Here is a 240,680-nt window from a genome sequence, read left to right as displayed (position 1 = left end):
GGAGGGAGCTCAGGGAACTGTGATCCAGCCTTGCATCCTCGTGTATTTTTAAGGTGCTCTGCACTGATCTGTTTAGAAAGGTTTTAAGAGGGTTCCAGTGTAGATGCTGATAATTAAATGCTAATTAAAATATTCCCAGTGGTATTCACTGATAGTGCTGCCAGAACAGGTGAGATTTCAATTCTCCTGCTGTTCCTGTTAGAACTAGAGGAGTGTCCTGCAATGAGTTGAGATGAACTACCTGAGCCATGACTATTTCATGGCATTTAAGTGCTGACTTTTCTCCTGATTTATTTAGTTTCACTTTTTCATATTCTCAAGACTGTTCTGAAAGGCCTTGGGGAAACAGCCACAGTGCAAGGATGTGTCAGTGAGGAGCCCCAGTCAGTGCCATCTTCAAAGTCAGACCTTCATGGACACCAAAGTAAAGATTTCAAATACTCAATTCTTGCAGCCTAAAGCAGCAGAAAACAGGTGAGTGTTCTCAGGAGAGCCCCTGCTCTGCAGACTTGATTGGCAGGAATTTAAAATATTTTTAAATATATAAATTAAAATAAATAATAAATAAAATAAATAATATTAAAATAATATTTTAAATGCTCTGAGTGCTATAACCTGAAAGTAGGAAATGGCACAGGAAATTGGGACTGTAACAAGAAGAAAGCTGAAGATGGGAAAATCAAAGGAGTGGAATTTGGATTAGAGGGATGCACAGGCAGAAGAAAGGGGGCTGCCACATGTCTGAGTAAAAGATGTGCTCTAGGGGGGTGGGCAGCTGTTCTGGCTTTCACACATGGATGCCAGGACAAAGTCTTGATGGCCTCTGTCCCTGGGATCTCTGGGACTGCAGGACATGGAGGTTTCACCCATTTTTCTTGACTAGATCCTGTGTCATGAGGGATGTGGACAGGAACTCTCTCCTGAATGCCAAGGAAATATAAACTTTAGAAAAATCAATTTTCTGTAGCCAAGAGGAATGCTGCTTTCAGCCTTCCCTTGCAAGGCTTTATTGCCAGCTGAAGCATTTCCAGAATCAGCAGCTTTTACTGGAGCAGAAATGTCCAGAAGTGGTGGAAGGTGCTCAGGAACCATCTGACAGAGGAGGAAGGAGTGCAGAAGTGGAAGAAGGTAAACATAGGCTAAACCAGAATGTCTGAAGCTAATGAGATGTAAAACAGTTCAGGTTAATGAACCTTTTAATGTAATACATTTATGCTAAACTCTAGCTGGAATCCTGCACTGCCTCTACCTTAGATCAAAGCATTTTGTATTCCTCTGATGCTCACAGGTAACCATGAGGAATAGAAATGCTGCCCAAGCACTGCTTTCCTTCACACCTTGTGGTAACCATGGGCTGGGTTTGGTTGTAAGAAGTGATGTCTGGGACACTGCTTTTGAAGTGAGGTAGGAGGTTTGGAGACAATTTAGGTCTGTTTATAAAATCAGGATGTTGTTCCATGTATGTTACTGGTTGCATTATAATTTTATGGGTACAGGAAACATTGCAGTCTGATGTTTAACATGTGCACACACAAAATACAGTCCTGAGGAGATACTGGGACTCCAGCTTGGCTCGAGCCACTGAACAGCTGTAAAACACATCTGTGCCTGCTGTACCCACAGGGCACCTTCCTGTGGCCCTGCAGTGCTGTGCTCACTGCATGTGAACATTCCCAAGGGGTTTTGGTGGGCAAGAAAAAAAAAATGAATCAAACTTACTTTACTGACATGAATGAAAGTTACTTTAAAGATCCTCAGGGAAGTGTTTTAATCTAAAATTAGGCAGTAGCTTTAAATCTTGTACAGTTTCTTCCATTTTATCCTGAAGTAACTCCAGCTGGGCCCTGATTGAGGCAAGAGATTGCTTTTTCTCTGATCTGATGAAACTACTCCTTTATCTCCCTTGATTGAAGATGCTGCAAAATTTCAGTGAAAACAGGATTTTTGTTAATATCTGCAAGAACTGCTGATACACAGCAATGATGTACAGTTTGAGACTCACTTTGTCATGGTCTGGTTGAACAAGGTGCAAGATCTCACTTTAAATGACTCTGACACATGAAGAATATGGATTTAACCACTGGAAAATTCATTGAACAATCCCCAGGAGCTACCTAAAGACATCCCGAGTGTTCCAGAATATTTTGTCCCTTCAGAGGAAGGGAAGGCCAGCATCCCTACAGGATGGAGGTACTGTGCAGAGGAGTTGGGAAAATCTGATCCCATTAACTGGGGGGAGATAGATGGAATTGACTCTTGACTGTTGCTTCCAAACAGTTGGAGCTGGAGCAAAGCAAACTCTGAATTCTTGCTGCTGCTCAGATGGGCCATCTGTCCCTCTGTGACAGCAGCAGGGACACAGGGAACACAGAGAGGGGTCTACTGGCTCAGCACAGCTCCTGCTCCTAAAAAGTGTCAAATGGTGAAAATCAGATTTAGGAGCATTTTGTAGAGCAGCTTCAGTGGCAACAAGGTCATTTTCTGAATTACAGGATAAAATACACAATAAAGGACATGTGCTGACTAATTTTAGAAATGATCTGAAGGAGAAATGAACTACCTAAGTGGAAATAGGAATGAAGAGCCTTTTCCACAGGTGCTGGAGTGTGTCTGAGTCTGTCAAGAGTAAACAGCTTTGGTGTCTGTGGGGGGACACAGTATGGGTAAATGAAGGTGGTAGAGGATGTAATCTTATCCCCCAATGAGCTGCAGCTGGACCAATTACTAAAGATTAGGAGCAGGCCTGATCTTAACAGGCCACACCTGTAGCCAATAAGAGCAGTGGTATAAAAGAGTGGATTGGTGGGATCTGGACTCAGATGGCTGCTGCAAGGACCAGGAACAGTCAGTGCTCTGAGGAGCTGCCTGTGAGAAACATTGAGGAGGCACAAAACTCTGGTGGTAAGGAATCCTTGCACTATAATGACAATAGAACTCTTGATATGTCAGACAACAGAGTCTGCTGGGAGACTAGCAAAGCCCAGTGCCACTCAGCACCCTGCTTTAAAAAAATAGACAGTCTTGCTCTGTTTTGTGGTTAAAAGGCTTGAAATGGCACAAGGCAAATATATCCACCTGCTTTTAAAGACACTGACCTGACTCTAAGGGAGGGAAGGAGCTGCACGCTCCCAGCCAGCCAAGGGGAGAGGTATTTTAACATCTCTGTGTCAGACTGTCTGGGGCTCTCCAGGGTCAGAATTCCTCACCTGGGTGACTGAGGCCTGGTTTAACTCCTGGCTTCCCCTGCTGGGGTGGCAGCTCTGGATTCTCTGTGACACAGAGAAGCTCCAACTGGGGGACTCACTGTGTGTATTACAGAGCATTTAGTACAGGACTTGCTCCTTAAAATGATTTCTCAGTGCTGCCACACAGCAAAGTCCTCCCACTGGCACGTGTGGAAATTGGAATATGAGTTCCTAAGGGACAGAACTAAGTGCTGCCTCTGAGGACACAAGGCTTAATATCCCATGAGAAATGATGATGTCAGTGCTGAACTGGGAGACCTAAAAATGTAGAACCCAAGTAAGTGTTGGGGTAGCAGAGCAGGGTTTTGTGGGTGTGTGTATTGGATTTGTGGTTTGCAGTGCATCTTTGTGAGACTGACTCAAAAATGTGTATTGGACCAATTTATTCTTTGCTGTTACCAGGCTGTTTCCTATAATCTTTTTTCCTTAAATGGTATGTCAGCTTATAGCTTTAAATTATCTTAGTTAAGTGTATCAGGAGCATTAGTAAACAGCCTTGTGGATTTCCCCCTAAATTTATTCATTGTCTGATACTCATCCCTCCTAATGTTGTCATACAAATCCCACGTGTTAGCCTAAATATTTCCACATATACCTTTCAAGCCCTTCTCCTCCTTCCTAACCAATCCCTCCAGTCCTTTTAATTACATTTACAGTTTGCATATTTAGTTTGTCTGTGCTCTACAGAACTGTTGGAGCATTCAGTAGCAATCTTCCTTGGACTGCAGCTATCCTAACAGCCTGTCAGCTTCCCATCTGCTCTGGAGCCTTCCTGTCACACGGAAATCACTGTCAATAGACTGGGTTTGGGAATGAAGACATTGCCTGAAATCCCTGTTTGGCTGGCAGGCCCATTTTCTGTAACATGTTTCAGTTGTGCTCTAAGTGAGAGCACTGCACATGCTGCAGCCTTTGTTTAGCTCCATTTTCTCCCCAAACCAGCTGTTGAATGATTGCAGGGCTGGCTGGGGTTCTTTGGGAATCTCTTCTCCTGCAGATATTTTTTTTTCTGTGTGGTTTACCACAGACTTGCTCTGAGCATGATTTTCTGTAATGAAGCACACACACATCAAAATGCTTTCATTTCTGAACGACAGCAAGGTCCTGGAAGTGTGGGCAGGGCATGAAATGGGTAATATAAAAAGAAAATAGGACTTTTCCCAGTCCTATAAACCCTGGCTCCCCTGTGCACCTGGAGAAGGAGATGGGATGTGCTTTCCCATTGTGGAGTACCATGAAGGGGCTCTGCTGACTGCACTGAGAGTCAGCCCTGTCAGTTCTGTTACCTCTGACTGGGAGGCTCTTCTTTCTCTAATAAGGAATAATAACAGATAACTGGAGATTACACAGTGTTTTACTTCAGTCTGAAGCTACCCTTGAAACAGCTTTTCCCAGTAATTCCCCATGCACTGGCTGATGGAGGCTGCTCTGTGTGTGCTGTCACTGAACAGCAGGAGGGGAGATGCTGCTGCCTGGGGAAGTGTGCTAGAATCCAGCAGTCCTGGACTTTTTCTAAAAAAAGCTGCCAAGTTTATTGTATTTTTCTTGCTTGGTGGAGACAATGTTCCCTGCTCAAATCACTGCCCTTGTCTAGAGTTTGTAAGAGGTCTGCTGCTGCTTTGGTAGAAAGGGTTCAGCTGTGGAGTCTCCTATGGCTTGTGGCAGGCAGATCCTCTCCAGATAGAATTACCAGGAATGAGTTTTCAGTTTTGGTGTTGTATGGACAGCCTGTGTGAATATTCCATCATTGCTCAGGCTGTTGAAGGGAAAGATGGTTCTGAGTCCAACAGGAGCCCAGAGCACTGTGGGGCTCTCACTCTGCAGCTTTAATTGGCCGGCTGGGTACAATACCCCAAACTTCTCCTGAAATTTATGTCAGGTAATTGCTGAAAGTGAATGTTAAGGGCTGTGTAGATTAGAACAGAAGACTGAAAGCTGCTGCTGTTATCGGGCTGGGCTGATGTAAAGCTGCCCTCACAGATTACAGACTGTCACTGCACCCGTGCTCACCTCATTTGCGTTCCTAGCGATAATCCCTGCAGTGAATGCCAGCAGGGTGAACCAAAAGCTTCCCTCTGGCATTCATGGAGCTTTTGCAATGTCAAAGTCTCCAATGGTGCTGCTGAGGAGGGTCGCTCACACTCAATCTGCAGGGAGACGCTGCCGTGTTTCTGCGGCAGATCCAGGTGCCCGAGGCAAATGCGAGTAGGACCATTCCCCAGCCATGTTTTTAATTACTTTGCCCTGGATCCAGCTTAATTTTGAGTCTTATCATAATGCTCCAAATTAAATGTTGAAGGTTTGACAAGTCCCTGCTGGTCACATTCGCACTGGTTTCAAAAACGGGGCACGGCAGGAGCTGATGGCTCCTGAAAGGAGCTGGGGTTTGTTCCCCCCATGGCAGAGCTGGCACCTCCATCCGGGCCAGGGTGAAGGGCTGGTGCCCACCTGGCTGGGTTCCTGGCACGCTGATGGAGCTGCCCCTCAGTGCCCTGAGCTCCAGGGAACAGCACCAGCCATCACCAGGTGTGCCAGGAGCTGGGCCAGGACAGTGCCCTGTGGGTGTGCTCTGTGCCCAGCTTTGGACCTGCTAAAAACCCCCTGCTGACACAAACTGTGCCCCAGGAAGGGAGCTGGAAGGTCCCCAGTGATCCCAGCACACAGAAGGAAACCCATGGCTCTGTGTGGGTGAAGTTCTTGGGCAGCAGAGCAATTGCACCATCCAGTTTATGGGGGAAGGGAAGGGCACTGACCCAGGCTGGTGCTCAGGAAACCACTAGTGAATTGCAACCTGAAGGAATCACTTTTGCAGGCTTCCCCTAAGGTTAGACCAAAGACAAAATAAAAATTGAATGTGCATTCCAGACTTTAGTTAAAAAGTAAAGAGACTGTTCCATATCACACGCGGGCCTTTGTTGGCAAACAGTGAAATGAGAATTGGATTAATGTCAATTTAATTTTGATGCAGTTGTATAATCTCCCTGAGAGATTGCAGGGCAGTTTTTCTTTAATGGACTCATCCTCTCTGCAGCAGCTTTTCCTCACACAGTGAGTGATGCTGCTACATGAGTGAGGCAAGTGCACTGAGTGGTTAATTAAAGGGTTTGCTCTTCAGGGGGATGAGATCACAGGAAAGAACTGATTTCTGAGCTCTCATGTAATACCTGTTGCTGCTGATTGCCAAAACCCTGGACTCTGCTGCATGAGGCTGTTTCAGAAGCATTCCAAACAAGTCCAGTGTCTGACATCAGCTTTAAATGTTATTTCCTGGACAACATCTTGATAATTAAAAGAAATTATTTAGATTTCAGGAATCTTCACTGTTATTGAAAAGCTCTGCTTGGGAAGGGAGGAGCTCATTATGCAGCACATCTCAGCACATCATTCTTGTGAATTTGTCTGTTGGATTTAATCAAAACTTTTCTACAGTTTTTTGGTTTAGCTTTCTGAGATTAGCTTATGGGTGAAAGCTGCTCTCAGCCCCTGCACAAAGGGAATCTGGGTTCACATCCATGACCCATCAACATTTGAGACCTTAAGGAGAATTAACAATCTGCAGTTGCTGGTAATTGTTCATGCTAACACTTATGACTGACCTCAGTGTCATAGAAGACTCAGTTGAAGTAACACTTCTAATGCATGGCAAGTATTTTTTTTTGATCTTTGACTTCCAGAGCACTGGGACATCTGGAGAGTCCTGAGCTTTTCTCCCATTGCTGTTACACTTCAGAGCCTGTGGCTGTGATCCTGGGGGTTTGTCAGCTTTGACAGTGATGGTCAGGAGAGTTCTGCAGCCAAGCCCCACTCCTGGGGTGCTCCTTGCTGGGCTGAGGGGCTGGGGCTGTACCCAGTGCTCCTGCTCGTTGCTCCCTCACTTCCCAGTGAACAGGATCAGGTATGAATGGAGCAGAGTGCCCAGCAGGGAGGAGGCTGAAAACTGGAGAGGCACCAGGTGCTCTGGAGAGCTGCTGACTCCCTGAGGAACAGCCACTTGTGGCACAGGAGCAGCCCTGTCCTCCTCCAGAGCACCAAGTGTTTATGTATCCACACACATTTAAAGAACAAAGTTGGGTGGAAATCCTCTTGTTTCCTTCTGAAACATGCTTATCTGAGCCTGTCTCTGCTCTCCTCTCTGTGGGAGAGGCTGTGCTCCAGGGTTGCACCACAGTGATGGGAACTCCATTGAATCATGCTGATGTGGTGTGTGCTGGACACCTCTATCACACACCTGGCTGTGCAAACAGGGGAAAGCTGGGGCCTGGTACAAGTTCAGTGCACCCTCATCTCCCATGTCATACACTATCTGCCTCAAATGTTTAACTACTGAGAGCAAACTGAGTGCTTCATTCATCATGAAGCATGCTGGAGGGGTTAGGGAGTGTTTTGGCAATGGAATGGTTTCCTGTCACATCCAGGATACAGTGCTAGACCCAGCCTGGATTGCTGGGTTAGGGCACTTTGGTAGATAATGCTGCTGCTGTTATGGAAGACAGAAGCAGCTAACCTGAGAGCAAAAATCCTTCTGGTACCTGGCAGTGGCTGGCCTGCTCAGTAGCAGCTGCCATAGAGTCCAGAGGGTGAGAAGGTCATGGAAAATGCAGAGGAGTCACTGTTCCTGGCCAGGCTGCACCCCACACTGTCCTGCTGCTGCCTGCCCTGCTGCTCAGTGTGGAAGCAGTATGGATCAGAGACATCTGATGCCCTTTGCTGGTATCAAATGTGTTGTGTCCAAGGCCATGCTGAATGTGAGGCTGTTTGTCTCCATGATCCTTGGCTCCATCAGACCCAGCAACTCTCTGGCAGCTTCTCACAGCAGCCATCCTGTAGCCCTGCTACCCAAACCTTGCTATACAAACCCAATACATTGAGTTGGACAAAAAGAAACTTTTCCTTGTTTCTATAAAGGAAATACATGTTGGTGTTGAATCCTTAATGGTAAGTGGATTGAAAAATATTATTTAAAATTATTTCATTTCACCACTCTCCTGGTGATTTATAATTTTTCAGCCCCAACCATCTGGTGAGGTTCTGCCTTCCCTGTCACAGCAAAGGGTCACAGACAAAATGTGTCAGACAGGATTTTCATGCTAATGGCAGCCATCCTCTCGCTTCCCAGCAAAGTGCTCTCTGTGCACAGTTTTAATTTAAATCCATGAAAAAGCCTTTCTCTCCTGAGGAATGTCAAAGCCCTCTCTGTCTCTGATTCTCTATTTTGTCCTCATCCTTGACTCTCTGGTAGCACAGGTGCATCTCTCTCTCTTTTGCTGTAGAGTTTCGATGACTTTGACCTATGAATGGCAAGGGTAATGGAAACTTGATCTTCCATTGAAAAACACATCCCATAGCTCATCATTTTTCCACTTCAGACAGTAAAGTGTATTTCCTATACCTGTGACCTCATCTGCCTGTGTGGTAGAACAGCTTTGTGCTTTATAAGATTTCTTCAGTTTCTATTTTTTCCAATTTCATCATTTAGATTGATTCGTTTGGTTAAGATTTGAAGCCTTGGCAAGTCCTGCTTGAAAAGTAGGTTTTGGTGGCAATGGAGAAAGCAGTTTAGAAATCTAAGCTCTGGATTCATTTTGTCACTGATTTCTCTGTGTGAGTGACAGTCAAACTGACTGAATGCTTTGCTTCCCAGAGGGGATCTGGATGGGGGATGCACTGGGAGGCACATCTGCAGCCCTGGGAACAGCACAGAACTGCAAGTGTCCAAGCTGTGGAGGCTGCTGCTTGTTGCCTCTGCCTGTTGCACTGTGTGGTTCCCAATTCTCCTCAGAGTGAGACACAGAAGGCTCCTGCAGGGATTCTTCTGAAAGGAAAGATTTTTTTTCTTCTATCAGCATTTCCAAATGCTTCTTGATAGTCAGAGAGTGAAGGGTATAGCTGGTATTTCTGAAGGTTGGTGTGATTGTGATGCTGATGAGCTGCTCCTGGGGCACAAGGGTGGTGGCAGTGCAGGGCTGGCTGCTAGTGGGCAGCAGAGGTGGAGGTGTCCAGCAAGGACTGGAGGAGCTGCCTGAGCAGTTGCTCACAGCCATTGCATTCTGTGCACTTCAGAGTCTCCCAGTGACTTCTCACAAGTCTCTCTCCTGCTCTGAAAGGTGCATTTCCCCTACAGCTTATGGGGAAACTGCTCCTGGAGCAGCTGGAGTGGTGCTGAGGGGAAAGCTGTGGCTGTGCTCAGCCCTGCACAGAGGACTGAGCTCAGGGAGGAGCAGGGACTCACTGACCCAGTCCCATCAGCACACAACAAAGGGCTGGCTCTGCTGCCTTGTCACTGTCCATTTCTTGGACAGAAGCACCAAACCCTCGGTGTTTTCTCTCCTTGTGAACAGAAGTTGGGCTCTCACTCATTACTAAAGTGTTTGCATCAGCACCTGAGGGAAGAAAACCCAGTGGCCTGTGGTACAAGAGCTTTAGTTTAATCTGTGCTGCAGTGATCACACAGAGCTCTTTGGGTTCTTCTTTGCCAGCTCAATTATTTCCAGATAAAGACTGTGCTGGGAAGACAGTTGTGGAAAATCCTGGGCAGTAAAGGCACAGGGAGCTTTAGCCTTTCTTTGTCATTCCTCTTAAATTCAGGATTCTTAGTCCTGTTGTGCTGACAAGAAGTTTTAAAACAGACCAAACCAGAAATTGCAAGGGTGTCCTTATATATTAAGTGTTCAAAGTCCTTGATAAGTTAAAAAATGTTATCAGACATGAATACAGAGGATGTGTCCATGCTGCATTGTGCCTTAATCCCAGAGGACTGGGACTGCAACAAGAAACCCCAGGCTGTGCTCAGCACTCATGCCTGACCAGCTATGCTGGCCTTTAAAGCAGTTTGCAAATATTTTAAGTCAAAAGGATAAAGGACAAGCACTTTTAATATACCAAAGCATTTTGCCCTAAGACTGCCAGTTGAAAAACTGACTTTTACTTAAGAAATATAAAGTTTGAAATGGGGGAAAAAATTTAAAATTATCTAAGTCTTGCATAATACAAAGGCAAAATAAAATACTTCATTTGGGCTGGGAGCTCTTCAGTCAAAAGCTACAGGCTCTTTCCATGCACCTGAAAAACCTCATTTATCCCCAAGCAAATCTGTCTCTACACCTCCACACTCAGAATGTGTCTCTCCCACCCCCCAATTTCTCATATGTGTGTGCAATTTCACTATTGGACTAAAAGAGAAATCTTTTATTTGCTCATCTCTGGGTCCACAGAACCTGAAGAAGTTGTTCAGTTTTCACATCATGCTGATGGAATTGATCCCATTGCCAGGGCAGTGCTGTGCAAAGTTTTGTGGATGATTTGCCAAGTCCCATGCTCATTTTGAGAAGAACTGTCAAGTCAGTGCTGCTTAAAAACTGTGGCAGCCAAACAGCCCCACTTTGCTCTTGTCCTTTGTTTTGTTCTGGCCCTGTGTAGGGAGGCAGAGCTGGAAGGCTCCCTTTCATTTGCTGTTGCCCAGAGTGAGGATTCTATCACCCTTCTGAACACTGCTGCCTCATGGAAGCTTCAGTGGTGGAATTTCAGGGCTTGTTATTTGCAAAGATCTCGGCAGTCCTGTGCTTTTTCACCCTAAGGTGATTTTATTAATCATCCTTGTCCTGGACTGTTGCTGTGGTTTGGGTGGACTTGCTTTTCTCCTGTAATTTCTGCACTTATTTGGAGGAGGAAGTGTTGCCAAAGGAGTCAGGCTAACCCTGATTTGAACCCTGAAACATTTATTTCACAGGTTGCTGTGTTTGGGAAGTGCTGTCCTGCTGAATTACAACAAAGCCATTGCAGTTCAAGGAAATGTGAGCTGAGTGCTCAGGTCCCAGAGTCCCTGTGGCCTTGTCTAGACTGGCTGAAGGGACAGTGGCTGTGCTGCCACCCAAGTGCAGGAGCAGAGGCAGAGCAGACTTGTCAGAAATGCACTTTCCTTTTCTCTGCTAACATCAGCAGCCCAACATCCCTGTCTAGACAAGGTAATGGCCACAGCTTTGTGTGCCAGAGGCACTGGGGGAACCTGGAAAGGCTGGTGTGTCCAACTGCTCCCTCTGCTCTGAAAGGAGAATTTGAGTGTTCTGAGTGAAGGCAAAAACCCTTGGTAAACTTGACAGAGACTGGGAAACTGCATCAGTGAGAGCAGCAGTGGGGGCTTAGGCTGGTCTTTAATCAGCCTCTGATCAGCTTGTGATCTGTCAGAAATACAGAAGATCCCTCCTAGCTCTGAGGACAATGTAAGGAGTTGTCTAGACTACCCTAAAAGATGAATTTAAAGCCCATTAGCTAAAATGCCTTAATTACCATATTAAAGAGGTGAAGCAGGCAGGAGGATGTTCCTGAGAAGGCTGCAGTGAATCCTGGCTCTGGGCAATCTCCAGGCTCTGCTTTTGTGTCTAAGGGCCAACAGTTCTGAGGCTGAAGGAGCCAAGCTGCACCCAAATTCTGGAGAAATGAAATTATACAGAACCAGCTACAGTGTGCAGCCCTCACTTCAGAGCATCAGTTAATCAGTAGCCAAGCATCTGGGCTGCACCCAAATCCTGGAGAAATGAAACGATTCAGGATCACCTGCAGTGTGCAGCCCTCACTTCAGAGCATCAGTTAATAACATAAATAGCTTTTTCACTCTCTACTGTTGCAGGCTGTTAGGTCAACTGGCATTTTATGGCCCTAATGGCTTGTGAGTTGGCTTATTATGTCAGAATTGGTGGAACAGACTGTGTTTAAAATTCAAATAATACATTTTCCTATGAAATCTGTGTGAGATTTGAGCAGTGGCCAAATTAATGCATGGCACATTTGAATACTGACTAATTAGACTTTACAAATGAGTAAGAATTGAGCACTGGTGAGAACTAAACCTATTACAGAAACAGAATATCAGTTTATTTTAAAAAAACAAGAGAAAAAAGCCCTGACACTTGATGTGGTGTTTCCCATTCATAGAGATTTAAAAATGTTGATTAAAACAATAACCTCTGGGATAAACCTTGGCTGTGATATGCAGAGCAGCAAGGTAAAGTGTGAGTGAGAAAACAGCAGGATTAAAGTCCTGACTGATACAGCACAAAGCTCAGGTCCATCATTGCTGAAGGATTTATTTTCCAGACAGTAGCAAGAGGAATGAAGTAATTGCTTAAAGGACAGAGACTGCACTATTGATGTTTTAGAGTGGCCCCATCTATCACAGGGCATGGTGAATATTGGATTCCAAGCTAGACTAGGCTGTTTTAAACATCTGAAACATGTGGTCCAAGGAGTTCCTCCTGGGGTTTTCTCAGTGATTTCTGCAGTGCTGAAATGGTCATCTGATAGGAAACACCTTGGGATCCAGGATAAAGTCCTACAAAGAGAGACCAGTAGAAAAATACCTCAATAAAGCCTCGTTTTCTGTCACTAATAATGCAGGTTTTAGAGCTCCTGTCAGAATATGGTCAGGATGTGTCTGAGGCTGATTCACTCAAGGTTTCTTGAGAGCAGTTCTGAGGGAGGGGTTCCTTCTTTGGAACTGGGCTGCTCCAAACTGAACAGGAAATTCTTTATCTAGATATCCTCATTTTGTACCACTGCCCTGACTTGCAAAGCCCACAAGCAGCAAAGTTCTTCCCTTTCAGCTGCTTCTTATCTGCCATGTGGGGATACTTGGCCATGATGAGCAATCCCAAGCATTAGAGAATACCTGCATTGTGTGTGGAGCTACAATCTGAGGTGATATTTTCATGCTGCAGAAATTAACTCCTATTGTGCTTATTTTTAAGTACGTCCTTACTGTCTCCTAAGAGTTTCAGAGCATTAAGTGTATCATTAACCTGACAGGCTAAATGTTGAGACACAGAAGCACTTCAGACTTTTCTGACAGCATTCCTGTACTGCCAACATGTGAGGAGTTGTTTATCAGAGGCCTTTGTCTTCCTTGTGATGAGGAAGTTCTGTCACTTCCAAAAAGCATCAGGATGGGGTGAGAGTAAAACACCTGTGCTGTCACAGGGGCATGTCTTTGAATCAGGGTTTCTGCTTTTTTTGGCACCCCTGGAGGATCCAATTGGCAGAGGCAAGGCAGGAGACCATTGAGTGGATCACATTTAAAGCAAAACAACCTCAGTTGAGACACAGGGGACTCCTGCCAGGGGCTCTCTGGGATGGCCCTAGGTGTAAATATAGATGTTCATGTTCCTCACTGCTCCTGGGAGGTGCAGCCCTGTCTGTGTAACAGTGTTTGCATCTCCTCAGCTTGTTCCAGGCTGGAAGGGAAAGGCTCCACCTGAGTTTCAGTACTCATAAACATTGAGCATCACATCCTCATGGCTGCAGGACTATGACCCACACATGATACTTCTGTGTGTGTATTCCAGACTAATAGTATTTCACAGTAGCAAAAACTTACAAACAACTGCACATAAATGTTTTGGTAAAGAATATTTCACTTAGAAGGTTGTAATTTTCTGTATGTGCACAATATTAGTTGCATTTATATTTCTATCAATTTATATAGTGTGTTAAAGCCTATTCCTTGTACGCCTACAGGACTAGGGTAAAAATTTGGATAAAATATACAATTGTTAATATTAAATAGGAAAATGAGTGAAAGACATGCACACCTTCCAGGAACTATTCCTATTTAGTTTTCACTCTGGTTTTTTTTTTGCTTCCTGTTACAAAGAACTTTATCAGGCTACACCTGGGTCTACTTAATTTCCCACTCTGTTCAGTTGCACTGTAAATCTGAGCTATTTCCTTGGAGTTGTTGTTCCATGGTAATGTACCTCCTGCTGCACAATGGCTAATAGACCCTGCAGAAAATCCTCTCAGGGCTTGCAGAAATTAGCCTCAGAGCTCAGAAGAGGACTCAGCTGGGCAGCTAGTGCTGAACTTGTGTTGAAATCTCCCCTAAAACCCAACTTGGGCCAGTACTGATGAACACAAGGCACCTTTTTCATTCATACAATGCAGGTTGTGGCTCTGGGTTCACGGGTTTAGGAACAAAGGTGCAAAGAAATAAAATACCCTTTGAACTGGTCTAAATGGGGTGGGAGGGTGAAACAACTCAAAACACTTGGCATCAGCATCCATGGAAGTCCCAAGTACCATGGATTCCTGTGGTAGCAGGATTTCCTAAACTGAAGGGAAATTGTTCTGCTCTCCATGTCCAGGTATTGAATCAGGACAGCCCCTTTGGCAGGGAGAAATGATGAGGAGGACTCCATGGATAGCAGAAGGTTAATTAATTACTTTATTATTATATTCTTTTATATTACTTTATTACTATATGATTCTATACTATATTACACTATATTACATTACATCTAAACTGACTCTGCCAAGCACTCACCTGCACACACTGCCCAGAATCTTGTGACTGTCAGTGACAGTCCCAACACACACACACACACCTGGCCCTGACAGGCCAAGGAAACAAAACCCCATCACTGTGGGTACACAATCTCCACATTGCATTCTGCTTTGGCACAAACACAGGCACTGCAAATAAGATAAGAAATATCCTTCCCTTCTCTGGGGTTCAGAGAATGTGAATCTCAGAAATATTCTTGGGAAGATGTGCCTTGCTTTTCTCTGTGAGGAGACATGTGGTGACACCCAGGTGCTGCTCAGCAATGGCCAAGTGACCCCAGCCTGGGGCACAAGGCCTCCAGTGGGTCCTGCAGGCTGAATGCCCCATTTCTGTCTACTCCAATCCTAAAGCTGTAGTGGGGGTCAGTACCACACCTCTGCTGTTGAGCACAGGGCTGATTCAGAGCCTGGAAATGCAGGTTTGTGTGCTGGGGAACCCTGCAGTGTTGTGGTGTGCTGTAATGTCCCATTTTGGCCTTCCAGGTCATTCCCCCAGGTGTGCCTATGCCTCTCTCCCTTCCCCCTTGCCCCCATGCTGAGTGAGTCCTGTCAATCAGGCTGAACATTCCAGCAAGGCGTCGTGTGGTTGGTCAAGTTCAAAGGATGCCCCTCAGGCCTGGGGGTCATTGGCCTGTCTGGGTGTCATCTTCCCCTGAGACCCTGCCCCTCTCACCTGGTTGGTGCTCACCTGTACCTCCCCTCCCCCTGTCCCTGAGCTTAAAAAGGTGATCAGACCATGCAGCCAATTGTTCTGTTGGAGCAGTTGCTCACGTTCAGACCTCTGTAACCATGGAATAAACCTCTGGACATTAAACCCTCCAGCAGAATCCTCTCCTTTTTCTCTTCACCATCACCTGAAGCCATTCCTCCTGAGGTAAACGGGGTTCCTAACAAGCCTGGACTTGTTCAGTGCCCAGCTGCAACCACCAGCAAGCCAAGGTATCTCTGGGGTGACACACCACAGCTGCTGCCTTTGGCCCGGCAGCGAGGGTCAGACTGGCCCAGGCACAATCTAACTGGTAATACTGGGAGCCTTTTTTCCAATACTGCAGTGCCTCACACCCCCAGCATCAGGAGTTGGGCTGTTGGGTCAGCACAGCCCTGGAAGCTGAGCCAAGCTGTCAGGCTGGCTGGGTGCTTCTACCCTAACCTTGATGTAGCCAGAAGCAAACACAGCTGAGAGGAATTGATTTGGAAGTAAAGTCAGCACAGATTCATCTTTGTGCTTTAAAGCATGGTGACCAATTTGCAGGGCTCTAGAATTTAGTTACAATAATGGAAAGAGTTCAGATTATACCTGCAGAGAAATCAAAGCAGGAGATTCTTCCCTTCTCATTTATTTAGCAGGAGAGATGAACAAAGGGAGGAGGCATCACAGTCTGGAAGAGATATTCAGGTACTGCTGGGGCAGCAGGTGCCAGCTGTGCTGTGAAGGGAATGACCTGACTCTTTCTGTGTTCTCAGGGACACGTGGATTATTGTCAAATTTTGGGCCAGCCCTGGAGGGTGTGTGATGTGAGTACTGTGCATCTAGCAGGGAATGCATCTGGCTGGGCCAAATGTCAGTGATTGGCCCTTGGAGTGGTGACATTCTTACCCATCCCTCACTAGAATCACAGATATCTGAAAAGAAATATAACTGATGTTACCTTTAACCCAAACAAATCATTTTAGTTGCTTCAAAGCAGCATCTTGAGAAAAAAAAGTAGCATGGAACTGGACACGCGTCAAAATCTCATTTGGTCTCAGAGAGAATCTTTCCTTTCCAAAAAGCACAAATGGCCAAACCAGCCCTGCAACAGCAAACTGGAGCAGGATAAGTTTTAGGAACAGCAAGTGAATCTCAGAATTTCTGCATGGATACAGGGCAGTTCTGAGGGGGAATGGGGCCTGATGGGGAATTGCCAATTTCTGTAGGTGTGACTCCAAGAGCTGGGCAAAGTTCTGGGCTGGTCACAGCAGAGAGAGATCTGAACCATGGCAGCTGGAAATGCCTCAGCAGCTCTGGCTTGGCTTCCACTGAGCAAACCTGGCCTGAGGATCAATTGGTGAGGAAGAAACTTTAGCTCTGAGGAGAATATAGTGGCTCTCAGCCATCTCAATGGGCTGGGCAGGAGAAACTTGAAAATAACAATCTCTTCTAGGAAAGTTAATGGATGAAGGCAAACCAATAAAATGCATTGCTGTAAAACCAACAGTTTTAACCAACCAACATTTCTATTTTTGTAATTTCTGTAGGAAAGCTGGAATACTCCAAGCTCCTCCATGCACCCTCTGCCCTCACCTTGGATGATTTATTTTTACAGATGTGATGTTCAGTGGTACCTGCCCAGTCCTGTGTGACACTGGATGTTCTGCAGGTGTGTGACTAAGGTGCAGCTCAAAGCAAACTGGAGGTCTGTTGCATCAGCTTCCACCCATGTATCTCTTATTCTGACACAGAAAATGTATTTTGTAGTGGAAGGTAATTCCTACTTACCTCAAGGAACCTGTGTGATGCCAGGAACAGGGAGAGTTTAAAAAACTGATTGCAAAGGAATTCAGGGGAAATTTTTTGTTCTTTTTCCGTTCACAAGCGGATCTCAATCCTGCAAATGGTTTTATTCTTAGCATTACTGACAAGTGCATGCAGGGCCTCCTGCTGATATCTGAATGTTTTAGACATCACCTGGAATGGCTCTGAAGCCAGTCTGGGACCTGCTTTTTTGGCTGAAATTCCAGACTTGAAGCTGGGAAGGAGAGCAGGTCCTTGGAGTTAAAAATTCAGGGAACACCTCCTTTGTCTTTTACTGAGCAATAATAAATCTTTTCCAGATTCCTTTTCCCACTTTTCTCTTGCTATTTACCACATCCTCTGTGCAAGCAGATTATGGGAAATCCATTTCTAAGTCAATAGCAACTTATGAGCCATTGACTACCTGGAATTATTCCTGGTTAGAAAATGCAGAATCAATTTCTTCTGTAATCTTTCCCACACATTGGCATGTCCATATTTGTGCCAGAGAGTTTTGATTGCTAAGGTACAATGACCTTGCAGTTGTATTTATAAGCAGATGCATTAATTCAGCAAATAAATTGGATATTGGGCATGTTCTGGTTTGAGTCTTAGAACTTCATGAAGTATCCAGACTTATAAAGTGTCCTACACACCCCTGCAGAAGCCAGCAGGGCTCTGTGTGTCCATGGCACCCTCCACCCACAGCCAAAAATTAAAGCATGCCATGTTTGCACCCATTTACCTGTGCAAGAATATTTCCTAGGCAAAAAATATTTCCTAATCCTGTGGGTTACAGGAACATGAATGTTTTAACTGGCCAGTGCTGAGCTGCTGCATGTCCCTGTCCCAGCTTCTCCTGTCCCTGGGTTTCTGGGTTTGTGAGGCACCTTCTCTACTCTTTCCCTCCCATGTTTAGTCTGCAGGAGGAACAGACAAATCCCTTAGAAACCTGCACATGCTTGAGCTTAGGAAGGGCTAAGCCAAGGTTAATATTTCCTCTGAAAAGTGTCCTGTGCTTTCTACAGGAACGGGCTTACAAATGGTAAAAACAAACCAGGCTTGTCTAGTTCAAACTCTGCAAGTTCCAAATGTCATTTGGAGGTGGTTGGGATTCAGTTCCTTTTTATACACTTATTTTCAGTGGGGAAAGACTGCATTTTGCTGGGCCAGAACTACAGAGTCACTTGTCACTGCAGCTTAGCAAGGCTCCTCTTTGAACAGAGCCACTAGAGGTCAGGGGAGGGATGGACAGGAGATCTTCTGAACAATGAAGGTAGGGATGGAATTTGCCAGGGAACGTATTTTCATCCATGCCTGTATCACCGAGATGAATTTTTATAGCCTTGATTTTTAGATAATCCCCCGAGGAAAACACAGGAGTGTCTGGTATTTGACACCTTTATCCAGTCCTTGGCTGTGCTACAGACTTAGAGTGACACCTTTAGGATGTCAGCTAATTGCTCTGTGTCACAGCCCCCATCTGCCACGGGAGGGTTCTGCTGCACCTTGTGTTTTCTGAATTCACACAGCCACATGTGGCAGAGACAGTTTTTCACTGTGTGTGTGAAGAGTGGGGCCCCACCATCCAGCAGGGCTGACTGGAATGCAGATAACTCAGCACCTCTTATTGCCAAGCACTTCCTTCACCTAGAGGGAATATTTGTAAACTAACCTGGCCTGGTTGAACTGCAGGGTCAGTGCTATCTCGTTTTGATGGAAGATCTACTGCAAGTTGTCTTCTAATTTTTTCCTATTTTTGCCTTTTGCCTGGAGATTGTTGGTGATATGCAGAGCAGTCAGTCTGTGCTTGTCAGATGAGCTCGAATGGGATTGGGAAACTCGGTCCTTATGGAATTCCATCCATAGGTGAGCTGGAGCTGCAGGTAACCCTTCACCAGGAGAGGGGGCTGCCCGCCCTCGGAAGGAGCAGAGGCGCTGTGGTGTAGGGGAAGGCAGGACCTGGCTGCGCCTGTCCCCTCACGGCTCATCCAAAGGATGGAAGGAGGCAAAGAGGGAAGGGAAGCAGAGGATATGAACGGGTCCCTCACTGGCCTTTCTCAAGGCCAGATAGGTATTTGTTCCCACCATTTTCCTTAGAGACTGTGAGGCTCCAGTGGGAGTTAGTGATATTCTCTTTGCCTGCCTGGCTGGGATGGCCACAACAAAATCTGAAATCTGCCGGGTATCAGCTTTGGGAACCCAGTAAACATGGGAAAGGAATGCCAGCATTCACCAGGAAATGCATTTAAACTGCTGTGACTGAGCTGGTGTAATGGGCTTCACTATACAAATACTTTTAAATTTCCTTGTGTATTTTTCCTGTTGTATTTGTTCTGACAGAAGAAACTGGGGCTGATCCAGGAAAACCTTGCTTGTGTTCCATGAGGGCAGTGCATGGCTACACCCAGTGGAACATTCCCCATGAAGGTGTGCTCTGCACCTGCTGCTGCCCTCCAGGCTGAGCCCACCATCCTGGGTCACACAGGGCATCTGCTCTCAGCCTCCTCTTCAGCTGGGGAACAAAAGGTGAGGAAGCATCACAGGGGATTGAGGTTTGGGATTTCTAATGCATCTGCTTGCTCACACTGCTCTGCAGAGCATTTCCTTTGTCCTGTGAGGTGGTTACAATACTCAAAGCCTTCCCCCCCCTTCTCTTGCTTCATGCTAACAGGGCTGTGACCTGTCCCCTGGGGGTGCACGAAAATACTTCACATATTTTTCCTCATCACTGCTCTTGTGTTGTAGCTCAGCCCTGGTCTCTCTGAGCTCGTGGCAGCAAGGAGCCCCTTGCAAGTGGCAGGGAGCATTTGGGAATGTTGTTTTCTGGATTGCTGAGCAAGAGCTCTGGCTCTTGTAGTAGTGATGGTAAGCACACTTTTCTGTACTGAGTAGTGGTTGCTACTCAGAGGAGTATTAGGCATGTGAGAATGATTGCACCCACAGCTCAGCCTCAGTGCTGCTCATTCTCCATCTGCTCTGTGGAAGATCTAGGAAAGATGCCAGGAAAATATAGTGGTAAATAATGTTTCTATTGCACCTGCTATCAGAAACATGCAAAGTGTTTTGCAAGCTATGCCAAAGTCCTGCTGCCACTAGGAAACAGGAGCAAGTTCTTGTGCTTTCTTGTATTGTGCTTCATGGGAGGTGTGAGGAGAAGACTTAACCCTGGGCAGCACAGACCTGGTGGAGTCTAGCTCTGTTTCCAGACTTGCAGTGTGAACTCTGTTATGAGAGAAGCATAAAAGATTAGCTGGATGCCTCATGGCAATTTGAAGAATCTGGAAGTGCTACCAGACTGCTCAGTGTGGTAAAAATGCTGCAATGACAGAAATATTTGTGCTGCTGGGCTTGTTCTGCCTCAAACACCCACGGGGCAGGACCTTGCCCCTTGCTCCACATGCCAGGATGATGGCACAGCTCCACTGGGACCCTGCAGCAGCTCATGGATCATTTCCTGAGGGGATACTGCTTCATCCAAAACATTGTGTGACTCTCCTGCAATTGCTTTTATGAAGCATTCAAATATTTTAACTAAAACTCCTAACTATGGCTATAATCAGTCTCCTAACTCCTAACTTTAACTATGACTTCTCTGCATATTTCTTTGCTCCTGCATATAAATCTGTAGCTATAAATGTTTTGTCCTTGGAAGTGGCCTGCTTTGATTTGTCCCCAGTGTTTTGCCTCCTCACAGTCATTGTAGCTGGTTCATTGTGTGTGTTTGAGGCCTGACACTGGATGAGTGGATACATTCCTGTTGCAGAACACCTCACCTGAAGCTCTTTCCCACTCTCAAGGAGCAGAAGGACAAGTCAGGTTGCTGGTATGCCCTTTCTGAAGGGATCCCTTCTTTCTGCATCTACAAACCTAGATGATGATTCTGGAAGAAGTTATCCTCTTGCTTGGATTTCCTATGTAAGGAATTAAAATGCCACTGGGATGTCTCTATAGCCATTACACAGCATTTATGGGAACTCCTGTTGTATCCCTTTGTGGCAGGAGCTTTCCTGGCCACCTGCCTTCCAGCTGCTCAGACTCACTGGAGCCCAGCAGGGTAACCCACTGCCCACCCAGACTCATACTGGGACTGAGTGGATGGTTGGGCACCTCTGCATCACTTTAAAGGTGATCACAGACATTGAGCTCCCTTTGGAAATGCTCAGAGAAAAGCTGGAGATCGTCAGCATGGGAAAGTTGTACAAGTATAACCTACAGATGTTTGTTTGGACCTGTAGATGTTTGACTGGACCTTGAAAGGGACACTACTGATTTAAGTGCCTGTGAAGAAGAGAGCCTTCCAGTGGGTTTATCTGTGCAAAGCCTTGCTCTCATCTGGCCTCATTTTTTGACTTGTTTCCACCAAAATGCTCAGTCTGATCTGTCTGAGGGCACCTTGGCTGGCTGCCTGTTGAATGGAGGAACAAAGGAAGTGAAGCAGCTTGTCCAGGGACAGGAATGGAATCTGTCAGAACTGCATTTATTTATCTGGTGTAATTTTCCCCAGTGCTGTGCCAAAGCCACACCTCTCAGGTGAGCTGGTTGGATGGAGCAGAGCATTCTTACAGCCTGGAGTCAGCAAGGCTTCTGCCTCCTCTAAAACTAGTTTTTCTCTCCCTCTTGCTGATAGCTGACAAAAGTAAATCAGCTCCTACCTGTGAGACTCAAACAAGCTGTAAATCAGCTCTACCATGTTTGTGTGGCAGGAGGATGGTTCCAAGTGCTTGGGAGGAAAGCTGCAATTTAAGTCAGTCACTTAGCATGTTGTTTTTATGGCACACTTCTCCATGTAGAGGGCAGAGCTATTCCCATGTGGGAAAGTTCATTTCATTCCACCACCTATTCCTCAGGGAGTGCAGTCCTCCAAAAATCAGGGAAAACCCAAATGCTAAAAATATTTGTATGGAAAAGAAAACCCACAACACATTTATGTGGTATCAAGGGCCAGCTTTGTGGTGATAAAAGTGCTGTGGCTTGTGTATTGTGAAGGACTTCACAGTTCAACACATTGTGGCTTCTTCAGAGAGAAAGATGTGGCAGCTTTTTTCAACAGTAATATTTCCAAGGCCTTGGTTTTGCTTTTATAAGCTAAAGCTGGATATTCAGATTCAAGGATATCACTGAGACTATTTTTTCATAATGGTAGAAAATGTTTTGTGAATGAATAATAAAATCAGCTTTCCCAGCCATTCCCTCTGGCTGAGGCAGAGTCTAACACTTGTGCAAACAGACCCTAATGGCAGGTGCCCTGTTATTTGTTTGTTCTAGCATAAAAATTGACTCTGTGGTGAGGTTTCAAACTTCTCAATCTTCCTTGTAACCCAGATTTTGTCTAAATTACTTCTCTGAAATCCATCTGTATTATCCAGAAAATTCAAAACATGACAACTGATCCCCTTTCTATCTTTTTCTCAGGACAAGGCAGCTGGTAATAACCCATGGAGGACTGCATGGATAAAATGTTCTGCCTGTTGGTGCTAGAAGGGTTCTCTCTTTTAGCAGAATGATATCTGGGTTAAATCTGTGTGGTGTTATTAAAGAGCCATATAATCCTGGGGACTGTTGCACGAAGACAAACCCAGATAATAGACTGGAGAGCAAATGCTCATCAATGTGAGGTCAGATATAATATCTCATAGATCTTCCTCATCAAAATATGCCTGAATCAACAAGGGATGATACAACTTCAAATGTGATTCTTCTTAGTGTTAATGATATGATAAAGAGGTTGCTGAAAAACATGCTAGCTGGGGTGATCATAGATTGATTCTATTTAAATTAACTGTAAGGATAAACAAAAGTAGGTTTGTGATTCAGATTTTCTTCTTTCAAAGGGAGAACTGATTAGGGAAACCAACATACTTGAATATGGATAAAGGAATTTCTTTGTCAACTGTTGTACAATTTTTTTATTACCAGGATCCTATCCAAGTAGAGGGCTTTTCACTCCAGCATTCTGAAAGAACTGGAATATAGCAGCACAAAGGGTTTGAGCAGACTTGTCCTCTGAGAATAGAACCATACAGGTGGAGGAGACAAAGCAGGCTGCATGGAAATGAGATGAGGGTAGAGAGTAATGATGTTCCTAACAATACATGTGATATTATTTAATATTTGAATTGGTTTACTTTCATGGAGAATTTTAAAATGTAATGGAATTGAAATGGATACAATTCAGCAACACAAAACATGTGATTATGAGATCAAGAGAGATTTCTGCTGTACATGGCAGGTAAGTGGAATCAGATGGGGGAGAAGGATGGGTGGGCCAGTCAAAGTCTGGATCTGACCTGCTAGGTGGGAAAATGCAATTGCAGTCCTGGTAATTGGGGAAGGATGAGGGGTTATCGATGCATTGTACAAGCAGGAATGAAGTTTTAACTAGCTTTGCAGGTACTTAGCTCTGAAACAAGGGCAGAAAAAGGTTATTAATTTCCCAGTAACCCTGGAAACCCCCAGGATAAGAGGAGAAAAGAGTCTGCCATCTATAAATACACTGCAGGAATGAACAACAGGAAGAGAAACATTTAAATCAAAGGATAGCATTAGTCAAAGAGCAAAAGGGTATGACTGGGCCAGACATAAACTTGGTCTTGAAACAATATAAAAACCTATAACCCTCTGACCAGGGAGACTTTGTAAGAGTCTCCAAACTGATATTGTGAAGAGAAGAAACTTATTCCAGAAAATGGAGGTCTGGAAGGCCTTTCCAGCCCCATGATTTATGGACATGATAATGCAGATACAGCTGAACAAGTTGACATTAAAAGCACCAGGTGCCATCAGGAGATAATAATTTTGTTCTAGGTGGCAGGAAACTGAACTATTTTTTTAGAAGTGACATTCAGGTAGAGTCTGGTTATCTCCACAGTGTTTGCCAAAGGCCATTCACCTCTGGGTTTTGGGACAACAGGGCAAGTTTCACACCAATCCACATTTTGCCACAATGCTTTCAGACCTGCCTGGGAACCAGTGTTGAACATGTGCATTCTTAAAGAACACATGCCTACATCCTCATGCCCTTGGAGTAGAGAATATGTTTCCTGATTCCACAACCTGGCTGCAGTTCAATGAAAGGAACTGCTGATGGCATTTGTGCAGTTTATGAATGGTAGGAAAACGTGAGCTGCAGTTGCATTGAACCAGATCCTCCATTGCAAGACATGGACCTTGCTTGCAAAGGTTTTATTTTTAATGTTCTCTACAACTACACTGATGAATGTGTGGAATTTGTAAAATAAGCCATAGGATACATCTGTGTGAGTATTGCTGCTTGAGTCATTTTAGGAAATGATGCAGGTTGCAAACTTTACAATATTCTTCCTGCCAGAGTAGGTATTTCCCAGCACACAGCCCAGCCCTCTTCACAGTGCAGTTGTCTGCCAGTCAATGCCCAGTAGGAAACTGCAACGTGGCAAGAACTGATCTGTCAGAGGCCACATGGCCTCAACTGCGTTTGGGATCTGTGCTTTGAAGGGAAGGACAGTTCTTGCAGGTGTTCAGGCAGATGTCCCTGAGCAGCAGGAGGGTGACAGTTCCAGTGCTACACGTGCAGATAAAGTTTACCTTGTTCCTTTTACCTGGCTGGCAGGGTTGTGTGACTGGTCTTGCTGCAGGTTACATTCCAGGATGAGGTTTGAGCTGCTCCAGCAGCTCAAATGAGCAGTAGCTACACTGATACACATCTTAGAAGAATTAGCTGCTAAAAAGAGCAAGTTGGAAACAGCAATCCTGAGAGGTTTGTTCTATTCTTGAGAATTAAGCACTTAAGCAATGCCCTCTAGCTTTGTTCTGACTTTGTAATTCTCTGTAATTTAGCAAAGCTTACAAACCTTGCCCTCTTGCCACATATCAATTGTGGTTCATTAGGTTTTGTAGCAATGAGCATAGAAATAGAAAAGTGATAAGAAGAGTTGGCATTTATGCTCTTCAACAGCACCACTTACTACTGCAGTTAAAGCCATTTTTTCCATCTTTGCACTTGCTCAAAAAGAAAAAAGCATTTGAACAGACAGGAGCACTTGCCCTAAGATTCTTATTTAATATGTATATTAAATTCTTAGTTAATATGTATATATGTGTATGTACAAATACATATATACATATGCTTATATATATTTGAATTTGACTCTATTAAAAACAGATTGTCAGAGCATATGAGACTATTTCTGCCTATTTAATCTCTATAAATAGATAACCTCTGTGTTTTAGCTGTAGACTTCTGTAAAGTTTGTTCCTGTTTGAACTACACAGGTTTTCAGAAAAAGATCTAATTTTGACTTGAATAATTTTTGATAAAGTAGAATTGCTACAATTACTAGTGAATTGCTCCAGCTAATTACCCTCATTACTAATAAACGTGTGTCTTGTCTGCTGTTTGTATCCAGCTGGTGAGGGCTTTTTTACAGTTTTGTCACACAGACAACTGTAACAATTGAATTGTCTTCCTACATACAAGAACACAACCCTGTGCAAATCAGCCGTTGGCCTAAAAATCCCAACCCATTTGTGCTTCTTGAATCTGTTGTTATCAAACATCATTCCCAGCCCCTTCATCTTTCTTGCAGCTGTTTCCTGAGTGCTCTTCTGTTTATCAACAGCCTTCCTGAGTGGCAGTCAACAAAGCTGCACTTGCTGTGTCTGGGGTAGATGTGACTCTGCAATTGAGCAGTGACAGCACTCGCTGCCTGTCCCAGTGCTGAGAGCCCATTTCCCCACAGCTCTGTGCTGGCAGCTCCTCAAGTTTTGGCTTCTTGCTGTCAGGCTAGTCACCCCTCCAAAGGGACTGCCTTCCAAAGCAGGATCCTTTGCCTGTAAGACTCAGATCTATGTTTTAGACACTAAAACATTCCAACTTGCCAAGCAAGCCACAATACTCCAGCAGTGAGCTCTGCTCTCCTCATTTACTAAAAGCCACAGCGTTAGGATGGGGTTGTTGATTGTATCCTCCCTCGCTAACAATTTATTAAAGAAAACAGAGCTGAAATACCTGAGGAACTCCTTCAGAATCACACTTAGTAAAATATCCCCACTTCTGTTGTGTGACATGTTGTATAGCCAGGTTTAATTCATTTAATGTGTCCTGGTAAGTCTCAGCTGCCATAGTTCCCTGATCAGCATGTCACACAATTTCAGTGAAGTGTGCAGGAGTCCAGTCTAGTGACCCTGATACCTTTCAACAGGCAAGGAAACTTTTGGTCCATTTAAAATTAAAATCAGATTAATTTAGCAAGTTCTACCTTCTGATAAACACTTTTTTGTTGGTACTAATTATATGATCCCCCCTGTTTTTCTATTAATCAAGTCAGCCCTTTTTTATTTTACTCAGGACTGATGCCTGGCTGGCAAACCAGCATTTCTGTTTAAAATATTGGCACAACATGAGCATCTTTTCAGGCTCCTAGAAGTTCTCTCTGTGAACAGTTATCAGCAAGTCTTGTGTCAGCAGATCAGAGCACCCTCATCCAGCTTTTTTTACAGCCTGTAAAATTCTGTCCAGGCCTCCTCAGCTTCAGCCTGCAGCCTGGCCTACTGCTGACAGCTCTATCCATTAGCTAATGAGGAGGCAGTATGCTGTCAGCAATGCTCTTATGTTAAAACTGACTGGAAAACAAAAATATTGCTTACAGAATATTCTGTGTCCTTTGTTTTGTTATCAATTTGTTTTATTTTTATATTCCAAGTTATCAAAATTTGTCTCTTCTGTAGTAATAGTATGTTTTTTGTAGCCTCTTTCTCAGTAGGTGGCTTTCTGTTCTATCACTGTTGTCTAACCCTTCTCTTGACCAGTTGGACTCCTGATTGTCTCAGCTTTGTGAAACAATCCCTGTTACAACACCAAGCACTCAGCAGCTATATTCTGTTTGCATACAAGAAAGATGACCCCAGTGAAAGCACACCTACACAAACCACAACCAACATTTAGTTATGTGGTCAGTTCCCTCTGGTGTCAAAAATGAAGCCTAATTTAAAGCTTCTCTTATTAGGATACAGAATTATTGGCACTAAGAAATAGAAACTGCTAATAATGTCCAGAGTTGCAGGTAACTTTGTAATTGGCAGCACACATCCTTTTACTTAGTATCTCATTTTTTTTCCTTTCCCTTCTCTCTCCATTCTATAAGAGGTAAGTTCAAGTGTACCCTTACCCTATGCTACTTTACCTAGGCAGTGCATTGAGCTCATTGTTTCTCTTTCCTTTTAAGACATGAATGACCTGAGAATAATTTGGATGTTCTTTCTCAAATTGCTCTTAAATTCCTTGATCCTGGCTCCATTCAAACTGTGATCCCTTCAAAGTACCTCACTAATACCTGCAACCACTGCTACCTTGGGTAGAAACCTAGCTCAGCTTTCTAAATTTGGAGTAGCACTTTGGCTTTGAAGAACAACTGCCTTTCATTTTCTTCCTCTTCTTTTTTTTTTTTTTTTTTTTTTTTTAATTTTAATGCTCATGGCATAGAATTTGCTGTGATTAACAAAGAGCTCTTTGCAGATGTTCTTGATCTCTTTACAAGCTGGGCAGGGCAACACACCAGTGAAGAAACCCCTGCATGTTCTGTTCTCTTTGATCAAGTGAATCAGTCCCCAGTGTGGACTGCAGAGTTTGAAACTGCTGAACTAAGTGTAGAACCACTGGGAACAGCTGCTGGTTCCCTCCACCCTCTCTACCTGGTTGTCAAATGCTGTCCCACAGAATTGTAGGCAGCCATTCAGTGCCAGGGTGTAACTGCTGCTAGTCTAGGAGGCTGCATTCCCAATATCCTATTGTAAACCAAATGGCTTCACTGAAAATGCTGAAAAAGCATGAAAATTACTAAGTGTGATGTAAAATAATCTCCTCTTCAGAAAGCTCAGACTGACCCTGTGGGTGATGAAGTTATAGATGTATTTTGTTTAACTGAAAATGCTCAGTCTGCTTAGAGCCCTCTAAATTCAAGTAACCCTGATGAGGTACTAACATAAAGCACATGATGTTATGGGACTGGGCTTGCAATTTTCATGACAATGTCTGGGGCAATTGATGCTCAGTCCTATTTAGAGCTGCTAGGATTAATCCAGAATTTTCCAAGTTGCTTGAGGAAATTTGGTCTTGAAATTAGTTAAGTCAACTTGATTGAATAAACCAGACAGTTAGAGCTGTACAGTTCCAGCCTGCTCCACACTGTGTGACTGCATCTTTTACCTGTCCTCACATGGGCAAAGCAAAGAATGGAACCATTCCTGTTAATGTTTTTGCATCCCCTTCTCATGGCTTGAACCCTTTTGTAAGATGCCAGGAAGCTGTTTATGAATTGGTAACTGCTGGGTCTGCCCTTATTGTTTTAGGATTCCTCTGCTCCCACATGGATCTGGCAGTCTCTTCCTAAAATGCTGGGGTAGTGCAAGAATGCTATTTCTGTAGCTCTCCATTCCACACTGGGCTCTTAAACACCAGTTAATCAGACCTCAAGTATGTGGCAGTTCTGAGAAGTGAGGCTAAAGGCAAAGATGCATCTTATCATCTGCACAATCCGACTGCTCCAGTGGGCAGAGGCAGAAGTTCAGAGTCTACATCCTTCATTCAAACAGAACAAAACTTGCCAAAAATGTGGCACACTAGTAATTGTAGTCCCTGCTGGGACTTGAGGTGACACCACAAACTCCATTTATTTGGAGCATTAGGATTCCTCTGAGTATAATGAAGGCAACGACTTCTAGAAATGGATCATGGCACTCAACAAATCTGAACATCAAAGGCCATTTACTGAGACATCACAAAGGGCAGTGGCAGTGTTTGCCTTCTGTACAACTGCCTCTGGGAGTGGAGAGAACAGAGCTGTTTGGAGTGCTTGGGTTGGTTTTTTTGGGGGGGTTTGTTTTTTTTGGGTTTTTTTGTTTGTTTTTTTTTTTTTTGTGTGTGGGACTTTTTTGGTTTTTTCCCTTTAATTTGGTTTTGGTTGGCATGAGCTATTCTATGCAAGGCAGCCTGGAACATTATACAAATGTAGTAACTGAAAGAGTCACAAACAAATATTCCAGCATTTATGTAGGATTGTAGTGGAGGGTGAGAGCAGCTGCTCGTATTGTTTCAAAAGCGAAATGTTTTCATGGAAATACAGCTTCTTCTGCATCCAATTTATCTTTTCAGGCACAACAATGTGAGGATCAGAAAAGAACTGGGCCTGGGGATGCCAGCTTATTTTCATTGATTTTTCTTTTGATTCACTGTTTTGCCTCATGTTTCTGTTGAATTCAATGAAATAAAACACTGCTACACTTTCAATATTAAGTCTCATTTGGCTTCTGGGAGATTTTCAAACTTTTGTGCATCTTGGGGCACTGTTTGTATCTTCTTTGTTTAATGAAATTGTTCTGGAGGCGCCATGGTCAGTGTCCAGAGCTCTCCTCAGTGAGATGTGTGATATGTGGAAGGAAATGGATGATGGCCAGAAGGTTTTTCACATCAATGAGCATTGAATGCATTAAATAATCCAGAGGATGGTCTCCAGAGATAGTTTAGAGTACAGAGCCTGTCTAAGAGAGTGATTGCTGGAAAACATGGAGATATGTGCTAATGTATATCTCCCTTCACTGCCTTGGGAGAGCTGTTTGATCCTTGTCTCCCTGGTACAGCATCTCACAAGAAACCTTTGAGCTGGATGAGCTTGTAAATGCTCCTGTGTAATATCAAGTGTCAGTAACACAGGTTAATTCAGCTGAGAAATTTGTGAAGAAAAAAGAAACCATGGTATAACCATGGGCATAATGGGGATGCAGGTGTGCAATTGCAGGGTTGTCATTCTTGTTGTGCAGAGCTGCAATCTGTTTGAAGCCCAAGAATGCACAGTGCAACAGACAGTTGTGTCATTGTCCTGTGTTTTGCCCTCTTAGCCTTGATGACCACCTGATGATATGACTTTTCATAGAATTTCATCAATTTGAGGCTCATATCTGGATAACCCAAAATCCAGGGTTTGTGATCCTGTAGTGTGGTACTCTGTGTAGCTCTATTTTTCTTAAGTGAGAAGCTGTGTGTCTCTGTTTGAGTCCTGATTTTGAATCAGATAAAGCAAAACAGGAAAAGCACAATAATAGCATTGAGTCATAATTATTTACAGTTGAACATGTTAGACTGTTGCATGCCGTTACTGCTCCTGATAATGGTAGGGGCTACACTGGTGTACATTTTGGCAAAGGATTACTTCAGGGAGACTCCGGCCCTTTGACAGTTCTGGTTTAGAGATTGTTGTCAGTTTCTGAAGACAAAAAAGTGAGGTTTTTTTCCTAAGATTTTTACTAACTGAAGAAGAAAACTGGGTTTGAAACAAGCTAGGCTAATTTCCATTATTTCCAAAAGGGCAATGTGATGTTCTCATGATGGTCCAGTTCCTCAGCATCCAGTAACTGCTTAAACTGGGTAAGGTCCAGCCTGGTTATTACATCTGGGATTTTCTTCCACAGGTGGTGCAGCTCCCCACCCTTCCCTGCAAACAGCCATGTTCCCTTGGGAGAGAAGGTGGGAGTCTGCTCATAACCCTCCTGCAGGCCAGGAACAGCCTCTGTGTCAGCTTCTGGACTGTGTCACTGAAGTTAATATTGGCACTGGCAAATGTGGGTTTGTTTCCTCAAAGATAAGTTCTGTTGTCAAACAGAAGCACTTCTGCTCATACTGACCCTCTCTAGAACTCTGGAGATGAGGAAAAATCAATAAGTGCAGACCAGGATAAACTAAAATAAACATTTTCAAGCTTTTATGATACTAACAAAATACTGAAAGGAAGAAAATAATCCCTGAAGGGATACACTCTGTTGACTGCCCTGGGAGAGAGCAAGGCTACTGACAAGGCTACTGAGTCTGTTCTTTCCTCACAGAGATGCAGCCTGCCAGTTCCCTGAGCACAGGACTCGTGCCTGGTTTGCTCTGGTCTCACCCAGACATTGTGTTTGTGGCACTGGCACCAGACAGGGATGGGGTATGGGCTGAGGGGCTCTCAGAGACCAGGAAGGCTGCTAATTCTACCAGTCCTACTAAGTTCACTTGATTCTGCAGGAACTGGCCAGGGCTCATTCTGGAGCAGAGACAATGCCTAATGTGGAAGGAGATGGAAGATGAGCTAGCTGAGTTCAAACTTGCTTTTCAATGTATCCACAAACCTCTTTTTTTGTAGTGATCCCAGTATGAAGGAGACTCCTAGCTTTTAAACAAAACGAAGTATCCCAGTACCAGGAGGATGCTGTCCATCTTTGTCACCTGGGCTATGTGGACACTCCTGTTGTGCAGCCACCATTTCAAGACTGGGTTGTTGTTATGTGCTTTCCTAGGGCTGTGCTCAGATCAATCTAATGACTGAGGTAGGTGCTTGGTAAGCAGAGTGAGAACTGGTATCTTCAGGGCTAGGACTTCAACCCACCTAGCCTGAGCTCCTGTATCATCAAATTACAGCCCATTCTCTCTGCAGGGAGTGCAAGAGCTCATCCTGAATTCAATAATGCACTTTCTAGAAAGGCAATCAAACCTGGATCAGAGGACAGAAAAGGATAGATAATACACTCCTTCTTTAATATTTTGTTCCAGAGGATAATCACTGTAACAAATATGAACCAGATGATTCATTAGAATTTTTCTAACTCCAGCTCTCAGCATTGTTCTGGTTCTTGCTATGCCTTTCCCCCCTTGATTAGAGCTCTTAAAACTGGTGGTTTTCTCCCCATGTTAGAACTTGCACAGTGTAATCAACCTGCCTCTCAATACCCTGTAACAGCCAAGCCCAGCAATGTTTCTGAGCTAGAATCTGTGCTGTTCCTCTTAAAAGCAGTTCAGTTATATGATTCATCCTGCCAGTAAAGACCATTCTATTACACTTTTTCCAGTTCCCTCTGCTTTCTCTTTACATAAACCTCATGACAGGGATGCACTGGCATCATCTGTGTTTGTGAGTTTTCCATCTACGGTGGAAGGTGTCAGGGTTGGCTGCAAGATTCTGTGTGTCCACATAACTCACTGCCCAACCAATGTCTTTGTGCTGTATCTGTGGTTGTCTCTGAGCTGAAACTTCTCCCTGCATCAGGAATAAAAGGATGCTCTTGCATGCTCCTTCAGCTTGGTCCTGCATTGCTCCATGCTCAATGGCCAGCAGAAGTCTGCCTGATATGTTGACCTTTAATTGGAAGTTGGTGTTTGGGATGATTTTTTTCTTTTCTTGGGGATTTGCTGGATTGAGGAGATTTGGTGAAGTCACTCCCTAGTCTTTTTAGGCAGTTATTCTAATGTGCATTAAGGCACCATGGCTCCAGTGTTAGCTGTGTTTGTGTGCTTGATACTGGTAAAGGAAAAGAAAAATGAAATTAAACACCTGTTCCTTAAGAAAATGGTGCTTTCTTAGCTGCTTTCAGGAGAGCCATCTGACTCAAGAGACTCTGGTCTTTAATTTTACCCTGCCTTTTAATCTCATTGACATTTTCTGAACATTGTTTTCTGTGTGCAGAGCCTGGGGTAGACCAAGAAGTGAGAAAATAGACTGTGAGAGTCTAATAGCAGAGAGTAGAATAGACTGTGGAGCAGACCATTTGTATCTGAGGGCTCCTGGACACTTTGGCTGCTCTCTGTGGGACTCCTTGAAGTGGCACTTCAGCTGTGTTTAGTGCCTGATAAGTTAAAAAACCCATGAGTTTTGCCTCCACTGCTGAGCAAGCCAAGTGGTGCTTGTGAAGCCATTTCATTTCTTTTTTCCTTTTTCTTATTTTCTTCCTTTTCCTTTTTTCTTTCTTTTTCTTCTTTTCACTTCTACCATTTTCTATTGGTTTGGTGTTTGTTTGGTTTGTTTTTGTGTTTCCTTTTGGACTATATAACATGTGAGCACTGTGACTTAACCAAATTAGATACACCACTAGCATTCTGAAATTAGTGGGGGCATGAATAAGCACTTTTGTCAAAATAACTGTTCCCATATACATCTGAACTGCAGATGCTGCTATGGAGCAAAAAACTACTCCCTAGACTTCAATAAGTCAACCTGAACATTATCATTAAACCAGATATGTTGTTTCTGTTTTGGAAATGAACTCTGGAACATCTGTGCAGACCCATTCCCAATGTTCATTTGTCACCTCTCACAGTTTGGGAGTGTCACCTATCTCCGGAAATGGTGTTTGCTCCTTTCTCAGCGGTGTTGCACAAACAGCCCTGAATTGCAGGTGACTCACCAAAAGTGCCCTTTTCTCTGGTAGCATCCTGAGGGTCACGTTGGTGGCATCTCCCCAGATTTCTGGCATAGTCTGAATCTGGTGTCATTGGTGGGCAGGGTGTGACACAGCCAGCTATGCTGAGCACACACACACATGGGCTGTGCTGCAAGCAGCTCTGTGTTCTTCAGGGAAAGGCAGGGGGGGTTTGTTTAAATACCTGAGAGACAAAGGCTTTAATCACAACACATTTTCTTAGGTAATATCAACAAACTGAGAGAAATGTGAAATTGTAACATGCTGGTTTTGGACGTGTGTTGGTTCTCCTGCAGCCTTTTTATTTCTCTGGTTTTAGTTACCTTTTGTAGTTTTATGACAGGTATGACAGGCTGGAGCCACTCTGCTTGTGAACACTTTTATCTCTTTGAAGATTCTCCTTTTGAAATGAAATGTTTCTTGGCCGTTCTTAGCTCAAAGGTGGAACTTTATAGGGAGCGGGATGGAACTGTTGGCAGTGGGGGGAACTCCAGAGCAATTTTACTTCCTTTGAAGATGTGTGTTGTTCCTGAAGCTACTTTTGTGCAATAGGAAAATCATCTGGGGCCAAGCAGGAAGTTGTGAGGTCTGTGGCACATCCCAGCGAGCCCTCGCCCTGCATTGCACTGTCCCTTCCCTGCCCAGGAGACAGCTCTGGGCACTCAGGATAGGCAAGGAGAATTTTGGACAGATTTATTCTTAAAATCTACATCTGAGGGTTGGCCTGCACGGCCCACATGGAGTTCATTGTTGGGTACAAGCCAGTAGTGCTGGAGCCATTGGTTTTGTTTGGTGGGTTTGTTTTTCTTCCAACTACCTCCACACTTCCACCTGTATGTTAGAAGCTCGTTGTGCAGTGCTGAAGAATAACAAAGGTAGATAAAGGAAATTCATTACATGACCCAATGCTCTGGTGGCGCTGGGTAGGTAAGACCCGGCCTCTCCAGGCTGAGGTGAACTGAGGGAGAATCCCCTCACAGCCGGGCTGAGGGATCACCTGAGGCGGACAGAGGGAAAACCTCCTCATGCCCGGGATGGGTTGGGCTGAGGGATCACCTGAGGCAGACAGAGGGAAAACCTTCTCATGCCCGGGATGGGTTGGGCTGAGGGGGGATCCCCTCAGGGCCGAGCTGAGCTTTCTGAGGAACCGCCCGGTCTGAGGCGGGCTGAGGGAAGACCCGCTCCTGGCTAGGCTGAGGGATTCCCTCAGGGCACATGGGGGGTGCTGAAGGGGACACCTTCGGGGCCACACTGAAAACAGAGGAGGCGCCGACCTAAAGCGCCTGCCGGACCCTTCGGGTCCGATCTGAGGAGGAACCCCGAGGCGGGCTGAGGGGACACCCCTACGGGCTGGTCCCTGGACGGCTGAAGGGCCGGTGCAGGGCACAGCTGAGGCGGCACCTGCTAGGGCCGGTTCGAGGGCTGCGCCGCCCCGGGCCGGCCGCACGGACCCCTCGGGGCCGCTGGGGCGGGGCGCGCACGGCAGCCGAGCCGGGGCGGGGCGGGGCGCGGGGCAGGGGCGGAGCTTCCCGCCGCGCCGGGCTCAGCCCTCTCGGGCTGTCACTGCCGGCCTGTCCCGGGGAGGCTCAGGACGACCGCGGGATGCGGCGCTGAGCGCGCTCCGGTCGCTCTCTCCGTCCGTCCGTCTGTCTGTCTGTCGGTCTCCCCGCCCGGGCTCCCGCACGCCGAGATTCCCTTCCGCAGCCCATGATGTGCCTGGAAAGCGACGGCTCCTCCGGCAGCAGCCCGGTCTGCGGCGGGCGGCTCCGATCTGGAGACGAGGAGGAGGAGGAGGACGGCGAGCGGGGCTGCTGCGGCCGGGGTGCCGAGGGCGAGGTGCAGACCCTGTCGGGCAGGATGAACCCCCCGGCGGCCGGCAAGCACCTCGACCGCCCCACCGCCCTCCGCAAGGCGCCGACCCTCGGCCGGGCCCGGGTAGCGGCCGCCGGCATCCTCAGCGTGGGCAACGTGCTCAACTACCTGGACCGGTACACCGTGGCAGGTGAGCGCACCCCGCGGCTGTGAGGGCATCCCCCGCTGCCCAAAGACAGCCCTTCCCGGACACGGTGCAGCCGCCGCCGTCCCCAGGGTTGTCGCGGGCTCGGGTCAGCGGGGCTCGCCCGCCGTGCCGGAGCTGGAGAGGAGGGATGGCGTGAGGGATGCGGCGCGGCCGGTGCCCATTGTGCAGCCCCTCCGGTATTGTTCTCTAGTTTGTTTGAATTTTATCGAAAATAAGCGGAGCGCCCTTTGTTTGTGTGGGCTCGATGAAATGGAATCGGCGCTCGCTGGGATTCGGGAGGGAGCGGTGTCCGCAGCACGGTGCGAGCGCAGGGCGCTCGGCGAGGCTCGGGGTCATGGCAGACGCGTTATCGATCCCGGCTCAGGGCGAGCGCTGCGGGCGACAGGTGCAGCTGCGGCCGGGGAGACACACACAGCCTGCTGCCGCACGGGGGGGACGGGCGAGCGGGGTGTCCTTGGGTGAAAATCGCAGCGAAGCAAATCCCCTCTGCTTTGTCTCTGCGGAGCGCGTCCAGCCTGGAGCGGGCGGCTGCCCTTCAGCCCTGTGCCAAGGAGGGTCCCTTCCCTGCAGAACTCCCGAGCGAGTGGCAGCTGAGCTAGGAGGAGCAGCTAGGCAGCTGCAATGCACTTTGCAAAGCTCGGTTTTCTTAAGGTAAACACTCAAAATGATGCGCTGGTGGGTGTGTGACCAGCCGTAGTGTGCGAGCCACTATGTTCCTCAGTACTTACTACTACGGTGAAGCTCAGCTCCAAAGCAAATGCCTGTTTGGATGTTTACTCTGCCATCCCTAGAGAGGACTCCTTGTTTATTCTTGTCAGGCAATAACAGCAGGGAAGAAGATCATCACTGAACTTTTTCTAATTAGAAATGAAGTAGGCTTGTTGGTAATCAACTGTCTCATGCCATTAGAATATAATACATATTCTCTGTTTGGCAATACTGATAATTTTATCTTCAGAGCTTACAAAGGGGTTTGTGCATGTATAAATTTTTCTCTATGCATATATATGTTTTAATCACCAGGACTCAATGTGGTGTTAAGCAAATCCAATATTTGTTTATACTACATTAAAATAATATATGTTTGTAGGGCAGTGATAGAGAGCAAGGGACATAAATCTAAGTCACTGTTGTTAGAATAAATTTGCCAGGTTGTATTTATTTTGTCTGGAGTAGGGAGATGGGGAGGATTAGAAGGAGAATTTAGCTGGCACCATTGTGGCTTTTTTGTTTTTCTTTTTAGATATGGCTTGTTCCTTCAGGAAATGTAAAGGCCAGTATTGGAAGATATTAAGTACTCAGCTGGTAGTCAGTCTGTTACAGAAGGAAGCTTGAAGATAGAAGGTTAACCTGTTATTATTGAAGGAAATTTTAGTGTGCTCCCTTGCCCTCAAATAGGGACCTCTCTAAGTGGAGTTTTTCTACCAAGCACCTTTAATGCATGGCAAGTTTCCTTTTTAGGAAGCTATTCCCCCCATCATGCAATCTTAAAAAAAAATTTAAAAATCACATCTAGTTCACCTATTTGCTGTGTAGCACTTCCATTGAGACCTTTGCCATCTGATTTTTCTGCCTGCAAGAACTGAAAGCATCTTCTTTTCTGGAAAGGCTGGAGAGTGCCTGACCAAGCAGAAGACAAAAATGCCTGCTTGCTGTATGTGGCATTGCCAAACCCAGTGCTGTGACTGCTGCTATTCCTAGGACAAGCTCTGGTATTACTGTGCTCAGTAACTGCCCTGTGGAACTTATCTATTAACATGCAGCTTGATATCAAAGGTTTAAGATCTCAGACATCAGACTTGCCTTTGGGGACAGAATCAAACTTTGCATGGGCTTTTTGTCTTCTGTCAATTGGTATTTACTTTTCAAACTGGTGTAATATAAAGTGCTAATCTAAAACATGAAATAATTTAAATCCAGTGTAATGGAAGAGTTGTGGTAATAAAAATTATATGTTTTGAGCTCAAAACTGACTTGATTATAAAGTCTTCTCTAAAAGTAATCTTTACTTTTGTATTTTGAGTCTTAGTGCATACCACATGCTTATGTGATGTGCACTTGCAGATGAATCAAGCCAGCACTTTGAATATGCAGCTCATGTCTCAAGACAGGTAATAATTAGTAAATACAACTCTCCAGACCTTCAAAGTACATTTCAAATATGAATTGTTGCTGCAACCTAATAAGGGATTTTAACACCAGCCACGTTATGGCAGGGGAAGTAGCATCAGAAGTTATGATTTACCTAAGGCCAGTGGACTGTTGTGAGAACTGGAATTAATTTCTGGTTCCAGCTCTATTTGAAACAAGTGTTAGAAGAGCAGCAGTTCCAATGGAAACTGGTTCCTGAGGATTTGTCTCCAGGGTGATCCCTGCTGTGGATTCTCTGATGTCAAATAAGTTGACCTTTGTCATTAGCCTTTCTCTTCTTGTCTTATAAGAATCTTGCATCTACCCAACCATTTTTTTTTTTAATGAAAGTGTTGGAAGCTTTGGGACTTCTTCCTGCTGTCAGATTTAGTCAAAGGCAGGTCAGTGGCCTCAAAAGCAATTAGCAAGCAGCTGACAGGCAGACATAAGCAAACAGAGTATCCAGCAGTATGGGCACAATACTCACAATACTCCAAGTACATCTTCTGTCTTACTTGAGAACTTAGTTGCAATCATTTTGGTTGGCCAAAAAGTATAAGAAAAAGCAAGTATATATTTAGTGTATATATATATATATATATATATAAACATACAAAGTATATGCAAGTATGTATTTATTTACTGGGATAAAATCATATACAGAGTTATTTCCATTTGTAATTTCCTGAGTATCTGCCACTATTTTCTAACATAGCCTCACAGAAACTGGATAATATGTATCCAGTCAATGTAAGAGCATCTTATGTAATAGAAAGAACTAGGCTGACCTGTCCTATAGCACATCTTGCCCTTAAAAGTAAAAGCTTTTGCATTGCTACAAAGCAAACAGCAAATGTGTTGTTTCTTGGTGTTTACACTCTGGAAACATAAACATTGTGTATAATGAGTTGGTTTTGGGTAATCTGTTTTTTTTTTTCAAGTACAACACACAAGGAAGTAGCTGCCTGTTTTCCTGGTTTTGGTTTAATGACTTCCCAGAATGGACTAAATGAGTTTATGATGGGATTTGCCTTTTTGGTATCTGGGACAGAGCTTGAGTGCAGTTTCCAAGATACAGGGCATACACAGCTTCACACCTGACACTAAGTTTGCAGCTTTTTTGGGAGTGCATGATGAAAATGGGCCTCCACTGAGGACTGGCCTGTTTCTTAAGGTTTCAGAATAAATTTCTTCCAGTACTTAAAAATAAAGAGTCTGCACAGCGTTAGTGTGTATTTCAATAAGGTTTACAAAGAGTTGGAAATTTCCAGTGTGTGTGGAGTATATTGGAACATACTGATGTTTGGGAGAAGCTGTCCCAAACAAAAAGTGCCAGTGCCTCTACTGTGGCTCTTGTAAAGAAAAGATTGAAAACTCAATCAGTGCTGAGCATTACCAACTTGAAGGGAAATGATCCTCTGCAATTTTCTTAATAGGTTTTTGACCATACTGATAACAGCTGCCTGTGGAGAAAGCACTCTTTCAAAAGCTGTGATATTTCACTGCTATTACGATAGCAAACAAGGGGAAAACAAAAATAATGAAACCATTGCAGATTTCCTGTGAAACTGCAGGATTTCAGCCATCCCACGATGCTAGGACATATCTTCTTCCTTAATGAAGTTTTGGGAAAAGTCATCTTGCCTTCAGAAGCTTGGAATGTGGTTTCACAATTATACCATGGGTGACCTTTTACTGTGCCTGCTGTTGACGATGGAAGTAGTCTTGCTTCATTAGGGTGTCACCTCCACCTTCTAATTCAGATGCTGCTTCCTGGCATTTCTGTAGTGCTTTAATTTAAAGGTAACGATTTAATTAAGCTGGAGAACTACCCAGCAAAGTAAATGAGTCTCACTATCCCACTACAGAAGGGGAAACCAAGTTGCAGAATGTTGGTGATTTGCCTGTGGTAATGGAGTTAGGGGCAGAGCCTTCCCTGGTATCAGCTCATCCTTGAGGTTCTCTATCCCTGTCACACAGTATGTCACAGACTTTGGTCTGCTGGATTTGTCCTTTAAATGTCTGCAACTTGCTAATAACTGTATTTGTGTTAATTAGCCTCTCATTACAACACGTAGTTGCAAATCAAATGCCATTCTTTGAAGATACACACATGCAAATGATCGCTGAAAGTTGAAAGTCGAGTTTACAACTATGCAGTACAGACTGCAGCTGAAGGGTTAGGAAAGGTTCAGCACTAACTCTCAAGTGCAAAGACATTCAAGAGGTTGTGAGCCAAAACTGCTTCTTTTTATTGTGAGCTCACATTTCTGATAGCAACATAGTGCCCCATTGAGTGTTTCTTAGTGAATGTAGTCAGAGAACTCACATGGAATGGGATAAAAGAGCCCCTTCTCCCCTTGTAACAGGACTGTGCTCAGTGCTCATAGCTTCAGGGAGGGAAGTATTGAGAGGCAGTGCAAGCACCCAGGACACAGCTCTGGAAGGGCTGAAATGCTGGAAAATGTTAGAAAATGATACTGACAGAATGCACTTGAGGCAGCAGTGCTGCCAGCTCACACATGTGAGGGTGTGAGAAAAGTGTTGCACTTGGGCAGCAGGGACCTGCTACTGACTCAAATCCAACTACTCCTGCTTTGGGAGCAGAAATTAGACTTGAACCTCATGCACTTCCAAACAGGAGACAGAAAGTGCTCTGCAGCACAGTGATGGGGACTGTGCCACAGCATCTTGTTCTCCAGTGTTGTTTCCCTGTGTGCTGGGCTGTATTGCAAAGGCTGCTGCTTCCTGTTTGCTGATTCTTATGCGAGCTGGCAGGATTTGTTCCAGAGTATTTTACATTTCAAGTGAAGTCTTATTATGTTTAATCATAGTATTTTTTTCTTCCTTGTGCTGTAGGTTTGCCAGATACTAACTATCTTTGTTATTATGTGCAGATTTTCCTGTTTGACTCTGAGATCCTCTTTCATGCATGTTGATTAATTTTATCCCCAAAGCATCCAAGGCATCACAGCCAGAGAATGTGGCCTTTATTACATGGAGTTAATACACTCATAAATATTGAGTGTGTTCTTAAGAATAATGTAATGATCTTACTAGTCCCTTGATCTCTGTGACTGTCAACACCAGCAGCTTTGTGATAAAGCTTCTCTGGTCAAAAGTGTGGGAAATCTGTAATCATTCCTTCAGACTTTTCAAATACCACACCAAGCTGCAAGAGGGCTAAATTCTAATAAATGGGACTGAGAACATTTACTCTTCATTTTTTCTGGTACACTGGGCATGAGAAGCAAATGAGCTGCTGATGACATAGCACAATGGGTGATAAATATGAACAGATATTGTTAAAAACTGGTGACTTTTCCTGGAATACAAAATCCCATAGCTCTTGCTTGGTATTTCAATTGCTGAGGAACTGGTGGTTGAAAGGTGTTATAATGTATCACATCAAATAAGGTTTGTAAAGGTAAAGTTTCTAAAGGTAAAGTTTGTAAACTTGAGGTTCCTTACAACTATCAGAAGCTCTGGTACCTCTTCAGGAGATGCAATGGGAAACCATGACTTTATTTGACAGATAAAAATTAGGAACCCCAGATATCAGAACTCTTCTAAGTTGCCTGTTTGCATCATCATTGCTTGATGTGTGTTATAGACCAGGACGTTGTTGTGCTGCTTCTATGGAATCAGGTGGTGCCTCCAAAGTGCTTACAGTCCACATCTGTCTCCATATCTCCAAGATACATCAGAGAGCTGCAGGCCAAGGGTGGAGAGCCAGAGGGACACAAGAGACAGCACTGGTCAGTGGGAGGGTCCCAGAGGATGAGCAGATGTGGCTTTTTGGTAGGCAGTATAGCCAAGGGGTGAGGAGGGAAGAAAAGGGCAGCTTTCAGCAAGAGTTTACAAAAAGCATCTTCCAAAAATGATGAACATCACAGGAGAAAGGATGAAGATGTCTGCTGGAAATGGTTAAAGGAGGATAGTGCCCTTCTGGCTGAGGGAGTTTTGTGGAAATTGGCAATATGGATGTAGGGTGATGAATGTTCTAGAAAAAATGTGTTTGTGCAAAATGAGTCCTGCAAAGAACCTGCGAGGTGCCTAAGGGGCCAGGGAAGTTAATGGGAGCTGAGCAAAATGGGCTTGGGCTCAGAGCCCAGAGAGGTGTAAGTGAGGTGAACAACACCTCATGGTTTCCAGAAAACTTTTGAGTACACATCTTGGCATGGACCTCTCCTGTAAATTGAATTTTTGGTGAACTGGTCTGAAAATCAAGAGGCAAATCTGAGACAGGTAGGGGCAAAATAAGAGAAAGAAACCCCCAAACAACCTGAACCAAACAACAATCCCCCAGTCATTACTACTGAGTTCTTAACTATTAGATGCCCCCTTTGACTTTGGTGCTGTAAAACCTCTCACCCTGCAATTCATTGACTGAATGAGTACCCCACCTAGAACTGCTGAACTGCTGAGCACAGCAGGCACCTCATGCACGGCTTTTCTTTTCTTGACACATCTGTTTTCATTGTTATTTTGAGTGTGTTTTTGGCTGATGTAACCCAGCTATTTCTGTAGGGTTGCAGGGAAAGGAAGTGAAAGGGAGGGAGCACCAATATCCTTGCTCCTGGTTTTACAACAGCGTGTAAAAAATGAGGAGGATGAGGATGTAAGGGGTCCTGGCTGACTGAGGGGAAGGGGAATCATTCCCACTTGTGGTCATGACTTTGGGCCTGTCACAGTCAGGAGGGGCTGAAGGTTTCTTTTGGAAGCTGCTCAGGATGCTCTGGTGGCTCTGTCCACTCTCCATGGTGCTCTGTGGGTTTCAGGGCAGCCTCTGCACAAGGCATGGCTGCAACCACCACGTTATCTCTCACGATAGAAAATTGCAGAAGTCTTCTGTCAGGCTGAACCTTCTAGAGAGCAATGGAGCATGTTGTGAGAACAACATCCCACATCTTCTGTGCTTCTGGTTTTGAGGAGATAGGTATCAACCAATCCTCCTTCTCCAGAACTGATCTCCTGCCACAACTGAAATCACAGAGCAATTTTAGCTTTAGAGAAGGGAGAGAAATAACAGAAGAAAAACCAGGCTTTGTGCCTTGCCTTTCCTAAGTTCAGACTTGAGCAATATGAACATACCAGGGTTATGTTGTTGGTGAGCAATATTATCTCCTATGGAGATTTCTTGTTTGTTTCTTTTGTTGTTGCTGTGTTTTAAATATATTTCTTATATATTTCTTATGCTTCTCCTGGTGGCCAGCAACTGCAGTAGCTGAACAGAAGAGCAGGGGGAAAAGACCAGTGTTTATCTGGAGAATAGCTGCAGTAACAGCTTGGAGTTTGGCTGGCAGAGTGAGAGAACCCCATGCTGGAATGAAAATCCTTTCAGCCTTGGCATGTGATGATTTTTTTGTTTAATTTTTTTTATTTTAAGGCTGCACTGAACCAAAACTGCAGTAATCCATCTTACTCCTTGTTCAGGCTTCTGCCAATAATTATGTAAATAACAGATCACAGTTAATTATTTGTTTCATAGCTTCCTATTTTCCCTATTTGTATTTGTAACATATCATTATTGTCCTAGAATACAGCTCTGTGTTCTTGGCAGCATGGAAAACAACAAAAATGGGTGAAGTGACAGTGGCAGCAGGACTGGTGTCTGTGTGAAGTGTGCAAGGCCTGAGTGAAACCTGCTGAAGGTTACCTCTGATTCCCATGGCTGTCCTGGGATTTGCTGATCTGTGCTCTCTGCATATTCTCATTTCAGACAAGTGATCCCTCAGGAGGGTTTGCCAACAAAGCAGTATGGATCTGAAAGGTGGAGGGGGGGTCTTGCCCTGCTGTGGATTTGTGATTTTCACTTCTCTCTGCCTGTCACGTTTGTATTTCATGATTTGTGCTGTGTGGTGGTCATGACCTTGGAAGTTTTGCTTTTCATCCTGGCTTAGGCAGCTGCTTTAGTTCAGCTTTCCTACCAGGTGGGCAGTTTGGGAAGTTCACAAATCACTGTGTGCTCTTGCTGTGTTCCTGTTCAGTGAGACTTTTCATTTGAAAATGGGAGACTATGACTGGATTTCTTTTCTGAGAATTTTGGATGAGATTCTGTATTCTCATTTTCACATTGCCTTTAGTGTTGGGTGGTTTTTTCCATCAGACTGGTGCTTGTAAACTTTGCCTCGGCCAGACCCACTGGGGCTTGGCTGTCCCAAGCTGTAGGATGTAAATAAATTGATGTGACATCAGCTGACCAAGTGCCACTGCTGCCCAGGCCTCAGTCCCTGGGCAGGTTGGTGGATGAAATGTTGTTTATGGGATGCTGAATCAGAGCTGCTGCAGCACTTTGGGCCAGGCACTAATTTTGTGCAGTTTCAGGCGTGTTCTCAGTGCTAAATAATAATTAATACAGAATTGCAACACTATTAATAAATACCAACAGTACAAACTATGCAATAAGGAGAAATTATTTCTATTGCACTAGTGTGGCTCATAAAGTGGGGTCATTGCATTGGTGTGCTGAGCTATTAGAACTCAAATTCTGCTGCACTTATACCAGTGTTAAACCATTCCTCATAGTCTTGTTATTTCCGTCCAGCAGGCAGAAATGCTGACTAACTTTCAGGATAACAATCTTTTATATATTCAGGAAACAAAATACCCAAGGGCCACTGGTGACTGACAGCTACAGTGCTCTGATTAAAACTGACAGTTCCTGATCAGCTCTGGCTTGGATGTGTTAGTTCTTTTTCTCATGGGAAGAGAAGACAGAGGACAAAAAATTATTTAATGTAACAGTATTAGGATATGAGACTTTTTTTTTCTCCTTTGCAATTTTCCAGGAATTTATAACTCAGAAGTACCAAAGTACCTGAGTAATAGTGCTTGGAAGGGCCAACATTAATCTCTCCATGATGACTTTCCTAAAACAAGGTACAGAAAATGCCAAGTGTTGGCTTCTAGTCATTGATTTTTGACTGTAAGAACAATATGCTGATTAGTTAAAATCTGGTGTTTGCCTGTTTTATTCCCAGCTGGTATTAAGACAAGGAAGATTTTTTTTTCCCCTTGAAATGGGAGGAATTGTGATGCTGGTGCTCATACAGACTACACAAGCAATTACTCAATCCCTAATGAAAAACCTTGAGTCACTGGTCAGAACATGAGGTTGTTGGGAGCCATAGTGAGTACATCTCCTGCCCTCCTCCCTTGCCTTTCTCTCCAACAGCATTTCTTAGTATATTGAGGAAATAACTTTATTTCCTTCACCTCTGTGTTTATTTCATCTCCTTTTTGCAGGTACAGAGATGCTGGGTGCTCAGGAGCAGTTAACAACACCTCCCCAGCATCTGTTGCTTTTCAGCTCTGGGTGTACCTTGAACTGTACAGAAAAGCTGCAAAGGCAATAAAATTAACGAGTTCTCTTCATTACTTCATTATAGAAGGGTCTTGGCAGATCTGCTAAAGTTTAGGGTCACTTGCTATTTCCTTCATGAAACATATTTTTAAGTAGTTGAAATTTTCACCTCTTACATGTCAGCAATTCCAGCTGTTTAAGGTGCAGTGGCAGCACTTTATGTTACTACAAAGCTATCAAAATTTTCAGGTTTTTGGGCTGTGAATCAAGACAGTTTCAACAGTTGCTGAAGAAAAGAGAAATAAATCACTTTTGGCCTGCATTTCACTGTGCTTTTTAAACTTCTATCTGGAAGTGGCCAAAGTTAGTAATGCTTCTGTAGCCATATTATGTTCAAAAATATGTAATGGTTTAAATGTCAAACTGCACCTCATTGCAAGCTTACATTTGCCTCTCAAGTGTGCATTTAAATCATTGCATTGCTGAAAGCCACTTAACAAGAATAAATCAGAAGTGGAGCTGATGTTTGAATAAAACCAGGAGTTATGTGAGTGGCTGGAGAGAGGTCTCTGTCTGTAAGCAGATGCAATCAAATCTGAATCAGGATTTAACAATTTTGATTTAAATATTTAGTCAAGCTCTATTATACCATCCCTTCTCATTTTCTACATGAATGGGAAATACGTTCATCACCATTTAGAAATTCCTGGGCTTTGTAACCTGATGATGTTTGGTTTTATTCACTCAGACTTGTGCAATTGAAGCACAAACCACTTCAGGCCCGAATGGGAGAGATTTCCTGGGCCCCTGCTGCCTGCAGAAGAGCTCTGTGTGCACAGCCTGAGCCCAGCAGTGGGAGAGCTCCCACTGTCCAGGCAGTCATGGATGCCCCACCTGTGGTTTCTGGCCAGAAAACAGCAGGCAGGCTCAGCCATGGAGTGGACACAACAGTCAGTAGGTTTGTATCACTGATCTGATAATTAAGGTGTTTGTAAATTCCATTAATCACCCTTTTGGCTGGCAAGATCTCTATTTTTCAATGCTCCAGTTCTCTTGTAGATTAAAACAAATGCATGAAAGTTTTTGCTTTAATGAAGAAAGCTGCTAAAAAGAAAATTTATTATTATTAATTGTTTATTTTTTATTTTATTTTATTTTATTTCTCCACTGTTTTCAGGTGTTACTTTTATTCTGCAGGAGCAAGGTTTTGGTGGTTTTTTTGATCAATGCCTTTGACACAATATAGAAAGATCCCTATTTGCAGCTTCCATTCAAACATGTGGTCTCCAGTTGCCTCTGCTAGTATTGAGTCATCAAGACAGAAGAACTAAAATACAGATCTTAAAGTCATGCAGGAAGTTTCTATTTAAAAAAAATAGTTTTTTAAGTATGGGATTTCTAAAATATATCGGCTCCTTTGTAATTACACACTTTAGATATTAATACATATAATTATGAAAGTATAATTAGACTCTGGTAGGTAGTGTCATAAAAATTTTAAGGTAGATTTAAAAATATCTTGTTTCTAAATATCCCAACAAGAGAAATTTTTCTTTAGTGATATTCTTGGGCTTAGTCTGGAGGACCTGATTCTAGACTCTGGGTTTTTTGCTTTGGGTTTTTTTCCTTTTAACCCAGAATTCAGTAGAGACTGAATTATTCTGTCTTTTAAAGGACAGGCTCCTTCTCCTAGGCTTCTTCTGTAAGATTTCAGGGCTGGAGGGAAGCAAGAGCACGCTTTGGATAATTTTAGGTTAGAGATTGTTGTTACAGAGGAGTCTCTTGGCAGTTCTTAGAAAGGCAGGCAGTGGAAGACTTGGTTGGTGGGAAGCTGGAAGAATGCAGCACCCACAAGTGTTAGGGACCAAGGGTCTCAGTGTGTGTGAGGGCTGTTCACACGGGGACTGCAGACCCTCCTGCTCCAGGATCTGTTTCTTTAGGCAGATTCCTTTCCCTTTAAATCCCGAATAGCATCTTTCCACTCCAAATTGCTGTGTGGCCTGTGGTTTGCTGAGGGGAAAGCAAGTCATGCTGCGTCTCGCAGAGGCTCGTGCCGTGCAGCTGCCCGGTGCCCCTGCAATTCCCGGGGCTCCTGCTCAGAGCCCGCGGCTGTGGGTGCCCAGTGCCTTCTCATGGGTGCCCGAGGGTCCTGCTCCTGTCCCTGCTTCCCTCCCCCAGCTCTCACTTGTGTGTAATCAAATTCAGCAGCAGCCGCAGCCAGAGCAGAGAAGAGCAGCTCTGTTTGAAGCTGTCCCTGCAGAATGTGCACACAGATTTCATGGCTTGCACCTGCCGTGTCTGGCTGCTGCTGTGACCTCGTGTGCCAGCAGCCTGCTCTGATAAGTGTTCCCTGTTCCTTCCATCCCAATTAATAGTTCTAAGGACACTTAATTCCTTGCCAGCCTTCTAAAGCTTGTCTTTGTCCATAAACACTCTGCATTATTTTGTAAGGGTCCGGTAGAGGAGTGCTTTCAGAGCACAGAATGAAAGCTAGAGCAGGCAGTGTTAGGGGGTTTCTGTTGAACACATAAAGGCAGCACTTGCTGGGCAGTGATAATTGTGTGAGGATGCTGTGTCATTGGAGCTGGAGCAGTCACTCTTGCAACACTGCAGACTTCTCTTTGAAACCCTTTGTAGGTGGGTAAAGCCTTTCTTGCTGTTTCTATTGAGATCCTTGGGCCTTCCTTGAGTACAAGACTGCTGCCCTTTCCCTGGGCAGGACCCTGTGCCAGCCACAGCAGCTGCTGTCTGGGCAGGCTGGAGATGCAGCAGCACATGAGAGTGGAACAGGCACCAGGCTGTGAGACTTGCCAGGGCTGTGCAAGCCCTTCCTGTGTGCTCTTCACTCTTGATGAACTCCTTGGAGTCAAACCAGTCCAAAAGCACCCTCTCCATCACTACCTACAGGGTATTTCCTTATGTCACAAAGTCATCTCATTGAAATATTTCACATTTCAAAATATGGACTTGTTTCAATCCAGAATTCTGTGGTTCCATACAGCTGTGTATCCACTCCCTTTCCACTACTGAAGACACCAGTGAGACAGGATGAGCACAGGGGATCTATTTAAGAGCCCTGCTGAGATCAAGCACTAAATTGGTGGTGTTTGGCTTCCTTGGGAGTGCATTGCTGCAGCCCCCTCACTGTGGATAACTTCTCCTGTGATGGGTAATTTTCATTTGTGCAGCAGATGATGCACATCCCATGAGTGAGTGTTGCAGGTAACAGTACCCATGGCAAGGTGTCTCTCTGCTGGAACTGGAGAACATTAGTGGAACTGAACAGGGTGCAGCCTCCCTCATTGATTCTGCTGCTGCATTGTTAAAAACCTGATAATCTTTTTAGCTGCTCAGTCTCTCCCATTGGTAATTGCTAAATGTAGTTGCTTATGTACAAGCAAGCTCAAACAATGGAAAATATATGAAATATGAACCCTTTCTTTGTGGGGTGGGAACATTTATCTTGCTGTGGTGAGGAATGTTCACCTCACATTTCCGAACATTGTGTTCAGCAGATGAGCTGTTTCCTCCTTCTCTTTCAGGTTTTGGTCTCTCCATTGGGGACAGGGCTGAGGCCATGCTTAGATGGGCTGTTAGAGTAATTATCCAAATGAACAGGCAGGGCTTTAAAGATGCTGTTGTGTGATTTTATTGTTATTGAGTGGAGAGGATGGAAATTGGCTCGGTTCTTGTTTTGTTTTTCCATAGTTCAGTCTGTTGACTTGTAGATGAGTGAGAATCTCATTGGGAAAGAGCTGCCTTTTGATTCTAGTATTGCCTCCAGTTGGGAGAAGACTGAAGAATGCAAGGGAACCTAAAAAAGAAATCCCAGAGCTGACAGCCTCCAGTCAAGCAGCATGTTTGAAATTTTCATGTGGCTACTGAATTTTATCTCTGCTGGGTGACTCTGTCACTGTTCAAGGGCTGAGAGAAACCTCCTTGGGCATAATTTTACACATGAGAGAAACAGGCATGGGCATAATTTTACACATCCTAAGGTAAAGAGAATAAATGATGGAGGAACATTGTTCTTAAACAGTCTCAGCCCAATGTCATGGAAACTTCAACAACAAAATAAATACAAACCCTCTTTAAAAAAAAAAAAAAAAGCTCTTAAAATAGAGATGGGGTTAAAAGGAGACTGTGTCTAATTTTGTTAGCGTTGTGGTCCTAATTTGTCGCTTCTGGTCACTTGAATTCCTCACAAATTGCTGGTTTGCCTGCAGATCTGTAATTCCCACATGCTGTAATTTTGCCTTTAGAAATGTTGGCCATGGGCAGCTCTCTCTTTCTGGGCTGGACTTTTGAGCACTTTAAACTCTCCAGCATGGTTTTTCTCTGTTTGGTGGAGGTGGAGGCTCCTGCCTGGCAGGGAGGATGAGCAGCTCTGGGTTTGCAGGCTCAGAAAGCCATCCAGCAGAAGGGTGTGCTGGAGAAACAGGCTGTCCTCTTCTGCAGTCCTTCAATATGTGAGATAAAATACTGTGAGAACAATTCTGAGGCATTTATTATGGAAAATCCAAGAATTTTCCAAATAATGATCCCTGCTGTGCAATTCCTATCAGCTGCTGGAAGGATCAGCTATTGCTATGAGCCTTTGGCTGGTTTGAAATCATTAGCTACATGCTTTGAGGTTCAGCTAGCACCCAGTCTCTTCATTTTATGCCATATGTTTGACTGTTATGTTATAAACTGAAAGAATATATCATTTTTTATCTTATCTCAGAACTTGAAATGCTGAGATGAAAGGAGAGATGGATGTGAGTTGCACTTTGATCTGGTTTTCATCATTTCAGTTGGGTTTCATCTTGGTTTTGTTGGGTTTGGGGTTTTTTTAGGAGTCCAAAGAAGTTTAACCTTACTCTTTGTTTGCTTTTTACATCGGTTTTATCCTCTTGGCATCTGCTGTTGTTATGGCTGTAGTGCTCTCATAGCCTCAGTATGGATCTCTCAATAGGAGGACATGAGAAATAAATGCAATTAACCAACTATTCAGATCTTCAGAGTTTTATGAGGTAACTGAAGCTGTGGATGGAGGTCAGTCTCAAGTACAAAGGTACTTTCAGCTCTTGGTATTTTTACTTTTCTGCTCAGCTCTAAAATTTACTGAAGTCTTGATGCTTACTAAAGCAGTCATGGATTCATCTTGAATCTGAAATGCCAGGGGAAGGTTCTTTGGTTGCACAGTAATTATGGACTGGTTCCATTTACACTTAGGAACTGCAGTTAAGGGCTCTGTCAGGATCTGGAGCACTGCTTAGCACACAGATCACCTGTGCCCAGCCAGAGGCATGGATCCCTTCCCTGCCTTTCCTTACCTCCATTTCTCTGCCCTTGGCACCCTCAGTGATAAGGCTGACCATCTTTATCTGCTCCTCAACACACTAATGGGTTTTATGTTGATTAATATGAAGGAGAATATGGGCCTGCAGTGTTCTCTTGTGCAGGCCCAGCAATGGAGAGAAGGCAAAACCACATGCTGGAATTTCATGAAAGAGGAGTGTGTAATTTAAGCAAAATGCTTTACTTGATAGGCTGCAAGCATCTATTTTTTCAAATGTGCTGTGAAATGTTAGTAGTGGGTTTCTAGAAAGACATTAAATTGTGAAAGAGGAATGTTTATTTTGGGGAGAAAAGTTTCAGAGAGGAAAGGATATGCATGTCTTGATCAAAGTTGAGTAATGTATAGTTTGGAAGGAAAATAGCTGGGCTCGAGTGTCTTCATGTTAGTGTGAATACAGGGCAGTTGCAGAGTGTTTATATTGCACAACTGAGATCTGGATTTCACTACTTATTTCCCTGTGTTAGGATAAATGACACAACAGAGAGCTCAGTCTTGGTTTTGGGCACTGCCATGGAGTGTTGCTGTGTGTATTAGCCCAGAGCCCACAGATCCAGAGGGGCAGACCCTGCTGCAGAAATCTCTGTGCTCTTCAGCTGCTGCACCCTGGCAAGGACAGCAAGGGTTAAAAGGACAGAGGGGGGCTCAGTCATGTCAGGGTCCTTCAGCAGGCACACAAGGAATGCACAGGCTCCATTCCATTCTTCCACCCCAGGTCCATTCTTCAGACCTGCTGCATGCCCTGGGATAACTCAGCACAGCCCCTCTGTGCTTTCCCACCGAGCACAGCAAGGCTCTCTGGCACATAAAAACTCCTCCCAAGCAATCAGTACTCACAGTGGCCCTGTAAGTTTATTATTTGTCATTAATACTGTAGTGTTGGTGCTGATGCTGATGTCTGCCTTGTGCTTGGGACCTGGGAGCAGCAACCAGGAGGAGCTGATGCTGAAATGGCTTCTCAGAGAAATGGAGGTGTCTGTGTTCTACCTGCTCCAGTTGTTTCCAGGCTGCTGGAAAAGCACTGCTGCTCACCTCCTGTTATTTGGCAGGGCCTTCCAGTGCTCCTGCAAATGAATAGGCACTGAATTTGTGAATGAGCTGACTTGCATGCCTAATTTCCTTTCACACCTCTTGTTTGCTGCTGATGGAAGTGTGCATTAAAACAGGAAGCTTTCCCTGCTTATTCTGAGAGTGTATGTGTGTGTGTGAAAGGGAGAAAGAGGGCAAGGGCTGTGAGTAAAAATAGCTTGATGGAGGGCTTTTAAATACCTGTACTGTGACAGAAATGGATGGGTTTCAGAACATATCAGTTGGTATAAAAGAAGAGGAAATTGAGCAACTCAGAGCACTTTAGGAGGCTCTGGAACCAGCCTGTATCTACTTGGAGCAGTGGTGGTGAGGATTAGGACAAGCTTCAGCTGGAATAATGTGTTTGGTCATTTCTAAAGGCTTTCTGGAATATTTTTAGGCAGGAACATTGTTAATTTTGTCTTATAAGGCAAATCAGCCATTGTTTTCTGCAGGGAGGGGAAAGTAACTCAATAACATACCTCCCCCTTTCCCTTCCCTTCCCCTTCCAGGTGATTTTGCTCCCTCTCTGCTCTGGGCATGGCCACACAAGTAGCTGCTTTGGCAGGTGACTTGGGGAGCAGCAGTGAGAGGATCAGGGCAGGGCAGGTTTCTGGGAATAAGCAGCTGATAAGCAAAGTACTGGGACACTGTGCTGATTGGATAAGAAAGATTAGGCAATTAAATTTTTGTGGGGGCAAAACCCCAGACAACATCCTTGAGGCATGGTAGTGTTTTGTTAACAGAGCAAAAGGCAGAGGATTTTATTTACCTGTAGCTCTATGGCTGCAGAGTTTTATTTTTTTCTGTTTGCAAAAAAATAAAAGATGTGATACTGAAGTCTGGTGGAAATTTACACCCTACAGATAATAATTGCCACAACTGTGGCCACTATAATGACTTGACCTTTCAATTTTGCTATGGAACTTAGAGATAAATAGCTTTTGGATTCTGGATTTGGAGCCTGTTTTTTTCCTGTTTGTGGGATTTTTTGTCCAACCATGTGGGTTTGTAGAGCTCAGTCTTATAGTATTCAGTAACAGCTGTTTTAAGGAGAATGCCAAATCTCACAGGAGATGGCATTTCTTAAATCCTACTTCTCTAAAAATTTGGTTTGATTCTGTAAGTGCTTCCTTGGAAAGCCATGGCATGAGGCAGAGCGTGTGCTGCTGTCAGATGGAAACTAAAACACAACAAATGTTTGCTGGTGACTCAGGGAAGATTTGCCTTGTGTGGAACTTCTGTGAAGCTTCTGCTTTCCTTGCTGCAGTGGGGAGGTTTTTCAGGGAATCTGAGAATTGTTTAGATTGGAAAAGCCCTTTAGGACCTTTAAGTCTGACACTATTCCCAGCACTGCCAAGGTCACCATGTCCCCAAGTGCCACATCTACACATTACTCCATCTACCTTTATTAACCTACTTCCTCCAGTTCTGCCTCCAAACTCATCTTACCCTGAGTTGGCCCATTTTCTTAAAATTTCCTGTAAAAATAAGTACTTAAAAATTATATAAGCATGAAGTTTACTAGGAAATATGTAGCAGGGAATCAAGAAATCCTTTGCATATGTTTAAACAGTGCTTGCAGTGTGACTGCCATTAGGCTTAGACTGTTTTGTTGATGCTGTTGCTCCACCACAGCAGAAATCTCATTCCAGCTGCATATGTGAAGGGTGTAAATATCAGAACTAGCAATTTTCCTCAAGCATTTTATTTGCATTTGAATGGAGCATAGAAAAAAAAGTATCCAATCTGACAAGCAAACCTGATGATAGCTCCAGGAAAGCAGTTTTTTGTTTTTGTTTTCAAAGCAATTTCTGTAGTTTTTCTCCACTTCTCTATTGCACCATTTAGCTGAATGGTGATATACTCTGCCTCCAGCACACAGCAGGAACTTTATGTCTAGAGATGTTTTATGCAGTCTTTTCTTTTTCATGCATCCTAGGGTGATGTGCTTGAGGTGAATATTTTTTCCTCCTCTATTCCAAAAAATGGCATTAATAACAATATAAAAAGGAGGAAATTATACAAAAAAGAAGGTATGAGTAGGACAGAGTGTGTCTGCATTTGATAAATGTCTCTATCATTTCTAACGCTTGAATTTCTAACATCTAATGTCTATTGTCCCTCAATATCTGCAGTCCTCCTCTGAGCCCTTGGTGTATCAGAAGAGAGGGAAGAGCAGTTTGTGACCCCACATGTGAGGAGGTGAATTAATGGTGTTCTCTGAAATTACAGGTCATTTAAAATGCATTAATTACAAGAGATTTCTCAGTCTCTGCCATTGAAGATATCAAAGCTGTATTTCCTTACCTGCAGCAGACACTGACAGGGACACAGCTAAGTCAAGGAAGAAACTGAAAGTCAGTCCCAGGTTGGAAAACGCTGTGTTTGTGTTTTTAAATAGTGGCCACGTAAAAGTCAAAGATCATGTTTGTGAACACAGAAGGAAAATCTGCTCTATTTGGTTTCAGTTTCAGTGTGCAAGGAACAGCTCTGATTCCTCAGTGTCACTTCCATCACAAAGTGGGAGCAAAATGAGCAGGAGAAAAATCAAAAATGAAATCTATTGCATGGGAATTGGAATTGACATGAAAGGCAAGTTTCTTCATTTTGGGAGGAGCACTCCAGATTCCTAGGAGCAGGGAAAGGAAAAAGTTAAACTGATTTAGGGTATAATTTTTCTGAATCTATAATATATATCATGCAGTCCCAGTAAATATAGGATTTTAGGATTTGATTATACTTAGATGTAGAAATTCTCATGGTTAAAACAGAGTCTCAAGGAAAGATGGATGGTAACTCTTTCCCAGCCCAACTTCTGTGCTGAATGAATGGGTGACTGTGATCCTTCTGGCTACTAGCAGTTATATATATTAGGAGGCTGATAATTTTCCATGTGTTTGCTACATCTGGGATTTCATGCAACAAGTGCAGCGCTGTGATAAGGATTTAAAAGCAGTAGATACATGTTGGGCACTTCTCCAGCCATTTTTGTTATCTGTCCAACTTTTCCAGATCAACCAGCTGTATGACAGGTCCTCAAAATTGCATCCATTTCCTTGAGGATCAGCAGGTGCCCTCCAAGCATGCCATGGGTATTTCAAGAGAGGTGTTAATAAGACTAATTTCCTAGGCAGATTGCTGTTCCAGTTTTATAAATGCATTAGCACAAATTATTTTCCCCTTGGTAACTTCTAGTTTTCTATACATATTTTTTGATCCTTATTAAATTTAAGTCTGTGGTTGGGGAATGCAAGAGTCTGAGGAAGTATGAACAAGACTTTCAAGGTGATCTAGTTGTGAGTTTGTGTTCCTTATTACCATTGCTGTAATGAATGAGCAGGTGCCTCATAGAATGAGAAGTTGCACAAAGAGCAGTTTTTCATTTTTCTAAGACTGCACTGAAGATAAAGAAAGCCTATTGGTTTGTTTCCTTTCCCAAACCACTTGCATTTGGTCCTTCCTCACTTCCACTTTCTCTTCCCTGCCCAGCCAGGTGGAGCAGAGGGCATGTGCAGTTTCTCAGTCATGCACAAAGCACTTCCAGGCTTGCCAGAGAGAGGAAGAAATTGGATGACATAGATGGAATTCTCTTTTGTTTGATTTCCTTCCTCTCATTGCTGCTGTCATGAACATGTGAAAATTACCTCTAGCAAAACACTTAAACTGAGATATAATCTGCCAAGGGAATTTGAGCATACAGTACCTGCTTAAAATAACAATAAATTAGACAGTTGGATGCCTTATTCTCAGTGCAGCTTTGAAAGTCTCTGGCTTTAAGTATAATTACAAATAAGATTTAAACAATGTCATTATTTATACAAGCTGGCTATGAGTCATGAATTGCATCTTTCTAAATTAATAAAAAGATTAATTTTCTCTTGTTTTCATTTCCATCATCTCCAATACCTTGCGGGGAAGAGCTTAAGGAACAAACTGCTTCTGGGGCCCTGGCTGAGAACCCGGCAGTGCGGAGGCTGCTGAGGAATGCTGCAGTGCCTTGGTGGAGTGCATCCCTCCTGGGGGCACCTGCCTGCCTGCTCAGACCTGCACAGGGATCTGCTGGCTTTGGGTGCCACTCACAGCAGGGCTTGGCCTGAGTTGAAAGCACCCTCGCTAGCTTGGCTTTGGCCTGTTTGAAAACAGCTCTTTGTGCTGGGGCAGCTCACCTGTGCCTCTTGTCAGGTCCTGGTGCTTTTACCTGCTGCCCTTATGTGCTCAAACATGTTCAGGGACACCTCTGTCTGCACCTTGGGGTGTTCTGCACTTCCCTCCAGAGCTGCCTCCTCGTTCTCCATGGAGGGCCTGATGTGGGTAGTGGTCAGCAGGTGCTCTAGAGCCCAGCAAACCCCTCATGGTGGGGAGGGAGTGATGTGAGCAGGGGTCAGCAGGGGCTCTACAGCTCAGCAAACCCCTCATGGTGGGGAGGGCCTGATGTGGGTAGTGGTCAGCAGGTGCTCTACACCCCAGCAAACCCCTCCTGCACCAGGAGGGATTGATGTGAGCAGGGGTCAGCAGGGGCTCTACAGCCCAGCAAACCCCTCGTGCAGGACTGGGACTGATGTGAGCAGGGGTCAGCAGGTGCTCTACAGCTCAGCAAACCCCTCATGCTTGGAGCCAGGCATGGTTCCAGCCAGTGGCAGGAGCAGGATAAAGGCTGTGGGACACAGCACCCTTAGTTGAGGTCTTAAGCCTGCTCTCCACCTCCAGCATGCATGTCCCACAGCAGAATGCTTGACAGAGAGTTTCTTATATCAAACAATCACTTTATCTGATGGTATCAATCTCAGTGCTCAGAGTTTGCAGGACTTCCTGAATCCTCATTTACTCTAAATTTACCACCACAGAAGCATTTTGCTATACTGAGCATTGGCTTCAACACCCAAACAGCACTGAGGCTGGTTTTCCTTTTTGCTTCAGACTGGCACTGTTTTTATCTCCTCCTCTAGACATAATGCAGCATTCTAATGGGCATACAGCTCAGGTGTTTCATTTTCTGCTTAATGTCTAACTCAAGAATAAATGAACAAAAGGATTGGCATTTTTCCTGAAAGAAATGTCTTTGATACCAGTGTCTGAAGTGCAGGACCAGTGTCTGGATTACTGACTGTCCAGATTTTGGACTGAGTTGCCTTTTACTTTTGAAATGGATCTTTTCCTTCTCTCAGTGAGAAAGGAAGTTCACAGGACACCAACAGGGCTTCTTCATCAAAGCTCTGCCTTTTGTGTTCCATTTGGTGGCTAAGCAGATTCTTCCTAACCCCATCTCTTCAGCTGTTCAGGTATTTCTGTGCAAAAGAAGGGTCTGTTTGCTTTATTTCAGTGTTAGTCCCTTGTGTGCAGCACCTGTGACTGATTTTGATTATCTCTGAATTTTTAACAGCTTTCTACTTCTTACATAACATCCTGAGATAAGGAATGGGAGTTAGGGACTGCCCCAAAAACCAACCACCACCAAAGTTACGTGGTGTTTATCTTACTAAATGACTGACAGTGTTGATTAACAGAAGAGAGAGTTGTAAGAGACAAGGGGTAATGCACACATTTCCAAGTTTATAGATGCAGTGGAATAATACTGCTTCTGTATGGAGAGGAGGAGCTGCTGTGGCTGACTCTGGACCTGTGAAGCAGATGGCTCTTCTGAAACAGGAAAGTCACTATGGGAAAGAATGGAGAATAGAAAATAAAAGAACTTCAGCAATTCCAGTAAATGGAGACGTGAATTGCAATGGAAGCAGTTTCTTTTAAACAGAGAGTATTTTGTAAGTTGGTTTCTCTCCGGATTATTCATTATTTCCCTCCTCCCTAACTGTTTTAATCCATTGGCAATTTTGGCCACACTAGAAGGAAGATTTCTTCATGATACAATACTGATGGGGGTTTCACAGACATTTGGAGCCAGGGAAAGGAGGGAGTCCCTGGAAGATGATCTTAATGTTTATGAGATGTGAAAGAAACCACAAAGGCAAAAGATTTTAAATATCCACCACCTCTGAAAAAGCTTGGAGATTGCTGTCTCAAGCATAAAGCCATAGAAAACCAGGGATCATTAGTTCTGCTTTTAGGAAATAACCTTTTGCTATAAACTTGCTGTGAACTGGCTTGTGGGACCTTGCCAAGGCTTTCTTTGAAAAAGATGTGGGCTTCTCTGAGCCCTGTACTGTGGTTAACTCCTGATCTAGTGATTAGCTGTCCTGACTCCAAGGTGCACCTGTCATTAAGGAATTAATGCACATTTCATGAGCAAAGCTGAACAAATTAGAGCCTTTTGCTGTTTATAGTTAAGGGGTGAAACTCCTTCTTTAGCTCTATTGCAGTGTCTCCTGAAACAAGAGGAGGCTATGTACTTCATTTCTTCTGCTGCATTGTTAATTATCACAAATTAAGGTGTAGGTGACTTGCTGACAACAATTTTCAAAAATCTTGAGAAATGAAAGGTTCAATACCACCCTATTTTTTTTTTAAACCTGAAAACTTTCTATGCAAGGTGAAAGCAAGGAGTTTGTGTGTCCTGGAAACTATGTGCAGTTATTAATTTTTTCCCAGGTTCCTGTACTCATCTATTTTTTAAGCAATTCATTACTGAATACCCCAAGGGATATTTAATGAAATTTGGTATCACAGTGAAGTTGGAGTTGGAACTGTATTTGTCACTGGATGATGCTGAATTTAAGTTTGGCATTCATTGAGGGCCTGCAGTGTGTCCAGAGAAGGGCAGTGGAGCTGGGGAAGGGTCTGGAGAGTCAGTCATGTGAGGAATGGCTGAGGGAGCTGGGAGAGGGCTCAGCCTGGAGCAAAGGAGGCTCAGGGGGGACCCTGTGGCTCTGCACAGCTCCTGACAGGAGGGGACAGCCAGGGGAAGGTGGGGCTCTGCTCCCAGGGAACAGGGACAGGAGCAGAGGGAGCAGCCTCAAGGTGCACCAGGGGATGTTCAGGTTGGACATGAGGAGGAATTTCCCCATGGAAAAGGTGCTCAGGCATTGGAAGGAGCTGCCCAGGGAGGTGATGGATTCCTCATCCCTGGAGGTGTCCAAGGAATGTCTGGAGGTGGCACTCAGTGCTCTGGGCTGGCTGACAAGGTGGGGATCAGGTTGGATTCCATGATCTGGGACATCTTTTCCATCCTCAGTGACTCCGGGGTGGCTGGGTGCTCTCAGCAGGCTGGGATGCAGTTTGTGTGGGATGCAGTTTGTGTGGGATGCAGTTTGTCCGGGATGCAGTTTGTGTGGGATGCAGTTTGTGTGGGATGCAGTTTGTCTGGATGCAGTTTGTGTGGGATGCAGTTTGTGTGGGATGCAGTTTGTCCAGGATGCAGTTTGTCCAGGATGCAGTTTGTCCGGGGTGCAGTTTGTGTGGGATGCAGTTTGTGTGGGATGCAGTTTGTGTGGGATGCAGTTTGTCCGGGATGCAGTTTGTGTGGGATGCAGTTTGTCCAGGATGCAGTTTGTCCAGGATGCAGTTTGTCCGGGATGCAGTTTGTGTGGGATGCAGTTTGTCCAGGATGCAGTTTGTCTGGGATGCAGTTTGTGTGGGATGCAGTTTGTGTGGGATGCAGTTTGTCTGGGATGCAGTTTGTGTGGGATGCAGTTTGTGTGGGATGCAGTTTGTCCGGGGTGCAGTTTGTCCGGGGTGCAGTTTGTCCAGGATGCAGTTTGTCCAGGATGCAGTTTGTCTGGATGCAGTTTGTCTGGGTGCTCTCAGCAGGCTGCAGGAGGAACAAGGGTGATCTCTGGCAGAGGAGGAGGCAGCTCCAGGGAGAGCAGCCCAGGCTGAGGCTTGGGGAAACTCTTGGGTCTCTCTGGGCTGTGCTGCTCAGTTGGATGAGCTCAGATGTGTCACTGTGCCTTTCCCTGTGTCCCCTTTTCCCATGTTGAAACAGGAAATGATACTAACCTAAATGAGAAATACTTGGTACTTCCTGAGACAAAATCACTGTACAAAAGATGTTTCCATTTGCACAAGTTTTTGTTAAATACCCAATTTTGATATAATTTCCCACTATGACTATGCTCACTGTGGTGTGTTTAGCCACAGGAAATGTTTCCTTTTCTTCAATCCCAGTCTTTCCTTCTGAGTACTTTTGGTTCCTTGTTTTGCCTCACAACAGTAAAAACACAGGCCTGTCATATCACAGACAGTGGTTACTGTGAAATCAGACCTTCAATCAAAGGCTTTTATGTCTGCAGTATCAGAAGCTCAGCAGCATTTATCAGCTGCCTACCATCTACAAATAAAATTTGAAAATGGAAAGGGATTAAAATGGGTCTGCTTTACCAACAGAAAAATAAAAGCTGGCCTAAATAAGACAGACTCTCCACTAATAACAGCAACAACAATGTTCCTGTCTGGTTTTTATTTGGGATGCACATCTTATAATTAATCTTCCTTCTCCTAATTTCCCTTTCATCTGGGGCTCTTCCAAGCACTTCATGAGAACATAATAACCAAGCCCAACTGTATCTGTGACACACATGATTATTGTTATTATCTTCATTAGGCTAATGCAGACTCTGAAATCCTGCATGATCAAGTAACATGCCCAAGGTTAAATAGTGATGTAGTGTCAGGACTGAGAGCAGAGCAGCCCTGTCTCCTAATTCAGGGTTGAATTCAGGTTTTGCTCTGTCACCTAGGAGGGTGCATCACTGTCCTGTTACCATGGCCCTTCTCATGGAGGTCCTGTGGCAGTGCAGCTTGGCAGAATCAAAAACCTTCCTGTGAAGGGTGTTTTAGCTCCAAAAACCACTGCAACTTGCACTTTGTGCTGTGAGGACTTCCTGGTCTCACTGCAGCCACATGCCCACACCACTGAGTCCTGGCAGGACTGGAGAAGCCCTGACTTCTAAAAAATAACCCATGCTTATTTTAGTGTCCCTGTTCTCATCTGAGTACACACTCTCATGCAGGTATAAGGTTTTATCCACAGATTTTTGCTGTATCAGCCATGGACCTATTGTGGAACACAGTAAATTCTTTAGTAGATCATTTTAAGAAGTTAGACCAAGGCATTTAAATATCTCCTGTGATAACTCCAGAGCTGGTTTCTTTTCTCTAACAGTGCTGTGGGTAAGCTGTGGGTTCCTTTACAAGCTTTTGTGCCCTACACAGATCTTTGAATACCTGTGTGCTCTTACTAATTACCTGTACAAAGGCATTTGCTTTGTCAATGAGATTAATTTAAAGACACTTTGCTTAGAATAACTAATGGACAGGTGGGCACCATACTCAGCTGTGACCTGACACAGCTTGACCAGGACCCAGAATGAAATGAAAACACTCAGTGTGTGTCTGTGGGAGATAAATGCTTGTGAGGAGTGTCACATTGCTTTGTGCTCAGGGAAGGCTGTTTTAATCTGAGGGAGATGTTGGAATGGGCAGTGAGAGGAGGCCATTTCCACTCATACATAAATTAAAATATGCCCATGGTTGGAGTCTGCAGTGGCTGCTTTAAACACTTGTGACAGAAAGCTCAGGGTGGTTCCAGGACCCAAACATGGGCAGTGTGCAGGAAAGTAGCCCCATTCGGCCTCGTCTGTGGGAAAAACATCTCCCCCAGAGCATGTGAGGATGAAACAGGACCTTTGGATTTATTTACATCATGCAGATAGTGGGATTCCCACAGAGCAGTGCACTTGTGGTGGGAGACTTCCCAGCTCAATACCAGGATGGAGAGAAGGAAAAGGAGGAAGGGAATGGGTGTTGGGTATGGGAAGCTGCTGTAGGGATGTGCCCTCCAGATCAGGGTGGGTGAGGGGACCCTAAAAGTCCAAATTATGTTGCTCTAGAGAGAAAAGAGGTGGATGAAAGGAAGCACTGTGTTATGGTGGCCCTGGAGCAGCTTTATCCTCCTCTTATGAACACGGGCTGAGAGAGTTTGGCTTGTTCAGCGTGGAGAAGAGCAGGCTCAGGAGGGACCTTAGAGCCCCGTCCAGTGCCTGAAGGGGCTCCAGGAGAGCTGGAGAGGGACTTTGGACAAGGGCCTGGAGTTCCAGGACAAGGGAGAATTGCTTCAAACTGCCATAGGGCAGGGATGGATGGGATATTGTGAAGGAATTCTCCCCTGTGAGGGTGGACAGGCCCTGGCACAGGTGCCCAGAGCAGCTGTGGCTGCCCCTGGATCCCTGGCAGTGCCCAAGGCCAGCTTGGATGGGGCTTGGAGCACCCTGGGACAGTGGGAGGTGTCCCTGCCATGGCAGGGGTTTGGAACAAGATGAGCTTTAACATCCATTCCAACCTAAACCATTCCATGATTCTTTATGCAGGATGACAGATTCATAAACCTACCTGCCATGGTCAGCAGCAGTCTCAGGGGTGTTTAAAGCATGTGTCTAGGAGTAAAAGGCTATTCTGGATTACTAAAGTTAGGGTAAGTATTTTTAGCTGAGTCCAAAAGCTTCTTCATCTGGAATTTTAAACAAGGTTTAAGTTGCTACTTGAAATGGTGGGGCCTTGGGTTCTTTTACAGATTTCCTTCCTGTTGTCTAAAAAAAGGGTGGCAGCACCAAGTTTGTGTCACAGTTTTATCCAGGTTTTAATCTGTGGACGAGATGCTATGGACAATTCCAGCTTTTCCTGCTTGTGCACTTAAAGCCTCATGAGATCTAGATCATAGAGGGAGATTTGTGTAGTGGACATTACCATTGCACAGCCACTTGTGAAAATCAGTGTGCAGGAGCACTGAAGGTGCTCTTACACCTCTGGACTGGCCTGGAGTTGATGACAAGAGCTCTTTGTTAGCCCAGGACCATGGCAGTGGATGTTTCACTCTTTGACTGAGCAATGTGACAGTCCTGCACTGCAGGAACCTGCCTGGAACGTGCCTGACATTCCCTGATGGGCTGCTTTGCTCCTGGCTGCTGCTTTTCTGCAGATCCCTCTGTACAAGGTGCATCTGGCATCTCCCTTGCATTCTGTAAAACATTCTTTGTGGTAAAAAAGAATAGCGAGCTCCTTACAATGACATACAATATAGCAATGTGCCCTGGACAGCTTGTGATGTTCTGAAATAGCTGCGAGGCACTGCCAAACAGAAGCAAAATGCAAATGAGAGATGAGATGCAGTCACTTGGAAGTATGTCCAATCTGGGTGCACATTTCTACAGATTTGATAGAAATCTTCTTAACTGGAGAAATTAGCTGTCATCTGCTGTAAATCATCAGTCACTAATTAGCTCAGTTCATTCAGTCTCCTGTGTCACAGAAATGTGCAGAGCTGTAGGAGAAAAGGAAGTGGGTAAAAAGTGCTGGAGTGTGGAATTAGAGAACATTGAGGATTTCTTCCTTTCACCTTCACAACCTTGAAATTTACATTTTTTGTCTGATTTTTTTTTTTAGTTTAACAGTTTGGATTTAATTTTATTATTGTGAAATTAAATCAATGAGCTCCAGAGACACAGTGGCTTGTACACAGAAGTGCGCATAATAGCCCAGGCTCTTTGGTGGGATTTGTGTTCCCAACCTGCCTGGAAACCTCAAATCCAACAGGTGCTGTGTCAGAAGGTGTAACAGAGCAAGTTCTCATGGTCTGTGTGAGTGAGGTGGCAGCAAAGTGGTTGTGCTGGCATGGACTTGGGTTTAGAACTGTTAACCCCATGCCATGCACACTCTTAGTTCTAATTTAGTGCTGTTAAAATATTTGCATGTGCTTTGAGTGGTTCCAAGTGATTAATACCCACCTATTTACTTGATAAGGGAGTATCAAGCATTCAGTAGAATATGGTGATATGCTTCAAATGTGTTTGGTTAAAATATTTACTTTAATAAGAGTAAAGGCCTCAAACTGATTCTGAGAATAAGAGCCCAATCATTAAGTATTGTCTCTGGATCTCATAAATGCTTCTTTCCTTTCTTGATTTTATCTAACCAGAAAACCATGAGGTTCCAACTGTGAAGTCTATAACCACATCCATACAAAGACAGCAAAAATCTCCAAAATCTCTCCAAAAAAGAGATTCTGTAGATACTTATTTTAATTTCCTTCCAATTTGTGGCTGATGCCAGTTTCCTGACTCATCGTCACCCCGGTATGGTGATAAGCCAAGTTTTCCAATAAGGAAAACAAGGGAGCAGTGAGTCACTGACTGAATTCATATGCACTTGATTTGCTCTATCATTATCCATACTGGTTTTCTTTATTTTAATTAGTTCATATACAAAGTCTCTGAGATATGTTTCACTGCATGAATTAGCTCAACTTGTTAGTCTTGTCTAAAGATTAGAAAGGCAGAAGACAAGTAGAGCTTCTGGTGGCAAGCCCAATTTTTTCTGCCACAGAGTCCATGAGGAGAATGTGAATTGGGGTAGTATCTGAATTTTCTGAGATTTGAATAATTGAAATAATAACATTATTTTTTGAGGCTCTCCTCTTTGATGTGAAAATCTGGTGAGGCTGCTGCTTAGATCTAAAATGTCCCAAGAGGAGGTTTTTTTCCTCTGGTAAAGATTGTGTTCCATTCTGTGTTTGCATGAGATAAAAACCTCCAGAAATTGGGTCTAAACTGAGTCCTGAGCTAGAGATGCTGGGTGTGGGAGAAAGCATTTCATTAACCATGAAAGTTAATGTTCCTATCCTTTCAGATGACTAATATAAAACCTCAGCTACTACTTCAGTTTCTGTTGGTTTTTCAGATTTGCAAGAGCTTCTGATTTTTCCCATTCCACAGAAAGGAACTGTTCCAAGTCTCAATGAATAAGTTTGGTTTTAAGTTCAGGTCTAGGTGCCAATTCATTTTAGTCTGTCCTTTGAGCCAAATCCTGTCACTTATCTTTAATTGAAGTCTTCCCTTGGCTTGTGGGAGCTGCCAGGCTGATTATTTAGGCTAGGCAGGAGTCTGCAAGTGAGATGAGGGATCTTGCAGGGAGCTGTGTCCCAGCTGGAGAGGACAGGGAAGTGACGCTGTGAGCTTCTCCTCACATCTGGCCCATGTCATTTGCAAGTCTTACTGCTGAGAGCTTTTGTTGAAATGGGTCATAAATGGAAAATGTTCCATGTTTTGGAAATTATTTAAGCTCTTTGTTTCATGCTGGCCAAGTATCCCATGTTCCCTATTTGACAAGGACATCCTTCCCAGCCATAGTCCTGGGAACAGACATACACTGTAATTAAGGAGATGAAGGATTTGATTAGGGTGTGGGTTTACCAATGAGGCACCCAGCATTTGGCAGCCATGGTTACATTCAAACTTCTATTTGTTTTGTTTTGGTTTTTTTTTAGTCCCAACAAGACTGGCTGTCCTGTGCTGCCTTCCCCAGACGCCCTGACCCTGTGGTAATTATGCCTTGTGCTAATCGATTCTACACCTGATGAACTTTTTTTATCTCCTCCCAGTCTCCCAGGCAATTTTGTGCTCAGACTTTGCATACCACATTACAGTGGAGCTTGAGCTGTGTTAGAGAAACCATCATTTATTACTGCCAGAGCAAGAAGTTGCTTTTTTAATATACTTCTTCTCCATGTTCTTCATTAATCACATTCCTTATTTTTTTTTTCCCTGATGCTTAATTACTTGTTACATGCTATGCAGGTAAGCCAGTAGTAGCCTTTGGGAATGAATGAATAAATGAATAGCTCAGATACTTCCCTGCTGATACTATAATAATGGCAAAAACAATGAATGGAAAAGGTGGGTGTGACAGGTGGTGTGAGTCTCTGAGGATAACACGGGTTTTGATTCAGAATAGCAATGTCACCTCAGACAGGCATTTCTGTTTCATTTCCCAGGTAGTAGTGTGTGCTTTGCAGAGCTCACAGCACCTGCAAATGCTGCTTGGAGTGAGCAGCAATTCCTCTGCTGTGTCCTGACAGTCCAAAACCATCATCTGAGACAAGGCTCCACTCATCACCTTCTGCAGCTGTGGGAGGCTCTCAGTGCCTGTGAGGGCTGTGAGCTCTCACACTTCGCTGGGGTTTTGTTAGGAAATGGCTGGAGCTTTCTCAGGGGAGGTTTATGCTGCAAATCAGGAAAACCTTCTTCCCCCAGAGGGTGCTGGCACTGCCCAGGCTCCCCAGGGAATGGGCACAGCCCCGAGGCTGCCAGAGCTCCAGCAGAGTTAGGACAGAGCTCCCAGGGATGCCCAGGGTGGGATTGTTGGGTGTCTGTGCAGGGCCAGGGGCTGGATTGGATAATCCCTGTGGGTTCCTTCCAGCTCAGAGTATTCTCTGATTCTCTTCTGTGATTTTTAAGCAGCTGTTTCATGTCCTGTGAATGACATCAGGATCCTGGCTCGCTCTGATCTTCAGCTCAAGCTGCTGTGATTGTCTCTTCCCAGCTCTGTTCTATTACTCAGGGAAACCCCTTCCAAAGGACGCTGCTGTGGGTGTTGGCAGTTGCTTTTCTGTGCTTTCTAGGTCACAAGTTTCATGCATTCCAGTGTGAGCAGATCTTAGGAAACCCTTGTTTTGATTTGTCTAATTGCTGGGTTTGTTTTGTTTGTTTCTTTTTAATCCTGCAGCATTATTTCGAAACCAAAGACTGTTTCACCAGTGTGTATTGTCGTGTCATGCAACAGTGGAAACTAGTTTTGCAGAATGAAACTTGGTGTTTATATCCTAAGGAAGCTCCTGTCAATGTTTTCAAGCCAGATGTCACCAGGCATTTATCAGTACTTGAAGAGCAGGCAGGGAATGCTTTCATGGCAATCCAAAGAAGGTAATACTGCATTTATATTCTAGACATGCTAGTTCTGGCAGCAGTGGGAATTTATCTTGAGGTACAAATATCAGTAGGGCTACCATGGTGGTTTTCTGCAGCTGAATATTTAAATGGGACTCAAATTGTGACGCTGGTGTTTAATAGCTGGTGGGTGGCTGAGCTGAGGCAGCTCGTTTGAAGCTCAGGGATCAGTGTGTGAACTGCTGCTGCACCTTGGGCTTGCAGAGAAGATACAATCACAGAGACTTCAGAATAAACTTCTCTCCACCTAATCTCTTCACATGTCTCTAAAGAGACAGGTGTGTTGCACCACTCCTCTGCCTCCTTAATGCTTTATTTGAAGGAGGTTGAATATGGCTGCAGGCATGAGGAAGAGCCTGATGGGAGGAAGGCGGTTTGTGTCTTTAATAGATAGAAGGCCAGGCCTTGGCTGTCCCTCTGAGGAAGGTCCTGGAAGCACCAGGGACCACAGTCTGGGAAGAAAATGCCTTTGTAAGGAAGAGAGGTGGGCAGCAAGAGGTAATAGAAGAAACACAATTGTCAGTACAGAGTCTGCACTGGCTCTCAGGGAGTTCAGAGTGTGAATCTGGGCTCCCTAAAGAGAGGTCCAGACCTGCAGTGGGGCAGGAGGGAGGGTGCTAGGGGAACACATCCTGTATCCTGTGGAAAACCATGTGCTTGTTCCTTTCAAGCACCATCCTTTTTCCCCCATTCAAAAATACCTTTAAAAATGAAATGCTATCTTAAGTAAGTAGTTATGCTGGCCAGTGGTATTGCAGCACACACAGAGTATTTCAAAATGTGGGCTGCAAACCTGTGCCTTTACTTCTGTAGCTCTGCACTCTGTGCACAGCCCAACTTTACATTTTGCACCTGCCTTGGAAGCAGTTTGAAAGCAAATCATGATGTTTTGTTTTGGTGATTGGAAAATGGGGCTGTCCCAGGGAAGCTCTAATGTGTTTTTTGCTTTGAAATTGTCATTTCACTGTGGTTTAGCTAATGGACTCTGTTTCTGATCATGGCAATGTATACAGGCAGCAGTATTTGGTGAAGAGCCCATGTAGAATCCTGCAGCTTTTGATTTGTTGTAGCTCAGATCAGAGACAAAACCTATTTAGGCAAGCCTCATGCCTCATCTGGACCACCAAACTCCCTGTGTGAGGTGTGAACTGCTCACTTCCAGGAATATTTGGCTTTCGCAAAGTATTTCCCCTAAAACAGAGATAACCTGGGCCATTAAATGTGGATTTGCATTCCAAAAGCACATCAGAATCAGGTCTTTTACAATCACTGATTGTGAAATGATCAGTAAATACATCAGCAGTACCCTAGAAACCTTCTGACCCTGTGAGTGATGAGGTCAGGCATGTCCCTCCCTATCTGTAGCACTCCTTGACCTTTTATCCTCCAAATTGCTCCTCAAAGTCCACTTCATGCCCAGTGCTCACACAAGTCTGATAGCTGCCTTGGTGTCTGTAGGTTCTTAGACATCAGGCCTGGGAAAAGTGCCCTGGAGATGGCTGCAGTGACCAGTCTGTGCTCTTCTGTCTGGGCTCTCAGTAACTCCTGTCCCTGTGCCCATCTTGATCAGCACTGCTTGGCTGGGTGCTGCCTGTGTTTCATCTCATTGAGTTCCAAATCTACATCAGCATTAACAGTGTCTGCTTCAGCTGCTGAGATGCTCTGGGAGATTGGCACCACGTTTCCTGTATGTTTGCTCAGCCCTGAAAACACAGAATGTGCCTAAGAAATAAAAGGTGGGAGAGCACAAGGTGCTGTGTAATCATAGAGCCATCCCAAATGGCCAGCAGCCCTCCAGAGAGGTTCTCAGGAAGGCTGGTGCCTGCTGGCTGCTCTTGGCTATTTTGAGATCCTCCTGGGTCATAGGTATGAGCTTTAATCCCAGAAGGACCTTGCCAGCCATGTGTGGTGTTTTCACCTCTTGGGTTGCATCAGGTGCTGTGAGACACAGCCCTGCAAGCAATGTGGTCATTGTCTGCAGCCTGGCTCCAGCTCTCTCCCTTCCCCTCATCTAGAGCAGAAGGGAAAGTCAAAAGCTCTATCATTTTCCTGTATTCTCCCCTGGTCTATCATTGCTTAATTGTATCCCTAAATCTTATTAAATTCTGGGGTGAGTCATTGCCACGGTGAGGTGCAAACAGAGCTGAGTGAATTCAGGAGAGGAGGAGTGGCTGAGCAGGAAAACTCCCACAGCAGACAGCTGCTATCACTTCACAGGTCTGTTGCATCATCTGCCCACTGTTGCCTCTAATTTAATGCTCTAAACCCAAATCAAAACACCTGTAGTCCAAAGAGAATATAAAATTACTTGGAGTAGGAAATCCATGTAATTTAGACATGCAGATCTCTCTTAATCCTCTGAGACCTTCTTCCAAGGTCACACAGGACTTATAATTGTGGTTCTGCATTGTCCTGTTGCATTGACTCTCCACAGAACCTGCTTTCCACCACCAGGATAAAATTGTAGGATTAATCCAAGTGTCTGCATGTCTGTGTCCAAAATGTATTTAATTTGTGGCTACAAGAGTTCGAGCTTGTAAAACTCATTAAGGTCTGTAGGATGGCAAAACCACTGTCACTGGACAAATAATTTGTCACAAACTGGAAACTCTCCTCTGCTTTTTTGTGTAGGCACCATTATAATCCCCTCTTCTTTCTGTTCTGGTTTTTCATGCAAATCCACAAAAGTCTGTTTTCCAGTTTTCCATCACATCCCAGGCTCCTGCTTCTCATACTTTTAGAAGTTTAATGTGCCTCTGGCATTCTGTCATGGCTGGAAATATGTTGCTGAAGGTGGGACAGCCACCTTTCAGGGTGCTGGGTGGATCTCCTGACATGTGAGGGTATTCCCTCATGGAATATATTCCATCTAGTCCAGCCCCCTGCTCAGCTGCAAGCAGTGAGTAGGATATTTCATTTCTGTGCAGCACAACTGAGTGATGATAGGAGAGCATGGGAAAATATTGTCCTTGGCATTTCCTCTCTTCTTCCACATTGTTCTTGGGGATGTTGATGAGTTCATTGTCCCTAAAATTGGGATCCTAGTGCCCAGGAGATGTTTTGACTTTTGAGCTTTGCCTGATGTGGCAGTCTGGGACCAAGCAGTGCTGGAGCACAAAGTGCTCAGAGCTGGTTAAGATCAGTGGGGTTTCTAAGTTGGGTGGCATGAGAAACATTTTTTTTGTAGAAGGGTGGAACGCCAAGGGGAGCAGGCAGGTAAGTCAGCTACATCACTGAGGGGTTTGCTAGGCAAATGCAAATTTATTTTTGCTCATCAGTTGCTGCCTGGATAATGGTATCTCAGTTGTTAATGGAACAAACTAGGGGAGCACAGTCAAGAAATGCCAGGGCACTTTGTAAATGGAGTTAAATCTGCCAGCCAAGAAAAAGCAAAGAAATTCCTACTACAAATTGAAATTGTAGTAGACAGCAATGTTCCAAAGGAAAAGAAAGGCCAGGGAAACACTGTGTCAGGATGGATGTAATCAGGCACTTAATCCTTCAGAAAAGTATAGAATCACAGAATAATTAGGTCAGAAGTGACCTCTGGAGATCATCTAATCCAAGCCCCCTGCTGAAAGCAGGGTCAGCTAGAGCAGGTTGCACAGGAGTGTGTCCTGTTGGGTTTTTGTTATCTCCAGGGATGGGGAGCCCACAACCTCTCTGAACATCCAAGCTTGACCTCCCTGGCAGTAAAAATTCATTTCCTTGTTTTTAAATGGACTTTCCCAGGTTTCAGTTGTTGCCCTTTGCCTTTTTAACTGGGCACCAGTGTGAGGAGTCTGGCTCTGCATCTCCCCACATTTATCAGTAATGACATACATTAGGTAGGTTCACACCCTTCCCCACCCTCAGCCCTCTTGTTTGGGGCTAAACACTCTGATGAGAGAATGGGGAAGTGGGAGGTGTTGCAGGAGGTTGAACTAATGTTTCTGGGCAGATATGGAGGCCTAAATCCCACCTGAATGCTGTCCTGAGTAAATAGTGATACACAAATAGTACAGAATAGCTCAAATGAGCTTTCTTCCTTTTTCTCTCCTTCTCTCCATCTTCTTCTTTTCCTTTAGTGTCTTTAATTTATGACTGTTCCCTTGGCATTGTCCCAGATGTCTTCTGGGAATGGTTATCTCTGGGTCTTTTATCTCCTTGTATTTGTCATTTAGTGTGATCTTGGCAGTCCCAAAAGCTGGGACATTTATGGTGAGTGATTCAGGTTGGTGTTCAGCTGATTTCTGTAACCTGCAGAGATGAGAAGAATGACTTTGGATAAAGCCTTGGATGAGAATCTGAGCCGGAGGTGAACTTCTGTGGATGTTCAGTGTGGTTAGAGAATGGTTTTCTTCTTTTTAGAAAAGAAACTTGCATAACTCAGGTTTGGGGAAGACAGCAGTCAAAACAAGGAAGTCCCAGATCTAGAGAGAGCAACAGCCTCAATTCCAGACCCAGGAAGTCAGATGCTGGTTATTTGGACCACTGACAAATATTCAGGCCTATGGATTTGCATCTGAGACCACTGGAGAGCTTGGCAAACCTGTGTGCCCCCAAATGAGCTATTGAAGCTCTGCTCTGGGTTTTCATCTTGGTTTGTTGGTTACAAAAACATGGCTGTCCCATACAGCTGATGTTACATGTGTGAAAGTGTTTGGTACAAAAATGTTAAGTCCAGTTGAATGTGTAAATACTTCAAAACCTGCTAATTTTGCTTGTGCCAATTAATTTATTTGGGTTCAAGGAAGGCAGAAGATTTGGTTTGGTTCTGCTTGTAGGTGCTTTAAATCTGAGCATCTGGTCACTTACCCACCTTTACTAAGGTATTTTAAATGTATTTGTTATATTGGCTTTGAAAGTAGGAACTCCCCAGAACTAGTTAAATATGAAACCTTTTATCATTGCTATCAATCTGTCATATCTCCTCCCAGCAGAGATTTGTTAAAACTTGTCTTGGATTCAATCAGTCTTGTCAAACCATTAGAAGCATCTTAGGTGCAGAATCAGTTTCCCTGTATTTCTGTGAAATAACAGAAGTAAGAGGTCTGGATGATGAAAAAAAAAAAAAAAAAAACACCCAAAAAGAAAAGTCTGATCTTATTTAAGTAGAAAGAAAAGACCAGTTTCCATTCATGAGGATTTAATTCCCAGGCTCATTGTGTGATATTGCATCTGCCCACCCCTGCTTTTATTGTAGCAGCCCAAAATTACTGTGAGTGCATGTGTAGGGGAAAAAAAAAAGTACAACCTTTAGAAGTTATGTGTTTAAACTGGAATTTGAAGCTTTGCTGATGCATCACAAAAGGTCTGAGTTGAATGCTTGTCAAAGGCTGAAGGCACTGAGCATATTCTCTGTTTTTCTTGTAGGTGTGTTACTGGACATCCAGCAGCACTTTGGAGTCAAAGACAGTGGGGCTGGCTTGCTGCAGACAGGTAAGGAAGTGTTTCATCTCTCCCTGCTCTTTCTAACACTCCATTTGTCTGATGCCTACAGATTTCTTCATTCTGATGCATGGGCATATTGATTGTGAAATATGCTCTTAGAAAGGTGAATAAATACACTCCTACTGGGGAGCTAAATGAACATGAGGGGGTTTTTTTGGCCTTGATTTGCTGTTGGGCAGGAGGTGTGGTCTCAGAATGACTTGAGTGTACAATGGACCAATAATTATTTTATTTATAAGAACTAAATTCAAACAGGAGATGGTTCCTTCCCCTAGATCAGAAAACCAACACCAGGATCCTGTTCACTTCTTTAGTTGGTAATAAGTATGATGTATTTTGCCCTTCAAGTGCTTGACAGAGAATCTGCTGAATGGACAGTGCCTGGGAGCATGGTGTGGCATGAAAATGTAAAACTCACTGGGGCAAGAACCCAAGGATGAAAGCTGTAGGCAAGGCTAACAACCACTGCATCCATGAGAACTCATGGATGAACAAGAGCCCTGGAATTCTGCTGCTAGCTTCCAGCATTTCTCTTGTTGTGTAAGGAAGGATTATTGCAGCTCTGATGTCCTTTTAATGGAGCAGGCATTTTCGTGTCTCAGACATCTTTAGGCAGAGCTGAACAAGCCCAGGAGAATCCCAGCTTCTGTGGCCTCTGTCCTGAGGGGTTTAGAGGGGGGTCTGTATCAGTGAGCTGCACAGGGTGACACTGAGTGCCAGTCTCATGCACACACCACAGCATGTTTGATCCTCGAGGAGTGTGGAAAGGAGTAGCAGGATTTGTAAGAACTGCAGGGTTTTAAGAAAACAGTCTGCTTTGAAAAGCTCCTGCAGAAGTATTAATTAGAGTCACGGATTTGTGGTGCTGTAGCTGTCTTGTCACTGTCATCTGTCTGAGGGAGCCACGCTGGAACAATTATATCTCTGAAAAAGTGAGAATTCTGTTAGGCTTTGAAATAGTGTGCCAGCATGACATGTTTTGCTATGCTATCATGGTGGGTACCCAACACCTGTCAGGAGCTTGTCTGTGAAATTGTGACCAACACTGAATTGTAGAAAATCATTCATTCTTTATGATCTCACTAAAGGTGAGACTGTTCTGGAACTCCATCAATTGGTCTTTGATTTCAAATGATGTGAACTGCAATATCCACTCCTTTTTTATTTCCTGCAGCCAGTGGCACAGCAGGGTCCTCATTTGTGGTTGTAGTTCTTGGTAATGTAATGCAAACAATTAATAACAATTTGTATTAAATGTTTTAAAAATGCTGTCCTTGTGGGACAGCAGAGCTCAGCTCATCTGATGTGAGCAGCATGTGTCCAGAACAGAAGGTTTCAGCTTTACAAGTGTCACTGATTACAAAAAGCATCAATCAGTTATGCCCAAAATGGCACTGCCTGTCTGTCACACTCTTTTCTACAGCAATTATTTGTATTTATTTATTGTACTCAGGGGAACAGGTCCTCAGTGTATCATTAGGCAAAAAGTGCTTTCAAGAAAATATTCTGGTGGAAAAGGACACTTGCCAAAGCATGTATTTAATCTTCATTCACTTCAGTGGATGAAATCCTTCTGAAGATTATTCATTGACAGCAAGTAAAAGCTAACTTCAGCAGGATATTCATTTGTTAATTGCAAGATATGTTATTTATTTCTCTGGCAAACACACAGGACATCTGAAAACAGCATCACTGGGATAGTGCAGGGTTTCTCTTGAGTGTGTCAAGTTTTCTGACAGGTAATTGTTGCTTTTAGAAAAGCAGTGTTTTCTCTTGGGTTTTTTTTTGCTGATCTGAAAACTGAGGACTTGACTTTGCTTCTGCAGTATAGATAATGATGTACTAATCACAGTGCTATCAGAGGAAAAGAGTGCTCAGAAAATAAAACCATTTCATGTAAATAAGGATAGGGGCATGTAACTGAAGGCTTATCAAATCTACTCCTCCAGCTTACCAAGTTTCTGTGTTGGCAGGTGGCCCATGGCCCAGGTATCTTAATCCTGCTTAAATAAAAGATACTACCCTAAACCACCACAAACATTGCTTCTCATCTTTTGTCTTTTCTCTAAACCAGACTCCTCAATGTTAAAGTCAGGGGAAATGGTGCAGTGCAGGAGCACCTGCCCAGGGTTGCAGAGGAAGCCTGGAGCAAAGCTGGAGCCAGGCCAGGTGTCTCCCACTCTTCTGCCCCAACCCTGAACAGTTCCTCTGCCAGCAGACACAAATGTTGTTTGCTTCCCATGAGATGGTCCTGCTAACTAATGGAGTGATGTGAGACCAAAGACTGCTCATCCTGATTATGTCCTCTGAATAAAGAGTGGATTAGTCCTCAGGTTGTTAATCCTGCATCTAAATCAGTCCTAAATTAATTTACAATGTTAATGAAGGGGAGCGCGAAATGTCTATATGCAGTTCATATCACTCATCAAAAAGGCAATAAAATAAAAAACTTCTAAAATTTTTAAAAGCCTTTTAACTGAGAAACAAGGTTGCACAAATTTTTAGGAGGAAATGGATCTGAAAATCCAAACAGAAAGCGGGGAAAAGAAATCCCCTAAGGATAATGTTTGACCCTGTGTTCATCCCACACCCCACTGTTGGCAGGCACAGCTGATCTGGTATCTCTCTCCCTCTGATCACTTCCAAACCAGTCCATACTCTCAGCTTCTGATGCTCTCTGGAAAGCAAAGGTGACATGTTACTTAGGAATTGCAAGCACAAATAGAGTTTTTGTCTTCATTTATATTAATCCTGACATACAAGCTGCTCTTTAACCAAGAGAAAATGTAAACTGGTTATAGAGACACTGTAATTCTCTGTACAGAAAAATCACAGGACAATCCAGCCTCATCCATAATGGAAAGAAGCAGACCATGGTCTGCTCTACAGCAAGCATCCTGTGACAGCAGAGGACACGCTGACAGATGGAGCACAACTGCTGCTTGCTCAGTAGCATTCTAGAGTGGCACACATAAAACTGGTGATCTGAGCTTCACTTATCTCCAAATGATGCTGTAACTGTGTGCTGATCTTCCCTTTTACAGCACTACATATGCAGTTGTGTAAATATTGATTTAGTTGACCCTCCCACAGCTCTGCATCCAAGCTTTCCTGTGCATTTCAGTTCTCACTGGCTTCTTTTCCCAGCCAGAGAAAGGATAAACCTGGCTGAACTCAGAAGGTGGTAGAGCATCTCTGTGCCTAACTGAGCTGTACAGCTGTAGCCAGTCAATACATTTATAAACCAAACCATACAAAAAGGCTTTTCTATGTGTGGAGTTAGGTAGGAGCAGCTACAGAACTACAGGCCACTAGGAACACAGAGACTGAGGAGGTGGACAACTGGATTTGTACTGCTCCAGCTGGATTTTAAACTGCTTCAAAATAGTGTTATCCTTCCATACACACTATACCATGGGAGTAATGCCCCAGTGCTGTGCTCTGGTTTTCACTAGATTATTTTCTCTTCCTTCTACAATTTTTGTGCTTTATTGCTCTGTCTGCTCTCTCTGCCCTTGAATTTATTTTGCTTTTGTGTCTCTTGCCAGAGTCTCTGTAGCACACAAGAGCTCTAATAATAGCAGTGGTTGGCTCATGATAGAGTTTGTTGTCCAAAGATCTCAGGATGTTTTATATCAGGAGGGCTTGTAAGGCTGGGCTTTGTAGATGGGGAAACCAAGAAAAGCCAAATGGGAAAAATTACCTGCCCAAAGTAGCACAGCAGAGCCAGGATGAGAACTACAGTCCAGTTCCTGAACATGCAGCATTAGTGTAATTAATTAATTAATATATGAATTAATGAATATATAATAATTAATTAATGAATAATTAATATTTAGACCCAGAGATTTGGTCCTTGTTACTGGGCACCTGAATCCTCCAACCAGCTCCAGCTCAGGAACTTCTGCAGGTGGAAACTGAGATGTATCAAATGGAGGTTATTGCAAGGATTCCATGGGAATGCAGAAGGGGGAAAGTCTCTGTCTTCAGGAACAGCACAGAGATGTCATTAGAGGAAGCCCTGGCAGGCAGGAGTGTGCAGGGTAAGGTCACCAGCCAGGAAATGGAAGGAGGTGAGAGGTCAGCAAGGACTCATGAAAGGTGAATAATCACAGATAACTGGGGCTCTGGAGAAACTTATCTTTCCTCATGTGCACAGGGATGGGCATTCCCCCAGATGCCTTTCAGCCCCTGATTTCCCAGAAAGCCAACCAATGCCAGGTACTTTTTCATAAATCTTACTGTGAGCTCACTTTTCCTGTAAGGGTCAATTCCAGCTCCAATCTCTGTTCATTTGAAAAGTAAAACTTTTATCTACCTGTGTTGCCCTACTTCTTGAGCTGACATAGTGTAACCTTTCAGTAGGTTACAACCTCACAAATACACAATCAGCTCTCTTGTGCTGTGATTGTTCCCACCAAGCTATAAACACATGCACTGAGAATGGGTCTTGACACAGTGGATGCAGCACAATGGTGGGATAAATCAGACTTGATGAAATTCACTTCCCTTTGACTCCCATCTTCTTGTCATTGGCTTATGGTGGCAGCTGTACCTCTCTAACATTTTTATTTATTCCATGCAGAAACAATATTCTCCAGGTGCTACCCCTGAATATGTGCATTTTACATGAGCTGCAGGTGCTGCTTGATTCTTTTCTACCATCTGCTTCTCCCTAAATGGACACTTTCTCCTCAGCTGTGCTCTGCAGAACTGGACTCCATCTTCACATTTTGCTTCCTGCTCACCACTTAACTCCTCTTCTTGCTAGAACAGAGAAAATCATCATCTAAACACTTTCTGTTTTCTATTTCAAGTTCATGGGCTTTCCTTTGGGGTGAATGGCTTCCTGCACCTGAGCACTTCCCAAGGAGGTTCCTCAGGTGTGCAAGCCAGGAGGTGAGATAGAATGCTTATAGAATATTTTGTGCTTGCTCTTCTTATGACTGCAAATGGTTTGGTCCACCATGTCCTACCCTGCTTCCAACAACACTAAGAATTCTTAAATCCAGGTTACTTCTCTGGCAGTCTAGTGCTCAAAGTGGGAGGACAAGGTGGAGCTCTCTTTCTGCCAGGAGATCCTCCAAACCCTTTCAACAATGAGCAAAACCTTTCTCCCCATTTCCCCCTCCATCCCTGACTTTGTGTCCTTTTCTCTGAAATTTTTCCACCTTCTGTAGGATTCTGCTGATGTAGGGATTAAGCAAGGTCAGTTTAAGCAATGAAGAGGAGAAAGCAGGGCACTTTCAATATGCCTTGATTAATGTTGTGACAAGGGCTGGTCTTATTTCACTGGAGTGAGCTGACAAAGTTCAGAACTTGATTTCCTACCTACATCCTTTACAAGTTCAGTCTTTTTCTCCTGTGTGTTAGAACAGTCTGATTTCCTGAGAAGTCATGGCATTTTCAGGGTCTGATTCATGAAAGCACTTAAACCCATTTGAAAATGCCTCTGCAATCAAGGAGGAGAGTATTGTCCTGAATCAGTGAGCAGGTTGGAGGCAAACGTGTTTATGCCCTGGCCCAGTGCCCAAGCACCAAGGACTGAAGTATAAAAATGCCATTTACAGCCTGTGTTCTCACTGGACTGCCCTGGATTGCAAAGTAAATCTTCTTTGGGGGGGATGGAATGGTCAGGGTGGGAAGGGAAGGTGTCCTTGCTTCCTGCTGAGAGGAGGGAAGTGCTCCAGCTGCTGCTGTATTTTATCTTTCTGCTGTTTGTGTCAGCAAGTGAGTGCAGGCCACTAGAGCAGGGAAAATCTCCAGACTGCCTCATCTTCATTAATATCTTCACATTAATATCTTCACTTTATGATAATGCATGGCCAGTAGCACAAGATAACAATTCATTCCCCCATCCTGGCTTTCTGCTTTGCACAAGGAAAGTTTGTCCTCACCATTGGCCTTTCAGGTACTTGGGCTGGGTGTTGTGAGGGAAACTTGCACTTTTGCTGCCTGTGGCACATCTGTTCTATGAGGAGAAATTGGCCTATTTTCCCTCAGGCTGTAGTTCAGACACCTCTTGCCAAGGTTGTCTTCACTTCTGCAATTTATTATAATAATGAGGGGAAAGATTTCCCACAGATTTTAGAGAAGTAGTTATTATTCCACCCAAAGTCCCCACAGTTTTAACACAGACTGTCCATCCCCCCATGTATGTTCCTAGGACCTCAGAATTTGATTCAAGCACTGCAGAGTGGAAGACAGGATTTTTGTTGGTATTGTGTAATACTTTCAAACAGCACTTTCCTCTTAGTACCAGCAGTGCAGTCTCATGTAACTGGTATCTGCACAGTTTTATGCACAAATAGTTCAGAAGGGCTGGTCTGGCTCCCTTGACTTTTTTCATTACCACCATAGCTGTAATTATGAAAGAGGGAGATAAACATTTTCATTATCAGTTATTATGTATTTTATGGCTACCAGTTGCTGGAAGGAAAGCATGGACTTATATTCAAAAGCCTTATAAGTAGGTTACTTTTTTTCCTCCCCTTCTTCAGTGGCACTAAAAGCTTTTGGTAGTAAGTGGAAAAGCTGCTTATCTTTAATTCTTGCTTTCACTCTGCTTATAAATTTAATTTTCAAGTGTGGTGACCAGGGGAGCGTTTGTGTGTGGCCTCAGTGTGGTATCAGTTGCTGTTGATACATCTTGGCCCCAATGTAAAGGTAAATGTTAGCTCAGAAGAGAAAGGTTTTTTTGCTTTGACATTAAGTAAAGTTGGATCAGGGTCTTCTATTAACTGGGGTTGAGAAAATATACCTAATTTTTATAGTACATTTGATATATTTATAGTACATTTGATATATTTAAAATGCTTCATCCCAGGGGAGCCTGAAGTGCTTTCTCTGAAAAGATTTATTTTAAGGTTGTTTTGGTTTTGTCTTGTCTCCCACACCTGGAGAACTCTCACTTTTTAGAGCACAGAGCTGCAGTTCTGCAGGTGAGTTAGTGAGAATGAGAACAGCAGGGAGAGATCAGGTGACAAAGAGGTCAGGCTTGGTCTGTGCCCACTGGGAGATCCCCAGGGTGATGCCATACTGTGGGATTTGAGAGAGAGAGATCACTTGGATAACCCAAACAGTCTTGACAGAGTGTGAATGACTCTGGAGCACTGAAGGTGCTGTTTGGGAATGAAGAGAACTGAGGTTGGTTCCTGTAGCACAGCAGCCATCCAGGGCTGTGTTTGCAGGAGTGGAATGTTGGGGTCCTGAACCAGTCCGTGCAATTGTTTTGCTTCTCTAGTGTCCTCTCTGTGGAGTTCCAGGTCACTTTTCCTCCAAACCAGTGCTGCTCAAACCTCTTGGGCTGTGTACCAGACCACTCTGCATCCTCACAATCAAATCTGTGTAGTGATTTATCACTATAAAAGTAGCATTGCTACTGGAAGTAGCATTGGTCTGGCTGGAAAGAACCTGCTGTTATGTTGTGGGCCACAATTTTGGGATCTGTAGCCATGGCAGAAGCAAGAACAGGTCAGCAGAGCTGCAGTGGTTCCCTTATAAAGACCCAAATGCACCTGAGGAGCAGTGACTCATTCATAGGCACTTGTACCTGGCTTTGCAGAAGTGAACATTCCTTGTGGTACTGGGTAGTGTTAGCAGCCTGCAGAACTAGATTCCAATTAACACAAGTAAGCCTGACTTGCATGAATGGTGTATTGTTGTATTAATCTCCCCATGCTCTCCCCTTTTCCCCAGTGCATGCACATATTTGGGGATGTTTCCTGTATGCTGATTTAAGATTATAGAGCAAAGACCCATTTTCTCCTTAAATTATGTGGGGAACCTAGTTTTGGAGAGAAAATATTACTGATCATAATCCATTACTCACCCTAATTCACTGTACATGTACAGTTACGTAAATGTATATAAACGTTTTTTTGCTAAAACTCTCTTTGGTTGTTTTCAAGGCAGTCAGATGACTGTGGAAGGCTCAGGTTTTTAAATCACAGGTGAAAAACAAACAGTTCTTTGATGGCATGAGTAGTAGAAGGAGGGGTTCACACACATTCTTGTGGTCTTTGCTGCTGCAAGCAGGGAAGTGGTTTGGTTTTCAGTGGAAAGGACATTTCTAGGGAAAGTTCAGTTCTGATATCTTTTATTCCCCCACTCAGTTATACATTAGTTTATTAGCAATTAAACTTTTGAACAGTTTTAACCATTTGCTCCTTCCAAGCTTTTAATCCACTAATGTTTACAGAAGACTTACTTTACATATTCTCCTCCTGCCTCATTCCCCTTGTTCTTTGTAGGTGAGCTGAGCTGGAGATGAGGCACCTCTAATTTATTTCCTTGTGGGACAGTGGTGTTGATGTGAGAACATTAATAGTAACACACCTTTCCTGCAAAGAGTTGCCCTAAAGAACTAAGGAGTTACAAAAACTTGCTCATTTGGAGCTGCACTAACTTCAAATGGATGGTTACAATAAATTACTGTTGGGGTGGACTTGGAGGTGAATTAGGGAGGCAGAGCAGGTAAAACAGTTTGAGCTTTGATTTTTTTTTTTTATTGTAATTTCTATGAATTTACAATTCATAGAATCATAGAGAGTTCTGAGTTGGCAGGGACCAACAAGGATCATGAAGTCCAACTCCTGGCCCTGCACAGAGAGCCCAACAATCCCACCCTGTGTCTGAGATCATTGCAGTGACAGTGGTGGCCAAGTGCTCTCTTCTCTGTGTCATTTCCCTGCTTCCTTCTTAGTCTGGATCATCAGTTTGTGGAGGCAGGATGATCCCCTGCCAGCCTCTGATGAATGCCTGTTAAAACCAACCTCGCTAAGAGTTGCACAGTGACATTTTCAGCAGAGGATTTGTCTGTCTGGGGTTGGGTTGGGTTTGTTTTGTTTTCCTTGAAGGATGTTTGAAGTATGTCCTGAATTCTTTGTTTTTAATTCTGCCTTATTCACAATTACTGGATTTTTCCTTGGCTCTGCCTCACCCAGGGATGTGAGTGGTCCTCAGCAATTGATGGTATCAGTTGTCAGCACTGTGTTTGTGTCATCAGCATCCTGTGGTTTTGTCCAAACTACCTGGAGTACAAATAACAATAAAATTCTTGTAGTGCCCTTGGCCACATCTCTTGAGCACTAGAAATCATTGACAAAGTCTGACAAAGAAAGGAATTGTTTCATGAGAGCCTTTGTGATAGAATGAGTCATGTTAAGAAAGATGGGTGAGTTAAAGAATAACTTTAGCACCAATTAAAAAAAAGGAAAGAAAAGAAAAAGAAAAAAAAGTCTTTACTGAGTTCTATTCATTTTAACCATATGGTCTTTTTTGAAAGGCAGCCTTCCATTTTCCAGGTGTAGTTTGGGATATGTAAATGCTTAACTTACTAACTGTGCCTGCAAATCAAAGTGAAGTGGCACTAATTCCACCTGAAAAATTGCTCCCAGGGCAAATTAAAAGCTCAAAATTAGTGATTGAGCTAAGAATCTTTTAAAAGCCTGATACTAAAAATAGATATTACTTCAGAAGAGCTGATGTAAACAGTCATTACAGTGAGAATCATGCAATATTTCACTAGATAAATCCATCTCCTTTATCTGTCTTCTTGAAAGTAAAACTACAGAACAGGAGCATGAAAATGTCTCATGATTTTTGCTGGTTTAGTTCTCACCATCTCCTGCTTTATTTTTAAATTGGCATCTCCCACCATCACATTGGAGCACCAGTGAGGTACCACTGCTGTTACAGCTCAGGGAGCTGAGACTGCCTCAGCTCTGTGGCTTAGTCATGGGGGGCCTGGAAAGAGGCTCTGTCTCTAAGAGTTATTGGGTTGTAATTCTTAGAAAATTCTTATAGAAATGTAGGTGGATCCATTCCAGCTTTACCCACCCAGAGCCTTCAGTGACTTCCAGCTTTTGGCTGATGTAGCAGCCCTGCTGCCTGCCAACTGCTTTGAAACCCATGGATGTGATAATGGGGAAAATTATTAGCAAGTGTGACAGCAAATATGTCATATTGAGGGGGAAGGTGGCAAAACAAAGAGAAAATATTAAAAGAAAGTATCTCTGGGGGGAAAAAAACCCAAAAAACATGAAGAGAGCAAACATTTTCCTTAAAAGCAAATTGTCCAAAGTTGTCCTTGTTCTCATAGAGAATGTTTTATGGCAGAAGAGGTATTATAAAGGATGATGTACATGGGATATTGAATTTTCAATGAAAGTTCCCCAGTGAGATATTCCTACCAGCTGCTAATGTTACACCTTCCTGAGACTCAGTATGACACACCTAGCAGAGAAAATATTTGCATTGTATATAAAAGATGTGTTAAATTGTCTCATTTGTACTTACTGAACTTATTCTTTCTAGATTCATAATCCAGAAACTGGTTTCTTGTCTAGCCACTAGACAAATAAGCTCTGGGCAGCACCTTGCCAAGTTTTCCCCCAAGGTTCATTTCCAGCTGAACAGGACTGTGATAGCAGAGCTCAGCCGGTGCCTCAGGGCATTTCTGGTCTCTTGGGAGGAGAATGGAACAGGCACTGAACACAAACCAGCACCAGATGGGCCCCTGGCCACTCCTCAGGCCCACCTTCTACATTTTTAGACCTAATTGAAATGGGCTTCTTTAATACCTTGACAATCCCTGCATTTAGCCAATGTTGCCTTTCCTTTTCTCCATTAATGTAATTGATGATGCATGAAGGAATTGCGTTTGCAACCCTTGCGCATTGCAGTGTTTGTTTCAGGGTGGTTTTTCCCAGTGCTGCTTGTTCTCCCAGAAAGATACTGGTCCAAAGAAATTTAAACTGAGGGATTATTTTAAACAGAGTCCAGTCACACTCTTTAAAACAGGCTGTTCACACTGTGATTAACCCTGGAGTCTTCTACAGATATCATGTTCTTTTATCCATAGGAGCAAGTTCAGTTGCAAAGCTCACTCCTGGAACTGCAGCTCAGCTTGGCATTAGAATATTTTTCCAAGTCAGGAATGACACATGGGTGATAATCTCAGCAATAACAACTGTAAAACAGAGATTCTGTGAGACACACAGAGATTCATTCTCCAGTGTAGCTGTGATCCTTTTCCAAACCGTGGCAAGTTAAACACTGGTATATGCCAGTATTTCAACAATTTCCTTAAACTAATTTGTCCCTTTTTGAAGGCCCCCCAGCCACTGTGAAACACTTGCTCTTTGTCTAAATTGTCATTTATAACAGCAAGAGGCAGGAGTTTTTCTAAATACTGCAGACAACATTGACTTGGCAAATAATTCTGTTGCACAGCACCTACAGTGTGTGAGAGGCTTCCCTGCATCCTGGGGTGGCTCTTCACTGTGGGGTGAAGGCTGCTGTCACTGTAGGTGTTTATTTGTGCCCTGCTGGTTGTTCAGCTCTTGTCCTAGTCCTCAATATACAGTTGCAAATGGCAGTCAATGATGATGCTTCTTTGCATTTACTTTGTGATGCAAAAGCTTTTTGAAATGTTACTGGCATCTGGAATAATAGAGGGATCAGCCCATGGATGTGCTGATGGGTGTGGTGTGGCATGGGATAGGAAGCAGAAAATATTTGTGGTCCCTGAGCTGTTCTCAGACCACTGGTGCTTGAATGATGGTGAGACTCTCCCTAAAGCTTGCTGGACATGAAAAAGTGTGGGAGATGAGGGTATTATGAATGTCCTAAGGTCATCTTCAAAATACCTCTGGCATTTTCTGGATCTTGTACTTGGGGTTTGGTGGTTGTCTGGAAAGCCTGTAGTATTTCAAAATAAATATGTCTTCAATTATATATGTATATCTAGATAGATGAATCAGTAGATAGTTTTATATATCTATACCTGTGTTGTAGTTTAGGTGCCAGACTCTCAGAGGAGAATAGGTTGAGTTACCTGGTGTGCTTTAACACAGGAGAAAGCAGCTTGACAACTGCTGAGGGGCTGGAGCTTTGTTTTCTGCCAAAAGTAGATCTTGCTGTCTGGTGGCTCAGACTCCTCTCTGACCCTCACAGTGCTGCTAATCACACTAGGAAATGGTTCAGCACTTTATTACCTGTCTCTTGCAGCTGCTGGTGATTGTTCGTGTCCAGCACACGGTTTCTGTGTTTGGGTGAGTTTAATGATGGGTAATAAATGAGAATCAGATCAGGGCTCAGGGTAAGTGAGAGCAAATGGTTCCTTCCTTGCCTTGTAGAGGACTTGTGATTCATAATGAAACCAGACAGTGAGCACTTTTACACACAAACCACACTTTGGGCCAGCATGTCTGGTCCAGAGCAGCTAGCCCTGGCCCTTGCTGCACTCTGACAGACACCCTCCACTTCCTTCTCACAGGAGAAGTTTCAAAAATCATTATTTCTATTTTGCTTGTCCTCAAAAATAAGAGGGGAGTAATGTAAAATCACATAACATAATGAAAGTCCTGAAAAGGATGTGGGGTGTATGTTTTTCTGAGGGGTCAGTTTGCTGGAAAGCATTCTAAAAACTTCTCAAGGAAGAGTGGAAATGAATGTCACGAGGAATATTGTCAGGACCTGAGCTTAAAAGATCAGATCTGTGTGTGGATAACCCATTATAATTCTTGCTGAAGGCTGGCTCTGAGTGGTTCAGCTGCCTGTGCAGGAATTCTGTGTACTTTCCTCGGAAGGATCTGATTGCTGTCCCTGCCACAGACAGGATGCAAGGCTACATGGTTTTCTGATCTGTTGTCATTGTTCTTGTGCTCTTATGAAGTGCTCTCCTGAGGTTAAATGAAAGATATCTTACTGGGGGACTTATTTATTCCCTGGCAATGCCTCAGGCAGAAAGGTGGACACGGCTGCTAGGGAGAAACTGTGAGATTCCACTGTGAGATGATTTTTTTTCCTTCTCTTTCTGTGTTGGTGCTTTGAATTGAAACCCACTCAGCACTGCAGAAATTTCCCCTGTAAAGTTAGTGTGGTTTTGGGCCTGTCCCTAATGGGTGGTAGCTTATATAGAAAGCTGTCATTGCACAGGACACTTTGCATTTTACAGGCAACCCAGAAAAAAGTAGGTAATTGGGCAGGACAAAATACTGAAATTCCCTCTGTGAGCAGCAAACAGCTCTTCAGAAGTAAGGATTGGCTGGGTAGTGTTATGAAATGTGTGTGTTTCCTCTGCAAATAAAGGTGAAGCTATCAATAGCACTAATGGCCCTGGGAGGAGGGAAATCTTAGAGGAAAATAAGACAATTCTGAGTTGTTGGATAAGCATCAAACCAAGGCAATTACCCACAATGGCTTTTATATCCATATCTTCTGTGAATTTTAGCATATTCTCATTCCACAGTGATTTCTATTCCTTAAAAAAGTGAATTAGCATAAGGCTGCAGATGGCAGGATTTAAAGAGCAGTACCCCTTGCTGCCACCGCCTGCATCTCAGAGCAAGTGAATAAAAATCAGATATTTCAGATGTCCTCTTAAAGTTTTCATGATGAGAAAAAATATATTTTCGTCCCTTAGAATTCAGTTTAATTTGACAAATGTTTGCCTTCCTCCAGATTTCTAGAGGCAGGCAGTGTGAGACCAGGATGAAGTCAGTGTGTTTGGAAATTCAGAAAGATGAACTGACTCTTGTGAGGGAAGTCAGCTCTAATACAGAGATAAATCTGGTTTTTTCCCCCTCAGATTGATAATTTCCTTAGTTATTGAGTTTTGTTGATTTTAAAAGATGGCATTTTACTGATCTGTTATAAGCAGATCTTGAAGATGTATGGCTTGAATTGGAAAGGGAACAGTTTTGTGAAGAATGGTGTGGAAGGAGTTTGCTACCAAGCTCTGACACCCTTTTATCTGCACATGCACAAACACACAGTGTGAATGTGATTTCTTGTCCTTCCCTCCCTGGACAGCAGTGCTCTGCTCCTGTGCCCTTGTGATAACACTGAAACAAGATCTGGGGTGTCCTGCATGTCCCTCATTCACCCCAGAGCATTTCCTGCCCATGTGCCTGTGCTTACGTGCTTTCCTGAGCACATAATCTGCAGAAATGTCTCCAGTTTTAACTCTCTTTGGTGGGTGCCAATGATAGACATGAAAATTGAGAATAAACTCATTTACTCCTTGTTCCCTACCAGATTAGATGCTGTCCCAAGGCTTTCAGTGCTGTGGTAGCTGACAGCCAATTCCATCATTAAAATGCATCTCTGGCCATTTTCCCTTCCAAAGAGGGAGCATGTGTTTTGCCAAGCCCACAATAGATGCTACAACAGCCCCCTAAAGAACTGTAAAAATAATTAAAAAGAAATCAATCAGTGCCACTGCCAGCCTGGGGAGAATGTCAGCAAAGAGCTGTGTCCCCTCCCCATTCCCAAAGCAGATCCATGTGCATTGCAAGGCTTTGTGCAGCTTTTCCTCTCCACTCTCAGCATTTCCTTGGCTCCCAGCAGTGTAGCCATCAGGACTGGTAGCTCCAAAATCCCCCTGGGCTTGAGGCCCTGGTGGAAGGCAGGGGCTGAGGGTCTCTTTCTGGCCAAGACTGCTGGCAAAACCATCATCCTGTCCCAGCCTTGGCCAAATCCCTTTGGGAAGAGAATGTTTGGGTCCTGCAGAGTTTGTAACTCTTGTCATGCAACCAGCAGATATTGAGAGCTCTGTGTATAGAGGTCAGCAAGGCATTCCCACTGTGGAATAGTCATTTATTTAGGGTTTTCATTTAAAAACAAACCCAAACAAACCTTAAGTCTGAAAGATGTGGGATGAGAATATACCAGATGATCTCCCTCCCAAATACATGAGGAGCTCTTGATTCCACTCTAAAGAGAAGGGGAAGCACTTCCTATTGCCTTGTTTTTCTTTTCTTTTTTCTGAGGAAACTGCTGTTGTCAGTAAATAACATGTAGCAAGGAATTTATTAGCAATACCCAGTACAAGTGTCTCCTCTTTATCCTGTTCTCTATTGCTGCAGGAAGTAGGTTTTGAGATTGAGACAGAATAATTCCTATTGCATCCTAGTTAATTATTTGAAATTAAAATGTTTGTTGAGGAAGGACGCAGGATTAGTAGTGCTGCTGTACAGAAGGATGGCAAAGCTCATTTCAGTATGAAAACAGCCTTTCCTCTCTATCTCAAATAGGAACCAGGCACATTATTCCTCTTTATACCACACGCAAATGAAGCATCATTCTATTATGAGAATAACAGATTTAAAGTATTTTATTGCTAGTTAAATCTAATTCATGGTGCTCAATGCAGATTTCAAGGATCAAGGGATTTAGATTATCCTGCATTACCAGCTTTAGGCTGTCATTTCTTGATGTGTTTAAGTGTCTGCTGTGCTTGGAAAGGCTTTGAGGGCGAAGGTGCCCATCCCTGTCCCTGCCCCAGGGGACTCGCTGTACTTCCACCCTCCAGCTCATGCTGCCAGAAATGAGATAAAATTTTTTTTCAGCCCCCAGCAGGCCCCAGATTTTGCTCTCCAGATGGTCACACAAGCTCTGTATTGGCACCAGGGAAAGTCTGAGCAGCTCCTTGAGGAGATCTCACCTTTGCTTCCGCGGATGTGGCGCCGTGCGTGTGCCTGGAGTCATAATTGCAATGGCCAAGAAAGAGCTCTTCAAGTAGAGGAAGGCAGCAGAACAAAATAAAGCTCCTTTGGGGTTTGTGGTTATTTAAATGCTTTTTTAAGACACCTTTCTCTGGCTGTGAGCCCTGGGTGTAGGTGTCTCATCCTCCTGGCAAATAGGAGCAGCCTCGTCCCAGCTGGAGGGTTATTTGTGACTGCAGCTCTCAGAGGGATGGAAAACGGGCAGAACATCTTGGAAAACTGCACAGAAAGGGAAAAGCAAAAGTGCTATTTGTTCAGAGCAGACTTTCATGAGTGCTAGAGTGATTGCTGGCTGTGTCTGTAACAGCAGCCAAGACTGGTTTAGGTATATTTTGGTCATGTTGTAGCTGTGTCACTCATGATGCTGCAGTGCTGCACAGCTATTGACCAGTCTCTGCACCTCTGGGATCTCATGTCTAATTCAGGATTGACCAGAATGGATACAAATCCATCCTAATTGGCTAACTAAGTTAATGAACTTTCCCTGCAACTGATTACACAGTGGCAAACCAACCCTGTCACGCACTGTGTGAGCACCACAGCCAGGCAGGGCTGACACCTCCTGCTGCCCTGTGTGACCAGAAAGTTCCCAAACACCCAGAGCTGCTTAAGTCAAATGGAGGAGAAACTGCAACAGGACAAAGCTCTGACTGGGAGCTTCATAACTGTGTATGTACAGGGTCAGAGTAACTGAAATGTAGAAATGTAACTGTGAGCCACATTCCAGCTTTTAGGAATAAGCTGAGTGCAGCTCAGGGATCTGTTAATAGGTTATTGCATGATCAAGCTGGTAGAAATGATGCAGATGCAGTTTTGTCTTCCTAAATTTTGTTTGTTTGGTTTGGTTTGTTTTTTTTTTTTTTCAGAATACTGTGGGAATAGTTGTAACTTCCAGACCACATCCTTTCAGTGTATTAGCCAGAGTCTTTGGTTGTGATCACACATGTAGGGAAGAAAAAGATGAACAGGACAAGAATAGGGTGGTAGTTCCTGGGTATACCAAATCCTGGCTAGCTGAGGGTGTCCTGAACAAGAGGAGCTACCTTTAGCAGCCTTTCAGTCAGTATTCCTGCAGGGTTTTGTCCAATCCTGTTTTGTATAAACATAAACTCTTAACTCCTGGGGCATCCTGTGCTAAAATTCCAGTCTTTAGTTAAGTTTTGTGAATTAAGGTCTCCTTTGATTTGCATTTTTCAACTGCCAGTGTTATTTGATGCCACCTGGCTGGTCAGTCTTCTAAGAGAGGAGAGGATTCAGTTTCCCCTTTTCCTTGTCACTCATGGTGTTAGATCTCCTCCATATTTCACACTGGTTGTTCCTTTCTCAGTTGTTTAATGTTCTACTGTAAAAGGAATTGTTCTGCATTTTTGGCAATTCTTTTTGATGCCTACTGTGCCTTTCTCAGTAATAACCTTTAATATTACAGGGACGCAGTAAACTTACTGGTGCAGAAGTGTTTTTATTGGCACAGAGGTTCTGATCTCTGCTGCCATTAGAAGCCATAAGCAGCTCTATCTAAATAAAATTCTCAGCTGTAATGCCCACTGAATCAAGGAGTCTTCCATCAGCTTTGGTCAGGAGTCTAAATGAAACCACACTGAAAGCATTTTGCAGGAAAGCAACTCAAAGTGGAAGTAGCTGTAAAACAGAATTGGCCTTGGCTTATTTCATCCATCACTTCTGAACAGTAAGAAATGCAAAAGCAGAGTTTAAACACTGCCAGAAAAGCACGTTTTCTGGGCTCTGCTGACAAGTGCCAGCAATGTAATGCTGTTTTAGGCAATAATCTGCATGGCTCTGTATGGCACTGCCATGGAAACCCAGCTGTGCCACAGCCTCCTCTTCCCTCTGCATGGAGTGAACCAGATTGTGGAACTCACTAATGTGAATATTATTTTTTGAATTGATGAGGAGAGGTGGTGTCTGCTCCTCCTCAAGTTCTCAGAGTCACAGAAAACATTCTGCTACTATTATTTCACTGGACAAGCTGCTCCTCAGGGCTGGATGGCTGCTGCTCTCCCACTGCAGGGTCAGTCAAGTTCAGGCACAAGGAAAGTGATGGACTGGGAGCTGGATGCTGGAGCCATCCCTTGAGTAACAGTTTTATTGATGTTCAGGTTGCCCAAATCCCTTTAAAACAGTGCTAATGTGATCACTGTAATTCCCACAATGAAAAGCAGAAGCAGGGGGTTTCCTCTTTTCTATTTAATTGATGTTGTCTCTGTACAGCTGTTCAAAGTTTAGTCTTGTAGCATGTCAGCTCCTGCTCCAAATTAATTTGCTGGACATCCAGAGAGATAAAACAGTACAGTAGAATTCTGGCTTTTCCACTGTGGTACACTTGTATTTCAAAGTGTACAACAATGGAAATACAGCAAGATGGAATTGAATCTCAGATGCATAAAAGAGTTGTGAATTGATAACTGTGAGTAACTATCTCCTTATGAGATAGTTAGTCTCCTTAGTCTCCTTCAGCAATAAGGAAGATATGAATGGCTGAATCTTTAAGTTCAGCTTCAATTAATATAGAAAATCAATAAAAACAGTTAAAAATTTGAGTGCTGGGTTTCTGGACAGTCTTATCTTACTTTCTGTTTCCAAGGAGTGGATTTCCCAGCAATTCCCACTGAAGCAATTATTCTTGTTAGTTAAGGTGAACAAAGCAAACTTCAGGATATCCTTTGCTGGGAACATAGGGGCTAACCCTTGGAAGAATCTGGTTTCTGCAGTGAGGAAAAAGAGGGGAATTATCAGTACTGAACTCTTCCAAGCACTGCATCTTGTGTATTATTGAGTGAATTGTGAACTTGCCAGACAAGCTGTGTTCAGGCCTTGTCTGGCTTCTGAAGTGGTGTTTTTGTAACCAGGTTCTGACCCTGTCTCAGCAAATGGAACTGAGTGTGTTGTACCACAGCCTCCCTCTGTGTGTGTGTGTGTCAACTGTATGTGCACATACTCATCCTAAACATGTTGTTTACATTTTGTATCAGCTTGTGCAGGGAAAAAACTGGCACCTCATGGTGCAGTGTTCTCCCTATGGAAAAGACAAGATTGAGCTTGAATACTGATGAGTGGCATTTGCAGTGAGGGAAACATGGTCTGGAGTGTCCTGTGAAACACAAACACACACTGGAAAACACAGACTGTGTGAGCAGTTAGGGCCACACCTTCAAAACATATTTTCTCCTCTCTTCCCAACTTCTGACCCATTCCCACCTTGCCACCCAGCCTAGAGCACTGAGTGCCATGTCCAGTTGATCCTTGAACATCTACAGGGATGGGGACTCTTCCACCTCCCTGAGAATCCCCTTCCAATGCCTGACCACCCTTTCAGTGAAGAAATTCCTCCTGAAGTCCAGCCTGAGTGTTCCCTGGCACAGCTTGGGGCTGTTCCTTCATGTCCTGTCCCTGTTCCCTGGGAGCAGAGTCTGAACACCATGGGCTGCCTCCTCCTGTCAGGGAGTTGTGGAGAACTGAGAGGTCCCCAGGAGGGAGATGTGGAGAACCAGGAGGGAGATGTGGAGAACCAGGAGGGAGATGTGAGAACCAGGAGGTCCCCCCTGAACCTCCTTTTCTCCAGGCTGAGCCCTCCCCCAGCTCCCTCACCTGCTTCTTACCATCCCTGTGCTCCAGCCCCTTGCCCAGCTCTGCTGCCCTTCCCTGGGCATGTCCAGCCCCTCAGTGCTGTTCCTGCAGTGAGGGGCCCAGAGCTGGCTGCAGTGCTCATGGTGTCCTCACCCATGGTCACTACAGGGACAGTGTCCCTGCTCTTGCTGGCCACACTCTCCTGACAGCATGCATTGGCCTCTTGGCCACCAGGGCACATCTGGGCTCATGTTCAGCCCCTGTTGGCCAGCACACCCAGGTCCTTTCCCACTCTGTCCCCAGCCTGTGGCACTGCCCTGGGCTGTGCCTGAAGTGCAGGACTCTTCACTTTGCCTTACTCAACAAGCACAAGGACACAGTGAGGCTTTTATAAAATTCTCCATTTTGTCCTGTGGTCTGTTCTGGGAGAACATTTCAGACCACATCCAACCCAAACCTTCATATACCTTACTCCAATTGATTTGATACATTCTCAAGGTTTTTATTTCTTTTTTAATGCTCCTGTGTTCGACATTGTCAGTGTGTGACAGCTTTGCATGGCATATGGAACTGATGGTGTTTCAAAGCTCCTCACACTTGTCAGAAACTTCTTGTCTGCATGAGTCTGGAACCTGGTGGTCTCGTGCTTTGCACCCAGCAAAGTGCAGTAACACAATCCATCTGTTGGCTGCTGAATTAGCAATGAAGTAAAACAAAGCCCATGTGCAGAGGGATGTAACAGAGTACCTATAAAAATGTCTGTGGCAGGAATGGTTTCAGGGTGGTATTTTCTGAAATCAATTCTATTGTATTAATTCATCCTCCTTCAAAAGATGAATGTGTAAAATCACATTGCTGAGGTTCCTGGGGCCTTGGGCTGCCCCACCATTAGGTATCAGTTTTACCTTGGTCATATCATAGAATCCAGGTTGAATCATCCAATTAAGGTTGAAGACCTCTAAGATCATCAGGTCCAACCATTAATCCAGCACTGCCAACTCCAGCACTAACCCATGGCCCTCAATGCCACAACTACACAGTTTTTGAGCACTCCAGGGATGGTGATTTCTCTGCTGCCCTGGGCAGCTTCTTCCAGTGCCTGACCATCACCACACTGTGCCTGAGCTGGGGCACAGGTCAGGTTCAATGGTTAAGTAGCATGAAAGGATCTGTGTTTTCTTAGCTTAAATGGTGCTGTAAGAAAAAAAATCACTTTAAATTGTGGTTGTAGACCTTCAGAAATCCCTCCAACTTAGAGATGATCATATAAAGAGGACACTGCTGAAGCTGGAAGACCTGTGTGGGTTCCAGATTCCAGATGCTGTAGTTCATAATGGGCAGGTTACTCTCTTGTGTCTTAATTTCCTTAGCCCTAAAGTAGAAATTAATGTTTAACTTTCTTTCTAAATTGTCCCATGCCTCTCTGTGATTAAATGTGGTGTGTTGTATTTGCTGAGTTTATGCTATTATTATACATGCATATATACATAATATATATATTATGTATATAATATATATTATTTATATAGTATATAATACATACACTTATATATATATATGTGTGTGTGTGTGTGTGCTGTATTATAGAGAAAATAAAAATTAAAAGAGAGAGGGAAGCACTGCAAAAACATGTCTTTGGAGTAGAGGAGCTGGTTGGGATGTTGGAGAGTTTTATTCACCACTGCAGGTGGATGGTGACTGGTGTCACAAGCAGCTTGAGAAACACGTGCACTCATGACTGAAAGTCCCTGGGGTAGAAGTGGCTCGACCAAACCCCAGGGTTGTACTTGCACACACCCATGAAGCATCCCATCCAGGGCAAGCTGCCTGTTTGGGTGTTCTCATTGTTTGGCAATTTGTTGTTGGGAAGATGTTATCAAGCTCTCAGCACATAGTTCTCAGCAGTGTCTCAGTGGATGCCAGTCCCTTGAGGCAGAGGCTGTCTGGGTTTGCCTTCCACAGAGCCAAACTCACTGTCAGCACTCAATTAGATGTGTACACGCGTTTTCTGCTGACTCAAAGATACCCACTAGGGTTTTTTTGTTGAGCATCCTTGTGTAGAGAAAGCTATTTTCACCTGACCCTGAACCTTTCTAGCATTATTCCTGACAGGAAAAGATAAGCCTTGTGTGCTTAAAGTCAAAACCAAAAGAAGGGACCTTTTTTCAGAGGTGCCTGTGATCTGTTCAACCTTCCAGGAACTGAGGAACAGCAGCCCCTGTGTGTGGCTCTGTCACTGCCTCTCTTCCTTCTCGATTCTGCTCTGTGGGTGACCTGCTGGCAGGAGAAGCCCCTCTCTGGGGTTATCTCTGGGTTCATAAGTCCACTAAACAAAAATCCACTAAAGAAAAGAGCGAGTGAGATGGAGGCAAGAGTCTTTGGAATCACAGGGTGGAGAGCTGGCAGGTCAGAGCCTTTTCAGGGAATAGCTGTAATGTCAAGCTGGTAAAGTTTTTGTTTGGAGAGGAAGAAGAGAAAAATAAAAGTGATGGTGTCTAGTTCCAGGAGACAGGTTTTTTTTTGCGACTGTTAAATATAAAGTTTACAGTTCCTTCCTCTTCTCTCATCTTCTTTGCTTCCACTGTTGGATTTACTTTTCCCCTGGGTACACAGGCAGCTCCTGAGAGGGGAGTGTGTCTGAATAGCAGCTCCCTGGCCATAATCCTGAAATAGGACTGGAGCTGCAGCACCTGCAGCAGCAATAGAGGCTTGGGAGGATGATTTCCCTGTCTCGTGGGTGTTTGGGTGGGACGTGTAAGGCTTTTTCTGCTGCACATTGTTGTAATTCCAGCCACGCACAGAAAAAGCTGGGCAGTGCTGGCTGAGAAAGTGCTTGTGCACCTGTACAGGGTGGGACAGGCATCCAGAGGCAGAAATAGACACCAAGCCATCCTGTTTGGGCAATTACACTCTTCCTGCCTTCTCACCACAGGCAGTGTTCCAGTGGCTAAGCCACAAAGGGAGGAATAAAGACAAATGGGTTCTCCTTTTGAAAATACCTGTACTTAAAAGAACCTCCCTCCTTGATGGCATTCACTGTGTGTCTGTTTATTCATCCCTTGCTCACATGATAATTTGCTCCTGCAGAAATGGATCTCAGCTCCACCCTGTGCTGGGACTGAGCCACTTTTGCTGGCACTGCTGGAGATCATTTACCAGGAGAAATGAGCTGTACACATCCATAATGGGACTGCCAGAGCTGTACCTGCCCCCAGTGCCATCACTGCCTCACAGTAGCTCATCTTAAATCCCAGTGGGTTTCTAACCCTGCCCTGACTTGCACTCTGTGTCTCTTCAAGAGCTGTAATATTCTAGGATGTCTCTAAGTGAAAATGGGAAGAGGAGCTGTTGATTGGGAAGAGGAAAGTGCAATGCCAGCCTCTGTCCCACTGCTGCCCTAATAGAAAAGATTTGTGGCTGTGGTGGAGCTGAAGCAGCAGCTGCTGTGGTGTCACTTCAGTTTTATTAATTTGGGAGTGGGGGAGTGCAAGGAACAGAAGATGCTGTGGAAGAAGGGAGAGAAGCCAGAGAGGAGGAGGCTGGCACAAGTGCCAGGCTCCTTTACTGGAGTGCAATTTGTGCCTAATGCCTTATGCTCAGCCCTCTTGCCTACAGGTTAAACATTTCTGCTGCCCCTCTCTCCCACTGAGGATGTCCTGAACAAGAGGAGCTCCCTTCAGCAGCCTTTCAGTTTGTATTCTTACAGGGTTTTGTTCAATCCTGTTTTGTAAAAACATCCAAGCAGTTTTGTGTCTTGTGGATGAGGTCTTTCCTTTGTGGTGTTTATTGTCACAGAACCTCACAGAACCTCCTGTGCCAGAGTAACTCAGGTTTCCATCCCACCTGGGGACGGGCCCTGCTTTTGTTCACCTCAGCTCTGCCAGCCCAGGCTGGGTTCAGGAGTCTCTGCTGTCAGTGGCAGGAGTAATTGCAAAAATTGATTCATGGGAAATGCCTCTAACAGGAAAATCCTTTTGACAGACCACACAGCCATCATACCCTGCATTTATTTGAGTCAATCAATGCTCTGATGCATATTTGGGTCATAAATACTTTGATATAAATTGCATTTATTCTTGTGACAGCTGTGTTCTATTACCTGTTATTTATTTGGCTCTGTTGTCCTTTCATTTTACACCTTGTGGAGCTGTCAAGTCAGCTGCTTACCACTGACAAAGCTCACAGCTCACAGTCTTCCAAAAATAAATCCTCCAAAGGGATTTGAGCAGCAGAAGGATGTATATTGTTGGAAAGTCACTGGACAATCTTTTTTTTTTTTTTTGGTTGGTTTTATTTGAAAGAGTAGCTTTGTCCATTTTGCCCAGATTCCAGAATTAGACTTTTCATTTATGATCCAGAGGTCATTGAAGCTAATAATCCCACTGATTAATATGAGTTTTGAATGACACCCTGTGTGTCTCAAAGTTGAATTAACCATATTTTTTGATATTTGAAATGCTGGGATGCTGACTTGGATGTTTCTAATTTTCCCTTGGAAGTTTTTCAGTTTCGTGCCTTTTTACATTGTAAAAATGGCAGAAAATGAGGGTCTGAGATGAATGAATTGTAGTGTCCTTTCAAGAGAAAGATCAAATTGCAGTGCTCACCCTGGTCTGGACGAGTCACAGTCATTTTCTGCTTCTCATTCCCAATGAACAGCCACACATCCTTGGTGCCAGGTTGTTGCACCAGCCCTGCAAGGTGCCAAGCCCTTGGTGTTAATTCAGGAAAGCACTTAATCATGGAATTGATGACTCTGAAGTGCCCAATATAAGCATGTGCTTAAGTGCCTTGCTGGAGTGGGGCCAGAGCAGATGTGCCCTTGCTGAGCAGAGATTTGTGAGCTGCTGCTGGTCCAGTTTCTCTGTGAAACAGAGATGAGAACACTGCTTGTAGTTTTATTGGTAGGCTTTGTTTGCACAAGGATTTTGGGATAGATGCAGGGACTGAGTTCTATCAATAGGATTTATGTGTGAGCTAAGGAACAAAACTGTTCATAGCATTACTACTGAAGTATCTGTGCTATGTTGCATGTGCTGCATTTCAGGCCTTAACATTTCTCTGTTATCTTGATTTATTTTACTCTAAATGTAAAAAGAGTAATCCTGAAATTGAGTTCAAATATCACAGTGCAAAATACATACACACTCACATGGGTCACAAAACACAGATGCAAATTAATGTGTATTATTTATAAAGCAGCTTTGACATCTTACTATACTAAAAAAAAGACATTTAGTCATAGTTCAGCATTCTGCACATTTTTGAACTATCATATATCATCACCCATGAAAAATTCATTATTTGGGTCTTAACCATTTTAATTTTATATGCACACTCCACCCAAAAGGAGATGTGTCCTCTGCTCTTGTCCTTTATTTTTTTACCTATACTATCCCCCCCACCTTATTTTATACAATAAAAAGTGGACAGCTGGGGTTGGGCTGTGCCAAAAGTCCACAGTGCCCTCCAAGACCCACCTGATAAGAAACGAGTGTCAGGACTGTGTGACTAAAGAGAGACCCCCAGGTGTTCTGGTGTCCTACCCAAATCCTTCTGGACTTGCTGAATCCCAGACAGCCAGTTATAGACAGAGTTCATACTGCACACCAATAAAGTCCATGTAGTTGCCCTTATCCAATCCTCTAATGTGGACAGACAAAAGCCAGGTAAAAATCAGCTTCAGACATGGAAATTTCTGCCAAAATCCAAATTAATAAGGGACATGTTGGGTATGACCCATTTCAGGTGTTCTCAGGGGGTTCACAGGCCAGGTTGTTCTGAGTTGGGTGAAGGAATGAACTCTGAATTGAGGTGATTTTGCAGAAGTTTCTCTGTCACGAGCCTCATTCTTACATGACAGCAGCTCTTTGTTTAATGCTTTGGGGCTTTTGGAGGAACAAACTTGAAGTCTTTCAGATGAGGACAATCCTGGCCTGTTTGGACTTTGTAGGTTAAAACTCTTTCTTCTAGTGAGGCTGCTTCAGTGATGGTTTAAGTACAAGTTTAGTGATGGTGAAAGGACCTAGTGAGGAGACAGGGCTGGGGACAGTAGGATGATAGTGGTGTTTAATGGTGTTCCTCACTGTTGCGTAATTTCTTTAAAATTGGAAGGATGCAAGGATGAAAGAGCCTCAGCTTCTGTGGCCCATTTCTCTCAGGTCTCTGCTGCAGAGCCAAAGAGGAGCCCTTCCCTTGTTTTCTGTGTGCTTGAAACTCCTTCCATCCTCCACTTCACCTTCTCAGTAACATTTAAGCAGAAGCTCTTAATTTATTCTGTCCTGGTTTTGCCCATCCCCAGTCAGACTGTGAGGGGCTGGTGCTTTCAAGTAATACGAGTTCCCTGGCCTGAAGTTTCTCTGGGAATGAAAAATCTGTTTGATTAAGGAAGCACCGACTTCAGAAAGCCTTATTGGCCTGCACAGCTCTGCAAGGCAGGGCTGCAGAATGTCTAATTATTTGGAACTGTTCTCTAGAGGATTTGGCTTGCAGAAAATTAGTCTTCCTGTTCTTGGTCTGATGTTTATTAAGTGTTTTTTCCTTTTTCTCTCCTTTGCAGTTTTTATCTGTAGTTTCATGGTGGCGGCGCCGATCTTTGGTTACCTTGGTGACCGCTTCAACAGGAAGATCATTCTCAGCTGTGGCATCTTCTTTTGGTCAGCTGTCACTTTTTCAAGCTCCTTCATCACTGAACAGGTAAGATCTTTGCAAAGACACTTTGCAGGTTGTCCTGAAAAGATGGGCAATATTTTCCTAAATAACTCCCCATTGCAGTGTGCTCAAGGGGAACACATCCCTCCTGTGTGTATTTAACATTTAGCATGTTGTATTATCTGACCTTTTGTGGGAGAAGTGTGCTCTGTGTAACTGTGTTTGCTTAACTGTGAAAGCTGTCACCCTTTGATAGTGCATATTCATAAAAAGGAACAGATGAAGCATATCTAAGCAAGAGTTTCTGTTGACATAAGGGCTTTGTTTTGAGGGAGATCCTAAAGAAGCTTTAAAAGGCTTTACAAAAGTCTGGGGAAAATGAATCCATGGCTACACAGTGGTTCTTTTGTCTTCTGATATGTAACTGCAGCCATTGGATTTTGTTAGGAAGTCTGCTCGTGGTATGTGGAATAACAAAATGCATCCAGCAGTGGTTTTACAGATGCACTTTGGTGTCTGGCCACCAAGGCAGAGAAAGTGGATGATAACACAGAGATCAGACAGTTTCAGCTCCTTTAACACTTCTCAAAGGATTTATCTGGGGAAACTGGTGATGGAGTTGTCAGGCTCACCTAATTTTGTCAAGCTCTGCCTCCCTCTCCTGCTCCCAGGACAGCTGCAGTGCCCCATTCTGAGCGCTCCTCACTGCATTCATTTTCTTGTCAGAGGCATTTGGAGGAAACACTGATCTGGCAGTTTCTGGGGGGAAATATCCTCTTGTTTAATCATACTATAGCAGAGATTTAATTGCTGCAGGTGGCAACATTCCTGCAGAGGTAAATCCCAGCTCCTGCCATCATCAGGCTGGTTTCCCCAAGGGAGGCAGGGGCATTCCTCATCCTTTCTGTCCAGCTGCGTTCCAGGGATTGCAGCATTGTGGTCACACCTAAAGAATGACAACCAGGGGCTAAACCTCTCCACCCTTCTCCATCCTGCCCACCCGCATGCTCTTCACTTTTTAAAAAAAGAGAGTTTCCACTTAAAGCAGGCAGTGGTACTCATGTCAGTGTGGCTTTCACCAGGATTGGTTGTTGCTGCATTTCTAAAGCAAGATGCATATGGCCAAAAGTGGAAGCCTTTAACTCAGGAAATTGTTCTGGGTTACCCTTGGCCAGGAAGCACCTTTTCCAGAGAAAGAATGTGTCTCATCTAAAATAAAGAAGGGATTTTTTTTTGTTTTCTCTTTAATTTTTTTCTTTAAATGTTTCTCATAACATTCTGCAAAAGCAGCTTTGATCAGAGCCCAAAGACAGAAGCATTTTAGAGAGAGCCAGTGACCTTCTTATGAACACTTCCTGTGTTGCAGACATATATTTATGCTTAGGTTCTCATTGATCTCCCTGCAACTGGGTCCCACAGCTGGAAGTGGGAGAGCACTGGAACTGGACTGATGTTTTCAGAGTTGAATTTCAGTTGAAGGATTTGGGGCTTATTAGCTGAAGTAGTTCAGGGATTAATATAAATGGTTATTTGTACACAGGGGCTCAGAGTGGCAGTAGCAAATGTTTGGAATCCAAACCCCAATGTTTTGGAAGTCATAAGAGAGACAAGATCAAAATAGCCAGACCTGTATTAAGTCATCCTGGATATGCATCAGTACTAACTCTGGACCCCAAAGACCATCTTGACAAAAACCACCCTAATACTTAGAAAAATCCCCTGTCCTGATTGTCCTGTAGTCCTCAACTCCAGCAGAAGACTTAGCTATCAATCCAGAGTTGTCATGCCCAGCTCCTGTCACTGGCTCGGGAGGCAATGGAAGATGTTGCAGCTGCTGTAAGGATGTTCTCTACCAGTGGCTGCAGCACTGAGCAAGGTCCTAAGAATAATCCAGCTTCCCATGTTATCCCTGCCACTTTGGTGCCCGTGTTGGAGCCCTGAGCCCTAACTGGGAAGACATGCCACTGTAGAAAGCCAAGGGAGACGACCCATCCTCTGATCAGCATCGAACTCCGATTTATTGATCCACCAAGCACATTTTATAACAGTGTTAATTAAGTTCATAGATATTGCAAAACCTATGAGCTCATCATAGGTTACAGATTAAACATTAACCCCTCCTTTTGTTTTCAATACCTGTGGTTTGTTATTGAAACCAAGATTTATTTTCTCACCCTGTTCTGAAAGTTCTCAAGACCTCCATGTTTGTCAACTTTTGCTTTCCCATACCAGCCAAGGACAGAATGTTTACCTGTTATGAAAAAACAGCCTGAGAACTTCTGCTGTTTACAGAAATGTACCTGAGAAACTTTGTTGTTTACAGAAACAGGCTGTGAGAATTTGCTCCTCACAGCTGCCTTTTCCATCAGCTGTATATGATTATGGCATGTCTGAACAAAACTCTATAAGCCATTTCTGAGCAAAATTCTCCAACATGCCACATTGAACAAGGTGAATTCCTGACATGCTAAAAGGGTCAGAGAAGAGCTTTTTCTATTTTTTTTTTTTTTTTAATCTAGGCATTTTTCCTGATCTTTGTTGTCTAGGATTCATTTGAGGAGTAAAATGTTGCTTTTTCTATCAACATTTTTTTTTCCTTTTAAGACAGTATAGGTATTTGTTGGGAAGGAGGACAGAGAGCTGAAATATCAAAAACTCTTTGCTGGCACAAATAAAAGCAGTAGTAAAACATCTGTGAGTAGAGAAGCTGTCACATGCAAGTTGAGATGAGAACACAGGGCTGGAAGGAGCAAGTTGACACAGGAGAACTCCTTTATGTGGCAGCACCAAAAATCCTGAATTAGGTGAGAAAGAGCAGCCTTTCAGGAGGAATAGCAGAATCCCTGTCCTCAGGGATTGCCTTTCTTCACATTTTGATGGGGCCTAGTGCCTCATGCATCCTGTCACTGTGTAATTAAATAGAATGCACAGCACACAGCTCAGATCTGGAGTGCAAATGGGAAGAGACAGCTTAACAAAGGCCAAAAGCAGCTACAGAGCTGGTGAACTCTGAAGGCACCCAGTTTGTGAAGCTCTTTGGTAGTGTGTCAGTTCCTGGCTAAAATTTGAACATCTAAAGGAAGCCATGGAAAATGCTGTTGTTTGAGTCAATGATTATTGTACAAACAAATTTACAGAAAGACACATGTTCATTCTTATTTGTCCTACTGTCCTGCCACAACTCCATCTGCTGAGCATGATGCCCTGTGGTCTGGGATGTCCCTGGGGTCAGCTGTGTCCCCCCAATTCCTGTGTCCCCCCCAGTTCCTGTGTCCCCCCCAATTCCTGTGTCCCCCCAGTTCCTGTGTCCCCCCCAATTCCTGTGTCCCCCCCAATTCCTGTGTCCCCCCAATTCCTGTGTCCCCCCCAATTCCTGTGTCTCCCCCAGTTCCTGTGTCCCCCCAATTCCTGTGTCCCCCCTAGTTCCTGTGTCCCCCCAATTCCTGTGTCCCCCCCAATTCCTGTGTCCCCCCAATTTCTGAGTCCCCCCAATTCCTGTGTCCCCCCAATTCCTGTGTCCCTCCCAGTTCCTGTGTCCCCCCCAATTCCTGTGTCCCCCCAATTCCTGTGTCCCCCCAATTCCTGTGTCCCCCACAATTCCTGTGTCCCCCCAATTCCTGTATCCCCCCCAATTCCTGTATCCCCCCCAATTCCTGTGTCCCCCACAATTCCTGTGTCCCCCCAGTTCCTGTGTCCCCAGCCCTTCTCTGGGGGCTGAGGAGCAGAACAGACCTTGACTCTGTCTAACCCTTGCTCAGCAATGAAAACATCCCTGTGTTATCAGCTCTGTTCTCAGCACAAATCTAAAACATGGTCCCATAGCAGCTACTGGGAAGAAAGTTAACTCTGTCCCAGCCAGAAATTAACCCGAATTAACTCTGTCCCAGCACAAAGGGATTGGAGTGCAGTAAAGCTCATCTAAGATACTGTCTAAATGCTATTTTATTCTGCTTGGGTTAAAAAAAGTAACTGAAAATCAGCAGATAAATCAGGAATTGGATACATGTGCCATGCAGACAGTTGTTAGAGAGCTCTGCCTTTTTAAAATATCATTAGTTATTTATTATCAAGTATCTCTGGGTTCCTATAATGGAATAATGTCTGTCAAAAAAAAGAAGAATTGATGTCTTATCTGCTGGTAGGTACTAAATAATTAGATAATAGGCTCTCACAATGCAAAAGAAAATCAGGCCAAAATCTGAGGGTAGTTCCAGTGCATACAGGGGGTAATAGAAAACAGCAATGCATGAATTCCACGCATAGCAAAATACTAACAGGACAGCTCATGCTTAAAAGTTTGGTTATTGTTCATGAGAGCTTAAATTAATTTTGAAAGAAATCAGAGTAAGAAACCAAATAAATACTGTATCACAGATTGATTCCATAAATACACCTGTTTCCATGGATAAAAATATCTAATGATAAATTTAACCAAAGAAAATAATCAGAAGTAGTAAGACTGAGATAACATTGATAAGCTCATTTTTTAGTGTTGTTTGATGATTTATGTTAGTCCAGAATTTCTCTATAGAAAGATAAGACATGAGGCCTCCTCTGCTTTGGTACTTGCACATTTCTGCTCTATAGCACTGTTTAGCACTTTAAAATAAAAGTTCCATTAAGAAACCATTAACAAACTTGTTCAATAATATAAAATCAGGTAAAGTTGGTACATATTTAGACATATCTCTAAATTAACTCCATTTATGGAAGCTTCAATAAATAATGGGTGTGTCTTAATTTTTGTTTTCTAATTACCAACACCTGCTTAGAGATTTTCTCCCTTTAAACCTGACTTTATTTCAGGTCTGCACCTACCAGCACAACTTTCACCTGCAAAACCCTTTCTTGTGTTGTTTTTGGCTTTTGCCAGGCATTTGGGGAAACACTTGCTGGTTCTTGGTTCATGAACTGTAATAAATCAACAACAAATCAGTAGGGTTTTGTGTGGCATAGAGTCATATCCCAAAGTAATGAACCAAGGGCACAATCTTCATAGAGTTTCTTCACCCAGATGTGTTTCCAACCACACAAAAAGCTAAATATATGTTTGTATTCCTCTGTATCAATATAAACTCTGATTTAATAATAAGTAACCAGTTTATTTCCCTAGGCAGCATTTCCATGAGCACAGTGCCTGATTGCCTGTGGTTGGTGATCACCCTGAGGTGGTTTATATTCCAGGATGTCATTGGGAAGGGTCTGTAATCCCAACTGCACCATTTCTCTCTTTCTGAACAGCTTAATATGACCCAGCCTGGTTGTCAGGAGTGATCATCAGGAGAGTTATCAGGAGAGTTTGTTTCTGGCTGCTTGGATATCCACATCCATTAGTCATGATAAATGTTCTCAGCTGGTTTGTCTGAGCAGCAGATTGTCTTAGGTGAGCCCTAGGGTTGGTGCTGAACTTCCAGCCCCTCTCAGCAGATCCCTCTGGGACATCAGGATCCCTCTCCCCTATGGGGAGACACCTCTATCTTAAAGCAAGAAAGAGCTTGGAGATGAAAATTTGCAGACTGTTCTCTAGTCTTCTGAAATACTGCTGTGTCCATGTAAATATCTTGTATAAAGCATAATTCTGTATAAAAGGCATGCTGGCTTACAAATGAACCAAGGCTTCTGCTCCCCCAGGCTGGGAGTCCAGCAGTGCCTCAAGCACCCAGGGCAGGCTGTGCTAATGGGGTTTGGTGGGAAACACCAGCCAGAAAATTGGGAAATGGAAAAGCAAAGCACTGACAAGGTAAACCAGGAATGTGCTTTTGAATTCTCCAGTTCTTGGTAAATATTTCTGTTAAGACTTTGATATAGCTGACAAGATAAAACCTTTTTGCTCCCATTGCAATTTACCACTGGATAGGTATTTCTCTTAGTGTTGTTTTCTTTTTCTTTTATTTTGTTTTATTTCTGGAAGAGGAAGCAAATTGTCCACGGTGGAGTTGCAGTTAGTTTGCAGTGCTTGCTCAAGTCCTGTCTTTCAGACTTGCCAGATGTATTTTTATTTCCAAACTTGTCTTTCAAGGAGTTTCTAAAAGAGAAGCAACAAATTATGTGCAGTATGGAACAAATGGTTAGCTGGGTTAATTTTAAAAGCATAAATATAATCCAGCCACCCCCTACACACGATGATTCACTATAGGAAAAAAAAAAAGGATTTAGTTTTAAGCGCTCCAGCAGGAGTTGTAATGTAAAACATACAGCTCCTGTGCCTGTGGTTCCACTGTGCTAGATAAATACACAGCCTGAAAAACATAAACAAACAAAACTAAAATCCCCAAGCCAACATTTTATATGTAAGGAGACTGAATGCTGTCTTTGAAGCCCCCATGAATTACTGGGGATGTTTATATCCTACTGTTCCAGCCTGTTATTTTTGAGCAGAACTCTCTTGTAGAGAAAAGGCAGAAGGGATTCTCCCAGCAGCTTTGGGCACTCAGCTGTGTGTGCATCCAGTCCCTTCCATCACAGGCAGTTCCAGCAGCCCTGTGGCTGTCACACAGGTGATGCTGCAGTGACCAAAGAGGGGCATGGCCACAGCTCCTGGCTGGCTCTGCTGTGTTTGCCAGCTCTGATGGGGCACAGGAGCCCTGCAGGTGAGCAAGTGCTGCTGGCATTTGGATTTCTGCACGCTTGGCCTTTGCTAGACTGCTCAGGAGAAATGCTGCCTGCTGGTACCAGCATCAGGTGGGTGCTGGTGCTCTCTGTGTGGGGGGTGTCTGCTCCCAAATCCCTCTGAGCTGCACTTCTGCCCCTTTGTGCTGCCCCAGTGCCCCTGCACCACAAGATACCCCCAGCCCCCTGCATGGCCTCTGCTCTCTGAGATGAGATGTGGCAATCCCTGCATCTCCTCTCCTTCCAGCTGTCAGAGCTCCCTCTCCCCACAGGGCACTGGTGCCAGGTGCAGGAGGTGCTGGGCTGGGCTTGGGTGGCTCAGGAGTCCCAGTGAGAGAGGGAAAGGGTAAGGGCTCTCATCTCTGCTCTACCCTGCAGAGTGGAATTGTGTATGGACTGATTCTGCCCCACTGCCCCTCTCTTGTTTGTCTGAAGGAGGTAATTTAAAGAGAGATAGTTCCCACAGCTCCTTTTAGAATTATAGAATTGTAAAGGATGGAAAAGACCTCTGAGATCATGGAGTGCAGCCATTAACCCAGCATCACCATGTGGAAATTGAAAGGTACCATTTCTTTAACCCCTCACCAGCAAGAAGGCACCTGCTGTTCCTTCCAAGTGCTTTTGTGAGTTTCACTATCTCACACCTTTTAATATGGATTATATGAGGTGTACTGTAGGAAAAAACACACTATTGCTTATTCCTTTAATAATGGAGCACTGACTGAGCTGGTCTTAAGATGTTCTGGGTATCTTAAGATGTTCCAGGTATCTGTGCTATCATCTTCAGCACAGCTGATTCCAATACTGTATTTGGAGTACTTGTATTGGAGGAACTGTTTTTCTCTAAGAACATCTTCTCTTGCACATACAACTGCAGTGATTTGAACTCTTCAATCTTGGGTCCTCATGTTCCCTCAGATTTTGCTAACCAAGGATGGAAGCACTGGGAAAAGATTTATATAAATGAAATAGTTGTAGAGTGCAGAATTACTGTCATGTGTTTGTCTCCTGGTCATTTTATGTTCTTACCTTGTCCCTTTGTACCTGTCACTCTTCCAAGGGAAACTATAAATGAAAACTAGATTAAGGTGTTCTCAGAGCACAAGACCCAAAAAAGCCAATCTGTGAGAGCAGGCAGCTTTTCAAAGGTGTTATCAGAAATTGAAGTGTATTTTCTGCTCAGTGCTGGGGTTTTTCCATCCAGTATCTGTGTCCATGTACCTGTGAAGCATTTGGGAAGAGTTATTGAAAACACAGCTGGTGATGGCTGCCAGGGGAGAGACACAGCACAGATCCAAAGCCTACTCAGGAAGCTTATCCCTGTGATGGGGAAAATGAACTTCAAGTAACTATCATAAGGAATATCTCCACCACACATTGTGTTTCCCATCTGCAGGGTGTCTGGAACAGGAATGGTTTTGCTCTCCCTTCTGGGACCTGAGAGCAATCAAGATGCACCCCCCAGGTGGGGTCAGTCTGGCCCCATGTCCTATTCAAATTTCTCAAATCACCCCAGCTGTGGGCAGCTGTGTGTCCACAAATGTGCTTCCTGCACCTCTTGTTAGGACACTAATTGGTCTGAAATTATACAGTATCTAAATCAAACACTGTGGATATGAAAGATGTTTCCATTGCTTGGTATCAGAACTCACTCAGTGAGTGCTGCAGCAGAGGCTGTGATCCCAGCTCAGTTTCTTGCACTGAGGTGTCAGAGCTGCCCCTCAGAGCTCAGGCATTGTCTGGAGCAGGTGAGCAGAGGTTTGTGCTGGGAGAGCCCCCAGGAACAGGCTCAGAGCTCAGTGCTGGTGTGCACAGGGTCTCAGTGAGGGCCTCTGTGATTGCCTGTCCTGTTTGAGAGCACTCTTTGTTATCTGGGTTACTGGAAGATGTTGAAACCATTATCACAGGCTCTGTGATTGTGGCTCTGATTCAGCTCCTTCTTTAGAGGCCTGTGGGAACCTTTTGTGTGTCTGTGGCAATTGAGTCAGACCCTGCATCCACACGCATTTGGTGCTGTTTCACTGGATCATGGAAATGCTTAGAGACAGCAGCATGGTGCATTAAAGAGTTTTGCAGGCCAAAGACCTTTACAGGTTTGTCCCATTTTTTTACAGAAAGCTGAATTTATAGTATCTGGGTTGAAGAGTAGGAAAGTTCATCTGCTGTGTCAGCTGATGGATGGTGTGGAAGCAATGTAACATTCCACCTGTCCTGCTTTTGTTGTGCCTGAGCAGGAAATCTCACCTGGGCCAGTTATTTGCTGAGGAGGCAGAGGGAAGAAGGCATGATTGTTTTATTTCCAGGCTGTGTGTGTCTTGGAAACATTCCTTCTTCTTGTGCTGTCTGTTAAAATGTATATTCTGCTTGTCATGCTGCAGCAGAGGCCTAACCCCAGGGCATGCTGATGGAACACAAATAATGTCTTATGTCTTAACTCTGTGTAAGTGGAAATCTCTATAATGCTTTAGCATTATGTTTTATAAATAATTATGACAGTATCTTAAGCTCAACCTTATTCAAAACATTGAAGGAATGGAAAAAAGGGAAAATGCTCTTAAATAGATTGGGGTTTAATCAGTTGGTATGGGGAAAAAAAAAAAAAAGTAGTAGTGCTGCATGTGAGTTTCCAAGCAAATATTAAAATATAAGGGAATTGTTAAATTTCCTATCAGCCTGGCAGGATCCTTGCAATAGCGCTGTGGCCTGAGGGACACAACATCGTTCCTGGTGTGGGGTCCATGGCTGCATGCTGGGGGATGCCTGGCTTGGTCAGACCAGTTCAGAAGGCAAAGCAAGTCACTGCTGCAGTGCCTGGGTGGTCCTGTCATTTTGGGAATTAGTTCCCAGCTAGCTGTATTGAGGGTACAGAGAGGGTGCCAAGCTGGTGGTGTAGATAGAATGTGTGCCTTCATGATCCACTGGGATGCTCAGATATGGCTCTGGAGAAATGTTTCCATTTTTGAAGGCTGTAACTGATGTGTGTTCAGCATGGATAAATGTGAGGCAGCTTCTGGATGGTGTTCTTGGAGCTGATGCTTTGGGAGGGAGCACAGTGCTTCAGCAGAGCTTGGTTAATGATGCCTCACAAAGAAAACAATCCATTCATCCCAGGTTAGGCTCATTAGGAGGCCTGCAAACAAACCTAAACTTTCTGTTAGCAGGATGGTTCTTGAAGGTTGTGTGTATTGTCCTGAAAAACAGGATGCAGGAGAGAGAGAATGTGTTATTCAGGCTCTGCCTTCTGTTCAGATGCTAAAGTATGGATTTGAGCCTTTCTTTGGCTGCCTGCTGATCCAAATGCATCAGTCACTCCTTGGGAAGTGTAAGTGCTGCCTCAATGGCCACACAGCCTTGGCCTCCTGGGTTGTGCATAAAGGCTGAGAAAAGGACCATTATGTTCTAAGTCATGTGCAAATAGTGGGAAAAAGGGAAATGTTTTACAGTACCAGGTGCTAAATTAGTCTTTTGAAGTGTTGACATTTCTTTTAAATGTATAAAGTTCCCAGGCTACACAAAACACTGCATTTGCAATTCAGATAAGTCAAATTAGAGTACTAATCTCAGCCCTCCTTAATAGATTTTGAGCTGGAAATCCCTGGCAGTGGTGATGATCATCAAATCTGAAAACATGAGTGATGAAGCCTCAGGAGAAGACAGTCACAAAACATCCAAATGTGTTTAGTGTGGTTTAATAGGCTGTCATTTTGTCAGATAGGCTGGATTTAAAGAATGAAATTAAGCTACAGCACGACAAAACCTTGTCAATTAATAACACTTCAAAAAGGAACATGACAACTGTTCAAGGAAGATCATGAATAAGAAGTAACTCCAAAGTAGAAGGAATTGGTAGGTGCACCACTTCCTCTCTGGAAATGTGATGCTAGAAGAGAGGCATCTCTCAGATATGGGCCAAACACACTGCAAGCTCAGCCTTCTGCAGAGTTCTTGGAGGCCTCTGGATCTTGATTGAGTCAGCAAGCCCAGGGAAGCGTGAAAACAGAAAGCAGGAGCAAAAATCAGAGTTTGGAATGATTTAAATGGTTCTTCAGCAAAGCTGCTGCAAGAGCTGACCTGCTGGTGTACTTGATTTTTAGCATATGCAAAGCAAAATATGCCAAGAATCAGCAGAACCAACAGTATGGGAAAAGTTGCAGGGACTGTAACTTTGTGTGAATTTAATTTAAACCTTGAGGGAGTCCCTTAAAATGTGTCCTTCATGAACTCTCAAAACTTGAAAATGGGTCCAGTGCAGGGAAAGTTTTCACACCTGGGTGTCTCAGTCAGTTGGATGAAGCTTTTTTCAAAGGGTGCTGAGAAATCAGTTTCTGCAGTGGTTTCAGGGATAGGGACATGGGGTTGTTCTCTCCAAGAATCCCCAATCCATCCTGATGGATTTGACTAAATTTTTGCTGAAGAATTGGTCCAAACCAAAGAGTTTGAGCCAAGACAGCCCATCATGTTAAAGAGGCTGGGTCTCACACATTTCTGTAGGCATCACTGGAGGGGCAGATGTTGTTAGTGAAAAGTACCAATGCCTCAAAATGTTTGTTCTGAAAAATCTGGCATCTCTTTATTGCTTGGATTTAGGGTTTGATTCATCTGTGGCCTGGACACAGTAATCCATTAATGCCTGTGAATATTCTTTGGTTCAGTGAATGCCTCCCCATATTCCAGCTGCATTTGGGAACCTGAGTCTGTCAGAAACCTTGCAGTGTTTCCACAGTTGCAAAAATATATTGTATTTTTTCCAGTCCCTATTTTAGTGATTATGGCTGTGTTTGCACATCTCAGGAAGGAAACTGTGATGGTGCCTAATGCCAGAGATATTGGAGGCAAGTGCTGGTGAGTGTGTCCCACCTGACAGATCTGGAACAAAATGCAGCCATTTGCTTCAGACCCAGAACTATCAATGTTCTTAGGGGAACACTTCTGGAAGATACATTCTGGTGTAATGGTTTTGTAACAGGGATAAATGACCACTATTTCAGCCCTGTGAAGGGCCATGGACTCCTCTGGGCCTTACACCACAGCCAGGGATGAAAAGAAATGTTTTAACTGTCTTCTACCAGGCACTGGGAACATGAGGCTCTTTATAAACCCTGTGATTTATTTGAACATCAGCTTTTTTCTTTAAGGTCTATTTTACAGCAACATTGCATCTGCTGGATGGGGTTTGGTGTGTGAGTAACCTGGTACCTCCCTCCTAATTTCATCCCAGGTTCCTGTCATTAATCCAATATTAATGACCAAGAAACTAAACTGAGGAGAATGTAAATCCAATCATTTGCATGTTGTAGCATTTTTACCATGGGGAGATCAATCAAATGAAAAGCCCTTCAGTTAGGGAGCTGAAACTATACTCAGTTTATTATCAGGACCTGGTGGTGCTGCTTCATCACCCAGTGTCTCGTAATTACACTCCCTAATGAGATGGAGAATGGGAATTGGGCTTGCTTCTTCTTCTTTTTTTTTTTTTTTTTTTTTTTTTTTTTTTTTTTTTTTGTGCTGCCCAAAAATAATAATAATGACTGAAAAGCAACAGAGGATTCCCTCAGGACTGCCACAGCTTTGGAGTTTGGAGGGAGGAGAGTGATGGGAACCTGGATTTCAGACACTGCAATTTTAGTGTTGAAAGGGATTTTCAAATTCAGCATTTGCAAATAGCTCAGAAAAACTTGCCACAGGTTTTTGTCCCTATGAAGCACAAAGCAACTCTGTGGAAGAAGAGCTGGGGGAATCTTGCTACTTCCAGGGTCCTTTGGGTTTGTTTTTTATCTCCAGAACATTTTTACCTTAGAGCCTCCCTGTGGGTTTGCAGTTGTTAAACACTTTAGTTGCTGATTGAAGGGTGTGATGAGTTGAAAAAGGAGTATCTTACTGTCTTTATTGGTTATTTTTATATACTAAATAATAATATAAATCTCATAAAATAGGGATGCTTTAATCAGCCAGAATCTTAAATGCATTCCCAAATAAAACTTTCCACATTCTATTAAGTGTGCCTGAACAGGCTACCTGGGAGAACTAAAGCCATTAACAAATACTAGAGGCAATCAAAGCAAAGGTGAGTGGACTTTGCTTCATCTCTCTTGCTCATTTTTATATTTAAATATGTATTTTGATCTCTTTCTGCTTGCTGTAGTCTCTTTTCTCCTCTTAGGGCTCTGAGTAGCAGATGAATTTTCCCAAAAGGGAATTGCTCAAAGGTGAGGTGTTCAGAGCTGAGAATCAGTGAGACACTTAATGCATCCAAATGAGCTGAAGTTTGGAAGTGTTTGACAAAGTGTAAATGGATGCTGCAGAGGAATCAGACCTGCTTAGAGGCTGTTGTATAAGTCCATCCTAAATGCAAAGGGTTTCAGTATTGGCCCTTGAGGAAATGATTAATCAAATGCATTAAGGTTTCGGTAAATCAGAGCTTGCTGTTAAATTTTGGTGTGGTCTCATCTGTAACACAGTTATAACCTCCAGCCAGCCTGTGTGGAATAAATGCATGTGAATAAAACTGATGTGAATGTGGGAATAAAACCTGTGAACACTTGAAGGAAGAAAGCCTGGGGCATTTGCACTTGAATTTTAGTGACCTGTTTGAGAGAGTTGAGGGGAGGCTCTTTGGGTAAGAGAAGCATCCTTTGCCAGACATAAATATTTAAACTAGTATGCTTTCTATGCCAGGCAGGCTTAAGGGAAAAGGAGTGAAGAAAAACCTGGCTGGTGTGAACGTGGCAGAGACACAGCAAATGTGAGATGGTGTCTGCCATATGGATTTAACTGAATTTAAATACTTTACCTTTGTCAAAGTGGCATCCTCACTCTAGAAGTGCTGCTGTCCCCACAGAGGCCATAGTGCTGCTTTGGTGTACATTGAAACCTGATGGGAGCTGTGAAGGTGCAGCCAGACTGCTCTCAAAGGTCCCCAGTGCAAAGATGAGGCAAGGGGCACAGACTGAAATACTGGAAATTTCACTTAAACATAAGAAGAGGCAATTTTTGAGGATGGTCCAACACTGCAACAGGTTGTCCAGCCTGGCTGTGGCCCATCCATCTTTGGAGATACTCAAAATTCAGTTGGACATTCTGTTGTTGGTCCTGCTGTGACCAGGGGACAGGGACCAGACTATCTCCAAAACTCCTCCCAGTCCCAGTTATTCTCTTCTTCTCTGAGTGCTTGCAAAGGAGAAGAGCAGTTTAAAAATGGTGATGGAAGATGGACTCAGCATCAAGAGTTTCATTTGAAGGGAGGAAACTGTAGAACTCAACTAGAATCCAGTGGTGATAGAAGTTCTGGGAAATGTTGTGTGCAGTAATGACTTACAAAGTGGTTGTGATGGTAGAGATGGGGAGTGAGAAGAGGGCATGGGTGAGAGATAACACACACAATGAGGGAAGAAAAGAGGAGTGTAAACCCAATCATTTCCCTGCAGAGGATAAATGGCAGAAGAAGCAGCAGCTGCAGTGCCTCTGCCCTGGGTGCAGGACTCGGGGCTGATAAGGGGAGAACTCTTGGTGGAGGTGAGAAGGGTGGTTCATAATTAGATTTATCTGACAGGTAGCTCTAACATGAACTTCTCAGTGCCCTGGTATCTCTACAGCAAACAGATAAACACTGATAACTGTCAGCATTGACTCAGAGCTGATAACCCATCAGCCTGTCTCCAACCAGTCTCCACCTGAGCATGTGCCCTGCTGGTGCCTTTGTACCACCCAGAGACTGAGCATAACCCCCTCCCTTTGGTTGTTGGAAATCCTGAAACCAGTGCTTAGCCACCCCCTGAACAGGAGAGGAAAGTACTGATCCACAAAACATCTCAGTGCACAGTTCTGCCCTCATGCTGGTTTGTATTTTTGTCTCTTGGCTGGCAACTCCCGTGAGGGATTAGGTAAGATTACTTGTCAATAAAGAAAAAGAAATTCATCTTCCTTTGTTCCTGCTCAAAGATCTCCCAGATGGTAGACATCAGATGGCCAAAATTTGGAATGAATATTCAGTTACTTAAAAATCTGGGCTGAACTTGACAGGAGGACATGTTCTTCAGGATTGGCATGGAACAAATTCACCAGTACTATGTAGTTCCTCTCTGGCTCTTTACAATATTTATTCTGCTTTTATTAGAGAAGAGTTAGAACCACTGATGTTTGAAAAGGTGAGGCATTAACTTTGAGTTTCATATCTAGATTTGACATAGCATTCCCATCAAGTATTTGTGCCCAGAACTTACATCCAGTGATGGAAGCCAGGTGTCTTGGTTATATATATGCAAAATTCTTAAAGCTTTAGGGGTGCACAGTGCTGGAAGATGTATTTAAGCTTATCTGTTCTGCTGTGGCCTTTGTCATCCACCCAGGCACAGAATGGAATTTGAAACACCAACCTCATTGTTTAATGTCAGCTTGTCTCTCGTGCTATGTCAGTGTCCTTGTTTGACTTAGAAACTCTCATATTGTTCAAGGTGAGCCCTCATTCCTGGGAGGGCTGTGAGAATTGGAGCTTTTCATGTTTAAGCAAATATGTAATGTCATTCCAGTGCTCAGCTCTTCGGTGGCTCTCAGCTAATGAGCTGGAATTTGAGCTGTGACTGTGCAGGAGTCAATGCTCTTAGTCACCACCCCGATACTCAGAGCAGGTTCCTGGTTTGGTTTACCTCATAGTTAATGGTGCATCTTTTGGCAAAAGGTGTGGTGTGTCATCATTAACCATTTAAACCCTGCAGAGTGCTGGGGAACCTTACAGGAGCAGAGGAGGAAGTGGTGTTTGCCTGGCCAGAAAATGCAGGGTGTGCTCCAGGAGGGCAAATTCTTGCCGGTGAGTGCAGCTGCCAAAGGGAGCCACTGTTGTGCAGCCCTTGAATCGATACTCGAGCCCTGTGGGCTTTACTTTGATCAAACACTCCTGCAGTGTCTCAGATTTATCCAGCTGATCACTTGTGACTGCTGTGCTGCCCTGACTGCCTAGTGCCAGGCTCAGCCAGCTGGAGAAATACAGGAGTGCAACTCAGGGAAATCAGGGCAGTCCCAATGCTTTCTCCTTGGTTTATTGTCATTTCACCACGTTTTAGGCTCTGTGTGACAACCCCAGCTGCCTGTGGTAGGAATGACTTCATGCACATCTTCTTTCAAAGGATGCAAGCCCTGATTCTATATTCTTGATTTTTGCATAATGTTTATAAAATAAAAGAAGGAAAATATGGCGAAACTCAGCTCAAAGAGGAATTTAATGGTACTGAGTCCTCTTTTACATCAGTTAATGCATTATCCACGGGAGTTATCAGCATTCTCTCATAGTGAAGGGTGCAGGTGCTGTAGCAGTATAAAAGATCCTTCTTTTAGACCAGCAACAGCAGATTTAAACATGGTTTGCATTGGTGCTGTGCACACACAGGAGTTCATGACTCTGGAGTGTCTCTGTCTGTGGGATCTCCTCAGTCCATGTGCCCCTCAGCTGAAAGCAGCATGTGTTCAGCTTCTCTTGAGACCCTTACAAGCTATTCCACATTCAAATGCAAATACTTAATAAACAAAGCTTAAGGATCATATGATTCTTTAGACAGTAAATCTGGTGGCTCAGAGTTGTACACATATTTGGCAGATTATAGGTTTACCACTGGCAGATAATCTTTTAAAGACCCAGTGGCTTTACTCCTTTTGTTAGCTAATTAAAAAAGGAGAAAGAACTTCAAGCTGTAATTAGACCTCTTAAAACACATATTACTCCCTGAATGGTCTATACAACTAGGATAAATGTATAATTAGGAGGTTTCACCAAACATGATTAAAGCCAGTCATGTGTCCTAGGCCATCAAACATTTATGTGTGCAGGAGATTGAGAGCAAAGTCACTATGAAGGTGTGAATAGAAACCACACTGTACATTTTATCTGTGGGATCTGATCTGCATAGAGGTCTTTTCTAACCTAAACAAGTCAATGGTTGTGTATTATAAATATTTAACTCCAACCATGAAAGCTTTTTTTCAGATGTAAATTTTGGAAGGATTGTCACATCCATAGCTTCTAGTGTCTGGTGACAGTAATGAGACCAGGTCCCTTGGACCCCATGATCTGTCACTCTTGCTGTCTGTGGCTTGCTGATAGTTTGAGAAATGTAGAAGTTGGCAGGTAGAATGTTCTATTCCTTATTGGCACATCCCCAAGGGATAAGGATTTGTATCCCTTCTGAAACTCATTTCTATTTTGAGGAATTGGGTTTCTTTTCCTTTATGGCTAGAGGCTGTTTTTCCTTCTATATATTTGAGATATGGGAAGAAGAGAGCACACCCATTGACCCTTTGTACCTCCCATTCACAGGTGTGAGTGCTTTCTCCATGCATTAATTTCTGGTGATGCCATCTCTTCAAGGGAAATTCCCAGCAAGGCTGTGGCAGTTCTGGGTCTCTGCAGCCAACATTCTTTCCATATGTTGATGGTTTATTGTGTGCTGGAATCCTCCCTGGCTTGTGTCTCACCAGCCACACAAGGTGGAGAAAGGGACTGGAAGCCCTGAGCCACACAACCTGCCTGCTGTGAGTTCCAGGAGGAAATTTTGCACCCTGACTTGCTCCTGGAGCTGGTAGCAGGCAGGTTTTGTGGCCCAGGTGTCCCTCCCCAGTGGCACAGCCAGGGAGCTGCACCTTGGGCTGGCACACGGGCAAGGAGGGGGATTGAGGCTATGAACTCTCCCAAAAAACCCTCTGCATCTCTCCAAACCAGATGTTGGCAGCTCTCATGGAGGTGCAGACTGTCTCTGATATGACTGCTTTCCAGAATTTAAGACAAATTAATTGTTTGCCCTAATAGCTCGTTTCAAATAAACTTCAGTTTCAGGCATTTCATTTCATAAAACACTGCTGATAAGTGTTGAGGTTGCTGGGCTTAACCTATGGGGAAGGAATTAGTTCAGGTCCTGAAAGCTGACTCAGATATTTTCAGTTTTCCTGCCAGAAACCTACTTGCACAGATGGACAAATTACAGCAGAGTTACCAAGTCATATAGAAAGAAACTGGCTTCTTCAATATATATCAATTTCTGCTTGGGGAACAGTGAAATTCAGTTAAAGTCTGAGCTGCCTGTTCTGCTTTTGAGCACTGGCAGAATTGAGCTGGTGTCAGCCCTTTTTCTTTCATTAAACTCCTGAGAACCCTGAGGTAGGACATAAATGGAAAAGCAGTGGGGGGAAAATCCAGAGCAGAGGAAATGGCAGAGGTGTCCTGCTCCAGCTGTGGAGGAGAACAGAGTTTCCCTCAGCATGTGGAATATCTGACTTTGCCATGTGTTTGTGCAGGTTGTCATGTCCTCATACATTTGGAGAGGAAAAGGGATGTTCTATGGGTGTATGTGTATAAATGTACACAAAAAATAGCAGTTGTCTGTATTGCATGTGGAGTGGTTTTGGGACCAGTTTCTGAGTGGTTCATGGAACGCCTGTGGTCCAAATGAGCAGCAGCATTAGAATTTTAGAGTTGTTTTGTTGTTTGTATTTTTTTCTTCTTATATGGAAAACAAACAGACAAGGCCTGTCATGGATGGGACCCCTTTTTGCCTTGGGGAGCTCCCCAGCTGTCCCTCTTCAGAGACAGCTAAAACAGAATTTTTGAGTGACTGGTTAGAGATGGAAGATCGGGGTCCCAGCTCATTTTAGCAAAATAATTTTATCATATGAGTTTCAATAGAATCCATGCTAGCCAAAGATCCATAAGAACGGGTAAGAAGAGGAATTAGCTCTTTAATCCTAGATATAGAGCTCCAAAACCAGGCACAGTATAGAACCAACTATAAATGATTCCCTAAATTGTTTTAGATTTTTGTATGTTTAATCTAGTTATCACAACTAGATGGCTGGATGGTCTGTAGTCTTGAATATCTGATCTCAGAAGGGCAATACTATTCAGGTCTTTATGTGGATTATGTTTTTTAAGAATGCTTTTATTCCCAGATGAAGTAAAAATCTTATTACTTAAGTTTGAATACCACTGCTTCAAAAAACATAGTTTAAATATTAAACAGATATTTGGAGTGTGTCAGCATGGGATAAACCAAGGAGAGGGATTTGAGGAGGAACTGAGAGAGAAGAGTGGATATGACTTGTTGCAGATGATTTCATGGTATTGGGCATCTGATTCCATGGTATTGATGAAAATGAGTCACTCTACCACAAAAGGAATACTTGGCACAGCTTTCCTGCTTTGCCCAAGGATTGTAAGAGGAACCTTCTCACAGCATTGTTTGGAGGAAATTCCTACCCAGTGCATTCACTGGGGGCAATACCAGCTGGTGAGCACAAAACTGTGACATTTTTCTGTAGGTATTTCCAATTTGAGGAACATCCAGTGCATTTACAAACTTGTCATTCTTCAATTGTAGGTGACACTGCCCATTTCATCCCAGGCTGGTGACTACTTTGCCTGTCACCCTCTCTGGGATCCAGATCTTCCTCAGAAACCACAGCCAGCCTGCAGCTCCCTGCTTTCTAATTCTGCATGACTAAGCCTTTCAGCACGTTAGAAATACTGTTGCTCATTCAAAATACATTGGTTACCTGTGCACCAATGACTGCCAGCATATTTCTGCAGTGGAGTGGTTGAGCATTGGGAAATTGACAGAAATTAAATCATTTGAGTCATGGTATTGCCCTTTCTGCTCACACCCACGTGTGTGAGTTACGTATGTGCAGCTTGTGGGAGATGCATGAATGTGAGCGGCACTGCACACACCCTGCCAGCAAACAAGGAACTTGTATTCCTGCAGAAAATGCATATTGCTCCACAATTCACACCAAAATATGAGGAAGTGAAGAGTACACGAAAGTATTTTGGTTTTTTGTGGCTGTTGGAATTCTCAAAATGTTCTTTTCAGCCAGGGATTACGGTGAGCAGAACAATGCAAACGTGTCAGTGGTAGATTTTTGTCTGCTGATGGATGTTTTTATGGCTGAGACACGTGGCTTGGAGTCTGCATGGCATTTTCCATGTTTGTGAATGAGACTTGGACTCTAGCTTGGCTTTGCTGTAGGGCACAAAATCAGTCATTTCCTTGTCTTTTTCCTATTTGAAGAAGGAGAATTGGTAATTGCTCATTTTTCCCAAAGCACTTTCATGGTTAAGGACACATCATAAGCATAGAATCACAGAGGAACTTAAAATTCATCCCATCCCACCCCCTGCCATGGCAGGGACACCTTCCCCAGGTTGCTCCAAGCTCCATCTAACCTTGCCTTAGACACTTGCAGGGATGGGGCAGCCACAGCTCCTCTGGACACCCTGTGCCAGGGCCTCACCACCCTCACAGGGAAGAATTTCTTCTTAATATCTAATTTAAGCTTGCCTTCCTTCAGTGTAAATCCCTGCTGTTCTTCTCACAAATGATCTGCAGAATAATGACAGCAAATTGAGGATTTATAGAGGTTAAATTTGTAGAAATAGATTTCCCTGTGCTTACAACTTTCTGCAGTGACTGCTTCATTTCTGTCCCTGCAATTATTTCTGGGTGTAGCTCAAGCTGCTTAGATGGCTGAGAGTTTGCTTGTTCTCATGTATCTGGTATTCAGGCATCAAAGCATTGTGTCTTAGCCTGCACTCAGAAAACTGCAGGGGCACTGAAAGAGCTTAGGTTGAAAATCAGGTCCTCACAGTTCATGAACGTGTTGATTGAAATGGGCCATTAAAAAATTCCTATTGGATAAGCAAATTCTTTTTGACCATTTTAGACTGAGTTGTGCTGAATGTGAAGTGTATCCTTGTGGCATTCACATTCTCTGATCAGAGAGAAGAAAGAGAAAACAATTCTTATCTTTACTTGCTGCTCCTGTTGTTTTTGCACCTGTGGAATATTAGGAAGATTGTTTACCTGAAGTGATTTGTCAATTGGATTTTGCTGAGGATTGTTTTGTTTCCTTGGCCAGTTGGAAAAAACTGTGTCCTGACTGTCTGGAGACAGTCATGAGTTTTCTTTAGTATGTGTCTTAGTATAGTATTGTTAGCGTTCAAAAACACATAATCACGGGGGATTATATGCGGTGCTTTTTATTAAGAGCTCTGGGAATCGGGGTATATTCAACCCAAATCTGACTCCGACCATACATCTGAAACGATCATGTTTTATACTCTATCGTTACATAACTTTCATGTTAATTATTAAACTTATATTGTTCTATTGTATACATAAATTTAGCCCCTCTCTGAATTTCCAACACAGTTTCTCACTATTCTTCTTATGGTTATATAATAATTACATTTAATTACTAAACAATCATCACATCTAACAATTATATAATTTACCATACTGCTTACGCAGGTGCAGTTGATCTGGGAAAGAACAAAGCCTAACATTTTAGATTCTATCTTTAACTTTTTCCAGGGTTCCACTATCAGTATTAATATAATATAATATAATATAATATAATATAATATAATATAATATAATATAATATAATATAATATAATATAATATAATATAATATAATATAATATAATATTCATCATTCTGGATGAATGGAGTCAGATTTGGGTTGAATATACCCCGATTCCCTGTGGGATTGCCCTTCAGCCAGACAGGCAGGTGCTCCCTGGCAGCTGAATGCCTCCTGCATGCCCCTGCCCTGTGAGCCTCTGGGTCATTCCCTGCTTATAGAGGACATGGATGTTCCTGGCTTCCCAGTAAAGCTCAGGTCACCTCTGACAGTTTTGGGGAGGTGTGTGCTGCTCTTCAAGGCAAGTGGAGTGAGATGGGTGCTCAGCACCTTTAAAAGATTCTCTTACTCCATAGCTTTCAATGAAGAAGGACATTCAGTTGGGGAATTTCAGGTTCCACTCTTTCCCAACTTTGCAGAGCCTTTAGGATTTCCCAGTAGAACTGTCCTTGGCACGCTGGGGAGGATGGCTGTGCTCAGCAGGAGTTGCTGTTCCTGGATCCCAGAGCAGGATTTGTTACACTCACCCACCTCCCCAGGCCTTCCCAAAGCAGCAAGAGTGAGCTGGGATCTGGCAACAAACTGGGGGTCTTCTGCCTCCTTTAGGAAATGTTCTTGAATGTCACTGAGTAAATGTTTTATTATTACTTTTCTTTCATGCCTATAAATCTTCACAAAAATTATCGTCCCTTTCTTCTGGGCAAAAGACAAATGAAACAGCTCTGAAGTTCCAAAAATATATAATAAATATAAAGTTCTAAAAATAAATGCATACAGGAGCATCATTTTCCAGTCACATGAATTTGTATTTCACTGACTGCTGTCCATCCTGAATTAAAAAAGCCAAGGGGGGACCTGCTAATGTTTCAATTTCTTTTCTCAGTATTTCTGGCTCTTTGTGCTGTCCCGGGGTTTGGTTGGCATTGGTGAAGCGAGTTACTCAACTATTGCACCAACCATCATTGGAGACCTGTTCACCAAAAACACAAGGACCCTGATGCTCTCTGTTTTCTACTTTGCAATTCCTCTGGGCAGGTAAGTGGCACAAAGATCCTTCAATCTCCTTATGGCTTTTCTCTGAAATAAACTCACATGGATCTGAAATTGCTAATGATGATAGTTCTTGACCTTGACTGGAATGTAGACAGGAAAATATTGTGAGCAGTGACTAATTAGTTGCAGGAATTAGATTCTTTTTTGGCCCTGTTACTGGTTCATGTGTGACTTTTGGGAACTAATGGGAAGTTTGTTGTTGGTTTATTTAGTTTTCTTCCTCCATTTTTACAGCAATGGGGTGGAAATGGAATAAAAATATTTTAGCTGACTTTTTCTCTCAGTGGAATTTCTTTATCAGCACAACACAGTATCTGATTGTTGGGACAGGAGGGAATCTGTCATTATTTTTATTTTTTCAAATAATGGCTGACCCTCTATTGTGAGATTGTCAGCAAGGTGGCTTTGCATAGTTTGCATACCATTTCCCAGAGCTGGACAATATCCTGGGAAAAAGGGCAGTATGGGTTCATTTCCAGCAGGGAATCCATGGGCAACAGGTTCCAAACTCAGAGAAAAACTTCTGGTGGTGCATTTTACAAGCTGGAGCACTTACCTGTGAGATAAAACTCACAAACATCCTTTTGCTCTTGAGGAAATAGAGGGAAACAGATCCTTAACTGGTGAAAAGAGTATTTTGCCAAGAGGATCGTGAATTCCAAGTATTCACATAGAAAATTCAATGAACAAAAAAGAAATTACAAATATTAATCCTGTTGAGCCTGATTCTAGAACTTCATTGTCTCAATATCCAGCAGCAGCGTGGATTACAAAGCCATGGAGGACAGGACAAGGGCTGTAAACTGAAAGAGGTTTTGATTGGATATTGGGAAGAAATTCTTCCCTGTGAAGGTGGTGAAGCCCTGGCACAGATTCCCAGAGCAGCTGTGGCCGCCCCTGGATCCCTGGAAGTGCCCGAGGCCAGGTTGGGCAGGGCTTGGAGCAGCCTGGGACAGTGGGAGGTGTCCCTGCCCATGGCAGGGGTGGCACTGGATGGATTTTAAGTTCCTTCCCAACCCAAACCAGTCTGTGATGATTCATGGCTTGATTTGGGGACCTGAGTGGGTAAAATGTCCAGTTATAGGGAGGTGACAGCTGACAACCTCCAAAGCTTAGCAGATTCTTCAGTAAAGGAAGGGGGGTCTGGGGAGGGGCTCACAGTTGCCCCACTGCAATCCTGGCAACTTTTAGCCAAGGCAATCTCAGCAACAAATGCAGCAGGTTTGAAAAAGAGTATTTACCTTCAGTTCATGTTGAGAGAAGTGTGGCTATGTTCACCTTTTGATGCACCTTTTGTCTTACATGTGGCTGAAGGTCTCCCATCAAACTTGCATGTTCTTGAGTTTGCTTCCAAGCTAACAGAAAATAGACTCTTCCTGCTCAATTAGAGCCAAGTACTATTTAGTGGCAAGAAGAGAAAAATCTAATGGTGGAGTATGGCCTATCCTTGAAGGGCACTTTTTAACTGAAAGCTTGAACATAAAATTGTTCAATATTCATATTAGTACAGAGAAAGGCCTGATGTAGAAGTGAAATTGGGAAATAAATTCTTTTTAAGTCTTTCTTTCCATCCACTGTAGATTGAAAGGTCAGCCATAAACTTCCAAATTTCCATCAGATTTGGACATTTTTAGATCAGCACTGCTGGGCAGAGTCACGTACCATCCACCATCTGCTTCAATCCCCATATTTCTTCCTGTAGGACAAGGGAGCTGAGGACACACAGTTGGTTGTGCCTCTCTGCCTTTGTCTAAGAACGGCTGTGAGTGTGGCACACTTCAAGCTCTGACCAACTCTCTCTTGGCCTTTCTTGCAGTGGCTTGGGGTACATCACTGGCTCCAGTGTGAAGCAGGTTGCTGGAGACTGGCACTGGGCACTGCGGGTAAGTTCCTCTTAATGGCACATCTTAATGAGAGTTAATTGGTTGATTAGTGTTAGCAAGAGTTCCATCACACAATGGCTCAACATGTTATTGTATCTGAAAGGTGAAGGATTGGAGATTACCTCTGTGGATGGTGAGTGTATGGCACTTTCTAAGCAAAGATTTGTGGGCTTGTGGGACTTGGAGTTTTCCCTGCTTGGGAGCAAGAATTTTCCAATCACTTTGTTATCAATCAATCAATCATGACTTTTTGATGGGGGCAGGAAGACGAGGCATTGGCCTTAAATCAACTCCACAGTCTTTCAGTCTCCTGCTGTCAAGAAACTCTGAGAATGGCTTCCGGCTTTGAGGAAAAAACACTTTGTTCCAGTTTCCGCTTGTTTTTCTGCCCTGAGACACTCCATTTCCTTCTATTTTAGCCTCTTGGGACCCTGATAAATGGGCTGAAAAGATAATCCACTCCAGTCACATGCTCACAAACAGCTTCTGCACACAAAGATGTCTTGAAAGAGCTGGGAGGAAGTGGCCCAGCAGCGCTGGTTTCTGACCTTTGGTGCTGAGGGTGGCATGTGAGGTGCATTCTCTGGCTCTGGCACTTCATGGCGACCATAAAGCTCATGAAGCTCAGGCCAGCACTGTTTATAACACTTGGTGATGAAATGCAAGGGTTCCCATCTGAAGCAAATACATCCTCTGTGACACAGGTCATGCCCAGGGTAAGCAAAGCCAGGAGCATCACTGTGAATGTTCATCTGGGAGAGTGGAGGGCAATTTCCAGCTGTGCACCAGAGTGGAAAGTGGAGTAGCCTAAAGCTTCCCACCAGGAGGATGCTGCCTCATTAGCAGAAATAATTAAGAGTAACATGAACTTTGGAGCAGAGGTGAACACAAGAAGTAAAAACCCCAAAGCCTGTCCTCTGGTCAGCAGGGCTTTAACTGGAGCACTCTTGGAAAATCAAATCTGTCTGTTAAACCCAAATGGTTAATCTGTGAAAAGAGATCATTACTAGAACTTTTCAGGTGGTGTCTTCATAGTTATCCTGAGAAATCCAGGCTGTCTGCAAGACTGTACCCCTTACAGCTCATGATTTCCTCTATAAATGACACATTGGTGCAGGATTCCCTGGCTGTACAAAATCTGGGGAATCTGATGAGCTGCACACATCTGTGGGGTTGCTTTAGACACCATTGCTCAGACTTTGTAGTCACGCAGCACATATAAATAGCATCCAGACATCAGTGTAAAGCAGCTTCCATCCCTATGGCAATTATGTGCTCTTACAAGATGGGAATGACTCCCCAAGATGATGCTTCCCTCTGTGATCTCCTGTGGGCTCCAAATACAGAAGAGGTCAGGAATAATCCACACTTCAATGGGCTGAAAAACACAGCAGGGCACATGGACAAGTGGCAGCTTTGTCTCTGGATCCTACAATAAAGCAAGTGTTTCATTGCAGCATTACTGAGTGCCCATGGATATTGTCCTGATGGGTACTTATGCTTTTAGATAAAAATCAAAGACACTTGCAGTCATCTGGCTGTAGAAAAAACAGCATTTCCAGTACTTTTTACCAGTTCTGTGTCTTCTGTTCACCTGTCATAAGGATACTGTGTCAGGCTTCAGTATATTCCTGGATGAGTGGTTCTCCTGACTTAAATGCTGAAATACTTTTGTCTTTCCTTCCCTAGAAGGATTGTGAGTTTGTCATCTTTGGATATGAAACACTGCTCCATGTGTAAAGGCCATTCTTAGGTTAATAATGGAAGTGGGTTTGGGTTTTTTGTTTATTTGTCTTTTTTTTCTTTGTTTTATTTTTCTTTGTTTTGGGTTTTTTTGTTGTTGTTTTTTGTTTTTTTTGGACAGGAATTATTTTTAAATAGCATGTCTCGATGAGATGATACGTCAGTGAAATCCATGTTCCTATTTTCCTGATGGAGCTATTTTCCATTCTGACAATGATGGAATTTCGAAACAATTCTTGTCAAAACAAGAATTGTTCTTATAGCTTGCAAAATGCTGTGTGATCTTTGTATTTTTGCCTAGTGCTTGGGAGAAAGGGTTGGATATTGGGAAACCAAGCCCTTGAATGTGTTGTTTCCCTATCTTCCAGCCTGAATTTTCAGTGTTTCTTGGTCTTTTGTGCTGAGGAAGATGCCTGAAAACAGGAAGCCATTGTGGGTTAGCTGGAAGAGGGATGTGTATCAAGCAGGGGTGTTCAAAGCATGTTTACTACACCCAAAAATCTTTCAGCTGGTCTAATTGCCATTAAATGGCCTCTGCACTCACCCAGAAGCCAGCTGGTCTCTCAGCCCAGCTGGGAGCAGGTTTCCCAAGAGTTAAACATCACTCAAGAATCATGTTTAGATGAATCTTGGTACTTATTAACACAATGGACAGCCTTACTCAGGGTATTTTCAAAGCTGCATGTGTCCAGAGTGAGATAAGAGAGTCCAGGGAACGACCTGGAGGAAGGACAGGAGCAGATGCCTCAATTCTTGCAGGTTCTGACTGGCTGAGAGGAGCAGCCACTGACACCAAAAGGATGAATTCTGCTTCTTCCTGACCAGTCAAAGCAAACCCTCCTGGCTCCTAATTCCCTAATTCTCTGCTCCTTTCTTGCAGGTATCTCCACTCCTGGGAATGATAACAGGGACACTCATCTTGATATTTGTGCCTGCTGCTAAAAGAGGAAATGCTGAACAGCTTGGGGGGCAGCTGAAGGCTCGGACTTCATGGCTGAGAGACATGAAAGCCTTGATTAGAAAGTAAGAGCATGAGTAAAAACCATGGTTTGCCTCTAATGCTTAATTGGAACATCCAATGGTCTGGATTTAGCACAGTGAGACTGGAAAGTGATGACATGCAGGGAGTTGCAGGAAGTTTAGTCTGTGGACTTAAGGAAGAAAATCACAGTTACATGAGGTATTGACTGCTGTGACAATGATGAATTCCAAGTTTTGCTCTAACCTTTCCAAGATTGGCATCTAAGAAAAAGCTTGCTTTGCTTGGCTCATACATCACACAAATCAGGGCTTTTGAAGTGTAGAAATTGCTGTGTTCCTGTATTAATTGTTGTGCCACTGCTGCTCAGACACTTAGATCCATTTTCTTTTTTAAAAGAGTTATTTTGCTGAGTGGGAAAAGAGAGTTTTAGCAATTTAAGATAAAAATACCACACAGAAGCTTGCACTATGGCAAGTTTAAATATATGTGAACAACCACACGTGGCTGAATCCATGAGAACTGAATGTGCTTGGGCACTCTATGTGTGCATAAAGGTTCACATGCTCACAAGTGCTTCAGCAGCTGCACTTCCTTCCAGAAGTCTGGCCTGTGAATGTGCAAATACTTTCACTTCTGAATTCAGGGTTATCTTGTAATTCTGATGGGAAACTTGTGATGGAACTACTGGCTGGAATACCTGCCTGGTATTGTCATCCAGTGCCAAAGGACTGTGAAAAGGGATGTGAGAAAATTTATCATTATTTCTATGTACTGCTTTTGGTAGTTTATGTAAGTAGTAACCATATGGTGGTATGGATAGGGAGGGAGAAGTGAAACTGCTCCTTCAAGTAAACAGGTGACATTAGGGTGAAAGCCCTGTAAGTCACATATCCTGTCTTAGTGACCAAGTACTGATTGTCTTCTCAAGCAGACCCTGTTCAGTTTATTATTATCAGTGGAGCATCACATGTGAACCTTCCATGCTTCTTATTCTCCATTCCTTTGTACCTTGTGTTACCTCTTCCCCTTGGCAAAGGGAGGTGGCAAGTGTGGGAGACACAGGGCTTTGTCACTGAAGCTCTGGCTCCTGCATGGGGGTTCTGCTTTTCCATTTTTGTCACCAAACCTTCTCTTGGTTCTGTCTCCCAGCCGCAGCTATGTGTTCTCATCCCTGGCCACCTCAGCTGTCTCCTTTGCCACGGGGGCACTTGGAATGTGGATCCCTCTGTACCTTCACAGAGCACAGGTGGTGCAGAAGACAGCAGAGACCTGCAGCTCCCAGCCCTGTGGCACCAAAGATAGGTGAGAGCCAGGGTCAGCTGCTTTACACAGGGGGAGAGGGGGTGGGGGTTATTTACCAGAGGAAACAGGCAAGTCCCACAGAGACAGGGTACTAGAATGTCTGTCATTTCCTCCAGGTCCTTGTAACAATGATAGGAAATGCTGGGATTGTAAACTAGGCTTTATTTCTCTTCTTCATTGCATGAAGTCAAACCAAGGGAGAAGCAGTGACCTCAGCTCTGTCTTAGTTCCCAGGCTGTGGTGTAGAGCAGAAAAGAGAAATCCTCTAAGGAGGATGTTTGGAGAGCTGAGAATTTGGTTCCTTAAGACCCATCTGTGATAGCAGCAGAATAAGCTGGCAGGTGAGGAGGCCCCAGTGGTGCCTGTAATTCAGAGGTTGGAATGATTTCCCTAAAGCTGCAGGGACTAATCCTGAAGGCTTTTGTTTCTGTGTGAGGCAGGACTTCTCTGTTTTATTGCTCTGTAAACTGCTGTGTGTGCTGAGTTTTGCTGAAGAATGTCCCAGAGATGTGGGACACTTTGGGCTGGAGTTTTTGATGCTTTACAGTGGTTTTGTTTTCAGTCCTGGTTATGGAATATCACTTGCAACACATAAGCTGTGAAAAGTAATTCTTCATTTTGTGATTTACAATGGGGGTACAAACCAGGAAATGCTATAAAAGCATTCCTTCAGGTAAATAAAGGATACTAAAAGAGCCTTTTGTCAGATCTTTTGCTTTTTAGCTCATGAGAGAAAATAATGTTAGGGAAACCTTCTTGCCATAACATAATCCCATCTCAATAAAAGCAGTTAGTGGTGTGGAGTCCATCAACCAGAGTGTCCAGCAGGCAAGCTCAGGCTGTTCCACAAAAATGCAGTGAGCAAAGCACACAGCTCCAGCCTGACTGCCTGTCTGCTGTTTACAAAGAGAATTTCCCCCTCCTTGATGACACCTCAGTTTTGAACTGTCCTCAAGTTACTCTGATGTGGTTGCCCAAGACCCTGTAATCCAAGTCCTGCGCATGTCATATGGAGAATCCTCACGGCTCTTTAAATTGAAATTAACTCATTTCAAATGTGTTACCTAACAGCAAAAAGCTGCTTTGAAGTGGCCTGAAAGGAGTTATAAAGTCAAAGTATGTTGGAAATCACTGGTGTTTAAGAGTCTTGTTAGATTTCCTTGCCCTGAAGCTTCCTGGTGCCTGTCCATGATTTCCCCTCACAGGATCAATGAAAGGTTATTAATTAGTTTGTGTATACATAATTAGCTGTTCAGGGCTCTTCCTAGGAACCCCAGTTCCACCCAAGGAAGTAGTGGGAGCCCTTTGCACTCCTTTGGCCATAGATCAAAACCTTTGTACAATAATAAATTTCACATGCTGTGTTTTTCTTAATTGCAGGGGGAAAGAGCTAAAACCATGAGCATTTGTATTATTTAAAATTTGCAAAGCCATTATGCAAATTGTGCAAATTAGTCAATTTACCCTAATAATTATATTATTATTAATAAAATAAGAACACATAATAAAATAATAATACCTAATGTCTAATAAAATAATAATACCTAATAAAATAATAATATCTAATAAAATAATAACACATAATATAATAATAATTATAATAATAATACATAATACCTAATAAAATACTGTAAACCTAATAAAATAATAATACCCAAAGACTATGCCCATTTTGGGGAAAAAAATCCTCCCACCTTTCTCGTATTTTCTTTCTTACATTCCTTTTTATTTTTTATTTTTTATTTCTGGGCAGTTTGATCTTTGGAGCAATCACATGCTTCACTGGCTTCCTGGGTGTAATCACAGGGGCAGGAGCCACCAAATGGTGCAGGTCCAAGACCCAGCGAGCTGATCCTCTTGTGTGTGCTGTTGGAATGCTGGGATCAGCCATCTTCATCTGTCTGATCTTCGTGGCAGCCAAGAGCAGCATCGTGGGAGCCTACGTGAGTCAAATCCTTTCCATATGCCAGCCCCTACTGTAAGGGCCTTGGGTAGCACGGTCAGGATGGATGGAGAGCAGAGATTTCTGCAGCCAGGGCAGGAACTTGGGGTTTATTGCAAAGGGCCTGGGGGCAGGGCCCTGCTGGGAGCTGCCAAACACAGCTCAGAGCAGGCTGAGAGAAGAGAGGGGAGAGAGGATGAGAGGGTGAGAGAGCAAAAGGGGTAAGAGAGTAAAAGGGTAAGAGAGTAAAAGGGTAAGAGGGTGAGGGTCCCGTTACAATACCATAAATCTTCTTCTGTGTTGAATATTCCCATTCTCACTAACCAATCTAGTACAAGATACAAATCCTACAGCATTTACATACAGCCTATAAGAATCATTACATTACCATACTGTGTTACATTTTAAACCCTAAAAACTCATCTTTGGGCCCCTTCTGCTGAGCTGTGGGGTCTGCTCTGACCCTTGGGCCTGTCTGCAAGCAGAGGGTGTTGTTCCATCAAAAGGGGATCACCTTCAGCTGGCCACACCATTGTTTTCCAGTTATATCTCAAAGCTTGCTTTCATTTCAATCTCACTTATAGTTTCCATATTCTCAAAATCTTTTGCCAGACAATCATATTTATAAGGCTTTCCTGTTTCATCTTCCCCAACACCCTACCAAACTCCTTGAGGGCTGTGTGCATTGTCCCCTGCAGAAAGCCTGGGATGTTCTCTTTGCCCTTCTGAATGTCCTTCTTTTTGCCTCTTGGCATTCTGGCAGTGTCTAAGTGTGCCTGAAATCTCAGCTGCTTATCCCTGCTGCCATCAGAATTCAGAGCTCCATGGAAACCCACAACCTTTGGGCTCTTCTATCTGCACCTCAATCCACACCTTTATTGCTCTTGCCTCATGTTTTGGTACAGGAAAATTGAGCACTTCCCTTGCAGTGAGGGTAATGTAGCTGCAGTGGTACCAGATGACAATTACAGTGTGATTTGTCTGTGGGCAAGCTTCTGGCTCCCTTTCAGTGCCATTCATTTCCATAACTAGGTGGATTGCACCAGGCCAGTATTAATAAGTCAGTAATTTCAATTTGTTATCTGTATTACATTGCCCAGGAACCTACAATGCTTGATGCTGCACAAAAGCAGATTAAAATGTGGCCCCTCCCTGAGTGCTTATAATTGAATTATATTAAAAGATATCAAATAGATCCAGATAAATAGAATGGTTTGGATTGGAAGGGACTTTTGAAGGTCATCCAACCCCCACTTGCACTAGACTTTGCTGCTAAGAGCCCCCTCCAATCCAGCCCTGAATATTTCCAGGAATGAGGCATCCCCCACCTCCTGGCCACCCTGTGCCAATGCTTTACCACCTTCTAAAAAACTCCTTCCTCACATCTCATCTAAACCAACCCTCTTTTAGTTAGACTAAGGGGAAAAAGAAAAGCTCAACTGAAATAATCCAGCCTCGGGCTAGAATCTTGCTTTCAGCAGGGAGTAAAAATCCAGGCACTGAACAAGTCTCTGCTTCCCTTTCAACGTCAGAATGAGAGAAGCCTGGGACCTGGGAGAAGTTTATGAAGGGAAAGTATGAGATGTTTGGAGTAGTGGGATCCCTTCTGAAAGTCCTTTCATTCCACACTGCAGCACCTGCTCATCCAGCAAGGGGAGTTCTGTACAAGTGACCAGCCAAGTGCTGTTCCTCATTTCTCTGTGTCTCCACACTGGCCTGGCCATGGTTCTTTCCTGAGTCTTTCAGCAGCTGCCACAGTTATGGGCAAGCACAGCCAGAAAGAGTGGAAGTTCAAAATCATTAAGGCACAGCCAGGAATACCTCCTCTGGCTATTTAAGATTCAGGTCTCTGGTTTGTGACCATGAGCTAACATTTGAACTGGCAGAAAATGCTCACCTCAGACAACCTGGGAGAGGGTGTTACTGGTTACCCTCCTTTCACTGATCTATCACACCCCTCACCTGCTCCCTCCACCTCTTTGTGCAGACAGACCTGTGATTTTCTCCTTTCCCAGACCTAGTGACAGACATGTTCATTTGTGGTGTTCAGTCTCTTTATACAGAAACTTCTCCTTTTCTAGGCTGGAAATACTGTTTTCAGAAATTGTGCAGCAGGAGGTGGCTATTAATCTCATTTTTATCTTTTTTTTTCTATTTTTTTAATGGCCATGTGACTATTCTGCATTGTTTAAGTATATAAATATAGATTGTATCATTTAAACAATCCTTGAAGCAATTTATTTTATTATGGATGAGCAGTAAATCTAATAAGGAGTCAATGATTTGCAAAGGAAGTTGGAGCTGCATATGGAGGGGGTGTAGGGAATATGAGCTTGTTTGTGATCTGTTAGGCTGAAGCAAGAAGCTCTGCCTCTCCATAGCCCCAAATTCTCTGCTGCTGGAATCCTGATGCCCAGAAAGAGGGGACAGCTCTGGGTTGGAGCTACCAGTGTCTCATTATTGTAGCAGAGCCACACTGAATTGACTTTCCAAGGCAAGTTTCTAACACAAACTCATATTTTCCCACACCATTCAAAGAGCTGTTGCAATCTTGCAGACTTCCAGAGAGTTTAATTCCTTGCATTTCAAGGAGAATGGGAGTAGGGGACCTGCACTGCCAGGTTGCATGGTGTAGCAGTTTCTCATTGCTCTTTGTTTTAAGTCTCATTGGTCCATAATGAAGAGAAGAGTGTTCTGTGGCTGTTGGACAGAATGATGGGCTAGGTTACCTTCCTTATCTCAAAATCCATGATGAAATCTCCTCCTGGAAACAATACAGTAAAATTTATGGGTTGATTTTCCTGTCTCTGATATCTTCCTTGACAGCTTGTGCTGCCTCACATCCTTGAGTTCTGTGTCTGTGGAAGGCAAGGCAGTGTCTGTCCCCCAGCATGGTGGTATTTGCCAACCTTCTGTACTGTGACTGTCCTTAGGCTTCTGCCATGGATCACACCGTGCAAAAATTGACAGTGAATGTTTTTGCAACCCTCCTTGGCTCAGAGCCTTAAAAATCTCACTTCCAAGCAATTAGGTGGGCTCCCATGAGATGATGTTCTGTCTCACTGGGAGAGAGAGCTGCAGTGGCCACCAGATCACCATCTCCTCCCTGCTTTAGTCAACAGCTGAGAGCTTCATTGCTACTGATACAGGCATCAGCTTCAATGAAGTGTTCAGCACTCCAGCAAGAGCCTGCAGAGCCCTTGCTTTTTCATTTCTTGGTTTTATGGGTTTTATCTTCCACCCTGCCCCTTACAAGCTGTGTACTGTCTGCCCTCTCCCTCCCCTGAGCACATGTATTATTTCTCTCCTGCTCAGTCCTTTCTTGCAATTGATTTTGGTCCCTGGGGGCAGTTGCTGTTCCCATTCTGCAGCAGCCACTCCCACCTGAGGCAGGTAGGCAGGTGACTTTTTCCAGCCAATCTTTTCATACTGATGCAGTAAATTATTGGCAGTGGTAAAGTGGCTGGCAAGGTGGACTAAAACAACAATTCTGTATAATTTAGCTGCCCAGACACCTGTATTTCTCTTTTATTATCTTGCTTGGCTGTATAGTCCAATTACTTACTCACTTTGCCTTGCAGTGTGTGGATTTGTGTGTTGTAATCCAGCTCCTTAAAGCACCAATTTGCATATCTGTAAGTCCCACTTTTCCTGAAATACAAACTCTTTGAAACTTGGTTTTCAAACCTGTCCCTGGAAACCCATTATGTGCGTGGCATCATCATCTCACACTGCTGAGACATTTCAGCTGCAGATTTTACACTTGTTTAAATCTCCAAGTGACTGGAGAGAGATGCTCTGCTTTGCCTTCCTTTGACACTGTTCCAAATTCCTCAATTTCAACATCTATTTCAATTCCTCAAAGACATTTTATGATCTTGCAGAAACAGCAAATCCCAAGGTAAAACCTTGCCAGAGAGCTTTGACAGCATCTTAGTCTCAACCCCAGGGACTTTCTGTTGTCATGTTGTTGGTGACCTGCCTGCTTCTGAGGCATCAATATTGCCCAGAACTGAGCTGGAGGCAGAATTGCTCCAAATTCAGGAGGGTGTGTTATCCACTATTGCAGAGAGAAATACAAATAATGAAGATATTGACAGATACACCCTTTGCAAGCAGTCATGGAAGGCATTTGTCACCTGCTTAGAACTTGCTATGAGAGCTGCTGGTGTGTCCACTCTGAAACCTGCTTTATTTATCATTTTTGGGAGTCAGGATTGGCTAACTGATCACTTAAACAGAAAAGCACAGATGAGCAACCAGACACCAAATGGACGTGGTGAGATGTTACACAGCCCAGCTGGAGCCAGAAACAGATGTATATGTAGAGGTGAAGTCTCAGTGTAAAATGAGGCTTCAAAAAGTGTGTGAGGAGTCCAAACTGAGCATTTCAAGAGCTATAGTCTGCTCTGGGGCTGCCCTATTTGCTGGAAGCTTCCCTAGAGCCTCCCTTCTGCAGAAATGCCACATATCCTCACATGCCCTTTGCAGTGGGTGAACTCATTTTTACAAGCCCCCATCAGCAGCTGAAGGGCAGGCATTTTTTAATGTACCTTCTATCCTACTTTTTGATCTTCCTCTTGTTCCTCTTTTCCTTTTACCAGTAGCCACCCATTAATCACATGTTTCATGAATTGTTGAAACACCCATTCATCAGCTCAGAACTGGTGTGCTCTGAAGTTTGCAGCATTTCAGTGATTTATTTAAAGGACTTGTGCTAAATTCCTGCACAAGGGACACGTTCTTGCTGCCTGTAGCAGTTCAAATGTGTGCAGTTCACACCAGCTGAAGGCAGCATTTGCCTGTTTGCAGTGCTGGGAGCAGGCAGGACAGGTTGATGCTGCATTGAGAAGTGTGATTCCATTGTTGCCAAGCTCACTTTGGTCTCTCCAGCCACAGAACCCAGCCAGAGCAGCTGCAAAGCTGTAGCAGGACAGATTTCAGAGCAGGTCTGAGTATGAATCTGGTACCCATGGGACACATGGCTTCAGCTCCTGAGAGCACCTTGGTTTATTGGATGTGTTCTTACCTTGGCAGTTGTCATTTCTAGGGAAAGCCCATCCCATGGGCAGTGGGAAAATGGAAATAGAGATTTCCTAACTGCAGCTGGGCTGTAATGACTGGCTTGGACACCATCACAGAGGAAGCAGATCCAGTCACAGAAAAAGGGGATAGGGAGGGAAAGTATTTGGGAAACAAAGACAATTTTAGAAACAAATAGAGGAAGCTTCTGTAGGTCAGTGCAAAAGACTTGCTAAATAAAGCACATTATTCCTGGCAGGGATGGGGTGGTCTGAGGGGTTTGGGCAACCTCAGGCTGTGTGGGAAGGACAGTGGCAGTGGTCACATCATGGCACAGCTGCCACTCCTACAGTTCTGTGGCTTTTAATGTCTCTTACTGACCATCTCCACAGAGCCAAGGATTGCATCTCACCACAAGACACAGATGCAGCAAAGCCCAGAGTCAATTCTAGTCTCCACTGGGCAGATATTACCTGTGTGAGGCTGCCAGGGAGGGAAGGGATCCTCCTCAGCTGCTTTGCTGCAGAGCTGAACACAAAACTTGGTTCCCAGGAATGGAAATAGCTGTGCTTTGGGGAGCTGTGGCTTTCTTGTCTTTTCTAACTGGCTTTTTGGAAAAGAATAGTGCAAGTTGGACTTGATGATCCTTAAAGGGCTTTTCCAACCTCAACAATTCTATGATTCTAAGTATGCAAGCCTGGGGCTGTCTCTTCATGCTGGTTTTTCATGTTCTTCTAAAATCAAATGTGTCAGCCTTTAATTTAGCTGCTCTGTAGATCATAAACTTAGTTTACAATAACAACATTTCAGCCCTCTAGAGCTCTGATACAAGTCTATGGTTTCTTGATAGTCAGGATAAACCACAACAGCAACAAGGAGTGTGCTGTGTAGGTATGAGAAAAATAAGCAACAAAAGAAAGTTTGTGGCAGGTTATTTTTCCTCTGAATGTCAAGTGAATAAATCTTTTCCTTTTTGTGTGTTTTGTTACAACAGATTTGCATTTTTATCGGAGAAACTCTTCTGTTCTCAAACTGGGCTATCACAGCAGACATACTAATGGTGAGTGCACTTTGGAACAGCATCTTTCTGTGCTCAGAGCAGTTTGGCAACTTGCAAGAGCAACCTGAAGTTCACAATTTCTTCTAGATCCTCATCCCTACTTTAGCCTTTTCTGGTTTTCATTATTATTTTTGCTTACTGAAAAGTGACATAGGGAGAAAGAAAGAAAAAAGATCTTTTTTGTCCTTTGTTCTGAGCACCAGGGAGAGATGTCCAGAAAGGACAACATTTCTGAATTCAAATAATTTCCCAAAATTTTAAGTTTGTGCAAACCCCACATGCAGAGATTTCAGGCAGCATTTCCTAACAGTCAGCATGGTTGTGGGCTTTGTTAGCAATAACTCAGCTTTGTTCTGCAATAGGAAATCCTTCCCTCCCTCCTGTGACCACAAAGGCAGCCCATCTACCTACCATTCAACACATACACAATAGAAGCCCACCTCTGGGAGAGCAGAGAGGAAAAGAAAGTATAAAGAATTTTTGGACCATGTTCACCTTGTCCGAGAGGAAACTGTCAGGGACTTTTCAACTCATGTCCTTCATTTTCTATTCTTTCTCCACCACAGAGCTTTTTAAGTCTTTCAAATCAGCAAGCTGACCTCAGCAGCCCCATTTTCACATGAAATAGTCTGGACATTTGTTCAAGAGCTCTGCATGTTTTGCAGAGGTTTCCATCAGAGCCCATCAAACATAACTTTGTTGAAGCCCTGTTGTGAAGGAGGTGTTGCTGATTGTATGAAAAGAAAGGCACTGAGGCACAGGACCATTACAGGACTTTCCTGAGGTCTTTTGTCAGCTTGTTGACAGAACTAAAAATATAATCAGTCTGGCATCAATAGAAAACTCCCTTGACTTGTATTTGCTGGTTATGCAAACACCAGCAAGGAAACAATCAGGTTCAGTATTCTGAGATGCAAAGATAATGGTGTTGATGTATTGATTCAGCAAAGAACTCCAAGCCTCTGTGCTTAAGCTGTGTTTATGTTGAAGTTCAAGGCTGTGTTTATATTTTGAAGTAGCTCTGCAGTTGCCATCACTGCATTGCCTGATGAACTTTCCATCTTTCACTCCTTTGTGCAGGGAAGGCTTTGAGAGGTGGGGTGGGTGGTTCAATCCACTCCTCTCAGTGTGAGAGTGGCTCAGAGAAACAAAGGTTGTCAGTGTACTCTGGGTGTACTTTTAATGCCCAAAGCTCCTCCTGCCAGGTCAGCAGTGGTGGGACAGAGCTCTGTGGGGATTTTGCAGCTTGTGCTGAGTTCAAGGCTGCTGTGGCCATTCATAATTGGGATCTCAGCACTTGCCCAGATGTGCAGCCTGGAGACAGCTGTGCTGAGGAAGGAGTGACAGTACAATGTGTGTAGCTGCTCATTCCTGCCTCCTGCCAGAGCTTCCTGCTGCATCCTGCCCCTGGCTGTGGTGTTCCCAGGAGCAATCCCAGCTCTCTCCACTCAGAATTAGGGGAGAGGTTTAAATTGCAGATGGTTTATGCCCTTCTTAGCACTGGCTGGCACAGGTGAGGGCTCTGCTGAGGTGGTCCCAGCCAGGAGGGAGGATCCTGTCAGGCATGTTCAAGGTCTTCCAGAAAATCTGGGCCAGAGACAGACCTGAAATTTAACCTGTGTTGTCTCAAGGTAACCCCAAAAGATATTTTCAACCAACTGCTCTGTTATATCAAGGGTATTAGGGCTGCCATCATTGTCCCATTTAATTACAGAGGTTTTTGTGTTGATTTCAATGTGACTTCAATGTCCTGTAGCTTTTTAACAGCTTTTATAGGATTTGCCATCTGTCTTGCCAGCATCCTATAGTCACTTGCATTTTGTAGGGGATGCATTTGCAGTTATTTATGTTGCTTTAGTGCAAAAGAGTTCCATAAGAAATGATTGGAAATAATAGCTCAATTTTCCAAAATACAGCAAAGAAACTAAAGCCATGTTGAAAAAAATGGATTTTGGTAATTGCTGCCAGCTTTTCAGCTCACTGTTCCCTGGTCTGTTTTGGAAAATGGACTAAGTGTTGTATATAATGCCCAGCTTGATGCATTAACAGCATGAGTGGATGTGTGAAAGTTTTAGAGAAATAAATGTAAACATCACTTAGATGAGGCCAGAGCTGGAAGCAGAGAGGCTGGAGAGCAGACAGAGCACACAGGGGATGAGAGGGGGCTCAGAATGACAACAGGTGAGAGCCAGGGCTGCAGCCACGTTTGACAGACAGCTTGGTGGGAAGTCCTTGCCAGACAAAGATGTGGAAATGCTTTAGCAGATGCACTTTATATGTTTGGCAAATTAATTTTCCTGATTACTATTTATTTGGTGTAATCAGAAGTGTGTCTGTTCTTGCCTGAGGCTGGGAAGGAGTTTAAAAGCATTATTAGCGTAAGCTTAACAACACTTTCATCCTATACATAAATATTACCCTGTTTTCATGCATAAAAGCTCTCAATACTGCCTGAACACTGATTTCATTATGTCAGGAGTGAGGCTTTTTGGAAACTGCCTCCCAGATGATCTCTCACAGCTTTCCCAAGTTTTACAGATCCCATGACTGCTTAAGAATCCTATTGGGCAAGTTGTTAAGGACCTCCAGAGGTTTTGCAAGTTTAATTTCCATGGCAAAACAAGGATGTTTGCTTATTATCTTCCAATTTAATTGCTGGCTCTTCCTGGCTCTGTGCTTGCATTGCCTCCCCTGCTCCTGTATTTTCTGCAGCCCAAGGTGCCAAGTGCTGGCTCTGATAAGCTGTCAGTGCTGCAGAGCTCTGCCCTGCCTGAGATCCTGAAAGGCTGATTTTGTTCTGAATGCAAATCTGTACAAAACTGCCCTGATTCTCCTGAGCACAACTCTCCATATCTCCTCCCAGGCACATGCTCAGATGGTGCTTGGGGAAAGGGGGGATGTTTTGTGTGGAGCTTGCTAATTATGAAACAGATTTCATCAGCCATCTTTGCAAATTGGCCTTAAAATTACCAGAACCCCGAAGCAGCATTAAAACTGCCTCATAACAGCAACAATGAATGAGCTTCAGTGCAGCAGGCAAGTGTGGAACACTCTGGGACATGTGCAGTGTGTGGGGCTTTGTGGGAATCTGGAGCTAATAGTGGGGGTTTCATCCATACCACATCTCAAAAGCAGAGATGATGGACAGGGGCTTGGAATTTTTGTGTAAGAGCCACGAAGCAATTTAAAGTGCCTCTATTTCAAACACAGTCTCTTTAGGACTTGGCTGAGAAAAGTCATCCTCCAGTTTATTCATAGTCCTGACATTCATGCAAAAAAAAAATTGCTCTGCATATTTCTGTTTTCTTTTAAAACACCAGTTCTTTCTAAATGGTCATGACCTGCCATGGAGAAGCTGCTTTGATGCTTTGTTGTGCAGTCAGAGTCTTCCTTTAGGCTTGAAACAGGCACAGAGTGGTGCTCAGCTGTGCCATAGGCATGTAGGAATGTTGCTTTTATTCTGATTACCTTCCCTAAAAATAAAACCCAGTTATTTATTTAGTACAAAATGCTGCCCTATTTTTATAGCCAAAGATAAATTGCATTTCCAGAGGTTCTTGTTGTTTTTCTGTGTGTCTCCACACAATACTCCAAGTGCTGCAGGTTAGATTGGAATGGGGGAACACAGCCAGCCCAAACCATCCAAGGGCTGCAGGTGGAGGTGTTCCGCCCCATGGTGCTGGGAGCTGGAAACCACAGCAGCCTCCTTTCTCTTCATTTAGGAGTAGTTTTTTTAGACATTTTTTTTAGTGTCTAAAAAATTTTAGTAATTTTTTTTGTGTCTGCCTGGCTTTTGTGGAGGGTCTCTCTGGATCCCGGCCTTCCCTTTTCTGAGCAGCAGGGACAACTGGGCTATTTCCAGGTTCTGTCAGTGCCTGAACAGTGTTAGTGCATGTTTTCTTTGTCTTTGGTGCTGAAAGAGGCCAGTTTGAATTGTCCTGACCCAGAAAAGGCAGCAGAGTGCTGGAGAGAGTAGAGTTTCTATTCAAACTTACACATAAACATCAGTGTTGCAGACATCTTTTATGGAAAACCCTTTCTTTAGGATTTTTCCTCCTGAGAAGCTGAGAGGCCTCAGGAACAAAATGTAAACATTGATTATCTGCTGCTGTGGAATGCAACTGGTGCATCTGTGATTGGCCCATGTTGGATGTTTCTAATTAATGGCCAGTCACAGTGAGCAGACTCAGACACAGAGCCTGAGCCACAAACCTTTATTATCACTCTTTGCTATTCTATTCTTAGCCAGCCTTCTGAGGAAATCCTTTCTTCTATTCTTTTAGTATAGTTTTAATGTAATATATATCATAAAATAATAAATCAAGCCTTCTGAAACATGGAGTCAGATCCTCATCTCTTCCCTCATCCTCAGACCCCTGTGAACACCGTCACACATCAGAACTTCCCTCTTTGTCTCGTGGCCTTTTCCTGGGAGAAGGGTGATCTCTCCTTGGCTTTCCCCTTTTTTCAGACCATCTCCTGCTGGTTTCATCACAGGAAGGAGATGTCAGCAGCCATCCCTGGCCTTTCTGAACCTCTATTTAAAGAGCAGAGCTGCTTGCTCAGCCACCCTGCCCATCCCCTGTGCTGAACCTGGAATCAGGGATGAGCCAGGGCAATCCCACAGATTTCCTCCTTGGCTGCTGTGGCTCTCCCACCTCCAGTTTCTGTGGGATGTCCAAACCAGGCTGTGCATGGTTTGAATTTAGGTCTATTTTAGTATTGAAATGCCCATTTAGAGTTATAATTTACTTCTGTCTTCCAAGAACAGAAGATGTTTGCTACCAACTGCTTCCTGTCCATCAGAACAAAATGTTTTTTTAAGTAGGGATAGGGTGGAGTATTTTTCATTGTTTTTGGAGGTGCTGGTTTAAGCTTTCATTTTCTTTCTTTCCAATATGTTTTTCTAAGGAGATCATGTTCTTTGCTTGCTACATGTTGGGTTTTTGCTTTGAGAAGAGTGTTTGTCTCTTGAATTCCACACCAAATATACCAAGTTTTAGCATTTTGTGGTGTTTCAACCATCAATAACTTCTTCAGTTAAGCTGGAAACTGTACTCCTAATTTGCAAAACTGTGTTTGCATAAAATAGCTACACATGCAAAATTATGTCTAATATATTCATATTAGAATATATTAGAGTATATTCATATATACACATATATAAATGTGTATTCATGTGCATAAATATTTATATATGCACGCACACATATGATACAGGTATCATTAAGATTTCTTCCTCTAATTAGCATCAATTCACTGCCACTCCCTGAAAGCGGTAAATGTTTAATAAATGTGCCATTTATTTTCTCCTTTTGCTACAAAAAATGATAGGATACAGAACCAGGCAGATTATTTTCTCCAGATTAACATAAACTTTACAGAAAGATCTTTTTTAGATTTTAAATTTTGTGTTTCACATCTTGAATTGGGTAGAATTTCACTTCATCTATTCAGATGCCCTTTCCCAAAGAACTCTTGCAGAATGTTTCTCCACTGCTCCATTGTGAACTGGGCCAGGTGGGAAGAACAAAAATAACTCAGTCTTAATTTTAATTCTTTCTTTTGTCTGGTCTATCCAGGCTGCATCCATTATCTGTCTCTTGGGGGAGTGGGAATGAGTTGTGGGGTCTCCTACTGTTGACATCCTGACCTGCAGCACATTTCTGTGTCTCTAATGTGGTTTAGAGCTAATTTTGCTCTTGGGATTTCTCCCTTCAAGTCGTGTTCTGAGTTCCTGGATGCAAAAGGAGGGCAGGACCTGACATCCACAGCTGGGTGGGTGCTCTGGATCTGAACTTATCCTGCTCTTCTGTTGCACAAAAGAAGTTGAACAGGGTGCCTGCTTAATTCATGGCATGAAAGTGCATTAGCAGTGTGCATTGGCATGTCATCTGATCACATATGGTAAACCCTAAGGAAAAGCATTTAATCTAATTTTAGCCATAATTCAGAGTTGTCTGTGCTTGGAATGAGATGATAATTTTAAACAGGCATCAGTTCTCTTTTAGTGTGGATTTTCTCAGTGATCTTTATTTTGCTCCTGGTTTTCTGGTGATTCTTTCCACTGCAGACAGGGCAGCTCCCCTGCCCTGTGAGGAGTAGCTCAGGCACTGCAATGTGCTTTAGTCCTGTGCCCTGAGTGAATGCTCACTGCCACTCAGTGCAGGTAAAGGATCTCTGTGTATCTCTGCCCACTCCTGAAATGTCACATTTCATTTATAAATTACAAAGGATTCCAGGAGTTCTAAAGAAAGATGGAGGCAGCCCATGAGAGAGAAAGGGGATAAATAAAAGGGATCATGGTCTCCAAAGGGCTGAACAAGAGTTATTCCTGTCAGAGGCACAGCAAAAGGCACAGTGAGATCAGTGCTTACAGGCAGAAACAATGCTCACTTGGATTCAGAGACCTATTGAATTCTTCATTACTTCCAGCCCTTAAATCAAGACAGGATCAATTCATAAACTGGGATATGTGGACTTGATGCAGATGTCCTTAGCCAGTGTCTTTAACAATTTATGCCAGAGACAATTACTTTCTTCTGCCTCTAAAAAGTGAATTATAAAATTAAGGTCATTCCACAGGACAGGGAGTTGCTGGGTTTTTTTATTTTTTAATTTTTCATTCCCTTCTGTGGTTAAGGCTTTGTTATCTGTGAGCTCTAGTCCCTTCATGGGGAAGTAATTTGTGTTTTCCACTGCTCCTGTGTAATCTGACTGATTCTGCATGACCTGGCTAAGGGTGTCATGTCCTATTAGAGGAGTGCAGACCAAAATACAGGATCTTGGCTGTGGAAAATTTTCCTAAGGTGACTTTGTCACTTGTCACAAATGGAATCACAATTTTTTGAGAAAAATGTGAAGTGGCTAGAGATGGGAGTGAGAAGGGAGGATGTGTGACCATGACCTCTCATACTGATGTGGATTGCTGATAGTTTAAGAAACTTTTGTTATGGAATAAACCAAATTTCCCAGGTTACAGCAGAGTCCTTGATTGCAAGGCTGATGATTGAGTGTAGGAGCATCGAGGGTGGGATGGTGGGGATGGACAGAGAGAAAGAGATCTCTGAAACCAGGGCTTGGAACTTGGGGTTTATTGCAAAGGGCCTGGGGGCAGGGCCCTGCTGGGAGCTGCCAAACACAGCTCAGAGCAGAAAAGAGAGAAAAGGCAAGAGTGTGGTGAAGAGGATAAGAGTGAGGTTCTCGTTACAATACCATAAATCTTCTTCTGTGCTGAATATTCTCATTCTCACTAACCAATCTAGTACAATATACAAATCCTATAGCATTTCCATACAGCCTATAAGAATCATTACATTACCATACTGTGTTACATTTTAAACCCTAAAAACTCCTCTTTGGGCCCCTTCTGCCAAGCTGTAGGGTCTGCTCTGACCCTTGGGCCTGTCTGCAAGCAGAGGGTGTTGTTCCATCAAAAGGGGATCACCTTCAGCTGGCCACACCATTGTTTTCCAGGTGTTCAGTAACTGAGGGATCTCAAAGCTTGCTTTCATTTCAATCTCACTTACAGTTTCTATATTCTCAAAATCTTTTGCCAGACAATCATATTTATAAGGCTTTCCTGCTTCATCTTCCCCAACAGTTGAGCAGCTTTAAACATTATTCTTCCCACCAGCAAAGCAAAATGCAGTCTGAGGAGCAAGAGCAAAGTGTCTTGTGGGCAAAGCTGATAATGCAAGCTGAGAGAGGGCAGAGCTTCCTTCCCTCAGCCCTCAGAGGGGTATCTGGGGCTCCCAGCTGCCTGAGCCAGCCATGGACTGGCCAGTGCTCTGGCTGGGTTTGTTTTGTGCTGCCCTGAGCAGCACAAGGCAGATGGGCAGGTTCATATTTCAGCTTCTTTACCTGTTTTTGTTTCTTTCCCCTTCTCTGCAGTACGTGGTCATTCCAACTCGCCGAGCAACCGCAGTGGCCTTGCAGAGTTTCACTTCACACCTCCTGGGAGATGCTGGCAGTCCTTATCTCATTGGATTTGTAAGTGCTCACAGCAGGCTCTGGCAGGGTTTGCTCTGGTTTCCAAACTGCTCCTCTGAAATGCCAGGTTAGGTCCTGCTGGGAAGGAAGGCCTGTGTTTGTCAGCAGAATGGGAAGTGCTGCAGAGCAGTGCCACTTCCTTTACCTGGTTGGGTTGTTGTGAGCTGCAGTTCAAGCCAGGGGGGACTACTTGGGTGTGGGAAATAAACTACCACATCTTTGTAGCCTGAGGTGTTTCCAGCTCTGGAAAGAGTTGTGTTCTTGCTGTGGTGTGGACATGGGGCCCAGAGAAATTAGGCTGGAAGAGTCTTGTGTATGTTTAGCTGTTAACTGACCTCAGAAACCAAATACCTGTTTATGGGCACAGCTGTACCTGCTTTGTGTGACAGTAAATCACAGAACCACAGAATATTCTGGGCAGGAAGGGGCTGACAAGGGTCATCCAGTTCAGCTCCTGGCCCTGCACAGACACCCAACAATCCCACCCTGGGCATCCCTGAGGGCATTGTCCAAACTCTCCTGAGCTCTGGCAGCCCTGGGGCCATGGCCATGCCCTGGGGAGCCTGGGCAGTGCCCAAACAGGGGTTTTGTTGTGTTCCTTCCTGGGGTGTTCACTTTGGGTTCCTTTCTGTGACTGCTGCAGTGGCTGCCCTTGGTCTGACTGAGGATCTGCCTTCCTATGCCACCCTTGTCCTGCTGCAGAACAGAACAAGAGACCCAGCTCCAAAATCTGGCACTCAGAGAACATTCACAGTTGGAAATAAAAGGCCTGGGAAATGTAATGAGGAAAAGAAATCTGGATATACTGGGAAAATGTCTCTTTCCTTCAGTGTAGTTTGATGCAGGGAGTTGCAGAGATCACAGATCATCATTTATAAAATACAGTAGCTCCCACAGAAATCCATGTGTGACCTTGCTCCTGGTGTGTTGAAAGTGCTGCTTCCAGGGATGTAACTGGGATCTCCACTGCTCCCATCCCCTGAGAGACAGGACTTTGATGTGTTCCTCCAGCTCACACACAGCTGCTGGGTGCTGTGGGGCTTTTTTATTTTTTACAACCATCATTGCTCAATCATTCATCCTGCAGACACCAGTGTGTGCAGCTACACATATTTATTTATATATACTTAATTTTTTTGAGTATATCTGTTTAAATATACATCAATGTTTACTTTTGAGTGGCAGTGCTGTGGCTGCTCTGCAGCTCTCTGAAGCATATAGGAAAAGGCAGATAGAGATAAGAGTGAGAAGACCAAAGAAATGAGAAATTACTCAAGAGAATAAAAATGCTCGATTTAGCTTAACTCTTTATTTACTTCAATGTTCTGGGCACCTGGGGAGAAACAATCTTATTTTAGAAGTTATTTGAAGGTGGCAGAAGAAGAAAGGAATTGCAGGAGAGGCTGCTTCATGCAGGGCATGATGTGGGGAGTGTGGGAGAGGAGAAGGATTCAGGCAGGGCTGGGGCAGCCAGGCTGCCTCAGGTGACTGCTGCATGTTCAGCCTTTCCCTTACAGAAGAGGGATGTCCAAGAGGAATTCCCAGGGCCCTGAATGATTGCAATTATTCTTGAAAGTTGCCTGGGGCTCTTTGATGTCATAGATTAAAAATAAAAGGTCTTTGCTTGTAGAATAATGTGCCTTGCCCTCCTGGTATTCAGAGATCAAGCAAGTTGTGAGTTAAGTATTTCTGGCTGAAATATGTATAGCCCCAATTTAATAGCTGCAAATTAGGCTTTCTTTAGATTGGGAAAATATTTGTTGCTATTTTAAATTATTTCTAAATTATTGGTTATTATTTTTTAATTATTTTCCTTTTCTAACGCTGTAATTGTTGGGCAGTTGTGATTTGGGAGGAGGTGAGGCAGGTCCAAGGCTCTGTGCAGAGGAGGAGGAGTGAAGCCCCCATGCCATGAAGGGAGCCAGCATCCCTTTGTGCAGCTCTTTTCTGGCTGGGCTGATTCATCCTCCCTCTGCTACCAGGGCTGAAAGGTCAGCTCCAGCTCCACATAACACAGAAAACAAACACTATTTAAAGTGAAAGGACAGCCAGCTTCTGCACCAGAGCTAAGGCAGGCACGGCCCCTGGGTGTTACAAACCACAGGAACTGTCCAGCTGCAGTGCAGGATGGAGAAACCCCCTGCAGCATTGAGCCCCAGCTGGCCAGGCTGCAGAAGGGGCTCAGATTCTGACCAGGATTTTCAGGGCAGTCTGTGAGGGCTGAGGAACCTGCTCCTGCTGGATTTACGGGAAATTTGGGATCCTAATTCCCACAGTTCTTCATGGAATCCCCACCCTGAAGGCATCAGCTCCCACTGCTGTAGCCCCAGACCCTTCACAAGGCAGACCAAGAGCGGGGATGGGTTTTGAAGGAGAGCAGCAGAAGACCCTGGAGGTGTCCAAGGAAGGATTGGATGTGGCACTCAGTGCTCTGCTCTGGTTTACAAGGTGATATTCAATCACAGGTTGGACTTCATCATCTCAGGGATCTTTTCCAGCCTTAGTAATCCTGTGATTCTGTGAACTGCAGTAACAGGCAGGCTCAGGATGGGTGAAACTCAACCTCCTGATCCCCTGGGTTCACCTGGGATCTGCTGTGTCTTCCAACTGCTTACAGAATTCCCTGGAGTTCCCTCACTAAATGATCAGTGCTTTGACCAAACATGGCTGGAATCCTTCATGCTTTTGGTGAGTTTATAGTGAGATTCCCTCCAGCAATGCTCTTAATAAAGAACTGGGGACCTTTGTCCTTGTAGGACCGAGCTGTGGCAAGCAGTTATCTCTGCTGGATACCAATAAATGTGGTATTGATCTTAAAATCCCTGTGTACAACACAGAAGGTGCTGATCAGCCTCAGGTGTGCAGTTCCTGCTGTGCTCTGTGGTGTGTCCTGGAGCTCAGGGTCACACTCAGACTTTCTGTCACTTCACCCATTCCAAATCTTGCACTGCAGCTCCTTAAGCCACCCAAAGCAGCAAATACACATTAGTGCTTCAAAGCTAAGTGGCAGGGAGCACATATGTGTGGCTATTTTTCATGTCTCTTTAAATATTGATAACTTTTATTGTGATAAAAAGGCTTCAGATTGACTTACAAAGGAGTTATGCAAATACAGCTTTAGGGTGGCAGCTGCAATTTGCATAAAGCTTCACTACATGGCAAGCTCTGAGATAATTTATTGTAAATCAGCACTGCCTGCTCATTTCCAAATAGGAATAGACATTGCTGCAGAAGTTCAGTAGATGAGACAGCTTTTATTCCTAGAAAGCTGTAACTTTTTTCAGGATCTTTGTGATAACGAACCTGTAGTTTAAATAACTCCTTTTTAACACCTCCAGAGTCACCCCACACTCTATTCTTGAGGCATCAGGTGAGAAATCTCACCTGCTCAGTGCATTGCACCCAAATATGTGTAGTACTTTTCTGTCTCTGACCACTGCCACGATTGCTGGAGCACAGAAGTGTTAAGAGAAATGCCCCAAATCCCACCATTAATGTTGAATATCCTATAAAGGTCTTCAACTGCTGCCCAGACAGCATTTCAGACTCAGAAGAGCAAGTGGAGGGAGGTGGCAGCAGCATGTGAAATAGTTAACTCTTGTCAGGCTGCATCACAACTCAGCTCTTTGTATCACTAATTCTGGTTTGATCTTGGTTGCCCTTTAAAATAAAACAACAGTAAGTCCATGCTCCTGTGTCCATCTGTGCACAGGCATGAACCTGTTTCACTGCTCAGGGTTTACATCATCCTTCTTCTTGTGTCCCCCTCCACTCCCTGACTGCTCTTCTGCTTCTGGAAATCTGAATGCAGGCAGAAGGAGCGTTTTATTTCTAGGCTGTGGCTTGGGACTTTTTCTTTCCTTCCTCCACGTTTGTGATTTGCTGAGCTCTTTGCTCTTCCACCCTTGCCTGTGATGCCAGCAGGAGCTGCTGCAGGCAGTGCTGTCCCTGTGTGCCAGGCAGGTGGGCACACACTGCCCTCACTGCCCTGCTGCTGGTTGCTTCAACTCCTTCTCATCCCCTCTGTGCAGCTGTTCAGAGGGTCTGAGGATGAAAACCAGTCAGTATCTCCTTGTCACCCGGCCACATCAGCCTGTGAGAGGATGTTCTGAAGTGCCAGAGGTGGCTCTCCTCCAGGAGCACCTCTGGATGGACCAGCACTGCTCCCTGGACTCCTCTGATGGTGGCTCCATCTCTCCTGCCCTCTTGGGCTGTTCCACTTTTACTGGAGGGACACCACCTCCAGCCTTGGCACCTTCACTTTTCTCCTTCCCCAGCTTTCCTCTGAGCAGGTTGATAAACCTAATGAGCTATTTAAGCAGCAAGAATACTAATGACCTTGCTTTAGCAAGTAGTTAGCAGAGCAGTGTTAATTATCCCTGGTGCAGAGTATCAGGGCAAGTAGATCAGAATTTCATTAGGGGCAAGGCAAGGAAAACTGTGGTAAATGCAGCAATTAAGATACTTTTTAATGAAAGTTATACCTGGAGGTGCAGATTTCACAGGGTCTTGGCCCAGTTTGAAACAGCCTTTTTGTTGATTTGGTTTGAAGGTGTTTACCTCACCAAGTATATCTGTATGGAAAGTAGCTTATGTGTAAACACTTGCCTGCCTGAGAGAGTAGAATTCATGTGTTATGGTTTAAAATTCATATTTTATGGCTTAAAAGGCTATGGCTGCTTCAGAGTAGGACATGCTTACTCTGGAAGGACACTTTTCCCAGCTTAGTTTGCTAGACTAAAACAGACCTCAGCCCACTGGGAGTCAAATCCACTTCTGTCTGACTTAAAAACAGGGTATAGCAATGAGGTGGGTGGTTGGGATGTGAGCTGCAGTCTGGGTGTTCTGTCCCTGGCTGACCCATGCAGCCATTCCTCACACATGGCCCATTAGGTGCCTGCTGGGGGTTGCACAGCTCAAGGTCAAGAAGGCAGTAGTGTCCTGAAACAAAAATGCAAAATACTCCCCTGCTGTGACATTGACATTCCTTGAAAAAAAATCCCTTCTCCCAAGGTTTTTCTCCTGGTAAGCTGAGAGAAAAAGAAAACAATTTTTATCTCATTTGCTTCTCCTGTGTTGTCCTCACATGTGGAATGTGTTTGGAGATTGTTTACCCACAGGTGATTGTTTGGGTTCTGGTGGGAGTTGTTTTCACTCTTTGGCCAGTCAGGGCCAAGCTGTGTTGGCTCTGGAGAGAGCCACGAGTTTTCATTATTTTATCTTTATAGCATTCAGTAAGTATCCTTTCTGTATTCTTTAGTATATTCAGTATAGTATTCTTTAATATAATTTAGTATCATAAAGTAATAAATTAGCCTTCTGAGAACATGGAGTCAGATTCTTCATTCCTGTGTTTGTTGTGACATTTCCCAGCAAATACAACATCCTGCCATCCCTCTCTGGTCCGTGGACCACCAGGAGATATCCCACTGCTCTTGTGGGGCTGAGGATGGAACAGAGTCTCTGTCTTTTTGCCTTTTGCAGCTTGTTCTGATATAGTGTAGATGAGTCTGTATGAGCATCATCTCCCATCACCTGACAGAGCTGGTAGATGAATTGTGATACACATTTATGGCTTTTATTGTTCTTTCTGTCCCAAGCCTCAGCTGCCTGACAGGTGTGGTGAGACCCTGATGGCACCACTCCTCCTGCAGGGATCTTTCCCCACCTTCATGCTGGTGTTGTTCATACTCACACTGTGGTGGGTAAAATGGGACTTGGCCTTGCTGGGCTGAACATCCACTGTGCTTGCCAGGGAAATGATGTGAGGGTGAGAACCTCCAGCCCCTCCTCCTTATTATCTGTTTCTTCAAGCAGTAACTTTAGGTTGAAGATTTCTCCGGTCCTGAGTAATTAAAAGCCTTTTTCATAGTGCACCGAAAGGCCAAATTTTTGACATAGCTGTCAGCTGCAAAAGAAGAGGAGAATTAAGCACCTGGAGACCAGTCCTCATGGGATTGATCTCCCCACTGCACTGAGCTAACAAGCTTCCCACTTCTGATGAGTCAGGAACAGATAAAATTTAAGTCTGTTAATAAAATGCCAAATGACTTCCCATCTCTAAAATGCTCTGTATCCAGGGTTCACAGCCTGCTTTGGTGTTTTTTTCAGAGTTCTGTGCATCTGTCATGTCCATGACTTTGTTAGATGTTCAGGTTCTCAGTATTTTTGATAAATGTTTAATGTAGGTGAAAGTACCTCAGTAGAGAAAGCCCAGAAATCCAAAGCAGGTCATTGCTGCACTCGAGTATTTCAAGCTCTGTCTCATCTGCTCTGTCACTCCTCTGTGCACTGAAAACCTCCTTAAATAAATGTTTTCTTTGAGCTGCCAAGAATCCTGCATGCTCCCAAGCTGGGCAGATTTCATGGTGCTGAGCACCTTTCAGAATGTGTCCAGATTCTCTTCAACACAAGGATTCACTTTGCTTTTGTGGGATGTGCAGGCAGGGAAGGGGCCCATGCAGCCAGGAGAGGTGGGGATGGGGATTCTGCTAAAGGTTCTGTGCCCCAGACCTGTTTTTCCATGGGAATGGGGCACCCCCATCCATCCCACACCTTCACCTGCCTGGGTCATGGCAGTTCCTTCACATTCCCCATGCAGTGAGGCCTCTCTGTCTGGGATCAGAGAAAGACTGGTCTCAACTTACAAAATCCCTGGGCAGGGCAGACCAGAGAGAAAGGCAGTTTATGACTTGAGGAAAAGAGACTTTCAACCCTCTCCAGGGCAAATGGGGCAGATATTGCTCTGATGTACCAAATCCATGTCCTGGCACAGCAAGCAGCATCCCTATGGAGCATCTTCATTTACTGTAGCCTTTTTCAAGGCAGCACCATATATTCAATGCAGCTTGGTCATCCTGGGAGGGGGAAAATATCATTTAAAAAAAGTGGTTTACTTCCTCTTATTATAAAGTGTTCCTCATGCCATTTAGTGCAGTATAAACTCTTCTCCCCCAGGCCCAGCAAATTGTTTACTTTATAAAATCCCTCCTTTTTGCTTTCTCAGCTTCATTTTCATTCATAGTCCATTTTTTAAGAAAATTAAAGAAACCTTTCATATTCACTCTGACTTGAGAGTGGGTGGATCTCAAACCACTGTGGGGTTACAGGGAATACTGTGTTAAGGAACTGTACTGAAATGATCAGCCAGGGAGCAGGGAGAACCTGGCTTGTATCAAACTGGTAATCATGGAAATCACATATTTGTGCCAGAAAGACTCTTTTATGTAGCAGGATTTGTGCCCAAGCGGCAACATCAGAAACTTAGAGAAGCCAATTGCAGAGGAATTGAGATATTGACTCAGCAACAAGAGAGGAGGAAATGAAACAGTGATTTTGGAGATGTTGTTACCATTACACTGTGTAATTAATAAACCAGTTAATTTACCCACCCAGACTGTTCAGGAGAGACAGAGCATGGAATCCAGATGCCTTCCTTGGGCTCCAGCCCACCTTGGCACCTCCTGTCTCCAAGGCCTGCAGCCTGTTCCAAAGCACACACCACTCCTCCCAAGACAGTAATGAAGTTTCCCTTTGTTCCTCTGCTGTCTCCTGCACTCAGATGGAGACACAGGTGGGGATTTGGGGCTGGGATGGTGCCCACTGCAGCTGCACTGCTGCTTTCTCCAGAAAGCAGGAGCTGTCTGCAGCTGGACTCCATCCAGCTGAGCACACACTGTCCTGTTCTGCTGGGAAAGAGCCTCAAGCTGAGTTTATTCAGCAAAGTCAATCCTCTTGCTCTGAGCTCTGTGCTGCACAGCAAGGGAGGAGATGTGAATTTCACAGCTAGGTTGGTTGTTGGGAAGGATGGAAGTTTGACAAGAAAGTCTCATAGCTATGTGTGCTTAGCAGAAAGATTTTTAAATGTAGAGTCTGAAGAAGGAATAGAAATGGAAGCAAATTTTGATATAGAAGAAAATAATTGCTGAGCCAGTCTTACTGGATAACCAAGGAAGCAAAGGGTGTGTTAGTTAGAAGGGTTTTTATGGCTTAGAGCAAAGGATAAACCCACCCCAAACAAGATGATGTTTTTACCAAGCAGAAAGAGAGCGCAGGCAAACAAGCCTGCCCATGTTGCAAGTGGAAAAAAGGTCTCAGAATTTTCCCCTGCAAGAAAACTGAAACACAACTTCTAGCTTAAACTGTAATGTACTGACTCTTAGTGATTGGAGAACAGTAACATGAATATGATAATTACAGTAGTTATGACAGGCTATAGGTAGAAGTTAAGGTATAGATTGGTTCTACTGTATTAAGATGCTCAGCAAAGAAAAGTCTATAATGCATTGTAACCAAAAGAAAAGTCTATAATGCACTGTAACCTAAACTCAGGGTCTCCAGGCCTGCCTGCAGCTGGAGCTGGCAGCTGTGGGCACAGCTCTGTCACCCACAACCCTGCACTGCTGTAATACCTTGGATACAATAAACTGCATTTTCACTGCATCTCTCATTCAGGCTCTTACAGTTGGTATCAAAGATTTGTGATTAGACTGCAGAGCAGCAACAGGACTTCCCTCTGGATTTTCCACCCCCACGTTCTGCAGAGATGTTTTGAAGCTTTTTGGCACCTCCCAGCTGGAGGAACAAAGGGAGGAATCCCACACACGACTGCGTGCTGCAGAGCTGGCACCGGCCACGCGCAGCCCCCGCAGCTTGTTACTCATCTTAGAGAGAAGACACCAGAAATTATGCTTGGTTGGGTCCTGCCAAATCACAGTTGGCCAGCTCAGGATGCTGTCATGGCAAGGAAAACCCAAAATTGGCAGTACAGAGCAGAGCATTTGGCAAACGGTGTGTCATTCTTGGAGCCTGGGTCTGTAATTATGTCCTGTGTCCTCTTGAGAGGAGATGCCAAAGTTCCAGCCTTAGCAGGTGGTTTGGAACAAACTAACAGGGAGCAGTGACTGCTAACAGCAAAAATATATATTAAAAAATATATTTATATATATATAATAATATATATAAAAATATGGACCTGGTAAAATCCTAGAGTTTAGAGATGAAGACACTGGGGAGTGAATTATGTGGAACCTGGCTGAGGAAGCCCAGCAGGCTTGGTGGAAAGAATTATACCTTGAAAGGGAGGAAAGGCATGTTTTTCTAAACTGTGCATTTGCAGAATGTGTTTGGTTAAAAATGAAAAATACAGCAGATTTAATAATAACGTGATTTGTTGCTAGAAAAGGTCAACACAATTTGTTGCATTAGAAGGGAAGGTGTGAGACAAACTGCATTGGGAGATTTATCTTTTGGAGACTTTACACTTTCAAAGCTGTTTTTAGCCTAGAATGTCATGCCATCCATGGAGAAAGCAATCAGAACCACATGCATGGCTTTTCATCCTCTGCTGCTGACTTACCATGTCAATTTGTCAAGTGATTTATTATCTGGTCCTTTTAGAGAATAATTGTATCCATTCCCCAAAATGAAAAGTGCTTTAGGATGTCTAGATTTCTGCTTTAGAATATCCTCAGTTCTGGATATTGCAGTCTGACAGAGACATTGACTCGATGCCAAATTCTGGTTCATAATGAAGAGTAAGGGAAACGTTTGGAATTAAGGTGTGTGGATACAAAAGGGAATTAATGACCAGCTGATGTCCCTGAATGCAGAGCACATTCTGCTACTTTCCTGTGGTGCATCCTTTTCACACTCAAGTCTTGTTGCTGTTTTTAATAAATCTCTCTGGCTAATGGTCACTTTATTTTCCTTGAATCTCACATGAGAATTGTTTGCAACACTCTTGTTTTTCTTCGTGTGTTTTACACTGTGAATAAAGTTCTTTTTGAGAGGACTAGAACTCTTCTATATCCCAAGCACTGAAATGTTCTCCTCATCCTTTCTAGGGCAGGGAATGAAACAGAGAAATGAGGCTAAAACCCTTCAATTCTTCCTGTAGTTACACTCTTGCAGTGTTGATTCACTCCTCCTGTAGGGCAGGATGTGCTGAGGATGTGTCCACACTGAGACTCCAGTGCTCCAAAATCTCCCAAAATCTTCTTTGGAACCCCATGAGCATCATCCTCCTGAGACCTTCTGTTGGTCAGGCATCTCCTCACTCACATTTACCTTCCAGGTCACTGCAGAGCGTGAGCTGGTGATTTCTCCTGCATGTGACAGTTCTTCTTTCCACTGTCAAGATTTAAGCCTTGAATGTCACAACTTGCTTGTAGGTTGTGTTCGACTCCAACTTTTCCATTACCAGTGATGTGGCAGTTTTGAAGTTGCTGCACAAGCTTTGACTGTTTCTGGAGCTGATTTGTGTGTGTGCACAGCAGCAGGATTTTTTGTTCCAAATTCCCTGCAGTCTTTTGGTATAAATTAGTGTTTCTCCCCCAGCAAAAGGTCATGGATAAAAACAGAGCTGGACATTTAAATACCCAATGCCTTGAGACCCACCCCAACTGCTGCTACCTCTCTGTTGGATTTATGGAGAGTAAAATTGTTTGCTGGGCAGTAGATATTAAAATGTGGAAGTTTTAGCTACAGATATGCATTACATTTTAGTGAGTTCTAGCAAAAGCTTTTCATAACAAAGTAAATAGTGCTGTTGTGTGTCTCTGGTCCTTTGTGTAGGTGTAAATAATTTGTGTTTACTTTCACCTTATGATGCTTTTTGGTTGTCAGAAGGTGCAGATTGCCTTGATCCATTAATTTGGTGGTGTGCAGTGCCAGCACAGCCCCATGTCTGAGCCTGGGACAGAGCCATGTCTTGCACACAATTACACTTCAAGCTTGGGAGGTTGAAAGAAGGAATGAGCCCCATATACCTCAGACATGGGCATAAAGCCCCCAGGTTCCAATTATTTTTCTCCAAATCAGATGGGATCTGGTTTTTTTTTTTTTGTTCTTAGGAAAACATTTCCCCCTTCCCACTCAGTACACAGAAGTGGAATTAAATACCTCCCTTTGCTGAAAGGTAGATCAGGTGTGGGAGTGAGCAGGGCTTGACAGGAATTGCAGAAGATTGATCGCTGCCTCACCCCCTGAGCAGCCCCAGCAGGGCCCTGCTGGCTCCCCTGGGTGTTTGGGCAGAGCAGCAAGGTCAGACACCCACAGATGCTGTCACTGACTGCCTGAGAGCATGGAAAGGGCTGTGGGAATAATGTTAGATCAGGCCAGAAGAGTGACAGCCAGAGGAGAGCCCTGCCAAGCCTCAGTGTCACAGACATCTTTTATGAAAAATCCTTTCTTCAGGATTTTTCCTCCTGAGAAGCTGAGAGGCCTCAGGAACAAAATGTAAACATTGATTATCTGCTGCTGCTGTAGAATGCAACAGGTGGATTAGTCTATGTTAGTTGTTTCTAATTAATGGCCAATCACAGTCACCTGGCTCTGACTTTTTGTCTGAGACACAAGCCTTTTTTATAATTTTTTCTTTTCTATTGAAATCTTCTGAAATCCTTTCTTCTATTCTTTTAGTATAGTTTTAATATAATATATATCATAAAATAATAAATCAGCCTTCTGAAACATGGAGTGAAATCCTCATCTCTTCCCTCATCCTCAGGCCCCTGTGAACATGGTCACACCTCAGAGCAGAAATTGCCCAGGCTCCTGTGTGCAAAGATGAAGGGTGTGAGGGACATTCAGCTTGTGCTGAACACACTGTTCCATTTTAAAGCTCACACATGTTTGGTGGGTGGTTGTTTCAGGAGTTGTGTTCCCTTCACTCTCATGGTGTCTCTTTTTCATCTGTGTGACTCATTTTTTTTTGCTCCCCTCTCACAGATCTCCGACCTGATACGACAAAGCACAAAGGAGTCCCCAGTGTGGGAGTTCCTCAGCCTGGGTTATGCTCTCATGCTCTGCCCCTTCGTGATTGTCCTGGGAGGGATGTTCTTCCTGGCCACAGCCCTCTTCTTCCTCAGTGACCGAGCCAAAGCTGAGCAACAGTGAGTAGCCTGGCCATTGCCAACGGGGAGGCACCACAGCCTGTTTGCTCTCTTGAACCTTATGCTTGTACTCTTCCCCTGGCTTTGGCCCTTCCAGGTAAAGGATGTTGGGTTGTATGTTCAGAACCTGGGCTCAGCAGAGTGCATGAGGCTGCACGAAGCACAGGGGCTTGGGTCATGCTGGCTGGGCATCCTTTACACGCTTCTGCTCTGGTGGATCTCAGTTGTTGGCCACACGGCTCAGAGGGGAGCACAGGCCCCTCACGCCCTTGCCTGAGCATGTCACAGCCCAGGCTGTCCATGGTGAGGGGCTGCTGGGTGCTGGAGCTGGTGGAGTGTGAGGTGAGGAGCAGGAGGTGCTCCCCAGAGCTTGGTCAAGGCTGCACCCACCTGCCTCCATTCCCAGAGCCCCACTCACCACCTCTGCCAGCCAACACGAGGCAAGGAGGCAGCAAGCTGTGTGTGGGGACATGTGCACTCAAGGGTTGCTGTGATAAAGAGTCTTTCCCAGTCCCTTCTTGCAGCTTCATGAAAGAAAAGCAACTGTTTTTCAGTAAAGAAACCGATTCGGATCATCTCACGGTTGGCAACTACAGTAATTCAGAAGACGCTTCCACATGACATACAAACTTCTGGGGTTAGTCTCTTTCTCATCATTGTTGAAAAATAAGAGTTACTAACTATCTGTAATGTCATGCTCAGTATGTGGGTAGGTGACTAGTCTGGTGTTGGCTGTAAGTTGGCCTTTGCTTTTTTCCCCCTGGGGAATGGGAGCCTTGATTTACCTTAAGGAGAAGGGCCCTGGAATATCACTCCAGGTGTAGCAGAGGTGGAAGGAAAATTACATGCTTGGAGTTCACATAAGTGTGGGAACAGTTTGGGTGATACTTTCTGGCTCTCACTGTCTGATCAGATGGATGAAAGAGATTTGGAAGCAGTGCCACAGATGGTGCTGTGGCCCTGCAAGTGCAGTTCCACCCTCCTTTTACTAGCATACATAAACACCAAAGAAAGGAGAAGTTCCTCTATTTTTATTTATTAAACATTGTGGAAAAACAAGACCTCATGTCATAAGCCTGGGAAGTCCTACAGAGTTGAACTTCAGTGTGGCTTTGGGGACATCACATCCTGGTTTTGCCAGGATGTGTGTGCATGGTTTGTTATCTGCATACAAGGGTCTTAAATGGCAGGAAGGGAAGTTGGAGATTAGGTGTTAGGAAGGACTTCCTAAGGGAAAACAGAGGTAAATCCTACAGAAGACTATTTGGGTAAGACATGAAAGCTTTGCCTTGTTTCTGATGGCCTCCCTGGCATGGCATGAGGCAGGAAGGTGGGATCTGCTCTCCAGCCCTGTTTTGTGCCTGTGCTGTGCTTGTGCACATCAGCTGTCCATGCCAGTCCAGGCAGTGACCACCTGGAGACATGGCAAGATGAACAGAAGTTTCTGGATGCTCAGGGTGGTTTTTTTGCTGCAAGGAACCAAAAGTCCTACTTGGTGTCAGTGCAGCAGATGAAACCCCCTCTGTAGCATTTTCCTTTGCTCAGGGTGCTCACCTGATAATAGGAAAGCTTCAGGGCTTGTCTTTCCTGTGTTCAGAGAGGAGAGTGCTCATTCCACTTCTAGCTGTGGTGGTTTGTGTCCCTTTGCATCACATCTGCTGCCAGTGTGGCATGATGACACCTCAGGTGGTGAAGGAGGGGCTCAGGATTCAGACAGTGATGAGTCCCAGGTGACTCCCATTTTTCAGCATGTCAAGCCCACCTGTACCTTTATGCTGGGCAGGGCACTGTGGTTTCCAGCTGTTCTCAGCTCCAGTGCAGATCCCAAGGAATTGGGTTTGGTTCACTCAGGGGGCACCACAGGTCTCAGGCTGGTCACCAGCTGGGTGACTCTGCTGGGCTGCCAGCACTGCTGTGTCCCCCAGCTTTCACAGCAGTGTTAGTGTGGGAGGGAGATCACATCCACACCTCTAATGGCTCCTGCACAAAAGGGGTTATTCCTCTGTTGCTGTCTGCCCTTAGCAGCTTTGGTTGTACTCTGTCCACATCCAGAGCAACCAGCCTCCCAAACAGCCACTGCTCCATTCTTAGAAGAAAAACATTCAGGTTTCAAATCTGGTTTTGTTTCTCTTTCAGCATCATTCCCTTTCCTGACTCACATCTGTTCATGAATTTTTTATTAGTCAGTCACAAGTATTTTGTGTCGCAAACTGGGGAGAACAAGTGTCATAAATAATGGTTAACAAAATCATTTCCCTCAAGTGGCTCTTAGGAAGGCTACTCTTTCTGGGGTGTGCCCACTCCTATGTTAAAAATACACTGTGGCATCCTGCAGTGAGATTCCTGGAGTGCAGCTTCTCTCAAGTTATGAGAAGTGAGAGTGGAGTAAGAGAGAAGTAAGGCTGGAGGCTGTGGAGGGACCCTTGTGCAGCAGGGTCTGTGCTGCCAACCAGGCCCTGTCTGCCCCTCCAGCAGCTTCAGTGGCTCCTCAGAACTCTTGGGGCAGGATTTATTTGTTAGCATCTCCATGCTTGCCTGCGAGAGGAAGGGTAACAGCCTTTTGCTATTAGTGGATAAAAACCCCAGATCCACCATCCAGCTCCCACCTGCCAGTCCATCTGCCCTTGGCATCACACCCCATTGGCAGGGGCTGCTCTCTGCCCAGCCACTCCTCCCCTCCATCCCACCTTTTACTTGCTGGGTACAGAGGAATTGCTATTTCAGGCTGCCTTGTTTTCCCTGAGCAGCCAGCCCTGCTGCTCACACCACAGGAGCTGGGAGCTGGCTCTGCCAACAGAAATCAATTAACCTGCGGGAGCGGCGTCACCCGCCAGGGACTGCAGCCATCCATCACCGCCAGGCCAGGGCACAGGGCACAGGGCACTGGCACCACCCTCCAGTGCCCCCGCAGGGAGCAGAGGGCTGGAACACTGCTCTCACAGCCTCTGGAAGCTGAGCTGTCCCTGCTGTAGCTGCCACACTCCTGTGAAATGGCGTTCAGGGATTGATTGCTGGGATTTCTGAGTTTGTTTGTTTCTTTGTGTAACCGTCTCTGGGCATCTGCTTAGGAATAATTTCTTCTTCCAGGCAGGGCAGATACCAGGATAGCAACTCTTTCCTGTAAAGCTTCCTCCAGTTTCCACCCTGCTTCCTTTCCAAACAAGAATTTCCAGGCTTTCACACTACTTTTATCATTGCCACAATTCCTGGCATATTTTGTATTTTTTTAGCACAGGAATTCCAGTCAACAAGGCTGCTCACAAAGCACAAATGAAAAAAATTCTTTCCATAGAAATTGTTTTTTTAAAACAAAATTATTTTATTACCATTTTCATGCTGCTTCAGAAGTCTGACATCTTAAAGAGGCTTTTAGAAAATGTAGTACTAGCAGAGAACAGGATAGCACATCACTATAATAATCCAATAATTTTGGGGACTAGTTCTATAACACAAATTTAATCCCACCATTCCAAAGTGATAAGAGAGATAAAACAGTTAAGAATGGGTTCTATAAGAGGTCTTAGGCACTAGCAATGATAAATACTTCAATTGTTTTTTAAACAACTCAAGTACAATTCCTTCTGTGATATCACTTGACTATGTTGTTGTTTCTTTCCTGCTCTGCACCTCTGCAGAGGAGATTTAAAGCAGTTGTATTTTATTTCCAAACATCAGCACTCTGAACTGTAATTCTCTTACCTGCTTGAGGGATATTGGTGACACCCAAGCTAGATTTTACTCTCTGGAAGACAATAGAGTCTTGCCATGGCAGAGCCCTCTGGAGTGGATCAGAAATCTGATAATTGCACTTTCGTCCTCAGGCTCCACCCCAGGTACCTGTGCAGCCCTGCCAAGGAGCCATTTCCAAGGCTGGGAGCAGTCCAGGTTCTTCACTCCATGGAATTAAACACCCAGCACTGCTGAGGGCTGTGACTGTGGTTTGTGTCCATCCCTTCCTCACTCACAGTGTGGAGCACTGGGACAAACAAAGCTTCACCCTGCAGGGCTGCAGGGGAAAAGCCCACATTGGGGATTTGATAGAAGCTCCATCAATAATTAGAAAAAATGTGCAATTTTTTTTTTTTAATTAGGAAAAGGAATTCAAAAAAGTCCCTTTCCCAAGCTGTGACAGCTTTTGGGTACCAGGGATATAAATCACCATAATTAATGTGTATCAGGGTCCTTTCCTGGGCAGTGAGTGCAGTGATCCTGCAGCCCTGTCCCCAGCCATGGCCACTCCCAGCTGCTGCTGAGGGAAAACCAAATTCATCTGGATCCTTCCTGAAAAATCACCCTGAAAAAATATCCCAGGTGTGGGATACTCTACTCCTCAAAGGATTTTATTGTTTTAACTTCTTCTTTGTTTGGTTCGTTTTTTTAAACTCAACCCCCGGTTTTACACCTGGAAACATCAGATTTTCTGTTTTTTGCTTAGGATGGGTGTCCAGGTTTTACACCAGCTCAGTCCCTCTGTGCATGACAGAGGCTGGTATTTTTGCCAAGGACACAGCAATGCAGATCAGGCAGCAGGATGCAACTGCAGAGTGGATCCTGGTGCAGCCAGAGCAGGAGCAAACAGCTGCACTGCTGCAGATATTGAGAACAAAGGAATTCAGTCTTTAACCAGTGACCACTCAGCACCTGAGAGCCTGCAACCAGAATCGTTCACCCCTTTGTGTGCATAATAAGAATCAGGTTATTTAAACAACTCAAGGTATTTCTTTTCTTCTAAAATGAAAATTAAACATTTAATAAGAAAAAAAATTACTCATAACACCTTTGATCTGATGTGGAAGCTCTTGCTGAGTAGAAGTGCTGGTGGACATTTCATTTTAAAACCAGTGTGTACAAACACTAGAAAAAAATCCTCTTTACAGAAGAGATAGCAAAATCCACAAAAAAAAACCATCCCTAGTCCAGACATTTCTGGTGTCTTAAACATGGCACATCTTCAAATTGCATTACAGGAAAAATGAGAATAATCCATTTTCAGGCTCTTTCTTCTGCCTCCTATCAGGCTTATTTTTAGCCTTTTGCAGAACTGGATATAAAATTATCTCCCAGTTCTATTGCAGCAATTTGAAAGTGTCTGACCTTATTTTTGCTTTGCAGATTCTATTATGTGGGACAGGGGAAGGACTCACAGAGTTGTCAAACCTCCCTGTCTCTCATTTTTCTGTGGCAGCAGCTGGGGACAGAAGGTGACCTGGTGTTGTTGCCATTAAGCATTTCCCAGGTATTGAGGTGGCAGCTGGCTGGTGCTGAGTGTGCTCCATTCTGGTGCTTTGCATTGCCAAAAAGAACATTCCTTCTCTGAAAAATCCTGGAGCTGTATCACAGAGGGTTTTATGGGATGCTGGACACTTATTTTAGAGAGTTGTGTCGGTGCTGCATTGAGGCAGAGTTTGGATTTGAGGATTTCAGGAGCTGCAGGTGGATTTTACCAACTCCCAAAAAAGGAGTTTTGAGAACAGTTTGCTCACTGCTGATACCCAGCTGCTTATGGGGAGGAATATCATTGCTTCATTTGTTTTGACTTTACAAAAGAACAATAATTAAACATTTCCTACAGTGGGAGAAACTCACAATGCTTTTTTAGCCCGGATAAGACATTGCTGGCCTTTGAAGCCACATGAATTTACAACAAAAAGCCTGGATTAAATGCAGAGGGTCTGTGGTGATGGGAGGAGAGAGGCAAGGAGTGAGTTTGAGTATCTGACAGTGGCAGGATAACAACTCACAGACTGCAGATGAACAAGATTGGACTGTTAGATGGTTTATATGGAATCTGTGGTAGGAATGCAAAGGGAGAGGTGGTGAAAATGTAAGTGGTTCTGTTATTGGTTGGAAAAGCTCCTTGTAGAGCTGTTGGTTTCTCACCTGTTTACTGGCCACGTTTGTAACTCCATAAACAGCTAGCAAAACCAAGAATGTAACAACTGGGAACCTGAATTTTAAATGCTGCTGAGCTGGGAGCTGCTGGTGCTATGCAGATGGAAATTGGTCTAATATAGAGCAATTGCTGATTTGTTGTGCCACTTCAGCCAGCCTGTGGCTTTCCTGCAGGTTGGGTAGGAGGTGGCAAAGGTCAGTGTGGGTTCTCACAGGCAGTTTGAGCTCAGCTGTGGTCCTGACAGGGTGTTTGAAAGGCTCTGTCAGAGTTCAGCATTGGCAGCAGCAGCTTTGCTTTAGCCCAGGCAGAAGGATGGGGCAGCTGGTTCTGCTCTGGGACCCCCTGAGCTGTGGAAGGGGCTGTGGGCAGAGCTCTGGGATCTCCAAACCACCCATTCCCCAGCAGACTGACTTTCCCAGGTTCATCCCCTGTGCCACAGAAAGGAAAACAATATCCCTACACTATTCCCAGCTCCTCAGTGCTCTCCCACAGCAGGAATGGAACCTCTCCATGTGCCTCGTGCTGTAGGAAAGCCAAAGCTCACTCTTCCAGGAGCTCCAGATCAAGAACTGTGTGGGAGTCCTCCTGCTGTCTTGGCTGCTGACTCTCTGCTGTGAGCCCCAGGAATTCAGAGGTTGTCCCTGGAGTGCTCATGAGCTGTAAATCAGGATTGGAGGCACCTTCCCACAGGGGGCAAGGGGCACTGAAATCATCTGCTACCAATGGACCCAGCATGTCAGTTGGCACTGGCATGGCAAGGGAGGATTCTTGGCATACAGGAGGGAGTTTGCCATGCAGGAGGAGATTTTAAGTTCCCACTGAGACAGATCCTTTGCTAAGGCTGCCCTGGCACAGAGACAAAATCTGATCAGATCCCACGCAGGTGACTGGAGCTCTGAGCAGAAGGCAGCAGCCTTCCAAGCAAGAAACAATCTCTGACACAAGGAAATGGAAGGAATCATGAAAAATTCAGCCTTGCTGGTTCCTGATGGCAGAGCATTTTGCAAAGGTATTTGCTTTTATGAGCAGCAGTGACCTCTCTTTATGCAGCAGTCTGCAAGGCAGATCCTGTGCCTGTGGGTGTGTTAGAGCAATTTACTGTGGTTGGGTCCTTGACCTGGGCCAGGCTTTAACCCCTCACAGCCACTCCAGAGTATTGGGAGAATTGGAAGGCTGAGAGGTGGAAAACTTGCGGGTTGAGTCCAGTTTAATAGGGAAAGCAAAAGCTGCACCACAAACAAAGCAAAACAAACCAAGGAATTCACTCCCCAGTTGCCATGGCAGGTGGGAGTTCAGCCATCCCCCAGGAGGGCAGGGCCCCTTTAGACACAAATTACATGAAGAACAAACACCTTCACTCCAAACATGCTCCTTTCCTCCTGCTTCCCCCACTTTATATACTGAGCACAGAGTCACAGGGTGTGGAATATCAGTTTGGGTCTCCTGTCCTGGCTCTGTCTCCTCCCATGGACACCCAATTCCTCACCAGCATGGCAGGACAAGGAGCAGAAAAGGCCTTGGATCCATGCAAGCCCTGTTCAGGAATAACAAAAACATCTCTGTATAATCACCCATGTTCAGCACAAAACCAAAACACAACCCCACTCCAGACCCTGGGAGGAAAATTCAATTAAATCTACTCCAGCCAAAGCCAGCACAGGCCCAGTGACATCTTTTAGAGAAACAGGGACAAACTGTTGGAGTGTTATCTCCAGTGATTCAGTAAGGAGTGTCTTAAGTGCTCTGGCATGGTGATTCCCAAAGTTTCTGCCAAAATGGGGATTGCCAGGACTGTAACAGTGGAGTGGAATGGATGGATGTTTCCTTGAGGCCCCCAGGCCAGCTTGGACAGGGCTTGGAGCAGCCTGGGCTGCTGGAATGTGTCCCTGCCCATGGCAGGGGTTGGAATGAGAGGATCTTCAAGGTCCCTTTCACCCCAACCCCTTCCATGGTTGTGTTATTTCCCACACCTGGTAGCTCAGTGGTGAAAAGAGCTGCAGCATGAGCAGTTATTTTGGAGGATAAGTATGTTTTTAATCAAGTGCCATCAGGATGTTCTACAGGATTTTCTATTTTAAGATTTAATTCGTTCTTATCTGCTTTTTATGTCATGTTTTCTCCCCCTTGCCATCCAATCATTCAATCAAAAGTGAGGCACTCCACTGCCTCTTTTCTCCATTATTTCAGAGGACATAATTGCATGTTGTTACACACATCTTCCATGGCACTAAAACCCTCCACCTCAATTCTGAGCCCATCAACATCTGGCAGAATTATCCTTCCAGAGACAGACTCAGGCACAAAGTTCCACAACCCACATCTTCACAGATTTCAGGGGTCTGTGGCAGAAAACCCCCAAAGATTGGTGAGCTCTGGAGCTCATTTCCATCCAGGTCCTTGGGACCCTGATTGCTGCTGTAAACTGCTCATCTTCACATCTGTTCTGCTGCCTGGGAAAATAGCAGGAAAGGTTATTGATTTTTCCTTTATGCCAGTTTTCTCCTCAGTAAAGATGTGTGAAAGAGGAAAAAATGAAGTTGACCCATGTTTCTGCCTCTGGAGACAAATCTGCACCTGGATTAAATGAACAGATGGAAAATACTGACAGTCTGTGCAGCTTTGAGGGGCTGAACCAAGTAGAGGGGAAAACATATTTGCTGTACATGACTATCATATTTTGTTTACTAAACCCACTGACATGCAGGATGAAAAGGGGATTTGAGCCAATTCATTTCTTCAGTGCAGCTGGAGGAGCCCCTGTCCCCAGCAGAGAGACAGACTGTGACCCTGCAGTGACAGAGCAGAGGGAAGGGCAGGGCACAGGCAGCTCCTGTGTGAGCCTGGGATGGAGAGCACAGAGCCCCTGGAATGAGGGCACAGACAGAGCAGCCACAGTGAGCACTGCTCCTGCTCCAAAGCAAACCCCTCCTGGGCCAGATTGCTGCCTGAATTTGGTTAGAGTTCTCTCAGCATCCTTTTCCTGCAGCAAACTGGCCTCAGCTCCATCAACAGCCCGTTCCTGCAGGCTGGATAACCTGTCAGATGCATCAGGAAGCTCAGTGCTTGGACTATTTTTAACAGTGCCATCCTGTCCTTGTGCCACTGACTGGGAGCTCCAGGCTGATGGATCACTGTTGCTCTCCTTCCCTTTCAGTCACTGTCCCCAGCTCCAGCCTGCTTGGAGCCTGAAGTTCTGCAGGAATTCATGTTCCCAATCACATCTTGTCCCAGAACTCCTGACTCCGCCCTCAGAGCAGCTTGAGGTCAGTCAGAGCAGGAGCTGCTCTCTGGGAGCAACCCTTGATGCTGCTGTTCTTGCTGAAGGCACCAGCTCAGAGTGAGGGTTCATGTTCTGCAGCTTTTCTGGGGAGGATTGGAGGCTGTGGCAGCTTGTTCAGCATCCCAGGGGAGCTGCTGTGGAGCAGGGAGCCAAATCCATCTCCTTCCAGCTGCAGGTGAAAATGGGAACTGTGCTTAGCTACTGCAGGCAGCACTGGCTAACCCAGCTCCTGCTGCACTGAGGGGCAGAGGAGGCACACACTGGAACTGGAGTGCCCACCCTGCTGGGTTTGCTCCTCCTGAAGTGTCTGCTGGAAAGGTGGGGCAGGACTGGCACCAGTGTTTGCACTCAGGGTGTGGCAGAGTCAGCTGAGACATCTCTGGTTTGTTTTGGCTTCTGCAGTGAGCAAAACAGGGAGAGAACAGCTGTGGCTTTGGTTGTTCCAGGGGCTGCTCCAGCTCTCCTGCTCCATAACTCCTGCAGCAGTTCTCTGCAGGAATTAGAGATAACAGCAGCAGCAGTGCAAGTCCCTTCTGTGTTCATGGATGAGTTACTAAAATTCACTCTTACAGCGGGTGTGGAGCTACCAGTGACCATTCTTGGCCTCTGTTTTCCTTGTCCAGTCTCAGGCAGCAGCATCAGCTCTGAATGCTGCTGTTTCAGTGGCTGGAATTTCAGCCTGCTGCATCTGGCTGGGCTGCTCATCATCCCTGAGGCACAGCTGGAGGGTGATGCTGCTCTGATGCAAAAACCACCCTTTAACTGGCTGCATTTGAAAATAGATTTGGTTTTCATAGATGAAGGCCATAAAATCTCCTTACCTTTCAAGGATGTCTGGCCATGAACTTTTCATCACCTAAAATTTCATGTTTTAATGTGTTTACAAGGCTTTTTGGAGATATTTTTAACCTCCCAACATCTGAGGAAGTTCAGACAGGAGAATCTGCTGGGAGCTGCCATTAGTGACTGGTCTCCAGTGTCCCTTCCTAAAGCACTGCTTCAGACAGGCACTTGATGGCACATTGCAGCAGAAACACACAATTCTCTCCACTGAAATTAAGGACAAAGATCCTTAATCACTGGCAGGAATTGCTACCAAGTCCAGTGGTCCAGCTGCCCCTGTAGCCCCTGTGTTTCTGTCTGCTGAATGAGGTCCAGCTCAACAACTCAACACTAAAAAACTCCTGCTCAATAACTCAAAAACTGATTTATTTTCAGTCTAGAAGGACCCTACCAGAGCATTTTATTATTGGCTGTAAAAATTAAGTGATGTTAAGTACAGCAGGCTGTAAAAACCAGGACAACATTTCCTAATGTCCTTCTCAAATACAAAAGCCAGAGTCTGGCTTGTGTAGATAGCAAGAAAACTGAGCTTTGGGAAAGCTGCAGGATCCTGAAACACAGGTGGTGTTTAACTTAGGCATGAAAGTTGACATGAACCAGGCTGGCAGCATTCCCAAAAGCCTCTCTTGGAGCCTTGGGCCCGGCACCCTGAGGTGTGTCCTCCTTCCTGGCACCCTGGCTGGAGCTCAGGGACAGAGGTGGCACATCCCTGGAGCTGAGCAGGAGCCACACATCCCACGGTGCTCTCACAGCTGGGCAGGGCCAGCTGGGCTCTGCCCTCGCTGCCCAGGAGGAGCACAAGGTTCTTGCTCTGGGTGTTGGCAGCAGGAATCCTTTCAAACCCCTGGGAGGGCTGGCTGCACGACAACCTGTAATCTGCATTAGCTGCTGGCCTGGGGTAGCCAAGAGGGCCAATGCCATCCTGGCCAGTATCAGAAATGGAGTGGCCAGCAGGAGCAGGGAGGTCATTCTTCCCCTGTACTCGGCACTGGTGAGGCCTCACTTGGAGTATTGTATCCAGTTCTGGGCCCCTCACTTCAGGAGGGACATCGAGCTACTTGAGCGTGTCCAGAGGAGAGCAACGAAACTAATAAGGGGCTTGGAACACAAGCCATACGAAGAGCGACTGAGGGAGCTGGGGTTGTTCAGCCTGGAGAAAAGGAGACTCAGGGGCGACCTCATCACTCTCTACAACTTCCTGAAGGGTGCCTGTGGTGAGCTGGGGGTCGGCCTCTTTCTCCGGGCAACAACAGACAGAACAAGAGGACACAGTCTCGAGCTGCGTCAAACGAGATGTAAGTTAGAAGTAAGAAGGAAATACTTCACAGAAAGAGTGGTCAGATACTGGAATCATTTACCCAGTGAGGTGGTAGAGGCATCATCCCTTGAAGAATTCAAAAAAAGACTGGATGTGGCACTTGCTGCCATGATCTAGTAGAACAGTTAGAACATGGGCTGGACTAGATGATCTTATAGGTCTCTTCCAGTCTTGAAATTCTGTGATTCTGTGTGAAGGCACCTGGAGAATAATCCTGCCCAGTTCCTGAAATAGAGCATGGCTGACCTGTGAAAGATCCTGGCCAGTCATCTGTTATCTTAAATTGGCTCTCTTGTCCTCTTGCAGGTCTCTGAGCGGCCGAGGTGCAGTGAAATTAGATCCATTTTACGTGGCATAAATATTTAACAGCTCTAGAGCATGTAGTTTCATATTAAACAGACAGTCTTATAAATACTTCAGAATTATAGGTGCTGTCACAGTACATGGAAATGACTTGATAGGATCTAGGAGAAATATTTAGGTTTGACAGGAGAGGAAGTGATGGAGTTAGAGAGAATCAGCCACATTTTTAACTGCTAGAGGAGTCCCTAAAAAAAACCCAAAAAAGTTGTACAGCTTCTGTTCTTGAAAGGCAGTCTGGGTGAGTTTCCTCCTCCTCCTCCAGAAATAACAGACTGGTTCCCACCCTACTCTCTTCAAGGAATGAAAACATTCATAATCTTAAAAAAACACTGCAGAGCAAACAGAACAATTTGGGAGCCAATGCTCAGTGATCCATTCAGTGTGGGATTATCGTTATTAGAAAGGCAAGTGGTACTTAATGAGGGATTTAGATGCTCTTGAGCCTTGTTATTTTAAGCCCATGTACTACAGTTTGCCACCTAAGAGAGTTTAAAATTTATTATTTGTAGATTTGCTTTTAAAAAAATAAACAAAATCCCACCTGACCCATGAACTGAGCCCCACTGCCACTGGTTGTGGCAGTGACCAGTGAAGCACAGGGCTTCAGAGGGACTGAGGAGGCACTGTCCCAAATCTGGAACTATTTCAGTTCTCTCTCCTGTCCACCATCTTCCTGTGTGATCCCTGAAAGTCATTTCTCTCCCCAGCAGGTTCACAAGTCACGTGCAGTTTAATTTCCCATCAAATCTTCAAAAAACATTTCAGGATTAGCCCCTGCAGGCCTCTGTTCCCATCGTGAAACAGAGATAAAGCAGAACTTGAGAGAAACGTGTTAAAATAAAAGGGTGGTATATTTTATCCCATAGGAGGCTGAACTGTTATTCAAGCAGGAAAGTTGTGTCTATTTCCAGTTGTGTCAGCAATGCAGGTCCATGATAAAGTCATGGCAAAACTGACTTTATAGATTCTGTGTTCTCTAAGAATATGGAATGATGTGCCAAGGGACAGGACTTTCAAACATTATGGCTCACTCAAACCTCTGGAGTTTCAGTGTTCTCTGATAGTTTTGTGACATTCCATAGCTTGCTTCGTACTTTAGAATTTGGCTGTAGCATGCCCAGGTAGTTTTCTCTGATGTATTCTGCACAATTCCAATGTTCAATACAATGTGATCTCCAGTGCACTCGGGTTACCAAGAATGGGACTTGTAGGAAGAAACTTGGGCCAGCTCCTCCTCCTCCTCCTCCTCTGAAGAGCAAGAGAGCCAGCAGCTGCCCCAGCCCCTTTGGGGTTTTTTTCCCCAGCCCAAATCTCCCCTTATCTCTGCCTTTCTCAGAGAAGCCCCCAGGTAAAAAGAGAGAGCAGGAGAGAGCAGCCAGCTGGAGCCCTCCCCTCAGCTGTGGGCACTTCTTTTGCCTCTCTGAAATACCTGGTTGTTATTGTCTCTTAGCAACACATATAGCAGAAAATTCTTTTAGAGAAATAAACAAAAAGAGAAGTCCTAAACCCCAACACCGGCACAGCCAACCTCCCCTGGTAGGTGGAGACTCTCCCTTTGTAACTCAGATTTGTTTATGCTGCTGCTGCCCCAGTAGAGGCAGAGAGCCCTCAGGTAAAGCACTCACAGCCACGTCAGGGCAGGTCTGTGGGTGTGCTGGGGGTTTCCCAGTGTTGTGGTAATCCAGGTGTTCCCACTGAGGTCCAAAGGCTTTGGAGTGTGAGGATGTCGCCTCTGAGAGCTCACACAGGGCCCTGCTGTGTGCCACTGTCAAAGGCAGTAACAAGAACAGCACGGGAGGGGATGGGAGAGGAGCTGCTGCTGAGGAAGGTTGGATTGTCCAGGGCATGTTCTGCAAGGGCAAGCAGCAGGGGTGAGGGATGGCCTTGGCAGGAGTATTGCTGCTGTCCCTGTGTCCCTCAGAGCAGGCAGGAGCTCTCCCCTCACTGTCCGTCGGGACAGCTCCTGCCTGGTGGCACAGCAGTCCCTGCCACACGCTGCCCATCACCCAGAGCAGTGCCTGGAACAGCAGCAGGACTTCAGGAGCTGCAAACTGAAAGACAACTCAATTTTCCTTAGTTTTTATCAGTGATGACTGTTTACATCTGTGCTGTCAGGCTGAAGGACACCAACAGCCACTGTGCAATCTTGTATTGGCTTAGGGAAATTGTAGCTACCTGGATGCCTTTGGGACCTTCCCAAATCCTTGTCAGTTGGTGCCAGCAATGTTATTTGGCATGTTCCAGCACTGCTGTCAGGCACCCCTGTGTGACAAGGTTTTACCTTCATACCATTGTGCAGGACAGTTTTTAATGTCCCGCTTCTTTAGACACTGTTAAGCAACCAAAACCTGGATCTACCAGGCTGGTATGTTATTAGGAATCCATTTCTTTGCTAATTGCAGCTCTCACACAACACTTCTGTTTTCTCTCCACCAGGGTGAATCAGCTTGTGATGCCACCAGCCTCTGTGAAAGTCTGAGATGGTGAGTGACCCAAACCAAGCTACAAACCCCTGCCAGCCCATCTCTTTCCTTATCAATTGCAGAGAAGTTTCCTTAGCCAGCTCTGGTTGCGCTTTTGCCACCCTCAGCCCAAAGCAGAGCAAATCAGGAACAGGGAAACCAGGGGTCAGCTCAAATGTCCTTTGTGGTATCGAGTTGCTTCCAGAACCTGGTGTTCCCTTCTTTGAGCAGAAAAGCCCATGTGTTACCCACGTCCCTTGACCAGTGTGACTGTGCCAGGCCAGAACTGAAAACCTTTTGGTGTTCACAAAACCTCCTGCTGCCCTGCTCGGGGTCAAACATGGGCTGCTACCCAAACACCATTTCTGGCACAGTCCAGGTTTTCTGCAGAAAGTGTTTCAGGCAGCACCTGACCCTGTCCCCTCTGCAACCCTTGGAGCCAGGGTGACACCTCTGAGCCAGAGGGACCAGGGCCTGTCCCCTGCCTGCTGCCCACCCTGTCCCTTGTGTCCCTGCTGCCCTTATCACTGCCCCGCAGCCACAGCGCTGCTGCCTGGAGCTGCCACAAGTGATAAACACTTCCCAGCATTTTACTGCAGCCAAAATTAATTAAAGCAAGTTTTTGAAGAGGAGATTTCTTTCCCATAAATTAAACGCATTGAAAGACTAATCAGAAAATCAGAACTCAATAAGACACTTCAGAATGGCCTTTTGAGGGAAAAGATTTCATGCAATCTCTAGCACAGCAGATGTGGTATTTCCACAGAGAGGAGGGGATTTGGACATGGGGCTGCCTGGAGTTTGCAGGCTCTGTATTCACCAACAGCAGCTTTTGGATAAAGTTGGAGGAGTTTATTTTAAAATGCCATCAACAAATCTGGGAGGAAATCCTTGGTGCTGTTATTGAAACTTGGCTTACAGACCAGTGGCTTACAAACCACACTACCTGTGTCCTGGGCACACCAAGGTTTTTCACTGCACTTCCCTCTTTTTTGGTCCAGTCTTATACAGCTTGAAAGAAACCAGGGCACCATCATAGGGGAATTTTCCTGTAATCCAGCAACCACTAATTTTTAAGGTCAGGGGCGATTTCCTGCATAACATGGAGCCCAGGCCCTCTCACAGGAAATCCTGCAGTGAGAGCACTGGTTATCCTTGCCCCATTATCTGGGACAGCAGTTGGCTGCTGGAGAGGCCACACAGAGGTACCTCAGCAGTGAGAGAGGTGCTGACATGGCCCTGAGGCCAGCATGGGCACAGGCAGTGCCTGCCCTGCCGTGCCAGCAGCACCTGAGCTGGGCCCTCCAGGGGACAGCTGTTTCTAAAATGACAATTCAAGGCACAAGGCAGCCCCTCTTTAGGGGTGTCAGAAGCAGTCTACAGGGACAGAGCCTGTCCTGGGCTGCCTCAGCCCACAGCAGGAGCAGTTGTGCCTGCACAGGGCACACAGCTGCTGGTCACCTCCTGCAGGGGCTGGGCCAGGGTCACAGTGCCTCTGTTCCATTCCAAATGGCCTCAGCACATGCCCAGGGGCAGGCTGTGCCAACCCCCTGCTTGCACAGACACCGGGGTCTCTGTCATGGTTTGACAGAGTGCAATGCCAGTGCACCCATGAAAATATATTCTCCTTAATGTCTGCTGTGAGATGTGACCAGAAATGGAGCAAGGCAGGCTCCAGCTTAGGAATAAAGGAAAGAACTTTATTAACTTACAATATAAACGAGGTCTGACCTCTTTCATGGACCAGAACCAAGAGAGAGTTCCCCTGGGAGTTCTCTGCTTTTAACCCCCTGTGTTCCCAGAGGTGTATCCATGTCCTCAGTGGCCACACCAGGTGCCAACATTCAAATCTGAGCACCCATTGGTTTCACCACAGCCTCCAAACAATCTCACTTCCTTTTCAAACCAGGCCAGTCTCTTAGCTGGCCCCAGCAATGCATCCCTGCAGCTTCCCCAGTAACTCCTCTGTTCCCTGTTTGCAGCTGCCAGTGAAGGCCGGGACACGTGGACTCCTGCTCCCACCACACCAGTCTCAACCTGGAACCCTCCTGTGCTGGGTGCCAGTGGATCCTTCAGCTCCACACCACAGAGGGGGTCTCCATCTCTCCATCCCTCTCTCCAGCCTGCAGGGTCAGGCCCAGGAGATGAGCAGGGCAGCTGGGAATGTGGAAACTTCTGGAACACAAGGACATTCAGGGGTCCCCTGAGCATGGACACCAGCTGTCCACTGGACCCAGAAAAAGCTGCCCAAGTGAGCAACTGTAGATTGTGTAAATGGTTTTAGTTGTAGCCAATGAAGTCCACATTGTGGGGCAGCTGGTGTCCTATGGAATGCTGCTGCTCTGCCAGCACTCCCACTCCCACAGACTGCACTAGTTGAGGACCTGTTCTGTACATCACCTTTTCTTTGACACTGAAGGCTTGATTCAGATTATTATTTTTTATTTAAATATGTTATAAGAAGCTTTATATCTGCTGGAGACATTAGATGAGATATATATATATATATATATATACTTAGATAAATTTTTTATTTAAACATTTGAAATCTGGAGCTGCCTGTGCAACCATAGCAGACATGAATAACGTCCACAGCTCTCCTCATCTCAGTGCCCAGGTGCCAGGGCCTGCAAGGGCACCACAGGAAAACTCCAAGTGGCTGACCCACCTGTCACTGAGACTGAGCAATGGGACAGAGGAGAGACTTTCACTGCACTGGGTGTGCTGGTGGTTGTCACAGAAAGGCCCAGAAGAACGTTGGACAGAAATCCCTACAGGCTCTAAAGTTTTCCATATGCTAAATTCAGCCTTCCTAGGAGGTTCACAGGCTTCTAAAATACCAAAATCCAGCTGGCTGAATGGCTGCACCTTGGGCCTGGGAGTGCAATACTGCTGTGCCAGTGACCTCGTGCTTTGTTTACATGATACCATATCAGACTGTCAATGCTAATTCTCCCTGCCAATATCCCAGAGCAGGAGGCTGGCACTGCCTTCAGAGCAGTGCTTGCTCCTGCTCACCCAGCCTGAGCTGGCACTGGGCTGTACCTGTAGCTGTTCCTGTACAGAGGTGCCTTTGAGAGCTGTCAGACAAGGCCAGTGCTGAACTGGGTTGGACTCCAGTGCAGGAGCTGTCGTGGTGCCACCCATGGAGTCTGGTTCCTGGACCTGCAGGAGCCAGAGCTGTGCTGTGTCAGCTGGATGGGGCAGGAAGGGGAGCACAGCTCCTGAAGAGGGCCAGGCTGCCACAGGAAGGGCCCTTGGGGTCCAGGGAGGAATAAATGAGCTCAGGAAATGTCAGAGCAGAACCAGCTGTGAGTTAGGGCTGGAGCTGCTGTCCTGGCTGTGCCAGAAGATCTCTCAGGCACAGCAAGGGGCTGTTAGCAAACCTGGGTTTGTCTCTCCTTCCCTGCAGGATGTGCTGGACCTGCAGCACAGCTCTGCAGCAGAGATGGTTCCAGTGCCAGGTGCTCACCCCATGGCAAATCCCTGCCAGGCTGGGGATTCCTGTGATCCCCTGAGCCCTCCCTCCTCCCAGAGCTCACAGGACTCCTCTGCAAGGGTTCTGTCACCTGGAATCCCTTAACAAGAGCTCCAAGAGTTGGCTAAAGAGCCAGAGCCAGAAGTGTTCCTCTAGTGCCTGAGCAAGCAGGTGCTAGAAACAACAAAGCAAAGCAGATCCCAACAATGCTTCACTTCCTACCTCGTGCCACTATTTACACTCAGAGGGGAAACACAGCAGCTGTAGTCTGGGAGCCAAACTCTTGGCTTTAAAGGCACATGAATTTCTGATTCCCATTAAGAAATTCCTTTTTAAGCTGTTTAAAAGGAAACAAAAAGCAACCCAACAATCAGTCATTTCATCTCAGAGACCAAAGAAGATTAACCACATTTTCTAAATTGCTTTTCTGATAGGCTCTCTGTTGTGTAGCATTTATTGTCAACAAAATGGAACATTTCTGCTAAGGTTCAGAGATTAAGAATTCTCCTTAAACTTAATTCTCAGGAGTCAGCAATGAAAAGGGAACTGAAGTGCTCTGTAATGTCACTGGCAATCCTTGTTTGTGACAGGCTCCAGTCCCTGCTGCTTTTATCCTTTGTGCACATGAAGGAAATGCTGTAGATGCTGTTTGAACAAGGACAGAGGGAAGGGAGCAAAGGAGTGCGAATGAGCCCTGCCTTCCCCAAGGGATCCCTGAATCCCTGCTCCCACGTGTTCCAGGCTGAGGCAGGGAGGCTCAGGCTCCTCAGACCCTTGCTGCCTTCAGCAGGGCCTGTGCAGTGTCCAGAGGCTCCAGGGAGGCTCCAGCTCCCCTCAGTTAACCACAGGGGTTTTCTTCTACCCCACTCCATAAAGGGGATTTGTTTAAAGCATCAACACCCCCAGCTGATCCTGCACTGGCAGTCGGGTGGTTGGTACAGGGTGGGACACTGAGGCAGTGGCACCTGCCCAGAGAAGCAAGAGAATGACCCAGAAGGCAGCAAGTGCCACCCCAAGGGGCTCCTGCTGCCACCACCCCAGAGCAGGTCTGGGTGGCCCCAGGAGCCTCTCCCCTTAAGTCAGGGTGACTGAACCCCAAAAATGTCCCCAGAAATGTCTGGCTGTGCTCTGGGAAGCAGAGTTCTCCCAAGCTCCACCCCAAATGCTTCTTCTCTTCTCCATTGGCTTTATTGTCTGGCAAACCAGCACTTACAATCACTTTTACTACGTGATGTATGGGAGTATTAGTGAATTTTCTTGTTATACAAGGGAGGAGTATAAAATAGTTTTCTGATTTCTTTCAGAAGCAAATGACTATTTTATTTTTTAAGAGCAATTGATTGTGAATCTCAGAGTATAAAAAAAAAAAAGATAAGCCAAATATATACCTTTATGTAAATTAAGAAATAAAAGTATTTAAAATGTACCCCCTGGCTCCTTTTCTCGTGTCACCTCTTGGCTGTGGTCCCTGGGATGAGGATGCTCCAAGCTCTAGGGCTGCCAAGAAGTTCCCAGGACACCAGCCTGCCTGGGGTTTGTGGAGAGGTAGCACCAGGAGCAGGGAGGGTGGTGGATTTCATTTCAGGCTCCCATTCCCCAGAGCTGGGGAAGGGCTCAGTGTGGGCCTGGCACAGGTGGGGTCCCCTCCAGCCCCACTCAGCCCCTCTCAGCCCAACAGAGGAGCTGGTGATGGACTGATGGAAATGGGTCAGTGCTCATGGGCTGGGAGCTCAGGAAGGCAGGAAATGATGCCCAGGTGGTGCCACAGTCAAGGCTGCCCTTCTCCAGTGACCCCACAGCAGCCACGGCCCCCGAGCTCACAGGGTAAAGGAAGAGGGGCTGGTCCTGCTGCACCGGGAGCAGCTCAGCCTCGGGTGTCTGAGCCTCCCCCGAGCAGCTGGGCCAGCCTCCACAGCAGGGCCTCCCTCCAGAGTCCTCCTCCAGCACAGGGCAGGGTCCAAGCCGGGAGACCACAAAAGCAAAGGCTCTGTCACTTAAAACACCCATCCCTGATGGCCTTTTGTCAGTGCCTCTCGGGGCTTTCAGCCTAATCATTCTTGTAAATGACTTGATTAAGAATAATTGCTTAAATCCTGATGTTCCAGCAGATAGATAAGCTTTGAAGCTCAGCAGCTTTAGCTTCCATCCATCAACTACTGCTAAGAAGAGTGTGCTGTGCACGCTGGGTTTGGATCAGGGCCATACCCGTGTGTGTGTGTGTGTGTATGTGTGCATTATGTGTGTGTATTGTATGTGTGTGTGTGTGTGTGTGTGTTATGTGTGTGTTGTGTGTATGTGTGTGTGTTATGTGTGTGTGTGTATGTGTGTGTGTGTGTGTGTGTGTGTGTTGTGTGTGTGTGTGTGTATGTGTGTGTGTGTGTTATGTGTGTGTGTGTATGTGTGTGTATGTGTGTGTGTATTATGTGTGTGTGTTATGTGTGTTGTGTATGTGTGTGTGTGTTATGTGTGTGTGTGTTATGTGTGTGTTGTGTGTGTTATGTGTGTGTGTGTTATGTGTGTGTGTGTTATGTGTGTGTGTGTGTGTGTGCATTATGTGTGTGTGTGTATGTGTGTGTTATATGTGTTGTGTGTGTTGTGTGTGTTATGTGTGTGTGTGTATGTGTGTTGTGTGTGTATGTGTGTGTGTGTATGTGTGTTGTGTGTGTATGTGTGTGTGTGTGTGTGTTGTGTTGTGTGTGTGTGTTATGTGTGTGCCCCCACACGTTTGCTCATTCCCCATCCCTGCTTCACAAACCCTCCCAAACCCCTCGGTGCCTGCAGAGCTCCCACAGGGGCACCCATGGTGTGACAAGCAGCAGCCCCATGGGCTGGCACAGGGTGCTGCCCTGACCCTCTCCTCTGTGTGTCTGTGTGCTGCAGTGCCCTGGTGTCCCTGGTGCATTTTTACATTTATCACACTGTACAAGAGGTGCTGATTGCATGGCAGCCTCTCCCAAGCAACTCCAACACTGCACCCATTGCCCAGAGTGCCTGGCAAAATCTCTCAGGATATTACATCAGAAATCAGAGAATCATGGAATGGTTTGGGTTGGAAGGACCATAAAGACCAATTAACTCCACCCCCTGCCATGGCAGGGACACCTTTCCCTGTCCCAGGCTGCTCCAAGCCCTGCCCAGCCTGGCCTTGGGCACTGCCAGGGATCCAGGGGCAGCCACAGCTGCTCTGGGCACCCTGTGCCAGGGCCTGCCCACCCTCACAGGCCTCCCTGGCCTTATCCCATGGCTTGGGCCATTCTCCAGCACTGCACCCTCCCCTGAGCTCAGTGCCCACGGCCTGGGGCTGTTCTCCTGCACCCAGAAGAGCCACAGAGCTCTGAGCCCAGGGCAGCTGAGGAGAAAAGGCTTCATTCAAACCAGAGCATGCTCCATCATCTAAAGCCCTCATGGCTGAGCCACAGACAGGACCTGAAATCAAGTAAAACAAAACCTTTGTGATTATTAAAAAGCCCAAATAAGAGCTGGTGAAGCACAATTTGACTTGCTGAATTAGTGACTGCATTCTATAGGCAGTGCATCAAAGCCAGCCCAAAATCAGGTAATTTCACTGGCCAAAGGGGGCACCATGACTGGCACTGTGCCCTGCAGCTCTCCTGTCCCTTTTCCCCTTGCCCACTCTGCCAGTCCTGGAGGCTGAGCACACCCATGGACACAGAAAGAGGAGGTCAGCAGCCCCTGCAGCCTGGCACTGCCCAGTGCCCATCCCTGTGTCAGGAACAGCAGCTGGCACAGCTCTGGCCTCGTGCTCTGCCCTTCCCACAGTGACAGTGACACTGATGCACAGCAGCCCTCACTGCAGGGGCCCTGGCAGGTGTCCCAGAGAGCTCAGCCAGGCCCTGTGGCCTCAGCATGGAGGCTCTGGGTGCCACAGCTGCTCTCTCTGCAGGCAGGGAGGGTTCCCTGGACAGAGCCCTCTGCTCCAGCTCCCTCTTGCTCCCACCTGCCTGCTGCTCCTCCTCTGGTTCCACGCAGCAGAGGCACAAAACCCAGCATGTCCTACATAACAAGCACAAAGAAGGAAATCATTAGTGAGACATTTCAGATCTGAAGCCCCTTGTCCCCTCTGGAGCCCCTCTGGATCATTAAACCAGGGACAGCCTGACCTGCTGGCCTGCTCTGTGCTGCATTTGCATAATGTATGAAAAGTCATTGCTGGGGACAGCTGGAGGGGCTTAGCTGGGATTGAGGTTTTAACGAGGCAGTGAAGCAGCTCTCAGCAGTAAATGGCAGAGGCAGGGCAGCATCCCCAGGGTCAATCCCCAGGCCCACTGGGAGCAGAGGTGCCCTTGTTCCTGGAGACAGGATTGGCAGTGATTGCCAACACCTTCTGCCTGGGAATGGAGATTTGCAGCTCTTCTTTGGGCTGCAACAGCAGATCAATAGCCCCAGGCAAACCCAGCCCTTTGCAGCTCTTCTCTCAGCCCCTCCAAAAGCAATATGACATTTCCAGTGTCCTATCTCTGCCTGGTGGTGCAGACCCACCTGCAGGATGAGCTGAAGGCACAACAGGCACAGCCCTGCTCCCAGCAACAGCTTCTGCCAGGAGCCAGCACCAAACTGCAGCAGGGAGGCCTTCAGAGAGTCACAGAAATCACTCAGGCTGGGAAAGACCTTCAAGACCATCAGGTCCAAGCATTAACCCAGCCCTGCTCCCTCAGATGCTGGAGAGGAGTCAGGGCCAGGCACCAACACCCACATTCTGGAACCAGGAGCAGGGCAGGTGGGGAGGCTTTGCTGGCAACTGCAGCTTGAGCAGCATTTCAAACACTTTGAGCCTCAGCTCTCAACAAGGACCAGGTACCCAGTGCTTGGGAGAACTTGGTCCTGGCACTCTCCAAAGCATTCAGGGGCCTGGGGATAAATCAGCAGATGCAATTGCAGGCAGTCACTCCCAGCCTTCTGCAGGCCTGCAGTTGCAGGTGCCTTGCATGGCTGCACACAGGCCGGGCACAGTGGCCAATCAATCAACCATTTCAATTGTTTCACTGATTTATTGATTCCCTGCACTACCACAGGGGCCATGACCCCTCCAGCACCCAGCAGCAAAAAGGCAAAAAGAGCCAGACCATGGTGGTTATGGACAATACCAGCGTGGTCAAACTGGGAATAGCTGACCCCAGAGTTTGCCTGTGCAAACCCATTTAACCCCAGGCATTCCAGAGGCTGCATCTCCCCCACTGGAAAAGCTGTGAGCACTGCTGGGCCTGGGCAGGACAGGGATGGGCCTTTAGGGGTTCTGAATCTCCCACAGGGCTTGACCACCAACTCAGCTATGCCAGCACACCCACCCCAACTCCCCAAGGAATCCAAACCAGACTCTTGCTTCTGCCTTGGGAAATCATGGAGACAGGGCTGGAGATGCTGCAGCCATCTCTCACAGCCTGGAGGGAATGTAACCTCCTGAAGCTCTCTGTGCTCCAGGCTGGACCCTTCACACAAGCCTGACCCACAGCTTTAGAGCTCAGCATGATGGAAGGTTTATTTAAAATCATGGAGAGTATAAAAACTATAGATAATAAAAGGTATTTCAGCAGTCTACTGAGCCATGCTAGCCATGCCAGACCTGGCTGAGTCCATGGAGTTTACTCCTGCAGCACTGGAGCTTGTTTCACTTTTTTTTTTTTTTTGGCTTTGTCTTTCTTCTTCTCGATCTCCTGGACAACATTCCCCTTGGTTTTCTTTGCAGCTGGAACCTGCTCAGCTTCATCACCTGCAGCACCTTTCCTTTTTCTGTTTTTTCTCTTCTTTTTCTTCTTCTTCTTGTCAGCCACAGCATCTCCTCCATCAGCAGTGGGGACATCCCCACCCTCCATCTTTGCCACCCCATTCTCCCTGACCCCCTTGCTTGGGTGCTTTTTGCTGCCCCCAGGCACGAGGCCTTTCTTGTTTTTGGGGGTTTGTGTTCCCAGGGGCTGCTCCTCCTCTTCTCCGTCCTCCCCTGCTTCCACCCCGTTCTCCTGGACGCCTTTCTTGCGGTTCTTGCGTTTCTTGCTCTCTGGCAGGAATCCTTTCTTCTTCCTCCTCAGCTGCTCCTCTCCCTGCCTGGCCTTGGGGGCTGTCTTCTCTTTCTTGGGCTTCCTGCAGAGAGAATGCCAAAAACCAACAGCAGCTCAATTTACAGCCAGGGAACAATGTGAGCCATGTGACAGGCAGTCCATGAACAGGCAGCAGCACCAGGAAGGTGCAGGGAGCACAGGGTGAGGATGAAGGCTGTGAGGATGAGGATCACCCATGAAGGTGGGTGATGCCTGCCTGTGGCCCTGGCTTTGCTGTCTTCTGCAGCACAGGACAGCAGACATGTCACCAGTCCCCTGTTACACCCATTCCCATCAGACATGTCACCTGTCACAGCCCATTCCCACCAAGGACAAATCCCAAGCTGTAAGCACACAGAACAATGAGCCCGGCATTATTCCAAACAAGCATTAATGAGGGTCCCAGCTCCAATAAACTCCACCCTGAAGTTGCTGCCTTGCCTTCCTTTGCCTCCCCAGCTCCCTGCAGAGCAGCAGGACGGACAGACAGACAGACAGACAGACAGACAGACAGACAGACAGACAGCCCCAGGCCCCACGCACGTGTGATTGAGCCAGCGCATGACGTTCCAGTAGAGAGAGTCCAGCCGTGGGGAGCTCCCAATGTCCCCCAGCTGCTGCAGGGCCAGCAGCACCTCCTCCACCTCTGCCAGCTCCACACTCAGCTCCTGCAAGGGCAAGAGAGGCAATGGCAGGAATTAGCAATCCTGCCTGGCTCCTCCTGGAGCCTGTTTGCACCACTTCAGTCTGGTGGGTCACACCACACCTTCAGGTTTGCCTGAAACCCGAGTTTCCACCAGAGGCAGAAGTCTAACAGAACTGTAGTGGCATAAAAAGAACTGGAGGCTCCTTCAGTCTGCTCTCCTTTCCTGTCCATGGCTGGGAGCAGGGAGAAGAAGACACATGAATGACTCTGTACCCATCCAGGAGAAAGCAGCAGCAATGTGTTCAGTCTGGTTTCTGAATATCTGGCACCCTCCTCTGTAACCCACTGCATAACCTCAGTCCAACCAGGCAGAAAGGGCTGTCTCAAAGGCTGTTCAGCTCCTACAAGAGCCTTGGAAATAATCTCTCTCCTCCACCCATTTTCCTATTAGGTCTTCACAAAGGAACAGGCTGTGGTCTGAGCTCTAGGCTTATCAGTAGGAAATTGGGCTGCAGCAATTCTGCTGCTTGTGGTGTTTTCCTCCAGTAAATAAGACCACATTAGGAACATATTTTGTCACCTATAGAAAATCCATGCATGCTCAAAAAAGTAATTTTTTTATCAGGGAAAACAAAGCCCCAGAACAAAGGCTCACCTCTGCTCTTAAAGCTATTAAGTCTGGTTTTGGGAATCATGATCTCTGAAGTTCAGTGGAGAGGAAAGAGCAATCCCCTGGGATAAAACCCACCCTCACTGTACCTCAGGCTGTATTTCTGCTGCTAAGAAAGCAGCTGCCACAAGTGTTTGCTGAGCACTGCACAGATTCTCCTCTGGAGATCAGCTCATGAAGACTGTGGATCACTCCTTCAGACAGGAGAGCTCTTCTGCCCTCAGATCCAGCCAGGCATTCCCTCCAGAGGTACTTTTGGTAGGAAGTGAGGTGGGATGCAGCAATCACATGGCAAAATCCAAGTGTGACATTTGGAAACCCTCAGGAAACAGCCATTTGTCACATACTGGTCACACACTCACCTGCCCTTTCACAGTTTTAAGGAGAAAGTTCAACAGCTCCAAGCTTTTGGAAACTTTCTCCTTCTCAGCCTTCATGATGGGTTTTCCAAGTGTTTTCAAACACTGCAAATTAAATTAGAAGATTGAGAAGAAACAGACATTAGATGGGGAAACAAATCACACTTCTCAGGAGAAAGCAGAAAACAAGGAATGAATGGCAGGATTCACCTGTCAGCAAAGTAATTCTGGAACACAAAGCACACCAAACTCTGGAAAAGCTCAGGAAGGCACTTGGTGAGAGCTGCTGATACCCAGTTTAATTAAGAAATAATATTACAGAAGCACAACCTTGCTGCTGTCCACAGCTTCTAGGCTAAAGCACAAGTGGAGATGCTGTCCTGGAGCAGAAGAGGTAAAATAATCCCTGACTCCACCCTGGAAAGGCCAAGAAGCTGCACTTGTGGCCAAGCTTTCCTTTCCTTGGGATCTGGACATTTCACCACAGCCAAGGGGCAAAGCCCATCCCATGCTCAGCATCCTCAGCTCCCCAGGCTGAGAAGTGCCTGCCCCAAACCTGTACCCATTTAACAATTTAAGGACACAGCAAACTCCTCTCCATCTGCATCAGCATCAAGTTGGCAAATAAAAGAAAACATCCTTGCAGACACTGAGAGATGTAGGAAATTTATTCCCCAAAACAAATTCTTTCAGCAATGACACTCAGAACAGCAAAAATAATGATGCCCAGCAAGAATGTAGGGAACACTTTCAGCATAGAAAGTGGGGAGACAAGGTGACATGTCTGCCAAACCAGCAGCCTTCAAGTAGAATTATTATATCTGTCCAGGTTCCCCACCCTGGGAGCATCTTTTTTAAATAATAAAGATACAGTTATGTCCTGTTCAGGATGGTCCACTCAAGCCCTGTATTAGAAAGCCTGGCTGGAATTCAAGCTGCAACTTCATCTGACTATCAATAACTTGCTAATTACTCCCTCCTGATATGGACAGATGCACTGCAACTCTATTCCAGAGCTGTCATTAGCCTGCAAGGTCACACAATTCCACAGCTCTGAAGTCTCCCAGGTAAAAAGAGAGACAAATACAGGGAGTGTGATTGGAAAAAAAAAATAATCTTTACATGCAGGATGTAACACCCCAGGGGTCAGGCACATTCAGTTTATTAGGCTTACCACTAATATTAAAATAATAATAAACAAAAAAGACTGATTTACCTAAACACTTTCTTTAAACATTTTTCTTTGTAATTTGAAGAACAAAATATTCCAAGCTAATGCTCCTCATTGTGGTTAGATCACATTTCAGAGAGACTATTAGGCTGAACCTTATTTTGCTAAGTTGTGTACAAATTCACAGTGTGAGAAAATCAGCATGGACTGTCAGCTCCTTGGGACAGGAGGAATCAGGGCAGTGCTGTGAGATGGAGCCAAAGTGAAGTCAACTGTCATTTCATCCTTTCAATATACAAACACTTTAGAATTAAAAAGGTGTTAAAAATAAATTGCATTCTCTCTTCACTGTACATGAGTGATGTGGACAAGTGCATTTAAATCATGCTGGCTTGGCTCTGCCTGTTCTTGCTGCCCTGATGCTTTGAAGGGTTTGAAATAAATCCTACTGAAGTCAACAGAAAAGTTCTGTAGCTCTGAAACAACACCTGAGGGGCTGATTTTCAGCAGTACACAGGTTTTCAGGTGCTGGGGAAACTGGGACATACATCTATTGGGGGGCACCCAACCAAATTCATGCAGACCTGTGGAGAGAAAAGAGTGGCTGGCCCAGCTGGAGATGGAAAACATCACTGGTCCAGTGACTTAACATCTTTATTTAAAGCAGTGTTTTGCATGGATCTGGGAACACAAGCACACTTCCACCAGTATAAATAGCCAGAAGCAAACTGGTACAATTGAGATGCTCTGCAAACAAAGAGCTCCCTGCTGAAATGGATCATTTTAAAACAGCTCTCCAGGATCAGGAAGGAACAAGGAGGGTGAATGGAGAAGCCAAAGAAGCAGCAGATAATTCATCCCTGCAGACTGTGGAGTTTTCTCTAGCCCAGAAGGACTGGCTTTAAGGAAGATGGATTCAGGTAAAGTTTTACTGTTCCTCAACATTTGCCTCCTCCCTTTCCCTTCTGCTACAAAGTGTGTAGAACAAATTTGCTACTAAAGCACAAAACCACCAGCAGCAGCTCTGTATGGGGTGGGCAGAGACAGCCAAGCCTCCCTGAAGACCTGAGCCCAATTCCTGCTCAGCCCAATCTCATTATCTTCATCTCAGCACTCAGAGCACTCCATTAGCATTCCATGAGATGCTGTCTCTGATTAGGCATTGCTCCATTCTCCTCCTCCAGCAGCAGGGAGTGCACAAAATGGAGCATTTGCTTCCATGGGATTTGTGTTATGTGCATTGTGTGCTTCCATGGGATTTGTGTTATTTGGGTTAGCATGAGACACCAACACAAACATGCTCACTGGTTATGTAAAAGAAGCTGACTTTGGGCTGGGAGTGCTGGAAACCCTGAGAAAAGGATCCCAGGGAATGAAATCCAAAGCCCCTTCAATGGGAACTGGGTCCAGAAGTCAAAAACAGCTTTCCCAAGAATTTATAGAATTTAATCTCAAGTAATTATAAAACTTCCTATATAGGACACCAACCAGTGTCTGCATGCAGTGCTCTGCTCCCTCACTCAGGTCCCTGAAGATGAAATCAGCTCTGCCACCCCAATTGCAGAGGTCAATCATCTTACAGGCCTAGCCTGATTTTATTTGGGGAATGTTCACCATTCAACCATAAAATCAGAGCAAAAGCTATTATGTAACAGATGGCAAACATGCCTTTAAAAGAGAAGTTGTATTCCAGTCCTCTGCAGCACCCTTGGGAGTGCTGATCAGATCACAAACACTTGCACAAGGCTGGTAAAGATGTGTTTTACATAGCAGGACTGAGGCACAAAGCAGGGCTTTGCTTCCAGCTATGCTGCAGGTCAGTGCTGAGAGTGAAAGGGAAACCCAGAAGAACTTGTCTGACCACTGTTCCTTGATTCTCTGCCATGAGCTGTTCCACAGGTATCCAACTCCCTGGCCTCTGAAAGCACTGCCAGCCCAAGGGGGTCACACAACACAATTACACCAGGCTAAAAGCAGAGACCTCATGATTTACACCCAACAGCTACACTGCCATCACTTGCTGATTTATGTTGCTTTTCTCCCATTTTCTGCTTTTCTTCCTCTGCTGCTTCAGGAGCAGCCAGTCCCATTTCACAGGATAGCTCAGTTCCAGCTCAGCAATAGCTGTGCTGGTTACTCATGTCTGCACATCTGAGCTCTCAGCAGATCTGGGCAGGTCATTTTCCAAAGGAAAAGCTATGGAGGCAATTTCCACAGCTGGAACTCCCATCTCAGCTCAAGGCAGCACACACAGAGCTGCTGCCTCACCCTGTGTGGATGCAGCTGCAGAGGTGGCTCTGTCTGGTTGTGTCAGACTTGCTGCTTGCAGAGCCTCTGGTGTTTCTGGAGGAGGGCACTCCTGGAGCCAGAGCTCTCTGCTTCTCAGATTCCTACAAGAACTGCACACTGCCACATCTTAACCATCAGTGGGGTTTATTACATCCCTCACTCCTGTATCACACATGGACACATCCCAACCACTGCAGGATCCAGCCTTCATTCCATGTAACACTGCACTTCACAGCACTCCCCATCTTCACAAAGTGTGAAACAAGTTGGAGCACAGGAGGTGAGTACCTGCAGTGATTCAGTCACACAGGTAGGACAGAGAGCTGGCAGCAAGTTACAACCACACAGCTCAAAGTCCAGAACTCCCCTGGAACCATCACACAGCACAGAATGACAGAATGATGAGGTTGGAAGAGAACTCTAAGATCACTGAGTCCAACCTGTGCCCTAACACCTCACCCAGACTACAGCACCCAGTGCCATGTCCAGTGTTTTTTAAACACAACCAGAGATGGTGATTCTACCACCTCCCTGGGGAGAGCATTCCAGTACTTTATTATTCTTTTGGTGAAAAATCCATACAGCACAAGGGCTGTATGCACTCCCAGAGCCAAAGCCAGCATCCCAGGCAGGGCCCAGCTCCCCTGCAGGGGAGATGCCAGTGTGCTGTTCCAGGGAGCCCACACCCAAGGCTCCACACCCACACCTGCTGCACCTCTGCCCCTGCCACAGGGACCACTGGGGGACACTCCCAGCCCAGACTCACAGGACACAGCAGAACTCCAAGTGCTGCAGAGTGCCCTGCCACCAGAGACAAGCTCAGCTCCCAGCTGGCAGTTTGATGCCATTTCATGTTTATGTGTGGCATTCACAGTATCTGAAAAAGTTCCTTCTCCCACAGTTTTTCTCCTGGAAAGCTGAGAAGCTTTAGAGTAAAGAAAAACAACTCTTATCTCATTTGCTTCTCCTGTGCTGTGCTCATGTGGAATGTGTTTGGAGATTGTTTACCCACAGGTGATTGTTCCATTGGGTTCTGCTGTGAGTTGTTTTCACTGTTTGGCCAGTCAGGGCCAAGCTGTGTCAGGACTCTGGAGAGAGTCACAAGTTTTCATTATTATCTTTGTAGCACTGTGTAAATATCCTTTCTGTATTCTTTAGTATAGTATAGTATAGTATAGTATAGTATAGTATAGTACAGTACAGTATAGTATTCTTTAATATATGATAGCATTATAAAATAATAAATTAGCCTTCTGAGAACATGGAGTCAGATGCATCATTCCTGACTTTATCAGGACATTCCCAGCAAATTCAATATTTATGCATGCCCAGCATGTCCTTCAGCCTAGTTCACTGCTGAAAAAACAGCCCTTTCCCTCCATGGGATCAGCCTGACAGATCCATCACTGGCAGCTGCACCATGTCCTGTCACTGTCCCAGACAGAATGCTCAGTATCCCCTCACTGTCATTCTGCTTGTGCTTCTCCTGAGAGGAAAGAGGTGAGCCAGCATCATTCCCCATTCACAGAGATGCTGCCACACAAACCAGGACAGAGCCAGGAATCAACTCTGAGCTTCCCAAACCCTGACAAACAGCCCCAAATACTTCCTCTCATGATAATCATCAGTGTACAACAGATCCCAAACCAGAACTCAGGGCTAACCCATGGAAGACAAAGAAGAGAGGAGGGAAGAGCAAGCAGGATGTCTCTTCACTCCAGTTTTCATCTGTCCAGAGCCACATCCATGTCCAACCCATGGACAGCAGGTAACAGGCACACAAAGGCAGAACAGAAGCACTGGCAGCCCCTCCTCCATCCATTTTCTCTCACTAAGTTTCTGAAGACTGAAAGTATCAATGTTCAAAACTTATTTCCTTGCATCTCTAACACAAACAAGTCATGAAGAAATGCTCCCAAAGGGGGGGAACCACCAAGTCTCTGCTTGGCCCTGACTGAGAAGAAGGGAAGGCAGGGGACTGAGCAGACCCACATGCTGAAGGGTGTAAATAAAGACATTTCTGGTGATGGAGACAAAAAATCCAGAAGCCATCCTCACAGAAGATGTCAACACTTTCCCAAGTTTAATGATCTTGATTTTTTTTTTTTCAAATGCCATATGAAAATGCAGCAGGGAAAAACCACACAGGACAGTTGAGGGAACAGAGGAAAAGGAAATCTCCACAGAGACATCTAGTATTCTGCAAGCTATCAGGTAAATCAGGACTGGCCTCATTTTACAAGCTAAGAGGCTGAGAAAGGGCAATGAATTAAGAATTTATAAAGATGGACAGATAAAGGTTCAGGCAATCTTCAAGGAAAAAAATTGAAGGATGGCTTTTTTAGAGATTTGATGAAGCCACTTTAATAATTTATCTCACTACAAATTAAGACACTGATAATCAAATGTGATGCCCTTCAGAAATTAAGGGCATGTCCACAGTGGAAGGGCAGATAGTGTGTTCCTCTCTCCCCCACACATTCTTAATAACTCCAGATATTCTTTTCAACCCCTTGCTGAACAACACCATATACAACAATGATCTTCAGGGAGCACACAGGAACCTGGAAAAGAGCTCTGGGCTTATCTGTGCCATCCCTTCCTGTCCTCATCCATGCCTGCCCAGTCAAAGCCTAACCAACATCTGGAGGCATCAAATGCATCTCATGGGATGATGTGAATTATCTGAATTATCCAGAAATGGTGACTGGGAGTGCTTTGGTCTTGCCCTGAATTTAGGTATTGGATTCTGTCAGTGCAGAGTGCCTTGATCCCACCTGGGTTTCAAACAGCCAAGTGGAACCCTGCCTGCTCTGCCCAGTCCTTATGATAGTGACAAAACAAGCAAAGGGAAAATCAGCAGTAAAATTTGTCTCTTCTTATGATGCACTTATTGCAGAAGAAAAAGGAAACCCTCAGGAAATCACTGTGTTCAAGGCAGAGAAAGCAGTTTTAACAACAGTTTTCTGAGGGCTGCTCTGTTTTGAGCTCACAACCATCCAAACATGTATTTTCTGTATTTTCTGGACTATTCCCACTTCCCTTTGACTTTCACATCATAACTGGGAGTTTCAGCATAAGCTGGGAGTTACACAGAACACCTCAGTTCAGGAGGGCAAGCTGCTCCATAGGAAAGGGATGACAAAACAAAGGTAATGAAATTATGTATTCAGAACCTGGAGCTTCCTGCCCTGAATCTGTCAGTGAGTTACTGAAAAATTGGTACAGGTCACTCCAAAGCCACGACAGCAATTTTGTAACAAATAAAAAGAAAACATAAATTTATCTAAGAAGAGAAACAAACCAGTGACAAGTGGGAGAGCTGAAAGATGAAACAGAGAGAAAAGAGTGTGTGGGCCCTAGCAGCAAAGCCAGGGATGCCTCACCAAAAGTGGGTGAGAGTTTCCTGAATGGAATGGGGAACTGGATCTCAGGCTCTGCAAGTATTTCACTGTTCCTGAGGGCAGCAGAGGTGGGCTGGGACAGAGGTTCAGGGATGTTCTGAAGTGAAGAGATGGTCAGATTGTCCATGCACAAAAAGGGGCTCTGAGATGTCTCAGGAGAGCCAAGTTTGATTCCTGGCTCAGCTCCCAGCCAAGGAGTGTCACCTGTAAAACAGGATGAGCAGCTCTACCAAACCAAATCCATTATGGCTTGGGTTTCTGCAAAATACTTTCTCCATGACATCAACAACTCAGTGCTTTGAACTTCCTTTGTAAAGCACTTTGAGACCAACTGATAAAGAACAAAGCTCTCCAAGAGGAAGATGTTCCTGCCAAATGTTCCAGCATCCCAGGTGAGCTCTGTCACTTACAACATGAACTCTATTTCTTTATACCATGAACACAACTGAGCCAGATCCCCAGTTAGAACAGATTTGAACAACTGTAGCAAGATTCTGCTTTGTGTAAAGTAATTATATAGGATTTGGGAGGCCAAAAGTGTGCCAGAGGAGTTTTTCTGCTTCCTCACCTTTGCAGTGCAGGGCTGTGGACAACACTTTCTGCCCAGGTGACCCAGCAGCACCAGCCAAGAGCACCAACAGCAAGCAGGGCTCTCACACAAAGAAATCTACCCAAAAGTACCTGATGGGACACCCATAGCTGCCTCACTGACTAAGGAGAGGCAAACATGGATCCCTCATGGCTGGGATGTGTTTTATAAGCATACTTAAACAATTTGGGAACAAATAAGGTCAAGTTAGCTTATGTAAGCAAAGAGCCACTGCCTTGCAGCAGCCAGAGCTGCTATTTCAGGAACCTGTCTCTTCATTTAATGTTCCTGGCTGTTGATTCTCCCTCATCTGCCTCTTAGCTTTGCCTGCATAATTCAGTGATATCCAAGACTGCACTTGTCTCACACTGCCTGTTCCCAGTTCCAGCTCACAGCCCTGCCTGACCCAGGCCACATTTCCCTGGTGAGGATGCTCCTCACTGAGGCTCTCAGCAGGTAGGCAGTGCAACCCCTGAGGCAGGACAGGCCAAGCAGGCAGACACCAGGAGATGACACCCTGTCCTCTGTGACAGCCTCTGGGCCAGGGCAGTCCTGCCTGGGCAGCTGCAGCCTCCCAGCTGCCAGTGTGACCCAGGACACTGAGAGTGGCACAGGGGACAGTGTCCTTGTGAGCAGCAGCACCACCTGAATTACAAGAGCACATCAGTTAAAGAGCTGCAAACCTCTCCCTGGGTCAAAGCAAGGTACAAAATTCACTGTTATAATTTTTCCCTCTTAAAAAGCTATCTGTGAGGGACAGTGGCAGGAGTGGCCAATAACAAATACAGACATTTCAACCAGAGGCAGGGCAATAAATATCATCATTTTCCACAGCATCCCACAGCTTCCAGTCCAGGCTCTCCCAGGTAAGCACCCACCTCTGCCAGCACCTACTCACTGACAAACTCACCTCTAACACCACAGCTGACCTGGAATGGCCCATTGCAATAAGTCTCAGAAGAAAAGGGATGGGACTGAGCTGCAGGAGAGCTCAGAGCTCTGCAAACATCCTCCAGCCAAGCAGGAGTGTGTGAGGACAGCAGTGGCAGAAAGGGCTGTTCAGTCCAAGCTCTTCCCAAACAAACTCACCCCATAACTTCAACATTGTCCTGGAAGTTCTGCCCCACCTGCAGCTTCTCTGTGAGCCAAGCACAGAGCTTCCACCTGGAGACTGAGGGCTAATGAACCCTTCAGCAAGTTACTTCAGTGCTGGAATAGTCTCTGACATACACATGCTTCCTACAGATTCTAAATTTGCTCAGTTCCCAGCCTCTGACTTCTACTACAAGAGAATTTTTATCATCTTCAAAAGAGATCAGTGACACTGTGAGTATTGTTTTACTACACCATGGAGCCACTACATGTTTTTACAGCTCTTAACCAGAGAAGTCAGCATTTCTGCACCACCAAAAACACACAGCATTTCTTTTGCAGCTTCAGAAAGTCTTTCAGCACAAGTGCCAGCCTTTGGTTATGAATCAGACCTATTTTTATGTGGAATATAAAGTCCCTGACCCTTCTCACTACAGCAATATTGACTGTGCAGCTGGCCCAGCCCCACAGCTGGGTTAAGTGCATGGGGGAAGCAGAGGAAGGGAGACAAAACCCCCACATGTATGACCACCACCACCAGTCTGTAAAAATGTTATCTCAGGACTTTTTCAGGCCATAAAGAGAACAGCTCTATGCCACTGCCACCTAACAGCATGGGAGGCCTCCTGCCCACAGGGTAAACCTTGGACAACCCAAACAAACTGACAGTATTTCTCAGGAATTTTTCTTTAAACACACACAACCACAGAAATGAGAGGCACTGAGGAAACTTTAATAGCAAAGCTCATCATAATCTTGGATGGGTTGCAAGTTGCTAAAGTCTGCCTGACAAGAACAACATAAAGGCATTGTAAATGTTTGTGGTTTCCCAGTGAATCACTGAGTTCTGCATGCATTCAGCTGCTAGAGAGAAACATGGAAATGACCAGGCTGGGAGGAGTGGCATGTTTTATGTAGCTGAGAAACAAAATCATACCTAACTCCACCCATTGGATTCCTGATGTAATCTTTAAATAAAAAGTGTGTAATGAAACCGAGGATCCAGATTATAAACATCTTTAAATTCCTTGTTTTAAACTTGCTTGGATTTTGTCCCTCCTTGAGAGAAACAAACAGATCTAATTGTTCTCTTTCAATATAGCAAATTAGAGAACAGCCTAAATTACCATGTAGCCAGCATGTGAGTAAGTAAGGAAGGAGGTCATTATTACAGTTACATAGAAACTCCAGGACTGGAATCTCCCATGTCATCAAGTTCAGTCACCACATCACAACATTAATTTGGCTGCTTGGTTCCCCCCACATCAATCCACAAGAATAAAAGTGAATGGCATTTGCTTCTTCAACCTCCTGTCCCACAGATCATCTCCCAGGTAACAGCTGCACCCAAACACTGTCCTCAGGTACAATTTGTACTTTACTCAGGAGCCCTGCAATTTCTGTCACTGGTTCTTCTGCACAAATCACTTCCCAATGTATTTTAAGGTTTCCCTGATGAGCAATATCAGCAAGGCAGTCTGGTCCATAATGTCTGCAGTGCACCAGGAGTCACAAGTCCAGTGCACCTCAGCTCTGCTTTTGTGGCCCTGAAGTTCATTCCAAGACAGAATTTGCATGACATGTCCTGAAATTAATGTTCACATTACCACTCCATTCTTTTTCATTTTTCGTTTTCAACACCTTAAATTGATCTGTATGAGTGCATTCTCTAAAATTCAAGCTCTGTCTGCTTGGTGCAGCCTCACTGGGGTGTTCCAAGAATTCTGGAACCTGGCAGGCACCACTCAGAGCTGCTGCCATCAGGGACAAGGTCTCTAAGGCCACTTAAGCTGAGCCCATCCCAGGCTGCACTCTGAGACCAAGCAGACAAATGAGAGCAGCACCCATGAGGTGCCACCTGCACTCAAACATGCTGGGGTTTGTTACCTGTGTCACTTGGCTGATGCTCCTGGTGATCAGCTCCTCCCACTCCTCCTCTGTGACAAAGAGCTTCAGTTCATGAATCAGCAGAACTCTGTGCAGAAGCAAACAGGCCATGGCCTGAAAGAGAAAGGGAGAGAAGAACATGAAACTCTCCAGAGAAGGTGTGAGCAATGAAAATCCCTGCTACAGCAAACAGCTGCACACACCATCCAGGGGAGGCCAGCTCACAAAGCTGCACATCCTCACCAAACAAGTGTCACACACTGATCTGGGCTGGAAGGAACCCTGAAGATCATCTCTGCTCCCCTGCCAGGGACCAGAATAGGGACAGGGACACCTTCCACCATCCCAGGTTGCTCCAAGCCCCATCCAGCCTGGCCTTGGACACTTGCAGGGATGGGGCACCCACAGCTTTCCTGGGCAAACCTGTGCCAGGGCCCCACCACCCTCATAGGGAAGAATTTCTTGCCAATATCCAACCTAAACCTGCCCTCCTTCAGCAAAAGGCTCTGTTTGAAACATTGTCCAGCTCATTACAGAGCCACCCCTCAGGAGACAGGGTGGTGGGTGTTGGTTGAATGCACACAGATAAAAGAGAAGGCTACAGGGGAGTGGAGGGATCATTACAGTTCTAGATTGAGGCACAAATACCCAAAACATGCTTCAGCAGCTGCTCCAAGGGCATCACTCAGAGTCTCCCCAAGTTTTCAGGCAGCACCTTTGAGTGACTGCAGCTTTTCTGTGCCCTGACCAATGCAATAGGCACAAATAATAAAAAATAAAAGCTGGCAGGACAGCAAATGCTTAATTTCAAAGGAACACTAGATGGGAGCTGCTGTTCAGAGCAGCACTGGGCCTTGCCTGGAGTCAAACTTGCTCATTAACACAGCAATGAAAAGCTTGGCCACTAGAAACCAACAGGAATCTGCAATCTTCTTACATATCCTTTTCTATTCCAGAATATTTTAAGGCTTTCTCAGGTACAAGAGAAAAATGCAGCATTAGTCAAAGGCAAAATAGAGGAATGCACAAAATACAGTAATGAGGATTAGTACAAATAGCTTAGAAGATTTAAGGGGGAAATTTTTGTAGCAGCACAGAGTTAGTGAGGAAATTCTACTCATACAAAGAAAAAAATGTTGCCTCTAGCTGCCATCACACAGCCCCAAAACTGAATGCAGTTACAAATATCAAAAATCAGAAGGATTTACAAGAGATAATCTCATCCAAAGAAAGCAACAGCTGCTGTTCTTTAACCACATATCACAGAAAACAAATGAGCAAAGTTTCTAAAGCTCCTTACAAAAGACATCATTGAGATTAAGAGTCTGAGACCTCAAGGATAAAAAACAACCTGGTGATTCCCAACCTGGCCTCCAGAGCCCCCTTGGGTCAGAGAGAAGCAACTTGAAAAACATGGAGCAGGAGGATAAAAACTTTCATTGGGTCATTTCTAGGGAAAACTCCTATTGGGTTTCTAGGGTTTCAATTTCTAGGGAGCTATTTACTGAATAATTCAGAGTGAGCAAAGAGAAGGAATCCCTGGAACTCCTGGGAGCAGTGTGACCAGCCAGAGTTGTGGGCAGTCAAACAGAACATGTCACAAGCTCAAGGAGGTCTGTGCTTCCCACACAACACATCCCAGGCTCCTGGGACAGTGGAACACAGGTTGATCCCTGGAGAATATCAGCACCTGTACCTGTTTCACAACAGATTATGTCACACATCCTTGTAAGCTTACCTCCAGTTTGCACCAGTATGGCCAGTGAAGAGAATTATCAAAGTAGAAAGAGCTTTTATTACACACAGAAATTCTGTTCTTCACTGCAAGGTGAAAATGCAGCAGGGAACCAGTGAGGCCATGTCAGATTTATGCTCATCCAGTGACAGAGAACACCCCAACACCATCTTCAAGGCAGGCAGGCTTACATATTCCTTGTAATTATGGGGAGGCTGTGTCTAACAGAACAAATTATGGCATGTGTCTACCAAATGTAGTGGAAAGTCACTTCAGTGCAATTAAAAAGAGAATGTGACCCTTGGAGTGGATGAAAGACTGTAATTCATTCTGAAAGGCCCAGGCAGGGTCACAAACCCCCAGGCACCAGCTCCTCTCTGACAATTACAAACACATCCATACTGCAAGTGGCTGCAGAGCAGAGAGCAGGGCTCTGTGAAGGTGTCCTGGGATATCTCAGCACTGCAGGTGAACCCCAGAGGCACCAAGGGGCAGCTGGGAACTGCTCCAGGCAGCAGTGGGGCAGCAGCACTGCAAGCTAATGAGGAAAAGAACTGGGAGGGAACCAAAACTGTGCAGTGGAATGGGAGCTCTGGAGATCTGAACTCATCCAGTGCACTGAGAACGGTCCCTGGATGGGACCTGCTCCTCAGGGAGCACTAAGCCTGAAAAGTATTTCAAAAGGGAAAAAAAAAAACAACAACAACCCAAACCACTGAGCATTCCCTCCTGTGTGACATAAATGAGGAAGTCAGAGCACCCAACACCTGAGGATCCTGGCTGCTGCTAGCACTCTTTAGTAATTCTGTCACACTCTGAGCTTTCACACCTCCAGCCTGTGTATTGGATTCCAGTAAAGTGAAAATATGTTTTGAGTTTCACATAATTAAAACACTGTTTTTGCTCCAGTCATCATTATTATTTTTCCTGATTGCTTTTGAAACCAATGATAATTTAGTACTAAGCACGAACAACTTCTCTCATTTGAGACACAAAAAGTAAAATATTTACTTCAAATCAGGACAAGGTGGCAGAGAAACAGCTCTGCTGCTGCATTTCATTTTCCTTGTTTTATCTTCTCAAATACAGGGGCACAATGCAGCTGAAAGCAGATGTGTTGGAGGTGTGACATCCATGCACATGCAGTGAACATTTATCACCCCACACCTCTTCAGAGGGCTACCCAGAGATACCACAAGCCACCTTCTTGCCCATCTCAACACATCCCACTTTTTGGGAATTCAAACACTCAATGTTTTTCATGAAAATAGCCTAAAAAAGAAAATGAGACTGCTCAGGGGAATTCTGAAGCCATGGAATGAGCATATTCCCACTCTCAGCCACTTCTGGGAACACATCACTGGAGCACCACCAAACAGTGACAGCAATACCAGAATACAGAAAGATCTTTCCAGAAGTGAAGAATAGTCACAAAAATTTACCTGTGTTCAGTTCTGTGATGCAGAGGTTTCATTGAGACTTTTGAAATACAAAACCACACACAGAGCACCTCAGGAGGAGCCAAGCCACCCCAGCTAGCTCAAATCTTTTGCATCAATACTTTCAACCCTTGTCATTTCTCACAGCTCATCATTTACCCTTAATATATTCATAATGTGTGTTTTACACATGTTTTACCATCAAATCACAGACCAGCAGCAATTTGAAGTTTGGAGATTACTTTCACAAAATCCAGAGCTGGAGTTCAAGCACTTGACAGCCCAGTTGTCTCTGTCCCTCCTGCCCTCCCCAGCAGCACTGGTTTTTTAGAATGTCTCACAAGCATTTGGCAATTTTGGAGGCTGGCAGAACAATGCTGTCCCCAAGAATGTCAGAGAAGATTCTCTGCAATTTCTCAGTGCCAAATCAAGCCTGCTGTGTTCCTGACAGAGTGTTCTAGGAGAGAGCCAAGCATGACCAACACTTCACAAATGGACAAAAATAGCAGAAGACTCAGGAGTCCCAGCCACCAAACTGCAGTCCAGCTCAGGAAAGAGGATTGTCACCCCCCTATATGCACAGTCTCTGAAATGAGAATGTGTGAGAATAGTTACAAGCAGATGACAGCCAGATTAGAGTTTTTTCTAAAGGGATGTATGCTGCAGTGCATCCTGTGCACTAGGAGCCACTCAGCTGACTAATCAAAACATTTTCTCCTTAATGTCAGTTTTTAAAAATACCATAAAAGAGTAAAAATAATAAAAAAAAAATACAAGGGAAGTCTCTACAAGCAGGCACAGTAGATACACTTACAGACTCCCACATATTTTATCAAGCATACAACTAAATAAGGCAGAAAGGCTCATTAGCAGTCCATGTGGGAGCAGAGAACAAACAACAACTAAGGGCAGTGCTGACCCTAAGGTTTCCTGTGCCTTTTTTCATTTCTCTTATCTACAACAATTACACAAAATACCACTCTGTGCAAAGGGCTGTGATTTCTTTCTGAAATGCTCTTTGCAGTAACCAAGATGTGCTGGCAACTCCCAGGTGTGCTCACCCACCTCAGATGGATACTAAAAAGGAGTGGGAGAGGAGTTTGCATACAACCCAACTTTATCCTGCACAGGGATATCTGTGCATATCAATATATCAATATATATCTATATCTATATATATATCTATATATATATATACCTATATATGTATACACACACCTATATATATATATATATATATATATATACCTATATATATATATACACATATATATATGTATGTATTGATATATATATCAATACATACATACATACATACACACACACACACACATATATATATATATATATATATGTGTGTGTGTGTGCATAACAAGACATCTGGCCAAACCCTTAAATATGTTAAATATGGATTAAACCCCTACCAAAGCCCCTGTTCTCCCACTGAAAGCAGGTATCTAGCACAAGTAGGTCACAAATTGCTCTCCCCAGTCACCACCCAGGTGAGCTGGATGGAGTGGAACAGATCAAGATGTTTTCAATCACTGCAGTTGTGAAAGAGAAAAAGAACAAAACAAATAAGCCTTTGCAATACTGTAGAGATTCTGTTTGCAGTCCTGAAGAGATGAAGGCATGACCTAAATTCAGAGTTGTTTTTCCAAAGAAAAGCACTCTGTTAATATAAGGACATTTGTTTCTGATGCAAAAATACACACTTTTCAGTCCCAGGTGGTTTAGGATACTGGCTGGAGGTGGTTTTGCAAACAAATGAAAGAAACCTGCCACCCAGGCACACTCCTGAGGGAAAAGAGACTGAAATCAGCAGCCACCACTGCCACCACCAGAGGAGCAGGAGCCTTAGGATGTGCCTGCACTGACACACCAAAGCCAGCTCTGAGTTTGCACACAGCTGCTCTGCTGGGTGATCCCAAAGCAGTTGCAGGCTACAGCTGAGTAACCCTTCCAAATTCCCTGCCAGCCAATTCCAGCTTTCACGAAAGAGGCAAAAAGTTCCCCTGGCTTGCCTCAAGCACATTGCAGGACAAAAATTCTCATTAAATCTACCCAGGACAGAGCTTATCACATCTCCTTACACTTTGTAAGGAGTGGGGAGTTAAAATGCTAACCAAAGACATGAAGATGGATTTTCCTCATCTTTTTGCCTGTTATTTTTGCAGCAAGTTCATCCACATGAAACTTGTCACCAGTGTGGCAAGAGCATCTCATTCCCTTTATGTTAAATATATATAAAGAAAACATTTTACCTGGAAAATTACAGGTCTGTGCACCTCAAATACATTTTTAGCATTGAAGATGCATCAGGATTTTCAGCAGTATCAACAATCCACTGCTCTTGGAAGTGCAGGAGACAGAATTATACAGCTGGTGTCACACCTGAGAGGCCACTGGTGCTCCAGAGCACTGATGTCTCTCTCCCTTGTGGCACAGAGCCTGCCCTGCCAGCACATCTGACTCAGTGCCAGCACACAGCATGAAACAGCAGCTCCCAGTGTGTAATCCTCAGCATTAAGAGTATTCCACAGCAACAGGGATATGGCAAAAAATAATTGCACTTCTAGAAATTCTCTCCTCCCAAGCCCTCTGAGACTGCAATCTCATGAATCACATGCTGCATTTGTGACAAATGCTACCAGGAAAGCTGGGTAAAAGAACAGAGGCCAAGATTATGAGTAATTCTAAATGAGTTTTCTTTGAATTTCAGTGAATAATTATACTCTGAAATAAATTCCTCAGCTATCTGTAATTTATTACATGTTTAAAATAAACCAACCAACCCATTCCAAAATCCAAAAGCTCCACCTTACAGTGGTATTGGTTACAGGAGAACAACCTTCATTTATTACCACAGAGCAGGAGATCCAGAGCACCACAGCAAAAGCCTCTTCCAATTACCCTTTTATCTTTTTTAAAAAGAAAACAAAGAGCATCCAAAGCCATGAAGCAAGTGCCAATCTACCCCCATTTCTGCTCATACAGTCAAACTATTTTAATTTCACATTCACATTGGAGACAAAGGCTCCAGTGGAGCAGTCTTGAGTTTCAAGGCTTCTTATTTCTCAACCATGTTTGATTCATCCATTTGGTAATTCTGAGCTCAGGAGCTACAAGTCTGTTTGACACTGGTTTGGGAGCTGAGTCCCAGTTAGAAACTCAGCTTTGAAGATTATTCAAAAGGACAAATTCTGAGAGGGATGGGACAATAAACCACAACAATGGATCTGTTGCACCCAGCGAGTTCCCATTCCCAGCAGGCTGCTCAGAGGCAGTGGCTGTGTCAGATGTGCTGTGTGTCCCACACAATCACAGATGGGACAACTGAGAGGTGTTTGGAAAACTTTTATTCTATTTTCAGTCTCATGTGAAGGCTGAGACAATACAGATGTTATAATTAATGCCAGCACAATCAGAAGCTAATCAGATGCACTATAAGTGTTTCTTGGCCTATCAGCTTTTGCCACATCATGCTGTAAATGCTTTAAAGCCAATTATCTAAAATCACCCCTCATGGGCACTCAGGGCTGGGGAAAACATTGTGCTCTTCTTTCACAGAGGCCAACAGGCAAACCCTTGGGACACAGCAATGCAGATATTGGGCGGCTGCTTTGGTCAACACAGAGATTTATTTCTCCCTGGGGTAACCACTCACCATATCAGGAAGGCAAATCAGTCTTAACATTTGCTCAAAAAAAAAAGGTCAATACATTATTACCCTAAATTCTTGAAAAATGAAAAGATGCCATAATTAAGTGAGCCATGAGGACACAAGGTAAATCAGCAGCAGAGCACAAATCAGCATCCATGAGCTCTGCTGTTTTTTTGCTCTTCCTGTAGTGCACAGTTACAGGAGTGAAACCCTGGAGGGGAATACTGGTACCATGGGACACACTGAGACCAGAGGAGAAAAGAACAGGAATGGACTCTGTGCAATGCAACCAAGCCTCCCTTTCCCACATTAAAAATAATAACCAGAAAATATGCCCATTTTCTTCTTCTCTCACCAGTTAAGGATACAGTCACAATTTTAAAAAATAATCTAAAACAATTTGGTTTCTTAATATGATCCTGTTTATTTTGGAGCATTTCTACTCTGCTTTTACAAGTTTCTCACTCTAAACATCAGAACAAGAAATGTTCTTTTGTTAAGAAATCAAAGCAAAGACTTGCAGGACACCCCAGTATCTGAGGCTCAAAGAAACATGACCAAGAAACCTCTCAGGAAATCATCTGGGGCATTCTCCTTTCTCTCAGACCTGGCTTTCCTCTTGGAAAAAATCCAAACCAACCATCCCCAAAGCTTTAATTTCGTCAATTTCTATTTATTTTATTACTTATATATTGTAGTATTGAACACCAAGAGGCTCCACTGACACCTCAAGTTACTCACACACAGTGGTAAGACCACGACCAAAACTGGTTTATTTTGCTCCAGTTGCCTGACCCTCAGTGCTCCTCCCAACACTTTCCAATCCAGTTGTCTCCTCTGCACAGCAAAGCAAAGCAAAACTCTCAATTCAGAGGAGACTTGCAGCAGGATTTTTTTGAGGCAGTTCAGAAGGCAGCTACAGCATAAAGCAGCCTATTTAAGGAGACTTTGCTGAAGTCTAATTTAATAATTTAGGAGATTTAAGAGCAGCACATGTTTAAAAAAAGCCCATGTTGCCTAGGCAGTGTGTGCTTTTAGCTGCTGCCCCTGATACACCAGACCAGGCTTGATATTGCAAGAACAAAGGTTTCCATCTTTTGAGAACATTTATCAGTAGATAATGAGAAATTAGAATTCCAATTCACTCAAACATCAGCCACTGAAGTTTAGCCTTCATACAGCATAAAAAAGGTACTTGGACAGTAAAATTGTTAGCTTGGAATATTGAAATAAAAAGCATTGCTAAGCAAAAAAAAAAAAAAAGTTGGAAATTGTACTGGGCTGAACTTTGAAGATTCATTGTTTTGGATGAAGATTCATTGTTTTGGATGCTCACCAGCACCTCTTTCATTTTGAAGAATCCACTGAGAGAGGCAAGATGACAAGACAGAGGGCACAGTCCCCTTGGGAAGAGGGACAGGGCTGGAAACCCTGCTCTGTGTGGAGGCTGCTGAGAAATCCTGCAGAGACACCTGAACTCCTTTCTTGTGCTTCAACTTTTCAAAAGTGGCATTTTAATATGTGCCAAGGGAGAGCAGAAAGAGAAGCAGCCACACCCCCTTACTACAACAAAAATGGACCTGCCACTTGGTACAGGAACCTGGGGACATCCTTGGCAGTGAGCAAAACCCAGACTGGCATTTCATTTATGCTGCAGAAACCCCAATCTTATTTCACTTGCCAATAAAACACCCTTCCAACACACCTCCTAGTACTCCCACACCAAGATCTCTCTGTAAAGAGAACATAAATCATTCCCCAGAACTTCAACAGGATTCTATCCTGATTTTTTTTATATTTTGCAACATTATTGTATCTTGAGTCCATACAAGAGTAGCTCATTTTCTCACACCACAGCCAATTCTTCCCCTCCTGTGTTTGTCATGCCATTATTAAATACATGGCAGTGACCTTGTCTCTGAGCAAATTTATCCCATTTGCTCCACACAAACACCTACTCCTCAAACTGTTGGAGGGGCTGTGTTTGAGAGCCTGAGCACAACACACTTGGGTGGTTCAATCTCTTTTTAAAAACTACCAACTTGCTTTTTAAAAGCTATCAACTCCCCTCGTGTCAGATGGCAAGTTTAATTTAGTAGGCTAGGAAATTACTCAGAGTTAGAAAATCACTGCAATATGGTTTAGATCTCTGCTCCTGAGCACTTCTCTCCTTGGACAGCTCTCACCAGCAGCTTCTACAGCAAGAATCAGAGTTTATTGTGACCTTTTAATTTTCTTATTTCTTCCCAGCAACCAACTAGAATGTTTTCTCCCTTACTGAGGATTTGCTACATGATCATCAACACAATCAGCTGAACAGCAGTTAGCAGAATAAATACAGCCTAGATCTCCAGAATCACAATAAAGAAGCAAACAGAAGCTTTTTCACGTTCTCAGAAGCTTTTTCTTGTCCTGCTTGTGCTACACTGAGGGCAGTGTGTCTGTGCCAGTCAATTAATGCTGGTATCACTATGGATTTGTTTGTGGGCAATGCAGGCAAGTGTCTGACACTTCTGGCAAAAGACAGAGGCCATTAGAAGGCAACAAGAAGTACAACAACGACAAAAAACCTGTATGAAGGGAAAATAAACAAAAATAAACAGCTCACAACATGTATGATGCTCCCAAGAGACCCTGCAGACTCAGTGACAGGGGGTCCCACATTAAACTGAAATACACCACAAACACACCAAGTTGTCAATGCAAATACAAGTGAAAACTCATGCCATGGGACTTTGAGCACTCAGCTTTAAATGCAGTCAGGAAGACCTGAAAAATGTAAAGAGATCTTTTTAAATTTTCAACCATCTCACACAAATAAGAGAGAAACAGAGCTTAGAAAGCAATTCCTCAGGGAGACACGTTTTGCTGTGGCATCAGACACCTTTCCAAAGAACATCAAACTATTTATAGATGCTGTCAATGTTCTCCTGCTCATCAAAGGAAAATGGTTTTTCCGTGCAATCCCACTGCAAGAAACACTCCAAAATGCAAGGTTGGGATGTAATAATCCACATGCACAACTATCCTAAAGGTCTGGGAACTAAATACAAAAATGTAGAGCACTCTGCCTCTGACCCAGCAAAGCATTTAAGCATTCAACTGCTCTCCCTTCCACTTCAGTGGGCAGTTTGCATATCTAGAGCTAGCTCATGTCACAGGGCTTTGCTGGCTGGTGATGAAAAGAGATCAAAAATGCCCAAGAGCCCACCCATAGTTCAGCATCACCTTGCAAAACACAGACTCTGCTTGACCATCCCCTTACACAAAACAAAAACAGCAACAGGACACTGACTGGAGCCAAAGCTTGTCAGTTTGACACAGATTTTCCAGCTGCAAATGATTTATTTTTATTGAGGAGAGGGCACATACTGACCCAAGGAAGATGAAAAGGATGGGTTAGACAGGCAGCAGCCTCTCCAGCACTGCATCCCTTAGGTCTCAGTGCCTGGGGACAATTCACTCCTGAATCTGACCACAGTGACACCTGACAGAGGTGGCAGAGGGGGTGTGACCTGTGCCAGGGACAGAGGATGCTCTGGAGGAAGGGAGCCTTCCACTCATGGCCCATTGCTCAGCTCTCACCAGCTGCCTGCCCGGTGCTCATTCCTCATGCAGAGGAGGTAGAGCTGAACTGGTGCTGGTTCTTATCTGGGAGGGTTTATTTTGCTTCATTTTTAGTAACAGTTTATGTAAAATGTTCCATAACAAGCTCTTCCTCCACTACCTGCTGGCAGCTATCTGTGAGCACACAGGCAGGGCATGGTGCATTAATGTGGGGATCCATTCATCTCCCCCAGCAGGGAGTGAAATACTCCCAAACACTCACACAGAGGGGTGCTGGCTTCTGGGGCTTTGCAGCACTTTCACTGCTCTTGCTGTATTAAAGTTTAATTAATTTTTAACTTAGATATTTTACATAGAACATAAAGTGTTCAGAAGGACAACTGTCAACCAGCCAAGACCTCTTTGGCAGGAATTTGGGATCATATTTTACTCTTCTGGTGATGGCAGCTCTGGCACAGACCTGCTTCAGTTCTGTAAAATTCTGTCTATAGATGTTTGATCCCTTTGGGGAGACTGCCAAAGCACCAAGATTAATTAGCAACTTACCTAAAATACACTCTCTATCAAATAGATCTTCAAGCGTTCCTTGACACAGACAGCTTTATAAAAACACATTCTGAAATACTAATGAATCTGTATGACATAAGATGACATCTTGAACTCTGTCTCAGTGCCCATTCTCATTTCCACACTAAGTAAAATTACTTTTATTAGTTTCATGACAGCTCTGCACTGACATCAGCTCTGCAGAGTTCCAGCCAAATCACAGAAAATAAACTCACTTGATGGACAAATACATCCTCATTATGCTTCCAGCTACTGCAACATCCTCAATCAATAGAGCTTTGAATGTAAATAAGAAGGCAGGAATGTATTCAAATGGATGTGTGACCACAGTGCAAAAGTAATTGCAGAGGCTCTCAGCAATTGTGTTGATGTGTGCACTCCCAGTGCCTTTCCCAAAGGAAAAGAACAAGGGATGGGTATGAAACCATTTCTGTAAACCCTTGGAAAAAGTTTCACACTAAAAAAGGTTTTAAGTGTCTGCCACGAGCAAGATGGAGACAGCACCTTACTCCTGGCAGCAGTAATTCTCATTTATTAGTGCTCATTTCCAAACTGGCTCTGACACTGCTGGCCAGCAAGCTGGAGCTCTGAGGGAAAAGCACAGCTGTGCCAGGCCAGGCTTCCAGAGAGGCTGTGCTCCAGCTGGGAGCTGGCAGGTGCCCCTGCCTACAGGAAACCAGCACCAGCAGCACAGCTGGGGACTGCAGTGCAGGCAGCCACACTTCTCCCTCTACACCTGATCCTCACACTCACAGAGAGCTTTTAGGGAACAAACATTAGTTCATGGACCATCCAGTGCCATAAATGGGGATGCTGCAGTGAGAACCTCACCACAATCACCAGGGCAGCACTGAGGGGTTTGTGCTGCAGCAGCCCAGGACTGCACAATTACAGAATTAAATGTTACTGTAGCTCTGCTCATCAGACCAACACAGCTAAAAATAAACCAGGAAGACATTCCTCACCTAAGGCTCAGGAGGGTTCTGGTATGTAGCTGAGTCATGCAATAATCATAAATTAAACACATCTTGATCCCTGCTTTATGCTCCATCAGCACAAACTGAAAAGCCAGGCTTTTGTGCATATTGAGAGAGCAACACTACACCCACTGAAACAGGCACAAGGAAATCTGAAGGTCAAGCTCTCCTGGAAAGCAACTGCAGCAGTAAGAATGAATTGTCCTAAGAGAGGGGGAAGTGAGGACCAGCTCACACACAGAATTTGAGAGAGTCTGTTTAGTGCTTGTGGAGGACATCAGGCTGACAGGAACACCCCTCATCCATGGAACAGCACAATCTCCCCCATGCTGTCAGCACCTCACACTTTCTGCTGGCTAACTGTACTGCCAGGGAGATTTCTGTGCCAGATACCACAATCCCCTGGCACCAGGACAACTCAGAGGGACAATGCAAGCTCCCCTGTCATTTTCCCACACCAGTTATCCCTGGGTCTCTTTCCCCAGCTGCCATTTGAGCACTCAGAGCAGCAGTGTGTGCCTGGTCACTGCCCCCCAGGAATGGCAGCTGCCCTTCACTCTGCTGTGGCACTCTGTGTGTGAGGGAAAGCTCTCAGACCTGCCTGCATGTACCCAAACACTGTCATGTGGCACTGGCCCCATTCTCTGCCACTGAAGACATTTCTGCAGGGACAAGGTCACAGTGTGACTGATTCTTAGGACCTCAGTCTGCAGAACTGCATTCAACAACTTAGATTAGACTGCACTACAAAGCCATTCTTTACCTCTTACTTCCTTTTTTTACTTTAACTTGTAGCACTTCTCCCACTCTAAAGGTCCTCTTGAAAAGCTTCACAGCTGCTGCTTGCAATCAAGTGATTCTGTATAGTTTCTAGTCACTTCTTTCTACAACAGAGAGCACTGCAGGGACACATGGCAGGGATGAGGCAGGTCATATTCTGAGAAGAAAGTGCAGCCTTAAGTTTTATGTTGGTTTAATATACATATGGGATGGCAAGGATCAACAAAAGTTTGTGAAAGGCATCCCAACTGCTACTGTAGAAAAAAACAAAATTAAAAAGCCCACAAACAAAACAAAACAGAAAAATCAACCCAATTCATCACAAACCTCACCAGATTTCTCAGCTCAATAAGTAAGTGACAACCAAACACTATTTTTTTTTGAAGCCTGAAGCATTTTAACTTTCACATAGCATGTTTGGGACTTAAAACTTCCCACTTGAAGAAAGGCAGAGTTTGAAAACAGGCCAGCCAGTATCACTGAGCATTCAGAGCAGCAGCTGCCACGGGCACAGTGCATCTGAGCTAGCAGAGCAGAGTCCCAGGGCCTGCAGCCAGGGTGGCCTCACAGTGGCTGAGGAGTCCAGCTGAGAAGCATGAGCTGCCTGGAACAAGGTGGTTTTGCAGACCCACTGTCACACACATTTGTATCTTTCTGATGTAGAGGTTTAAACAGGTGCTAAATGAATTCACGGTGGGGTGACAACCCCCCTTCTCTGGTTAAAACACCCCTTGCCTTTGTTTCCCCACTCACAAATAACACCAATCTCTCCATCTTTTTCCTTTTCCAGGGAAACTGCTGCATTTCTGTCTCCTGCAGGCATCTGTGCCCCAGTAGTGACATCAGAGGAGCAGAACTTGGCCACAGGTACAAGCTTCAGTCCCAGTAACACCACTGCAAATTCACCTTTCCAGTTTAAAACTTGTTACACAGGTTGAGCTTACTGCTGAGAAAACCAACCCAATCACTGTGAGCCACACTCAAAACTGCCTTGAGAGCTCTCACCCCCCCTAAAGTGTTGTTTTATCTCACAAATAACTTCAACATGGAGCTGAGAAACCTCACTGCTTCTTTAGGCACGTAGGAACAGTGTCAGAGGAACTGACAATGTCAGTCACAGTAGCTAAAGTTTTAAAGCTTTCTTTCCTTTTGGTAAATTCTGCATCAAGATGCAACCTTGGAATAGCTCCAAAAGGAAAGTAGCTCCCAGAAACACATGGAACACCCATCCAATAGCTACAAACACCTCTGCTTGTAAAGACACAGCACTGCCACCAAGGGTTTGCTGCTCTCCAGGTTTTAGAGGTGACCAACTGAGGGACACAGGATGCACAGAAAGGCTGCAGCAGGGCAGGACCCAGTGTCCTGGGTCATCAGCTACAGCCAACAGTTCGCATTTGTATGAGAGATTGTTCTCTCCTTTACAATATTCTTGTACTGACTTCACAGAAGCTATAATTTCATGTTAATGAGCACTGCCTCTGATGAAATAAATCACAGCTTTCAGCCAGACACTCCTACCCCTGCACACACTGTCCCTCTGCTCTAAGTGAACTGACTGAAGTTAACTCTAACATGGCAAAAGGGGGAGAAAAACTGTGTGTGCAAAGGCAAGGGAAGTTCAGCCAATCACCCTCATGTCCCATTTTGTGATGTAAATGCAGGAACACCTGGGCAGCAGGCAGAGAGGTACCCAGGACAAATGGCTGGGGCTGGAGAGGCCAGGCTGCTCCTCTCCAAGCTGAGCAGCATCTGAATGGCTCCTGCATTTCCCACAGCATCTTCTCTGCTACCTGTGCCCACAAACTGAGTTTTGACACAGGAACAGTGCACACACAGTCCAGGTTTGCTGTTTCTTGACCAGACCCCATCCTTGCTGTACACAATGTTCTGCAACCACCTCAGCCAGGCTGGTCCAGGGGAATCACTTAATGACCAAGTTTAACTTTACACTAGAGGCCCCAGCAAGAGCAGAGCTTCCCAAAGTAAGAGCTGGGTAGGTAGGCCCGTGGCCACAAGGTCTTACACAGAGGCTCTAAAAATAGGGATCAGTCTGGCTGAGAGGAGCTGTGGAACAGATCCCCTGCATCCATTCTGCTCTCACACACTTCCAGGTATAGAGGATGAGGAGGAAGGAACAGCTCCCTCACATCCTCTTCACAAATCATTTTCATTTTGTTCACAACTACCTTAAAGCTCAGCCTGAAGGTGCATCTCCTCCTCCCCAGGCTGGCTGGGATGGTGGCCAGCAACTCTGCTGGCCCAGAGCCCCAGGGTTTGTTATCAGGCCAACACAAAACACCTGCCCAGAGCTGAGCCTCCACCTTCTGTGCACAGCATGGCTCTTCCCAGCTGCTGTGGCCCTGGGGACACCCTGCTGAAGCTCTCTGCACACCCAGGAAATCAGAATCCCTGTGGGAACAGCTGTCCCAGATGCAGCAGCCATACCCAGAACAATCAGCACTAACAAGAGGAGTGTTAGAACAGGAATTAAGCCTCCAGTACCTGGGACTATGCTAGTTTAATGATTAGAAGCCAATAATAAGGGCTAAAAGAGGAAGATCACCCCACTTGCCTCTCTGTTATCAGGGCTGCCCAAATTCAGAGTATCATGAGAGCTTTGGTGTTTTCAGAACTCACCTTTTGGAAGCTGTGTTCTTCCATCTCATATCCCCAGAGGCTGCCAGGGAGAAGTTACCCCCCTGCTTTACCAACATCACTTTGCCATTTATACCCACCTAGCCTGACTTCTACCCTACCCACTAGGATACCACCAAAACACATTTACATTGAGAATCAGTGGGAAAATTTAACTGAAGACCTGACAAACTGGACATTTGGTGCTGAGAAGCCAAAATTCCTGAAAAGGAAGCAGTGTATAAAAAATGTAAAGCTGCAAGTCCAAGCTGCACAGGCTTTCCTGCTCACTCTCCATGTGCCTTTGTTTGAACAGCAGTATATCCATGTTCTGTGCCCAGCTCCCACACACTCCACGTGTCCTCCCCTACTCCTCCCACCCACAGGCAAACAGGCTCTGCAAACAAAGCTCAAGCAGCTTGGTGGAAGCCCTGGAAGAAGGAGAATGCTGTTCCCTGTGGAGAGGCAAAGATAATGGAAGCTGCACACAATGGAGCTGTCTGCTTGGGATGCTGTTCTGGTCTCTTGAGGATGGGATCAAGTATGTGCCTTACAATTAATTTCTTGTTTGTGTAACACATCCTTATTACCATCCACTGAAATTATTAATAGCTCAATTCACTCTCTTTTTTTTTTTTGTCTTCTTTAAAGCAAACCCATTCCTGTTGGGTAAAAGAGTCTGAACTGCAATTTACACTGACAATGTAATGCAACCCTACTGTGAACACATACCTACCCCTTCACATTCCCTCCAATGATCAGAAACAATAAAACAGCTATTTCTGACACAGGGACATCAATCTAGGGTGCACTTCTGCAGGGGACAGACACAGGGTACAGCTGGGGGCTGGGAAAGTTTGAGACAGTGCTACTGGCCCAGAGGGGTTTTGGTTATTAACTGTGTGAAAGTCAACCCCCAGTGCAGGGAAAATCCAGACAGGGCTCATTCCCTGCTCCAGAGCACTGAGCTGTGCACTCACCCTGCAATGTTTTATTGATAAGGCTCCACTAATTTTGTGTTACTCAGGCACAGGCAACCAACCATCAAAAAATCAGATCTGTGGTACAGGTGGTTTTCAACTAAACACAGCAGCACACACACTTTAAAATGCAGGACAGATAGCAAGGACAACAGACTCAAGAACCTGACCCTGAGGTAGCATGAGGAGGCAGGGAGTAAGGCAGACTCCATTAATACCAAGGAATATCTTATCAAGAAGGAGGTAATCAAGGAATATCAACTGCAGTCACAATCAGGCCTCAACCCCGAGAGCTGCAGGCAGTTTTTGAAGGAGATGCTACCAAAGAACCCCCATGACTGTGGATATATTGTGTGCCACTTCCACAGCTTCACACCCCTGAAGCAGCAAGGCAGTGTTTGCTAAAGCTCTGCCCCCCTGAAAGCCACTTCCAAAACTGGGCAGCCCTAAAAGCACATTATAAACATATTAAAAATCATCTGAGCTGCCATGTTTAAGTTACTTCTCTGATTCACTGTTATTCAGCTTTGTTTGTTTACTTTCATTCTTACCTGCTGATGTTGCCTGGCTGCTGCTGTGATAAACTCAACCAGAGTATCTACTAATGGCTTACACATGATCTGTAACAAAGAAAGACACAGTCTCTCATTAGTGGTTTGCTGACAGGTTTGTTTTTCAAGCAAAGCAGTCTATATTTTACACAGCCTCCTGAGTAAGAAGAAAATGACACAAGAAAGAGAAATGCCCAGAAATCAGCAACAGTTTATTTGAAAATTAACAGCTTTTCTCACACCAGCTCTGAGTAAAATATTGATCACAACAAAAAGCAGCGGCAAAACTCTTCACCTCTTTTCACCTGGAAAAATCAGGCAAGCATTTTTCACTCCCTGTGTTCTGCTAAGTGAAAACTAAAGTCTGCATCTGGCTGACACTTTCTGTAGTGTCTGTTCACACTGAGCACAGCCCCAGTCCCAGGCACAGAAGAACATGTTGAGTTGTAGCCAGGTGTGGGCTGGTCTCTTCTCCCAGGGAACAAATGACAGGACAAAAGGAAAGGACCTAAAGTTGCACATGGGGAGGTTTACAAGAGGTATAAGGAACAATATCTTCACTGAAAGGGTTGTCAGGCACTGGCAAAGGCTTCTCAGGGAAATGGTTGAGTCACCATCCCTGGAGGTATTTAGAAAGACATGTGAATGTGGTGATTTTAGAAGATATTTCTACAAGGAACAGTTATATGGAATCTAGAGGTTTTAGAAATCTGCAGATGGGATCCTAAGTTTGCTGTTCATGTGGGCAACACACAGTCCTGCTCTCCCTCCATTTCTCAAACTCAGGAACAAGGCATGGTGAGCTGGTGCCCTAAGAAACCTACAAGCAGAACTCTCTCCTGGATGGAGTCCTCAGCCTGAAAGCATCCTGCCCCAGTTACATCTCCTCCCACCCTCACATCAGACATCAGTTCTAAAAGGTTTGGAGAAAGGGCTTCTGGCAGCTGTCTCTAGCTAAAAACCCCTGAAGGGTCACCACACTCTGAGGATTTGTATGACATTCAGGCCCATGGCCTGTTCCTTAAAAACTGGCTGTCCTCATAGAAGAGACCAGCCCCAGGCTTGGGCAAAGCTAGAAGGAAATACATCAAACATTTCAGACACTTGCACTGTCTGACTATCAGGCTTGAAGATTAGATTCCAATTAGACTTCACACTCCTCAGCCTTCCTGGAAGAAAACTGAGAAACTGAGCATGCAGTGGGAGCAGAGCTGGACAGGAGCTACACTGGCTGTTCAAACAAGGTGACCTGTTTTGCCTTTGTGCAAACCTTGCTCATCCATGTTGTCTTGAATACTGGAAAAAAATTAAAGCTTCCTAGGATATGTTTTAAAGAGCAGCCTGCTGCTCACCTACTTTCTGCCTGGGGTATCCCAGTCCAAACCATAAATAAGATCCTGGCCTCCTTCAGTGTTGTTATAAAAACTGAGTCTAAGAGTCTGAGCAGGTGAAAACCCAAGGAAACCTCACAGCAATTTCTGACGTCTGCAATACAACAGAGAAGTTTCTCTCCTCACTTTGCCCACAATTACAATCACACTCTGGAGCCAGCAGAAGACAACAGAGCCATCAGCACTTACTGGGAAGCGTTTGAAGAGATCATGGAACATGGAGCATGTGAGGGGACTGTTCCTTTTGCTGAGGAACTGGGTCAGTGCCTGCTGATAGACAGCAGCCACCTTCTTCACGTTCAAACAGCCTGGGTTCAAAAGCTGGAGAGAAGAAAACAAAATAAAAGCATTTCCAGTGAAGCACAAGAATGAATCACTAAGAGTGAATAAATCAATTTTCATCAGTTCTAAGAGGGTTTTTCCCAACAAGAAGTTATGCTTGAGCTATGACACAGAACCATGAATAAACAGCCAAGTGGACCCCAAATATGCTCTCTCATATGACCTTGTCACTGAAGGGCAGCACAGCTTCCTAGCAGGACTACACACACTCCATGTAGTGTGGGGCTGTGCTCTAGGTTTGTGGTTGGCATGTGTAGCACACAAAGCTCACAGGGCACTGCAAGCCCATCCTGCAGTAGCTGGGCTGTGCACCTGGTGGTTGTTCTCAGCTGAAGAGCTCCTTGTGCCTGTAGATTTCAGTGTATGTACATATCTGTATCTACATACACTTAGCACCTATGTCCAGGACTCCCAAGTACTCAGCAGACAAGCCCTAGCACTGATCAGGGATCCAGCAATCCCAAAACTGTGTCCATGCTCCAATATCCCCCTCTGGTGGGCAACAAGAATCCCAGACACACAGCAACCTGCTCAGGCTACATGGATCTAAACAGCAGTCACTGAAGAGCCAAGTGTGGAGCACTGCATCCCAGCATTCCTGACTGTTCTCATACTGCCAGGGAGGTACTGCTCTTTGGGAAGAGTGAAAAATTAGGGCACAGCAGGAAAAAGCTCTAATCTTCACAGCAGTGAACCTCTGCCCAAGGAATTTTTCCACAGCCCCATGGAAATCTAAAGCCAAGTTAATGTGGTGTCCTGTTCTCAGGTCAAACTCCCACTGCTCCTGCAGCTGAACACTAAAGGCTTAAGTGGAATAAAGAAGATGGGTCTTGAAATATGACCTGTTTTTCTAGTGGAGTGTCTCTACTTAGCACTTATTTGACACACAAACCTGCAGGGGAAATAACTGATTTTTCCTTCCATGCATATATTTACTGAAAATAATACTTCTATAGTTTTTCCATAAATCTGGCTACTGCATCCTAGTGTCTGCTCTAGTTCCACCTTCCTGCTTATTAAAAAACTCCAAATTGTGCTCACAAAGCACAGCTCACTGGAAACAGAGCACACCTCTGTGTCTGGTTCCCCCCTGCAAAACCTCCCTGGCCTCAACACAGTGTCAGTCATCAGCAGCATGACATGAACTGAGCTGTCATTTCCCTCAAACTGGCAGCTCATGTCAGCTGCTGCCTCTGTCCCTGCATGGCCAGGACCAGAGCTCTGCTCCCACTGGAATAAGAGGCTTCCCTGTGAAACTGCACAAGGATGCTCTGAAGCATGCCTCACTCTAGCCTCAATGCCAAGTATGTTGTTTATATTCTCCCAGATCTCCCATTTTGTTTTTCTTCTACAAAAGGCCCAGCACTGCACAGGAGCTACATGGATTAACACCCTCCACCTCTCCCTAAGCCCTAGAAACACTGGCTGTCCTATCAGCCTCCAGCAGTAATTCCATGTGTGTTAAGTTCCATGAGGGAGCTCTGTTTATTTTTTTACCCCACAAGATGTCAGCAAGATGAAAGCACTAATTCCTGGGATCAATGTGAGGGGTTCAGAGGCAAGGCCAGGGTCAGCTGCTGAGACTGAGACACTGCTTGCTGAGTTTCTAGTGGAGGTGACTGGAGTGGGCTGCCCAGTATAAAGGGTCACCTACTCTGAGACCTGTGAAATGCAGCAGAGATAGAAGGTGAAAGGGGTCAGACTAAGGGTCTCCTAGTCATGGACACCTGTAGCACAATCAGATGAAGTCACCCTCCAAACAACTACCACTGAAATCAGGGCTGCTCCAAACACTCTTCACCCTTCACCTTAGCCCAAACCTCAGGGGAACAGGAGTTTACTCTCATCCACCACTATTCTGTATCTTCCTGCTCCTCAGCACCCTTTGGAAAAAACTCAAGAGTGACTGCCAGGAGTTTAATGGAAAAACCAGCAAATCAGGGAGGAGAACAGCAGAAATACACATGAGGCTTCTTTGGACATCAACCTGGATCCACTGAATCAGCAGCCCCTGTCCCTATGGGCAAGCAGGAAGTAAAGGGTGAAAGCCAGGAGGGGAAGGGCCAGAAAGGGATGGGGAACTTTCCAGTGTCATGGAAATCAGGCAGACAGGTACCTGAAAGCAGCAGGCCCAATGACAATGAACAAGGAAGGCCCACCTGCAAAACCAGGTACTGCAGCTTTACTGACAAAAACACATCCTCAGGAGCAGCCTCATGTCTTACCTGACATGCCTGCTTTGCTTTGCTGTCATTCTGTTTCTCAGGCTCAGGGGGAGGAGCAGCTGAGGATGTGTTTCCTTTCAACACTTTGAGCAGGTACAATGAGGCACTGTAAAAGAAAAGGGGAGAACACAGCAGTTACCACAGTGCCACAGTGAAGGTACCTAAGGCCAAGAGGCACAGGCAGCTTCCTCTGTAGCAAAGATGGTTACAGAATTTGACAGGGTCCCTTCTCTCAGTGTAACCCACTCTGGCCAGACATAAAGACAAAGAAATCTTAGGAAACTAAATAATTTTGTGTCATCACAGTCAGATATCTCCACTATCAGCCTGGTTTCCTCAAGCTCATGCTTCTGACTGGCACTGCTGGAGGAGTTCTGCACCTTGCCCAGGATTTCTGAGCTTGCACAGCTCAGCCAGGACTGCAGCATGGCCTCAGCTGCCATGTGCTGGAGAACCCAGGCTGGAGAACTCTCCACTGGGAGAGCATGCAGACCTCTGTGCTTGTGGAAAATGCAGTGTTTACTGGGCACTGCTGGGAAGCTGTCAGGGAACCATGCAGCACACACAGCCAGCCCCCTGTGGGCACAGGTACCAAGGTTCATGCACAGCCATGGGGGAGATGTGCTGCAGAGCCAACAATGTCCAATGGTACTGGGTTGACCATGCAACGTGGTACCCACTGCACACAGAGCTGAGCTGAAAAATCCCAGAGTGAGTATGAAAGCCCTCATCAAACTGGCTGCATGTCACAAGAGAGCCTGCTGGTAAATGGCACTCCTATTTACACCACAGAACAGCAATATCACTCAACTTTCTAACAAATATGTATCTGGTTTATTCTAATTTTCCTCTATTCTACAGCAAAGGAGAAAATATTGGTATGTACAGTCAGGACTAGATGGCTATTGCCCTCATTGTGCCATCATGGAGACAGTAAACACTGCATTTAAAGAACAATCATCACAGGTTAATTAGGAAATGCACTCATCCCCCACTGAAGCACACACACTGCATTACTCCCAGAGGAAGCCTCAAGAAAGCACTTCCCAGCAGCAGCAGAGCTGTACCAGACCATTTCTGTATCACAGAAGCTATAAAAGACAATCACCAAAATACACACACATTTGAAAATGCTTCAGACTGCCAGGACTGACTAGTCCTTATGTAAGACACAGATGCTGGTGTGAAGCCTCCTGCAAGGCTCTTGCTTCCCAGACCTCTAAACACACATCATCACACCTGCTCAGATGTTACAGCATCAGTGGAGAAGCTCCTTGTGAACACTCACCTGAAGTAGTAGAGAGCCACTGCAGAGTCAGTGTGCTTGCAGGCTCTCTTGACCAGTCTCTGCAGCAAGGCATGCACATCCTCCTGCAGGGAGGCCACTCTCTTGCAGTACTGCTTGTTGCGGCACAGCGAGTTCCTGCACAGTGAAACCAACACAAACATCACCCACAGACAGAGCTCTGGGAGCACATGGCCAGGAACACTGAGCCCTTACCAGGGTGAGAGAGAGCAAAACAGAACTCAGTGAGTGGTAACAAACAATGCTAGCTAGGTACTGAGCAGACAAGCCCTGCAGCACATGGCTGTGGCAAGAAGGGTGAGGACTCTGAACACTCTTCACCTTCAAGCACAAATTCAGGCATCAGAGATGATTTTCCTTCAGTTTCCTTCAGAGCTCCCACAAAGAGCACTGACCACCTCAAGCCTGTTACTTCACAACTGCTTCTCAACTGGGGAGACAGCAGCACTGAAAATGCTTTAGAGAGTGCTGAGGATGTCAAGAAGTGGTGCACAGAGGACACATGTGACACAGCATGCATTATGTCTGTCTAGCTGGCACCATCCCTCACTTCTGGCCCTGAACAGAGAATTTGCACTCTGCCTGTCTCAGAAATAACTTGTTGAGAGTTTGCTCCAGCCACAGCAGCAACTCTGTAAGCCTTGGGAGTTGTTCTATGGTCTGACCCAGAGGTCAGAAGCCCATGGAGGTACTCAGTGACATGGTCCATACCTGCAGTACCTGTGTTTGTTCTTGAGGCTTCCACCTGCAAACAGGTTTGACACTTCAAGTCCTTTAGCTGAGAAAATGCAGATCCTAATTCCTTTCCTGCAGGTGATGACTAAGCACTGTGTATGTGTGTGGTGCTGGTAATTTACCCTACACAATCTCTAAGCACAGCAGTTGCCTTCAGCCTTAGAAACAGCAGCTCCTGGTGTTCAACCAATACCACAGCTGTTTATCAAAAGCCATTTTCTATTACCTGGAGGTCCAAGGACACTTACTTGAAGATACTAGCTGTTTTCTGGAGGAAATCCACCTCCTGCTTGTCAGAGTCTGAGCTCATGCACTGTTCAATCAACTGAAGCAGGGGCTCGATGATATCAAACACCAAGGGGTTCTCTGCTTGCTTAACCAGGAACACATCAATCAGATCCAACACCTGCAAACACAGTTATCCATGTGAGGAGTACAGCTGACAGGGAAACAAGATGCATTTACCCAGAGCACCTACCAGTAGGCTGTGGAGCAGCTGGAGGGGACTGAAAAAATTATTTACAGCTGAAATCTATACACATTCTGGTATCATTTCTACTGTTAAAGCATGAGAAACTGAAAATTAAAATTTGAAACTGAAGATTGAGAGTTGTCTGCTGGTTCCAACTCTGTTTTGTGCAGTGATACCATTTAGAAAGAAGAGTTACAAGAATCAGGGTCACCTGGCACAGGTCCCTGTCAGCACCACTGACTGAAGATCTCACCCCTGCAAGCTCCCTAGAAATACACACTACACCAGCATAAAATCAGCATTTTTATAGAACAGCATCAGAAGAGAAATGCAGTAGAGCCACTGCCTCACTTCCCTGTTCAGCCTTGGCTAACTGATTCCTGACTCCCATTTCTGCCTGGGAGCAGCTGGAGCTGTCTCTGGATGCTGGAATGTCCCAGAAGGTCCATGCTGACACCAGGCGGCCTGACCTCAGCATTACAGTCACAACCAACCAGGGGGTTTAGCAAAACCCCCAATTTTACTGGCAGAAAAAGCTCATGTTGCAAAATGACCCAAGGCACTTCATGCATTAAGGAACACGAAGTTTGTCCAGTTAAAAAAAAAACCAAAACTGACAGGCATCCTTGGATAGCTGCAGGAAAGGATCTTATCAGTTTAAGCATTTCAGATCAGCAAATGAAACCCATGGTGCACTTTTTGACAGCACAATCCTGGTTTTCAAACAGGCCTGTGAAGCCCCAATCACTGATCCCAACAGTGCTGTGCCAGGTGCTGTACAGAGCCAGACAATCCAGTCCCAGCTCCCAGGGGTTAATGACATAGGTGAATGTCCCAGGTAGCTCACAGCATGCACAGGCTCCAACTGGCATGCTACTAAAGCAGAGGTCTTCACACAAACATTTGTCTCCCACCTTAGCCTTGAAATCCCTCCGCAGGATCTTCTCTTTCCTCATTCTGTCCTTCTCATCTTTCTTTGCCTGGATCCGTTTCTGCTGCTCAGCAAAAAGGGCTGAGATGTTCTTGTCAAGAGCCATCATAGCCTCATCATCCAGCTCTTCATCACTCTTATCTTCTTCCTTTTGATTTTAGGAGAGAAAACCCAACACATCAACTCATATACTTCAAAAAGACAGTGGGGAGGGAACCAGAGCCAAGACCAGACTCCAGCAGGGGTGTAGCTAATCCTGAATAATACTGCAGGGAGGGAACACAGCTGCTCAGACCCATGAGAAATCTCACTTGTATCTCCCATCAGGTAATCTGGCTGTAGAGAGGATCAGGAGAGGAAAGAGGCTGAGGTTTTGACCTGACTCCCTCTGTGCTGTTCCTCCTCCAGTAAAGAGGTTCATATATTGCTATGTCTGCAACCTTCATTGGGATCATTAAATCAAACTCTATCACTGCTACAGTAAGTCTCCAGAGTGGCCTTCAGGGAACACTCCTCCACACAGGCCAGCCAACACACATAACAGTATCTCAGTGCTTTAGCTCTCATCAGTCTCATTTGTTACAGGCAGGAGCACAAGCTGGGTCAGGCTAGACTGAACAAGCTAAAGTGCTCAAGATATATGAACAATAAATAAAAGGACAAGTGACTTATTCCCAGAGCTCACCTAATACCATGAGTGTTTCAAGTGCCATACAAAGATGATGCAAGGGCCAAGACAGCATGAGTTCAGGCACCATCCCAACCTCCTGGTATCTGTATCAAGGTAGGCAGTGAAAACATACCAAAGAATTCCCTCCTTGGAGAACTTTCATCAGCTGACTGCGAAAATTATCATCAACTTCTTCATTCTCCTCATCTTCACTGTCAGTGTTGTCTTCATCCGAGGAGTCCTCGCTTCCCTCTTCATCCTAAGGAAGGGAAGTTCATCTCCTGAGCCCACCAGGCAAGCTCAACTCAATTCTCAGAAATAAATCCTCAACCTTCCCCTCCCCTCCTGCCTTCCTTCTAGCCCTCAGATACAAGGACAGACACCTCAGGTGATGGGGTACCAGGTCTCCACAAGGGCTAAAGTGGAATACAATACAGACTTCTCTGTCACATTAAATAAGTATCAAAGAGAAGTTTCCAAGGAACAGCTGCCACCTGACCCTCCTCTGTGCTGATGCCTGTAATGCTTCATGACTTGAATCTCTACAGTCCTAAAAATGTGAGATCTGGAATCCAGCTGGCTGTGCACCACAGCCATGATTCTGTGGCTGCAGAAAGGACAGGCCTGTGCTCCTGTCAGGATGCAGCTATTTCTTCTCAGAAAGGCATCTGTTCAACCAGCCACACCTACAACTGCAGGCCAAGAGACTCAAGCATGCACTTCCAACAAGCCATTTGTGTGCAGAACCTTTAAAATAAACCTTAATAGAGCAACAGCCATTTTCCTCAAGTAGAGAAATTATGTTAATCTATTAACACAGCTCAGGAGAACCATTAAATATTGAGGATATGAGGAGTGTTTGTCACTGGCAATGGCACAATTACCGTGTCCTGGGCAGATTTGGACTTTTTGTTTGATTCTTCCATCACAACGACTGCACTTTCTTCATTCTGCTCTTGGTTAGGGTCAAAAACCTACAAAAAATAGGGACTTGGGTTTTTTGTTTTGTTTTTAACCATTTCTTGTGTACAACAAACAGAAATTTCAGCACAGTAAACCAGGTGAATAATGGAATTTTAAGTAAGGGCATTAACTTTCTGCTTGTTAACATGCTAAGTTCTTTCTGTAAGTAACAGAAAAGGTGAGGAAACTGAAGAGGATGGTGGCATCACACACCTTGGCCTGTTCCAAATGAAGTATTAGGTTCATCACAAAGTACCTGACAGCCCATGTTTGCAATCCACATATTACTTTCTCAGTAGGCATCACCTTTCTTAGTGGTATGACCAATTCAGATTTTTAGTGTCACTTACTTTTAGGACCTCTATGAAAAAAGCACCATTCTAGAAAAAACTAATTTTACCATTTATACTCACATATAAAATCTACCAGTTATATAAACTGACCCAGGAATTTCTTCAGCCTAAAACTATCAAATAATACAGCTTGAAGTTAACAGATCTCAGGCTCCTGTAAAAAAAAACAACCAAACTCCTCCTCCACAAAAACAAAAAATAGCCTAAACACTCTCTAAATTACAGCTCAAATTCAGCAGCACACATCATCAGACATTACCTAAATCAAGTAGATTAAATTAAACCTAAAATTGAGACATGCTTGTACATACATGTGTTAGGGACAAAACAGGCAAACAGTGCAAGGCCCTGTGAGTGCCTCACTTACATCCAGGATGAGCTGCAAGCCCCTCTTGGTCAGGCTGGGGCAAATCCACACAAACACACTCTTGGAAATCCGACGTAAGAGGAGGCTGGGCTGGGCAAGGAGGGAGAGAAGGATTTCCACCATCACCTCAACCCATCCTGGCTCTGAGCTGTCTGCACAGGAGAAACAAACAATGACAGGAAGAGGCATTGGTATATCAGTAAGCAATACAGAATAATTCACCAAGGAGTAAAAATTAAAATTGTCCTTCTAGCTGACTCTTAAAAGTACCACTCAGCAACACAGACCAGAAGGCTGGGAGGGAGAAACCACAGGGAGAAACATGTTTGAAATGGTCTTTTGACCATTGTTTTCCTTTTTCTGCAAAGGCTTACCAGGCAACAAAAGCTACTATTTATTAAATCATTACTTAGATTAGCAGTTCTGCAAGTTACCTGGCACCTACTTGGTCACATTAAAGCAGCTGGTCAGCAAAAGTATATGCATTTTATAGTGTTTGCAGAGAAATCAGAAGTCCCAGCAGCCCATGAAAAGTGATGGCATTTGAAATTTGTCCTTTAGTCCAAAAGTTTGGGAATCCTGCTCTACAACCAACCAAACCACCAAAGAATTACAGTTTTTATTTTCACAGTGCCCTCAAAATTGATTTACACAGATCTCAGGAGAACAAGACCACAGTTGGAGAGGAAATTAAAAGATCAAGCCAAGTTTTTCCCTGGTCAAGTCCCAACCTAGAGGGTCCACAGGCCCTAAACAAGGACCAGCCTCCATCTCCAAACATGCTGTGTTCACACAGAGGACACATTCAGCTTGCTCAGAACTCAAGCTAAGAAGGAAACACGTTTGATGCCTGCTGGGTGCTCAAGCCCACAGCTCTGCCAGGCAGACACCACCGGGTCAGCACCAGCCACTGGCCCACACAGAGCAGTGCCTCAAGGAGAATGAGCTCCCTTGGAGTGCTCACCCAAACAAGGGCAGCTGTGGAGCTCAGCTCTCCGTGCCAGGGCACACAGGAACACAACCCACTGCCAGGGCACACAGAGAGCTGGAGCACAGGACTTAGAATGGAGAGAGAATGAAGAAGGCATTCTCCTGGGGGTAAGTGCATCAAGCCAGAACCAGTGCAGAGTGCAAACTGCCTTGGCAGACCACTAACAATCCCACTCCCTTTCCTTCTGTAGGAAGGACTCACCAGCCTTCTTCTTCTTGGCTGCTTTGCTGAAGGCCTTCTCTGTGCAGTTCAGAAGGTCACTCAGAACCTCCACTGTTTCAGACTGATTCTGTTTGATCACAAGCAGACAGGAAACAGGCTCAGAACTCGCCACTACCAACAACAACAGAAGGAATATGCTCCAAATCTAAGGGCCACTCTAAACAGGTACAAATATACAATCACCTACTGCAACTCTTTTGCAAAAAAGCCCCCATGAAATTAAGTAAAAATTGCTCCAGTCAGCAGCAAATCAAGGGCAAAACCAATGGTCAGGCCAAGCTTTGCCCACTACATGTCTACAGACAGTGTAAGAATCACAGCTTATTAGCTGCCAGTTGCTCATTTTCAGAAGCCAGAGGTTCAGAAAAGCTGGATCTCTGAACACAGAGAAACTCCTCATCTTGGTGTTCAGAAAGCCCAGCTATTGTCAGCCTATGCTATACTAGAGAAGTATTCATCAGAGATGTTACCTTGAAAAGATGAATGGCCATTGAAAGCAGAAGCTGTTGGAAAGCACCAACTTTGGCACTGTCTGATTTGTTTTCCTTTTTCTGCAGATTCTTCACAGACTGAAGTGTTCTGAAGAAAGAAACCTCTCTGAGTTTTCACAATTACAACAGCAAATCATCCCATATGACCAGACTAAAAACATGACCAAAACTACAGTACTGTTTTGTGTACTTAACATTTCATCCCTTGGCATTGGATTCTCTTTTAGCACACAATCTTAACCCAATAATAGTATCTGACTGAATGTGGGTTATAAAAAAACTGCACTTGTGCACAGACTACACTCCTAGTACCACAGCCAAGGCTAGATCTTTATGGGGAATCAAAAAGACTCTCAGAAAAGAGTCATTGAGATGTTTGTACAGGCATTTTTAAGAGAAAAGATGAGCAGACTGTTACAATCATGTTTGGGAGAAGCTCCATAGAAAAAATCACATAGTTAACACATAGAAGGAAGAGGAAGAAAAGAATGGGGTGAAAAGAAACAGAAAGATACTCTGAAAGCCAGTCAGGTGCAGGATACTCAAAGGGAACAAAAACAACTGCCACTGCCTGTGAAATGGCTGTGCTACAACAAGCAGAACACCACGAGGCAAAGAGAACACATCATCTCCTTGTCCTAAAGAGAAAGCAAGACCAGGGCTTTCCCCCTTTCTCCTTTCACCAACCCAGCATCCAGGTTCCCAAGCATCTCACCTCTCCCAGATATCCCTCTGTTCCTTGGTAAAAGGTTTCACAGCTTTGACATGCTCAGTGGAGAGCAGCTTGTTGGCATACTCAACAAGGAGAAAGATCCACAGCTTCCCATCTGCAGTCACACCATGGACATGCTTCTCTCTCAAGGCTGCAGCCTTTGCTGTATCCCCCAAGACAGGCAGGGTGTTTAATGTCTGAAGTAACCTGCAAAGAAAGACACCATGTTATTGTCAGAGGAACCAAATGGCCTGTTCCTGCTTGCCAAAGTAATACCCACCAGCAAAGCACTCTCATCCCACAGCTCTGGTCACTCACTGAAGCCCAGACTGACAGTGCCCAACTTTGAACCCACACATGTAGCCAGGACAGCAGTGTAGAGCTCATTATCTTGGTGGCCCCAAATCACCTGGTGCTCTCAAGGACACTATTAATCTCAGTTGCTTCTCACTCTGTGTCCCACCATGTCCTCTGCTTTCCTTCTACTGAGGTTTGGCAATCATATAAAACATATATTACCAATCTATCTTCCTTAGCACAGGGAGGGCTGTGGAGTCACCAGCTCCTCACACAGAGTGGCCAGAAATCCACCAGCACAACACCAGCACCTCCCTCTTGGGTCCTTCCCCTTCCAGATTGCCACAGAGGCAATGGAAATTCTATGGGAAAAGCAGTATGAGCTCAACTCCACACCTGCCATATCATCTCACATTTACTCATCATCTCATATAACACAATCTTTGAATAATCCATCTCCATAAAAAAAGCCATGTCCTGGTGCTGGAGTCAAAGAAATGCTCCAATAGCAGCCTAGCATCTCAAACTTCTTGCCCCACCACTCACAAGCTTATTTTATCCTCAGGAAAAAAAGAAAAATTTCCAAGCTTAAAGCCTGCAATCAAATCCTTACCCAAAGAAGTAGTTTTCTGTCTCTGTATGATCCCGTTCATTCAGGGGCTCTGATGGAAGGACACCAGCCTCAGCTACCTGGGAATTCTTCTTCTTAGCAACAAAGAAAGCATGGAAGAAGCAAAACCTAGCATAGACAGAAATAGGAACAGAATGAAAACCCAGACTGGCCATAACAAAGCAAAATCAGCCCATGCATGCAAACCAAAGAGCTCCACATTCAAGGAAGGCCAAGCACTGAAAAAAGCACTATTTACAATGAGCACTAATTACAATGAGACTGTTCTCTCAAGATACACAGGGTGAAGAAGAGAAAAAGATGCTCAGGACTTCACAAAAGTGAAGCACCAACACTTAAGGCCACAAAACACAATACTAAGACTGTCAGATATGGGTCATACTCTCCAAGGCACTTTAAGTGACAGATAAATACTTATTAAGACCTGATGTTAAGAATACTATCTTCAAGCAGTTTAGGCAAGCAGGAATGGAAAATTTATTCAAAATAAATGGGACTAATGTGATTTTAAATGCCAACTACTTATCACACAGGTTAGTCCAATCATGCAGAAAGTATGAAAACAAAACCTAGACTCCTAAATTATTTATTAAGGAGCATTTCCACTACTGGATTTGTCCAGTGTCATGGGGACAGCTTATCTGCAATACTGCTGTTGAGCTACAGAGAACTACCCCAAGCACATGTGTCTTTACATCAGTCTCACCTGGCAATGTCCATCACAAGGCTCTCCTCTTTTCTGGTGGCACTTTCAATGATGTTAACCAGTCTGTGCATGATCCACCTTCTCAATCGAGCAATCTTCTGTTGTGCTCTTTGAATAAGAAGGAGAACACAATCAGCAGTTTGAACACTAACCCAACACAAATACACTGCACAATCCACTGCACCAGGAGGTGACTTACAGATCCTTAGAGACTTTACACTGAAACTGGCAAAGTTATGTAGTAACAAAGCAATAGGTACAAAAGAAGAGATATAATCTTCTCAGGTTTGCTTTTTACTATGCAAAAGGTGATCTATTTATCCCACAGAGAGTCTGCAGATGAGCAAAAAGCACTTAAAAGAATTGCAGCAGTCAGTAGAGTGAGGTTTACAGGTGCCAGGTAACCACATAACCTGGCCTGAATGCCACAGTGTCTAACACACAGGTAAAAGAGAGGCACAATTCCTACAAAGACCTGAGAAGCTGTAGTGAAAGAGGAAACCATGGGACATATTCTCCAAAGCAGCTGTCAGGACTAGAAAAAGAAGAGAAAAGGCTCTTTTGGTGATTCAGTCTGCTTTGGGCAGGCTGGCTGGTTCTCAGTATGCTTGCAGAATTTGCAGAATTGAATTTTATCCCAGTGAAAGAGTCAGATTCTGGGGCTAAACTTTCTGAGACAGAGGAAATAAACAATTGTGAACTCGTGGCAAGGGAAGCAGCAGATGCTGAGAGGAAGGTGCAGTACCCCTGTACTCACATGTCTGCGTTTTGCCGGTTCTGTTTCTGCCGGTTACTTGAGAAGTCTAAACAGCAGTCCAGGTCTGGCCTGAGGAACATGTCCTTGAGCCAGCTGATGTATTTGTGCAAGGCCACTGCCTGCAGGTGTTTCACTACCCTGGAAGCACTCAACAGCACTGGCCTGCCTTGATTGGTAAGGGTAGAGAAGCCCATCATCACAGCCAGCTGCCTCTCTGGGTCATCGCAGCCACTGAGAAATGTATCTATGTATCCTTCCATTTCTGCAGCAAACTTAAATCCCTGGGGAGACTGAAAAACATGGTCAAAGAAGCAGGTCAGCAACTTCACACTCAGACTGAATGGCTGTGTAAATAAAAATCACAGAATCACAGAATGGCCTGGGTTGGAAGGGATCTCTCAAGTGAATCAGGTTTATTTACTCCCTTGTTGATTAAAAAAGTGGAATCAGGAAGAAAACTGCCAGTAAATAAAAGACTCCAGCTTTGTCTAGCTCCATCTCCAACAATCACCAGAATCCCGTAAGGATCTACAAGGTAACAGCATTTACTTCTCCAAGCAACCTATGTCAAGAAACAAAACAAACCCCAAAACAGAATCAAATTCAACCAAAGATCTTTTCTATTCTCTCATCATCAACAATATTAGCAGCTTCTTCCATTTAGCCTCATTGTCTTCAGGGATTTCTGACAGGAACCAAATAAAATTTGAAGCACATGGAAGATCACAGCCCAATTTACTGTGCAACAAGCACAAAAAGTAAGAAATAGGAAAACTAAGCCAGTGGATAAATCCTGGAGAAAGCTGGTCCATTTAGGGAGGCACCATGGTATGCAGTATTTGCAGGGCAAACCCACACACCTATGGCTGCTCTGATAACAGAACAAGAAGATCACACAGACCTATCTCTCCCAAGATACAACAACTATTTCTGGGCACATGTGAGGAGGTTTGGGATTGTGTTACCACAAAAAGCCAAGCTAAAAGCCAGTTTTATCAGTACTCCCCTTTTACTTTTCTTCTGTTTATTGCAGGCTTGTGCTGTTTGCTGGCTTCCCAATAGGGAAGAGGAAGAGGAGCTTCAAAATCCAAATCCAAATCCAAAACGTAATTTTTGTGCTAAAACCTCAGATGTGTTTATTAAAACAAGCACTAACAAACAAAAGCACGAGTTGTCTCTTTTTGTCTTTGCTTTCCAATGTCCATGTCACACCCAGCACAATGATAAACAAAAAGGAGCTTCTGGACACACAAAAGCAAAGGGACTGTTAAAGGACAACACATGACACTGTCAATTTGCTGAGGGCTGCCCTTCCTCTGCCTTCCCCCCTCATCAGAGCTTTCCTGGCAGCAGCAATGAAAGCAGGTGAGACAGTGCTGAACACTTTCCACACCCTTAAAACAGGCAATGACAACCAAACAGACTATACTCGCTCCACTGCAACCAATACACTAACCTTGCTTTTAGTAGGAGTTCAATGTCTAAAATGACATAAACTTTTTTAATACAAGATGATTTGAAACTAGAAGTGGGGCAGAGACTTCCTTGTGCTCAAGACACGGCCTTTAGCTGTCCAAAGACCTACCTGAGTTGCTACCACGTGTTCTCCATAGTGCAGCATCACCTTCCCCTTGAGAACCACCTGCAGCTGCTCCAGGGACAGCGAGGGGAGGGCGCTGCCCAGCAATCGGTAGCACATGTGACTGAGGGGGAACAAAGAACATTCCCTCAGGCTAAAGCACAGCACTAAACCCACACACAGGGCTAAGACACAGAGGAAGGGCTGGGGCAGGTACAGGAGCATGCAGGGAGATGAAGTCAAAAGTTCTGGGTCAAGAAACAGAAGGGTAACATGGGAAACAACACACAGTGTGTGTTAAAACAAACCTGACAGGTCCTGATTTCTCCTTCAATAGCCCATTCTCCACAACTTCATTCCAGAACAGTTCAAAGGCACCTTCCTTCAGTGCAACTTGGAGCAAATCAAACACTACACTGGGCAATTTCTTGTCTTCCTTCTCAGACTTGGCAGCACTTTTCAGAAGCTCTACAAGTCTAGAAGAAGAAATAAAATAATGTGAGAGATCTGACGTGAAAGGGAATTGTTGAAGGCCAAATTGATCCTGCTGAAAGACACAGAACATTTCCCAAGAACTGCAGGCTGTGCCCCCTGGGAGAAATGACACAACTATAACTTGGGAATCTGCAGAACAATTGACACCTAACCCTCAGCAGCACCTGCAGTGGCAAATACAAGCAGGAATCAGAATCACAGCCACATTTCTCTCACTCCTAGCCAAGAGGAAAATAATGTTCATTTAAACCTCCTTATTTAAGAACTTACCTGGAAACATTTTCCTTATTTACAACAGTAGATGAGCCAAACAGCTTCTTCAGCTTTTTAGGTTTCAGAACACCAGGGAATTTCTGCATACCCACAAGCAAAAGGTGCAGGTTCTCTGGAGATGTGAAGGCTGAAGAGAGGTCACCTTGCAAGATGTCAAACAGGACCTCCTCAAACACAGTTTCAGGTACCTAGACAGGAACAAGGGTGGGAGCATGTAAGAAATACCTGAGGGCATTTTACTAACTTGCAGTGAAGTAAGCACATTAAAGTATCTGCATTGGAGGACATTTTACTGAAAGCTTGCAGTGTTCTGGAAACTCTAGAAATAGTCTTTATGGTGACACAATGAAAAATAAATAATGGATGTGTCCATGACTGCCAGACAGTCCCAGGTGCTGAACCATGGGGAGCAGGACAGCATGCTGTCATCACACAGCAATTCTGGTCAACTGACTCCAGCTGCAATTGTTCTCCTGCTGTCTGACTGCTCTGCCTGTACAGCCAGGCAACCCAGGGACAAGGAAACTCTCTCTTTTTATTTAACACTGCTAGTCTTCATGTCTACAAATAATATCCAATTTAAACAAGGAAATAAACTCTTCTCTTTTACTACATACTCAGAGCTCTTTACTCCTTATCCCTACATAATTTCATTCCCAACAGCCCAAAATTCAACCTTAGGCCCAGGTTTGCTGCATAAAAAAGGTGGTTTGCTGTTCAGACTTTTCAGCATTCATCTGTTCAAAGGAGCACATGGTCTAACACATAATCCAAGCAAGTTAAATGGGAAATAACAGGCTGTGGAATTGTCCACGATGAAGGCAAACAAAGCTAAATTACAGCACCCTTCCCAGAACACAAGTATCTGCCCACAGGCAATACAGGGACAGCTCCCACAGTTTACACTCTTCCACAGCCCCTATAACTTCCAGCTATGAACAAACTAAAGGAAAATCTGACCCCAAAGCCAAGCCCTCTCTTCCTCTCACCCCACAAGCCCCCAGCCCCACGCTGTGCCTGCACCTCAGAGGTGATGTCAATGAGAGTTTTGCGTGGCAGATCTCTGAGGTGTGTCTGGTGATTTGTCAGCTGCTGCAGAAGCTGGATGCTCTCCAGCAGAGCTTTCCGGTCCTACAAAGGAAAGATCAGCCAAAACCAGAGGACATAAATCAGAAATTCATCTGAAGGCTCAGGTGATAATCCACTCTTTAGATGTTTATGCCTACTTGTAATAAGAAACACAATTTTGTTTCTTGGTTGGTCACTGAGCTTTTTCCAAAATTGTGTTTTCCAGCTGGATATGACAACAGATCCCTTCCTTCCAGGAGAGGTAGGAGCCTCCTGTGCTATTGGACACAGCTCCTACATTCTGCTCAGGAACAGACTTTATAAAGGCACAAAGAGCCCATGGATAGCACAACAGAAATTAACTGAACTTGATGCTTCAAGTGCCACTGCATGGATTACTCAGTGATCCAGCCTTTCCCTGTCATTCTCTTTCCACATCAAAGCCCCAGAAGCAGAACTGACACACCTGACAGCAGTGTTACCTTCACAAGCCGCCCAGACTGGAACAGAGCCATCACTCCAAAAAAGTTCCCAAAAGCTGCATTTCTCACAAGTTTCTGAAAGGGGAAAAAAAAAGAAAATAGCTAAAAATCTACTTTTCTGAGAGTCTTAGAGCTCACATGCAGGTACACAATCAGTGGAGCAAGATGGCAGGAAAATCCAGCCTTGAACACCCCACCATGGGAAGAGAACACACTGAAAAGCAGCCCCCTGCACAATGTTTAAGAACTGTCCTAGAGGACATCTTCATCACACTGACAAATCTCACATAAAACAGGGCCAGATGACAATGTCACCAACTTCCAATTTCTAGAAATATTTGTTATTTCATTATAGTCACTTGCTTTAACATGAACCCCAAAACTACACTATCCACCAAAACTTCAAAGACGAGAGAACAATTAAAGTAGCAGTTGGCAAATGTTGCCATGAGCTCACTTACTTTTTTCACTTTTTCCAGATTGTGTTTTTCTTTTATCTGCTCCAAAATGCTGCACAGTGGAATTTCCTCAAAAGCCTGCAAAACCTGAGGAGAGAGATGGAATAGCTGTTTGCAGTTCTTCCATTTCATGACATTATCTTGGGTTAAGCTAAAACAGAGCTGAAGAGTTGTTCAGCCCAGCAGCAGACGTGCTGCTTTATCAGGCCAGAATAAAGACAACCAGATCAGTAAAGATGTATAGAACAGGAAGCAGGCTGGGAGAGCTGGGGTTGTGCAGCTTGGAGAAGGCTCCAAGGAGAGCTCAGAGTTTCTTCCATTCCTAAAGAGGCTCCAAGAGAGCTACAGAGGGAATCTGGAGTCCCAGAGTGTTAGGACAAGGAGGAATGACTTCACATTGACAGAAGGCCAGTTTAGGTTAGATATTAGGAAGAAATCATTCTCTGTCAGGGCAGTGAGGCTCTGGCACAGGTTGCCCAGAGAAGCTGTGGCTGCCCCATCCCTGGAAATGTTCAAGGCCAGGCTGGATGGGACTTAGAGCAACCTGGTCTAGAGGAAGGGCAGATATCCCACATCACCCAACCAAGACCAAGAGCAAGACAGTTTTAAGAAGCAGTAATAGTACTAAATGCAGAATAATTGAAAACTTGGTCAAAATTTGTAAATCAGTGACAGTTCTTGAAGCAGGACTGAATTCTGTAGTACGAATGCGATATTGGTATATTTCATAACTTTGTAAGTTTCTAAACCTGAATAGCCCCATTTTAAACCACTATGGTTATTGTGAGAGCCTTCCCTCCCATGTGCACAGAAGGGAATCCTCCAGCCTCGCACAGACAGCCAAAGTGACCCCAAGCATGGACAGAGGCTGCCGACGGTTCTGACCCGCGCTGGGGAACACTGACCTGCGCCAAGGCCAAGCTGAAGCCAGGACGGGCGGCCTCGCGGGTGGCTCCCAGCCCCTCCACCAGCCGCTTCAGGGTGTACTTGAGTTCATCATCCTGCAAGAGAGACCGAGCTGGGCGGTGTCCGGGCTGCCCCGAGCGCGGCCCGGCCGCCGGACCCCCGCACCCGGCCCGTGCCCCGTCCGCCCTGCCCAAGCGGGAGCGCAGGGATGAGCCGTGTGAGGAGCCACTGCCCGCCCGCACCCACCGGCCCCCGCCTCACCTTCTTGCCCTCCCGCAGGTGCCGCAGGAGGCTCTCCGTGGCCGCCAGCCGCACCTCCTGCTCCGGCTTAGCGATGTCCCAGAAGAAGTCGAGGAAGGCGCGGCCCTGCCGCAGCACCCCGCGGGGGTCGGTCACCGCCGCGCCGCCGCCCCGCGGCTCCATCTCCTCCCCGAGCTCCATCCCCGCCATGCCGCCACCGCTGCCGCACGTGGGGCCGCCCGCCCGCTCCGCCTCTTCCGGGGCAGCGCGGCCGCCGCGGGACGGGCTCGGCCGCCGTGCGAGCCGCACTCCGCGGTCCCCCCGGTACCTCAGTGCCGCTCCCGTCATGGCCGTGCCTCAGCTCCTCCCGGCCCTTCAGCCCCGTTCCCTCAGCTCCTCCCGGCTCCCCTCAGCGCCTCATGGCCGTTCAGCCCCGCTCCTCTCGGCGCCCCCCAGCCCTTCAGCCCGCTCCCCTCGGCGCCTCCCGGCCCCTCAGACGCCGCTCCCCTCATGGCCGCCCTTCCCACCCCTGTCCCCTCAGACCCCGCTCCCCTCATGGCTTCCTTTCCCACCCCTGTCCCCTCAGACTCCTTTTCTCATGGCTGCCCTTCCCAGCCCTGTCTTTCCCTCATGGCCGCCGTTCCCACCCCTGTCCCCTCAGACCCCGCTCCCCTCATGGCCGCCCTTTCCACCCAGCTCCTTCACCCCCTCATCCCAAAAATTCGGATTGCTTTCCCGGTGTACCACAAGCCAGTCGTGACACACTCGATGGACACATTGATGGGTTATTTCAGAGTTGCGCGAGCCACGGTGCTCCGTGGTGTTCCACGAATCCAGCACGCTCCACCGGGCTTTTCACTCCATTGTTTATACTCAGTTCAGAGTTAGTAACTTTCCAAGTACTGCGCATGTATCGGGATTGATTTGTAATTTACAAGTTGCATAACCTCAGCTAACTTGAAGTTCCCCACATGCTGAGGGGAAGGGTCTTCACAAGGTTTTTAGAATTATAATAAACATAGATCAGCTATGGGATACATGAGCCTTGAGTCTTCTGCTTAAGTTAGCAAAGTATACACAGACGTTCACCAAAATCCGAATTTACTACATCCTTCATGCTCATTATTTCCAGGATGTCCTTGAGTAAGTGAGGCTGGCTGCTGCCTGCCCCACGGCTTGGGTCTCCTCTCTTGCTGAAAGTATGCAAAGATCTTACATTAAAGAACATTACTACTTAAGATAATCTTGACATACTCCACATTTTACCACAGCCCGCTCCTCTCAGCGCCACGTTCCCTCCCTGGCCCCCAGCCCTGCTCCTCCGCAGGACTCATTCCTCCTCCTCTGCACTGCCCCGAGGGCTCCCGGGCTTCCCTCACCCGGTTCGTGTCCCTGGGGGGAGGCTGCGATCCGGGATCCAGGATCCGGGCTGGATCCTGTCCCCGCGGGGCTGGCCCGGGACAGAGGGGCAAAGCCTGTGGGGATCGGCAGCGCAGGGTCACGGACACGAGGCGTGGGCATTGTTGGTTATCCTATGAGAATCCGAGGTGTGGTTTTATTAGAAAACATTAAATTATGGCCTGGCAAAAGGAGACAAACCAGCTGGTACAAATGGTATTTTTTAAGGACACTATGAAGCTCTCGTGTACAGCCCGTTGTCGTAATTTGCAATAAAATCCAGCACTATCCTCCAGCAGCACTGTGGACACTGCGTGTGGCTGCCAGACACGCGCGGGAGTGCAGGGAATGACCTCGGGGCAGGATCCATCCCTGTGATCACTGCGGATGACTGTGACACCTGGAGCAGAATCCATTTCCATGATCCCTGTGATCCCTGCCCGCAGCGACCGCGGGATGCTCGGGGAGCGAGAGCCGCGGGCTGGCCCTGGATCAGCACTGGAGCGTCCAACGCTCAGCGCAGCGCAGCCCGGGGCGATCCCCCACAGACACCGGGCACATCCCAGGCAGATCCGCCGGCAGATCCGGAGCAGATCCCCGGGTAAATCCCGCGCAAATCGCAGAGCAGACACCGAGGGGACCCCCGGGCGGATTCCGTCCCAGAGCCGACGGGAGCGAGCCGCGCCGTGCGCCTCCCGACAGGCAGCAGCGCGGACAGCCCCGGCGGGGCGGGGAGCTGCAGGCAGGCACCGCGCGGGGCAGCCCCGGCCCGCGCGCCGCCGTATATAAGCGTTGCGGGGTCCTCGGGCGCGGTCCTGTCACGCTCGCACGGGGACGAGGCCGCGGCGGCGATGGCGGATTTCGATCCCTACGACGACCGGGCCTACAGCAGCTTCGGCGGCGGCCGCGGGTGAGCGGGGCCGGGGGCGGCGCTCGGGGCTCCCCCCGTAGCTGGGACGGCAACGGGGAGCAGCGGCCCCGGCCGCGCGAGGCGGGGGCGCGGCCGCGGGGCCCGGCCTGCCCCTCTCGGCGGGGATGGCGGGCGGGGGTTGCGGGACGGGGGCGCCGCCTCTGGGAACTGTTTGGGCTCGTTCTGCCCCCCGCCCGCCCTCCCGCGGGGCCGGGGGTGCCCTTCCGCTGGCCCGCTTTGTGCGGCGGGGCGGGGGCTGCGCTCCGGGGGGGTCCCGGCCGTGGCCGCGGGATCCGGGCCCGGGCGGCTCGGGAGGAAGGGGGGTCGCTGTTCCCGCCGTCCAGGAGGCGAGTGCAGGGGGGATTTAGGGAGGTGCTGGGCCGGAGCCAAGGGAGGCCGTGAGGAGCTGTGCGGGGCCGGGATGGGCGGAGGGAACGGCCCCGAAGGGCTGAGCGGGGCCCGAGGCGGCCCCGGGAGCGGGCAGCGCTGCGGTGCCTGCGGCGGGAGGAAATGGGAGCCCTTTGTGGTGTCTCCGCAAAGAGTGGCGCCGGGAGCCTGCGTTATCCGGGGCTCCGGGTGCTGACTGCAAATCCCTGATCCCGAGGAATCGGGCTTGTCTCGTCTCCTTGCTGGAGAGTGTTTAGGGGAGGAGCCACAGAGACAAAACCCGCAATTAGAAGTTTGTGTTAATCAAGCTAGGAAGGTGCAATCAAACAATTGATTTTTTTTGGAGGCTGGTGCTGTTACAAGTTTCTCTGACATAAAACAATAGACATAAATCTGTGGAATAAACTTCTTTGGAAGCAAATTTCCCACGTGTGTTACTGTATAATCTAATCTTCCAGGTTGTATTTCCTGATCAGAAGTGTGTTCGTGTCCTTTTCTGCTCTTAGATAAATAACTTGGTTTCGTTTCAGACTCATTAGGCAGCAGGGAGGAGCTGCTGGAGTTAGAACAGCAGTAAGTTTTTTTTGTCTTTGGAAGGACTCTGACACTTTAAGCTTTTCAAGCTCATTTTCATGCACTGATACCCTTTGTGTCTATTTCAGAGACGTCCCAGAGCAAACAGATGATGTAGCCACTCTCATTTCTGTTATTTTTTTAAATTCTGTAACAAAATAGCCTTGCCAGCAGCCTAAAGTGATACTTGACTCTTTATAAACTCAGATATTGCTGCACACTGTATCTAGTCAGTGTAGGCATAGTCTGTGAAGTAATAAAATGCCAGGTAAAATGTTATTCAGGTTCCTGTAAGAGAACTTAAATTTGCTGTCAGGGATCCTTGCTTGTGAACTGAAGGCATCCTGCTAATCAGCAGATGTGTTTACAGGTAAGAAAATGTACTTATTCTAATTTACCTGCAGTTCTAAACATCAGATACTACTAATATTAGAGTCTAGTGTATACCTCTATCTAATTTATTGTTATCACTAAGTTACTAGTAGCCAACTCACAGTTTGCTCTCTGTGTACATTGTATGAAGTCCTGTAATATATGAAGTGTAGTGCAACCATGACTGTTCTTGAAGGTTCTGATTAAAGACTCCCATGTTAATTTAAAGTGGCTCCTGCTCATTTTAGGACTGTAGGAACAGTGTAACCTCAGCTGAGGTGTAGCAGTTTTTGTGGAAGTTGCATTTTGCACAACCTTTAATGTACACAGTGAGTGAGCACAGGATTTCAGTGTGACAGATGGGAAATCTGTGCCCAACAGGTTCTGACATATGGGAGTTATCTCCCTCTTTCTCATCATCATCACAATAATGGTGGAACAGCATCAAGATGTGACTGGTGTGATGAGATGGGATTTGCTGCACCTGAGGTGTTCAGTGATGCACTGACTAAAAGCTGAATCATAACATTAGGGGATATTGTGAAATCACTTGAAAAAGTCACTTTATTCCTAGTGAAGAGTGTGATGCTGACATAAATGACAAAAGGCTTACTAGAAGCTTTTTAGAAAGTGTTTTGGAGCCCAGAATTTGACAGGAAAACCTGTAGGTAAGTAAACCAAGGCTTAGTTGAAACTGAAACTGTCTGTAGAGCTTCTCAGAGTTGAAAGAAGGGGAGTGTTTATCACTCCTAACTCACTGCTAGGCTGTTTGTTTAGGTGTGGCTGGAAGTGCTGGGCTCCCTACTAAAGGTTGAGATTCACCTGCTGGAGTTCTGCACAGGTCCTTGTGCTTCTGGCAGCTTGCATCCTCTGTCTTACCCATCTAGGATTCAAAGATTACTCCTCATTTTTAGGCTGGGGTAAGCAATTTGCTGAATACATCTGATATTACTCCAGACTTGTCCTGGGCTGCTGGAATAAATTGGGTTTGAATTTGGTGTAGTGGTCCCTGGGGGTTGGCACTGTCACCCTGCTGATCCTGGTGCTGCCCTGAGAGCTCAGATGTCAAACCCAGGGCAGGCCTTTGTCTGTGTGCTGTGCAAAAGGCAAATCTTGAGCTTTGATCTCTAGGGATACTGACTTTCAAAACAGCCTTCATTTTGAACTTGTGACAGATCTTTTCTGGAGACCTAACTCAACTTTGCATAAGAGTAGCTTTAAAATGGGAGTTGAGTTGTTTTCTATCCAGTATAGCCAAAGTCATTAACTCAGCCCACCAAAGTTTAATTATTTAAGTGTTGTTAGAAGCAAGCTTTCCTCTTCAGCTTTGCTTTTCTGACAAGGAAATCAAGTCATGTCTTTCAGATTCTCACAGTAAGATGACATAATAATTATTATTATCTAATTGTGTCTAAGCAGAAGTTTAGAGAAGTGCAGATATTCATTCAGAAATCTGGTTTGCCTAGTTCAGATGTGTTTTCAATTATTTTTTTACTTTTGTCCTACTTTGTTGCAAATGAGAGAATCTTCTTCCAATCTCATTGTTTGGTTACTGAAGTCAGCCCTTTTATTTCACTGTTTCAGTGATGGAAAAAATGTAGGGAATTACAGAAACAGTTTCTTTTTCTGTTGCTGTACCTGAGTTCCATAAGAAACTTGGTTTGCAACTCAGTTATTGACCTTCAAATGGAAACTAAATACTAAAGGTATAGTTATATATTTGATAACCAAAGCCTTAATATCAAATTGGAGAAGAATATTTAATTTTCTGGCTTTAAAATCAGTCTGGATTGCACAATAGGGCATGGATTTCCACACATGCAGCCCATGGGAGAAAGGAGGTTTGTCTGTAGCACAGAAAATCCTTTTGGGGATTGAGAGTGTGGTTTTTTAGAGGTGGCTCAAATGGAGCTGATGGAAGTGGTAGCTCCAGCCCTTGTTCCCCTTCTCATTCCAAAGGGCTCTTTGCAGTCCTGACCACCTTGTTGGCCACAGACTCAACTCCAGGCTGGGTTTTTGGGTGACTGGCAGCTCAGGGAGTGTCCTGAGCATCTGTGCAAGGAGAGAATGCTCCTTTGGAACTCAATTCTGATGTTCCTGGAGGACACAAACATTAAGATTTTCTTTTTTGTATGCAAGTTAAATGTGTGGTATGTTAATAGATGTTCCTAATGCTGTAAGTGATAAATGAGGACAAAGGCATGGAACTGATTTTATGTATTTTGGGATTATTTAGAGCAGCAATTCAGCTTTCTTGGAGTTCCTCCTTAAAACTCAACCTTCTGACTAAAGTAATTCCAAACTATTACAGCTTTAGTTCTCCAGAATGTTTTTGACTTGTTAATGAGACAAAGGCAGATGAGGAATATTGTCAAAAATGCTAAAATGCAAACCTGGGTGGACGCTAATTAAAGATATGTAGATTGTGGTTCAAGTAGATTTAGCAGCTTGTTGATAGTGTTGGTGACAAATGATTCTTGCATGGAGCTGCTAAATAAGGCACAAATGACGGGCTCACCTAGAGAGCTAAGGAATCTTATTCAAGCTTAATGTATTATCTGATTCATTAGTAGTAAAATATTTATTCTTGAATCAAAAAAATACTGTCCAGGACATACTTGCCCAATGGATTTTTTTGACTGCATGTAACCAGTAGAATAAAAGGAAATTATAAAATTATTTGACCTTCTGGATTTTAGGAAGGACTCTGCAGCTATTTAATTGGTCCATGTCAGATTGGCAAATCCTGCTTTGGTACAGGTTGGGTTGCACCGTGGTTTTAAATGCACAGGGAGCCTCAGGGAAAGGGAACAGACACAAGCAAAGCCCAGTAGAACAAAGGTGATAAAGGGAGGATGGACAGAGTAGTAAGCAGATATTTCAGGTAGAGGTCAGAGGTTGCTTATGTGGGACAAATGGTGTTGGAACCAGTGGCATCCTATAGTTTACAAGTCTAGGAGCTTTGACTTCAGGTTGCCCTGTATGTACCTTGCTCTCTGTACAGAAATTCCAAGTTGGCTTTGGAAGATTGGGCTCTGCAGGAAGTTCACACAGATGTGTTACATTAGTAAAGAATTTAGCTGGTACAGTTTAGTTCCTCAGCACACAGTGCCAAGAGTTTCACTGGTACTGAGGGACAGGACAGGACAGGACCACCCAGATTACCTCTGTAATTCACAAGAGAAAAGCAGTAAGCATCCAGAGAGCACGTGATTTTTTCCTGCCTCAGAATCCCTTGTTCAACCAAATTTATTTTGTGTTCAGTTCAAAGCATTCCAATCCAGATATCCAACAGTTATGGCCACAGCTTCAGAATTAGGGAAGGTGTTTCTCTTCAGTTAAATGTTGCTGAGATAATTTGGGTTATTGTGGAGTGGGTGTTGGTAATAGATTTTTAGTTAAAAGCATTGGATACAGCTTAATTTCCAGAGAAGCTGACAAACCTGTGCCATACATTTCTTCATTGCCATAAGTTATTCTTAAAATTGATTCCAAGAAGGGGTTTTTTAGAGGTAATGTTTTTGAGCAGGGGACGTTAGAGGTAACCTTAGGTTGCTTTCCTTAATGAATTGTGGGTTAAGAAGTTCATTCATCACTTCATTAATGAATTCACTGGTAATGTATTCATTTCCCACTGCAGTACTGCATCAGGTAATACTGGAAAGGAGTTGAGCAGCACTTCAGGTGGCAGCTACAGGCAGAAGGAGAGAAAAACTGAGCAGAGCTGTGGGAAAATGGCCTTGCAGCTGAACCCAGCAGCTGGGCAGGGCCCCAAAGAGCAGCTGTGCTGTGCAGCTCCAGAGACACCGTGTGCTTTTCCCAACAGGTCTCGTGGAGGTGGCCTTGGTTCCCGCAGAAATAAAGAGCTGCCAACAGAGCCCCCCTTCACAGCCTATGTGGGAAATCTGCCCTTCAACACTGTCCAGGGAGACATAGATGCCATTTTCAAGGATCTCAGCATAAGGAGCGTACGACTAGTCAGAGACAAGGAAACAGACAAATTTAAAGGTGAGTGTTCAGAGTCAGAGCTCTTTGGTGCTAGATGAAAAATTAGTAGGAAAGAAAGTCACTTTAAAAGGGAATTTCAGTCTAAAACAGTTTTCTGCTTTTATGTTGACTTATGCAGGTTTTTTTATTCACTGATATGTGTAAGTGTATCATTTGAATGAGAGTCACTGTTTCATCAGCCTGAGATACAGAGTAACCTGAGGGAGGAGTCAATATTTGCCCTGACATAACAGAACTTTCTCAAACCTTGTCTGGTATGAATTCTACCAGAGCTGACCCACTTAAATCCTATGACCTCAAGTACTGAGTTATTCCTTTACATCAGAAGATTCTCATTGCTCCTGCTCTTGTCCTTTTTTAGTAGATGGGGAGAAAAGGCAAGTAGATAACCCATTCAGGCAGTTGTTTTAGAGGATGGAAATTCAACTATGCTATGGGAATTGTTTGGAGAAAATGGACTATGTTTGTAAGTTACTTTAAGGGATGGAAGAGGCTTACCTTGGATAACAGAGTGCCTTTGAAAAGGAGTTAATCCACTAAATGATGTGATGACAAAATCACACTGCTGACAACATAGGTATTCCAATTTCTTGTTTAAAAACTCTAAGAATGAAGTGTCAATATTCAACTGAATAGCTGTCTGAAGGCATAGATCAGAACTAATCTATAATGAGAACTCTGTGAAAAAGGGAATTAGGCTCTTGGCATTCACAGAGTGCCCAGAGGTCTCTTTCAGGATTTGCCCCATCATTTACAGGTGCAGGTAAATGTGTTCATTGTTGATGATGATTGGTTTCTAAGCCTTGTGCTCTTGTTTGTGCACATCACAACTCATGTTTACAAGAGAAGGAAGCTATTAGCAGGCATGCAGGAGGAGTAGCCTCTTACAAAGACCTTTTAAAGTGCTGTTAACTTGAGATTTGTTTCTTCCAGGATTTTGTTACGTAGAGTTCGATGAGGTGGAGTCACTCAAGGAAGCTCTTACATACGATGGTGCAGTAAGTACACTTGCAATTAATTTGTGAAATCAAAGACAAGCAGAAGTCTCTCACTCTTTGGCAGCCCTTTGATACATGCTGAACAGATTCTCCCCTTGATTTAACAGCTTTTGGGTGACCGGTCACTCCGAGTGGACATAGCAGAAGGCAGGAAACAGGATAAAGGTGGCTTTGGCTTCAGAAAAGGTGGCGGGCCTGATGACAGAGGTGACTTCCATTTTTCTAAGTAGCTTCTTAAATATGATGGTTGTAGTTATGGCTTGTGGTGCTGACTAATGCTGAGACAAGGCATGCAAGTGAACATGAAGATGATATTGAACGGTGAAGTTTTGTATGTAAATCTGTATGTGTTTCTAACTAGCTGCTGCTGCTGCTCCTGAGGTGTCTGAAATTTAGCTGTGCTTTGTGTCCAAAGGCTGGATGTGTTGTCACTCCTAACCCAGGAAGTGAGACCAATACCCCTCCTAATGTGTTGTGTCTTGCAGAGGACAATCATAAGCCCAACAGTCTGATCTGCTACTATTTTATGATGATGTATGAAAAGTGAGTAAGCACATGTAGACAAGTGCTAATTTTTGGAGTATGTCTCTTGTTCCAGCATAAAAACATTCTTGCCTGTAGTTGAAGGTTGGTTGAACCAGACTCACCTGAGGTTTCCATTGAATGTGCACTAAAGAAACTTTTCTGGCCACTCATTCTTGGTGGCTGTTTGTTCCTGTGCAATGGAACTTGGTTGTACCAAAAGAGAAGGATTTTCCAGCAGCATAACTTTGAATATTGAAGGACTGAAACATTGGTTTGGTGTTCCCTTGCTCAGTCTTTCCCACAGCTTCAGACTTGAACACAATTGTGGCTTTTTTCCTAGGAATGGGAGGAGGTTCCAGAGAATCCAGAGGAGGTGGATGGGAGTCCAGAGATGACTTCAATTCTGGTATCAGTATTAACACTTATACAGAAAGGAAGCCTAAAAGGCACTGAAATGTTTTCATTTTCATTTGTCACCATTACTGGTTTGATTGACTCTACTGTATGTACCAACTTTGAACATCCTGCAGCTGTGATGAGATTCCTCATGGGGAATCTTCTGTTGCCTTGAGAGCAAATAGAATAATGTCTCAATAGAAAATTCTATGAAACAGCCATAAATGACAGAATTCTTGTCCAGGTGTAGCCTATGGGTGACTGTTTTAAGCATTTCTCAAGCATACAACTAAGTAAATTTCTGAATAGTAGCAGAAACAGACAGATCATGTAGGAAGGCTGATATTCTGCCAGAGCAGAGGCTTTCATCTTCTCAAGGAGATGTGATGTCATTATATGTGTGTCCCTGAAGTAACTGACTTCTCCAAAGTCAGATTAGTGTTCCAAAGCACTTCTAAATGCAAAATGTTCCTGAACTTCTGGACCTGTTTGGTAATGCAGCTGCAGCAAGTGACTGAGCTTGCTGAGTGGAGGTAGTGACAGAGCCACTGGGTTTGCTCTTAACTTCCAGTCAGTTCCAGCTATTAGAATGCAGGGTGGCATTACACAATTGCTTTTGTCCTCTGAACTCATGGGTTTGGTCCATTTTCTGATGGAGAGATGTTGGCAAGTACAACTTTGCAATGTCTGGTCTCTGCGTGAGTGGAATGAAGGATGCAGGAGAAGCAAAGTGTGCCCTTGTCCCCAGCATGGAGGAGCATGGTGCTGGAGAGAGGAGCTTGCTGCAGTGCTCTGCTTAACCTGCCTTTGGAGCTAAGCATTCTGTGTCACAGCTTCATACCTTCCTTGGCAGCTTCTCCAAATGTGGATGCATTTCAGCCTGTTCAATGCTGGATGAGTGATTCCTGAGCCAAAAGTTTAGCATTTCAGTTTTAGCTGCTACAAAAGCTTTTCTTCTCAGGTTGTACAGCCTTGCTCTAGATCAAGTCTTTAAAGATGGCTTGTTTGGCACTGAAGTAAGTAAGGGACAGCTCTGCAACTCTTTCCTTTCCACTTCAGTATTTGGCAATCTCATTTGGGAACCAAACAACTTTCTCTTCCAGGCAGCTTCTGAAAATCTGAGTATATTCTGTATGCTGATAGCCTGAAGTATCCTCCTCCCACTGAAATGCAGGCAGTGGGGGCTTGGACAGATACTCAAGGGTAATAATCACTGGTACAGACTGGAACTCTGGTCAGTGATAGATAGTTCTTGATTTACTTCTTTTTTGTGATACATAAACTGAAGAAATGCAGTCAGTTTAAAGTCTTGATTTTTATTTTAAATTATATTTTATTTTTTCCCCAGCCCTTTAATTAATTTAGTAAATGCCTGGCCAGTTTATAGTACAGCTAAGCAGCTCTGGGGTTTTACTCTGTTTTATAGGTGTATTTCACTACTCCTCAGCTATTTTCCCATTTGATCCTGTGGATTTCATGCTAAGGCTGTAGCCAGTGTGATGATCTGGCTATGGAAGTACTCAGTACTGTCTGAGTACTACTCTGTAGTGCTGTCTCTCAACTCATCTAATGATGTTAAACTCAAATTGCAGCCAAGGTTCATATTTTAAACTCACTTGACCCACTCTCCAGCACCCCAGTAAGCCTCTAAGTGGATAAAGCACTTTCTGAACTTGATATAGTATCCTTGGTTTCAAATGGAACAGCTCCTCCAGAAGGTGCTAGAGCTCTGTGAAACAATCTGTCTGCAGACAAAGGCTCTCAGTGCACCACCTTGGACTGACAGCGGTGACTAGCATGGCTTTCCAGTCATCCAGATAAATCTAGATTGAATACATTGCAAAAGATGCTCTTTAAATTCACTGTGTTCCATCTTCAGGATTCAAGGATGATGACTTCCTGGGAGGCCGGGGTAGAGGAACCCGCCCCGGAGACCGGCGGCCACCGGGTGCCTCCATGGGGAGCGGTGGCACCGGTCGCTTCAGAGATGGGCCTCCCCTTCGTGGCTCTTCCATGGACTTCAGAGAGCCAACAGAAGGTAAACTCCTGCTGTGTGTGCCTTGCTCTTCCTCCACAAAGGAGACACACTCCTGGTTTTGCTGTCAGTTGAAGCTCCTGCCCAGCCAGGCAGATCTCACAGGTGGAATGTTTTCCCTTTCAGAGGAGCGAGCGCAGCGGCCCCGGCTCCAGCTCAAACCTCGAACAGTCGATACTCCCCTCAATCAAGTAGCCAATCCAAACTCTGCCATCTTCGGAGGAGCCAAGCCCCGGGAGGAAGTAGTAAAAGAACACGACTGAGTTTGGGGTTGAGAGGGAATGGGGAGGCGGGAGAAAAAGCAAGACAGTACAGAGTGACTAGCTCTGCTGGAATGTCAACCCTGCAGTTTACCATTCCTGCCATCTGGTATTTGTCCTCTTTGAAACCGAAAACACAGAGCTTGTGAATGCATGTCAGCTGTTAACAAGTGGTTTTTAGTACGTTCTTGGCTTTGCTGTATCTAGTGCCTGCTTTGTGCTGAGTTTCCCTCTTCTGTTTCCTTCCAAGCAGCACAGTTGCCAGTAGATAAGGCAGTGTGGCTGCTTCCACAGGTGTGGAGGTCTCTGGACAAAGGTGCTGCTTCACTTCTTCCTTTCTGGGTTTGTTTTACTTTAGAAGCACAGGTTAGACTTAGTTATTTCCCTGTATTGTTTCCTTTTACTTCCTCAGTGTTCCTCTTCTGACTTGCATGTCTCGTTCTGTATTGCTGTGGCTCTGAAGAGGAAAACTGAAGAGTCCAGATGAGTTGAACAGAAATTTACAGTTCTAACCAAGTAGTGAAATACCATTTCTGACAATTGGTGATAGTCACTGTTCACAGCAGAGCCCCTTATGAAGCTAAGGGGGGCAGCTGCCCTTTCACATGGGTTGCCAGGAAGGATCAATTTAATGGATGCCTTGCCTGGCAAGCCTGGTGAAGAGCTGGTGGAATCAGTATGGATAAAGCCTCTGCCAGCAGCCTCTTCCTGCTGGCTCCTGACTTCCAAATGGTATGATGCTACTACAACTCTGAGCTCAAGGTTAGTGCTGCAAAGCCATGCCTGTTTGAGCACAACTGCTCACTGGCTCTTTCTGCTTACTTTTTTGGGTTTTACATGTTTGGTAAATTTTTAAATGAAGTTTCTACAAATAAAATTGACTTTTTTATTTTTGTTGAAGGAGTGTATACTTTGCCATGCAGTATTTGATCGTCACTATCCCCTGTATTTCTTTGCCCAGTGGGGTCCAGTTTTAGCACCTCAGCTTTCAGAATACCTTGAAAATGGGCAGATTAGAAATCTTTCTGCTATAGATTCTCATGTAGAAGTTTGGGTAAAAAGCATCTCTTGTTACTACACCTCTCTTCCCTTGAAATGTTTTCTTGTCAGTGTTGTGTGGGAGGAGGGAGGGGAGGCTGAAGCAAAAGGAGAGATCATTAATTTTGAAAACCAAAACCTGGTTCTACCACACTGAAGTTTGGACATGTCCAGTGTATGGGAAAAGCTTGGGCCCCCATTGCCAGTGCTGAGAGCCTTCAGAGAAACCAGCCAGCACCCCAGAGTACTTACAAGAGGAGGTTGGAAGCACGGCTGCCCCACTACCAGCACCACTGCTAGTGATGAATTTCTTCCCTAAGGTTCCCATTGTAAGTCAGAGTCCCAGCAATTTACAGAACTACTCTTTCCTTCTTTCTGCCTTTCACTTAATCTGCTTCTGAGATAAGAACCATTTGTCTAACACTAATACTTAATTTAAGACAGACATGCATTTGTGTGGTTGTATTCCAAACCAATAATTGATCTATTTACATCTTCAATGTGGAAAAGATTTTAAGAACAAATTCCCATATAAAAAACTCACTTCTAGTCAAGACAGTTGACTTTTAATTGTAAAAACAAAGGAAAAAAAAAAAAGAATTCCAAACACTTAGCACATTCTGCTTCATAACAAAATAAATTTATGGATATGGTATTTTGTGAATGATCTTTTAAATAAAAGAAAACATTAAGTAATATTTAACATTGGTCTTTATTTGAGTCTACTCTACCATGTTTTTCCCCCCCTGAGTTTTCAAATATTGTGTTAATTTGTCCCATTCTGATACAAAATAAGGGGGGGAAGAGGAAAAGATAAAGGGGAGGAATCTAATCTAAAGAGTGCTGGAACAGTGAAGTAAAAATTAATCATGGGTGGAAATGAGCCCAGCTTGTTTGTCCTGTGACTTCAGTGTCACTTGAGTGCATTGCTAAGGCTGCCAGGTGGGATTTGGAGTTGCTGCAGTGTGCAGGTGGTGCAGCTGATCAGGGGAGTGCTGCTGCCCTGTGGCCAGCGCCAGGCAGGCTGTGTCCTTCCAGTGTGAGGGCTGAGACAGTAAAGGATCAGTGCTGCTGTTCTGCCAACTTCCTCCAGCCTTTTCCAGCTGCCCCATTCCCCAGGAGCCGTCCTGGTTAGGGAGGCTGCTGCCCTGGGCTGTGGCCGTGCTTTCATGCACTGCAGGGGGAGCTGAAAGAGGCAGAGCCGTGTTTTTATTGAGGAAATGAGCTCTGACCTCCCTGCTGGTTTTACTGCTTTCCATGGCCTCAAAGGGTGGGAAGTGTTCCTGCTTCCAGCCACTCTGTCCATCCTCTCTTTAGAGCTGCTCTCAGCACAGCTTGAGCAGAATCCCAGTCCTGAGCTGGAGCTGGGTGTGGCAGCCCTGGCTGTCCTGCCTGTCACCCTCAGCAGTGTGGAAGAGTAGGGCTGGCTGAGAGCTGCTCCCTGCTTACCCACAGCTGCTCTGTCAAGCTGGTGCTGCTGGAAGCAGGGATTTCATCACTGCATGGAGAAAAGGATCCCTGATGAGTGAGAGAGGTGGCAAATGGGTCATCTTAGTTCTAGATGGCTTCTTCTGTATCTGCTAATACTGCTTTGGTTAAGGGTTCCCCACTAGTGAATGCAGCCTGATCCAAAATCATTGTGTCATCTTCTTTTTTTTCAGTAATTTTTCATTGGCAAACATTCATGCATTGCCTGGTTTCTTTGAGCATTCCACACTGTGCTTCCTGTGTGGCTCAGGGTCAGACTCCTCCAGTCCTTTTTCTTTCCCTCCTTCAAAAATTCAGTGGATGAACATTTTCCTGTGCAGAGGCTTTTCAAACCAGCTTTTGTTCAACAGTTAATTATATTAAATATATGGATGTGGCGTTTAAGTTTTGTAGGAGAAAGCAAAATTATTTTCTTCCCATCCTACCAGGAAAAGCAGTTGAAGTTTAACCTGTGATGCTTAATTTTACCTGCTGCTTAAAGCTAAGCCTGGCATGGCAAAGCCCAGACTGAGGAGGCACCAGCAGTGTAGCAAATGGATCATTCACTTTGTGGCTGTTCATGCTCTCACTGAGTTATTTCTGGTAGCTGTGCAGTGCTTTTTTCCAGCTTAAACTTAGAAAAATAAACAGAACTGAAGGCAGGAAGGCACCGGGCAGGTTCTGGA

At 44.9% G+C, this 240,680-nt stretch overlaps 3 protein-coding genes across 5 annotated transcripts; 2 read left to right on the top strand and 1 right to left on the bottom strand.

The window, feature by feature from the left end:
* Nucleotides 1-34,826: 34,826 nt before the first annotated feature.
* Nucleotides 34,827-171,933, top strand: LOC134427620 (sphingosine-1-phosphate transporter SPNS2-like). Of its 2 annotated transcripts, XR_010030207.1 has the most exons (14): nucleotides 34,827-35,272; nucleotides 71,163-71,228; nucleotides 96,897-97,033; nucleotides 118,881-119,032; nucleotides 120,867-120,933; nucleotides 123,557-123,699; nucleotides 124,808-124,960; nucleotides 126,714-126,903; nucleotides 132,919-132,984; nucleotides 140,878-140,976; nucleotides 152,707-152,870; nucleotides 153,425-153,507; nucleotides 167,004-167,050; nucleotides 169,012-171,933. XR_010030207.1 is itself a non-coding variant. In XM_063173626.1 (13 exons), the coding sequence occupies exons 1-12, from the start codon at nucleotides 34,978-34,980 to the stop codon at nucleotides 167,044-167,046; spliced, it is 1,575 nt and encodes a 524-aa protein (XP_063029696.1). In that variant the 5' UTR covers nucleotides 34,827-34,977; the 3' UTR covers nucleotides 167,047-167,050; nucleotides 169,012-171,933. The 2 variants fall into 2 exon arrangements, 1 of the variants encoding a protein (XP_063029696.1); XM_063173626.1 differs by lacking the exon at nucleotides 153,425-153,507.
* A 4,045-nt stretch (nucleotides 171,934-175,978) lies between these two features.
* On the bottom strand, nucleotides 175,979-225,837 carry MYBBP1A (MYB binding protein 1a). The gene is made up of 27 exons (XM_063173808.1): nucleotides 225,649-225,837; nucleotides 225,387-225,482; nucleotides 224,485-224,568; nucleotides 224,024-224,098; nucleotides 223,497-223,604; nucleotides 222,471-222,661; nucleotides 222,014-222,181; nucleotides 221,712-221,829; nucleotides 220,127-220,416; nucleotides 219,370-219,477; nucleotides 218,646-218,771; nucleotides 217,739-217,942; nucleotides 217,003-217,111; nucleotides 216,512-216,599; nucleotides 215,320-215,471; nucleotides 214,521-214,610; nucleotides 213,770-213,895; nucleotides 212,950-213,114; nucleotides 211,812-211,969; nucleotides 210,811-210,945; nucleotides 209,523-209,628; nucleotides 207,145-207,276; nucleotides 205,565-205,633; nucleotides 188,668-188,781; nucleotides 178,239-178,340; nucleotides 177,104-177,228; nucleotides 175,979-176,603 (listed from the first exon to the last, which is right to left on the bottom strand). Exons 1-27 carry the CDS (start codon nucleotides 225,835-225,837, stop codon nucleotides 176,108-176,110), a joined length of 3,924 nt encoding a protein of 1,307 aa, XP_063029878.1. The 3' UTR covers nucleotides 175,979-176,107.
* Nucleotides 225,838-227,821: 1,984 nt separating this feature from the next.
* On the top strand, nucleotides 227,822-239,225 carry EIF4H (eukaryotic translation initiation factor 4H). Of its 2 annotated transcripts, XM_063173998.1 has the most exons (7): nucleotides 227,822-227,935; nucleotides 233,094-233,275; nucleotides 234,209-234,273; nucleotides 234,381-234,480; nucleotides 235,139-235,204; nucleotides 237,074-237,232; nucleotides 237,356-239,225. In XM_063173998.1, the coding sequence occupies exons 1-7, from the start codon at nucleotides 227,877-227,879 to the stop codon at nucleotides 237,490-237,492; spliced, it is 768 nt and encodes a 255-aa protein (XP_063030068.1). In that variant the 5' UTR covers nucleotides 227,822-227,876; the 3' UTR covers nucleotides 237,493-239,225. The 2 variants fall into 2 exon arrangements, with proteins under 2 accessions (XP_063030068.1, XP_063030069.1); XM_063173999.1 differs by lacking the exon at nucleotides 235,139-235,204.
* The last annotated feature ends 1,455 nt before the right edge of the window (nucleotides 239,226-240,680 follow it).

Source organism: Melospiza melodia, chromosome 21, assembly GCF_035770615.1.
Source record: "Melospiza melodia melodia isolate bMelMel2 chromosome 21, bMelMel2.pri, whole genome shotgun sequence".
Taxonomy (NCBI): Eukaryota; Metazoa; Chordata; class Aves; order Passeriformes; family Passerellidae; genus Melospiza; species Melospiza melodia.
This window is presented reverse-complemented; position numbering and strand designations above follow the sequence as displayed.

Excerpts from the sequence above, each read along its gene's own strand:
- LOC134427620 (XM_063173626.1), top strand. The coding sequence starts at position 34,978 with ATGATGTGCCTGGAAAGCGACGGCTCCTCCGGCAGCAGCCCGGTCTGC. Across the intron at positions 123,700-124,807 it reads ATGAAAGCCTTGATTAGAAA|CCGCAGCTATGTGTTCTCAT; the intron begins GTAAGAGCATGA and ends TCTGTCTCCCAG. Across the intron at positions 126,904-132,918 it reads GCAGCATCGTGGGAGCCTAC|ATTTGCATTTTTATCGGAGA; the intron begins GTGAGTCAAATC and ends TTGTTACAACAG.
- MYBBP1A (XM_063173808.1), bottom strand. The coding sequence starts at position 225,837 with ATGGCGGGGATGGAGCTCGGGGAGGAGATGGAGCCGCGGGGCGGCGGC. Across the intron at positions 223,605-224,023 it reads AGTCTGGGCGGCTTGTGAAG|GACCGGAAAGCTCTGCTGGA; the intron begins GTAACACTGCTG and ends TTTCCTTTGTAG. Across the intron at positions 213,115-213,769 it reads TCCAAGGAGGGAATTCTTTG|GAAGAAGATAAGAGTGATGA; the intron begins GTATGTTTTCAC and ends TAAAATCAAAAG.
- EIF4H (XM_063173998.1), top strand. The coding sequence starts at position 227,877 with ATGGCGGATTTCGATCCCTACGACGACCGGGCCTACAGCAGCTTCGGC. Across the intron at positions 233,276-234,208 it reads GGAAACAGACAAATTTAAAG|GATTTTGTTACGTAGAGTTC; the intron begins GTGAGTGTTCAG and ends TGTTTCTTCCAG. Across the intron at positions 234,481-235,138 it reads TGGCGGGCCTGATGACAGAG|GAATGGGAGGAGGTTCCAGA; the intron begins GTGACTTCCATT and ends CTTTTTTCCTAG.